The sequence below is a fragment of the Cyrtonyx montezumae genome, unplaced genomic scaffold (genome assembly GCF_038088225.1).
Source record: "Cyrtonyx montezumae isolate F1298 unplaced genomic scaffold, pur_monq_1.0 scaffold_19, whole genome shotgun sequence".
NCBI classification, from domain to species: Eukaryota; Metazoa; Chordata; class Aves; order Galliformes; family Odontophoridae; genus Cyrtonyx; species Cyrtonyx montezumae.
The window spans coordinates 6,699,720-6,930,046 of NW_027071925.1; the positions used below are offsets into that span (position 1 = coordinate 6,699,720).

The following is a 230,327-nucleotide window of genomic DNA, read 5'->3' on the forward strand; positions in this document are numbered from 1 at the left end:
ATGAGAATGGGCTTGCTTAGATTTGAAACCTGCCAGCTGCACAGAAAGGTCTTCAACTGCACACAATTTATCTAAAACAGCACCTACATGAGCTCGAGCAACAGCTGAGTTCATAACACCTCCCCCCCACACACACACACACACACTTATGATCAGCATTTATTCACTCACTTTTCACAGTTTGTTTTAATCAAAGAAACCGGCGAAAAGCACCGAGGACGCTTCCAAGCGAATGATGTCACAGTGTTTACAGACGCAGCATCGCAACGACAGAGAACTGTGTCCCCGCGGCCCCGGCCCGGCCCGGCCCGGCCCGGCCCTCCTCGGGTGCAGCGCGTCCCACGTCCTCTCCCGCCCCGCCCAGAGCCCCGGGGCGGCCCCGCAGGTAAGAGCCGATCTCCCGCGCGTCCCGCGCCTCAACCCGGCGGCTTTCCCCGCCCGTACCTCGCTGTCGGCAGCTTCCTGTCACCCTCGGCGAGGAAAGACCGCCTCGAAGCGCGGCCAGGCCGAGCGGCTAACGGTTCGAACCGACCCCACCCCCGCTCCCGGCGGCCTCTGCTGACAGCGCGGCCCGGAGCTTCCGTTTCCGCGGGTCGGGCCCGGAGCGCGGTGGAGCTCCGGCAGCGTTGAGCGGTGCGCATGGATTGGAGGTGGATGGTTGTGCTCGTGCGGCGTGGAATAGAGAAAAGAAAGGAAGCGATGCCCCTGGGTCTTCACAGGATACCCCGAAAGTCCAACTCTGACAGCGCTGTCCAGACACTTCTTGAACTCCAGCACAGCCGCTGCCTGCAGCAGCCTGTTCCATGCCCGCTGCCCTCTGCTGAAAACCTTGTCCTGTTATCCAACCTTCCCCTGCCACGGCTTTGCTGCTCCATCATGTTCTGTTGCTGCCCCTGTGCTCCCCTTCATAAAGAAGCTGGAGACCACAACGAGCCTTCCCTCAGTCTGCTCTTCTCTAAGCTGAACAGTGCATCCACACACACTGCTGTGCACACGCATTAGAAACATCACGAGGACCCAGCAGAGGCTGAGGTGGCACCCATGGAGAAGTAGGAGACGCCTGTTTCTGGTTCTGAGGACCCCCAGGAGCCCCCAAGTGCCTTGACACTGCTGCAGCCTGCACCCTAAAAGCAGTGATGTACAAGAAGTGGAAGATAATTTATTTTAATGGCTGCTAGTTGGATACCAGCTGGAATTATCTTTTAGCTGTTGCTGTTTGGACCACGTTTTCATGATGATCAAGAACTGAAAATACATAGAGAGAATTTTCCAACAGATTTCCAAAACTAGATTTGTCATGGGAATTTTGTAATCTAAATGAAACTGATCTGTTCAAGTCAGTCTGACACAGTGGAGGCAGTTTTGTTACTGAGGAGGTCATGGGAAGCTTGATGGGTGAAAAAGCACATCTCTTTCCAGGTAGGCTTTTCAAGGGTAGAATACTGGCTGGGTAACATGGCAAGGCTTGCATTTCTGTTCTCCACCACAAGCTCTTTTTTTGTTGTATTCATCTGATATTTGAAAAGGGAATTTTTAAGCCAGCTTTTTTGTGTGCTGTTCGTTGGTACGTATCCAAGGATTGCCTTCAGATATGAATACCTCTCTGTCATGCTAATCACAAAACTCTTCACTTTGAAAAGCAGAATTTGTGCTTATATTTGCTGGTGAAAAAGAATGTGAGGCAGGGCAGAAACAGTGAAATTGGAACCAGTTCTCCAAGAGAAATTTGTTGAGGGAATAGAACCAGTTTCTGGATCTGCTTACCAATGCAAGCAGACAGGGAGTTTGAAGACTACCTCAATTTATGTGACAGTCGCTTAACTTTGGTGCAAAAAGAAGGAAAAACACAATGTTCAGGCAATGACTGTGGCCTTGTCTTCGTCCAAAGCTGCAGCTGGACACAATGGATACCCTCCAAAGGAAAACTCCAGATATACAGCTGTAGAATACTTAAATATTGCAGCCAAAATAGCAAACTAATTCCCAATTTGAATTGTAAAAATATGTTCATTTCAGTGAAACACATGGTACTTTTATGTACTGTGTTCTCTTATCTCTCTAACTGTCTCAGCAGGTTGCCACAAGTAACACGAGCACAGCTTACGGCATTCTTTCAAACATCTGAAAAGAAAAATGACAGGTTTCACTCACTCATACCAGCCTTTGGAACACCTCTAGTTGCAATACATTATTTTTCAGACCTTCTAAGCAAACCTTTCATGTCTGAAAAGTTGTGATTCACAAACACTTCGCTACTTCAAAGACTTATCAGGTCATAGATTTCCCCCCTCCCTCCTCTCCCCCCATCCTTCTTGCTTTAGGAGACTTGATAATAAATTCAACGTGTGAATATTGACTCCTAAGGGTGATTCTTTCAAGTAGTCAAATACTGCTTATCCAGCTAGGAAGAGGGGCCAGCTGACGTGATGATTGTCATCCTGCTGTAACTGGGAAAGCTTGTTAACACTGCTTAGAAAAATCTGAATGTTCTCAGAGCAACAGTTTTCTGTGCAATCTACAAATCATTTCAGGGAAAACTTTATTTATTCCAGCTTGACAGTGTTTAACTCTGAAAGACAAGTTAATATTAAACTGTGTTTGGTATCTCAGCTAATGTCCTGAATATCCAGATCCCACACAGTGTTCAGACTAGATTTCCAAACAGATAGGTTCCTGCCAGCTGATCTGTGTTTGTATTTAAGGAGGTTATGAATATTTTGGCTTTCAAGTCAAATGTCTTTCAGAGGTCCCATTTAAAGGTAATAGGAATCAAACACGGTGCACATCATGCCAACAAAACAGACAAATTTACTCATACCGAACTGAAGAGGCAACTTCTGCCTGAGAGAACTGAACTGCTGATAAGAACCAGTTTTAAATAATAGTAACTGACTCAACCTCTCCATAAACATGTGAAAATAAGAACAAATCTTTCAGGAATACTATTAAAATATGTGCAGCCTTAAAAGGAAAAAAAAAAAAAGCTGATGGGAGCATGGGAGTTATGTTCAAAGTTCCCTGTTGTCACCATTCACCTACTACAACAGTTCCCTTAAGAGTGGCTTTAGCATCTTACAAGTCTCATTTAATGTTGATATTAATGTTAAGTGGATCTTTCAAAAAGTTGTAAGGTAGGTTGCTTGCTGTGCAGCTTCTGTGTCATTACAGAGAAGGCTTCAATACTTCAGAGGAAATCACATGTGATTCACTATAATGTATTGTAAGGGTGCAACAAATATTCCTCCATCACTCACTATTAAGTTGAAATGTTAAGTATTTTTTCTGTGTAGAAATACAGACATAAGCACAACGTTTGGTAGACTCAATCACAGCAGTGGTTTTCCTATAATGAAATGAAAATTATAGTTCACATCAAAGCTGCTTACTGACCAGAAATCATTATTATTGCTCAACGATGTAGAGTTCTCTTTCTTTAAAAAGGAACCAGCTACCTTGCATAATATTTAAACAACATTAAACATTAACTGCTGTTTAAAACAGCAGTTTCATGTAAAGTGAAAATCATGAAAGCACAAATAGTTTTATGAATTTTAGCAATATTTTTGAAGTGTAGAAGAATCTTTAATCTGACAGTATCAGTTTTTCAGTATCAGGTGGTTGGACTCTTAGCCACGAAACACGTTTGCAAAGCTCAATCTTTCTGCTTGCCTATATTCTGGAAAATTCTAGGCTGATGAGCCTCTGTCTATCTATAATGAAAGGTTGATTCCTTATCACAGAAGAGAGCAAATGGAATCAGAACCCAGCTAATTACTCGTAAGGAAGGCCTTCTATAAATCAGTTATGAGCTACAGAATTTGATTGATGACCAAGGAGTATCAAATCAGAGCACGTTATTGGCCAAAAGTTATTTTATTCTAAAGGGGTTGCTACAGAGAAGATCATTTACAATGACATAGAAGCTGGAAATATTGAAAGAGAAGTAGTGTAGCGGGGACACTGAAGGAGGCAGAGGAAAGAGAATGGAAGCTAATAGCTGAAATAATGTGTCACAGCTTGTGAAGGAGGCTGGGATAACAGCAGCAGGGAAAAGAGAGGAGGCTGTGTACTCAGCACATCCCAAGTTTGCCTGGAATTGACACTTAGAGGTTTTAAGCTGTCCTGTGTATCGATGTATCTGTCTCAGGAAGACATTCAGTACTGCATTATTTCTTTGACTCATTTCAGATCTTCACACGGTTTCATGTTCGATGGGTCCGTCTTAACAAGACTGGAAAAGAAGCCACGTTCTGTTGAAAACAAGAGGTTAAGAGCTTGAGTTAAAATCTTAAAATGTGCAGTGGCTGAAAACAACGTGTCTCAAGGGCTCTGCTACGTAAGCAGGGAATTTTTGCATTGGTACAGAACTGGTGGAAGAAATTCAATATTTTAATTTGTACTTAGAAAAAGAGCTAAGCCACATCCACCTGAAGGCAAACCAAACACAAGGAGGAGTGCTTTCACCACAGCTCGTACGTGTTTTTTACTCCACTTAGGAATGAAAAGAAAAACTTGCAAGGAATATTGACAAAACAGGTGCAAAGCACTTCCCCTTGCTGACAAACTTTGCTATTTCATCCCTTTGATTACTCTAAGTAATAGAGTGCCTGAAAACCAGTTCCTCCAGCATCAGGAGAGCTGTCAGCTGCTTTTTAACTCTTGACCCAATGTCAGAATCTGTCAGCATAACACGGGGGTGATTCACCAGAGCGGCAGCAAACAGGCCAAGACCTCAGGGCTGAGGCAGGACTAGGCTCTAGAAGCTGATCCAAGGATTCATGAAATCCCAGAACACTTCACCCCTGCCCTTTTGGCTGGGCTAGACCTCTAAGTAAGACCTCTTGAGAACAGGAAAAGGATTTTTTCTTAAATGCCCAAGAACTTCAGCACAAGACAGATGAATCAGTCAGTCAGATGCAGCGTGAAGATGAACGGTGACCCTGCTTCCCAACACAGACAGGCAGCTGTTGTCAAGTTAACCCAGCTCGTACCTTTGAAGCAGAAAGGCAGAGTGAGGTTGCCGTTCACGCACTGAACAGGCACGGTGTAGGCACAGGATTTCTCTTTATTCTTGCAGTAGAAGGAAATAGTTTCACCATGCATTATGCCTTCCTTAAGATCACTCTGAACTCGTTTCTTCTCCCCTTCGTACAATACTACAGCTTTCTTTACCGGTATTTTACATGGCTCTGTAAAGTAATTCAGTTATAAGCAACACATAATGATATTTAGAGCTCCATTTTGAAAAATGAACAGAATAGATCCTGTGAGAGATTTCCATTCAAGAATGAAAAACGCTGTGGCCCAAACACACACAGTATTTCTGCTGATATTATTGATGCTGAAGAACTTCACACCCCTGTGTACAGGAGCAAAAAATTCCAGCAGAAGCCCAGCCCCAGTAAAATTCCTGATTACATTAAATAGGAAGAGAACAGGAAATATTCAGACATCATACATTTTGGTGGCTGATTATTGGAACCGGTTCCAATATATCTCAGTGTAGAATGCTGAATGCTGGGATTCATCTTAGATTATCAAGGCCTTGATATCACAGCTTCAGTTTACTTGTGAAAAAACACAAAGCTGCAATAGCTCATTAACAGGCAGTGGTGCTCTTTTAGGAAAATGAAATTGAATAGGTGGATTTTAAGTGATAGTGTACGTGTACCTTTGCAGGCTGGCTTTGGAGACCAGTTCCCTGTCTTCTCACATCGGATATGCTTAGGTCCCTCCAGCACGTATCTGGACTGGCAGCTGAAGCTGACACTTTCATTGTAGTGATATGTTCTACGAACAGCAAAATTTAAGAATCCATTTTCTATTCCCGTTGGAGCAGGACAAGTGACAGCTGTGGTATAATAACAAAAGAGAATTAAAGCTCTGTCGCTGCTGTGGTTCTAAAAGATGCAGCACATACTTCAAAATATCTGTACAATTTTCACATCGGTTCATTTCAGCATCTTGCACAAGAGAAAGTAGTCAGGGAAAATATTAAAACAAATGAAGAAAGAAAGAATTTAAATACATCTGTTGTGGTTGTACACGAAATGTGGTATCATTTCACAGCACGATTTTCTAGCCTAAGGATGAGGTTGTTTGCCTCTGAGATGAATGCCAGAGTTTAGCAGAGGGCTGCACTCAGGCAGCCAGGCTCCTCCACGCTGGGAGCTGTTTCGCAGCCTTGTTTGCACAACCTTTATACCTGCAGCAAATATTTTGTCAATCCCGTTGCGTGCAGCCTTGCAGATACTGCCAGCGGTCACCTTGCATTCGTGATTCTGACTTTCAGATTAACTATGCTGTATGTTTACAAACAACATGCTTTTTGTTTTTCCTGTAAAAGAGTTGTTCTTCTATGTTGAGATATACAATTCTAGGATTCTGAAAGTAAGTTACCCACCCCTGCACTCCGGAATGCTGCTCCAGGTGCCGTTGGCCTGGCAGGTTGCTGTCTCATTTCCAATAAGTGCAAGAGGTGGTACACATTCAAAAATGATTGTGTCCATGAAGTAAGAAATATTTCCAGGCTTTGAATGACGGTAAGAGAGGACTCCAAATTCGGGAAGTGAGGGAGGTGCACAAGTCACAGCTGGAAGAATACAGCACTCTTAGAAATAAAAGCTTAGCAATTTTTGCTAGTATCACAGGAGTGACTTGCATAACAAAAGTAACCCACACAGTGCCTTGTGGAAGTATAGCTACAAAACTAAAAAGATCAGATTAAAAGTCTCAGGAGCCTTAGCATACGTAATCTATGATTTTGGCATTGCTTTTTATACAGTGTTATGAAGCATATTGTTTTTTTCCATAAAACAGGACAGGTCATAGCAAAAACATGCATGGCAGCTGTAATCATGATGCTATGCTCTTTTTTATATACAGGGAAAATGAATTTGAAGGGGACGAGCATCTTACCTTCAGCTGTGATCCCTGATCCTGGCCTTTCACATAGAGCTTTAAACTGTATTTCTCTTTAACCAGAACCCACACCTCTAAAACTAAATATACAAGCTGCTTCTTGATTGTTCCTTATCTTTTTTGGAGCACTGCAATGGGAGGCTTCTGAAGAAGATTATGTGTAATTCTGAGTGATGTAGAGGAGCCCTTCCATAATAGCAGGAAGGATACAGTAGTTCTTGGGTATCTGAGCACATACGTTGACACTGTGGGAAGATTCCACTCCACTTGCCATCTGACATGCATTGGCTTGTCCTTGACCCAACAAGATTGTAACTGAAAACAAAAAGATCTGCTTATCAGAAAGCTTAATGAACCTTTTTGTATGGAGAAAAATCAGTTTGTTCCTTAAGAAGATTTCCATTTCCTGCACCAGGTTTAGCAAGTGTCCAGTTCTGAAATCCTTCTCTAATTCAAGCAGTTACTAACCTCAGAGGAAGTTCAGATTCAAACATGAAAACATATTAATATCCAGGTATTACAAATTTCCAGAAAGAATGCTTGATACAGCAGGGTATTTCACTTTCAACTCTACATTCTGTTTTAATGTTACAGTAATTTCTGTATCTGATGAATATTGTGGATATTTGTAAGTAGTGAGCGCTGAACAGTGATGTTAACCTTAGAGTTCTTTAGGAGAAGTTCCTATCTGATTATAGCAATGAGGATGAATCTACCTGTAAAGAACTCAGCAGTCACTGAAGTTACTGAAATGCATTATTTTATAATAATGCCAATTTAATTTACATATGTACTCCTTCTAAATGCTTTCCTCTACTCCTCTGTACATATATTATTACTATTACACTGACATTTAAAGAAATGCTCGTTTTATATCTATCATGTCAGTATCACATAGCTGCATCCTAGTAAATTATCATTAATGAAATGAAACCGATTCAAGTCCCATTGCTACATTAGAGATCATAGATGAATTAATTTATTCCTTCTCTTGTCTGTTTTGCAGAAGAGGGATATAACTGAGGTTTAGTACTCTTCAATGATCTCCGGCCTATAGCTCACCTAGGATCTTCCCAGGTAAGCACTGTTTATTAATTGCTCAAACAGAGTGACTGCATGCTGCAATCAAATATCTCTTTGTGTTTAACTTAACTGTTTCTTTAAATGGATCCTCATTTCTAAAATCAGGATGCAGCCTTCAGTAAAAGTGCATTTGCTTCAGGGGCAAAATTAGGATTAACCTCATGTTTTCATTTACTGAGCTTAGTAAGACACAGAAACAAATTTTTCAGCCTCCAGAGCCTGACAGCATGATGACTCACATGGAGATTATCCTTTCTGTGCTGCAGGATTTCATCTCATGATGTAATAAGAGGATTTTAAAAGCAAGGGAAGTGGTCTGGAATGAATCTTTGCATAAAATCTCTGCTATTTTCATGGTTTTCATGTCTGTAAGACACTGCTTTGGAGTAGCAAAACCCCATGATACAATAGTTGGAGCTGAACAGAGAAGGACACCCAGATATACCAGTTTTAAGTCTCTGAAGTGCAGGTGGATTTTAGTGTGGCATTTTCTAAGTTCTTTGGCTTGCAATGCTCCAACACACCATAGTAGACCATAGTGTTGTGGTTTAGATTTTGTTCTGAGTAGCACAAAAAAGGGAGTGCTCACCCTGGATTGCATGAAAAACTTAAAGAACTTCGATAGTGGAAATCTGTAGAATCAATTGTTCCGTGCAGCAATGGTTCAGGGGCAGGACATCTCTGTGCTGTTAAATAAAGTTTAAAAAGGATATTATTTCACAAGGTATGAAGCTAGCATAGTGGAAACAGGTTGATCTTATAGGGGTCTGACTGCTCTTCAAGTTTTTCCACTTCTGTGTACTGCATTTCATAACCTATTTTATGTTTCTATCACATCATAGTAATGGTAGGTTCAGAGTTTTCATGACAAATACACTTTTAGCAATTGATTGTCTGAGGAAAACAGCTGCTATGCAATTAAATGATAAAAATGAATAGCAATTGATAGGCAGATATCATCAACCAATGTATGTCATTAGGAGTATAAGCACCACTGAGATGAACCAACTTCAGGTTCACCTTGTCTGGTTCAAAATCCATCACTGTCTGGGAACAGAGGTGTAGGAGAAAGTGTGTGGAAAGGTCCTTCTCCTGTTGCTTTCCCTCTTCCCCTCCACACCCAGTTTTTCTTCTGGCAACTGTTTGCTTTCAGGAGAAAGTTTAGAGGAATCTCAGCACTGAACATATTTAGAGTCAGGAAAGTAACAACAAAAAGCATCAAAAACACAGCAAAGCACACAGCTCTCTGGTGGGAGGCAGGAAGCAAGATAACTTCTGTATTTGCTTGTTTATGGAAAACTCAGAAATACAAGGAAAGAAGAATCAGAGAACAGAATCACGTCAGCATAAACATATCAGAAGCACCACATGGACTTCAATGCATCCTTTTCAGTTCAGTGCATGGTATGTTAACGAGAAGGTGTAAAATCTGGGGGTTGGATCTATGTTGCTTTACTTACGTAGGCATAAGAGCGTGTTGAGAGGCCACCTGCCAGTGGGCTGGCAGGTGTACTTCCTCAGGCCGTTGTTGGGGACAAACCCTGGCCTGCAGGTGTATTCGACTTCCTCACCCACATTGTACTCATTTTTGACTACACTGATCGTGGCAAACAGCACTTCTGGTGGCTTGGGACAGACTGCAAGAGAGGAGAAAATTTACAAAAAGTGAGCAGAAAGCTTGAGATATTCTCATTTCTAACCCAGAAGCACAAGTTTCTGTATCACAATCAACTATCTTTCTCTGGGTTCCCTCAGTGGCTGTTAGAAAATGGAAGGCACTTACCTTTCACTGCAAGAGCATTGTGAGCCAGAGCAGCCGTGCACAGGAGCAGGGCCAGGGAGTACATTGCTGCCAGCCCACCAGCTTCCACAGTGACTCTCAGGCCAGTGGTTCCCTCCTTAAAAATAAAGGCATCCATGAAAGGGTGGTTACATATTAACTCTTTGTATTTATTCCCACCCAAGTAAACAGAAGATAAAAGGGTCCTTGTGTTGCTGGAATAAAGGATGATATAACCATCACATGTTGCTCTTGCACATAATGCATGGATTCAAAGAGTCTCTACTGAAAATGTCTCCTCTCCGGTTGGTTCTGCAAAGCATCTCCTGCAGGGGCTGATGCTTTTGGGAAAACAGTATCATCTCCTCAGCATCTGTAGAGGCTGAGGATGGTTGGACCAAAGAATAGATCTGTCATGGAGATGCTTTTGTTTCTCACCCAAGCTTGTACTCTTCCATATACTGCAGAGTTATAAAAATCATTTAAAGGCAGAATCACAGAATCAGAATGATTCGTATTGGAGTGACACCAGTGTTGTTGTCAGCCTGCAGTGATAACACCAGCTTAATGGTGGTTTGTGCCGGAAGATGATCTGGCCTGGAACGTCAGGCTCCGTGGGCCTGTTTTGCCTGATTCATGTTGACAGTCATCATCTTTCAATTAGCAGACAACTAGCTAGCCCTTGCTTTCCTACTTCTCTTGCTGTTCACAGTACCAGAGACACAGGAAAAGTGAAATAACAGGTCTGCATTGTGCTTAATTTGTGACAAGGGTCTCAAATTTGAATCACTTTTTTTGGGTGGCATAGAATCTTGTTTTGACTCTGCCATTTGGGGTCACGAAGTCAAACGACACTGCTATCAGCTGATGCTCTGATCATTGCATTTTTCCCAATTTAGCAGATTTTAATTGCAGGAACATCTCAAGTGCAACCAAAATAACATTCGTGTAATCATTGTTCCACAGTTCGCTGTTTCTAATCTCAGTATCCTCCTTGCCTGCTGACTCACAGCCTGTGAGGGGGAGTGAGGGACATTGGGAGCTCAGACAAGAAGCTAGGTTATGTCAGATATCCTTCCTGCTGTGATCTTAAATACCTTGTTTATTTTTGCTTTGTGCATTTTCTCTTTTTGCATTTGAAACATCGTCTTTATCCGCAACATCAAACAATTAGGAACATGCTGGTCTTATCAGAAATGAAAATATGTGAATGTCTTGCTCCAAATGTTTACCAAATACACAGTGCCAAAGAGCAAAGTACAAGTTCTAAATCAACCAAAATAAAAGATAGACTTAATTTTCTGTTTTACAACTGCTCATTTTTCCTTTAATCCCAGCCTACATCATCCTTTTCTTTCTCTACACACTTTTCATGTTTCCCAACATGCTGCTATGCTGTGCTTAACTTCCCTGCCTTCAGGTTATGTCCATCCTCGGATCTGCCTGCTGTTTTGCTGACATTCTTTTCTGCGTTTAAAATAGCACAGGAATAGGTGGGCACCATTTAATCCATTTCGACGCCGACCGTGTGAGCATTTCTCACTGTGCTCACCAGATGGCAGAATGGACCAGAGAACGCGTGCCATGCACACGATGTAAACTCCAGCTGAAGTTTCCCACACTAGGAGAGAAGAAGACATAGAAGAAAATTTGGGTCGAATAAAGCACACACTAATCTTTGTGTGTCGTTTGAACATCCGTTGTGTGTGATAACTTCGCAGTTTCTAAGACTGGAAATAATTGAATATGATTTGAATAATAGCATGTGAAACTGAAAGAAAAATATTGAAGGATGCATTTCATGCAACTGCACAATGACTGCTGGTATTGTGATTCATTTGGAAAACATACTTCCCTGCAATAAGAATAAATTAGAACACATCACCAATAAATGTGTCTTCTTCCATAACTGCACAGGAGGGATTCACCTCAGCAGAGCATGAGCAAATCGATCTCATTCTGTCTGTATTTGGTGATAATATGCAATCGTTTATATCATTTGACATCTCATCAAATCCCTGTGTTACTTATTACTATAGCTCCTATACACCCGGACTGAACTCTGTTTTGTTAGTGGCTGTATAAATGCAGAGCAGGCTGATGTTCTCTAGCACAGATAGTGTTGTATTCTAAGGGAAGAAGTGCTAGCTGCAGGCAGAGTAGTGTAAGGACACACTGAGATGATATTGGCTAGCACAATATGCAGAGAATCAGTATCACAGCAGTCTGTTACCCGTTTTTGTGCTAGCATAACCTAAAAGAAGAGTGTGTAGGAGGGGTGTGAATGAACTTTGCAGAAGCTGTTCTGCCTGGGCAAAAATATGAAGGGCTGCAAGGCAGAGATCAAGAGCGTGTGTTTGAAAGGATAGCAATCTAATGATGGAGCCCAGCATCACTCACTGAGCAGAGTACTTTCATTAATGAATAAGAGATGGGGAGAGGATAAGTCAGCAAAGCCATGAAAGTGGAATGGGAATATGAAAGAGTTTAAAACAAAAAATAAAAAGAATATAAAACAGAGGGATACTAAAAGAAAAATGATGAAAAACAGCCTATGTAGCAGCATTCTTCCTTGATACCAGGGGTCAACTAGAGCTGTCAAGACAAGAGGAGAATACATCGTGGTAATTGGGACACAAGATAATGAGAAGTTGGACAAAAACTTTCAGGCAGGAAACAGTCTCTCCTAGAGAGAGACTTTTTTTTTTGCAGAAAGTTTGCAGGAACGAGATAGACTGGAGGTCAGGTCACTGCAGTAACCATTCCCCAGCTAATGAGACAGACTTTCCTTGGATCTGTCCACCTGCTTCTCCAACTGATGCTATAGCTTTCATGATCTTGTAGGATTTGTCACACCTCTGCTGCTGCTGTGGACTCGCTGGCAGTCTGTCCTTCTGGGTGATGTGTTGGGTCATGTCACCCACCATTCTCAGGATTTTACAAGTGTTCTTCAACCAGAAAATGTGTGATATTGCCCGGTCAGTTCAAAACACAGATGTTTCTCAAGTCCCAAAGACTTTGTTGCTTAAGGACACTGAGATAAACTATTAAACAGAGATTTAATGCAGCTCTCTCTTTTCTGCCAGCACCCACTTACTGAGGCCCTCTCCCTCTAGCATGAAAGCTGGATTTGGAGCTGTGCTTGGACCAACAACTTCATCCTTTTCCTACATGGATGAGATACTCAGATTCCAGCTTATTTTATTTTTCATTCTGTTCCCTTTTTTTCACATGTCCTTCACTGGGTTTGCATGTGCATGCCCATTGCTCTCTCTGGAGTATGAGATAATGGTCAGATGGTTCATGGCTGTACCCATGCTCCTCGATGGGAGCAGGTGTTAAGCTGCAGCTCCAATCATTGCCCTTCATGTTGCTGTGATAGTTCTATTAATATTTGTTCAAAGTTCATTTATGCTCTGCACAAACATTTTTATCACCTCCACTCGATACATCCGATATTGGAGTGCTACATAGCACTGAAGAGATAACAAATGAAAAGTAAGAAGGTAAACTGCATCATTTGCAGTCTTAAAGAAAAATAATTGCCTTTAGTTCTGGCCAAGCCGAGGCTATCTCCTAAATACTGGTTCCATTTAATATTTAATATGGAGCTGTGTAGATAATTTAGATTTATGTATTCATGATGAGCAAAATATTCAGCCAGCCAGAAGCCAAGATCCATCTGCACTGATTTAGTTTTCCAGTTGATGTGTATGTTCCCTACCTGCTGAAAGTAAACACATGGTAATTCACATTGACCTGGAAGGATGGCTCACTGACATCAAAAGTAGACAACGTCAGTATAACTTTTTAAAACACTGTTTTCATGTAGAAACATAATTTAGGGTTAAATGGCACTATGATTTCACTAACTGAAGTTAGTGAAATAATCATCATTTCAGTCCTAGAGCTCAGATCACTTTAAGCACCTACCACTTTACAGGAGGTGTGGTACTAGAATACCCATTTCTGTGTTAACTGCTGGGCTGGCAATAGCAGTTTCCCAGCTCTGAGCAGGTCTGTGCTGTCTTACAGAGATGTTCCACTTTTCACATACATTAAACTCTCAGTGTACAAAACCAGAGAGTATTTTAAAGCCACTTCCTCCTCTCTGCCTTCTCATTTCCTGCACAGAAAATCCAGAGAATCTCTCACAGTTGTACTGCAACCCAAATATTGTACAACAGTCTGTTCCTCTGATAATTTTTCACTGAATTCTGACTTAAAAAAAAAATCCTGTGCTATATTTCTTCATCAGGAGTACTGAAATATGAAGTCTTGGGGGCAAAGTATTCCCCATGAGAGTTTGACTCTGCAGTGGCTAGCCAGAGAGATTGGAGAAGACATGGTACTTACCCATTTCAAACCCACAATTTTCTCCCACAAAGCTTGAAAATATATTTTCTAGATTCCCTTCATCATTAATCTTCTGCTTTCTATGAAGCCGGATTTCCGTGAGAGCTTCATTATATAAATGTACTGCCTCAGGTTGTCATATTGTTTACAAGCTGGGGAGAGTTCAGCCTCGGTCAGGATCTCACACGGGATCTTCCAGGGCAGCACAGTGCTGCAGGAATGTACTTTGCACTTCCAGTACATCAGGAACACCATTAACGTTTTACCACTTCGCAATCCAGTGGAGCAATCCTCGCTAGCTTCCATCCCACAGTGACTGCATCGTTCTGACATTGACTTCTGCGGGTAAATGAGAGCACTTTTATGCAGTCTCTGTCTCCCCTGGCACATGGCCACAATACTATCAGAAAGCCCAGCCACCGTCGGGTTTACTTACTGCCGCTCTTCGGTTTTCCCGAATGACGGATAAGAGGATCAATAATTAAGGAGTTGTTAGGTATATCCATCCACATCAAGAACTTCATTTAAAAGTGCTCGTGTCTCTAGGAGCAGCCTACAATCGATGCGCTTTGGCGGTGTCGGAGACTTCCGCTGATATTGCCAAAGAAATCGGCAGCTTCAATCGAGAGAGATCTTCTGATCTCTATTAACCCACGGATATGATCTGTGAAATTCTTTCTGGGCAGAATTCCAGACTGTTCCAGATGAACAAATCCATCTTCTTTGCTATTCTGCTCCTGTGCTGCGTACGGTGTCATCATAAGGTGGGTACTGGTCTCTCTTACGTCCAAAGCCAAAACCCTCACAAGCCAGGCAGGGGCTTCACAGTGCTTCGTGGGGGACTTCACGTGGGATTTCCTCACTGCTTTTATGCCTGAATTGAACCAAGTTACACAGAGTTAACAGCATGACAAGACTAGAAGTTTCTGCCAAATCTTTGTTCATCAACACTAATAACTGACTATAATATTCTCTCATATGTTTTTAGGGTGGTACTTAGCAGATTTACTCCAAAAGGAGAATTTTCCCACTATTGTATTGTCTGAAAAAAAAAAAAAAGAAAAATCTCAGAATGGAAAACTTTGTGTAACAGTGGATCCAGCATAAGACTTGTACAAGCTGGATTTCAAGTTTTCTTGAGTGTTTAAATTTAAGTAAGTTTAAGGCTGATGTGATAGGAAAGATCAGTTTGCCCTGAGCTACATGTTTCTCCTGCGGCTGTTTCAGCTCCTTGATGTGGCCTGTGTCTGCTGCTCCTGACATCTCATTATCCTGTGTCTGGATCCTGTTCACAGACTGATCTCGTACCAGCCAGTACGATACTTTTATTGTATGGACCATTAGAGAGCACGAAGATATCAATAAACTAATTTCAGTTTGTGACAGCCTCCTATCTCCAGCAATAAATCCAGGGCAAAGTGTCTCCAAAAGGAAACAAATTTTGAAGGGGCCGGTATCGATGACTGGAATCAGATATTTAGAAGGGCTTAAATTCTATTTGGACAACTAAATGAAGGTCATGCTTTCCGGAGTGCTTGCTTTATTCAAGTAAATTTTGGTCATACTGGGTTATTTGGAAAATGTAGCTACCTATTTTGTTTTCCAGAAGGACACATTACCAACCTCCACATGCACATATATCTCTGAAAACATAGATTCTAGTGCTGTTATGTTTTGTTACCTAGCCACGTTTTTATTGTAGCTTTGTAGTTTGGTTTAAATAATATTTATCAGAGGTCAGTTTTCTTTCTCAAAGCACATGAAGACACAAAGATGCTGTCAGCATTTTGGCCATGGAATGAAATAAAATTGCAAATGTTCCAACACGTCCAGTACTGAGACCAGTGACATTCTCATGAAATGAGAACTTCAAACTGAAGTTCTGAAAGGAGAAGATGTATGCTGTGCAAGTTGGCTCCAAACCTTTCTGAAGAAAGCTGTCTGCCCAGCTCTTATCTCACAGACATGGGAGAGTACAGCTGGAACTAAATCCCCTGGCACTTGGGCAAGGGATGTCCTGTCATTCTTTTTCCTTAGCAGCACTGTGTGTGTTTGGTTTTAAAATGATATTTTCTGGAACAAAACTTTTTTCAAGTGTAGCTCACGTTGGAAGAACATCTGCAGCATTTTGTATTCTTGTAAGCAGCAGTTCTGGGCTATTAAGGTCACCACGCCTTGTGGAACTGAATGGTAGCATGGGAGTTACTTAACGCAACCTAAAGAGATGTTCCCTTGTTATGATATGTATTAGGCTGCTAATCTTTTCAGTCTTTAATCCACAACACTGGATTAAAAGACCAAAAATAGACTCTGCTGTCTTTAAAGGACAGTTCCTATTGGGCTTTTTGTTTGTTTGCTTTGGAAAATGAAAATTCCAGTGGGAAATCAAATGAGCAATGAATGCTAACAGAGTCCTTCCTCACACTGTGTCTTCAAGACACAGAGGTTTCCCACACTTCATTTTTCAGTCAACTGGCAGTTGGGTGTTTTGAAATTTTTTCCTTAAATTAATGTCAGCTTGTTTTGAGTGCCAGTGTTTTCTCTTTGCAGTTCTCCTAAATTAAACAAGCATTTTAAAGCCGTGTTTGCCCAGCCAGACTCCTGTCATTTCCATTATTACTGTTTCCAGAAGTGTAAACACTTGTGCAGAGCACAGCCGGACCTGGAACAATTGGAAATCTTGTCATTGGAAACGGCATTCAGCTTTCTCCGTGTCAACATGTCATGACATCATGGTGGCACACAAAGAAGGGCATATCCTGTATATTGCAGCTGATAGGTTTTGTTTTCCTCTCACAATAATTCTCTAGAATAAACCAACTGTGACATGTAAGTTACTGTTTCTTACACCTGCGAGAAGTGACACCCGGCTGTCAGAAATAATAATTGGAAGCACAGAATATATCGTGTCTGTTTACGTCTCATGTTTGTTTGGCTTGTACAGAATTATCTTCCCTTCCAATAGAATATTTGTTTGAATACAGTAAGTAATAAGATACTCTTCACCTTGCTGTTCACATGGAAGTAATGGGAAATTTCTCTTTCACTTCGGTGTCAGTGAGCTGACACCACGTGGCCCACAGCCAACACAATGAAGCTGTAGCTATTGTCCTGACATAGAGATGTGCCAGTCAGTACCCAAAGCAGATGCTTTTGCAGCAGTACAGAATAAGTTACTCATTGTCCTGGGTATGGGTCAGAAAGGACATGAAGGAAAGGATAACGACAACCAGAAAAAAGCTTCAGGCCAGTAGAACTTCTACATGTTTTGATGGGTGTATTTTCCTGTTCAAAGCATTGTACTTACACAAGCTACCAGAGCTCCTTTAACCCCTGAATTTAAACCCTACATGCACAGTTAACATTTTGCATCGAAACTACTGGAAGAAAGAAATAGGCATTGAGGAAATCGTTTTGTCATCTCACCGCTGACTGCTTTCAGTCTGGGGAAGCTCCTGGCCTGTGGTTAGCAACACCTGACTTTCTCTTTTAAAGATGTTTGCTCTCCCCTGAGCCCATGGCAGCCTCCTGCACCAACGCTGATCCTCGTGCTCTGTTCCTCTGGGCAGGGATGCCAGGGGCCCATTGTCTACCACAAGAACCACCTACTTTGTTTCCTTTGAACCTGTGTGCCATGTTTCTCTAAACAAAATAATAGAGGCGCTCTTGTTTGGCTGGCACAAGAGAGGTTTGTTCTTTTCAACGTGCTTTGAGTGCTTTGTTTGTATTTCTGAGTCTGAGCCTTTCTGCCTTCTTTTTTGTGTGTACGGTTGAAGACTGAAATTTGCCTACACGAGAGAATTGTTCTGATGCTCTCAAAAGAATCTGAATTACTTTTTGGAAGCAATGTTCCAAATTTTGCGGAGAGATCGCTGGTGGGAAGGACAAACTGCAGAAAAACGGTGATAACAAACACTCCAGCTGAGGCAGAAATTTTTTATTTATACAATCTAGAGAGAGACGAAAAAGCCATGAAACGTCCCAAAGGACGGCCGTCACATTTAGTGTGTAACAGCATCAAGCTCTGATTCAGCTGCAGAAGCAGGAGGTATTTCAGCATGCTCCTAATGCACCTGAGGTGTGAGAAAGGAAAACAAGTGGTTGTCACTCAGTGTTCTGATGAGAACATTGATATGAAAAATGAAGGTCTATTTTACCCTCGGTGCTCTGTATATCACCAGCTATTTCTTTCCAGTTCTATGGAGTGCAGTGGGGATAATTCACATCTCTGTGTGACACATGAGCTTTGCACTACTTTCAGTGAAGTGCAGGTTGGAATAATGGCACCATGTATATGTAACAGAAGAAAGAAGGATTTTCCTAATTGGTGTGTACCAGTGAATGGCAATTCCATCCCTTGGACCGTGTGTTATCAGGTGCCAAGCTCAAGCTTTCACGTTAGTACTAGCATATGTGGACAAGCTGCCACATAGAATCATTGATAATAAACTCTATCTACTGATCCAGTATTTCCAAACCTGCAGTATCAGGAACTCTGGGGAGGAAAAGCAGAAAAGAGAATCTGGGTAAGTACAGAAAGACACAGGCAGAGTTGCACAGACCCTGCATACATTGATGCAGAAAGACTCCAAGATGAAGATACGAGTGCTGGTACAGGAAGGTGCAAAGAAGGCAAGGTGGGGATGGGTCCGTGGTTGGACAGGATGAGCTCAGTGCTCTTTTCTAGTACTTAACTTAGTGATTCTATAGTTGTATGAAAATATTCCTTCCTCCCTGCACAGCTCCAGCAGCAGATAAAGGAAGGCTCACTCATGTATTTACGCTGCCACATCCTACCTTTTTCTAAGTCTTGGAAGCACGTACAGCACATTGTTGCCAAAGTGTCTGCGTGAGAGTAAGAAACAAGGTTGCTGCAGAACTAGCAGGATCTGGAAAAGTTGTAGCAGCAGTGGGCATGATCTCCTGCGGTCCAAATGTAACAGGTTTGAGAAAGGGAGCCTCAAAACTAAACCCTGTGGGTGACTGCAAGGACAGAAACAAAGAATGTGTCATATGGGGGGAGGGGGGGGAAGGAAAAGTCGGCTTTGAATTTTGACCAAATCCTGGATATCAGTGGAAACTGGCAGTGGGTTTGGGCTTCATTATGGCAAACAATTATTCCACAATAGTTGCTGGAACAAATGTCTCATAAGCTGACTGTGTGAAAATTCCTTTGAAGGATGGGATTGAATAAAGGAAATCATTTTTAGGCAACAAGTTTGCAGTGAAGTCATCCTTCTGGAAAGGAATCTAAGGGCTTGCTCTGATGGCTCTCTAGAAGAGGAAGTGATTGTAATTTGTTTTGAAATGTAAGGAGAAATTGGGCTGTGAACTTCCGTATAGGTCTGCAGCAGGAAGTGATTCCTTTTTTGTTGCATACTTCTAAGAAGCAGGAAATAATAAAAGAGAGCAACAGCTGCCTTAGGCAGTGATGAAGGTGTTCTCTTTGCCTTTGGCTTTGAGTTGTCCTGATGCAGAGTGCATGCATCAGAACAGAACAATCTGGGACCTTTCTCTGGGATGCTCACAGGCCTGAGGTGGTACTGATGCAGATATAGAAAGCCCTGGAGGAGCTGAGCTTGTTACAGCAATCATCTTCAGGGGTACATCATCCAATGGGACCTTCCAGCAGAGGAATATTCACACATGACTATTATTTCTTATCAGGTGACTCTATAAACCAATTCGGAGTTGGAAATTCTGAATCTGCTCTGATTTAATTGCCACTTATATGCCTGAACACAAACGGCAGTGCTGACTCCTTGGCCAGATGGCCTGAATCAGAAACAAACTGCAGCACTACCCGAAGCAGAAGAGCAAGGCCGGGGCTGCTGATGGGGATGTGTGCACTGAGACCAACAGACCACTTTCCTCCAGTAATTCACAGAGGAAGTGTGAGTTCCTGTAGCACCCACAGGACCTGCAGGCAGAGGAAACTGGGTGTCCGGGCTGTTAAAAGCTGATGTTGGGATGCATATACCAAAAGCATCTGGTGAGTGGAACATGGCATCCTTTCATAGCACTGCTGTGAAATTTCCTGGACATGGTGAAAAATCTTGATTTTTAAACACAGATACCCATACATACAGATTCTCGTGTATTAATGCCTTGTGTGAGGTGCATCCAAAATACTGTGGTCAGGGGAGTTGTACATTACTTACAGCAAGGGAAGGTTATAATGTCATATTGCTTTACCTAATCTGAGCGTTGCTATGCACTCATAATGGATTTTTTCCCTTGCCTAATAGCCATATTCATAATATACATAAAATTGGTCGGGTCTGACATGCAGTGAGGCAGAGGAGTGACCCCAATGTGATCTCACAGTGTCACAACTGTGGCTTTTCCCTGGGGCCTAACGAGGCGATCAGCAGGTGCTGGAAATAGGAGCCTGGGACATGTGCCAGAGTTTCAGTGAATGAATCTCAACCAGAGATTCATCTCAGGGAAGAAACTGGAATGCAAAATGATTCAGCAGGTTTGTGAGATTTTAAGGAACTACATAAACTCCCCCAAATCCCATGCAATGGAGGTGTGTCTGATTCAGTTGGGTTCTCCAGCTTCAGTAGCTCTGTTTGTAAAACAGCACTGAAGGAAAAACAAAACAAAACAAAAAAAAAACAACAACAAAAAAAGAATGCATTTCATATTTCTTGATGGAATACTTAACGAGAGTACAAAATGTTTCTCAGTGCTCCTCATGCTTTGGCATAAGTTAATTAAGACAAGAAAAATCCATTCTCTCTGAAGAGGAATAAGAGCTTTGAAACATCTGTGCACAATAGGTAGAAACCAAATGCAAAATCTTTGTTTTATTGAATTTCAGATCAAATTTGGAAGCGTTTGCTTGCAAAATCAGAGTCTATGAAGTAAGAGCACGTGGCAGGAGCGTGGGTTGGCACATGGGCTGATTATTTAAGTCTAGAATAAAGGAAGCCTGATCTTGTCCCTATTTCTTTGGTGTGAGGCTGTGGTGTGCCAGCTCAGCCAGGCTGCACCCAGAAACCCAAGCTGGCAAAGCAAGAGGGAGAGAGATAACGTGCAGTGATTGCATCGGTAAATGTCTGTGCTCAACTTCTCCCATCAGCAAATAGGGCTTAATTGGAATTAATTGGCCTTCTTTCAGTCTTGTGAAATAATGCATAGTGTATACGCTTACATAGACAGGTGTGGAATGGTGTGGGGCAGAGGAACTTATAGTCACAGGATCACAGAACTGTAGGGGTTGGAAGGGACCTCTGCAGATTCCCCATGTTCAGGTTTGTGCCCCTTGTCCTGCTGCTGGGCACCACCAAAAAATGCCCAGCTCCAGCGCCTTTGGCCCCCGCCCTTAGGATTTATTTCCTTTGGGACACACGGTGTATTTTCACACACACACGGCCGTGCTTTATGCCGTGTACAGATCTCTGTAGGAAACGGCGTCTGTGCCGGGTGCGTACAATGCTTCCACGTTCTGGGACTGTGATCAGGAGCGGAGCTCTTATTTCCAGAGCGTTACGCGGGCACGAAGACAGCACAGAAGCGTCCCTGCATGCGTGCACACACCAACTAATGGAAAGGAGTTGCGTGCCCGCTTCCTGCCCGTCCCGTGGCAGCGACGGCTGCTGGATGGCAAAACCATCGTACCGAAGGGCAGCGGGCGGTGCGGGCGGAGCCGCGCTGCGGGGCGGGGAGCGGGGAGCACCGCGCCGCACCTCCGTCGGCGGCGGAGGGGCAGCAGCCGGAAGGGGTTGGGTGCCGCACCGCGGCTCTGCGCGTGTCGGCGGGGCACGCAGCCCCGCTCGCAGCAGGTGCCGCCCCCGAGGGCCGGGGGGAGCTGGGAGCGGCTCCGTGCCCGCCCCGCCCCGCCGCGGCCGGGGGCTCGCTCTGCCCCGCGGGCGGAGCGGCGACGCGGGGCCGGGATTCTCCTCCTCCTCCTCCTCCCGCTCCGACGTCAGGCTCGGGCTGGGGCTCGGGAGGCAGCGCCCGCCGCCGCCGCAGCGTTGCCAGAGGTTCGGCGGCCGCCGGACGGGGCGGACGTCGGGGCGGCTCCCGGCGGGCAGAGCGGAGAGCCATGGCCGACGTGTTCCCGGGCTCCGAGCCCGGCGCGGCCCCGGACGCGGCGCGGCGCTTCGCTCGCAAAGGGGCCCTGAGACAGAAGAACGTGCACGAGGTGAAGGAGCACAAATTCATCGCGCGCTTCTTCAAGCAGCCCACGTTCTGCAGCCACTGCACCGACTTCATCTGGTGAGAGACGGCCCCGAGCCGCCCCTTTCCCCGCCGCGGTCGCCTCCTGCCCCGGTCCGGGCTCTCTCCCGGCTCCCGCCTCCGTCCCCGCTTCCCCAGCGCCGCCTCCCGGTGCCGCCGCTCCGGGCAGGTGAGCCGCGGCCTCCGGCTGGGCAGCGCTGCCCGCCCCGTCCCGCTTCGCGGTGCCCCGCGGCTCCGTCTCCTCCCTCGGCCGCGGTTTGCGGCCCGGCTCCCGGGCGCTGAGCTCCGTGGCACGCAACTTGTGCGGCCCCGCCTGGAACTTTGCGCTCGATTTATTCCCTCTCGCTGGGAAAGCGCGGTGCTGCGAGGAGAGAGCTCCGAGGGAATGGCTCCTGCTAGAGGGAGGGGAGGAAAACTTCCTCCAACACTCGTTACTCAGCCTCCTGGGGAAAGCACGCACCGAACCCTGCTGCCGTGCCCTCTTCTGGGCAGCAGCGCAGCTCCGCTGCCGGCCGAGCACCGAGCGGGGCTGGCAATGGGGCTGGGGCTTCCCCGCCCGCCCGGCTGCAGCTGGATCCGCTGGGGTGTGAGTGTGGCTGCTCTTTAGAGAACCGGGCTGCGGTTTATTCCGGGGTGTGCGCCCGGCTCTTCTCGCCTCGGCGCTGAGCTCAGCCTGCCTGGGCAGAGCATCCCTCCCTTTGCGTGCTGAAAGTAAAGCTGTGCACTGGAAACGCTTAGCATACGTTTGCAGAGTGAGGAGAGGAACAGAGATGAGGAGAGCGCAGAGGAAGCAGGCCAACTTTTAGTATCTTATTTGGAAAGAAAAAAAAAAACCAACAAAGCAAATTGTTGGAAAAGTGAGAGACCTTTACAAACTGCTTCAAAATGAACGCAGAGCAGACTGAATTGAACTGTGATGCTGAGTGCCACAGTTCCAAACCAAAGGTCGGTGCTGCGGTGAGTGAGGTGCCCGGTGACAGGATGGCTCTGAAGGGAAAGGATATCCTGCAGCTGACAGGTGGCACAGGGAGCTGCTGCGGCCCTTTCTTGCTGCTGAGATCAGTGCGTTCAGCACATGTGACAGCTCTTGAACTTGTTTCATTTCCTTGCGTGAAGACAGACAGGTCTTGAATGAGCACCACGCACCGTGAAAAGTGCTTCATCTCTTTCCAGAATGACACGTGGCTATTAGCATCTGCTTTAAGGTATAAAGAATGGCAAAAGCAACCCGCAGTGAACTGAGCAAATAGATTTTCTACTTAGATTAGGCTTGCCCAGGTAATACCTCCTGAAATAACACACTGTTCCTTGCTTTCCTGAACAACGTTCACCTCTCAGCTTTGCTTCTGAGCGCTGACAGATTTTGAAGACCTCTTCCTTTTAAAATGTGCTGAGCAGGGTGTGGGGTGGTGCTGCCTTCCTGCGCTGCCGAACGCGCTCAGTTCAGCCCATAAGGAGCAGCCGTGCCCTGGGGAGCAGCAGCCTTTGCCATCTGGCTCTTCAAAAAGACAAGAAAATAAAACCAAAAAGCCCATTTCGTGTTCTTAGTTCTGCTCTCAGCTTTCCCACAGTTGTATTTGCACGCTCACGTGTTTTCTGCTTTTGTGCAGACAAGTGATAATAGTGACAGAGTGACATTACAGTACGGTCGTGTGCTGCCAAGTTAGCAAACTTTTATATTTCTTCTGGGCCTTTTAGTGGGGCTTTTTCTGGGCTTTCTAGCTTGGGCCTGCCTACATTGATAGTGGGGGGAGTGCTTTTCAGTAGAAGTACAGAAAAAATACTGAAGTTGTACAACATCCCTTCCCACCTGAGGTAAGAGCGTACTGAAGGTTTTTCCCTTCTCTAAATTAAATTAAAAAAAAAGTGAGGAAATGATGATAACTTTTTCAGATCATTTCTGCAGAGTACCCAGTGAAGCTTCACATTAACTCACGCTGCCTGCCTCCTGCCTGGGCTGTTTTCTCTTGGCTGTGCAGCTCTCCAGTTGAGAAATGGCCCGCAAAGAGGGGAAACGCAGGGAGATGTTTATAGGTCAGATCCTCAAAACATTTATTTTTGTGGAAAGGCGATGTTGAATGTTCAAAGGCAAACAAATAACCCAAAGCAACAGCGTGGCAGATTGCTGTAGGTGTAATAGAGGTTCAGATGGGACAGTGCTGCATTGCGTGGCTGTGCTCATTGGGGCACGCTTGTATTTTGTTATGGGAATGAGGCAGGGAAGCTGGAAGAGTATCAGAGTGCACCCAATGCCTTCTCATCTGTACGGAGCCCAGCAGAGCCTTCAGCTGCTTCTTTCCCACTTGGCTTAGGCACCCACGTGCACCACTGGGATGGGGCTGAGGAGTGGACTTGTGTTTGGTCTGGGTTCTGCAGCTTGGGCTGTTTCACATTGCTGTTAAGCACAGCTGTGACATTAAACGAGTTGAAATGTTACACAGTAATCATTGACGGTGATAATCGAAGATCCAAAATAGCTTGTGTAGTAGTAATAATAATAAAAAAAAGAGTTGCCTGAAGTTGAAATTAAATAGGCAGCAGCAGCACCTGTACTCTGCCTGGAGATGGGTGGGCTGTGCTGCGTTGTGTATTTTTAAGTCTCGTGCTGTCCTAGTAAAATCTGAAGAAATGTAACGAGAAACTTAATTGTATGTGGTTACAGATCAGTGAAGCAATAACGAAGCATACTGAGACAGGTGTTCTTTATTTTCTTTTTTTATGCAGGGGATTTGGGAAACAAGGATTTCAGTGCCAAGGTAAGCCCCGATGCTTTTTGGTAGCCTGTGTCGCCGAGTCTTTATGTGAAGGTAGGCAAGGCGTGTCTGCAGCAGGAGGGGGCAGCAGGGGAAACCCGAGCAGCTCTGCCTCTGTACATTGAAAGGAAGACAGTTATTCACTTAATTAACAATTGGGATTTATACCATACACGTTTATCAATCAAAGTCATTGTAACGGTGTAAATAAGAAGAGTTTGCTGTGAGATTTAAAAAAGAGCAAGATCATCTGATCTGTGCAGAGCACAGCTTCTAACTTTCCATGAGAATAATCTGTGCAATTTAGCTTTTGCAGAGACCATTTTTCACATCAGAAGCTCTTGTCTGTGTGGGCGTTTTGGAAAATGGATTCACTTTTTAGTCATATGGCTTCCTTTCATAACCCGAAGTCCCTGCTTTTAATTGTCATACGTTGCATGATTTGGAGGACCTTTGGTTTTATTACATTTTAGGATAGGTGACATTTCTGTGTTATGTAATAGACATAAACTGCTGCCCCTACCACCCAAAACTAAAAAGAAGAGACACAAAATGTCACCTAAAATAAATAAATCACCAATTTAATAATTCTACTAACCTTGAGAAACCGAAAGCTAGTGAACCAGGAGAAAACAACGTGCAGAAAACCCAGAGCACGAAGCACTGTATTCTTATGTGTTCTGTGCTATTGCCAAATTCTTATCATAAGTGAGCATTTAATCATAAAGCAGCCACACCCAACTATTTGTCCTTTCTGTGCCATGTGTTTGTTGTGCCTCTCCTTTCCCCACCTCCTTCCCTACTGTTTCACCTGCAGGTGTACCTTGTGTTCTCATTAGCTGCCTGTTTCTTTCACTGCATCCTTAATGGTTATTTGCTAATGCCTTAGAACGTATTTGACTTCACTGAATGCTGTATTTACTGTTTCATTTCGTTGGTGAAATGATGGATTCTGTGGTATTTTTATGAAAGTTGATGTTAGTTGATGCTTGTTGAAATGAAACCTTAGAGACTCCGAACGCAAACGCAAGATGCCTTTTAAAGATGTCGCAAGATATTTTACTTTCTTCAAGTAGAAACTTGCAGAGAGACATTGCTGATGTATACAGGGAAGATGTTGCATGCTTTGTTCGGGCATGGTAAGAATGCAGCCACAGTTTTACCATGAATCTTGTGCACAACTTCCTCTAGGTTCCAGCATGTTTGTATTGTTAACAAATGTATAGCTAACAGAATAAACAGTTCAAACAGTACAGCAGTCAGGATGTATAACTAGAAAGATTATCATAGTGGAAGAGAATAATCAATAATAGATGAAATGCTCACCCATATCCCAGTCTCACAGTGGAAAAACTTCAGAGGGAGTGATCTCCAGAAAGAGACCCTTCCTAAGTGGCAGACAGCCCTTAAATGAGGTCAAGGAGAGATGGAGACAGACTCCACCCCTTCTGGTCACACAGGTGAATTGTCTTTACCTGTGCTCCCACGGCTGACTCAGTGCTCTCCTCAGGTGATCTATCAGTGGTTCAGGCTGTGATTCAGTAGTTCCCTTATAGTGTTAATGCCAAATTCTGTGACTATCCTCCATCTCTTTGCTGCTCACCCCACCAGAGCAGCGCTGCATAGAGCAGCGTGTCCTCTGCCATAGAGTGTGATGTTGGCAGCTGACCCCATTCAGAGTGGCTGAGCGGTTTCTGGTTAAGGAATTATTTAGATGTGCATTAGAGATTTCCATTGGTGCACAGAAAATAATTGGAGTTGCATCTAAATTGTCTTAGGGTTCATAATTCTTCCCTCCTCCTGTCAGACAGCCACATGGTCTTCTGGGCCTGGAATTCCTCCTACCACCGTAACTGCTGCTACCTGGGAGGAGTTTTGTCTGATGAGAACTAATCCTGTTTCACCTTCCCTCTAGATGCCATGCATGAACACAAGCGATAGAGCAGGCTGATTATTATTTTTTTTAATTATTATTATTGCTTCAGAATCGATGCTCTTCAGGAACCTGTCTATATTCCGACCCAACTTTTGTTCTTTATCCAAAGACTGTGCAATTTCTCTTTGATGGAGGCCATTGTACTCCAGTGTTCTTGGTCTGATTGTATACAGTCAAAATCTGAATGAAATACTGCTGTTTTCAATTCCAAGCTGTGTGACAGTTTGCACTAATAAATTCAGGGAGTATTTTAACTAACAAGTTGCAGAAATAGAATCATGGAATATCCCAAACTGGGATCATTGAGTCCAGCTATTGGAAGTAGTGCTTTGGTGTAGGTTTTGTTTTGCTGGCTGAAGTTTTTATTGCCTGAATTTAACTGTTGTCAAAATCAAAGAGCGCTCACTCTCAGGATGAAAGTTTTGAAGGTATAAAACCTCAGTTATAAGATCAATCAAACTTGTGTTCAGCTTTCTGGAGCTTCATTTAAAAGGTCACCAGCTGAAGCTGGAAGGACGAATGTAATGAGAGAAACTGCTGGGAATGTGAGGAATTAAAGAAACAACACCCTAATATTTTAATCTTCTGCCTTTATAGAAAAGAAGGGCAAATGAAGACATAATGGAAATTTCAATTTGACACAGGGGAAAGGAAAGACTTTTACAGTGACAGCTCTGGGTATAGTTATAGTTCTTGGTTTGTCAGAGTTTCCATTGTAAGAAGCTGTGTTCTAGCTCCGTTTTAGAGTGCTGTTAGTACTCCTGATAGAAAGCTGACATTGGGCACCTTCTGGGGGTGGGGGGGGTTTTGCTGTTTCCAGAATCATTTTAGATTCCTCCGGATGTTGTTACCAAAGGGAAGAGGAAGGGACTAGAGTAATAGTGCACTGAAATCAAATGGTGCTGATTGAGAGGGCTCAGAATTCAGTTGCATTTTGCTGTGATAGGAAATTTGACAGAAAGATGGCTTGGAGTCGAGGAGTATCAGTGGAAAAGTTCAGGGCCCATCTTTGGTAAAGTATAGATGTGGAGATGGGCTCGAAGGAGCCAGGCTAACTTTCTCTTAGCTGTGTTTTCCCGTGAGTCCCATTCTTAGGATGCACTTTGCTGTCACGGTCGGTTGTTGAAATTTGTGGTTTACAGTCTACTTATACAAACATAAACTGCTCTGAAACGCTTTTCAAACAGGAGATCTTGCTCTGTTGATCGCCTTTGTGGTGGGGAAAACATGATGGTGAGGCGGTGCCGGAGAGTCAGCAGCTTTGTTGGCTTTTGGAAGCTGTGAGGCAGAGCAGCGCTGTCAGTGCTGCTGAGGGCGCACACCTGGAGCACCGCGAGGGGGACGCGAGAAATGCAACCGACCAAATCACTTTTCTGAGCCTGCTGCAGGATGAAGGCTCTCCTTTCAGGAGATCAGACGTGAAATTAAGGAGGCTTTGAAGTTAGATTTTGGCTTCATCTTCCTTTTGATATTCGGCATTACACTCCGAATAGAACCTAATCAGCTAAGGGGGAGTTTCACATGTATTTTCTAATTTATGCAAATAAAAATTAGAGGGATTAGTTGAAGCAGCTGATTATATTTAATCCATGTAACTACTGCTCCTTCCTTTTTTTTTTTCCCTCCATCTTCATTCTCTCCATTTATTTTCAGACTGGTGGATTTTTTTTTTCTGATGCAGCTACGGTAAACTTTTGGGGACAGCCTGTGCCAAGTGAGGTGTACTTCACTGTGTGGCTGCTGCTGGGCTAGCTAGAAATCCAGAGCAGCTCCTTCTGTAAGAATGTGAAGCACTGGGTCTTGTTCTTTTAAGCTGTCCTCATAAATATCATATTGCATGGACATTAAACCAGTGGCTCATTTTTTTCTTAATTTAATCTTGTTCTATTTATTTCTTCTTTTGCTGATTCTTGACCAGAGAACCTGTGGGTGCCACCACCTTTTACAATCTGTTTTCAATCAAAATATGATATGAAAGATCTGCAGGGGGGTGGTGTCCAGAAACTCACTTTTAATGCTGTGATCTGAACCAACAAAATCTGCAGCCTCGTGACCTGGTTTGTATGTCATTTTTATTAATTCTCAGTGCTGTTGTAGTGTGCTCTGTAGGGGAAGCCGCACAATTAATTATTTACTAAGGATAGATTGAGGCTTACTTCTTAATTTCCCATCCGGATGGTTTTGTTTCCCCAACAATTTCTTGTTCATTTCACTACATTCTGTTTCCTTTGTAGCAACAACAAGTTAATAAAGTAAACTACGTGGCCATACTACTTCCCATTAAAAGGTTTTCTGTCTTCCTTACATGGAAATGTTACTGCCGTGGGGTGGATAAGATACAGAGCTCCCTTCTCTGCCAGGACTGCTTCTCCTGTGTCCCTATCATTTCTTGGGATAAGATGGTGTACTACAGACCACAGCTTCAACAACTGAGCTTTGCTGTGTGTTCCTTATATTAATTAGTCATGTGCCACAGTTTATGTTAAGTAATGTTTCTATAAGCCTGAGACTGAGAAATGAATTCCATGGAAGTCGCTCCAAGTCTGTCTACGTAACTTAAAGGTCAGCACGAATTCTTCTGAGAGGGGAAACTTAATATGGATGTGCTTAAAGCAGCTGGCTTTTAATATATTTCATGCATATAACTTGAAGGTATCTGTTCCAAAATAGAACCCTCACAGAAAGTGAAAACAGAATAAAAACCACAAAAGAAAGAAAGAAACAAACAAACAAAAAAACACCCGAAGCTTCAAACAGCAAAACTGGGAGCATAGAGTATGTCTGTGCACAGAGTGATTCCTCCAGCCAGCTTTGTGCTCAGCATTGGCCTTCTGCCCTTGGCCTAACAGGGCTGTGATCTGTGGGCTCCTTCTCGAAGGCAGTGATTTTAATGATCTGCAGATCATCTGACATGCAGATTATGAGCATGTAGATGAGATGCTTGCTGTGCATTTGCCTTGTCAACTTGTATTTATTTATTCTTGCTCTCCTTTGGCTTTCCCTTTCCATCCCCTTGCAATGTATGTTCCATATGGTGAAGAAATGCAGTCCTGTGAATTGCCTGAGTGGAAGTTACAGTCAAACTCTGAGAGATTTTTGAAGAGTTATGTTCCAAGTTCGTACTGAGCAGCACCGGCAGATGCAGATGGAACTCCTGAGTCCCAGTGGCACCAGTTCTCAGCTGGTGCTGAGCCCTGGTTTGTGGTGCTGGCTGGTATCAGGGCACGCCAAGTTGGTTCTTCTAGGAGAAAACCAAAAGGCAGCTGCGTTACAGGAGCACATTTCATGTCCTCCAGGTGTTGAAGGGTGCTGGGCAAGTGTATTGTTCTGTGGCTAACCCAACACAAAACCCCTGAACACGGATGGTGTGGGTGTTCTTAGTATTATTTTAATCTACAAAATCGTTCCGCGTGGAGCAATTACTGATGTAGATAGATATGTTTTGCTTCTGGCATAGGGAGGAAGAGGTCTGTTTTCTGAGCATAGCTGCTTTAGGAAAAGGACTGTAGGGCACCTTTGCTAGAAGAAAGCATATGCATTTGTTTGTATTCACAAAGATTCCCCGTTACTACAGATATGTCACAAAAAAAAACACCCTATACCTCAAGTAAAAATAGTTGCACAATACAAGATTTATTAAATATACAGTTTGCTGAACATAGACCATGGCAATAGAGAAGCATGCCGTTGTACTTCTGTTTTGCTAAAAGATCTCTTTGATGATATATTGCTCATCCAAACTGGAGCTTAATTACATTTTATCTTGCAGCATCAGTTTTGTGTTTTTGTTGTTGCTTTTGTTCTCTTGTATTATATTTCAAGGGTAGAAGCATCTTCACCCTTCCCACAATTCTTCCATGTTAAACTTTGGGTTGTTTACTTGAATCCCTTTGATATCCCAGCAGTGTGTTCCAGTGCAGAGAAACTGACTGTTCCAGTGCCCTGGATGCAATTCTGTGAAGTTCCTCAGCCTCTAATTAAACATGTGGGAGTGATATCTCGTTTGGAGCTGACAGATAAACCAGTTTGAGACCTGGGGAAGATAAAGTTTGGCATGTTCTTTATTTTCCCTTGTGTTTCATTGTAATACTACACATCAGCTGCTGATATGCAGACACATATGGTGTTAATTTTATACAAGATTTCTGTGGATTGAAATGACTTATGCCATAAGTGGAATTTAATGAAATGTAGGAAAGAAAGTTGCAGAAGGATGAAGAAAACAGATTTCCCTGTTGAGAAGCACAGATAATTATTACATTTATGGTTGTTTTGTTTTTGTTTTTTTCTTTTTCCTGTGGATTGATTCTTTTCAGGGTGAAGGGTAAAAATAATGTTATTTAATAAAAACTTCAAGTTCTGCTTTTACGTCTGCAGTTGAAAGCATAAAATCTGTGTGAATGACTCTACTGTGTATAAAAGCAGAATTGTAGGAGTTGGAAGGGATCTCTGGAGATCCCCCAGTCCAAGCTCTCCAAAACAGCTCCCTACAGCAGTGGCACAGGAAAGTGTCCCAGTGGGTTTGGATATCTCTTGAGAAGGAGACTCCAACACACCAGCCTGTGTCCGAGTTCTGTAAATGCCAATGTGAAGAAGTTTTTCCTCGTGTTTGTTCCTGTTGTCCCTTGTCCTGTTGCTGGGCACCTCTAAAAAGAGCTCTGTGTCATCAGCAAACTTGCTGTGGGTGCACTCCATCCCTTCATCGAGGTCATTGGTAGGGATGTTGATTGAGCCCTGGTAACGGGAACCACCCGCTGAGCATCTTTAATTCTTGTAGCTGCTGAAGACTGGAACTATAGCTGATTTCTGCACTGGTTGTTGAGATGGTGTACAGAGAGATTGCCTGGGAGAGGCTTACCACCTGCTAGTTTTTCCATTGCAGCTTCTTATGAATAGTGCCTTCCATAAGCGTGACTCATAAGTTACCTTGCAAGTCAGGCAGCCCAGCCCATGCATATGCATCTTTCTGTGGGTTTCAGTGTTACTTACTCTGATCTTTTAATTATAAATCTATTTACATGAAGATTTTTGAGTTCCCTTGTGTAATTTGGTAACTTGGCCTGTAAGGTATCTTCTGATTTCATGTAGATTTTGAAATGATGTTATTGTCTTTATTAACTTTTTTTTTCATGAAATGAGCTATGTTAGAAGTCTAGAATATGCATCTATGAGTTTATAGAACCTTATTGGAATTATTATTTTTATATATCTTTATTTTTTGGGCTTCCCTATGCTTGGGTTTCAAAACCACTAACAGCACACAACGAATGTCAGATTTGGTGTCTGTTAACAGCAAAGATTAAGCAAGAACTCAAACTGGACCAAATTCTGCCCTTCCTTATTTTATTATTAAATGAGGTGAGCTGGAAGAACTGTTTCTCTTCTTTCACTTTTCTGCCTATGTCACATTTCTGTTCTGTTCATTACTCACCAGCACATCAGCCAGAATCCACTCTGAAGTATTGTTGTCCTCAAGAGAGCAGCCTGATTAATGTTAAACCATGGGTAAACTTTGCATTTTGTGCCTGGTTACCTGAACTAGTTACTTTTTGGCATATAGCTAAATAAATCTTGACTAAAGACTTGTTGGTTTGTTTTTTGTTTTAAATAAAAAGTAAATAATTGGAGGTATTGTTTATTTTCTCAACCTGTGTGCTTCTGCTGTCTGTGTTCTAGCTAAGTGAAAGGCTTTTCTTGGTTGGTTGTTGCTGTCAGTGTTTTTCTTCACCTCTGAAGATTACTTTGTGAAAGAGTAAGGTCAGAAGATCTGACTGTTCCAAAGGAAGATTTGTACACTTCTTATTTGTTAAATAAGAGCTTTCCTAATGGCAGAAGTACCTTTGCCTTAGTGGTCTGCCCTGCTGTGAATGCTTGGTTGGACACATTTAATTGTATTTACCACCATAATGCCAACACAGAAATGGGAGCCAAAGCTGATGGTAAGCTTCTTGTGTGCTCTGGCCTTGTTTTCAGAGAAAGCTCACGTAAGCACTCCTGTGCATCTGAAAATTCAGATCTGAACTTTCAGATGATTTAATAATGATTAAAACTTAGACTTTAGAAATGTAAGTGTGAGGTGTGCATTTCCCGTTCTACTGCATCGAAGCAAAGTCATGATGGCCTTCACATGGACTCAATTAGCCAAGCCTGCTTGCTTATTTTTGGTGGGAAGCTTAATTTTTATAGGTATACTTTGAATAATATGAAGAACTGTAGTTCAGGTATTTCTGTTATATGAGTTTTTAACAGGTGCTGTACCCCAATTCGGTCTTGCCCATTGATGACATGTTCTGGGTATCATACCTTTCTCCTATCCCAGAACCTTATAAAATTAATAGATGTCAACCTGACAATCCCTTAAATTTGTTTGACTGAGAGGAAGCATTACAAAAATATCATGTTACAATAAATACAGAATCAGACTAATGCAACAGAATTGAGTGTAAAAGTGTGTCTGTCATTTTATTCCACGTTTCTCCATCGTGACAGGTTAGTTGATTGAGGTTGTGCTGTGCCCTAAAATTAGTCAGATTTTGATTGCTTTAACTTGTTTGCTAACCTACACTTCAAATGAATTAAATTTGAGATTATTCCAAGTATGTCAGTTTTATGTCTTCCTTTCCTGTCGTTGACTTTTACACGTTACATCTGTTGGATATATTTTTATAAAACGGAACTTCTCCGCTAATACAAGTGCATGCAAATGCAGCAGAAGGCAACAGTTATCTCCTGTGCAAGAATGTTTTTCCATTCTTCTGTGTGTGCCTTTGCTCACTGAGACCAGTATGGTGTTAAATATGTAAACTTCCACAGATTTCATTCTTTTCCAAGTGGGCAGAGCAGTAGTGGTCTTTCACTCAAACTTCTTTGTGTTGCACCTTGCTTGCCTGAATCTCACCTGTACATTGGCAGCTATCATGTAGGCTCTTTAGTGTTAGTGTCAGAACTGCCTTTGTGGTATGTTGGTATTATTAATTGATAGAGTAGAAATCATAGTGAGTGCATTATAAATGGCTTGATAAGAGTGGGAAGACAAACCTTGTTACCACCACATCCCCTTCCTGGTTTCTGCAGGAGCTCTTTGTATTCTTTCGTTGCACACTCATGCCTTAACCTCTCAGGGTCCATACTGTTACACATCTCTATGTCTGTCTGCTGCAACAACAGCTCTGGGAGTTAAAGAACCCAGTCTCTCTCTAATGGGCACACTGGGACGTGGGAGTCCAAGGGCTTTTTGCTGCTGCTGTCATCTTAAGTGCTTTTGAGTCCTGACAACAGCACCGTAAAACGTGGGTGGGTTAATATACAGCTGACAGCATCTGAGACTTCGTGCTGGAAGACGTGTAATCAACAAATTCATTGATGCGAGGCCATGAATTTATGGACACAACATAGATTTGGAGTATTGATTGTTTAAGTAAACATGTAACTGAAGATTGATGAAGGGCATAAAAGACTTCATCGTACAGCATTTAATGTATTGGGGAGCTCTGACTGGGCTTCAGCAGGCTTATAAACAAGCTTGCAGCAGACAGCATCGATAAATATGCTCAGTAAATTTTAATGAAGACCTAAACGCTATCCATGGAGCTTACTTTGTGATTTAAATCAACACATTAGGAAGAGGACTAATTGTTGAACTTAATATAGAATTTAATTTTTAATAAGTCTTGTTCTTTCTTGGCCTTTGTACGATGTATGCAAATATTGACCTTTGAGTTCTCAGCGCCCACGTTTCATTGAGCCACTGGAGTGTGTGTGTGTGTGTGTGTGGTATCTTTAAGCTTTTGTTGTAATAATTAAAAGGGCAGTGTCAGGCATACAGATCGTTTGACATCTAATGTGGCAAAATGAAGAGGAAATTGGTGATAAAATCAGCAGGGCTTAATTTTAGAGCCATCAAATGTGAAGTGCAGAGAATGGAAACTAGGTTGGCCAGCGGGTAGCGTAACTGATGTATTTCCAGAACTTCCAATTGATATCAGTCTGCAGTTGGAGTCTGTAAGAGAGCAGGACCTTGTTCCTGTTGAGCTGATAAATTTTCCCCTTAAAGTCTGGATCTTCCAAACTGCTTTGTGTGAGTGGATCGGAATCGGAGTCAATAGAAAATTTATCTGTTACGTTGCTCTATATGGAGCACCTATGGGGATCTGACCTTAATTTGCAGTTACCCATATAGGCTTAAGTACTTATTTTTATTTGCAGTGCAGTGATCCTCTGGAGGACTGTAGCTTTGTATTAGGCAGAATTCTGCGTTGGTGTTTGAGAAAGTAAGATGCCCTTGTTACAGCATGTTTAGCAACCTAAAGAGATGCTAAGCATGCTGATACGTGTAGATTATCCTATAGTTTTCCATATTCTTCTGAAGTGAAAATTGTTTGAGCTGGTATTGAAATTTCAATTTTATAGCAAGATAGTCTCTTAATGTTACCTGAAAACACTGTCACATAAATTCTGATATTTTAACTATGCTGATTATGCAGCTTATAGTAATTCTCTTATATACAAGCATCTGAAAGATTCATTGGTCTGTAGTTTCTTTGGAGTGTCAGGGAGAACCATTCAGGTTATCTTGCTGCGTGCACGTACTAATCAGAGCAAGAACAGGTGATGAGAAAGAATCACAGAATCATTAATGTTGGAGAAGACCTCTGACATCCCCAACTCACCCACCTGTGCCTATAACCACATCCCTCAGTGCCACATCCCCGTGGTTCTGGGACACCTCTGGGGACAGTGACCCCCCCCTCTCCCCCAGCAGCAGTGCAAGTGTATTTCCACCTGTTCAGAGAAGTGTTTCCTGGTGTCAACCTGAACCTCCCCAAGTGCAGCTGAAGGCCATTACCTCTCATCTTAAAGGAATGACCTCATTTGAGAAAGTGATCAAGAAGTAAGTTTTTTTTCCCTGTATGTTAAACATAATATTGATTTAAAAAAAAAAAAGTCTTTTGAAGTGTGTGTGTTACATGTTTTTTTTTTTTTTTTTGTTTGTGTGTTTGTTTTCCTTTTTCAGGCTATTTTAGAAATATGGGTTCCTTAATTCTAGTTCTTTTTGAGTGGGTAAATTATTTATCCCTTAAGGCTGAGGCTTAAGAACAGAAATTTGTTTTTCTGCAGTATCTCTTTCAGCAGCTAGAAGTGCCCCGCTGGTGAGATGCAGAGGAACAGATGCAGTCCTTGGATCAACCAGCGTCAGCTTTTGTGTTAACCAGCCATCAGGAAATATCACTAAATTACTGGAGTACAAAATGCATCTGTTGGAAATATGTCTGAGTCTTTTGTGTAATAGGATGGGAAGAACATTGCTGGCATGACACGTGGCTCAGTACAGCGGTGCTGAGCAGAGGAATGAGGGCACACAGTCAGCACTGCTCAGAGCCTGAGCACCCCCCTGGAGCCCTCCAAATCTTTGTTCCTCTGACTATTGCCTGGGTGAATCCTGCAATTTGCTCTAGGAATCCTGGCAGCCCTGTGCCCATCCTTGCAGCCTCATGCTGTGTACGTCCACCAGCATCACTTCTCCGTGCTCCCGTGGCCACTGCAGCACCAGAACTGTATGGCATTGCTGTGGCACCTGGGGTGGGAGCCCTGAAAGCAGATGATGAGTTATGTATTTCTTATACAATCATAGAAAGGTTTGGTTTGGAAGGGAACTTTAAGATCATGTAGATCCAGCCCCCTGCTCTAGGCAGGAACGTCTCCCTCTAGCCCAGCTTGCTCACAGCCCCACCCAGCCTGGCTTTGAATGCTTCCAGAGAGGAACGTCACTGGGCAACCTGTTCCAGTGTCTCACCATCCCCACTGTAAAGAATGTCTTCCTAATATCTAGTCTAAATGTACCCTCTCCCTCTTGCTAAGACAGAATAAAAAGCACATTCCTTTTAGCACTCCGGGTGATGAATCCTTTGAGAATTCCACGGGCTGAAAATAGAATAAAATCTTTTACTAATGCATATTTTGGACTTTGGTTTTAGGAGAGGTAAAGCACTGATTATTGTTTAACATGTGTAACATACAAATAATGGTTCTACAATAAGATTTGTTTCCCTGATAAGAACCATTTGTGGAGGTCTTCTTATAGCAATAAAAAATGTCTGCATCGATGCAGATGTTCCAGTTGTGCCCCTTACCTGTGCATGCATACCCGTGGGCTTCCTTTTCCCATGGCCTTGCAGATCATAACAGATAAACCTTGAGATAAAGCTGTAATGGTTTTAGGTATGAGCACATCCTTGTGCCAAGATGTGTTTGTTTTTACCAGAATCCTTGTCCTAAAGAGTTGAGTTCTGAAGCTGTGTTTGCCTTTGCCCTTCTCTATGCAACTCTGGAGCTGCTGGCTTCTTTTCAGGCGTGCTGGAGAGGAGGCAGTTGCCTAGAAGCAGATTTGCTCCTCTTTGTCTTTAACTCAGGACATATTTTTATAATTCATTTCCCTTACCTGGAGGATGAGTTATCTCCCTCTTCCATCTGGTCCTCTGACAGGGAAACGTATTCTGTGCTAAACCTCTTTTGCCTTCCGTAGGATGCTGCAAGAATTGAGTGCTGCTTAAATGAGAACAAGTGCATAATGTATCCCTCTCCCAATGGCTGCTGGCACTGGAGTAATCTGCCCTAGGATCATCCATTCCACTGGCACTAATTCAGTTCTGTGCTGAGTTTCTGTAAACTGCAACAACCCTGCCCATGCCAGAGCCGAGCTTGTCACCGCTCCAACATTGTCATTTTATCACTTGCCTGACAGGTGTGAATTTAAATTGTGATTTCTTCACTAAGATTTTATGTATTTAGGTCGAGAAGTCAGCACACCACTCCCCATGCCCCGGTCCCTCGCAGGATTTAAGCAGGAATTCCATGCAGGTCTGAGAGTTTGTTGCACGTTGCTGTGGATGCTGATGGGCCTGCAGGCAGGAGGCCACGTGCAAGGGCTGAGGCCAACGGGTGAGAAAGCAGCACTGTGTGCTGTGATTCTGAAGTCTAAAATCCTCCTCCCAGAGCCTGGCACTGCTTTTGGGTCATGGTTAAGGCAGCAAACCTGTATCCGTGCTCACAGAATCTGCTTCTCAAAGCCTGGTTCTGTTTAGAAAGGAAACATTTTGAAAGCTTCCTTTAAAGCTTTAAAGCTTCCTTTAAAGGCAGTAAGGGTGCGACGTGTGACCGATGTGCCTTCAGAGGAAGGGACAGCAATGGGACTGCACGCTGCCCTTCTGGAACAGCACTGCAGCAAATCGATGTCAGTGCCATTTTCATTCTCTTTCTGGTAGAAACTTGGTACAGCTGTGTCTTAAAAAGCAGGGAAAAGTTATTTATAGTAACAGATAGCAAGAAATTCAGCATGCTGTCCCTGGCTTTGGGATGTTTCCTTATTTGAAGCTGATGGAATGAAAGAAATGCATTAAAAGCACAGCGTATGACATGGTTGTAAACTTCCCTGTGTGCAGAATAATCTGCTCACACTGACATCACTTCTGTCCTCCAGGAGCATCCTCCTCACCTTCACACCCAGGGCAGCTCCTGGGGCACCAAGCTGTGATTACTTAAGGGCAGGATCCTCAGGATCATTTATTTTGCTTTTCCACCAGTTGTCATTTCAGCAAACCCAAATACTTAGGGTACTTTTGGTAAAGCAGTGAGGTTCTCCAGGGGCAGTAAATCAGATCAGTTGCTGCATGTGCTGGATAAATCTGAAATCCTTCATAATGGAAAAGCAGCACAGTTTATTATGTCTTGCTTTTGTTCTTTTAGGAGTGGTCTCTGGGTAACAGTCTAAGAAATGAGCGTTGCACTTGCAACCTGCTTTGTTTCTCCTATTCAGATAAAGTGCTCTGAACATTTGGGAGCTGACACTTCAGAGCCACACATGTCAGGAGAGCTTCTCACTTCTCCCCGCAGAACACCTCTGCCAAGGGAAGCAGCTTTGTGCTTTAAGTGCTGAGACTTTGAATATCTTGCTCGGGAAGATCTGGAGCAAGCACTGCACCTCCCCCCAGGCATTACTTATTACTCCTTACAATAATTAACCAAGGAGTGTTGATTCTACCAGCCTCATCTTGGTACCAGATGAGCCGTCCTTGGGACTGGCACTGTAGTGCTGTCTCCTCCCAGCACGGTGCTGCATGGCATTGCAGGTCCCACCCTCCTCCTATGAAACTGGGACAGGAATTAAAAAGATTTGAGACACCACATTTCATTGTCATTGTCCCTCTCAGAGGTGTTGGCTGTTGGAAATGGTTAACACTTTGACTGGACTCTGCATTCCCATGATGTATGGTTTTAATAATGGCACTTCGTGTTCCCGTATTAATTTTTTTTCTTTCCATACTGTAAGTTATGGTGTAAGCAGCTTGCTTTGAGAGTGCTGTGGCAATTAAAGGTGTGTAACCCCAAGTTTAATAGTGACGGTAGTGAAGTTGTACATCACAGCTTGACCATGTGTAAAGTGTTTGGGGATAAAGATGCACTTGCCAAAAAAGATGACCTCAGATCATTTGAGGGAATTGAAAGACATACAGTGATTACACACTGATACGAATGAAGCAGGTAGGTTTTTATTTTATTTGTGTTACTAACTAATAACAGCATTTCGTTTGGGGAAAATATCCCATGTTCTGTTCCTGCTGTGATTTATTGTTCTGTCATTTTAATCACTTGCATCAGTTTAGGTGCAGGGTAGATCAATCCATCCAATTATTGTTGATGCTCAGTTTGTCTGCAAAATGCACTGGAGATTTGCTACATGATAGTCTACCTATACTTATATATAATATTCTCTATTTAGGTCAGATGTTCCGAAGTTGAAGCTGTTAATTCTGTGTTCAAGCCCAGGAAACATTTATTTAACAAATTTAACTTTTAAGACAATCAGTGCGTTCAGGTGCAGTCATCTCTCACCTCTTTTTTTTTAAGCTTTCAGAATTCATTTGTTTGCAGGTTGTTGTGCAATTACAGCATTTAAGATTAAAACTGCATTCGTTTGAAATCATTGTGTAATCAGGCTTAAGTCTCATTAGAAGAACACAGAATCGTGGGGTGGTTTGGGCTGGAAGGGTCCCCTGAAGGCTCTCTGGTCTCATTTCCCTGCATTGAACAGGGACACACACAAACCTCTGTGTTTCCCTCAAATACTGAAGGAAAATTCTGAAAGGAGGTATAGCAAAAATTGTGTTCTGTGCCCGGGATGGAAGGGGGACCCCAGGTGACACTGAGTTGGAGCATTCTTTGTTTTCAGCTTTTTCATTTTCCCATCAAAGTCCCTTAAGTACTTTGTACAGGAAAATGTTATTCTTGCCTAAAATAGCAATGGTACTCATCCCCTCAACTGCATTTTGTTGAGTATTAGGTATCTCTCGTGGCCGTGCTGTGTGATGCTTATTTTTAGGGCCTCTATTAATATCTTCAGATGTATGATGTAAGAGGAAGAAGAAGGCACTGTTAAATTACAAAACTTAATTATTTTATTTGTAGTTTTCACTGTGAAATGTAAGTGGAAATCCACAGCAGTGTATAACACAGGAAGTTTTAAACAGAGGAAACCGGGTGCTGCTGCTTCTGGTATTTAAAGAAGCACAAATTTAAATGTGAGGGGAAAACATCTGTGTTTGTGACCATTCCCATGTCAAAATAGACATCATGTCTATTTTGCATTATTCCATGGTTTGTGTAGGAACCTGCATGGCCAAAGTGACAGCTGATGAACTTCATGGCAAGTTTTCCAAGCAGACAGATGTTGTGCTCTCTGCAAATGAGTGTAAGGGCTCTTTTGACCGTGGCTATTCTGAGCTGTGTGTCTCCTGGACAGTGCAAAACCTTACATCTCTTCAGTGCGTTCCAGGCTTTTCAGTGGGTGCTGCCATCCTTCCACGAAGGGAAAGAAAAAGGAAGAAAGCTCCCCATTAAAAATTTATTTAATTAATTCCTTCTAATTACAACAAATGGAAGTTCGTGCTCTTTTTCCTTTTCAGCAGCAATTTCAGAGGTAAAATAACCCTTTCTCACAGTGCTGCCACTTTTCATCCCATCATTCCTGCTGCTGCTAAGTTGCACCTGGTGGCAGCCAGAATTGGTCAGCAAATACTCAAGATTTTTTCCATCAAGTATTTGAAGTCTGTTGTTAGGATGCTGTACGTAAAAATGCAGCCTGTTATTTCAGCACTAAAATGCTCTTTATTTCTATCACACTGTACTTTGTTCCTTTTTCACTCATAGCACTGCTAGTGGCAGGTGTATCTCAGAAGTGCTTTTACCATTCGTGACAGTGCTCTTGTGTTAATCTGAGGACAAAGAAGTATGTCCTGAATATGTTTAGGATGAAAACGGCAGATTTTATGACAATCAGAAGAAAGTTGTCCTGGGAGAGCTTCCCAGGGAGGTCGGTCCCAGAAACCGGGTGGTTGGAAGATGACCTTCTGAAAGGATTGTGTCCCGGTTGCCCGTAGCTGCAGGGGGCTGGATTCGATTACCCTGGAGGTTCTTCTCTGTCCTCTGTTCCCATTTAAGTAGGATTTTGCTATATTCAGCTAGAAAGGGGATTTTTTTGAGCTAGTAAATGCTGATGAGATAGAAAAAATTAATTGAAACTGGAATCCTTTATTAGTATGTATAGAAGTTGTAATATTAGTGAAAATATAACAATGTGATTATAAGAGGAGCTGAGAATGAACAGAAAGATCCTAAGGTGTTTTATCAGATTTTTTTTTCTCCTCTCTGTGTCAAAATCTGTTTGTGGGGTTTTTATATGATGCATTTCAGTAATCTTCTTGTAATCCTATGATAAACTGCTTAGTTTGATGGAGAATGTTAGATATTATTGGGAACACAGCCCGTGTGAAATGAGTTTCATTTTGTACCATGCTTTCAAAGGATGTACCCTCGGCAGCTGCAGGCTGTCCTTGCATTGCCCTAACCAGCCTCTCACTGGGAGAGGAGGTATGGCCTGGATTACATTCTGAAAACCAGGCCATTAGGAACAATGGCAGGCAAGCTTTGTGCTTTTGAAGATTTGCTCTTGTTATGTCCATTCTGTACTGACCTGAACATTTTCTTTGCCTTTGTAACCTGTCCTTTCTTCCTGTCTTGCTATATAGACATTTTCTGTAACAATTACATTGCTTATCATAAAGTTTAAAAGTCCTGTAGGCAGTTAACAGCTGGATACATCCGTGTCCTTTCTGACCTCTTCCAGGTCTTCTAAGCAAAGTAAGTACCATCCATAATTTATAGAAGCATAGTTTGGGGCATAAATTTGTCTCATGAACATGTAAAACCACACACAGAAGGTGCTTGAAGCCCATATTTGAGGTTCCTTTCCATTCAGTAGGATGCAGTGTGCTCCTTTATTCTGCTTGGATGCCCTCTTGCTGAATTTATTTCAATCCCCTCATTTTCTTACGCCCAAAGCTCTGTGATGTGCTTGCAATGCCCCATTGCTGCCTCTGTAGCTGAGGTAGCTTGATTCCAAGCTTGACCCAAGCCAGGTTCATAAGCCCAGTGGGGGAAGCCCTATGGAGCCCAGTGCTCCATGGCCCTGGTGCGTTCTCATCTGGAGGGAGCTGCATATGGGGCAGCTCTTGCTCTTGGTGGCAGAGCTGAAGTTCTATTTTAATTTCAGGCTCCATTAGTAATACAGAAAGAAGTCGTTATTTGTTAACCAGAAAATAAGAAGTTATACATTTTGAGCCATTTGGGTTTCAAAGTTCCAAACCGGTTGCGACAGAACAGTGACTTGGGGATGGAGCTTCATTCTGTTTGTGGTTTGGGTAGCTGCTTGGAGGATGGGTGGGGAGAGCAATGAGAGTTGCTTGGAAGTGAAGCATGGTGTGGGGGAGGGCAGCAACCTGAGATGGGGAGGGCAGGAGACGATGAGTTTCCAGCTCAGGCAGCGTGTGGTGGAACCATGGCTGCATCTGGGGGTTGAAATAATCGTTGCTCAACGGTCAGCAAAGTTGCAATGGTCAAAGACAGTTGTCAGAAGTCTTTGGTAGTCTACTGTCATTTATTTCATGACAAATTGGAGTATCCCCTCATTGTTATGGACTGAGCTGTCTGTTTAAAGTCAACACTGCATACAGCCTCAGTGGATTTCTCTTCTGATGTTTGACTTTTCTGCGAAAGATCGATATATTCCCAGACTCAGCTTGTTGTTTTTTAAAAGTTATAGAATAATAGAATCACCAAGGTTGGAGAAGACCTCCACGATCATCTAGTCCACCCACCCACCTACCACTATTGCCATGCTTGTTTAATTTGAAGAATAGAGCACTGGCTTTTTCCAAGCTTTTGAAACAAAATGAAAGCATTTTATCCAAAGCTGCCGATTTCCATTGTGTGGAACAGACCTTAACAAACAGGATTTGAAGTACTGATCCCAAACACTCTTGGCCTATCTGAAGCACTTAGTGGGACAGCCTTAAGGGCACAGATACATCTCGGTGAAGGAAGCTGAAGTTGCATGTTGTAAATGATGCCCAGTTTTCCATTAGCCCATTTTATACTGAGCAATTGTGTAATGAGCATTGGTTCTAATCCCAGAGCTAATACACCTTTCTTAAGCTTTGCAAAAAATGGGTTAGTAAAATATATATATTTTTAAAGACTGAGAAAAGGGCAAGCAGAATGATCTAAGAATACAACCGAGCTGTATTACTGTGCTATTACCATCTTCCCTAATTGATGGGCAAGCCTGTAGGTCAGGTGACTCTGCCAGCAGAAGCTCAGGACAAAGCCTTCATCTGACTCTTTGTGTTCTTTGTGACTATCAGTCACCTGCAAAGTTGCAGTGGGTGGTAATGAAAGTAGAACATGACATTTCTTTCCTTTCCCCACCAGAGGTCTGACCTTTTGCATCACTTGACTTTAAAGCTGCAGCATATTTTGAGAGTAAACTGTTTCCCCCACCCCCAGCTTTCCCTTTTCCATGGAACCATTGAATGGATTGGGCACGAGAGCAAAAGGAGGGGCAGAGACCTCTGAAGTCCTCTCCTGTTCCTCTGCTTGGAGCTTTGGCTCCAGCTTTAAGGTTTGGTCAGTTGGCTCAGGATCATGTGTTGGTGTTTGGAAAACCCCAAGGGCAGGGATTTCTTCCCATCCCATCCCATCCCATCCCATCCCATCCCATCCCATCCCATCCCATCCCATCCCATCCCATCCCATCCCATCCCATCCCATCCCATCCCGTCCCGTCCCGTCCCGTCCCGTCCCGTCCTGTCCTATCATTGGACCACCTCCAGCATGAAAGTATTTTTCCAAATATCTTGTTGGAATTTGCAGCCTGCTCAGATTTTTGGCTGTGTGATGTGCTTGGTGTCACACAGGGCCCTGGTCTGTGATGTGGGTTGGTGGGTACCAGGGCTGCAGCTAGCACAGTGCTGCTGTGCAGGAAGTTCCTGCTGTGTGTCCTTGGGTGTCATGCAAAAACACAGGGCCTGGTCTAGAGGTAATCATTTGCATGAGGAGGTGGCTGGGATCTTTATTGCTTCTGCAGCTGGGTATATGAACAAGCATTCTGCAATAAACTGCATTTGAATTCCTCCTATTTTTTGTTTATTTTTCCTTACGCTTTTTTGTTATTTGTTTGGTTTTTTTTCCCTTACAATATTATTATTTTATTACCTTCTCAGCTTTTATTTTTTCAGTAGTTATCCGTGTGCCTTTGTACCAGGAGTCAGCAATGGTTGGGATGAATCATAGTGCTGCACTTTGCACTGCTCCAGCTCCCGGCTGCCTCCTGCGTGCCCCTGAGCTGGGACTGTCCTTGAGGTGCTGTGACACATCCCACATGTCCCTCCCAACCCACGGCTCCTGTTGCTTTGTTTGTCTCAGGAGGTGTTAGGATCTGTGGGGTTTTGGGTGTTGGCTTGGTGGTTGAGTCTTATCAGTGATGGGAAGAATGTGGCATCCTCCAGTTCCTTGTTTCTTACAGAAACTGAGCAGTGAGGTTTAGCTAGAAATACATATTTTTCATACGATGGGAAGTATTTTTAAGAGATCATGTAAGCAAACTGTTAAAAATTGTCAGAACTGTTACAAAAATAAACTCCTGGCTTATCCTGAGAACTTTATTACCTGAAAAATGTAGGCAGCAGATTTCATAAATCTGTCCTCTTTCTGCATCATACCTCTGAAGTGTGTTGGTAGTGATTCCTTCTGCATTACCAATCGGTGCCTTCCATGAAGCTGAGCCTGAGCAGCAGAGGTCCATTGGGTGCTCTGTCCCAGCTCTGCAAGCTGCTGCCTCAGCCTCACCCACAGTTATCAGCACCACTTTTACCTGCAGCATTTCTCAGTGTGTTATGAAAACATTCCCTTCAGGTGTTTACTCATACACTAAATTTCAGTTCTGCCATTCCAGGGAGCAGAAGTCCTTGAGTTTGATGTTTTATTTTCTCTCTTACAGTACACGAGTTAGGGAAGACAAAGGAGCTGGCTGCTTGCAAGTCAGATGAATCGTGGCTCGGTATTTGGGTTCACATACTGAGAAGAGACACTGTCATTGGTGGATCCATTACATATACAGACTTATGACTAAAACTGAATACAGTCATCCTTTTTTCTCCCAAGGAACAGCAGAATTTTCAGATGTGATTTGAGCAGAAGATGAACTTAGTGTCCGTTTCTTGGAAATTGATCAAGATTTTAATAAAATCACTTGTTCTCCCCTCCCTGGTGCCTTTTCTAAGAAATGTGATTGCTGCCACTCATCTCTGACTTTCACACTGTGCGGTGTCAGTTGGGATTTGTGATGTCCGAAATTATTAATGCAGATTGCATTTGCAAAATGATTTTTTTTTGCACAAAACTAGATGCACATTCCTTCTGCTTCCTGCGAATGTGAACTGGAAGCAGTGCACTGAAGTTGAGATGAATAGAAATGAGTAATGATGTTGTTGTTCGTGTTTTCCAAGCAGGAGGCACTTAAGATAATTTATGGGTTTGTTTACTTTTTATGTTTTGGTGTTGAAAATCTATCTTTGATCTGAACTTCCTTTAAAAAATAAAATAAAGATAATAGCAATTGGAAAAAAAAAAACCAACCCACTAAATCTTTACTTAAAAGAGTGAGATTTTCTCCTGTCTTCTCCAGTTCTTTAAAGTTTACTTGGAAAGAAGTGAGTGTATATTGCACGCATTCCCCTTAAGTACTGAGCTGACTTAAAAATCAAAGCAGCATGAAATTGCTGATGGCCATTCTCATTGCCTTATGTGATATGCAATGCTTGTGTCCAGATCTTCAGCTGAAGTGCTACAGTTATTTTCAGCATGGTGGCGTGATATTTCCCATTCCTGCATTTTGTTGCTGCTGAAGGGAAGCAGCCAGTGTTTGCTGTGCAGAAGGAATGCTTCCACCTTGTGCCAACGAGGATTCTGGGTCTGAAATTTCTGGCTTATTATTATTATTCATACTTACATATGAAATATTTATAGGGATGTAATTGTTATCAATTGTTATTAATTAATATTAATGTTTAACTGAATTTTATAAAGATTAAATGAACAAGGATGTATTAGCCATCTGTGATCGATATGCCAGTACTTGGTGCTGGCTATCAGACCATTCCAACCAACCATTGGAGGGTTTCTTGTAGTGAAGAAATAGTTCCCCTGCTCAGCAGATGACTTCCTGCACAGACACGTGTCTCCTCTCCTTCCCTTTCATCAGTTTTCATTTTATTACATACAAGCAATTCTAGATGCAAAGCATTTTATTTAGAATCAGCATGTTGGGGCTTCTTGTTTTCTGCAAGGACAGTCTTTCCATCCGTTTTCATGTCAGCAGCTCAGAAAGCCTGCTTCTTTTGGTTTCACTTTTGAAAATACCAGAGAAAAACAGCATTATTAAAAGAAGTGCAGCAAATACTTGGATGGTGTGAATGATTCCTGGAAATGTGACTGTGGTTGGTGCTGGAATTGGGCTCGTCAGAGGGTAATATTCTTTGGCACTGAACATTTTGGCAGAGCAAGTTGTGTGCATGTTTGTCAGCACATTTTTACAGCATGTTGATTGTGACCAAACTCCTTGTGTAAGTCAGGGAAAAGGTTATCTAGCATGGAGCACAAATGCTTCTTGACATTAAAATTACAAAAACCCTGAAACCATATTCTCCTGCTTCCTGTCATACTGAGATCAAAGCTTTGGCAGGACTATTTCTGGACAGTCCACATTACTGATTTTCAGATATGGACATGCTTGCTGTTCACTTACAGTTCTCTTTAATGACAAACACTACTTGGAAATGGCTTAATTGGATTGCCTACTTAATAGCATTAGGATTGTTGTGCTGGCTTAGCTGAGCTCTGCTGGTCCTTGGCTGGTTAAGAGATCAGCAAAGCTGCAAAATGGGAAGGGAACCTTAGGGCTTCAGGTGAGTCTTTTGCTCCCCAGAGCACTGTTGCTTCTAAGAGAAAAAGGAGGGCTCTGCTGAAGATGTGTGTGTGTTGTTGCTTTGCTGCTGTTGAATGTTGCTTCCAGGCTTTCAGGATGTTGTTGCACGTTACTGAGATGCTCTGGTCTGGTTTCCCAGTTGCTCTGTTCTGTTGTGGTACCAAATGAGGGCACAGCTTTGTCTTTGGGGTATGTTTCTGTGTGACAGAGGAGACTTCATCGGTCATGCACTTCAGTACCATTAGAGAAGAATACATGGGATGATAGAATACCCTTTTGTTAAAGCTATATAATACATATTTAACAAAATTTCGAGAAGCAGATGGCTAATTAGGTAGTTCGGCGAAGCTAGGCTGATCATATGTTCTAGCTCTAAATAAAAAAGCAACAAAACTCAGTTTGAATGTATTAAACCAACTTACATAAGGTTTCCTAATTAATATTAAGTGAACCGAGTACTCTGGGGACTGTGCATATGAAAGTGACACAGAATTAACGTTCTGCTTCCTCTTGAATCAGCTCTGTCTGGTGCCGATTCTGTTCTTCTTACAACACAAACATAATGTGGTGTTGCTGTTATTTCAGGCTGCCACATCCACAGTGAAATGAGGCAAATCCTAAAGGAACACAGAAAACTTCCTTGTCTTTAATAACGTTGCTATTTGAAGAAATCAAAAGGCAATAGCTCGTTGCACGGGATAAATGAATATTGCATGGTGTGTTTCATGCTGTATGCCGAGTTGTTTTGACAGTTAAATACAGAAAGAAAATACTACAAGAAATCTTTATGAATAAAAGCTCTCAGTTACACAACTGCTGAGAGAGAGCGTTGTTTGAAATGCTGTTCTGAAAGAAAAGTGAGACTGTTCAGTATGGAAGTTTTAGGGAAGAGTTTTCCCAGCAGTGTGGGTGTTGTAGGGAAGGCTGTGTCATGTAAGAGATGTGTGTCAAAGAAAAGAAAGAAAATCCAGACAGATAAACCAAGAAAAAGAGTTTTGAAAGCAACGAAGGGCCTTTTGTATGGGGCCTGGGTGTGGAGGAGACTTTCAGCCCCTTTTCAGCTTGATTTCTGAAAAACCCCATCACTGTGCCACGTGTGACTTTTCAGATCAGATCTCGCTGGATCTGCTGAGGATCTGACAGGTGGAGCTGAGAGCACTGCCCACGTGCTGCCAGGTGCCAGTACCTGGTCCTGTACAAAGGCCACGACTCAGAAACGTGTTTCTCACCTGCACAGTGTGCAGAAGTCACCATTCTCCTCCCCTCTTTCCCCCTCCATCCTTTTCCTGCTGTGCCTTTTCTTCTTAATATCAGAATTGATAAGCCAGATGAGTGTTGATCTTCAGTTTTATTCCTCTTAGCTGTACGAAGGCTCACATCTATAGGCAACAATTACAAATACTCAGCACTCTGTGTGCTGTTCAGCTTGCTGCAGAGCTTTTGAGGGCTTTTATTTTTTTGTGGGAAGAATTAAAGCTTCATCTCCTTAGTGACCTCAGAGAAAACCCAAGTCACTGTGTGCTCACAGCCTGGTTCGTGTCTGCGTCTCAGCAGAAGCTTCTCTGCGCTGCAGTCACAGAAGAGCTGGATGCTGTTGGCAGACAAATCGATGCTGTGTTAACATCTTGTTTTTGCTGAAAGCAACCCATGGGGGCAGGGTCGGAGCCTCGTCCCTCAGTGCCAGCTGACTAACGTGGCCACTGCCACCCAGCGCTGGGAGAGGAGGGGGAGAAGCTCTGTGCCTCCCTTCTAATTGATTTCCTCTTCCCTTCTCCAGCAAGCTGTCAGATTGGAATGTTTGCCTCAGTTGTCTTTGCCATGTGTCGGGATGGTGGGCTGGTTGCTCAGAGCTGGCAGGAAGCAGCAGACATCCTGCCAGAAAGGAGAACGCGGAGTCGGTCCATGCTGTGGGGAAGGGGAGGGATTCATGCAGGGGATTGCATTCCGAGGGCTGTCACCACTGAAGGAGCTGAACGCTGAGGACACGAGCGTTTTCCCAGATGGAGCTTTCCACGATATTATTCTTTATAATTTTTGAACCGCTGGTTCCGTAACTTTCTGCTTTGGTTTAAGCTTCCAGCTAGGAATAACGGGAACAAATTCCCTCACCGTTCGAAAAGTGGTGTGAACTCATCTCGGGGATTTGTGCACGAAAGAGCAGACTGAAGTTAAGAGTCCATCCCACCCATACAGGGCTGGCTCCACACCCACGTCTGCTTGGCCTGCTGCCTTGGGAGCACAGCGGCGTGGCAGCAAAGGCAATGTGGGAAAAGTGGTTGCGTGTCCTGATACTTGAAATGTACTTTTGCTGAGGAACTGCTATCACTTTGGAGTGGAGTTTTCAGTATCAGCATGTCAGTTTTTGAACCTCATCTTTGGTTGAAATCAGAATTAATGAGTACAGAAAATAGCAATTTTAGTAAATGTTCATGTCTTTATGAACAAAACAGTTGTGTCTCAGGTCTGTCTGCAGCTCAAAATAGCTTTCTGCCTGGGCTGTTCCAGCATTCTGGAGACAGTTCTGGACAGAATTTAACCAAAAACATGCTAAGGGTGTTTTTTTAATGTAAGGAATTAAAGGTAGAGACCATAAGAAGTTGGAGTTGTGCACTCACCAGCACCCCTAAATAAGTGGCTGCTGTTTTTATGACTCCTGCAGGGTCTGTTCCTTAGCATGGGGAGCAGCATGTTGCATGGCTCATGCATCTCACAACAGGATCTGGAAATGATGTGCCAGTGGGCTGCTAAGGATGACTGTTGTATTCCTGATATTTCTGCCTCTTTTGTTTTGCAGAACTGTATTCTGAAAATCATTCTGTATCTTGATTTCCATAGAAAAGCAGTTTAGCCAGGATTTTAAAGGCAAATAGGTGGCAGAAACGTTATGCCTGAGCTCACACCCAGGATGAGTTATATGTAGAAGGGCAACAGCAGAACAGCTTTCAGTACAGTGCAGTTTTGAACATTATAAGGTGACTTACATAAGGGTAACTTCTCAAATCCATTAATACTGCCTTTTGCTGTTTAGTCAGTCTGCCAAAGGCTATGCCAAAAAAGGAAAGAAAGAAGGTATTTATTTTCCAAATAAACACTTCTGGTTCAGTTCTGAAGCTCTCTTTGTGCATGCTACAGCAGCAACGTGGTGAACAAACAGTGTTTGCTTCCCTTTTCAGTTCATCTTCAAGAAGTGCTTTTCTTATTTGGTTAGACTTTCTCAGTGCAGTCACCTAGCAACTTGTGAGGGCCTTTGATTCAAACATTAATCTCTAAATGCACAAACTAAGAAAACAAGGGCCCTCAGAAATGCTGAACTGAAGCATTAAAAGTCTCAAAGTTAGCTACTGCAACTCAATACTGGGCTGTTAAGATTATACTTTAATAAAAGGAAAAGATGTAGCACTTACTATAATATTAGAGCACCTACCTTGGAACTGCCATGTCCTGCATTTCACAAATATTGCATTTCAGAAATTAGAAATAATCACTGGGTCCCTGTTTACTGTGTTGGAAAACAGTAAATGTCTCTGCCTGTTTTCCCCTTCCTATGTGACATTTACTAAAGCTTGTTGCTTTCTAAGGTTACCCACTGCTGAGGAGCACTACTGCAATCCTGACTGCACCTCCTGTGGTACATCCCGTGGGATGATGCTTCCAGTGGAACCATTTCAAAAGAGGAAGGGGATTTTGAAATGTGCACTGAAGCTGAGCAGGAGCACAGCAGTTCCCTGCTGGCAGCCAGGGTTTGCTCAGAGGGGCAGCAGTGGCCCAGTTCCCAAGCAGCAGGACAGGGAGGAAGGGTGCTGATCATGCCACTGTTAGAGCTCAGTTCCTGAGCATCAGTAATCTGTGTTGTGCTGTGGGCTGCTGAAAGGTTTCTATGGCCACAAAAACAGATATATATATATATATATATATATTTTGCATCTCTCCTTGCTTTAAAAGAGCCAGATGCTGTCCAGAATATATGACGCAGCTGAAGTTGTTATTTCCATAGTCCTGCAAGAAACACAAAACTGCCAGTGTTTGCTGGAGGGCCACTTAGGAGGGGTCTTAGTCCAGGAGTGTGAGTGCTCCTGGTATTTAGGACACTTGATTGTCACTTCTGTACAGAATTATAATATGTGCAACAGAGAAGAGTGTTCAGAGTGTTTGTTATCTCATTAGTATGAGTTTGAAACTCGTAATTCCCAGGGAAAAAACAAGGTAACATTTTATTTAACTATTCCAGTTTGAGGCAAACTCCTTCTGCTGTTCCTCCAGTGCAGAAGCTTTTATTTCTGTGACATGGCTGTACCTGTCACAGCAGCTTCCCATTTCGTGCTGCAGCCGTGATGGAAGTGGCACACCGCTGGAAGCTGTCTGCTCAGCTCAGCATAAATGTCCACTGCTTCACAGCCATTGTTTCAAATGGTTCTTCTTTAAGCTTTTTTTAAATTAAAGCTGCACTCAATCGGCTTCTGCTCTGCAGTAAGTAAGCGTTAAGCTGTGGGGTTTTTCCCACTGTGCTATCAAACATCCATTTGGAGCAACGATGGCAGTTTCATCCCCCTACCTGACACAAGTCACTGATATTTAGAAATGACTTTTGAACTCCTTCCATAAGGTAATTGTGAGGCCGTAAATAAGAAAAAATGTATTGTCCCTCAGTAAAACCTTTAAGAATTGTCTGTGTTCTGCTGCTGGAGGAGGAGGAATCTCGGGAGCAGTTTCAGCCCATTCTCCCCTGTGCCAAAAGACATCAGAGTGCAGAACTCCCATAGCCATTCTGATCTCTTTGCAGATTCTTCTTTTCTTATTCAGGTTTTCCTCTTAGTTTTGCTTTGATTCTGTTGTATTCCTTTTTCTAATATGGTTTTTCCATCTATGAATTAAAACTTGAAGTTTATGCAGATCATGGACTTCAGCGTATAGGATTCCTACTTAAGGAATCAATTATCCTACAGTCAAAGTATGGAAAACGTTAATCAAACATTTTTATTTTTTTTAATGCTGAAGGATTTGTCATCCAACCACAAAACCAAAAATATTCCTTGAAATGGGAAGTTTTTGAAAGGAATAGTGAAGTTGAATCCTTCAGTTCTTGCTCCAAACGTTTCAGATCTGTGATGTAGCGTTTTTGGATGTCTCCCATGATGAGATCTGCTCTGGCACATGAAAACCTGTGTGCCTCAATTCTTCAGAAAGCATGAGGAAACCTTTCAGAGACTGATTTTATTTGTTTAAATTTTCCTGGAACCGTTCAAGGCTGAATTCTTATAGCAGAAAATTTAGTTCAAAGTTTATCTCCACTGTTTTAAGATTCATTTTATGAACAAATGACCCAAACAGAGCAGACATTCTCCTGGATGTGGCCTCTGTTCTGGTGTAATCCTGGTGTAGATTTCCTGATAGGAAAGGAGCTGTGATCAGCCACACCAACAAAGGATTGTCTGCCCTAGAGCTGAGTATGTTCTTGAGAACATGGTAAGGAAAGAGTACAAGCATGAAGAGCCAAAGAACTGTGATCTTATACTCTTCCAGGAAAGCACTTAACACAAGTCTGAAAGAGTGTTATTCATAATGGGAGTCTGGTGGAAAATACACAGCTATATTTTCTGCAGTGAAATTCTTTTTCGGGTTGTCAAAGGCCGTGAATGAAACGTTCATACCCTCAATGAGCACACTGTCCTTGAAGGCAGCCTTGTGTGGAGCAGAATAAAAATAGTAGTTGAAAGAATGGAAAAATGTGTTAAGTATATGGAGTAAAGCAATAAAAATTCTGTTTTACAAAGCATTGCTTATTTCAAGTTTTCAATATAATACAGATTTGGGATTTTTTACTTGCATTTTCTTTATGTGCTAGAATGGGCTCACAGAGTCCTACAGTCCCTTTGCTGGATCAGAGATCTGAAGAATGTTCTGGCAGCACAGCCACTCTGCTCACACACAACTCACGGAGAGGGAATAAGTGCTCCTGTGAACTTGTGCACCTCCCATGGCAGTGAGCAATGCACGATGCAGGGCACTGCAGCACTCATGTCCTCACGCTCTGCTTCAGTTTGGAAACCTGGCAATCTTATAAATAGCAGCTTTAATTACTGCTTCCATTGGGCATTATGTAGAGAGGGGATTGGAATAAAGAGGTTAACATGACAAACTGGTGATCTCTTCTGTATAAAAGCCTGTTATTCCAACTGGTGATTCCCCAGAGATAAAACTATCATAAAGGACACGTGATGTGCAGTGCATGCAATACCTCTTTATAGCATTCTTGACGCTAGCATTAACAGTTTAAATGATTAAAACAAAATTTCATTAACAGGAAGTAATCAGTGAAATGCATCCTCACTTAAATCTGCTAATACTTCTTGGCTTCTGGTGCTCAGTGCTGCAGCAGTATACATTTGATGCAGCACACAGTCCAAAAGCTTCTTAGGCTCTTTTAATCTTAAAATCACAAAATATTGCATCTACCCAATGTACTGCTTCATCTGAGGATCAGGCTCCTTCCTGCAAATGGAGACCTACCATGTAAACGCAGATTTTTCACCTTGAGGTTCAAATTCTTGACTAGCTAACCTTACAGTTGCATTGCTTGCCCTTGTGGTTAGCTACATTTAGGCACGTGGCAAGCCATGCAGAGAGGAAGTACATTAATAATCCCCTCAAGAACCATACCAGTAGAAGTTACTCTGCTGTCTCTGGCTCCATTTTATCTCTGTGTTATCATTTCTTGTCCAAGTGCGGAGTGAGAGCGCTGTCAGTTTTGTCACAGATAAATAACATTTGTGAAGTTGGACACCCCTGACAATTTTCAAGCAACCCTTTCCACAAAACATAAAAACTGTTAAAATAACTCAAAAAAACAAACAAACAAAAAAACCCAAATGCTCAGATGTGCTATGCTGATTAAAAAACCCACACAAATACATAGTGCTATATAACATATCCCAACATGCATATTGTAAAGGACTAGTAAGGTCCATTGAGAGCAGCCAGTACCTTGGCCAGCAGCAAAGAGCCTCAAACATCTGATATCCTAAACATTTTAATGAACAGAAGTTTCCTGTGGATCACATTAAATCTGTGATAAATATTCAACTCAGTCTCAGGGAACAGGGAATATAGCTGATTTCCTATGAAATACAGTTATTTCCATTTTAGTTGGAAAACTTAACAAGAAAGATTGCAGCCAGGAAAAATTAGAGCATATTTTCCCCATCAGATAGAAAAGAGGCAATTAAGACATCTTCTAGGTCAATGAATGAGTCTAGACACGCTAATAGCTGCTAGGGAATTTGCATCTATTCTTTCAGCTTGCATAATATGTCCAGAAATTGGTCCAAAAGGGGAAGGAATGAACAGCATACGATGAAAGTCAGTGTGCTCTACTTAAAGGAGGCTTGGGTCTGACAGCCTGTGCATGTGTGCTGCTTGATCCTAAACGAGCTTTTTACTACATTTTCTGTATGCTCAGCGAGGTGTCAGTTGATGTGATCCGATGTCTAACCACTCGCTGTGTGGGAGGGCAACATTAGGCACAAGAATAAAGATGTAACAGTTTTTAACCTGAAATCCCTAGGAAAGGAGTCTTCAGTGAGTGTCCTACTAATGGAATCCAAAAAGCACGAGGCAGTGCATTGGCTTGTGTTCCCACTAGTGCAGGGACTTCTCAGGATTTGCTGCAGCGTGCTCAGATAGCCCAGCACCAGCAGCTGACTCTAAGCACAATGTATACACAGATTATGCTATTAACTTAAACCTTATTTTACGTTAGCCAACGTATAAGATGAGCTTAATCCATTCACGTTTAAATGCCAACACTGTAAATTTTAAACTGAGAATCCTTTTATAGCCTATGGAGAGAAACGGGCTCTCCTCAAATGTGATTACGCTCATCCTAAAGCATTCTGCTAATAGAGCAGCATCCGTCTCTTCTAGTGGGAGGCACTTCCTTGTGATGCAGGCATTTGCAGCAGGGTGTGAAGAGCATTTCTTTGCAAAGGAGGGCCTGCTTCCTTCCACTGGCCATAAAGCCACGTGTTCAAACAGATCTGAACTCTAGGCACAGAAGGATGAGATAAATCCGGTGGTGTTCATTTATAAATCTGCAATAATCAGGAAACTCTATGCAATTCCCTCTCCCACTGCAGCTTCGTAAATCATAATGCTTCAGTTATGTAGCAGGGTAACTTTATTATTTATTTACAAGGAAAAATCAGCTGTAAAGCAGGAGAAAAGCCAAGGGATATGTTCCTCAGCATAAGCAAGGGAAGACCTGGGTTTATATTTTCACAGTAGAGTCCATCATCTTAAAAAGGAGAGCTCTGCTGATGGGATCTGGAGGAAGCCCAGGTGCGTTATCTTATGAAAGCCCTATGAAAAGGAAGCCCTCATATGAACATAAATGTTATTCTCTCATAAAGCAAAGCAGACTTTGTTGTAAATTCCTCTCCAAGAGAATGATAAATGCATAGAGAATTATTGGATGTGGATCTTCGGTGGACAGTGTGTGCCTGAAAGGGGAGTGTTGAAAGACTGAAAGCCCTTTCAGTGTGCAGTGGGTTTAATTATCATTATATCTAACAAGCAACTATCCTGAAGTAGATTCCCACATGAAAAGGATGGTGTGGGGTTTCATTTATATCCTGCTTTTATCACAGGTAGATTTAAAAAAGCATTTAACAAAGCCTCACTTGCAAGATCCTGAAGTGAGGAGGCCAGCATATATCTTGGGGGTGGACTTGTATGGCACAAAAGCTCCTGAAAATGAGCTAAAATAGGCACATCCTTGCCATTAGGATTTGGGAACAGCTTTTTACTACAGAGGGCAACACTTAGGCACATGCAGCTTTTCAGCTCTGAAGCAGGCAGGGCGTGGGCCACGTGCCGTGGCAGTGCTAAGCATCAGGGATGGGAGATGGGGAGGAAGTTTTCTGCAGCCTGCAGGATAACTTTGGGCTGTTGCAGACTGAAGTAGCTTCGTGGTTTTGTCTCGTAACAGCAGAAGTGGAATTATGAAAGAACTGAGGAGAGCTGAATAACGGATTCAACCACAATTTCTTAGTAATATAATAGTTCTTATTAGATTAAAGTATTAAGGGGAAAAAGAAAAAAGAAAAAAGAAAGCTCTGAGACTTACATATTCCTTTAATAGGTTATTTTGAGCTTCTGTTGAAGCAGATACACTTTTAGCAGATTGGCTTAAATGCCAATTGGGTAATAGAGCAAGAAGAAAAGCCATAATCTTTCTTTAGAGCAGAGAGTCATTTACAGCTGAAATAAGACTAATTACCACAATTGAACGTGTGGAACCCCTTGCATTTGTTAATAGTCTTACTGTGCTAATCGCTCCGAGTGGACATAAAAGCCAAACTAAGAAAAACTTTGTGCACTTCTGAGACATTAATGCGAGCTTTCCCCACACAAACAAAAGCACATGAAATGCCTCCTTACACACTCCATAGTAGAGGCTTAAAGGGGAAATTTTCAATTATTTTATCATTTTTACAAAGCTTAAAGCAATTGAAATAGCATCTTCACAAAAATCTGTTCTCCAGAATGCAGAAATTCTTCAGCTTGTGTTATGCAGTTGGGGAACTGGTGCTGCATTCTGGTGACTGGAAGACTCGTGGTGACTGCTGTCAGCATTATGGAGTTTGCTGCTCCTTAGCAGAACCACGTCCAAGAAAAAGGAGCAGAAAATGTTAAAAACAAACCAACACTCCTCTCTGCAGCCGTGCTGTAAAGCAGAGAGACTGCAGAACTGAAAGGCATTGACATGGGGGAGCGGGGCCACTCAGGGCGTGATGTCAGCACCGCACATCTTTGGAACACCTTTTTTCTGTTCCTGTCTTTGTTACTCATTGTTGGTCTTGTTCCCATTTCTGAGTGAATAAATCTGTTTATCATGAGTTTTATCCAGTCAGTGAATTTCAGAGCAAACACAGTGATTGGTTGTTCAGCTGCAGGTATTCTCACCAATCACATTCAGTGCAACAACGCAACTCAGTCTTTCTTTTTTCCTCCCTAGGACGTAACAGTTAATATCCCAAAGCAAAATCTTTGGCTTTAGTGGTATATGAGGTTGGAGAGCAGGGGAAGGGGTAAGAAGTCCAAAAGGAACTTTAATGGGAAGGCTCTTTGTGCTGCATTGTGACCTCTTCTCACGCTCATTCCTCCCTCCTGTCCATTTGCCAGGCACGGTTCAATCTCATTTTCACACTCTGTGCTGACGTTATGAATGGCATGTTTGTGTGCTAATTGTGACTGCTTTAAAGCACAGCTGCTGCCACCCTGAAAATTCACGTTGCAATCAGGTATCGTTGCAAGCTTGATCCCTCGTGTAGCTGCGTGTTGATGTATGATGCCTTACTGTATGTGGGATTCACTTTCAAACTTCGGAGCTTGAAATTTATTATACTGCTTCAGCATAATTCACACAGAACTTATTCATGTGCATGCCAGCTGGAACCTACTCGGAATTTGTTATTTTCCATCCACTTCTGCAACAGTGTCACACTGTTTACAAGGAGAGCATGCAGTCTTATATAAGTCCCTTGCTTTCATGCAGTTCTGCATTATTTTACTCAATTTGTGAAGGATTTAAGCACTCTGCAGCGTGGGGTGTTAAAAGCCATAAAATAATTGAAAATAAGAACTATTTTTGGCTGCAGTAATGGCCTGTGCACAATCAGAAATATTAAACAGCATTTAAGAAGTGTGGGTGAGATGTGATGAATGAGCTGCATTACATAAAAGTGCCTTTTTCAGGCTATTGAGTATAAGGACTAATATCCGAAGGGTGCAAGGGAGAATGTGGCTTTTTATTAAAACTGTGCTACAAACTTGCTGTAGGATAATCTTTGTCACTGAGACCTAAGGACAAACATTGTGATGTGCAGGCTTTGGTCCACGGGGATTTATGGGCAGCGATGGGTATCTGGATTATGTTTTGGGAAGTAAGAGATACAGAAACATATTACAGCACTGGGGAAGTGATGCAAGTGAGGTGACTTTCCACCGACTTTCTGGATTGTTTAATAAACCTCAAGGTTCTGTTACATGCGCTCAGTTTTTGCTGTATTCCATCAGCACTGTATGGACTTGGTGGCACAGCAAAGAAATCTTATCCCCTTGAAGTGCTTCCATCGTATCCACGCTTTCCTCAGCACGACTTCATGGAAACGACACAGCAGTACCATCTGTTATGATCTTTGCTCGTTGAATGCATCTCCTTGCGTTCATGGCTGTGCGTTGCATGCATGGATGTGCACAGTGCCGTCCCCACTGCTGTGATTTAGGGACACAGAGGCTGATCAGAGCTGGTGCTGCAGTGCTGCCCAGTGGGATGTGGTTCCCTGTTCCACACATTATGACTAACTGCTCCCAGATGTCATTCTGGGGCTGCATGCCAGGCTCAGTGTCTGGTTTGGGTTGTGTTTTTCCCCACCCTGTCTCACTGGAGTTCTCAAAGAGTGCTAAGGTTAAGCAGGGAATCTAATGACACATTTTACTGTGTACTTTCTTTTTCCAGGAGAAAAAGCAAATAGGACCGATTTAACTTAGCCAGGTGCCTAGTGGGGTGATTATCTTTAGCATTTCTACTAGTACTTTTACTGATACTACTACTTCTACTAGTATTTTTAGTGGTCTTGGAGTAATGCAGTATCCCAATAGTGCATTGTGGAGACTTTCTAAAGGACACATTTCTAATGATGATAAATGCATTTTACAAAACGTTTTCATTGTTTTGCTGCACTGCACATAAGGGGGGGACACTAAGATAGTGGGAAAAGTATTTATGTCAAATTCAAAACAAGGTGGTTTCAGATATTTATTTTTAAGAGAGATTTGTATAGTTGGCTTTCTTTAACACGTGAAAAACAGAGCGAGTTCCTATTTTGTATTTATCAGTAATGTTTGCTTTTAAAAAACGTTGACTGAAAGCTCAAATTCTTGGCTTTACCTTTTGGTTGTTGTTTTCTTAGAGTGGTAGGTTACCCAATGCTAAGTTGGCTTTTTGATCCCTTTTAAAGCACTAATAAGTCTTAGAGTAAAGCATTGCAGAAAAAAGGTCAGAAAAGACAGTAGTAACAGCAATTCATTTACACCACTTTGGAACTGTAGGCCATTTTTGTGTATTTTGTGGTCAGTCAGAAACAGTTGCAATCTCAGTTTGCAGTCTTCTGGTTTGGGGGGGTTCAGGTGACAACTTACTGGGTTCTAGTATTGCTACTTGAAATGTTTTTCCCTGTTGTAAGCAATATTCTCAGCTGAATGTCTGTCTGTTGTATCACTGACATTTATGCCTAGCTTGTTACTTACACTAATATATTGCTTTTAGTAAATAATTGGGATAGAAAATAGTATTTACCTTTCCATATCATGAGAAAACTATTCATTCTGTCTGACATAAACTGAGAGATACTGTTTATATTGCTGCTTCAGTGAGCCAAGAAAAACTGCACAAATATGTCATGACCATACAGTGGAAAATGCCTGTGTCCTGTTTCCTGTGTATCTGTAGGCAAGGTTCTATATGACAGAATAACAAGAATATCCATAATGCTTTCCAAGAACTCGGGCTTAATTTGGAAGTTCATTTATGAGACAAAGATCAAGTTCTAAGAGTGTTTTCTCTGCTTGAAGAATGTTTTGATATCTTTGTCAGCCATCAAGACAAACTGCAGAGAGCATCTCAGTTCATTGACTTCATCGCGCGATGTGAATTGGGTTCTGACATCCCCATAGGTCATTACCACACGGCTGCTTTATCTGGTATCAACATGGCATAAATCTAGGCTGCCACGGAGGTCCTGTAATCCATTTTTGTGAATGTTCATGTTCCGTGCATTGAGCAAGCTCGAGGAACTGCTCCAGCTGAAATCCAACCTTGCCAAAAAAAATTGGCTGCGTAAATGTTAATACATAGCAGCAAGCAGACAGGACCACTGGTTTTGACAGTAATGTGCCATATGTCAAATTAAAGTAGTCATGTAAGCACGTCTGAAGGAACGGTTGCTGTGCCAGCCCTGTCTCCTGACGCTCTGCTTCCCTCAGTGTGCAGACGTACGAGCTAGCAGAGCACTGGGAACCAGTGGTGCAAACTGGGAAGGGCTCAGTGTGCATGCGGCGTGCTGAGGTAGCAGTCTGGTGGCTTCAATTGCCTTAATTCTCCTGAACTTGTGCACAAGTTTTAGAAGTTACAGTGACTGCCTGATGGGAGATGCTGCTGACTGCCACCATACTGCCAGCATTTCCTTGCTGCAAATCTCCCCCTTTCACCTATTTCTTAGGGTTGAAAAACGTTTTTCTCTGAAAGCTCTACTGCAAATGGAAGAGGTTCATCTGTAATTAAATGACCCGTTCCTATGACTTTGTGCTTTGTTATATGTGTACTGCCCCTTCATGAGCCCACAGGTATTTACCATAAATACCACATCTGCTGCTTGGAAAGAATTACTGCAACTCATGTCTTTCACTCAGCCTCGTTTGTTTGGTAACTAGCAGACCTAAGAAATGGATCTGCTTCTTCTAAGGACAGAATGTACCCTTCAAAAACACTGCGGAAAGAAAGTTCTCCACCTATCAGCAAAGGGTAAATGTTTGAAATTCTGTGATTGGTTTCTATATGAGTTTGTCATCTTATGGTGTTTAAATTAATTTGACAATACATTTTTGACTACAGTTGGTTTAATGCAGAGTTTGTTGATGATTCCTTCCCAAGAGATTGCCATTACATGGGGATGAAACTGTGTTTTCAGCAGCTGATGAGAACTGGAAAGTGTTACTGAAGTTTCTAGCAGATGACCCTTTAATAAGATGTATTTAATTGGATAAGACTTGCAACAAATATTGGCCATCTGTTGAGTAACATCAGAAAAGTAAAGAGAAACAGCAACAGGAAAAATCTTAAACAAATGAACAAACGAGCTTTGATTTCTTGATATAATTGCGCACAAAACAGGATGGGTGGTTAAGTTATAAATCCCTGCCTGGACCCTTTTAGAGAAGTGTCTAAAACGATGGTTGGTTTTATAGGTATTCCTCATGTCCATGAGGAGCTGAGCTTCCCCTTTTTCCTTTGTATCCTTTGAAAATGTCAACCCTCTCTTTTGAACCCTTTCATGTTTAAAATGCTCTTTGCTGCTCAAGTCACACTCCAGGCTGAGAAGGAGAGAATGGGTATTGACATAAGAGTCTGTGTTTTCATGGGGTGAAACTTCAGGTCCATAACTGTGTGGATGCTGTGGCTGCCCTCCCTAGCTGTCTGTGTTGGCAGTATTAATGTATCTTTAATATCTTCCCTCCTGTTGGCACATTGGACCATTATTTTTATATGTCGTAAATTAATGGGACTGTAATGTTTATGTATCAGTACCTATTTTACATGAAAGCAAATGAAGTTATTAAATTAGAGCTAATGTAGAATAAATTATCAGATGAGAATCTTAATAATAATTACAATCCAGCCCAAAATGGGAATGCCTACATATCTTCTAACTAAAGATATTGAAATTGGCACTGCAGATCCAATAACACTATGAATACTGCCAATTTCATTATATCCAAATGATTTGTTTTGGTATCAGCAAGTGACTAAATAATGCTTTTTAGGTGCTTTTTTTTTTGTGCCTTTCAGACACAAAATTAATATCTTTCATTATTAATGCAGTCATTTTAGCATGGAATAAACTATTGAACAAGACACAAAATTGATTAATTGTGCAAGCAGGAATGAGCTAATTGGTGGAGTTAACTTGCTGTCTAAATACACTTAAAACTCTCACGGAGAGAATCATTAACATTAAGCGCTATAAGGTGGATTTTTTGTGGCGTGATTTAAGTTTTGTAATTATCTTTTTGATTTAAACCTCCCCAAACTAAAATCAACTGGGAAGAGTAAATGAAATCAGACTGATGAGAGGGAAGCACGGGCTGGGCTGCTGTTCCTGTCATGGTTTTATTCATACATGAATGTAAGAAATTCTGTTTCAAGCATAAACATGAAGTAGGGCATAAATAGGACATAAGAGCTGTAATAACATTTGCATCATGGGATTGGATCTTCCATCCTTAAAAATGAAGTGCTCTGCTTTTAAGAATAAATAAAAGAAATGTGCAAGTCATGAATATTTTGCTTTTATACTTCTGAAGCCCCATTACCCTCTCCTGGAATCACAGTTGTGTGAAAGTTAATGTCAAAGCATACTATCATCTCTTTAACAGCTTTTACATGTGTCAGTAAATGTAGAATTGGGTGATTGTCTCTGTCCTGTTGGATGCTGGGAATTCATTCTCTCGTCGCGATTGCATCCAGGCAGGTGCTGCCAAGAGCTTATGTCCTGGAGTTCAGCAGCGGCGAGATGATTCTGTCCTTACTCCAAACAGCTTGTTCGATGTCATCTTGACCTCACTGATATCCTGGAGGGAAAAAAAGATTAAGCTTCTGTCAGTAGCAGAATTAGTGTGTGGATTGTGCTTACTGGCAAGTAAGGTTTGTTAATTTTGTTTGTAAGTTATAACGTTTCTCAAATGTAACTGAATACACATACTTAAATTCAAAGTACACTAAAATAGATGGCTTTCAGCTCTTGGTATTCGGATCTGGCATTTCTGTTGTGTTTCTGTTCATTGCAAGTCATGATAAAGGAAGGAACTGTTTTGGATTACAACTACCCGTAGCTTGATACCGTTGAATTATTAATAAAGTGTTGAAGAAAGCAAGCCATAAAGCTAGTACTAAAATATTTCCAAACGTTTGTACAATTCTGACAGCAAAACCCAGCAGCTGTGCTAGGGCATTTTCTGTAGTCGTTCAGATTTCCATGCTTCCAGCTGTGAACTGAAGCAGACGTTACCATGCAGCACTGAGCAGCCTGCATTCCAATGCCCACATGGGGACAGGATGGGGCAGGGGGAGTAGGATGGGGGCAGGCCAGGGGCAGGCTGGGTGAGCTGGAAGCTCGGTGGCAGTGCCTCCAGAAGGGGAAGGCCGTCGTGGCTGCTCACTGCTGGGGAAGGTTTGCTCGTTGAGGACCACGGTTGGAAAGTGAGCAGCTCTGGCAGAGGTTGTTCTGGGGTTTTCCATAAACCCCTTCGCTTTGCGTTGTCTTTTTCTAAGGATCCTTTTGGGATTCTGGATGTATTACCAAATAACATCCAACAGCTGCATTCGGGAGATCAGTTTCATGCTGCATCCTCTCGCTTCATACTGTCCTGAAACATGCACAGCCTGTGCTGCTCCATATTACCCGCTCTCCCAGCCTGTTTGTTCGTACATCTGGTAATACAACAAGCTGAAGACAGCTGCTTTATTCCAAATTCCCTTTTCTGAGGTTAGGCATGTCGCTCAATTAGTGCAGATTCTGAAGGATGAACGTTCAGCCTTCACAGGCAATGTCTGTGGGCCTTGTGCTGCGTTGCTGAATTGCAGGAGCTGCACCCTGCCCTGCTGCAGTGCCTCTGCAGCTGGCACACAACGTGTTAAGGGCAGATTTTTGAACCACAGTGCTTTTGAATGACAGAAGTGATAGAAAATGCCTGGCATCGCAGCTCATCTTTTTTTTGCCATTGTAAGTTCTTGAGATAGTTATTTCGGTTCTGGTTTTGATAGATGACGTCTGGGTTATGGTTCATTTATAAAGTGGAGCAGGATTAATGGCTTTATGAAATTTTAGCAAGAACTTTCCACAGGAATGGTGATCTCTGTCTTCAGAAAAAAAAAGAAAGAAAAAGAACAGTTAACAATGGATGGAAACTGTGCTCTATGACATACTTGAAAATTAATATTTTCTACCTCATTTGTTTTGCAAGCATTGCAGTATAAAAATAATATAAAGTACCTTCTTTGCTTTCTAATTGAAGGTAGAAATGTCAAATTTAGAGGTATTTTGCTATATCCCAAGTGTTTTAAAAATGCTGCACATACAGCTGCAGGAATATAGTCATCTCTTTCTCCCCTGGCACTACCAGGTCTGCTGAATTCATTGCTTTAAATGAAAATACGGCTGCAGCCTCTCCCAGGCATGCAGCCAGTATTTGCACACTGCTGTAGATCTTGCAAAGCCAGCTTACCGGCAGCATCCATCTGTTTTGTTCTTAGTGTAAAGGAGTTAATGACCTGAGTAGTTAAGACTGTCCAGGCGATCAGCGTAATCCTTTCACACAAATAAGATATTGTTTCAGTTACTTTCTCTTATTATTTCTTCTCTGCTTTGTAGCAGAGATTTTATTTCTGTCCTCCCTCCTATTTATTTAGCCTAATTGAACTTGACAGAGTTGAACAAGAAAACCTGTAGAGCAAGGTCAGACGTCTGAATGACCTCGGGCTTGGACTGGATGACCTCCAGAGGTCCCTTCCAACCCATACAGCGCTGTGATTCGGTGAAGCTGAGGGAATGCATGCACTTAGTGCCTGGCAGTCTCTTTCCTAGAGCTCAGAATGAGGAATCAGCCCTATATTTATCAGAGTTCACTTCTCGCAGCTCGTACACTTTGATTCAGGGTAAGTTTCTGCTGCTGCTTGGAGGAGGTAGTTTGAGGACTGCAGGAACTGCATTGTAGATGAAGATAACCTGTTAAGCAAGCGAGGTGCAAGGTGTAGCACTCCATAGATGAGCAACTGAAGATGCTGTGTGACCTTGTGCTATTATGGAAGAGCTTTAAGAAGCTTAGAAACAGGATAAGGTAGTGAAGGAGAGGGCTGTTTTCCTATGTGAACCCAGAGCAGACTGTACTGCAGTGGGCTGGGGGCTTTTTTAGGGAGAAGGGAATGGTAAGTGACAAGCAGAGGGTTTGCATGTTTCAGATTTAAGCCTTAGCCTGGGTGCTCTCATGAGATAGCACTCTCCTGTACAGGGGATGAAATACCAGCAGGAAAAGTAGCTGATGTGTTACAAATGGCACATGCTGCAAATGTTTGGGTCATGCCATTTGTAAAATGTCCTGTGGATTCATGTCCTTTACATTCAAAGGTAGCATTTCATCTGACTTGTGTTTTTGATATATAAACCCTCATTTGTCTTAAATACAATGAAAACTTGATTTTTTATATGTCATAACCGTAGTATCATATCGAGAACCGGGGGAAGAGAAAATCCTATTTAATTGTTAAACTCTGTGCTCGGGATATGCTCCCTATTCCCAACTTTACTCCTAGTAAGTTTATTTAAACAGTAATGCTTATTAAAAAAAGAAGTAATTAATACCTAAATGGCTTGTCTGTTTTGAAGCAGTACTCTATTTCCGTTCAATGTAATTACTGTATTGAATCTTAGAAGGAGCTAACGCATGCCGTGTGACAGACTCGTTCATTGCTCGGTGTCATGCAGAAAGCAAAAGAAGTCGTCAAGCAGTAATATGGGTCCCTTGGGGAAATTCTGTGGCTTCACTGAGAATGCAAAGCATGTAAAATAGCAACATAAAAATTATAAAGTGCTCCTCATGACTACAGAGGCCCTTAAAGTTTGCTAATATACTCTGAGACGAATGCAGAGAGTGATTTCAAGCTTATTTTAGTTTTATTGTAACTCCTTGGTCTAATTTGGAATCAATTCTTGCTCTGTTAGACAATAAAAGTAAAAGCCAAGAACAAATATTGTTGCACAGAGTAATTTCCCTGTTGCTGCCGATCGGACCTCTTCTTCCATTACCTTGGAAAGAATCAATACTCAACCCTAGAAACAAATTATGTAGCTGTTGATGTCAGGCAAATAATTGTCACAACAGTGGAGGCAAAGCTTGAAAGTTTGTTTCGATGGAAAGCTCATATAAGATTTTTGTGCTACTTAGGATTTCGAAAAATGTTAATTTGAGTTGGGAAAATAACACAGACTGTTGCAGAATTAAGTCAAGGATTGAATAAGCTCACTGATTTCTCTCTAGGCCATAACTGGAGGTTGAGTTGGACATCCTTAGAAATGCTTGCTGTCATTGTGTGTTTTAAATAAACTTGCACAGAAGGGATTTTCATTTTTTTTTAATTTTTTTTGTGTGTGCTCTCCATGCAGCTTCATTTATTTCACTGAAATAAATCTAGGGCATAGTAGAGAGAACCACTTCTTTTGGGAAATCTCATCTAGCCCGTTTGGGGGCTGTTTTCTTGAAAATGGGAGTGGAAATGTAGTTTTAAACATCTGTTGGATTTTTCTAATTCCAAACTGTAATGAATGTGGCTTCTGCCTCAATAAGTTTACCCCCAGCTCTTACTCCTGTGGCTGTGAAGCTCTGCAGACGCACGGCTAAATGCCGCGTGGGTGACTGGGGCTCAGCGAGAGCTTTTCTCCTTTATAGATCATCTAATAGAGAAGATTGCTTCTGTTATTTATTATTGTAATATTTCATTTCTGTCTCACCAGTCTGTGTCACATATAAAAGCTACTAGTAACAGCGTTTTTAGCAGATAACTCCCATCATGTATCACACTGATAACCTTCGCACGTCAGATAATTTAGAAAACAGCTTGAAATTTATGGCACTGCCTTGTAACTATAGGTGACTGATGACAATATATATATTTAATAACAACACATTTTGTGCAGTGCTGTGAACTGAAAGAATAGTGTTGGATGGGGCAAAGTGCCCTCCGTTCTACATCATAAATCCCCACACTGCACAGTGCATCGTCTGCTTGTGTTTTGGGAAGGCACTCCTTGCTTTTTAACTGCCAGCCTGCAGATACTGCTTGCTTTCCAGCAACTCTACATCGTGTGTGCCAGCTCTCTCCTGCTTATACTCTTGTTAAAATGTAAAGCAACAAATTTCCTGGCAGCCTCTGTGAAGTGGTGTAATAGAACTATCATTAGGAGAAGGTGATGAACATAATGTGACTTCTGAACAGCAGCAGTAAGCGATGTGAAGCTATTAACATCTTTCCAAAACAAGTAATGACTGAAAGGTTACTTCTCAGCTTTATTACTAAAAATGTCATGGTATTCTAAGCAGATAATATTTTGTTTTCACTTATCTCTGAATTTTTTATTATGGTATCTCGAGCTCCGTATTGCTTGTTGAAATTAAGAAAACTTCCAAGTTATTCAAATATGCTCTATTGGCTGAATCTGAAAATGAAGATTGAGACGTTAAATTTCATGCATGGAAATTATTGCTGCTAAAAAGAGATCTTTAGCCCAGTATTATTCATTTGCGGTTGAATTCATCATTCACCAGGACTTGCCTATTCCACTCTTTATGTCAAAGTATTTGCTTTTCACTTGGGTATTCTCGAAACGTGAGACAGTGGTAATACTTCTGAGCTGCTTACTAAATAACTGAGCTCTGTGGAGCAAGTGCAAGTAGGAAATCCAAGACAAGGAAGGGAGACTGCTGGTGGTGAGGTGCAAGCACCAAGCAATTAGCAGAGTGAACAGAGAGGGTCAGAAAGTTCTTCTTCCATATGAAGCTTTAGTTTCTGATTGCGTTTGAAGTGTAGTTTAACGTCCAGTAAGACAAATGTTGTATGGCTTGTTGGCAGCTGAATTGGAGTTTTCATTGTGATGTGACTGACAGAGTTTTTGTGGAAGTCAGTGGCTGCAGTTGAGAGCCATACACTGAGGTGGAAGCAGTGAGTGACAGTGTTTCTCCTACACGTCTTAACACTTATTACTTATCAGTATTAAAAACAAGGACAACACTGCCTCTGGTTGAGGGAAATCCTTCAGACATGAAAGGTTGTCAACCCAGCAATAGGATACAACTATTGCATTACATAAATATCACCCAAAATAGATGCCCAAGCGTGCTGAATTGTTCTAACACGCTGTTGCTGAGTAAAGGCAGAGCTGGGCTAGCCAGCCTAGGATCTCAGCTTGCAAGAAAATATCACCAGTGCAGCTGAGTTCTGCGACCCTTCCGGAGATATTTTTCCCATCGTTAGTGAAGATTGCCTTGTTTTTTTTCCAAATATACAATCACTGCTCACGTAAAAAATTATTTAACATTTTTATTTTCTGAAGGATGTAACAGGATTATTTTTCTTCATGTGATTTATCCATGCAAACACAAATCACTCCATTGTCTTCAAGAGTGGAAAGTTTGGAACCAAAAGCATAATTTGGAAGTGAAACATTTTTCAGCTGCAAGTAATATTAATAGTAATTGCCACTTAGTGGTCTTTCATTTGGTAGAAACAAACTTTCAAAATGATAATTGTAGGATTCACTGGGATTTAGATTGATTAAGAAACTAGACAACCAAGTGGGCAGTGTGCATGGAGCCAAACTCTGGCTCTTGTGAAGTCGGCAGTGCTTAGATGGAATCAGGGGAGCAAAGCCCATTTTGCACCATTTGTCCAAAGAATAAACATATGCCATGTCAGAAATAGAACAGTTGGAGACAATTGCTGCATGGGCTGCTGATGAGAAATAGCTGAAGAAAAATGTGAGGGTGATTAGAATTCTTTCAAGCCAGCTGGCAGAGTTAAGGGCACACATGAGGCCAGGATGGCGTTACGGTGGCATCAAGGGTTGTACACTGCAGTGACACAAAATGCACCTGCTAGCATCTTTCCCAGTTCCCTTCGTTGGGTGAAAGAACTTCGTACACGTTATGAATGGGAAAGAAAAGTGAGATTCCACATGAAATCAGCAGTCTTGAAAAACTGTGAGACTGTAACTTGGTTTCCACTGAAGGTGAGGAAATGCAATGCTTGCAATTCTAAGTCTGAAAAAATCTATTCAGTATTTTTAAAACTCTCCTTTGCAATGTTGTACTTTCTTTACTGGGAACAGTCTGAAGTGCTCAGGTGACACAGTGTATTATCTGTAAAGGAACTGTGTATTGCTTTGGACTTTTCATTATAATCTTCTGACTCATTGTAAAGCCACCTGATAGCACAGTGTTCGTGTCAGGATGTCTTAACTCTAGATTTTTCAGTTTTGCTGAAATGTGGGCTGATTGTGACATACCAGAACCAAGCTTAAAATGAAAATTGAACCTCTGTAAGGGTGAAAAGCTACAATATCTGTTACTGACACAAAGCTCGCTCAGGCAAACTGTTGTTCATATGTGGTTCTGGGGGTATGTATGACCTCTGTGTGTGACAGCCTATAGGCTCTGTCACATTATCTAATCAGATTAGAATAAGCTTTCCTTAACGAAAAAGTTCTTGTAGATCATTCATAAATTTCTAAAAGGGAGCCATTCTGTACACAGAAGCTGATTTTCTTTTCCCGTTATCTTCTGCCACTCTGTGATATGAGAACGCTTTGTTCTCCATGAGAGCCTTCACTAAGAGCTTTGGTTTGTCACAGTCACAATTAACTAGTAAAGATACTGGGTTTTCTTAGACAAGAAGGCATGCAGGGGAACAGATCCCATGCCCAAAGCTGGCATTCCTTCCAGCTTAATCTACCTCATTTATGTCTTGCTTGAAAACAGAGTGACTGTTCCAGCTACAAACATGGGTTTGGGTACAGGAAATGTGACTTCATAGTGTTGTTCATTCCTCACCAAACTTCAACATTATGGGATGTCTTAATCATTGAAAAATTGTCTTTTGACTTTTAAATGTGTTTATTTCCCTAGTAATTGCATAGTTTACTTGCCATCTGCCTTTCTTATGTGTCTATGTCTAGCGTTAGGCTCTACTTTCTTTGAATGACTTACAGACAAGATGTTTTTCCCTGTGTCTTCTTATTTCCTGTGTAACTACCTTTGTATCAGCAAAAGAAAATAAAACCTATGTCATTCTAACTGTTGTTTTCCATTTTCTTACCAGTTTGCTGTTTTGTGGTTCATAAGAGATGCCATGAGTTCGTTACCTTCTCTTGTCCTGGAGCTGACAAGGGACCTGACACTGATGTAAGTACATTGCCATTTGATATGCTGTTCTCATAAGTATTTTTATGTTGCTGCATTCAACTGTGAGAAGACATTACAAGCAACTTCAATAGGTTCTAAATGGTTGATGTTTATAGCCTTAGTTGTTCTGAAGTGAATACTGAAGATTTATGGACTTGAAAGAGCTGTTTTTTGTAAGAAAATTAACTATGGATGAATGTATGACCAAGATCAGTATTCCTCAGAATGTGAAAACCCTGAGGTGTTTTCAGCCCAAGGCTGAAGCATTTTACTTTTGTTCCCTTTGCTTTGAATGCATTTGATACCAGCAATGCCCACAAAAGGCTGAGGGTTTTTCTTTTGTGTGCCCAACGTATCTCAAGGTATAACTTCAGGTTATAACTGCAAAGTTAACTTTGGCCCTCATCCTTTGCACACACAAGGATCTGCAGCTCTAACCACATGCCAGTGATGAAATCCAACATATTCTCAAACCAGCTGGCTTATCTGAGATAGGTTATCTGAAACTTATATTATTATAGTCATGCTTGAGCTGGTAGACCTGTTGGGATACACCCGTTCCATCTTGCCCAGTCAATACATGCATATACAAGTAGCATTTTTGGTCAGCAATCAAACTTTCAACACATCTGCCTATATGGTGAGACATATGTGCAAGAATTTTGTGTCACCCTAGTGAAATAATAAACTGCTTGTTCACATAAAAATAACATTTATTTGGGATTTCTAAATTCCACTTTACAGTGAAGTAATTTAACATCTGCTTATGGGAACAATGCATTCCAAGTGTTCTTTGTCTGAACGGCTCTGTTTTGTCTCTTGTAACGTATTCATGCTCTAGATTGCAGGCTATTATCTCCTCTGATGAAGCACACCAGAAGACTTTTCTTACTAAGTTTTAATGAGCTTCTCGTGAATTGTTTTAATATGCTAGACATGAGATCAGTGAACAGTGGGCAGAAGCTGAGAGGGATTTTGGAAAGTTTTCTTATTTTTTAGCTTCAGAACAGGGCTGAAGTACAGTAGCTAAAGTTTCAGTCTGAAAACTGAGAGGTATTTTAAAGACAGTTTGTTTTTTAAACATTTCACATAATGTAAATGTAGGCACTTGAGAAATGCTTATCTTTGTGGTAGTGGGCTGAGGTTGCTGGCAGAAATGCTGCTGCCCTCAATGCCCACTTCTCTTCCTAAATTTCCCCTGCCCTCTCTCCACTCTCTGCAGTCACTCAGAGCTCTGTATTTCCATACCCATGCTGTGTGCCATGCTTATGGGCAGTGCCAGCACTGCTGCTGCTGTGTGACCTGCTTTCCCTGCCCTTTGGTAGGCATGTACTCATCAGGTGAGCCACAGCCAGCACCAGGCAAAGGAAGGTCACCATGTTCAGACAGAAGTCAGGAAGGCCATAGTGCCATATTAACAATGATCTGCACTTTTACTTCTTTTGTTGTTTTGGTGATTAAATATATCAGCTTAATACCTTATTTTAGGCTCAGTATGAGTGTTACCTGACGATCGTTCAGTCTTTATGCAGAAGTGATAACTGAAATATAAAAGTAAACAGAAAATAAATGTTTTATTAAAATTGAACTACATTAGTGGGTCCTATTGAACAAAGGGGATTGTAGAACATTATACTTGAATTAATTGATATGTGTGACTATAATGTCTGCCCATTTACAGTTCTGCAATTTTTTCCTATCCGAGTTGGTGTGAGCTTAGTTCTGAAAAGCAGTGTCTGTACACAGGTTGCAGAATTCTGTCTGTCTCTCAAGCAGACATCTGCTTAAAAGATGATATAGAGACAGACGTGTACCTCCATAAATACGTCTTCCTATATTTTATTCAGGTGAGGAAACTTCTGATTTTTTGCAATAAGACATCTCTTTGGAAATGTATGGGTTTTTTTCTTAAGCCTTCTCAAGTGATTCATTATGAGTTTTTCTATCACAAAACCCTGTGTAATGTTCCTAGCAAGAGCAGCAAGGAGCCTGCAGGTCAGAATCAAAGGACAGTGTGGAGCTGCTGACAAACTGCTTGGAATATGCTCTGCACTTCCAAGGGAGTATTATTCTGCATCCAGTAACAGTTATAAACTGTCATGCATGGCCCTGCTCACGTAAATCAGACAATCCTCACAAATGCTTCACTGGAATAATTATCAGTTCAATTTATTTCACTTGATAAGGAGAATCCAAAGCCTGGCTGCCACAGAGATACCTCACAACCAGGGGCTGCAAAATGTCTGTATGGAACATTTCCCACTGTGAAACAAAAGTGCCTTTTTACAGCCAAAGGAGGCAGTGCTCACAGGTGCATCCCCACACATCCTGCTGAGGTCCAGGTATCTAGGACACGATGGCAAGCATTTATTTATAGATTTGTCTTGAGGCAAAGTAGGATGGCATTTACACTACCTGCCTCGGGGGATGTGGAGGGCTTCTGAGCAGCGAAGTTCGTTAGTCATTTAGGGAGACTCTGAAAGGGGGAAAAGCCCTGAGTTCTTGTAGACTTCATTCTGACTTCCACGGAAGGGTTTGTGTGGTTGAAGGACAGATCTTGAAAATAATGACTTTTTTTCTGAAGGAGAGAATTAGAAGACTTTCATAATAAATCATGTGCAAAGTGATTTCCAGTGAATAGGGACTGTGAGCTCTCGTTGTAGCAGTTCTGGGGCTGCTGTGGTGCTGGGAGGAGAGGAAGCTTCTCACTCTCAGTCATTTCTCTAAATGGATTGAACAGCTGCAACAAAACTTAGCTTTAAAGCAGACTATTCAGAAAACAAAAAGGGGTTTTATGCCTTCGCAAACCTTTCCTTATTTCCTCAGCTTTCTTGCACCCCATATAGCTAAGTGTTTTATAGAAAACTTTGACTGCATGGCTGTATAAGTCCTACCACATGCAGCACACTAAAAATAGTGCTGTACAAATATTCTCTCCTGGTGTAATAGTTTTATTTGCTACAGGATTCCACTGCTGTAACAGAAAATAAGCTCTTTTTTATTATTTATCCATTATTTTTTATTATTGTTTATTATTACTTTTGAATGCCTTAGCAAAGAGGCATGCAGGAGAGAGAGGAAAGCCTAAAATTTCCCTCTTTTTGCTTTAGTCAGCTTGAAACATGGGGTTGCAAGGTCTGGTTTTGTGCCAAAAGGAGATATTAGTGGTAACTAAAGTGGTCGTCTTGATGGCTGCTGCTGAAATGATGGTGTCTGGGGAACAATACCCTGTTCCAGTTGGAACAACAATTCAGGCAATCCAAAATTGTTGTGTTTCTGTAATACACAAAGAGTTTAAAATATTGTTTAAATCGATTAAACCCCCATTCCTGAAGGTGTTCAAGACCAGGTTGGATGGACCTCTAGGCAACCTGGTCTAGTAGCAGAGCTGGAGGTTGGTGGCCCTACCTGTGGCAGAGGGTTGGAACTTGATGATCCCTGGGGTCCCTTCCTATGATTCTGTGATTAACTTTTTAAATGAGCCTTTAAAACAGTGTGGATTGCACAAGATCTCAGACATTGCAGTCTCAACGTAGGCACTGTTCTCTCGTTTTTGAAACTATATGGGTTTAAAAGCAAAATAAATATATAAACAGAAATTAAAAAGTAAAAAAAAAATGATGGGAAGCAACTATGTGGTCAAGGGAGGTTAAATCTGACTTTTCTACTCAGAATTGCAGTGAATTCTTAACATTTAAGCACTCAGAATAGGATGAATTGATAAGATTTTGATTACACAAGATGAAACAGCAAAGCCATCCCATTTCATTTGCCGGGGTAACTGACCTTGTGGCTGCTGAAGGTGGCATATATGGAGAGATGGTAAAGTGGATAAGCCTCTTGATATTGAAATTATTTGGGAGATGTATTGTATTAAGCTCATTTGGGAAAAAAAAAAGCATTCTAAATTTGCACTGAGGTTGCATGGGATGGTGCAGTTGCTGAATATTTTTCATAGCGGCTTGGACAATTCAACAAAATGAATTGAATTCCCTCTTGAGCAGGGAAAGAAACGGTGAGAGCTGATGGTGAAGGCACTGACAGGAGAAGGTGAGCCTGCTCTTCTGAGCGGCCAGAAGCATAGCATGAGGACTTACCAGAGAACCTCATTGGAAAGGGATTTTAATCAGAAGATTTTAATCAGAAAGCTCAGCAGCCCTTCTTCCAGGGATAATGAAAGGTGACAGCAGGCCAGGGCTGCTTTGCCTTTAACCATTTGGTTGATTGACATCGGGAGGGGCCCGAGCAGCAAGCGCTCATCCTTGGTAAATAGTACAGACAATGAGATTTTTGTTCTCACGAATCTGAGTTTTGGGGAATAGGCAGTCTTATCCCACAGATATTTCCTTGGCAATTCAAATTAAAATCTGCTCGCTTACCACAGAAGGTACACAAAAGCAGGCAAGTCTGGCAAATGACAAAGTTTCCTTCCTGCCAGAATAACAAAAATACGTTCCTGAAGTCTATAGCTGTGGTTAATAATGTGACTCTGACACTGCTCTGATGTGATACATTTTTAAGATCTTTCACTGTACACCTGAAAAAAAAGAGAATATAGAAACCCCTCTGTGTATCATTTGAAATACAAACTTATTCTGCTTTTTTTTGTAATTAGAATTATTAATCAGAATGGCTGTGTTTACAGCAGATACTAGTAGATATTAGTAGATATTATTTTTATAGAGCAATTACAATGCAAGTGTAACTTTTGTCAAAATGGTATTCTTTACGACTTTCCTACTCCCTTTTCCTACAAAGCTAGTCCTAGGGACAAAGAAAGAACCTACACTGTACTCAGTGCAGCAAGAACTTGAAAATTTTATGGTCTAGCAAGAATACTTTTATTACAAGACCAAGTGCTTGATTTCTTGTGAGTACTCTGAATTCTGAATCTCTGCAGAGTATCGGAAGTAGTTCTACAGAGAAATGAGTGTGCCATGGGGACAGAACTTACAGTTTTGTTTGACCTAAAAGCCATAAAAATTAGCTGTAGGGAAAACTTGCCTTGAGAAAATGTAATTTTTAATCCTTTAATAGTGATTTTGACACGCAGATATTTGAATACACTGACTGAAATTTCAGTTCAAGCAGGACTAGCCCTGAGGTAAGACTCCTTTTAATGTCTGAGAGAGAAATTCAGAAGAGAAATGTCTGAAGAAAGATGATACATGCACTGTGTGAATAGCTTGCTCAGCCCAAGCTGAGGCTGCACCATGGATGGGTTCACAAACCTTGCCGACTTACAAACCCCATCCTCCCCTCTGCTCTGCCAAGACAGCCCTTCGATTGACTTTCTCAAAAGAAAAAAGAGCTCTTGAAAAGAGCAGTGCAAATGTTTCCCTTCCTGTGCTTTTAGGAAGGATGTGTGGGGTGACCACCCATGCCAGGTGAGCCCCATTCACCACGGCTGCCATCCCATCCTGTCAGTTCAGAGCTCGTGCCCAAGGCAGTGCACAGGTGCAGTTTAACTCTTGGTTATAGTCTGAGCTCAGGAAGTTCAAGGCTCTGAAAGTTGTTTATTTTACAGAATATCTTTTTGATTTTCTCAAGCCTAAACAATCCAGATCGTGAAAATTAAATCCAAAGATTTGAGTTTCTGTTTTTCTCGGTGTTTGATGTGCAATATGCAGTGTAACATAGATGATCCCCAGAGGAGTTAATAATCAAAGAGAGTACCGCTGAGAGAAAGGACATTTGTATAAATGACAGACCCAAAAATATCAGTGATTTTCATAACAAGTGAGCATCTGAGAACAATGATTCGGCAGTGATATTATAGATGGAGAACTCTCAGCAAAGTTATTCCCAGTAGTAAAAAGAAACCTTGTTGATAGGGCTGCAGTTTTAATGGCAGCAAGTGTAACCGATGAAGCAATCTGCTGGGCATTGATTTACAATCAGAACTTCTAATTCCCAACATTGAAGCTGTCATTACTCCAAGAGCCCTTATTATCAGAGGTTAAGTTTAATGTAGGTTTTTCTTTGTCATCTTACCATTTCCAAAAGTTTGTTGTGTCGATCTTTAAACTCTGTGTAAACAGAATGATGCGATATTAGGGTGTAGAGGAGGAAGAAAGCTAAGACTTATTGCTGATCATTTTTTCTTACATGAGAAGTCATGTAAAAGGTAAGGCAGGCATCTCGAGCGGGTTCCACTTCCACAGTGATGTGTTAGAAAGAAGTCTGATTATGGCATCCTGAACTTATCAGCTGTAGGGAAGGCACGCGGGCATGGAGCTCTGAGAAGACTGTGCAGAATGCAGAACACTTTTAGCACTGTCTGTTTGTGAGGTGGCAGCTCTTGCACCAAAATTAGATGAAATCTTAATTTGGAATAAAACAAGTGGGCTACTTTTGTAAAGCACTGTAGGTCCCATATGCCACAAATAATTCTGGGATGTGTCACCAGGGAGCATACCTATCTTTGTAAATTGTTGGTAGCTGTTTCCTTGGGCTGCTGGCAGAAATGTGCTAATAATTACTGAGTTAACTGGGAGGGGCTCTTTTTCTGAGTATGAATTGAACTCTGTGTTGGGGGTTCAAGAAGCACTTGTAGGAGAGAGCAGGTTATTTTATCCTTGGGCTTTGCCCATGGAGCAGAGGGAAGAGAGTGAGGGAAAGGGCAAGGAAAGCTGGGGTCAGATGCCTAGCAGGAGGGGATCCTCCTGGCTGTGTTGGTCTGGCCCTGACAGAGCCTCTGAGGGGCTTCACATAAACAAATTCCATCTTGTTCTTCTGCTTTTGTTATCTGGTTTGCTTCCTCTTCGTTTCAGCTGTCCATTACCAAGGTAACATCCAAGCAGTTCACAGATTGTCTTCAGGCTTTGGAAGAGATCAGAGCGTCTTGAAACAGGCAGTGATAGCAGGGAACATGTATTCCATGGTATTGTTGTCAGGAAACACTTCCCCATGTTTATAATTGGTCAGATTTCTGTAACAGCCCGGTGAGAGGTGATGCCAACAAGGTTTAGGCCAACAGCTTGTTACCTGCACTGAAAGACGTCATTCTGCTGCTTCCATTGAGGTGCCAATCACAGTCCCTTCCATCATTTGATTTCAGCTATTCCCTGGCAGATAAACAGTGGTGTGATGCATGTGATTAATGAAACTTAATCCTTAAAACACCAGTGATTGCAGGCTGAGCTCACAAAGTAAAAGCAAAAGCGTATAATACGTTCTGCTCATGAGAACTTAATAGGTCCAAGGGTCAGAGACTGAGTTATTCTTTTTGCTTTTTGGCCCCATGAGGAGAGTACTTGCTGAACTAAGGCATGAAAGAAATTTCTCTGTGTTGGGAAAACCGTTGTAATCTGTAACAAAGCTACTTTCAGGTCTGTTTCTATGGCAACTGGAGCATCAGACCAGCAAAGAATGGATCAGAAAGTAGATAAAAGCCTCTATAAAAATAGTTATAAAAAGCATATGCAAAGCTTTGGCTACTTTTGTTTCTGCTTTCCAAAAAAAAAAACAAAACACACCAAACAATAATCCCACAAAACCTGGAGTTTTTTGGTACCTGATTATTGTGGTCGGTACTGGAGGATGAGTGGAATCATAGTGAATGATTGACTTGGTGGGCATTAATTGAGAAGAGATTATAAAAAGCCAAAATCTCAAATCTAAACTTACTAGGAGCAATTTTAAAAGTAGTTTTAAAAGACATTTTCTGAATCATTTTTTTATTGTCATTATTAGAAAAGTTATACAGAAATAGGATATATACCTAATCTGCAAATAAAATTTCCTGCTTTCTAACTAGTAGCTTTAGTATCTTTTTTTTTTCTAGAATAACATAAAATCTAGAATTATCCCATTTTTTTTTTCCTGATACAGTAATTTGGATTTAATGGAAGGCAATCTGAACCCCACAGACCTAACACACTACCAGAAGAAGACCTGACTATTTTCCTTATAAATAGCTGTATGAAATCCTTCCTTAGTTCCACTTTTATTTTTCAAGGTCTATATTAGTACCTACAGATTGACCTACTTACAAATGAACAAGACGTTGCATAGTTCAGTCTGGAAGCCCAAAATCCCATTCCTCACCACGTGTTAGTGGCATTGCTTTTCAAAAATATTTAAAAGGTTTTTCCTAAGAATTTTACAAGACTTTTAATAAGCAGGGGCTGCAGATAGTAGCCTTCAAAGTTTGTTCTTGTTATCTGGGTGACTTGGTTCTCAGCCTTGAGATTAAATGAAGTCAATATTAAAGAATAATTTTCAGTACTTTCTCTTTACAAAAGAACACGTATGAATGCTCATTAATATAAAAGAGGAAATAAGAATTAACCAAGAGAAGGTGGAAACTTGAAATATGGAAGGTTTGAAGTTGAGGAAGTATTGAGGGTAAACAGCTGGCAGTAGTGAGTCAGCAGCTCTGATGTGTTTTGGGCAACACAGTAATGGGCTGTGTGCTTCTGGCCCCCACGGCTGGCACGCTGGGAGCCCCAAGGGCTCTGGCCTCTAAGGGAATTCACTTTAGCAGTGGAAATTAAAGCAGTCCTGTAACTTTTAGGAGATATGTATGATCCCTCAGTTTTAACATCTGTCACTTGTATCTTCATGCGCCAAGAGCATGATTGGACCATTCACAAAGAAAAAAAGAGCTGTGCAATCAACAGACTTTGTTCAATATTCCTACATAGAGGGGGATTTGCAATAACTAATATGAAAGACTTCAGTCAAAGGCAAATGGTGTTATTTTTAATGCTCCCGATTTAGAAGCATGCTACACAGGGGTAAAATTAAGCAAAATAGAAATACACACTTTTTTTTTTTTTTTTTTAATTTTCTGGAAGGACATTATGCAGTAGAAAGGGTAGAAAATGTTCTATTCTACCATTCCATACTAATCCTTTGCTCTGATGTGAGAAGGTACAGCTGTTTACTGATCTTACCAGCTCAAATCAAATCAAAGTGTTTCCCAGTGCTTTGTATTTTGCAGTAATGAAGCCTTTAGGTCAAACAAGGAGAACGATGCCATGCCAGGACATAAACCTGACCGAGCACCAGATCTACAAGTTACTCTGCACACCTAAATTAAGTCACTATTATGACATAATCATCCAAAAATTGCTGCTGTAATAAAAGTTTATCTTCAAAAAGTTCTAAAATGAATGGGAGAAAAATGTTTTGTTTTTTTTTTTCTCGTTAGCTGTCGTTGAACAGCACTTTGTTTTGATGTCTCTGCTCCTGTCGGGGCACAGTCCATTCCCTCAGGTTCATTACTGTGTGTTTTGCCAACACTGTTGGGATGTGCTCCAAGACTTTGGGCCATTTATCATTGCAGTAAGAGACCAATGCATCTTAATCAATACAGGCTTCCAAAAATTAAACATTTCCTGCAGTGGAAGTTCAAAATGACCACATTTAAAAATAAAGTATCCCCCATAATACATAGATTTTTTTGGCCTTCTCAGAATGTCAGACATGAGGAAATCTCTAAGGTGGTGGTATACTTTGAATGAAAAGCTCTTGGCAAAATCTTCCCTATTCTAAAGAGACACGAAATTCCTCATGCACGCAGATGTGGTGTATGCACACAGATGCTGTTCTCTGTGTGTGCACACTGATGTTTGTGTTCACCACTGGAGTCAGCAGAAGCTTGCAAGTAGGTGCAAATGCCTTTGAAAAGCAGGCTGATACACCAACACCAAATCCAGGAGTTTAAAATATCCTCTAAGATGCATGCTGTTTGCACTGACTTCTGCTTATGTAATTGCATGCCTATTTGTGCTTGAACATTAAGTACCTAATGATAAATAATGATGTACTCCCTGTAAGTTTAAAAAGCATTATAGTTGGGCTGATAAGTGGATACAGAAAGTTCAGTGCTGTGAGTAGGTTAGACAAACTCCATAGAATAAGAACGTCAAAGAAGGAGCGGAGGAAAAAGTGTATTGAGTTCTCTGATGTCCAAATCCTTCTGCAAAATCATGCAAGTACAGCCAGCTAAAATATATATATATATAAATAAATCCACTAATGTTATTCTGACTTCAAAGATAACAACTTAAAAGTGAAGTCTGTCAATAAAGGGAGAAAACTAATAGGTTAGAATAAAAAGGAAAAACAAAGGCAAAATCGGATTAGGTCTTTGCTAATGATGTTCCATAATTAGATATCCTTAATGGATGGGTTGAATAATATATTTGACTGTAACTACAGTTTGTGGTAGACTACTATGCCTGATTATGTCTGCAAAGAAAGAACCAGCATTGCTTTTGCAATAACTTCATTTTTCTCCAAGTGCTCTCATTTCTAAACTGACGAGATGTCTCTCTATCTCCTTGTTCAGTGTTCCCTTGTTCCCTTCTTTCTCGTGAGGCTGATCCTTTGATGGAAAGGGATCCTGCACCCATCTTCTCATCTACGTGGCATCTTTTCTGGCCTCACATATTTTCAAGTTTCTTCTGCTGTCTATTTACTTATCTCTGACTGGCATCCCGTATGTTGTGATGTTCTTTATCTACAGCCTAATTAAATAAAACATACACTGTCTGTGTCTGGTTCAATTAAAAGGAATTGGACAGACTGGCCTCAGTGCTTTTCAAAGCATTTTATTGGGCTGTCCTGTCCCTGCAAGATGACTTGTCATCTCTTGAGACAGTATCTTCTTGAAGAAAGATGGGGAACAAAATGCCAGGCTGCATAGCTAAAATTAGATCAAAATGTGCATCTTTCTGCTCTAAGTTGTTTACTTCTCTTTCTGTAGTACCTCCTGTAGCCAAACTTGTTTCACTCTCTTTCCATGAAGAAAGTGGCTTTTCATTCTGCTGCTGTTTATGTGACATTGGTGAGTGGTATTTTCCTTAAGTTCTCTGTAGTGTTCTTTTGCTGTCTGTGGTTAATTATCATGCTTACAAGTCAGTAATTTATCCTTTTCTTACTCTCTCAAGCCCTTACTCTTCTGTTGCATTGCACACTTGACCAGGAGGTCATCTCTAATACAAACACACTATTTTCCCCTCCCCTACACTAAAGATAGTGTTCTTTGTCTTGCTGGTAGCTGACTGCAGAAAATGGTGCCACTGGCAGGACTTTGGAGCAATCAGCCACCTTTCCTTCAGCTAAAACCATTTCACCCTGCTCATTTTTCTGTTTTTAGTGGCCAGTAGAGTTCATTGCAGCCTTCCTTTGAAGCATGGGATAGGTGCACACAGTGGACATGTCAGCGAGAATGGGTTTGTTGAGGTTCTGCTGATGGTGCAGGAGGGCAAGGTGAAGAAACAACAAACAAGCAAATGGGAAAAGGTAGTGACATGCACATCCGTATTTTCATTCTACAGACTAATTTATAGTCAACAGCTATCCAGCAGACTTGAAATATCATTGGTCTTGAAGCAAAAAAGTGCATGGCTGAAGGCAGAGCGCTTTATGGACCGCACTTCCTCACATTGCTGGGTTTTCCTTTGGGAAATTTCCCTGCCCTGACTGTGGGTGAGGCTCCTGCATCCAGAAAATGCTCTGTGGTTGCATCCAGAAATGCTGTGACTGCACAGAAGTGTTCCCCGATTTTCTTTAATGGGTATTTAATCATCTTTTAAAACAAATCAGATTATTCTGTGGAAGAGCAAATCTTTTATTTGCTTGTGATATAGAATGACAGAGAGAACAAATGGGAGTTTTTGCTGGCTGTTTGGGTGACTCAGTGAGGGCTGATGGAGTGCCTGTTAAGTGCTTCAAATTGAAGTTCGAGATTTAGCTACAAAATTCATTATCCCACAGTAAAGAGGAAAATTTGGTTTCACTGTCAATGCGTAAGATGAAAATTTACTAAAGCTAGATGAGGAAATTCAATCTGAATTCTATAAGAGCCTAGAAACTGTCATCAGCCAGCCAGTAATGAAGCAGCAGCAAATGGAGAAGTCGGCTCTTCATATTAGCACAGCTTTTGGTGAGCTCTCTGCAAGCTGCTTACCACTACCTTTGTGTTTCCCAATTTCAAACTGATTTTATCTGAAAGCGAGTGCGGCTTGTCAGAACATGTCACCCATCCTGCAGCTTGGTCCTTGCGACTTAATTCCCTGCTCCACCAATTAATTCATCCCACCACTTCTCTCCTGGCTGTTTCCCCACCTGTTTATAAGGACAGAGATTTTCCTTTTCAAGGAGAGAGAACTGAAGATTGGGAGAAAAATTTTCTAATCAAGAAGAAATGGAATCTCTTAATAAGGGCTCCATTTGGGTTATTACAGTGAGATATTTCAGGTGTTCATTTTAAGGCCATCTGAGAAGATTGTAGCTTTGAAAGATACTGAATCTTTAAAACAAGTGTTCTAAGATGTTCTGAAGTCTCAAGGGGCAGATTAATAACTTCAAGCTAAAATATTTCAAAATAGGAAAGTTATATTCCAGTGAGTTTTTTGCCTGCTTAAAATAACCCAGCTGTGAAACTGGAAGTATGTGGTACTAAGTGTTCTTTGTTCAGAGTTTAAAAATAATTCAAAACCCCAGAGATCTGGAAGCAGATGTCTTTGCTTCAGGATTCAGAAGGCCCCCAACAATGGGAATATCTCACTGTCAGCATGCTGGTTTCCTATTCACGCAGCCCCCGTTTATGCACAGCAAAGTTTCTTTTTCCAAGGCTTCCCAGAAATACGGGCTGGTTTGGGTTTTGTCACGCAGTGCATCCTTGGGATGATTGCTGTTCTGTCTGATTCCCAGATGCACCACAGGGAGCTCAGCCTGAGTGCCAGCAGGGTGTCCCCAAGCTTCCCCTGGCTCCTGCCTGGCCCCATCTCACGTGCCGGGCTCAGCACGTGCATTACGTTTGGAAGCAGCAGTGAGCAGCGAGCATCTCCCATGGGCTCTTATTTCTTCTTTGTTCCTGGCCGGATTTCTTCTCTAAGAATCCTGCTGTGTTCAGCAGCTCCATACAGATGTGCCCCTCTTTGAACTGAAGTCATGTCGTTGATAGGTTGCCATTTTAACCCACGGTTCACAGAATAAATTATAGTTTCATTGAATTGATTGCTTATTCTGGATTGTTCATTTCATAACGCTGTGGGCAGGAAAACCAAACCAATGCTATCTGAACACAGTTATGTTTTATCAAGAGCTTTAGGTAAAGATTTAGCATGAAATGCCTTTTTAACAATACGATAATTATTACTTTCTTGTGTTTTATTTCCACAGCTTTTCATTGCTCATATTTCAGCCTGCAGTTTATGTCTTTATCATTGCATATATATTCTTTTCTGCAGTGGAGCTCTTTTAAACACAGAATCTCAGTTAAGAAACTCTTCGTGCTCTTATTTCAGACATTATTTCAATATGTATATTCAACAGTTCTTCGCTAAACAGAGAGAGCTTTGATTAAAAAGTACCCACCTGATTCACAGACTTTGATTAGACAGACATGAGGATATAATCCTGTTGGTTTCTTTTTTATGTAGTTACTTAGTGCAGTGTCACGGCAAGCTGAAAATAAACTCTTATTAAATTCTGTTAAATTAATGATATGTAATTTAGTTTCAGAGAAAGACTTGAGTGACTCTCAGAGAAAAGAAAACAGAGGTTTAGTTAGGCAGACAGCAGTCATCCCTGTGATCTGCTGTGAGCTGCTGGCTCGGCTTTGTGCAGCAGAGCTGCTCTGCATGGGGGAGCAGGGACGTGGGGATGTGGGGATGCAGGGGAGTGAGGCTGCTCCCTCCTGCAGCCTCTGAGATGGCTGTGCCAGGGCTCACAGCTGAGCAGCATGTTGCTGTCAGGCTGGGAGCTGTAGTTTCAGGTGTGCTTTAATCCAGAGGGACTTGGGATGTGCCACTTGTACCTGCTGCTTGTCTGGGGGAAAAATTCTTTCTAGAGAATCAGCACTACTTGTTCTAAGGGATGTAGGTAGATCACAAATGTTTGTCTCGCTGGGTATAAAGTATTTTGAGTGGGTTTCACGTATTTGGTTCTGTGCTTTTGGGAAATAACGGTTTCACAGAAAGTGGACTTTTCATTTGTACTGTAAAATCAAAGCTCTGAAAACGTTCAAGTCCATAGTCAACCTACTTGCCATGCTATTCCCATTGCAGACCATCAGAGATGCCATTTGGTGTCCTGATGTCCTAAAAGGGAAAAATAAAACCAACTCACAACAAAATGTTGCCTGTTTTACTGAGATAACAGATATAATCTGCAGTGATGATAGGGATGGGGTTTGAAACCCACTGCACTTTGGCCATGTTCAGAGAAATGTTGAGTGTTCAGGTGCAGAAAGAGATCAAACTGCCTCTGAGCAAAGTCCCACCTCACTGCTGTGGGCATTGCCAGAGGAGCGGCTGCTAAGGGAAAAGAATGGGCTGAAGGATGGGATTCAACTTTAAATCTACCCTTATTGGCCTCTGTCACCATCCATTGATCATGAGTCCAGATGGATGGAGTGCATTCGGAACGCTGCAAAAGTTGCAGAGTGGGAATGTCACAGTGCCCTGTGTACTTCATAAAAACAAGTACACAGCTGCTGGACTTCATGTGTGAATTAATATCTCTTCATCATGGGGGGGGGAGGGAAGGGGGGAGGGAGAAATTTTATGTTCTTTGGAGGGAGTTTGGGGTTTTAAAACAGTTACTTAAAAAATCTTCTGAAGAATAGATAAGCAGCATCGCCTGTGTTAGGGAACTTGCCGTGGCAACATGGATGGCAGCTCCACGTGGCCTTTGCAATTGTGTCCAGATGTCTGTAGGACTCTCTCAGTGCCTGGCATCAGCTGCTAACTGAGCCGTACTGAGCCCTGATGCGTTCACCGTAGGACAGTACATTTTGGAACATCATCTGTTTGGCAAGCTCAACTTTTACTCTCTTTGGAAAGGACTTTTAGATTCGAGAGAAACATTACCATGAACGTAAAACATCTCTCAGGTCTTTAATAGGAGCTTTCCAAGTGGATAATGCAGTGCTGAGAGTCGCCTGCAGCGTGTGCCGAAGAAGGGCGACCGCTCCGGATGCTTCTGCACTATAAAGAAAAGCAGCACGGAGCTGAGCTTATTCTTTGTGTACTTAAACTTTGATTAAGCTGTGGTAAAAGCCTGATTTCGATGTCTTGCTGTTGCAGAGTCGCCTCATTTGTTGTGCCTGACATGAAATATGTAAAAAATGAGAAATAATAAAGCAAGGCCTTGCTCTGTCATGCTTAAAGGAGCTGTGGGAGTTGGATGGAATGGGCCTTGATAAATTAATGATGCTAAGTGCTGAAGGAAAATGGAAAAGTGATAAATGTAAGTAGAGAGGTGCCAATCTGTAGTGCAGTGATTGACGAGCCAGGCACATAGGTAATGGCAGAAACTGTGGGCAAAGATATAAAGGAATGCGTGGAATTTAAAGCAGTTGGGTGAATTTGGGACTAACAATTAACTGTGCTCAACGGAACAGTGAATTAATTCTATAGAAAAGCATGTGTTTGACAAAACACATTTGTTTAAATCACTTTTAAAAATGCATTTATTTTAGGGAAGATGTGATTTTATGAATATTTAACATTACTCCAGTTTGTAATCTTCTAACTGTGTGTGTTGTTTTACTGCAAGATGAATCTTCTTCCATCTGACATTCAGGGTGAAGCTTCATTTTTGTTTGAAACGGAACTGGTATTGTTTTGTGTTTTTCAATTCACGTTTTCTTAAATAATGCATTTTCATAGATTTCTATGCCAAGTTCAATCAGTCGTGATCAGTTCTGGCGCTTTTTTTGTGCTGTGTCTGTTCCTGTTTTTCCTTGCTCGTAGTAACCCAAGGGCATGTTAGTTCATTTTAAGCCGAAGCCCATTGCGGCGTTGCATGCTGGCTGGGGAGAGAGCTGTGTCTTAGGGCATGGACATCAATAAGAAAATTGGCTTAGGAGCAGAAGCAGCCTCCCCAGTTGGAGGTCGAGCTTCATTTTGCATTGCTTGCAGCTCAGAATGGGGTGTTAAAGCAGGCCATACCTCTGTGCCTTGCACACGCAGTAGTGGGATTGCTGGCTGCTGTGCAGGGATGGTGATGTGCACAGTGCACGTTGTGGCCGGTAACTCTGGTGCTGGGTAAATCAGAACTTCCTTCTTATGAACATCAGCTCCTCTGCAGCTTGTCTGTCATAGCCTTAATTTCTTAACAGCAACAGTCTGTCACAAATTGTTGGATGACTTCTTTGAATCAGCAGATTTCTGAAGAGCAGCCTTGCAGTTCTCCACGACTGGTTTGCAGAGTGGCCAAACAGCTCATGCTCAGTGTGGAGCTGGACTTGAGTGTTGTTCCCGGGGCAAAACAGCTGTAAGGCAATGATTTGTATTTGCTTGAACCAAGGTTTGCACTTCTATAGGTTACAGCCCAAATATTTTGGTTCTCTGGAATTAATCTGTAGAGTGAGATGTGAAAACATCAACCTGTTCTGGCTTAAAAACGTATGTGAAGTTACAGAAGCACTTGAAGGATCTGAGGCTGCTCTAGCAAACAAATGCTTTGTCAAGACCCGTTGCGTTATCCATTTTTTATTTACACATCTCTACCATGAGTTTGTGGAGATGCCCTAGGTCTGGTCAGGACTACAGGAGTTGCTTCATGCTTAGCCCTAAGCCTTCTCAGGTCCTGTCCCCTTCATGCATATTTCTTGCACGACTGAGTTGTCTTTCGTCTATGTGGCCAGAGAACATTTTGCATCGTTATTATAGTTTTGTCGTGCAGAGATTACACTCATTAGGCAGTGCAGGAAAACGCCATGTCTACTTGATGTAGTACATCTTTATTTCTTTAAATAGATAATGCATTTAGTATAAATCTGAAATTCTTCAATTATTTTTTTTTCCACAGTCAAACTGCCATTGAAGAGCAGTGCATTAGACATACTTCTCTGCGTATGAAATTCTCATTATAAACTGTACTGGCAGCAGTTATGTTACAGCTTCAACCAACTTCATGCTAATTGCATTATGTTGGAATCTAATAACTATTATGCACATTATAATGGTTTCATCTAAAACCATTTGTGTCCTTCAAATGTTCATCTGGAGGCAGTGAGTGAATGCCTCCTCCAGTTTGTTTCATGGGATGGTGAGGAGGGGTTCTGCGGGCTGTCCGGTTTGTGAATACATAAATACTTTGCACTGACGTTTTTTTAGGTTCCACTCTGGAGGCAATCTGCTACAAAAGGATTTTTCACACATTTTTTATATTTCGTTTCATCTTCAATTTAAAAACAAAGAAAACACTTTGAATTTCCTTCGGGTTCTTCCTCCAGGGTGGGCACTACAGGAGGATGCACACACATTGTACTGACAAGTTCCTTTTTTATGTGTTCCTACAGACCCACCACTTGACCAGTGCTACACCATTTGTTTTCTAAGACATCCTCATTTCTTTCCTTGTTCCTCGTGTCAGTTTTCTACATGTTTATCATATTACGCTTTTATTTTTAGCAGGATTAATATTGTGCAATTCCATTTGTACTTGGGATTAATTTTAATAATTGTTTTTGATGCAGCCTTACAAAGGCTTAGCTAGCAGCACGACAAAAAGCCTCTGCTGATCCACATAGTGGGATTACATAGGAAGGACAGTTTCTTTTCTGACTCTTTTCAAACATTCCATTACTTGCAGATTAGGGAAAATGCAATTATTCTGCACTTCTACAGGCCAGGCAGTTTCCACAGATGTGTTTTACGTAATCCCTGACCAAACATAGCACTGTAAGACCTTCAAGGAAGGTGACTTAACATCCTGCTGAATCTTTTCTTCCCTCACCAATGGCATCAGCATCCAGAGCTCCGTGCACAGGACCATCTCCATGTGCAGCGGGAACTGCCCAGGTGATCCCCGCAGGGCCTGAGCGCTCTGAAAGCTAGACACCCAGCATGAAAGAGCTTTTCCTCATTTATTTATTCATTTCTCCTTCTTCACTTCTTCTCTGATGCTCTTGGATCTGCGTTTTCTGTATAAAATTGACCTCGTAGCTCTCAAGGCAGTGAACTTCACAAGCGATGTATGGCAGCGTTTAGGAGGTGGTTAATTTGCACTGGCTTTGGGTTCGAATGCCAAACAGAAGGAAAGGGAGAAGTATGCAGAAGGGCTTTGCTTGTAGGAGTGTGAGGAGCACAAGAGGCAAAGCTGCTGGGATGTGCCACACGCCTGTGGGAGTTTCTCCTTAGTTTGTACCTTGTGTTGCCCATTTCTGGTGGCATCCCCACTCAGTGCAGTGCTTCCCAGAGCTATGCAGCCTTCATCCCGATGCCTCACGGAGGAATGTTCTTCCCCACAAGTGATTTCTGAGAAATAAGAAGCAGCAGGCTGAGCTCACCTTCCTTCTTTGGAAGTGCTCAGCCACTTTGGAAGCTATGGTGTGGGATCTGGGGAGCTTTTCCACCAGCAGCAGCCCGCAGCAAAACGCCTTCATTAGAGGAGGAGAAGGAGGGATGCTGCTTTCTGAAAGTTGTGTCCATGGATCTCAGGATGAGCGGGCTCAAAAGATCTAGCTAGAAGGAGATGCTGCAGTGTTCCTAAAAGGTTCAGGGAGGTCTTTGTGCATCTTCATCATTTCCTTCTGCTTTGAACAGCGCCGAGTTAATTGCCAGATATTAAATATTTATAGATGATATCACGGTGCATTGCTGCACACTGCAGGCTCTCCCCTGATGCCAGCAGCTCACTGCTCCACTGCTCACAGTTCCTGGGCTTGGTTAGCAAACCACACAAGGGTCAAGCACAGCCCAGGGGACTGCAGGTTTGTGTCAGCTCCTGGCTTTCATCCAGCTGCGCTTTGTCCATGGTCACAATGAAGCATTTTCCTCTCCAAGAACTAACCCTGAGTTTGAGTTCTACATTGCAAGTAATGCTGCTGGATAGCTGGGAATCAAGGGGCTGTGCCAAAAAGTTCTCCCTTCTTTTAGAGGTTTAGCATGCGCTAGTAACTTCTCCTTGCAGTTTTAGTATTGTTTTCTGAATTTTTAGATCCACTGATATATGACAACTGCTGCACTGCTGTGTAAAGGTGCTATGTGCCACTGCAAGGGCAGGGCTGAGGACAAAAGCTAGTGTCAGAGCATTTGTACAGTCAGCTTTAGCCGTCATAGGTTTTCTGCTTTAGTTGGGACTACTGACTTTTTCAAAAGAGAACATTCTGACTTTGCTATAGAAAACATACCGCACACGCTATAAATACCAACGAGTCTAATGTCTCTATATTTCTTGGTCTACTAAATTTAATGTGTTTGAATTGCTTTTCTGAAGAAGGGTTATTTAGACATATGGAAAAACATCTGTTCAAGGCATCAATAAATAGTGTTTCAGTGGTTACACAATTCAAAAGACCACTCAAGGACTCTGTGCCTCAGTCCCTACCACGGTGGGGTGAGGTATGAAAGTGGCATTTTCACATCCAGCTGTAGGTTTGGGACCAACACGTGTCTGGGTCAAACCCTTCCATCGTTAACATGTTTCTCAGTTAAGAAAGTAAGAAATAAAAAAGAAAATGGTCAGTAGAAGCACAGTTGGCCACCCTGCAGGTCTTGTATGAGAAGCTGCTCACTGTGGAAGTCGGAATGATTTTGAACTGAAAACTTTCCAGACTTCGCAAATCACCATTTCTGAGTTAGTGCACTGTCAGCATGTGGTTTTAAAGAACTCTGCTGTTGTAACTGCAATGAGAGATTGCAGTGAGCTTTGTCAAAAAGAGAAAAATTACAAAATCCTGATTCATGCATCGGTACTTCATGGAATCATAGAATCACCAAGGTTGGAAAAGACCTCCAAATCATCCAGTCCACCTACCAGCAATATTTCCCCTATAAAGCACGTCCTTTAGTACCACATCTGAATGGTTCTGGAACACCTCCAGGGACGGTGACTCAACCACCTCTCTGGGCATGGCCCTTCTGGCAGCTGAGCACCCTTTTGGAGAAGAATTTTTTCTTAGTATCCAAAGCTACTTGAACATAAAGGAGCTGCTGAGCTGTTGGGTGTGCAGTAAGTACATCGAGGATGACACATTGCTCCTTGGATCTCACTTTCCCTACTCAGGAAATGCTTTCCTCCAGCACAGAAGTTAGTGGTTTCACATTTAGATCTTGGCCATGGGCTGATATATGTGAGTAGTAAACTTTCCTGCCCTGCATCACTGCATCCAGACATGGAAATGCCTTGGGGGCACTGAAGCATGAGGGTGCTGTTGAGGGTGGTGGGGGGAAGCCAACGTCCTTTGTAGGTAAGTGAGGTTTGGTGAGGATGGGTGAGGGGCAGTGGGCTCTGATGGCACCATTCCCAGTTCAGAGGGGACTATTTGAAGCCTTAACAGAGCAAAAAAGATGTGGACATCTGTGGTGGCTTCAGAAAAAAAAGTGCTTGGAGTCACTCCCACTCTTTCCTGCCTTGATTCTGATTATTTCTTGGATAAATGTGTTTTGCTTGCCTGCATGAATAGCGTGCGAGCTACAGCAGATGTTGAGTTGTTTGACCTGATGCCTCTGCTCTCGGGGTCACTGCTTTTACAGAGAAACCAACGGATTTCAGGTTGGGTTGGTTTTCAGCCTTTATCTCATTTCATTTTCTGTTTAAATTAGTGAAAGAAGGATAATGTAAGCTCCAGCTGAGGATACTGAGGAAAAAAAAAATTAAATCGTATCATCTCTGGGATGAGCAAGTTGGCAGATACTGACATTTTTAAAACCCAATGAGAAGATATTGTACATAAAGGCATTAATGTAGTTGGCATGCAACCTGATGTCCCACCGTCAAATGACATCAACATCCCTTCTTTGTGTTAAGTCCTTTATCACATTAATGAAGCACTCCACGTAAGTGCATCTCGACACCATTGCAAAGCACAGAAACTGCATTGTTAATTCTAATATTAAACAATTCAGCAGGGGAATTTGCTCAAATTAATTCTTCCATCTGATCAATGTGAAGCCATACGTTGAGAAAAGTGATCAGAGTGTAAAGGTGTAATGATGTTTAAAAGGATATGTGTCCAATATTAAACACATGAATAAAATGAATAAGTAATTACTTTCTGAGACGTGTGCAGCTGTGCTGCTGCGTTTCCAGTACTCCTTGCTTTTGAAGATAATTTTACTAAGCAACATCCTGATGCCATTTCTGAGGCCACAGAAGCCGTACTTGAAGCCCTGGGCCTTATTTCCAGCCACAGCATCTGGCTCCTGGGCTCCCCAGCTCCTCGAGGTAGAAGCTGCTTTCTCAGAAGTTGGTGCTGTGCACATTGCCAGCTGAGGTTCTTGTTGTCTCAACAGGAAATAAACAACAAACGTAAGAAAGGCACTCACAGTCAGTGTCTGTGTGCCATGGGTATTGCAGTCACTGTTGGCAAGGTGCTCAGGAGAGCTGGAGTCTGAAAACGTTCTCAAACGAAACAGAAGTTCGCCCGAGGATGGTGTGGGATGAGCGTGGGATTTGTTTCCACTCAGAGGAAACACACCAGCTTCTTCTCAAATATGTTTTATTAACTTGGTAATCGCTTGGGGGGAACTTGGAGCTCTTTTAAGTGAAATACACGTGGTGCAAAGTGCGGTGGGCTCAGCCCGTTGGGGCACTGTTGCTTCCTGGGGGGATGAGGAAGGATGCAGGATTTGGTGTTCCTGCCCCAGTAGGGGATGTCTGAGATCACTGTGGGTAGAGCAGCCCCGTGCTTCCAGGGTATATCCTTAATACATCTTCCCCCCCTTCTGTTCTTGGTAGCGATTCAGGCATCCATAGAATCAGCATCTACACTTCAAGGCCAGAGGATGGGATTTTGATTTTTTCAGAGCTCTGTGAGGTGTTATGTGTCAGATCCCTGTTCACTTTCACATGGATTCAGTGCCCATAGGTGTGTTACTGTCTCAGAGCACTGCCCCACTCCCACCAGGCCTGGGGTGCTTCTAATTTAAGTTCATTTCCCAGAGTTTCCTTTCCAATTTAATTATAATACATTGCATCCAGTTCTCCTTTCGGCAAGTTGGAATTGCCCTAAGAAAAGCAAAAAAAAAAAGCACTTTTCAGCATGAGAATAATTGCAGCTTTAATATAGCCTGTCATTCATCGCTGCTTAACAAATGCAGTGGTAATGCTTTTCCAATTGCCACTTTCTTAATTTTGATGGATTTTGGAAACAGAAGTGGGTTTTCCCTTTGGAGTTTCACAATTAATCTACGCCAAGTTTAGTGCAAAGTTCAATTCTCTTGCAAATAGCAGCCATTATTTGGCAGTTCATCTGTCATATCCTGGCTTGGCTCCCCATGTTTACTATGAAATATGACTGCCAGCAATGCTTCAGGAATTATTTAAAGTTTACATTGATTAGAAGAAGATATTTGAAAAAAAAATCTGCAGGATCTTGCCTCTGGCTCAGTGGTTTACCTCTGCTGAACAGCACTGACACAAAACAGTGTTATTTCCTCAGTCATGCACTGAATGCGTATTTAATATTTGGAAGTGTTACACTGTATTAACAATTAATATGTGATAATTGCAGCTAATAATATAAGCAATTAAATGGTGGTGGCAAAATAATTGTTACTACTAATGTGACTTATAATTAAAGTGTGATCTGTGGACATGAGAAGCCCGTGTTGATACAGGGAGTAACGTGAGCGCTGTTATCATCCAGGGTGGGTGCACAGGCAGCTCTCAGCTTTCTCTCATCGTTCCAGAAGTGCATGGGCTTGAAACAGAAAAAAGGATGAAATACTAATGAAGAATTTTCTCTCTTCCTTGTTAGCCTTTAGAATGCTTCGGATGTTTTGCCATTTACTTCTATTAAAGAGATATAAATAGTTGGGTTCCCTCCGTGCAAAGTTTCCATTTCAGCAGTAGTTTCAGTTCTGTTTTTCTTTGCCCTTGAGCTTTCTTTGCTGTGCCTGGAAAAAGCAAAAGGTATAAAGAATGATAAGGTGTCATAGTCAGAATGTACTTACTGCTCTTAAAAATACATACATATACATATGTGTGTATCTTTATCCTCTATATCATTCCGTTATACTCATGAATACCACTTACATCAGATGTTAGACAGAACTTTAAAGATCTCCTTATTCAGCATCATTCTTTGGAGCTGTGGGTTTTGTTCTCCTTAGCACCAGACGTGCTAACAAAAATGTGTAAGGATATGTGTTCATAAGGCAACAAGTTCCCATCAAGTTTTGTTTGCGAACACAAAATTATGGCACAGTTTTGTTTGAAACGTTGTTGTATTTTTTTTTTCAATGAAGAAGAACTGCGGCTCTTCCCAGATCTGATGAAGATTGTGCTATGACAGCTTTGACTGAAATACAGAGCTAAATTGTGCTTGCTTCCCAAATTTGTGTCAAACCATGTAGTTGGGCCTGGAGGCAGTTCTGAAAGATGTACAAATACATGCTCCTGGTTCTCTAAAGGGGACTTCTTCCCTTGTAGGGATGGCAAATGTATTTGGACCTATCTGCAGTGTTTGTTTTTAAGGGATTTGAGTGTATTCCATTTCACTGGTCCTAAATTAGAAACCATTTCCAAGCTGCTGGTGGCCTTAAAATGTCCTCACTATAAATTTCTCTGCTGGAAAATCAGACAGGAATAGCAGTCTCTGTAAAATATTTACTATGTGCCAAGTTAGAATTTGTTCTCTTTCGTCTCCAGTAATGTAAGTGATAAGTTTGCAGCATTTCACGATGATCCCATCTTTAACATCCTGATTTTACAGTCATTATACTGCATTTCAGATTTGCCCCTTAACAAACTGCTGCTTCTCCTCTGCCGTATTTTGTATCGTCATTTAAGAGTGGTGATGATATATTGTAAATAAACAGACGATATATGACAGTGCAGCCGCAGGAGGAATGCCTTCATTGTGTTTTATGTTTATGTACAGTCAGTAAATGGGAGTTTTAGTATAGATGAATCATAGGAACAAGCCTCTGCTCTCTAAACTGACATATTCTTTCTGACAAAAGCAAAGCAAAAGAAATCAAAGAGCTGAGCACTGAAACTGTGGCCAATATATCAGCAATGTTATAAGGGTCATGAATAAAATACATGCTGGTATAGATTTGGTGGTAGAGTTGGAGGATTTTCATCATTTGAAGTGGTATATTAAAGGTAGGCCAATCTTATTTCTTATGACTTGAGAATTTCTTTTTCTTTTTCCTGTAGGACCCCAGAAGCAAGCACAAATTTAAGATCCACACCTATGGAAGCCCAACCTTCTGTGACCACTGTGGGTCCCTTCTTTATGGGCTCCTACACCAAGGGATGAAATGTGACAGTGAGTTCAGTTTTGCTTTGTTATCAAATGGTATTTTTAAAAGTACGTGGAAACACTGCATAACAACTTCTTACTTCTTTTCAGCGGAAAATACCATTTCAAATGTCAGCTATTTATAGAACCGTTGTATTTCAAGTGAATATTTCAGGCAAATAATAATAATTTAATGAAAACCACTTATGTTGCTGAGAATGTGCTGCATGGACTTTGATATGAGAGGAGTGTGTTTGCTGTTGCTTTTGAGGAAACCTGTTTCAGGAGTGGGTGGATGAAAACGCAGTTGAAAGCTGACATTTCAGTTTACGTGGCAGCCAAGATCCAATATTTCCCTCGTGTTTCATTTGTCTTGGAAGTGTACTGCACCAAATTCTAATGTTGATTTAAACCTAAATCCCTGCATGGCCGCTGCTGGCAGGAGTGCTCTGTTTTCTCAGGCATATTCCCAGCAAATCTTTATTCTGTTTTCACTTTCTCTCTTACACTTCATTAATATATTTAAGTGTCTGAAGTGGATTATTTTCTTCAGTGTTTCATTCACTGTCCACAGAAACTAGCCATGTTGATCAGTCAAAAAACATTTGGCTGTAATCTACAAATGTTGCCAGCAATTAGACATAGTAATCTTAACTTTAGCTGTGCTCAGTGTATGCTGTGAAATCGTTTTATTAGTTTCTCATAGCTGTCTGAAACGCTTTTATATCCACAGCTTGTGATATGAATGTACATAAGCAGTGTGTGATAAACGTCCCGAGCCTCTGTGGCATGGATCACACTGAGAAAAGGGGAAGGATTTATCTGAAGGCTGAAGTCACTGGTGACAAACTGGAAGTAACAGGTAAACGACTTGTTTTGGAACGTTGCAGGATTTTTATAGGTGTTATGTACACTGTGAGCTGATGTGCTTTGGTCAACATCTTCGGGCACTGAAGCCCATGGCAGTGTGTTTCCTTTCGAAAGAGTGGGCATTTCATTCACTACATCTTTGAATCCAGAAACGTTCTGAGTCAAGAAATGCTGTGTTAGCTGGCATTCTGAAAAATCCTCCTGTTTAAAAATGAACTGAAAATTTGGAGGTGTAACAATAGCATTAAAAAATCAGGAATGTTCATCAGAAAATGACTGTAATGTCAGTTTTCCTTATAGGAAGCAGTGCAGTAGGATAGCTAACCATTTAGGAAGCAAGCCATCATCTTAAGAACATGAGAAATGCTCTAAACTTGCATCAGCTAAGGAGTGATTTCCTGCATTTCAGAGTATTTAATAAACAAAGGAACTTGGACTCAATCCCGAATATTACTCCCAGTGCATTATAAAGTCATAATAATAAAAAAGATCATATTCTGTGGGGTTAAGGTTACCAAGATAGGGAGAAAGCAGAGAAGGGAAGGAAGAAGAGGGCAGAGGTTCTTTTCCTTGGAAGTGCTTCTCCCAGGGCTTATCTGTACTCTTTGGTTCCTCTCCCCCCACACACCCTATCTCATTCCCAGTTGAAGCTGCAGAAGAACATGGAGAGGGTATTTTGCAAGTTGAAGGGCCGTTTCGTCCCCCTACATGGATGTGCTGCTTACGTCGAGCAGAACTTCCTTGTTTCGTTATCAGAGAGCAGAGTTTATCACTCAGGATCCACTTAAGAATTTGTATTTACAGCCTATGTTTTGTTTGCTCTGTGCACGCCTTCTATTTAACTGGAGTCAGCTGATAATTGGTTGTGATATCTCAAGTGCAAAGCTGGTAGTGAACTTTACTGTTGATTTTTCCTTTTTGTTGGACAGAAATACACAAAACTGTTCTTTGCCAATCAGGCTGCAGTGTATTTATTCAGAGGGAGAACACAGAGTGGGAATTAGGATGGACAAAATTGACGTAAGGGAATTAAGTCAAACCGTGTCTGTTAAAACTAAATTTAAGATGGAAGTGGAATTTCTTTGACTCAGAATTCTCTTTCAGGAGATTTTAAAGATGCTGTAGTTACCAAAAACAAAATAAGGAATGAATCAGTGTGTAATTGCAGGTGACCAACACTGCTCCTTCAGTGAAGGAAACAGCAAAACATCTCAACACGTCTCTATGCTTACTATATGTACACAAATACATCTTGACATTTGGCTTTGTGAGAAACTGAATTCACAAAGTCCTCACACTGAAGCAGGAACTCAGAACACTGTTGTTGTGTGGCCTGTTCTGTCTTGCAGATTTGAGGGCAACGTTATAGCAGGACAAAGTAGGAGGTTTCCCAGAGCATCTGCTTTTCTATCTTTGCTTCTTGATGTGATTGTTGGCAAACTGTGGATGTTGAGCACTGTTGCATTGCTTCAGCATTGAACTCCTAGAGCCCAACTTTTGGTTGGCCCTGAAATAGTCAGACTGTCAGACTAATGATATCTGTAGGTCCCTTCCAATTGAACGGTTCTCTTCTTTTCTGCACCAGAAAGATGTTTTTTCTACCTCTGCACTTCTTATCTGGGGAATGAGTCACAAAAGGTACCATACCCCTTGTAGTCAGCCTAAAGGAAATCAGGCCATCGATGTTGGATTTTCACAGCTCTCAGAAGCATTGAACTTCTTCCCTTCTGTCACTGTTGATTCATGCTTTTGTTATCTCTGCATCTGAGTACCTCCAGATTCTTCTGTCAAACCTTGTAAAAAGCGTTGAAAGGGGGAGGCATGATCAAATTTAGTTAGAAAGGATTAGAATAGAACCAAGGGGTACATAATTGTAGCTGACTTTTCAAGTAGCTTCCTGTCATGTAGGAGAGGTGAATTTGTCCAAGATCCTGTCATTATGAGAAAGGTGCTTTCACTTTTTGGTGTGAGTGCACCCGGCGAATGCTGGTATTTGTTGTGCTTGTAGATAAAGTACTTCCATCCAAAATTTAAGGTTTCTGGACAACAAGAATGTTTATGACAGCCTTGTTGTAATAAGCACATTAAGGTGCTGTTTTGTTCTTATGGTTGAGGCTATGCTCTCCGTGTTATGTTCATATGGCAATGTCCTCTATGTTGTGTTCTTATGGTTGAAGCTTCTTTCTCTGTTACATTCTTAGGGTTGGCATTTCCACAGTTTCCAAAAATTTCTTTAAATATATATGAATTTCCCTGAAAGTACACTTAAAAAAAAATAAAGTAATGATACTATACAAATGGACCTGTATGTGCTGTGGCCAGACAAGCTGAGGCTTTTGGGCACATTCAACAGCAAAACAGATCAGCAGCTTTCAGTTGGTTCATGGACATTGCTAACCCCCCAATTTCTAACTCAGTGTATTTCCTAGTACGACATCTCTTCTGAAATATTTACTGGTAAAATGTCTGCAGATCCCAGAGCTGCCAAACATGATACCACTGCCTTTAGATTCAGGAACGGGGGTGGAATAAATGGCCAAAATGTTTAGGAACTGTTCTTGGGTTTGAGCTCTTGCCGGATTCTTCTTCAAAAGAGTGTCTCCGTAGGTGTTGAACTCCTTCAGCTGAATTTCTTAATATCTCTGCTCTGCATCCTGTTTTGGCTGTTAATTGGTTCCTGCTGAGCTCGTGTTCCTGTAGCCAGCCTTGAGTGCCTGCAGAACAGTCATGCTGTTCGATGCAGACGTGGCACTCTGGTGGGCATCTTGTGATGCCTTCTGTGAGCTGCTCCGTTCCCTTTCTGAGAGGAAAGAGGGTGCCACACGCTGATGGCAATGGTGAGGCCTGTCCCTTAGGGAAGGACACTGATAAGTGCATAGCAAGTGATGTTTGCTTCTGTGTAAGAGCTCGGAAGGCATTGTGGTAGCTTTTCTTTCCAGAAAGGGCCACAGTGCATGCACATTTACTGAGTGTTTTCCCAATAAAATAGGGTAAATAATGTTGTTTTTTCCCAGTGTGTACTAGGAAAGAGGCCAGATGGAGTTGGCCAGTGGTTCAGCCAGATTATCTAAAAGATCTGAGCACTCAGATAAGTTTTGAATTCAACTAATCATGGGAATGATTTAGTCCTGTATATGCAAATCTATTTAATACTGGTGTACTGCCATGCACACTTCCAGTGCACTTCAGACCTTTGATGTGAGTGCTTAAAGGTGGACAGGCAGTCCTTTCTGCATGACTGCTGCAGACTAAGAGTGGAAATTTTGTATTGATATCCTCTGACAAAATCTCACCACCTCCCCAGTGCCATTTTCAGAGCTCATTTATGTGGCAGTTCTTAAATATCAACAGTTCATTTTATACCTCCTGCCTTGAGAGTAGCTTTGGGTGCTAATGCGTGATTGCAATTGCAGTCAATCAGCTTGGTAATTCTCTTGTCATAGGAACTCTCTTCATTGCTTTTTTTCTGACATCACCGAATTTGTGACCCTTCCATAGACAGGACTGTTGGGATTTTGCTTTTAAGCAAAGTAAAGCTGTTTCTGCCACTTTTAAGCTCTGTTGTTTCACACTGAAATGTCCCCATCCCGGGGTGTGTTACAAGTTTTGTTACCCTTACACTTACTCGCCCACCCACCGTGTATCCTGAATTCCTTCTGAGCCATTTTGCAGGTTTCTCAATCGCCGTTTTGACCTCTATTTTATTTTGGAATTATTTTTACAGCGAGCAAACAATAACCCCTGTGAGAAAATAACCCCATCTGGCACAGTGACCTATAAAGGGCCACCACGTCGCTGGGATCCCAGACTGCGAGCTGTCAGCTGCCAGGAGCTGGGTCTGACAGCAGCTTCCTTCCCACCAGCAGTGAGCTGCAGGTGCTGCTGAGGGCACAGTGCCACGATGCTGTCAGCCATCGCACCCCACTGTTACATCAGCATTATTAAAATACACATATATATATACACACACGCAGCCCAGAGTGCCTAGGTTTCTAAGTGTATTTTTTTTTTCTGAGCTGAAAGAATAGAGAAAATGTGATTTTATTCTTCTGTGATGCTTTAAAAGAGGAAACCTGGCTGTGATTTCTGGAAGCTGGGAGCACAGGGCGGGTTCCAGCTATCATCTCCCCAGGAGTTCTGCACTCCCTGCTGTACATTTTTCAAATTATTTATGAATGTCTGATGCTGAGCTACCCTATGGCACTGCATATTAATGTCCTGTCATGCTGCTTGCCATGGAGACCTGGCTGAGCAGCCTCTGCCCAAAGAAGCTGGAGAGGGGAACTGGAGAACTGATGCAAATTGCTAAATGCTCATCAGTTGTTTCCTTGGAAGGCCTCTCCACACACCCTCTCCTCATTTCATCTGTGTTTGCCTAGGTGTTAACAGTGTCTTTCTGTGTTAGCATTAATTTCGTAACATTCTGCCACTGATTTTAAAAGGAAGATGCATGAGTGTGGAGGAGATGTGGCCAGCTGTTGTACGAAGCCCCTATAAAGTGATCCCAAATAATTGCTTCCATGTGGGAGGCATTTTTAATGTCTCAAATAAGTTTTACCTCACCAGTACCTTCTCTGGCATTCCCTGAGCCTGCAGGGTTGCTGTGCTGATTGCACAGAGGGCAGTGCTTTTCATAAATGCCAACCCCAGTAGCAAATGAGTATTTGCCATTTCAGTCATTCCATTTCCTTTACTGTGAGAAAGCAGTAAATGCATAGTATATTTAAAGGAAACATTCACTGTTCAGAGAGAGCCATCTGCATGCATGTAAAAATAAACAAACCCTAAAATGCTATGTATTTGCATAAGAATTTGAGCAGATCAGAATTAGAAATTTAATAGTCAACCCCTTTTGGGGCAATTTGGTATAGCAGTGGTCAGTGTTTGTGTTAAGACTTGTGTTGTTTTGTGTAGTTATCCTGCCCAGTACTTGGTATTTTTTATGAAGGTAATTTTTATAGAGGTAATCTGATTTTAAAAGTAAACTACAGATGGTCCTGTGAGGTTTCCAGCTGGAAATGAAAGCAGAGAAGCTACTGCAGGTCTTATTAAGTAGGTACACTTTTATTAGTAGGAGAGACTGTCTTAATAAAAGGCAGAAGAATGAAGTGGCATGGAACAGTAATTCATTTTTCATCTTGTTCTTGTGAGGAAATTAATTCCTCATCCATTTCTCTTGTGTAAGTCACCTGTGAAACATGGACATCCCCACAGCCTGTGTCCATCATGATGGCATCTATGAGAAGTCAGGAAACTGGGTGTAATGAGCAGGCACTAAAGAAAATTAGCAGGGGAATGGTAATGCAGAAGAGAAGTCCCCTGTGGAGAAGCCCTTTTAGTGGCCAGGCACTGTGTGGAAATGGTCTGAACAGCAGGATTTGGCGGGGGGATTCACTTGTACATCTGTAATTGTAATTCACTGCTGCTTTGCTGTAGGAAGACAGAAACTTTGAGCTAACAGTGTTCTCCCTCTTCTTTCATTTCTCTGGAGAGCTTGCCAGGCAGGGCCATTTGAGACTCGAGACCTCTTTCAGTAGCATCTATTTGCATTCACTGGGAGATTTCTGCTCCTCTGAGTTGCCTGTAGGGAGCAAAAGATTGGCAAGCAACAGTTGCTGTGATTAGTAAAGCATTTTATCATCAACGTTTGAAAATTCAAGGAAAAGGTAGTTGTGACTCATGAAAAGGAACCGAGTGAACTTGTGCTGCAAATAATTCTGCTTTGTTTTAGGGACAGAAGCATTTCTTTGCTCATTCCTGTGACTAAAACTTTTTGATGACACCACAAGAAGTTATAAACCCATCAGTGTGTATTGTTTGTGATGTTTGACCCATACGTTCCATGAAAAATGTTCAAGCATTGTCATCCAAACTGAAATGCTGCCTCTTTACCTCTCTTTACACCAAGTGACAGCTGTTCTCTGCCATCCTACTCTGTCTTATTAAGATATTTATTTAAAGTGTGAGTACCTAAGAAGCAGCTCTGTATTTGCCTGTGTCTTTACACTATTCCTGGAAAAGTGAATATCCCAATTTTAGACACAGCTTCTGGAGGCACCACTGTAATACCAGTGACACATCATCAAATGAAGGAGTCATCAAACATCCCATATTTTCTGCTGACTAGGCATTTACGATCTCTTTTTTTATTAACAATAAGGAGGAAGATGGTCCTTTTTCCTTGTGGCATGGTGACAACATGGGCATTCTTGATTTGTTAGATCTTGTGCATATGCTTCTCTTCAATACCTGTTTGTCTGTGTGTGTTCTCAGTCCCTGTCAAGGGTCAAACCTGGACAAGTCGTGAGGAGATTTAACTCCAACCAGCTACTTTGCTCAGTGATCATTGTCATGCTGAATATTTGACAGAAAACTGGCAAGTGGTATTCTACATTTCTTCCCAAGTTCCTCTAGATGCTGACTTTAATTAACTAATTATTGTAAAGCGACAAGAGTTTGCTTGTTATGCTCACAGATATAGCAGAATTCAGCCTCAGTTAGACAGTTTGTTTTCTTTGAGTTACTTTTCATCTAACTTTGCTTCAACCACACATGAGAGAGAGCACCTGTGAACCTCTGCTTCCTGCCAACCCTCTTGTGGAAAGCTGACCTGTGTTGGTAGGGGTAGGATATGCTCAAAGAGATGGACCAACCATCAAGACATCAATTCCTTATAAATGATACTTAGCAAAAGTATTGTCATGCCATTTCCTCAAGATAAAGTGCTACCAGTTGGGTATAGATGTCGAAGGGACAGATAAGGAGTGAGATCATGACTACTTCAGCAGCCTGTATTTAGAGCATGTTGCATCTTTCTTTCCAAGTTCATCTTAAAGCTGCTATACTTTTCATGTTGGAAGGGCTTTTTCCTTACTCTGTGTTTCCTACAGAAGAGGAGCAGCCTCACATGTGCTGCCAGTGGTGTTTCCCAAGCTCAGCAGCACATACAGATGCCACTCCCGTGTCAGCCCAACTGGTTTGGGTGGGATGGCATTTCACAACACCTGAAATCCAACCTTCTCCTGAAGTTCTGCAGAAGCTGATGGCAGAATGCCATTGACAGCTAATAAAACCTTACATGCCGTGCATATAAATGTCGTGTGGGCGTCATGCTGGTCCTCTGCAAGACGGAGGGAAGTCTTTGCCTTGCTCATCCGCTGCGATACTGCACTCATCTGCAGTGACTTTTGAGCTGCCCAGTGAAGCCCTGCAGCTGCTGCAGTAACCTCAGGCAGAGCCCTGAGCACTGCTGAGTTGCTGATAAAAGCAGTCATAGCCCACCACTGCCTCTGCTCCTTGTTCCACGCAGGGAGGTGACTTTGTTGGGAGTGCCCTACAGGCAGGTAGCTGGCCATCCTTGTCTCTGGGCATCAGTAGCATGAGGGCTATGAATCACTTTGTGCTCTTTTCTGATGTTGTGAAAGTAGAAGCTACCTTACCATTTTTGTGAAGGCACAGTTAAACTCATCTTCCCCGTGCTTTTACCTTGGGTGCCATCTCGTGACAACCCTCACATTCCTGCTGATTCCAGCTGACAGCTAATGAGCAATGTATCTGAGGGAAGTTTAATACCAATAACAAGTTGTATAAAACATCCTTTCTTGGAAATCTATTCTGATCCGATTATCGATCTTATACTATTCATCTCATAGTTGTGGAACCTAAGATTGATGAGTAAATAAAAGCACAGAGAAATGCTCCCTGCTTAAAAGTGTATAGAAGTGAGCTCAGACATTTAATCATTCCATAGCAGGAAAGAGCTGCCCAGGGGCTGCTTCATGCCATTTGAAAATGGCTCTCACCTCCTGTCACTTCTCTCTACCAGCCTTACAAATACGATGGAGTACCGCCTTACTTCACTAGTTTCTTCAGTGCCAAGTCTGACCACACAAGATTTTCATCTTATTTGTTTTATCTTTCAACGTATTTCTTTAGATTTGGTTTGACTTGTTACTGTGTTAACGGTGGTTTGTAATCCCATGCAAATCAGCACTCTGTTTTATGTTGACAGTGCGAGAAGCAAAAAACCTAATTCCCATGGATCCAAATGGGCTTTCAGATCCTTATGTTAAACTGAAACTTATCCCAGATCCCAAGAATGAAAGTAAACAAAAAACAAAAACCTTCCGATCTACCCTGAATCCACACTGGAATGAATCGTTCACATTGTAAGTTTAACCCCTTTTAATGTAATTACTTATGCATTCAATCATTTATTTGAGTTTTTGCATTCAGAATGCTATTTCTCTCCTTTTCAGTAAATTAAAACCCACGGACAAAGATCGACGGCTCTCCGTAGAGGTCTGGGACTGGGATCGAACTACCAGGAATGATTTTATGGGCTCTCTTTCATTTGGGGTGTCAGAGCTCATGAAAATGCCAGCCAGTGGATGGTAAGAGTTTCTGAAAAGAGTTTTAAAATAGTACTTTTCTTCAGCATAATTACTGTATCTCATACTATGAATTCACTGAAAATACAACTAAAACTAGGAAACATGGGCTATAAATAGCAAAGAGGGATGGTTAAGGGAAGCTTTCCTTTTGTTATGCTCATGAAGCTTCTGATGGAGCCAGGAGTTGCTGCAAACTCATGGCCTTGTGATACACTTTTTATTTTTATCTCAAATATGATATACTCATTATGAAGCATATCAGCTATGTATAGCAACTTAAAAGTACGTTTGAACTGATTTTATATAATGCCATCTTATTATGTGCCAAACTATGGGTAGAATTCATCACACCTTCTCAAAGAGTATGGCTTGGAGAGAATCATTTAGGTCTGTAGAAGCACTGGAAACTCTTCAGGATTGATTTCTCCCCTCACCTCAATCACATGATGATTGGGATGAGGTCATTGTCTTGATATGATGCATAGATTGGGATTAAAGATGTAATTTCATTTGAAATTTATTCTGTTTCTATATTCCCTTTAGAACTTAGAATGCTGTTCTTCGCATACAAGTGGTATCAATACAAACCAGACATAAGCAACTAACTCAGATTTCACATCTGAAAAGAGTAAAAGTATAAAAACACCTTTTCTTTTTCCTTAAATGTTCCCCAGGTACAAGCTGCTGAATCAAGAGGAAGGTGAATATTATAATGTTCCAATTCCAGATGCTGACGAAGATGGGAATGCAGAGCTCCGGCAGAAGTTCGAGGTGAGGATTAAACCTAACTCTATATTGCATTTATTCTTTAACCTTACAAAAAAAGACCACCCAAACTGTTACAAGCTTTATCGTAGTGGTATTAGAATCCTAGAATCCAGCTTCTGTTGCTTTGTCAGGAGTATGACCTTTGGGTTTCCTGAAGGTTGGACCGAGGGAATTATTTCAGCCATAGTATCACTGATCTGACTGCTTTACTTCTCTATTACAGTTATCCTCCTGCCCTCTGCCACTCACAGCAGAGTGGTCGGTGGCCACAAGCATGGCCTCACTGTGCCACGCAGAGGAGTTGTTTTCTAAGTAACAGACATAACCTGGCTCTTCTGACAGCTGCAAAATCTCACTGCAAAATACTTGCTGTCCATTCAAACCAGCGAGAAGGGTATGGTTTAAGGATGGAGGTGTTTTACTGGTGGCTGTACTGGACTCAGCTGATCTGACCCACTGAGTATGCCATTGTGTGTTTAAATATTCCAGTAATGAATTTTAAATTTCCAATTAATAGTTATTTCTTTTGTTTCTAGTCAGACATTTACAACTTTAGCCTAAGTGGTTTATCCAAAAAGTAATTCATGTACCTTTTGTGCTTAAACAAACCCTTAAGCCTGTTCCTTTCAACCTGAAATGGCCATTTTTTATGTTCACCATCAGGCAGAATTCTACATTGTTAATATAAAAGATGGGTTAACCCAAGAGAGTGAGGAAAAACGGCACTTGTTCAGCTTTCAAGAAAAACAAAGAAAAGGTGCTTCAATTTCTTCTGAACACATTTGGATCAGCTACCATCCTTTTGTCTGCAGCATGAACTATGATTTTTGTTTTACATTTGAGAAGTACTTTAATCTCCATTTCATTTCCCTTTCTTTACAGTTGTGATCTGACCAGTGTGACTTTATTTTACTGCTCTGGGTCATTTTCTATTCAAAATCATATTTACCTCTGATCCTCCTTAGGAAGAATAACTTCAAAAGTAAATCATTTCACCACCTATACCTCTCTGTGTGTTAGACAGAGTCTGTTAGTGGGACTGGGTTGGGACAGGAGCAGAACAAAGACAAGTCACTAAAAGTTTCTTTGTAAAATGTCAGTTATTATATATAGTATGTTTGCATATTGTATTTATAATCTATTTTTTCACTTGAGCATCCTATTCACGCATTGCTTGCAGAATGAATAGTCAGGGTTGATCTACGTCCTGCAGTGAACTGGTGTAGAAACCCTGAGAGATTCCAATGGGCAAAGCTGCAGGCCTGGCTCCCAGAAACAGCAGCTTCACGTGGGGTCAGTTTTGTCTCAGAAATAATTAGTCTGTCTCAGAGTCTAATTAGTCCAGTTCCAGCACTGTGCATTTGAGGCTCTCCCTGTTCTGAAGGCAACAAGGCTGAGGCCATTTTAGTGGTCTTCATTAATCAGGGAAAGGGAATGGGTTTGCAGCAAACGTGGTGTCTTTCACCGTGCTGCAGCTGCATAATGAGCAGTTTTTAACACTAATCCTGCTATATGTGAATGTCTGTAGCCCAAAAAAATTGTAGTTATAGATGGACCAAGGCTACGTGACATGATATGACATAGTGAAAGGATTTTATATTGACTACTTTCTCAAAATTTATTGCCGAGAGAAGTAGCAAAGGGAAGCAGCACTCCCCCAAGTAATGCTCTTAGTTGGTTTCAAGGGGAATTACTGTCATAGCTTATAAAAAGTAACAGTGTAGATGTCTGAATGGTGGGATTTAGCTCATTAGCTATTCTGATATGGTGCATATGTGGTGCTGACTCTTTTACATTATTTTTCTTATCGTCAAGATCTTGGCTTACATTGTCACGTTATTTTAAGTACCCTATGCTAAGGAACAAGTAGGTAGCACTGAGAACTTCTGTTTGTGATCTAATGTCATTTTCTAAATAAATACTTCCACTGATCAGCTTTGAACCTTTGCAGGAAGACTCCTGGCAGCCATGGTGCTGGGTGGAAGTGTTGGCAGGAAGATGAAAAATACCCATAGGCCAAGAGAGGTCACACAGAGCTATCTTCATTTTCACCAGTTTAGAGAGAAGAGTCATTTCAGAGTGCTTGCTAATTGAATTCTCAGTTTGTGGTGCTTGGTTCATTTTTCAGCTTGGGGCAGTGTGATTGATAGCCAAGCAACATCAGTGTAATTTTAAGTACAATATCACAACAATTTCTATGGAATTATCTCATTACTAATGCAGAGTATTTAAAATGAGTAATGGAGGTCTTCAGAATAAAGAGCACTAACAGATGTGAGCTGGACAAGAGCAGAGAAAACTTAGGATAAGAATTTCATTGTCAAATATTAAGGAAAAATAAAAATATGTCCAGGTTACCTTAATTATTATTATCATCATTTTAAGCCTGTAATTCCAAAAAGACCTTTAAGATTTGGTTTCAGCTGTTGATCCAATCCCATCATGCCCTTCTGGATCCCCTTTAACAACTCAGACTTCCTACTGTAGACACACGTTGGTCTGCTGCTTCACCTCCCAGACCTCCTGACATCAAGTTGTTGGTTCAGTGTAAATCTACCATAAAAATAGCTGTGCAGGATTAATAACAACCTGAAAAAATGGTCAAAACGTTCTATTCACTTGTACTACATGTAATTGAAAGGTAAAGGAAAGGAGTTTCTTTGTGGCCCACCCTACCAGGTCTGAAGCTGTTGAGAAGTAGCACCTGGCTCTCAGTTCTGTCAAATAAATGAGACCAAGTTCAGAAAAGGAGAAGTGAGGAAGACAGTGGTTTCATTAATGGAATCATACAGTGACCCCATAAGTATTTTTAGTTATTACTACAAGGATTTTCTTTTTATATGCTGTCTACGTGTTGTCCAGATGAAGTTGTGCAGTATATTGAAGTTGAGGAATGCTCTGCAGAGGTGTTTTTTAAAAAATAGGCATATTTTTGGATCTCACCTATCACTAAAAGTTATGAATCAACTCTCAGTTCCCTTTGCACTATGATCCAATCCGTATTTTGTGATTTACAGATGAGGCATCATTATTAATACGCAGAGACAAAAATATTCTCCTGTGGGAAGGGGAGGCAGGGTAAAATCTGTCGCTGTTTTTCATTGGGCTTTAACCTTTGGGTGTGGATTTTCTCCCCAGAACAGCAGTATTGGTGGCCATCTCCAGACGAAGCTGGGTCCTCAGCAGGCATATTCAGGATAATTGTGGCTGCTCCATAATTGTTCGGGCTGAGGTTGCCACGGCAACTCGCGATGGTCCCAGGTGGCTGCCTGAACCCAAATGAGCAGGGCTTTTCGCTGCAGTGTCTACTAGTTGTTGTACACTTCTTTCCTGTTGCTGTATTTTGCTATTCAAAGGAAAGCACCCCACATTCAGATGACACATTACGGTCACCCTAACACCCGGTTGCAGTTTGAGCACTGATACGGTTTTTATTTGAGGAAAAGAAACGGGCAGATTCTAAACTTGAGCTGTGGGAAGTTATTTCTGTTTTCTCCAGCCTTGTTTCCTGTAATTTGCTGCTTAATATAGCACTTCTAGATACTTAAATATAACCTTAGAAGAATAATAGAGAAATACTGGCTTAATGTGCTGGTTAATTATTCTGTCTGTCCTCTTCTTCATGCAGCACCATCACGGAAAATGTTATTAAAAATAAAGCGGTTCATATCAATATTCATTTTTTAATTAAAAAAGAACCGGGTAGCTATTATCCTTACACATGGGTATGTCTCCCAAGTGCAGGGTGTATTAAATGATGTGAGCAGCCCCAGTCGCTGCAGTGATTGGTGGGATCCAGGCAGTTTGCTGGAATGGGGAGCTCACTGCTCCCAGAGCCATCATTTAGAGCAGCTCTGGGGAGGGTACAGAAGGGCCCTACTTTTGCATATTGGTAAGATGACGGATGTTTTCTTTGTACAGAGGGACAGCACTTGTGCAGATCTTATGCTTTAGAATCACAGAATCATTAAGCCAACAACTCTGAGATCCCCAAGCCCAACCCCAGCCCACCCCACTGCGCCCACTGGCCACGTCCCTCAGTGCCACATCCCCATGGTTCTGGAACACCTCCAGGGATGGTGACATCCCCACCACCCTGGGCAGCCTGTGCCTGTTCATCACAGCTCTGTCAGAGGAGGAATACCCAGTCTGCCCTCTCTGAAACTGAGTGCTGGACAGGTTCCCCAGGAGCACTGTCCCAATGCCTTTTTGCTGCTGTGGGGCTGGGGTTGGTGAAGAGCACTGTCCACAGACTACAGCTGTGCTGTTCTTCTGCAGACCGAGAAGAGTGAGGCACAAGGAGAGAGGAAACAGTTCAGATGAGGGTAGATATCGTACCTGAAAGCTGGAAGCATACCATCAGTGATGACATTTAGGTGACATCTCAGCACTTCTAAAGATAACCGTTATTACGGTGCTTAAGGAAACGTCTTTCTGAACCTCTTACTGCTTTAATAAGAAGAACAATGCAGCCATCATGCTCTGCTGTCAACACCCAACCCCTCCCTGGTGCTGCTGGAGCTGTGTGCTGACCTCCTGCAGCTCACAGAGCAGCATTCTGTTTGCCCAACAGTTTTCTGCCCAGCAGAATTCTGTTTGCTAATCCTCAGGGGACTGTAAGTGTGCAGGCTTGGACTGGTGACCACACTGGGCCAGGATAACAGACGAGGTTAAACACCATTTGCCAGTGTGACTGCAGATTTTGAGTCACAATTAAAGGCTTCTGATGGTTTTTGATGTTGTTTGGGGTCTAGTGCTAAAGACTTGTGTATTTATCATTCCCTTCTGAACATCATCAGTAAATCAGTTCTCCTTGCTTCACTGCAAGCTCTGCGTTTCTTAGATCTCTCGCACTCCCTTTCGGTTTCTTTTTTTCAAGCAGCTTCAGGCTGCACTGCTATTAAGGAGAAGACAAGCACTTTCTGCATTACTCTGGCATTTTTCTGATGTTCACCACAGCCTGAGGTCAAGAGGGCGTTTTCTTCCTCTTCTTTAATCAGGAGCACTGTGAGTTCAGAGCTGTGAGCTGTGCATGCTCCTCAGACCCAGCGAGTTTCCCAATTAAATGTGATATTTTCATTTCTTAAAAATATAAAGTAAAATCGTGTAGGGGAGCTTGATGCTTTTCTAAATGGTGAGTTAATTTCTTCTATCTCTTGATCTCTGCACCCCTCCCTGTAAGGGCTGGGAAGGGGATGTTCTCCCAAGCCTTCAAGGGGGACCTGTGCTTTTGCCCCACGGCTGTTGTACTGCAGTCACTTTGTGCTTTGATTTCTGCAATAAATTAAGAGTTGGTCCGTGCCGTACCCACACCGACTTGTACACATCCCCCTGTTGAGGCAATAGCTGTAGCTTCAGGCAGTTCAGCAAAGGTAGTGGGGAAAAGAGAAATAATATTGCTGCTGACTCTCCAAACTGCGAAAGAAAAGGTTAAATTTACTTTTCAGGAAACAGACACTAAGTGCACTGAAATCGTGGCCAGCCAGCGTTTCACTGGCACGTCAATCCACGCTCTCTGTGGCTATAAAAAGAGGAGCTGCTTTTTTTTGGCTGTGACACCCATTCCTATTTTTGAATCGTGCACATTTAATCATTAGAGAGTAGTTCGCAGCAGTATAGAAATGCTGTGAGATGACTCCATCTGTTCTATACTGTCATTTGGCATGGGGAATTCCCATATGCAGTTATCTGGAGGTTTCCCATCCACTCACCATCTCTGAAAGGAGAAAATGGCACAATTCTGAACCAGGTGACATCCATCAGTCCCAGTTCCTTAGAGGTGCTGCTTTCTCCATGAGGGGTTTCTTGTTGTATGCAAGTGGTGAAACAAGTTCATAGTGAGACACACCAGTTACAGGGATCCCTACAGAACGTTGAGGCATGTATCTCAAAAGAAGGCAAACAGTTCAAAACATTTTTGTGCTGCCACCCTCCCGCAGTGTGTGTTTGCTGTCAGCAGCCCCGACCTCAGGCATCCCCACACACTTTTGGCTCAGTGCTGGTTCGAGGCCGTTGGGAATGCCTCGTGCATGCAGCACATGGGCTGTGCTGCTCTGTGCTGCTGGGGCAGCTGGTGCTGTGGTTTCTCTATTGCAGTGTTCCTGTGCAAACTGGTGTGCCCGTGTCTGCCTTCTCACTGCTCCATCCTTAGTGTGTCCGTCTGCTGCAAATGCTGATGTTGCTCTGCTTCACCAGCCCTGTACTAACGCAGCAGTTTTCTCCCTTTCCTGTCTCCTCCAGGACTGCCATGTACGTGTCTGCTGCTTCAAGGTAGCTTGCTCCTCAGTGTTCTCCTGCATCTTAACAAAACCCTCTCTGTGAATGCCCAAAGCTGATTACATTCGATTTCATTCTCACCGTGTTACAAGGATGCACTTGTTTCTCAATTAAAGCTTTTGTTTCCCTATTTAAGCTTTTGTTTCCCAATTTAAGCTTTCATTTCCCAATTTAACCTTTTCTAAATAAAAAAAAAAAAAAGATAAATGTGAAGTCTGCATCTTCCATGAACTGCCACAAAGTACCCACCAGGTTGGCTGGAAGTGTGCACACCAGGGGCTCAGCAAAGCTCAGCAGCTGCAGAGCTCTGGCTGTGAGGCCCAGGCTGAACCAATGGCACCTTCTCGTGGAAGATGGGAAATGGTGCATCTTTAATTTGAAATATGATTGTGGAACTCTTAACTAATATCCACGGATCAAATAGTTCTCATGTTCACTGAGAGTTTAAAAAGATGGACGTTTGGGATATGTAGCATGCATGTATTGTGATATAATATACTACATATGTTTACGGATGTATGTATGTATACTATATCCTGAGGGTTGTAACCCATGTGCACAAAGGCTCTGATACACAAAATACTGACTCTCACATTCTCTCTTCCTTCCTTCACTAACCCCCATCTCACAGAACAACGTGTGCCAGCACTGACAACGTGTATCCAAACTTTTAACTTGCATGTGATGCATCTCTAACGAATGTTCTTGCTTTGTCACTGACCCACATCACACCTCAGTCTCATACATCAGTGAAGTTGCAATTTAAAAAGTGAAACTCCTGTTTTACGAATGTAAGGTTGCTGAAGCTGTCATCACCTAGTAGTATGTCGGCAGCTTAGGTCGATCTGTGTCACTTCGGATGTTAGAGCCCAGGGGTTTAAATACTCCCTGTAAAAACCAAATGTTGAAAGTCATTTTTATTACTAACACATGATTTTACCCAGTGTTTTAATGTTGAACCACAAAAGCAAAGAGTAAGGTCATTTGCCATTGCCAGGTATTTCCTAGTGCAGTGATGATGGCATCTGTCACGTAGCAGTCATCTTTTCCTTACCCTCCATCCTTTACCCAGTGTCTCCATCTCAGACAAGTCTGCACAGGAGGGAGAGCTGCTTCTCATTCCTCTACACCTCCTCTTCTTCAGCAACAAAACCACATTTTGGTTTCATTGATGGAGATTGTCTAATGGGGGAAGCCTCCATCTTCTGGTTAAATGTTTTTTTACCAATTTGGTGTGAGCACTTTATAGGTAGTGTTTAAATATATACATGTTTTTTTGCAGCAGGGTATTTAGTTGTAGTTGCAGGTGGAAGCCATGGATGCATGAGCATGGCAGAACAGATGGTGGATGGAAGGTTCTCAGCAACGGTGCCCTTTGAAGTTGCACTGATGGAGCAAAAACAGCTTCTTATATTTTCACATCATGCAGGAAGTGCCTTCATTGTGTGTGTGTGTGTGTGGAGTGCTGACACAGAGCAGCACTTTGCTTTTTGCCCATACTGAAATGAGTTTTACCCTTAAAAGAAATTTTTGCACCCTGTGTGGTTTTTTATTATCATTATTGTGAATTAGCAGTACTTTGCAAGATTAAAAAAAATGCAGGAACATAAAGCAACTTTTTTTTTAATTTATTTTTTTGGACACTTAGGGATTTGCTATTCCAGCGTTGGCTAGAAAGCCAGCAATATAATTATTTTTATTGCTACTGTCTTGGGCATTTCAGCAAGAATTCCTGAACAATTAGCAGCCTCGCTGATTGCTTTCCATCCAGTCAGGGCTGCAGGGATGCTGCCGGGCAATAAAGGCAGAGAACAAAGCAGACTCAGGTGGCTGCTGCTGTTGTGAACAGATGAAACATGCTGACAGTGCCAAGGGGGCAGTGGGGAGCTCTTTCCTCTCTGGATTTCACAGCTCCAACTCGGAAGCACTGTGTCCAGGGCAGTGTACACCAAACTCCTGTGCTGGGAATAGCTGCATCTCTTCTGCAGTGCTGTTTCCCATAGCTGTTTGACTCCGTTGTCTGCATTTCCTGGGAGACGTGGTTACCTTTATCTTATGCCTGACAAATGTGGGACTTTACTCCTGTACTTCCTATGGGATAAACTTCTATGCAACAGCAACACTGAAAGCATAAAATGACCGATTTTCAGCAGGGTATGTGGCTCGAAGCCCCCAAGATCAGCAGCTCTGTTGAGATGCAGCATGGCACAATGGGGTCTTGTGCTGTCCTTTAGGATTCTCTTCTTGCCAGTAAGACAACAGAACACAGAGCTGCACTGAGCCAGGAGCCACGAGGGGTCAGTGCAGAACACGGGATGGCATTGGAGCACTGCTGCTGGGAGCTGGGCCATCAGTCATCATATTGCACATATCGGTGTCTGTAAGGTGCTACCCTGGCAGAATTACCCCATTTTAGCAATCTCACAGAATTCCTTGTGGGATTGCATCAGTGCTCCACGATGAGCGGAGCGGTGCCATGTGTGGATGGGCTGTGGTTCCTGTGCTCCTGTCATCAAAAAGACATTTTAAATCCTTTTTCCAAATGGCACAGGCATTTTTTTTAGGCAACTGCTTTAAATAAAATCAGTGTTACTAAGCAAAAGGATAAATATGTCACAAATTAAAGAGGAAAAAGAGGTGAGGGGGAAAGCAGACCAAAGATGGGGAGCTGTCCATATTTAACCCTCAGGATTCATCCCCCTCCCCATTTATATTTTCATGACCCATTCTGCTTGCCTTTGTGCTTTCTTACTTGCAACGAGAATAGTCGGATTTTTCTTTTGCTTCTTTATTCAATAACTATTTTAGCTATTGCTGTAAAAATGAATTTTCCTTCATTTTCCGCATCCCTCGCTGGTGGGAGCTGCTGGGCTGCTGCATCACCCAGGCCTGGGCTGGAACTTCTCCTCTCTGTTTTGTTTCCATGGCTACAAAGCTCTCTGCTAATGAATTATAAGCTTGCATTACGTTATGGAATTAAGCTTAAAACTCAGTCTGGTGAAGTATTAGAAATGAACTCTTCTCATTTTGAGTTATCAGCATCCCGACAATTAAGTTGTGTAAACGAGGAAATGGATAGTCCTTCACAACATCTATAATTACATGAAATTGGAAATGCAATAATATAAGAAACAAGCTGCCACTATGATGGAGAACGTGTCATTGAGGAGGTTTTTTTCCTCCAGATTGTGACTTGAAATTTACTGCATGTGTTTTCTCCATTAAAGGCTTGCTAATGGCTCCACTTGTTAGGTGTCTGGACTGGGAAGCCCAGCAGGGCTCTGTCCTTCTTTGGGTCACTAGGGAACTATTTCAGCTTCCCCTTTCCACACCCACAGTGTAAGTTCAGCATGCCCCTGCCCTGCTTCTCACCACGGGACAGGATGTAAGAGGGGGTTACCTGCAGCCCTGCAAGGCCATTGAGTTAACAGCAGAATCAGGGAGGGAAAGGCTGGGGGCCAGGCTGGCATGGGACATGGAGACATTTGAAGAGCATTGGGGTCTGGTGGAACGTTGCTGCAGTGTGAGGCAGAGATTTTGTTAGAGTTTAACAGAGGGATTTAATTGTGACATGTGGATACAACTGGCATTAAGAGTTGGGACCCCAGTTGCAGCCTGGCCGCGTTGCTGACTGTCACAGCTTTGGGATTTTTGCAGGGGTCTGAAGGCAGTGCTGCTCCCTGCTGCTCAATTGCCCACTTTCCATTCCCAGCTGGGTGTGAGTGCTCCATTTCTTTTCCCAGTACATGTCAGTGGAGCCAATACATGGCAGATGGAACATGGAGAGGAGATGCATGCATAGGATGTTTTCCTACCTCCCCACTTGCAGAATTCAGCATTGTTAAAATTCAACCTCGTTAAATACTTTCCATTTGCCACTTTCTCCTCTTGAATCTGCAACACACTGTTAACTTCAACAACGCTCCGTGAAGAAGTGCATTTGGGCCAAATACATAAAGCATGTCTCACCTGTGGTTTCAGGGTAAAAGAACGGGCCGAGATAAGGTGCGTCCGAGCCGGAGGAAGTAAGATGATGTGCATGTCTTGTTTTCTTTTAAGATTAACCCTTCTGCTACCAGTGCAGACTAATTCATCTTTAACGTACTGTTTTCTGGGTTTGTTTGCTGCAAGCTGGCCTTGTTGTGCAATGTTGTGTTTTTTACACAGACAAAACCAGTTTATAGTATACTGAGAGGCAAATTTAAGTCAGCAAAGGCATTCCTGATATTGTAAAATCCCCTGATGTATGTAATCCATACAGTGGTTTGAATTGTGATGCTTGTAACGCTCTAAAAATGAGGAAGTCCCAAACTAATGTGGAGCATTTAAGTAACTTTATTAGAATGGCTCCATGTGGAATGCACTTTCCTCAGAGACAGCAACCAGAAGGCTGTGATTTTTGTCAGCTCTTCTCCTTTTGGATGTACCTCTTCCATCTGTTTTCCATACCATTCCTTTTCCTCTAGCCATATGCAACCGTAAGAAAACCTGTTCCAGTTCAAGACACTGACTTTAGGTAAACACCTGAGAATATACGTTTGTTGGGCTGTCTATAAGAGCAGAGCTGGAAGAGAAAACAATGGATCTGTCCAAGACTCAGAAGGATCTGGACACCATTTCACAGCGTCAGCTTTAGGAAACAAGATCTGCAGTCTCACACCTGGGTGCCTTGGTCTGTGCGTGTCTCGGGTCCCAACGCCCTGCTCTCAGCTGTGTGTCCACAGCTCCCTGCCACAAATCACTCTCCTTATGCACACTTTACCTATGCAAAAAGGCCATTGGTCTCCTTGTTCCTCTATGGTCAGCACTGTTGAAACAGCATTCTGTGGAGCTCTGGAAAATAATTCTATCTGATCTCTGTCCTTTTTTCAGCGCTTGAATTGGCCTTGACAGAGCATAAGTCTCAAACAGATTTTCTTCCCTTCTAGTTAGTAGTAAAGCTATTCATCACAGACAATCCTGGACACAGAGGTAATGGTGAAAGAAATGGTGTGTGGTTTTACATCTCATTTATGCCAATTAAAACACGTTGTGCTCCTCACCATCACTCTGTTTTAAGAACAGTTTTGGTTTGTAGTTCCCTGTCTGAAATATATAGTTTTGTATATGAAGAAACAGCACCCCTACAGGCATACACAAATTTGGAGTTTTGGTGGGGGTTTTTTAGTGTTTTTGGTTTTTTTACTTCATTGACTGATGGCTCAGTCGTGCACGAGTCTTAAGGCCCAGTTAGTGGCCATTAAGGCACACAGCTTCGTGATACCTCTGGGTTCCACCAGCAGCAGGCTCTGCCATTGGGCAGTGCTTTGCAGGATTGGGAACATAGGCTGGTGCCCAAGACTTCTTGCTAAAGGGTTGTACAGCCACTGGTCCTGTTCAGCATCTCCAGGTGCTGCTTTCCTACAAGCAAGTCATCGTAGTGGTGGAATGAATCCCGTGTTTTAACCAACAAACAAAAAATTATCAAAAAAAAAGCCAAAATTCATATCCATGTGGCAGATATGTTTTTCTGCAGTTATAAACCTGAATATAGCCTTGTAAGAACAGAGTGATTGCCTTACAGGATGTCCCTTTGACATGCCCACAGCAGCTGGGGGCAGGAAGCTGAATCAAGCTGGACCTTCCCATCCCAGATTTCCAAACGTGTGTGGGGAGGGGGAGGTTGGTATCCTTCCAGATTCCAGTTGAGCTGTCAAGGTCATCTGCCAAGCCAAGCCTTTATGACCTTTAAGTCCAATTCTTTATTGTGTGACTCTGAATACACTTTGATTTCTAGACTTGGTATTTTTTATCTGTAAAACCAATAATATGCAAGTACTGTCCTTGTGGTGTAGTGACAAAAGTAATTATCCTTAACTGTTGAGCACATGTCAATGGCACAAAAAAAAAAATCATATTAGAGATTTTTACTATGCCAACTCACTAGATACTTGGGGGAAAGCATTTACATTCCAAAGTTATGCTATTATTAAACCTTCTTGGCTTTGCTTCTGCTGGTATGTGGGATAAGTTTGAGAACAAGAGGGACATTTTGTTGTAGACTGTCTTATCTTTTGGTGAGTCTTACTTTTCTCTCTTTTGTTAACTTTGAGATTTGAAATGCAGCTTACTTGAGCATTTATGTGGTGTCTCATGTGAAAATACTGAGACTGTTGCAACCTCTACAAACCAGACTGTCTAGCCAAGACAGAACCTTTGTATGTAATATTCCCCTCCCTCCCTTTTCCAGATCAACGCTTGATTGAAAATCAAAGTTGATTGTAATGCTAGTTTGAAAGTGGCCATGTTCATCTGCATTAATATTCATACGTTGTTGTTTTTTTTAATGCAGGTTATTTTTCTAAATGCATGTTAAATATTTATTAACTCTTGCTATGCAGAGTGGCTTTGAGAACTACATTTTTAAAAGAGAATGTGTTGAAGAGACTGTTTATACCTGGAGAACACTATGTAGATTGTAGCATGGTATATTTGAAGAACGTTTTTTGTGTTTTGAAACAAAAACACTGGAGAAGCCTGCTTTTGGCATGAATATACATGACTTCTTTTCTTTGCCTTTCATTTGTGCTTCGGTTTTGCTTCAATAACCAGATAAGTTTATCTGCTTTTATCTGGTTATATATAAACATATATTTCCACTTTAATTCTCTCAATAATGTCGAAAGTATTGTTGGAATGAATCTTTGAACTTGTGTCCGTGCAAATTTTGTTATGCAGCCTTTCTCCCAAGAATGCCATCTTGAATACGGTCACCTCCAACCTAATGCTCACCCAATGACCCACTCTGCTAAGGAAATGGGCTGCTCTTCTCACTTCCCCATTTTTGTGTATGTATGTGTACGTATGTCCTTTAGAAAGCCAAACTTGGGCCAGCTGGTAACAAAGTCATTACTCCATCAGAAGATAGGAATTCAAGTGTGCCATCCAACAATCTGGACAGGGTGAAGCTGACAGATTTCAACTTTCTCATGGTTCTTGGAAAAGGAAGCTTTGGAAAGGTAAGAATTCCAACAAATAAATAATTCTCCTTCTAAGAAGCAAAATCCAAAGTCAAAAAGAAGTGCACTTCAGAAGAAGCGTTTTTAATGCGGAGTAGGGCAATTCTTTAATGACTGACAGGCTTCAGTCATGATTGGGCACTTTTCTTTCAAAAATAGTCTGAGAGAAAAAGACACACTCTTGGGCAGGGTGTAAGAAAATAATTTTTAGATCCTCACTTTTAAGCAGTTACACAGAAATCAGGTCTGTCTTTCTAGCTTTACTCCCTAGATCACTGCCACTTCTGGAAATCACCAGCTTTGGTAGGGCTGAATATTTGGGAAGAATCACAAATTATATATATTTGAAGTGTGTTAGTGGTAAGAAAGGGCTGCTATTTTTCTGTTTACTTTAACACCCATTTATATGGTGATGTGCCCTTTACTGAAGAAGTCTCCTGGGGCTTAACATGTTATCAGCCCTGGGGCAATGTGTCTGCAATTCACATTGGTGTTTTGGCTCAGGCTTTGTCTGAAATGACTGATACAGCTCATTGCAGTGGGTGAGTAATGGTGTTATTTCTGGTGTTTTGATCAAGTTGGTCTGTACCAACGATAGGGAAAGCTGGATTGCCATCTATACAGCTCACTGGGCATATGAGTCACCTTCTCCACTAGCAGGTAGGAAGATTTCACTCCTGTTTCTTTTTGTGCAGGTGATGCTGGCGGACAGGAAGAATACGGAGGAGCTCTATGCAATCAAAATACTGAAAAAAGATGTGGTGATTCAGGATGATGATGTTGAGTGTACAATGGTTGAAAAACGAGTGCTAGCACTGCAGGATAAGCCACCATTTCTAACACAGCTTCACTCTTGTTTCCAAACAGTTGTACGTGAGCTCTCTTCCTTGCAGCAGTGATGTTTTCCATAATATGTGATCCTGAATTATATCAGTTCAGTAACTTTTATTATCATTCAACCTACCTGTCATAACTTCTGCAATTACCCCAAGTCATCCATCCTGAGTGGATGCTTATAGAGTGTGATCAATCTTGTTCTTACCAAAGGCACATGGAAGAGTTCAATTTTAGTCCTCTGACAAATGGTGGACAGACATATTGCTTAAGTCTCACTGAAGGTCCCCAAGTGGGAGAATACTGCATAAGTACTCAGATACACTGTGGATATGGGCTTTAAAATTCTTCACTTTGCAAGATATATTGCCCTCCAAAATACTTTATTTCAGTCTTTATCTGAAATAAGGTGAGAAAGAAATGTACTATCACTGGTGAAGATACAAGATACTTTTGTAAACCCTGTGACTTCTTTTCTTGTCTATTTTTAATTATCAGAAGTGTATATACATCCCTAAATTTATTCAGAGGCATTAGAAATAGGCTGAAAGTAAAGATTCTTAACCATCTTTAATGCTTTTTGACATTTATTTCTAGCAGACAAAACTATGTGTGAATAATTATGGGAACAGTGTAGGCTACTAATACATAAAAGTGAGTCACTAAAATTGGCAAAACAAGACAGCTCCCATCAGCCATTTACTCTTGCAGGTTTTACAAAACATCCCACTTCCATTTTGCCAGAATGTAAAACCTGTCCCAATAACCTTAAAAGCTTTATAATAACATACCAGTGACTTTTTTCTTGATCAATGCAGATCTAATACTGTGTCTGATGTGTTTACGTGCGTGTTTAATTCTTCATCCTAGGACCGCCTGTATTTTGTTATGGAGTATGTGAATGGTGGTGATCTCATGTACCACATTCAGCAAGTAGGAAAATTTAAGGAGCCACAAGCAGTGTGAGTGTTCATGTTTTTATATTTAAATCGTGTAATAATCTTAACTTTACTTTGTAAGAGAATGAGATACCTCTATCACCCTATCATTTAAATCTGAATATTATCAGGAAAGAGAGCAGAAATACACTCAACATTGCAATATAGTTTATGCAAGATATTTCAGTGTGTAGCTTAGGAGTTCTGTGATCCTACAGAAGTTTTATCTGTGAGAAGTCAGTAGATGATGAGAAGTTGTTTATGCACATGGTCCCTTTTGGGTCATTGTACATCTACAGTGTCAGTGAGTAACTGATAATGGTATGTAGCATATTTAAATGTGAGCAGACAGACCTTCAGTACCATTTCAGTCATGTTTATAACATCTCATCATTTATTAGTGTTTCATGAATCGTTTACCAATGAAACTTTCAAATGAAGTGTAACCAATTCTGTTTAAGAAATCCACTGAAATAATTCCTTATTTTGATTTAAATAATCAGGGTTTGCTTAAATGAAAGGCCTTCTAGATATAAATGTTGAGATATGGAACAATATGTTGGGAGCTCCCTAAAGCAAAACACGATAGTGTCAGAACATCCTCGGCTCCCAGCTCATGTAACATGCCCAACACCTGTTGAAAACCATAGTGCTTTATGACAACTTACACCCGTGGGCATATTCCAGCACACATGTTTGCAAACAGCTCTGGTTTCAGAGCTAACCTTTCATTTTCTTTATGCTAGCCTAAAATATAATCCTGTCTTTAGATGATCTTCTTCAATATAATTTGTGCAGGTCCATAGCAACTGGCACCAAACATCCATCAATATTATATGTTCTTTTACTACATTTGTTGATTATATTTCATATTATAATCATTTTAATTATGTAATTAATCCATTAAGAGCCTGTATAAAGGAATGCTATTTCTGCAAATGATTTAATGCCATATGAATCGCAGTGTAAATTGAGCTGCATCCTGAACTCAGCATTGGTATGTGATTAGAGATAATGACCTATGTCTGATTGGTGCAGTAGGAGTGCTGTGCTCCAGCTGCACCTTCTCTCTGGTCTAGGGACAAATTTTCAGTTAAAAAAAACAATCTGCACTATTTTAGCATCAAATACTCTAATTAAATCTATCTGCTAAAGTCAGTTTGAAGTAAGGTGTCTATTATGTCTTTTTCCTGTGATCTATGTTTTTATACTTTAATGTTATCACTTTTTACCATGATGCATTTCCAAAATATTTTGTTGGAGGGAAATCATGAGGTAATAAGAAATCTTTGGGCTTTTTTCTTTTTTTCACACAGGTTCTATGCAGCTGAGATCTCAGTTGGGTTATTCTTTCTCCATAATAGAGGGATTGTTTATAGGTGAGTACAATCTGTTGTAAGTAACTTCTGCACTATTTTTAAACCCAAAGTGATCAATTTCTTTAACTTATCAGTGAATGTTTAAAAATTTCTTAGAAATAATTAAAGAAGAGTCATTCTGGTGTTGTTGCACTGTAAACCAGCCCCTGAGCTTTAGTTGAGCTTTTCTGTGCTGTACCCAACTCAACTTGAATATGTAAATGAAAGTGACCCTAAATGTTCACATTAAATTACTGCGATTCTTCACAGAGATCTGAAATTAGATAATGTGATGCTGGATTCAGAAGGACACATTAAAATTGCTGACTTTGGAATGTGCAAAGAACATATGTTAGATGGAGTAACGACCAGGACCTTCTGTGGCACCCCAGACTACATCGCACCGGAGGTAAATATTCACCATTTCAAGGATCTTACATCCTCTCCATTGGCAATTGTCAGTACATGCATTTCACACCACCACATGTTGATAGCTGTAGCTCCAGATGTACTAAGGATGGTGCCAAATTTATTTCTGCAGGCATATTGAATACCTTTGTGAGTTTACATGGTGGCATCAGTAAGACCTTGCTATTTTTAAATGTTTTTAGTTGAGGGAAAACCTAACTTGATATGAGGTCAGCATTTCAAATTTTGTTCATACTACCAAGATGAAATGAGCAGGCTCACCCCTTTGTTGTTTGTAGACTCCAAGAGTTACCACACAAAGCTGTGCTTTGGTGTGAAGTCGGAGAAATTTCGTGGGCATTGCTGTTGAGATCAGCAAACATTTTGTTGGGACCGAACGTAGTTTCTTTAATGTCTTTATAGGTTCACACAGCAGCAACATACATATAGTGAAAAGATTGTTCAGCATTTTTCGGAGGTCACAAATCTCACTGATTTTCAGGAAGAGACTCTGAGGTCTTGAAGCTTTTCGCTGACCTCCCTACAAAGCTGCTTTGGTTTGCTCCAGGCCATGACTTACCAATGCCCTGAGGCACTGCTTTTGATCTCAGGAAAGTTCCACTCATTGAAAGCCTCAACTAAGCTGTAAGCTCAGGGCTTGAATGGAGCTGACATAATAAATCCACAATTTGACTGGGATTTTCTGTGCCTTACCAATGCCTCTGTTGCATTCAGGCCACTGAAGTACTGAAAATCACACTCAAAGACAAACCTACCTCCAGTGTGTCTAAAGTGCAAATGGGATGATTAGAAACACGGTCACATTTTGAAGAACTGTGATGAAGAAATAGGATCTTACAGTTAAGATTTTTAGTCTGGATAAGATTTATATTTCAATAGCTTAGGTACAAAACATGAAAAACAAGCACATGTGGTGATTTGGAAGTGATTCAACTATATGAATATTAAAATCTAGTGTTTGTGCTTGCTGAGCTTTCAAGAGCCTTGATTTGTTTGGCTGCAAGTTCAGTGCAAGATCCAAGATCCAAGATACACTGCGTTTTGCTGAGTGCTGAGCAAGAGGCAGTGCTGGCTGGAACGTTGCTTGCTGTAATTGAGTGTTTGTTGGAACAGAGGAGATTTGTACATGGACAAGCAAATTAGTGTTTAAGGTGAATTTTGTCATCTCTGTGAAATTAGAGTGAAGAATAGTTTATTTTTCCACTTGCTAATTCATGTTTTTCAGAATGAAATATTGTGTATTATAAAAGCTTGGTTTTTTCTCAAATTGCTATTGCTTGCAAGAGGATAACAGAACAGCCAGAGCAGTATTTCATTTTCTCCTGTCAAAACATAAATGAAGCCAATGTAACACATTAAGAAGTGTCCTCTCTGGGGCAGTAGCTTGTGCCAGTTGATACCAAAGAACATGTTATCATTGCCAAAATGGTCAGTTCAGGTCAGTGTAGGTTTATTTTAGTTTACTGGGCACTCTCCTGTACAGAAATAAACCTTTTGCCAAAACTTGAAGGAAATTAGTCTTCCTATTATCTCACAAACAGATTTTATATTTTGCTAGTTGGATGATTTTCATTAGTTTCTGAAGACATTATATTGCTAACTAGGTCTGAGATAAACTTCAGAGTAAGGTTTGCATTTTGTTTGCAGGAGCATTTCAGCACGTACCCATGGGCTAAAGTCTGTGATAGATTATAGTGAGCATACATGTGCATGCTACTGTTTTCTGTTGCATGGAGATAGATGAGCTGAATCTAAGCCTGAAGTAAGTGTGTGACAATCAAAAATAGAGAATTCACTCTTTTCATCAACATTAGGGGAGAACACCACAGCTGGGGTGCAGAGACCTGCAGGGCCCACAGGGGCATCTCCGTGGCTTCACAGAAGTGCAGGGGAATCCTGGTGTTGCATTCAGAAAAGTGGACTTGCAAGCTTTGGTGCACTGTAGAATATTGCTTTCCTTTTGTATGTGTGGGGAAGTTGGCATTTGTTATTACTCAATACACTGACATGCACAGATATTAATATTCCTTTTTTTCATATGCAAATTAAGAAGGGAAAAGAGGTTAAAGAGGTTGAATCCCAGGTTTGACCACATCTGTTGAGCATACATGGTTCTCTAGCACAGAGTAATTATCGATGTGCTGAGCTTAAACATATAAATATGTATGGCCAGGGCAGCATAACAGCTTTGAAATCGATTAATACTTTATATTCCCTTGACAAATCGAATGAGGCTGAAGGAGGTGGATGTCAAGAGATTAGTGGGAAGGGATTCTGGCAGCACCACCACTGCCTGGCAACCCCACCACGAGCATCCGTGCAGCAGCTACAGCACTGGTTTGGAATTGCAGAAGAATTTAAAGTAAAAAAATCTGCTCCCTTTCTCTTCCATTTAATAACATCAAGCCTTAAGTTCTAACCATGCATTTTCCAGAATTAGTGGAGGGTAATAGGAGTTACATAGGTTTGGAAAGTTTTTTTTGTTTGTTTTTGGTTTGTTTTTTTTGGTGCTAGTTATATTTATTTCTTTTAATAACTATGGTTTAACTTTTCCAGTAGACATAAGAGAGGTTCACAAAAGATTCTCTCTCTTGCCTCTGGGATATAATCATTTCATCCCATTTGGCTACCATCTGCAAGCTGCAATGATCTAAACATTCCTGCAGATTGCTGGTATTAATCTCTGTGTCCTGCTTTTCACTGTGCCTTCCTTGGAGGCAAAATAAAGGAAGAAAGAAAGGAAAAAAAGCCATCAACATTCCTCTGCCAGTTTGGCTTGGTGAGACAAATTCTTCCTGAGCTCTCAAATCCACAGAACCTGAAAAGGCAGAGCCTTCAAACACAATTGTAGGTAGGAAGAAATGAGAGATTTGAAGTGCAAAAAGGCAGTCATTTAAATTAGTGATTAAGAATTGGAAGTCTCCTATCAATGTTCCATTCCTGTTAGGCCAGAAGAAAGCAAAGATTATAGCAGAGAAGGGTGTAGGTCATCACATGTAGTCCCACAACGTCCCTCACTGCTCTCTGGTTCTGCTCTGCACACTGCACTGAGACAGAAGGGCACTGTTAATATTCCCCCTATTTAGTGATATGCCCCTATTTGGTTTTATGCCCCTATTTATCCTAAAAGATCCTCAAATTCATATATGCAGACAGGACTGTTGGCAGCAGGCACCTCTGGCTCTCTGCTGGAAGGTCATGCATAGTGACTGCTGGGTGAGGAGGAGGGAGCTGCTGAAAACACGTTTAAAACTTGCTGACTTTGTACTGATACATGTTGGTCTGTATATTGAAAACTCATCTGCTTCCTCCCACGTGTAATCCCTTCCTTAAAATGAGCATTCTTTCCTCTTCTTTACGTTTTCCAATTAATGCTTGGAGTAAATGCCAGTGCTGTGTGTGGGTATAACTGTTGGTTTCCATGCATGACACTCAGGTTGGCAATGAGCGTGGCAGTTTGCTTTCCTGTGCTTCACTTGCATTGTATCTTAACCAGCATTTAGCAGGTGATTCAAATGGGTATATTTAATTAGGATTAAAGGAAAACACCTTATAATGTTATGTGCATTTACAGACATTGATAGTTAATCGCTGCATCATCAAGGTACTTGCAAGAGATGCAGTGAAAAAACTGTTCTGTTGCATTTGCAGTGGAACTTCTCAGAAGTGGGGCATTCCCAGTCTCAGCTGAACTCAGTGTCTGTGTCTCTTGCTCAGCATCCCACTCTCATCACTCCACCAGTTCTGCATGGGAGATGGAGGCCAGCTCAGCAGGGCCACTGCTCCACTCGTCATGAGATTCTGTTGACGCCGATATGTGGCATCAAATACATATTTCAGCCAATGACATAGGACAGAAATGTGACTGCTGTCATGACACTGACCATATGTTAGGTTAACTGTAGGAGGTTTTATTCATGTTAATTCTGTCTCTCTTGATGATTCTGCTTGATATTCTCTCACAAAGGCAAATTTAATTGGGGCAGATTGCATTTGCTGATGAGAATGCTATTTAGAGAACAACCCAATCTTGACTTGCCTCTTGCTGGTTAAACAAACAGCATCATTAGTTATGTGCTTTGTTATGTCTTTCATTTTATGTCATTGCATTAGCTTTTTAAAAATAATTCCTCTCATCAGTATTCCCATCAAACTTTTTGACATTAGGAGGAGAAACAGATCGTGTCCAGCTGGACAGAGCAACGGCCAGGATGGGAGCTTGGCTGTCTGGAGGGATTTCTCTTCTCAGGGCTATGGATCTATCTTTTTCTCAGTTTCAAATTTAGATAAGCTGTCCCTATCAAAACCTCTAACAGAATGTTTTGCCCTTTCAAACTAATGACTTTCTGAAAAAATAGTCTTGTATTTGTTTTTTATAACACAACTTGCTCTTCCGTAAGGAAAGGAGAGATTGTGGGAAAGGGGTTGAGGATGAAATGGTTTAAGATTTTTGATTTGTAAAGGCCAGGCTGTTTGTTGAATGAAGTTCTGACAGGGTTTGGTCTTTCAAGAAGCATCACTGATTCCAAAGGACTGCTGGGAGCTTACTGCTGATAGAAATTACAGGAAGGGAAACCCAGAGTGTCCACCACTATAACACGAAATGAATGTCCCAGTTATATATTATAAAGCCCAATATATGTGATCACTGATACAATAACAACTGCCTGTATTTAGGACCTTTCAGCAGAGAGTCCTTTCACTACCTCTGGTTGTGTCATACTTTTCAAACTGTGAGTAATTTTGCTTAGAAACATCCCAATAATTTGCTGCTGCTATCCCAGTGAAGAACATGTATTTGGGGCATAATTTGATTTAGTAGCCCAGCCATCCTGGTTTACTGAAATAGTAACTTAAGCACTTTCCTGAGAAACAGCAAAACTTCCCTGTTCAGCTGTTTGAGACAACAGAAGAAGCTAGGATATGTGATCTATACTGCTCTTAGCAAACGAATGGATAAAATTTTTCCTTTGTCTCTGTGTCACTATTTATCTAACATCACAAGACTAGAAGTAAGTTAACATAGGTCTTTGTTTGTTTGTGATTATACAGATCATTGCTTACCAGCCCTATGGGAAGTCTGTGGATTGGTGGGCATATGGAGTGCTGCTCTATGAGATGCTAGCTGGCCAGGTAAGGGTTACCTCTCTGTGGCTCTGGTGCTTCTCACTTTCAAAACTTGCCAAAGGGACAGATCCTTAGGGGACAAGCGTGGGGCCTTTCATACTATTGTTATCTCCATGTGCTCTTGACTATTTCCGACTCCACTGAGAATGTAGGCTTTAAGCTCTTTCTATTTCACCCCTCTAATAAAGCACTGCCTTTGAATATGGTTCCTTTGTACTGTAATGATGTTATAAATAGCCATTTCAAAATTGAATGGGAGAGAGACACTTTAGTAGGAAAATGCATGTCAAATGGAAGAAACACCGCTTAGTAGTTTGAAACCACAGGGAGATTGTGTCTATGCTGTGCATTGCAGCTAAGTCACAAGAATACAGTTTTTGTATTCTGTGTCCTAGGGGTAAAGTGTGGGTCTCACTGCTCAAAATAAGCTTAGTTACAAACCCCTTATTCTGCACAGTTAATGAGATGCTGCTCTCTGAGTCACTGAAGTAGAAAAGCAATGCTGTTCTACAGTAAATTGCTTGTAACTACTGACTTCAGGAGCTCTATGGGTCTTGAGTTGGATAAGATTTGTGCAAGCAGCTTTCAATGACTGTTAGCTAGAAGTATGCATTTCTTAAGCTTAAAACATACATTTTTAACAAATGGATTTAATAGTTCCTCCACTAAATCCCTGTTGACATTTAAAAAGTTTTTAAAGGTTGGCAGTGGCGGTTGTTAACATTTATGGTGTACAGTGCTAACATTAGCTGAGTGCTTTTGAGAAAATGAGATTTACTGCTAGATGAAACTTACAGTGTCCATACCCTGGGGACACAGCCAAGGGCACTTCCCTCTTCACCTGTATTTGAAAATAAAATCCAGCCCTGTATGGTGATGCAGTCCCACCTTCACAGGAGCAGTCTACAGCCATGTCTTATAAAACAAAGCAGAATTTAGCTAGAATTAAGTGAGGAGTGAATGTACCTTAACAGAAGGTAACTGAAAGTTACTGTCTCCAGACATTACTCTTGGAAGTGCTTTTGTCTGTCCAGTGTACAGTAGATTATCACGAAGATAAAATCACTGAAGGTAATCCAGCAAACCTTTCATTAATTTTCTGCCATGCTGGGGTTGGAAATGAATTTTTCTCATCAATTTCTGTCTGAAACTGCTAAACACTAAGCTGCTGGGTCAGCAGATGCCCAGGTTGCAGGTGGCTGGATGTTTGTTGTGTATTCCTGAGCAGGGACCGTTGCTTCCCCGATATCTTTGGACACCTAGGATTGTCTGGAGTCAGCATGGATGCACCTTTCACCTGAGCCACTATGGCTGCAGTGTTGCTATACCATCTCATAAAAAGTGGAGAATTAACAGCCATTTATTTTTAACAGCCTCCATTTGATGGAGAAGATGAAGATGAACTTTTCCAGTCCATAATGGAACATAATGTTTCCTATCCAAAATCACTGTCCAAAGAAGCTGTCTCCATCTGCAAGGGGGTGAGATAGATGTTTCTTTATCATTAAGCATCTTTTTTGGCAGTCTTTGTGAATAACTATTTGCCTGGCTTTGATATGGCACTTCGTATTTTAAGTGTAACTTCTCTCAGGAAATGTAAAGTTGCATTGTGATAACAGTGCTCATCACTTGGTGTCACTGATAAGAATTCGGCTCCTCCTGCTGTGCCTGCCAGTCTGAGTTTAGAACCTATCCCAGTGTAGACCTGCTGCTTCTGGCCAACAAAAACTAAGTGATGTATTTTTGTAAAGTGCGTGCAGATTGATGCCTTGTTGTGAAAATCGTATGTTCACACAACACAATTTGAACCTGATCTTACTGCCTTGTTCTCAGCTCTCCTGCTTGCTGCCACTGCACCAGCTGCTCATGCAGAGGGAGTTCAGAAAGTTGAAAGGACCACAGTGTGCACAGCAGTGCTGCTCACTGTGACCTGAAAGGGAATTGTCTTCTTGACAGCTTCGTATGGGTTCTGAGTGTGTTGGGGTTGGTGGTCATAGTAACTCTGGGACAGAATTACAACTGCTGGAGCCTTTGTTTTCTTGTATTGTTTACTGTTAAAGCAAGGGGTTCAAAAAGCTTTAAAAAAGAGGCAAAGTTGCCCTTAAGCATGAAGAATGATGCGATCCATCCCAGCCCCAAGCTTCACTGACTTCCTGAAGTCTGCTTCACATCTCTTTTATTTTAGGTTCAGAATTGGAATGTGATCAAGTGAACATTTGCAGGGAGACTAAAGTGGTACAGCTGAGGTTTTAAAAAGATGCGTTGTGGTATTGCTGCTGTATCAATCGCATCTAATTGCAGAAGAGCTTTAAAAAGTCCCTGCAGTGCTGGAACTGAGAGCTGAAGGCTGCACTGCTCGATGCTAGAATGACAAGCAAGGTTTTTTATGAGCTTGTTAATTAGGAGGCACATTACTGTTTCCAAGCATGCAATGCTGGTGTTGTTGTTTTTTTTTCTCTCAAGTCTTCTTGATCTATACAACTGGGTGTGCTGTTGACCAAGATGTCATTAAGGATGTGCAGGAGGGAGCGTGGATGAGGTGCTGTCAGCTGGGTGCCAAGAAGCTGCATGCTCCATAATGCAGGCCCAGAAGAATGAAGGGAGGGCTGTGCTTCCTACAGCTCCAGCAAAGTGGGATTTATTGGTGGCTGAGGTAGGGGAGAAGCTGATCTGGAGATTTATAAGATTGAACCAAAAGACCAAAGCTGGAACTGGGGAGTGAGTGGTGCGGCACGGCCGAGGGGCACTGCCTGCACAGCCCTTGGTTTGGCCATGTGCTGCCGTCTCCTGTGACCAAACAGAACTTATTCTCTAAAAATGAACTTCAGCTTTCCACAGCAGTTTTATTACCGACTTCCATCTTCAGGAACATGCAGTCTGGGGAAAGTCTGCCTTGCATCCAACTGTAGCACTCAGTGTAATTTAATGTAACTCATTTGGTGTTTTCTTGCTTGGCAGCTGATGACTAAACATCCCGCAAAGCGCCTTGGCTGCGGCCTCGAAGGTGAAAGAGACATCAGGGAACATGCTTTCTTCAGGAGAATCGACTGGGAGAAACTGGAAAACAGAGAGATCCAGCCACCTTTCAAGCCCAAAGTGGTGAGTGGGATGCCAGCCACATCCACCCAAAACATATCTGCACTCCTAGGCTGGGATTCACACTGCCTGATGGTGCTGCACATCTGCGATGCTCCTGACATAGGAATGCAAGAACTCTGTGTAGAATATAATCTGAAGAATTGCACTGGCTGAAACAAAAATTCTTTCAGCACGTGCTGTGCTTTATCAATAGGCAAAGAAAATTATTCGCACACCAGAATGCAAGCCTTCAGGAGCAGCTGTAAATTGCTGCATCCTACCATTGAATCTTCGCTCTCTTACATTGTTCTCACCTCTGCTGAGATGCACAGCAAGTGTAGGATCTTTGGTCTGTGCTCTGATTTATTTGTCATTGCAGACATGCTAGTGGGCCACCACAAACTAATGAACTGAGGCAGAATACATTCCTCTCTTACTGCATACAAATGTCTTTTTCCCCTCACCAGGAGGGGAGTTGCATGCTGAGAAGTGTTTCATGCCAGGGGAAATCATCCTTTCCATGTGATGCAGATTTTGCATGCAGGGAAAGGTATAAATAAGCAAAAAACCATGCATGGCACTGCTGACACTGACAGACCCTTCCCAGAACTGTCTGTCGGAGGGGGAGCTTCACTTCTTTACAAACATTTTATGTAAGATTTTCATTACATGCTTTTTGAGTCAAAATTGAAGCTGACCATAAAGCAAATCTACCTCCACAACTGTAAGCTCTATTAGCTTGGGAACTGAGTGCTTAGACTCTTCCTGAAGTTAAAAGGATCATCAGCATGAAGATACTAAATCCTGAAATACAGTCTGGTTCCATCGCAGCACGCTTTGTGGCAGATCCTGGCTCCTGTTCTGAGCAGCTGTTATCTTTCTCCATGGTTATCATGACCCATTTTGTTTATACAGGCAGCTATTGAAAGACACCAAGGAGCTTCAGGCAGGCATTCACATGGAGCATCATTTTTGCAGACAAAAATCACTTAAAATCCAAGTCTGATGTTTACATATCCTATGTATAACTCATTTATTGTGGTTGCTGATTCTGTTTGTATTGATTCTAGAAAGCAAAAAGCACACAAGCCTTGATTTGTTTTAAGACGTGGATGTATTTGTTGGCTTTGTTTTGTTTTCATGAAACCTTCTCTACAAAGCTCTTTGCTGCTTTTGCAGACAGGCACAGTTCTCACTCCAACACAGAGCTGCAGATTTTGGGTCAGCAGTTGGTTGGTTGAAGTAACATGTTCCTTTCTAGACTGACAATTCACAGCCCTTAGGCATAGGGTCACTGCTTGACAAGAAAGATATTTTCTCATATTTGTAAGAGTTCTGCTACTAGTTTATTCTCAGTCACTGACTTTGGTTTCAAGACACATCTGGTTCAAATTCCATTTATTGGGGGAAAAAAAGGGAAATAGATTGATTAATTTTGTAGAAGCATCAGATATCTCCATAAAACACCCAAAAAGCAAAAAAAAAGTCTTCCCTGTGAAAATGTCCAAGCTCTGAGTTTGCTGCACTGCCTTTGAAAAAAATATTACTGTTAATCTGAAGGGCATCCATTTTCATTCAGATGATGCAGTTTGTCCCTTGTCAAAGTTCAGCTCTTGCCCACTCTCTGGACCAAAATGCATTGGCCAGGGTATTTGTTGAGAAAAGCAGTCTACCATTACCCTTTAACCTGTTCAGCTGTCCCTCTGCTTTCGCTCTTCCAAGGTTGAACAAATGCCCATTTGTCAGCACTGTGTTCCAGTACCTCAGCACGCGTTTCTCATCTGAAATCTAAAACAACTTGTGCCTGGGGCAGCAGAAGTTCTCTGTAGCTCAGACTGGCTGGCATGGTCAAGTCCACGTGTCAGGTGTTTTGTAAGCAATTAGGAAACTAACTCAGCTGTTTTCTAGATAGGTTATGAGCCACACATCTCGCCCTTGAATTCCCTTAGTGGCCCCTTTCATTTTGTTCCTCCTACAAACGTGCAGCAATATTCATGTTGAGTTAGCTCAGGAAAATCAATGTTTAATATTGGCCTATTGTACGAGTCGTCTTCTGTCCTTTCAAAGTTACCCTCTAAGTCAGAAGATAATAGTGTAATGCAGTGTTATCCTCCAAATCCCAATGTAGATATATTCAGTAACAGAAATAAATGATAGTGCAGCTCTGCTACAGGGTAGAGAGGAAAGGGTCAGGGACAACGGGAATAAGTGTTCACTGTGTGTATCATACACCCACTCTTTGCTTGAGGAGCTCTTACAGCTGCTGGATTTGAAATACACAGATTTATGAGTTGCCTTTGGACCTCTGTGCAGATCGCTGTCTGTTTTTCCCCAGATGAGCAGTCTTTCTTGCACCCAAACTGATTTTGTTCTGCTTCCAACTTCGCTCCTTTCTGCTTGCTGCTAATCTTACTCTCCTGCCTTCCAACTGTTTCTACACCACTCCAAGTTCCCCTTTTGGCAAACAGTTTCTTTTGTTTTCTGGTCTGAATGAAGAGCGCTCAGTGCGGAGCTATATATAACCACAGTTCTCAGTTGGGCTTCACAAGTCTCTTCTCTTAGACAAAAAAAAAAAAGAAAGAAACCTGTGATAACACATTTTGCAACGTGGGCCTGTTCCCAGGGTGCACTCCCTGCCCCAGTTCCATTCCTGGGCAGGCAGCAGTTTGCTGCTGGTTTGGTGTGTCAGCTCCTGGACACTTCTGGAAAGAAGGGTATCTTCCCTTTCATTTGATGGAGCTGATTGTCATCACTGCTTCTGGGGGCCAAACCAGGGTGAAATTTGCAAGGCAGGGATCAGATACTTGCTGTTCCTGTACGTCTCTGCAGTGTGCATCCAGCACTGAGGCATACAGCATTGCATGGACTGTCTCGTGATGGGGAGCACTGGTGAGGGCAGTTAGGTCGCAGTTCCTACCTTCAATCCACTGTGCAGTGTTCTTCAGGTGCTGCTAAGTAGTTCATTTCTTTTTCTGTGCTTGCTCTTGTCTGAAGAGAGCCAGATTTGTCTTTCTGTCTCCACTCCACACTTTGAGGGCTCTCTGACTGTGCTTGCTGATCCCACGTTGCCCCCTCTGAGGCTGCCCAGGACTCTGCAGGGCCTCATTTCATTTCTGCTCCACTGAGTGGGACTGAAATGTGATTTGGAATAAATACCCTCTGGAACCAAGCATGTTCCTGATCTAATAATAGACAGCTGCATTATAACGTGGTATAATTTCAGTAATAATGATGATACCCAAACACACTCACGTGCATGCAGATGTATCTTACCTATATGCGTCTGTAGAGCTGATCATAATTTCCCAAGTGTCACATCCATATTTCCTTTAGTAAAACCTCTCTCTTTACTCTTCTTTGACAATGTTACACCAGTAGAGCCCTGTCAAAGGGTGTGGATTCACAGGAGTTGGTGTGCTGAACAAGGAGGGATCAAAGCGTGTGAGATGAGTTTTGTTAAGCTTTCTGCAGATTCTGAGGGAAACAAAACCTAACTCCAACATTTAATTTTGCATTGTAGAGGTTTTAAGGAGAAGGAAATGTCTTGCCAGATAAAGTATCAATACTCAATGCATGTCCATAAAAATATATTTTCTTCCTTTTTATCCCACGAGTTCTCTGCATTTAAGCCTCTTTAACTTGCCATGTCATGGTGACGAATGGGAACATCCTGACTGTTCTTTTCACAACCTGTCAATTAAAACGTCTCTCTTTGCTTGGGATTGTTTTGGTCGAAACATCTGAGAAGAAAATTTTCTCATAATTACTTTTAAGACTTGCATTCATCCTGAGCAATCTGCAGACAGCCAGAACTGCTAATGTATTGCTGTTTTTTTCAGCCCTTTTTTCTCTTTTTTGTTTTCTTGCAGTGTGGCAAAGGGGCTGAAAACTTTGATAAATTCTTCACGCGAGGACAGCCGGTGTTAACCCCTCCGGACCAGCTGGTCATTGCTAACATCGATCAGTCCGATTTTGAAGGGTTCTCCTATGTCAACCCCCAGTTTGTACATACCCTCCCAGAAAATGTAGCATGAAACAGCAGAACAGGAACAAACCCTGCAGTGGGGAACGGTTCTTAACCCTAAAATTTTTAGGTTTTTGCCTTGATTCCGTTTGGGCCTGAAAATTGTAGGGTTAGAAAGTGTAAGATGGGGGAAAGGCCACTTAGTGAGGATTTTGGCTTTGCAACCGAAACGTCTTAATGGGAGATAAATTAGTGTACGGTGCCCGTTTCTCCTTCTAGAAGTTGCCACTGACTCATTTAAAGTTCCCCATTTCTGGTACATTCTATAGTTTTGTAGCTCCCCGCTGTCCTTGTGCTCCATTTTTCACTCCGCTGCTGTTACAGATAATCTAAGACCTGACCTGAGAAGCACCTCCAGTACTTAGTCCTTCCAGGGGACCAGAGCTCCCCGGTCCTATGGGTGCAATGGGGAGAGCAGCGCGTGGGACTGGAGCACACCGGGGAGGAGAGGCATTGCAGAACATGGTGGAAAGCAGTTGTTACCAAAACCTGACAGATAAATACGAGTTGGGAGTGGGTGGGAGGGGGAGGATGAAATCCTATTAGAGCCCAAGGCTTTGTGAACCAATCCTGTAAGTAACACTGAATTTAAACAAGCTCCGGCAGTGGCCAGATCTCCAGATCTTTCTTAAGTAGCCTGTGATAAACTCGAGGGTGAAATTTTGTCTTTAATAATAATAATAGTAATAATTTTAATAATATTTGTGTGAATTTTAATCTCCGTGAGATTATTCTGTGATCCAGGGTGCCATTGTTTGTTCAGTTAATTTCATTTACACCACTCCTCAAGTTCACCGTTGACTGGTTCTACTAATACCAACGTCTGACTAGGAAATCTGTTAACCTGGAACATGAAACAGAACTGTAATCCCTTACATCTTATTGACACTTGTGTTTTTGTAGTCTGCAGTGTAGGGCGGTGAACTGAAGGAAGTATTGTGTACACTAAATTAACAAAACCACAGTCCCAGGTGACTTCCTGATTTGTCCAGAACAACTCACAAAAATGAACTGAGATTTAGTCCTACAGTAATCAGTTTTAACTCAGAAAACTTGGGGCTGTACAAGAATTGATCTTGAACGAAGTACCTAAAACTTGTTTTATTGGTAGAATGGAATTTAATACGTTTCACATACGCTTCATGCAATGAATTTTGCATGTTTAGTAATAACTCTTAATAATAAGAGTTAATAACAAGCAGATCTATATTGACATAATCATATCAAGCATACAGAGTATTATAAAAGTTTTATAAAACAGATTGTGCTTTATTTGTGAAAGTACTTGTTCTGAACAACATCATTTAGGTTTAGCTGAATGTTTCCTTGCTCTCGTTTCGGGTTGTTGTTTTTCTAGTTTTTGGATATTGTTAATGACTTAGGGTATCATCTGTTTTTTTAAATGTAGATCTACTTTTAAACAATAATTGCTACCTGCAGGTTTTATACAAGTCTCAATTAGGCTTTCATTTCATGTCTGCTGATGACTTACAGGGAAGGAAATAGATTTTATTTGCGATGTAATTAATGCAATCTTCTCCTCTCCTATCTCACTTAGATACAAATTTTGATATTTCCTCTTAACAACTTACCAGAAGATCTTAATTCAAATATCAGTAAATATTTTTGTGCTAACTTTGGTTTTGTTACAGCATGTAAAATAGTAGGCAGTGCACTCTCCTTTTTTCCCTTCTGCCTTGTTAATGGTGGCAGCCATAGGCACTTTTTGTCTGTCGGATGTGCATGACGATGCCAGAAGCATGATGTCTCTGTTGCTGCATGCAGACTGATTACAGTTTTCCCAGCATGTAAACATACTCGAAAAGTCAGATATTGGCCATAAGAGACTGATGTTTATACTAGAATATGTAACCGGGGGAGGGGAGGGGGGGGGGAGGAATCTACTTTCTAATCATCTTTTATTACAACAAAACATCGAGCCTGTGCCAAAGATCCTGCTAGAAAGATGCAGTCCTGCAGATCCGTAGCCGGGCGGACGGCGGCGATGTGCGGGAGCGGCCCCGTGCCGCGTGGGACAGTTTCTGAGCGGTTGGGTGTGGACAGAAGCGGTTGTGTGGTGCTCCTGCGATGCCTCCCGAAGCCGTCCTTTGGCACCTGGGATTTGCAGCACTCCAGATGTGTGAGCAGCCGTGCTCCCTTCGCCCCCCAACGGCCCTCAGGTTGGAGCACCCCCCAGGGAGGGCCCTTAGTGGATGGACCCAGCGCCGAAAGCTCGCCGCTGACCCAGCTGACAGCTTCCCAGGTTGTTGCCTCAATAAACAGAACTCAAACGTTTGAATATATTTTAGGAGTAACATTTTTCAGCTATCCGGTGTCAAATGTGTTATCAGCCAAGTCTGGGCATTCACTTTCCAATTTGTGTATTATATACCTAAAGATCATGGTATGTTGTTCGCCATAAAGCATGTGGATTAGTGCAGCATTCACGGCTATTTCTGTCTTTCTGATTATTCCTAGCCCGCCATGGTTTGGGGGTGTCTGGGTGTCATGCTGTAGAAGATAATAGATTGAGCAGATTGCAGAGCTCTGATTTTGAGGAAATAATGGAGCTCTCAGGTGTGTAAACCTGCTAGGAGCAGGCAGCAGGTGGGTTTTAAGAATGTGAAAGGGCGACTTCTAAAAAGAGGACTGGGTGTCCTTGAAAGGACCCTTCCAACTCAAATGATTCTGTGATTCTATGAAAAGGAAACTACGAGGAGATAGAGCAGAGCGTGGGTTTGTGGAGTCAGAAAAACAGCACGTGGTGCAGCTCCCCATGCCAGGATGAGACAGGAGAGAAAACCAAGAGGTGTTCCTGAATGGTCCTGTTGTGCTGAGTTGTGCTGGGACGTCCAGCTGGAAGTGGTTGCTGCTGGCAGAGCAGTGACACGGTGCTCTCACTGGCAGCAGAGAGCTGCTCCAGCTCATTTTGTGGCTATTCCTCATAAAACATTAAATAACCAGCAAGTACTTTCCCATGTTTTTTAATGCAGGTGTTATTTATAAAACGTTTCTCTGTGGCTTCCTAGAGAACTAGAGACTACCTAGAGAACTTTGTCGGCTGAGGCATTACGACTGCCTTTCTTTCTCCTGTACTCAATAGCAAAAGTGTTCCACTCTTTCCCTCCCAACAGAGCGAGGCTGTTCCCATGGAGGATGTGGGTTGGATCTTTAGGCTATGTAATCATTCCAGGCTGTTTGCGGGGATTAAGTGAGACTTTACATGAATATTTCATTATCTGGACAAAATCCTGGGGAATGCCCGTGGGTCCCTGGGCAGCCTCCAGCCTCAGCACTGCTAGTGGGCATTGCACAGACATGGGAAGCAGAGCACACTCCTGGAATAAACTGCTCAGCCTTGACCCGGTCAGGAGTAGAAATTGCATGATCTTTCATTCTTTCCAGAAATACAATTGGGTTTCCTTTGGCAAACTGAAGTTCTTCTAGAAATGAACGGTGCATTCGTGCTGTCAGCCTTTGAAATCCATCCTGTCTTTAGGGATGAAGTTAGTGCTGGGCTCTTGTGAAGTGAACAAGGAGTGTGAGGAGCTTGTCTCCTAGCAGGAAAGTTGTCGTGTCCAGGGCCAGGGCTGCTCAGTACCACTTGCATGATTTCTTTTCTGATTAAACCAACACATCCAGATGCAATCCTGCTTAAATGCTGTAGGAGAATCACTTTTTTTTGCAAAGGGGGGAAGTCCTTGTTAAATAAAACACCTCATTGGGAATAAGAACCATCATACAAAAATAACTGGGCTGCAAAGTAGTACAAGTAGTCCCTGCCTCAGTTACCTCCTCTGTAACGTGGAGGTAATGATTCCCTATGGGTAAATACCGTTAGCACAGCTCTTTTCTAGTCATGTTTATACTGACTCCTGCTGAAGGAGGAGTGATATTTGTTATGCAGCTGCTCCATCCGAGACAGTTTTATTCCTGCGAGATTGTAGTGTATTCCTGAGTCGTATATCCTCGTGCTTTTCTGTTGCTTGCGCATGACACCACAGTCCAAATTTAAAAGCAAGAAGTGTAGGTGGTGGGAACATCTCAACAGAGAGGGAAATGAAGTCTCTGAGTTTTATAACCCCTTTCCCATGAATTATTGGAAGTGTTACACCTGCATTTATTTTCCTCCCAGTCACCAGGAAGCAAAGCTGCTGGTGGCAGTGATGCAGTGGCTTGATCCTTCCAGGGCCCAGAGTGCTGCTGTCTTGGAGCAAGGCACCAGGGGAAGCCCACAGTGCCTGGATCCCAGCTGGTGCCCCACAGCTTCGCTGGATCCCAGCCTGCTCCCAGCCGCAGCACTGCTCCCTGCACCCCCAGCCCACTCCCACCCTGCCCAGCACAGCCCCGACCCACACACGTGGCTGCCTTGCTGACCTGGGGCAGGAACAAATGTTCTTGCAGCGATAGCACAAACCTGATCCCTGCTTGCTGCCCACAAAGCCCTTCATTACCTCTCTCGTGCAAAAAATGAATGTAAGAAAGATGATTTCAGGCGTGCCATCTCTTTTCAACACATTTGGGGCGATCCCAATACACGTTTGGTTTTGCATGACAATACAGAACGCACCTGAAATGTTCCAAATGATTGCATGTTGTTTCAGTGCTCTCCTTTCTTTAAGCAAGGAGTCTTGCTGCCTTGAGCTCATTCACATTTTTAGATGTCACTTTAATGCCCCAATTTCGTATTTAGAAAGAGGAGAACCCTATTTATTTTCTCATCAGGTTTTTTTTTTTCCTCCAAGATGCTACCAGAAAACTGAGAGATGCCTCTGATTTTTCTAGAAATCAGAAAACCCACATTGGAAGGGTATGGGCAATGCTGGTGTATGAGATAGAGCATCTTTACTCTTTTTTTTTCTCGTTCCTGAAGATCTTCAATCTCTGTTTGCATGAGACACTTCTGTTAATTATTAATTGTAGTTTCAAAGCGGGTGTGTACGAATAAAAGTACTGATCATTACGCTGCAAGAGTTTGCTCTGCTTTGATGAGAGGCTTAACTGGGGGAAGAGGGTTGTGTGTACGGACCCTGCACAGGCACTGCTGTTAGCACGAGGGGAGTTAGGGGTGGAATAGCAGCTTGTGGAGTGGGTTTCCTGGAGTGGGACCCTTTTTCTGACACTCTTCAGAGCCAAATGTTTTGTGTTTGGGATGGTTGTAAAGGTTTTACACAGTCTGGTGGTGATGGGGCAAAGGGAAACGGCTTTAAACCAACAACAGAGGGAGATCCAGGTCTGGAGTGAGGAGGAAATTCTTCCCTCAGAGGGTGGTGAGGCCATGGTACTGCCCAGAGCTGTGGGTACCCATCCCTGGAGGTGCCTGAGGCCATGGAGGGGCCTGTAAGACCCCTGCCAACCCCACTGCTCTGTGGTTCTACGGTGAAAGCTGCCAGTGGTGAGTGAGAGGGCAGAAAGGAGGAAAGTGCTCAGGGCAGCAGTGAGAGCTTGGCTCAGCTCCTGTTCCTTCTGGGATACCTCATTCAGTGCTCTTGTACCTGCTTGACCCTAACATCATTAAAAGATCAGTAACAGACCCCAGCACGATACAAAGCACACAGAAAGCCATCACCCTTCATACCAATGCACTGAGGCTTTAATGAGAGCCCTCTAAACCACTTCCCACAGCATGACCTCTGCAGGGCCCTTCAGACCCCCACCCGGGGCCACCGTGGGGCTGGAGGGCACATATCTGTGCTGCTGGGCACAGCCTCAGCTCTCATCAGCTCAAACAAGACCCACAGGATTACAGAGGGCGTTTTATTTTAAATGAAGAGTGTAACTTCCATTGGCACGTGCACCTCTGTGAGTCAGAGCCCCTTGGGAGGCTGTCTCCCGAAGGCTCTGCTTTATTTATTTTCTGAATCTATATATATATATTTAAGCTTTCTCACAACGTGTGGGTGAGGAACTAAAAATAGGGCTGCACTCCTCCACGTGCTTTCCCCCCTGCAGCTCCAGTGCCACGGGCTGAGCTCAGGGCTGTGCTGATGCCTTGAATTCTGTGCAGTGTGAGCAGCATGCAGGAACCCCCCACCCCCAGGGACCGGGCAGCTGCAGGTGTCCTTTGGTGCTGTGTGTTTTTCCACATCTCACAGGGGACCATCTTGGCAGCCTCCATTTCAAGCATTTCCCAGATGCTGTGTGCTCCCCATGGAGTGCCTGGTCACTGCATCCACCAGCCCTCTTTCCTCGGGCACATGCTGGAATTTGGGGCTGCTACAGCCTTTTCCTTCCTGTGCCCAAAGTGCTGCTGACACCCCCTGGTTGGTGGCTGCTGCCCATCACTGCACTGGGCATCGCAGTGTGTGCCAGGCAGCTCCTGGGGCTCCTCCTCATCCTCCTGCAGAGCAGAGCTGAATAATTTGGCAAACTGGAGGGAGTGCAGGGAAGCCAGAGGGTCCCCATCACTCTGTGGCCCTTCAGTGTCAGGCAGGATGTTGGGATTTGCTGGATGATATCTTTCATGGTTACCTCTCTGAAAGGTTCCCTGAGGACATCACTGCAGCAGTTCAGCACTGAGAGCCAAAAGGAGATGGGAGCTGTCTAGGACCAGTGCTACCAAGCCAGGAGAAGTGACTGCAAAGTGCAGCTTTGCACACACACAAGACTTTCTCTTCAGGTGTAAGGACACATCATCACCTGCTGTGCCAGATCCCACCTGGCTCCCCCCACTTATAGGGGGAGGACAATTAAAGCAGGGAAACAGTGGAGAGGACAAAGAGAATCTGCTCCAGGAATGCTGAGATGGCACCAGAGGGTGTTAAAGTCAAACAAGCAAAAATTAAAATAATAATTATAAAGGAAAAGCAGACAAATGACCAATCTGTTGCTGCAGCATTTGGCTGAGTCTTGCCCCACATTATGGATTATGCTGCAGGGCTGCAAGGCGCCTGGGCCTGCTGCTGCAGAAGGGATTTCCTCCTCATCCTCGCTGCTTTTTGTAGTCAGTGTGGACACAGCTGCTCGGGGAAGTGCTGCTGAGCAGGTAGGGGAGCTCTGCTGTGCTGCTTTTGGGTGCCTCTCACACCTGGTCCTGGTGGGTACAGCTCACACAGTGAGATGAGCCACGCTGGAAAATCCATCCGAGTGGTTTAGCTTAAGTACATCTGCATAGAAGCAGAGGGAGAAAAAGAGACTGAGGCCCAAAATGTGTATTTCTAATTGATTATATGCATGGCTGCTGGGGGCCTCTTACACTGTGCTGGTTAATTATGTCACTGGCTGCTCACACTGCAGCCTTTTTTCATGTTGTAGTCGAACAGCCCTGCCCAGTGCCCAAGCAGCTCACACAGCAGTTCACCATTCTGGAGAAAAACAGGTTTGGTTTTGTTGTCTGAGAGGTGTTGGCTGTATTACGCTTTGCCAAATTCAGGCTGGAAAAAATCAAAACTTATACACCTGCATCAGCTTTTATTACTGTCGTAAATCAAAACAGAGCTCAACAAGCCGGAGCGTGCAGCTCCATTGATTTCAGATGAGCTATCCAGCCAGCACCTCCTCTGCTCCTCATATCTCACTTTATTTTGGATTTCTCTGTTGGAGCTGTCGGTACTTTGCTAGCTGGGGACCTCAGCCAGGACCGGTCCAGGGACCCTCAGAGCTCTGAACAGAAGCAGTTCTGTGCCACTTGTGCACTGGAGGTGACATCCAAGAGCTGCCTTCTCCCCAGGAGCTACCTGCACACCGTGAGCTTCGTTGTCCTTCCTGCTGTGCCCGAGGCAGTGTCCCACTGCTGGGCACCCTGACAGAGCCATGTCCTCATTCCTGGCTCTGGGCTCATTTTCTGTGTGTTTTGGCTGAATCACTCGGCCTGGCTGTGCTTTCCAGGGTCTGCAGCATGTGCCCCTTTGTCCCTCTCTCTCCTTTAACCCTGGCTTTCTCCACCCTGGTCCTAGTTCTGCCAAGCTGGCTTTCTCCAATGCACTGGCTTTGTGCCCTCCAATCCTCCCCGTTGGCTGCATGTCCTCAGACCTGAGCTTGTTTGACTCTGGTGGCTGCAGACAGATTTTCCCTTCCCAGCTCCCAAGTGAGTGGTGACCTGCGTGGAGCAGGGGACGAGGGAGAGGGGATGGAGGGAAAGGATGAGAAAGGGAAAAGGTAGTGGGGAAAAAAGGGTGAATGGAGGGAAAGAGAGGGAGTCAAGGAAAAGGACGAAAGAGGAGATAAGGTCGGGGAAAGGAGGGATGAGAGGAAGCAGGGAGGGAGGGTGAAAGGGAGGAAGGAGGGATGGAGAGAAGGAAAGAGGGATGGAGAGAAGAAAGAAGGGATGAAGGAAAGGTGATTTAGGGAAGGAAGGAGGGTGAATGGAGAAAGAGAGGGGGAAGGACGGAGGAATGGCTGGAGGAAGAGGAAGGAGGGAGGGAGGAGGGAAGGGGCACGGAGGAGGGCGGTGGGCTGGCCCCGCCGGCGCCATGTGATGCCCGCTCCTCCCGGGCTCTCCCGGCGCAGCGCGGAGGGAACAGCCCGGGGCCGGAGAGCAGCGAAGCGGGGTCGGTGAGTGCGGGAGCTGCGGGGACCTTCGTGTGCCCGTACGGATGGGTGGAGGGCACACGGTCCTTCAAAGGGCTTCGTAGGGTTTCCCGAATTGCGTGGAAATGCCAGAAAGTTTAATGCCTGAGAGGAAGGAGGAGGTGGCTGGGAAGTGCCGGGTGGGTGCGGAGCGGATGCTTTTAGGGGGGTCCGTTCGTTCACTGCCCGTAACCCCGTTGTAATCAGATCCTCGGGGGGGGGGGGGGGGGGGGGGGGCGTCCCCGGGGACACCGCCCTGGGATCAGCCGTGCTCGGCTCCGGCTGTGTGCGAGCAGCGGGGTGCGGGGCCGCAGAGCCCCGGGCTGTGCTGGCGTCGTTTGCCGGAGCGATCCGCGTTGCCTCGAGTGGGATCGCCCCGGTATGGTGGGATCCTGGTGGGATCCTGGGTCGGGGCTTTGCTGGGCACCCCAGCAGCGGGTTCACCTCGCTGCTGGGGTGCCCAGCAAAGCCCCGACCGAGGATGCTCACCCCGGGGCTGTTCTGCTCCAGGAGATCAGAGGCGCCGGGGACAGCTCCGGAGAGCGGAGAGCATCCTCGCGTTTCACCCGTCGCTTCTGAACGTCCATCCCTGTGCATTTTGTCACGGGGAATGTAAAAGGCACCGTAAGGGATGGGCTGCCAATGCTTTCTGGTGCTGCTCACCCCTCGGAGGGAGCAGCTACGTGAGAAAATCTGACCTGCTTGTTAAGTGGTGTAAAGTAGAGAGGGGAAAAAACGCTGGATCATGTGTTGCCATATGAACAAAGCTCACGGAGACGTGCAGCCTGCCTTCGCTTCTCCACACCTTCCTTATTCATATCCTACAAAAGGAGGTGAAACATGAAATGTGGTATTTCAGTCATCCCAGCAGCGAGCTGAGGGCTCTGACATGCAGTCCTGCTGGTGAATAATTGCTTGGCATTGCGGGGAACTTTAGCAGCCCTTGATGTGTGGCACTGCTCAGGGTGCACAAAGCAACAGCAGTGTCTGGAGTGTGGGTCTGACCTGACCCAACCGTTGTCCCCACTGCTGCCCCCCAAACACTCTGGACCTCTGCATGTCCAGCTGTGGGGGGTGAGGGGCTACAGGCAAACCTTAGGGGAGGCCACCAAAAGCAGCACAGATTCAGTAGGGATGTTAAATATTTTAGCTGAATTTCATGTGATAGCAGTGGGTACCAGTGGTGTGACCCCAGCAGGGAGCTTTGCAGGAGGAGCATTCCCACGTCTCCATCTCAGCTGCCCTTTGGGTTCATTGCAGGGCACTGCTTCAGTCATTTCAATCATCATGAGCCCTATCACTGCTGCCTCACCTCGGCCAATGTGCAGCAGCCCCACGTGGCTCCCAGGGCACAGGAGAAAGGCTTCTGTGCTTGTTTCCCCAGCTCCTTCTTGAATTACTGTAGCTGTTGAATATATTCATCGAGGCGAATGAATCCCCATCTGGCTGCATCTGTCCCACCACATTTGCAGCTTCAGCTTCTGTTATGCCGAGGGAAGGAAATGGAAGATAAGAAAGGGAAATAATGCATGAGCCCACAGAGGCTTTAATGCTATCAGGGAGCTGTGATCTGCACAAGTGTACAGCTCCTGCGAGCACCAGGAGCATCTTTATAAGGCAGCTGGGAAGATGAAAATCCCTGGTTTTGGGGTGGCTTATTTAAAATGACTGTGTGATGAAGTTAAGGGGGGGAGGTGTGGGTTCTAGGTGTGCTCTAGGAATGCGATAATCAAAATCACAGCAGTTTGTATTACTGTGCAGCCACAAACTTCTGACATTCACAGTAAAATATTTACTGGGAACATGAGTTTTGCCAAAGAGTCACTCTAATGCAGTGCCAGGCTCAGAAAATATGCTATTACAGGTCTGATCCCTTTGGAAGATGGGGCTCGCTGCTTTTCCTCTATTATAAAAGAATGATCTCTGCTCATCAGTGGAAAACCTCACTGGAGAGGTGCTTATAGTCACACTGAGGAACACTATTGGAACACTAAAACAGATGGCAGCCACTGACCCAGGACAAGTTGCAGATCATCGTTTTCATACTCAGTCCCCAGGACAAAGTCATTCAATGAGTGCCACGTCCCGTATGCTGCCACAATGCCCAGCCTGAGTACATCCCTGCTTTCGTTTCTTGCTGTCCCCAGCTCAGCTCATGTCCCCAGTTCCCTGTGCCATGGTAGTTCGGGGCTGGTGGCTCTTGGGTGTGCTCAGAGCTGCCCTGATCTGGCATTCAGCAGAAGGCAGCCCGCTCTCTTGGCTATGCTGGGATACCCTGGAAGCTGCAGATGGCAAAAAGCGACACAGCAAACCTGACCTAGAAAACTGAGTGATTTGGGAAGTTGTGTTGAATCATCCTGATGCTGGAGCTGCTGCTGGGGAGCAGCATGTCTCTCCTCCAGCATGGGAGAGGTGGGCAGTGGGCAGGCAACAGATCAGCACCAAAGTGACCCTTTCTCTGCAACTGAAAGGGAAAGGGAGGACAGCCAAAGGGGAAATTGACATCTCCATGTCACTGTCTTCTGTGTCAACTGCTGTACAGTGCTGTCTGCAAGGCGCCTTACAGGCAAAACAGGGCAGAAGACGTCTGGTCATTAGAGGTGACGAGAGGTGCTGCTTATTACATACCTCCGTGTCACATAACCTCACTATTAAACCCAATGACCTACACAGAGCAAAGACCTTCCCTATGTGAAAACAGAGCCAAACTCAGAACTGTGGAATCATTAAGGATGGAAAAGACTTCTACGATCATGAAGTCCTCCTGACAACCCATCCCCACCGTGCTGCTCTCTCTGACATGCAGAAAATCCCCACGGCAGCCATGCAGACACAGGCACTGTGAATAGGAGCAGCATGGGAGCTCCTCCTGATCCACAGGTACTGGGGTCACCAATCCCAGCACGGGGGACTAGGAAGGGCTTTAGTTAGCTCTTGATGCTATTTTTTCCTCCCAGCGCTGCTTAATTTAGCTCACGCTGTCATGTATTGCCACTATGGGGAAAAGGAAATGGGGGTGCAGGCCCCGCTCAGCAGTGGCTGGGACTGGGGACATTGAAAAGCTCTCAAATGCAAGCAAGAGGTTTCTTCTCCCCTTTTAATACGGAATAGCATTGCAGGAGTTTGTGCTGTATTGAATGACACATGGAAGTGAGCAAAAACCAGCCAAGCCAGCTCCACGTGCAGGATGTTGCATTGCCATCACTCATCTGTGCTCCTGCCAGGCCAGGGGCAGCTGAGGGAAGCACTAAGCTGGAGGCAGAAGAGGGTCACTGGATCACCAGGTTGACTAATTTATTTTGGATATGAATTGCAACCTGTGATTTATGGCATATGTGTGTTAATGGGTAAGCACAGCTCCAGCAGCACACAGCAAATTGCCCAGCTGATTTGCTCTGCAGCCCAAATATCCCCCCCTGTATTTTTCCTTTGAGGCTCTTTCTAGAGGCAGAGGTTTGATTCACATTCCTGTCTGGGAGCACAGTGTGAAGGGGAATACTGGCTGCCAGCTTCCATGAGCAGAGTGTGAAAGGGAAAGGCTCTCCTGTATATGGATGATATTCTGAGCTCTGTCCTTTCCTGTTTTCCTATTTCCCTCTTGAGAACTGTGTTTCATGTGCTGCTCTCCCACCAAACTGTAGGATCAGAGCTGCAGTGTGGATGTGAGACCTGTCCGCTGTCCTCCCATCCCCATGTCCCCACCCTGTGCCCCCCTCAGGTGGGTCACAGTGGGGCACAGAGCCCAGGCTGAGCCCTTTCCCACCGCCTCAGACCTTCTCTGGGGCGCCCAAAGCACCGACCAGGGTCACCCTCCAGCGATTCCCTTTCAGAACCCAAGCTGCTACACTCTGAAACTTACTATCATCCGGGGTTAAACGAGGTAAGAGCAGTAAAGCGCCAAGGAGAGAGATGTGCGTGCTGCTGCTGCTAGGGAAGAAATGCTCAGTGTGAGGGTTTGGGGATATAGCTGCACACAGACAGGCTGTGCTGGGCTGGGGGGGATCGCTGGGTCGATGGTTTTATTTGTTGGAAGTCGTTGGCATCATCCAAAGCCATTAGTGGGAGTGAGCTGGCGTGGAGCCACAGCGGCGCGACGGAGGCAGTGCTGTTGGAAATGCATCTGGTCACAGTGCTGGGGATGCAGGTAAACCTCAGCTGCTGCTCCTCTGAGCCTGGGATATCCTTTTGTCTCATTGCCTTTGGTTCTCGAGCTGAAGGTGGGCTCGGTTGCCTGGCCCATGCAGGAAGGGTGGGTAAAGGACAAGTCCTTAGTGACCCCATCGTAACGTGCATTAGTGGTGACCAACTCAGTGTGGCAGTCGTACATTTTTAATTCCAAATATTTTTCAGGTATTCCTTGTGCCCGCCAACAAGCAAAGAATTGATAGGATTGCCGTTGCTGTGGCTTAAACGAGGTTTAAATAACTCATTAACAGCCTTCTCTTTTTTTAATGCAATCCAAACAACTCTCCTGAGAGCCCATGAGAGCAGCGTGCTCGATGTGGTCGATGGTCTCGTTTCCATCCCGCCGTGCTGGCAGTGCTGTTAGCAGCCACGGGAAGCTTTCAGGTCTGCCATCGATCCTTCTGAAGTTTATGGCTGCTGGATGGAGCAGTTACTGGCTCTCGTTCACACTGCCATGAGCTGGACTGCTTTGCTTCTTACTATCAGGCTAACCCTTCTCCACATCGAAAGGATTTATTTCTGTACTTAATTTTTCCAATATGTAATTTCTTTCTCAGAAACCGAGCTGACACATTTCTTTGTGACATTAATACAGCTCTGTAAAGCTGCCTTACGTATTTCTCTTACCCTGTAATACCTGCTCATGGGATCTGCACTGCAGCTGGGCTCCCAGGTGCAGCTCCATCCTGCGTCCCCGCAGCCACCCCAGAGCACCAGCTGAGGACACGTGCCCTGTGAGCTCAGTGGAACTGCTATGCTGCTTTGCCACCACTTCTCTGCTGCATTAGGGTTGTGAAGGACCAATCTGGGCTCTCTGGGATTCACTCAGAGGGAGCAGCATGGTATAGGGCTGCCCAAAGGACAGCAAACGCCTGCCCCTGGCTGTGGTTAGCGTGAAGTGAACCCCTCTCCTTGGCCCATTTGTTCTTGCCCTGCACTGCTCCCTGAGCAGCAGGTCGTGCTGCTTGAAGGCCCTGTATTTTTAGCTATAGCCCAGTTTCTCATCGCAGCTTGATGTGTGCTGCCTTTCAGCTCAGCTCTGTCGCAGCTCACGCTCTTCTCGTGCTGTTCCCTGATGTTTTTTGTACACACTCAGTGGGTTTCCTATCCCCCTTTTTCCAGGTTTTGTTCCTCCTCCTTTTGTTCTCCTCAGCCTCTCCCACTGCTCCAGGGCTGTGCCTTAACCTCTCTTTGCTCCATGTTGCCAGCAGCAGAGAGAAGTGCAGCTTTTCCACAACAGACACAGGCTCGTGCTGGACCCAGCATCCCTCTGCAAACCAAACCTTCCCTCTCATCTGCTCTGATAACCCTGGATGCACTTCCCCACACTGCAAATGTCAGCAGATAGGAAACGGCGCCCTAGCCTTCGGGAGATCAATAGCTGCCTCCTTTGTATGGCTCAGCCCTGTGAGCAAGGAGCTCAGTGTTATGCTGAGCTCATGAGCAGGGATGCACTGACACAGCTTCCCCTGCCCAGGTGACACTGACTTTTCCCAATCCATCCATGTAGCTCAGGGCAGGACAATATTTTCTTCCTGTGACAGTGGAGCAGGACCTCAAGTCACTGCTGGACCTGAGTGAGTTGTGTTAGGAATGCCTTCAGCATTACCCAGCTATTACCAGTAGTGGTAATTACCATGTGGCTGAAGGAGCAGGAGCAGTTCTAAGGTCCTATTTCCTGGGAACGTTCAAGGCTGTATTCATTTAAGATACAGACACAGCTTGAAACCAAACAGCATCGCCTTTTCAGCAGTATGAAGTACACACAATTTGTAAAGGTTGCTGGGGACTAAATCCCTGCTGAAAATCCATCCTCTTTGTGTCCTTGAGACAACTTTCTAGTGGAAGCTCAGCTGATTCCACCAGTGCTGGACATGGGGAAGCGCTGTTCTGAATGGTCACACTTCATCAGGTCTGACTTCATTTGCCAGTAAGGCAGCAGCAAGGGGCACTCTGATAAACTGGAGTGTGAGGGTGAAAAGAAATGGGGCAGTTGAGAGGTGTGATTCTGCTGCCCAAGCCCCTTCCTAACATCAGACTAACATCAGTCCCAGTGACCACTAAAAATGGTGCCAATTCAGTGTATTTTCTAATCCTTGGCACTGATAGATAACAAAGGAATCGTGTATGTATCTGTTTCTCTCTGAGTTGCTTTATCTGGACTTTCACTTGATTTTTGTCTTCTTAATAACAACAACAAAAAAGCAATTTGTTAATGATACATCTGCCAAGAATAGATTCCAGCTCCTTTTACCATTTTTGGCACCAAAATATCAAGAGGGATGAGGCATTCTGTAGTGAACACTGTTCTTTTCTGATGTGGCAACTAGAAAATAGGGTTCTGAGCTAGAGAGAAGAGGGGTGAGCCAGGGGAGCTGTGCTTTGCACGGTCATATTGCTGGACCTGTGCAGGGTCGGGTCATGGCACATTGAAAAACTATAAAGCCCTGGAGTGCTGTTCCAACTTCTTCAACTGAGTGCGGGTCTGTTCCCTTGACAGCGAGGTTGTCCTTGTGGCTGCTGGGCTATGGGGGATGCAGATAGATAAAAACTTTAAAAATAGGCCTCTAGCAAAGGTGAAAAGCTTGCAGGAGCAGGAGCTGGAGCGTTTGCTTGTGCTGTCTCTAAGTGACAGCTCTCTGCTTCCCGTAGGTCGGTACCTTCTGGGAAATGGTTTGGTGTGAACGTAGGAAGAGCCAAATCTTGATTTTGTATGGGAGATGGCTGTCAGAGCTGCTGCAGCACTTGAGGGTGCAAGTACATCTGCTTCCTACCAACATGTACTTGTCTGCTTTCTCCCCGGTGGTATGCAATAATAAAAGCCTCTCTCCTTCCCTCTCAAGACTCTGTGGGTCTCCCAGCAGCACTCCCTGCTTTTCTCTCTCCAGCCCCACACTGACGTGAAGCTGTGTGCAGGTCTGGCTGTAGGACAGCTGTGGGGATGCACATTTTCAGGGCTGTACGCTGCAGGAGCTGAACTCCCCAAAGGAGCTCACTATGCTGTGTGAGAGACCAATGGCCAAATGGCATCTTGGGAGGCTTTCAAGTGTGAAAGTGCAAGCTGGGAGGGTTTGGTTGTTTTTTTGGGGGGGTTGTTATTTTGTTGTTTTTTTTTTACGTCTCTGAGAGTTACCAAGGCACTATGAGGACTGCTAACTAATAAGCAAAAATGAAAGAAAAATATGAATACTCCATGCATAAGCAATGTAGAGAATGAGGGAATGTTTTATGCTTCCTTTGTCCATGTTGGCCAGAGCCCATCTGCAGCTCTTCAGCCCTGTTTTCCCCATATTCCAGCTCTGCTCACACACTGGTGCCTGTGGCTTTTTGTCCTAGAAGAGGAAAGCCAGCAGCGTGGTGTGGTGACCAGGAGTGCAGAGGAGCATGTTTCAGTCAGGCAGTATTTCTGCTGATCTTATAATGCAGTGCCTTCAAGCTTCAGCAGCTCCCATGCTGAGGCTCCACGGCTCACTGCTACTTGTGGGAGCTTTTGGGTGTTGAGATTTGGCTAAATCTGGGTGAGAAGCACAGGCTGTGGCTGAGCAGCAGTGATCCACCTGACCCATCTTCTTGCTGCCAGCTTGGCTGCTCTGCAAACCCACAAACCCACGGCCAGCATAGGCCCACCATGGCCGGGAGGCATTCCTCATCCATCAGCACATCCTGTGGTTTCTCTAATGGCTTACATCAGCTCATCCAACACCAAGGCAAAGCTTTTGTCACTTCTATTCCCTACAGAAGCAACACAGTGGGCTCCGGCGGCCGCAGCCCCTCTGCCCACGGATCCCCCCATGCTTTTGGGGATGAGTGCCTGCAGCAGGAAGGCGCTGACCCTGCTCAGCAGCGTGTTCGCCGTCTGCGGCCTCGGCCTGCTGGGCATCTCCGTCAGCACCGACTACTGGCTCTACCTGGAGGAGGGCATCGTGCAGCCCCAGAACCAGTCGGCCGAAATCAAGCTGTCACTGCACGCGGGGCTCTGGAGGGTCTGCTTCCTGGCAGGTATAGCCTCCTCCCCAATTCCTCCCCCCTGCCTACTGTGCTGTTTTGCTTCCAAAGTCGGGCACAGCCCCCGATAAACATCCCCAGGTGGATAAATCTGCCCTGGCATGTAGGGCTGTGGGGTGTGTTGCTCTGGTGCTGGACCCCACAGCTGCTAGGCCACAGCCCCACAGCCCCTCAGCTCACTGCAGTGCCTGGGCATCTGCCCAAACCCTCTGTTTTGTCCCTGCAAAATTGGGATTCAGCTCAGCTGATATGTTCTCTCCTCTCATGCTGCTTTTGGCGAAGTGATTTGGGTCAGACAAAGCCAGAATGAATGGGAGTTGGATGCACAGATCCAGAGCTGTGAGGAGGAAGGGGCTCCAGTGGCTCCTCTTGGGTGACCCCAAACCCTTTGCCCTCAGGATCACATTTTGGGGTACAAGGGAATCCCATCTGCTCTCAGGCAGCTCCTCTGAAAAGTCCAAGGAAATCCTGGAACCCGCAGTGAGGTTTGGAGCTCTCAGAACAAATTCACTCCAAGCTCACGAGCAGAAATACTGTGACAGTGGGAATTTTATCACAGTCCCATTCAGCATGCCCACACACACATACAGGACTGGCTCAGTTAACACTTTTCTGAGCAAGTGCTGGCACCTTGGGGTCACATCCTGCCGTCCCTCCTTCAGCAGTGACACCTGAAAGCTGGGCACCTGCTCTTGCAGGGCAATGGTAGCAACCAGTGGATTTCTTCAGCACCAAACACAAGCACTGAGATGGAAGCAGAACTAAACCCCATGAATGTTTTCCTCCACAAAGTGAAATTAATTTGAAAGCCACTTCATCCCCCACCAAAACCAAATAGATGGGCACGCTGCAGGCCTGGCTCCATCTCTCTTTGCTGCAGGTGAGGAACGTGGCCGGTGCTTCACTATAGAATACGTCATGCCCATGAACATCCAGCTGACATCTGAATCCACAGTCAACGTCCTGAGTAAGTGACTCGGAGGGCACTTTGCATCTTACAAGGCACCAAAGGGCCCTTAGAAACCACCCCAATAAACCCCTTTGTGCTCTTGCTGCACAAGCTCCTGTTTCCCTGAGTGTGCTCCCAAGGACCACATTTTCTATGTGAATTCCCTCATGTGCTCCTAAGCTTTGGGTTGCATCTTTCTCTACACTCTGAGCCCTATATTCTTTCACTGCCTACAGCAGTCATCGCTGATTTAGCAAATAGAAGGGTTCAGCAAATAGTTCTGTGGCAAAGCTAGAAAAAAATGCAGGTTCTGATGTTTGTTTGCTTGTTTTTTTTTTCTGTGTAACATTTCATGTGGAAACCCTGAGAATTGCAAACTGTAAGAGGGGTTTCACTCAGCTCATGAGCAAAGACACATAGGAAAGAGGAACCTGTGCCAGGGACTCATGCAGTGTGGGGCAGGACACAGGGCACTGATCTGTTCCTGCTTTCCTCTGCTCCTGTCCCACCAGAGATGATCCGCTCTGCCACCCCCTTCCCTCTGGTCAGCCTCTTCTTCATGTTCATTGGCTTCATCCTGAGCAACATTGGCCACGTGCGGCCGCACAGGACCATCCTCGCCTTCGTGTCAGGGATATTCTTCATCCTGTCGGGTAAGTTCTGCTGGGCAGGGCTTTCCCTTGGAAGTCCTCCTTTCCTGGTTATTTCAAGCACAGTTTCACAGCTTTAGAGTTTCACCTGCCACTCTGCCCCTAACGGCAGGTGTTGCTTCACCAGCTTCATCCCCCCAAGTTTCTTCCTGTCTTTCTCCTTGGTTCTCCCAGGTCTGTCCCTGGTGGTGGGGCTGGTCCTCTACATATCCAGCATCAATGATGAAATGCTCAATAGGACCAAGGACTCGGAGACATTCTTCAATTACAAATACGGCTGGTCGTTCGCGTTCTCCGCCATCTCATTCCTTCTCACAGAGGTACTGGCAGCTCTGGGACATCCCTGTAATGAGTGCCGTCTGTTCTCAGCCACTGGGCATTGGTGGGTGCTGAGGCTAGGAGAAAAAGAGGGCTGTGAGGGCAATTAATCATGATTTGATATGGAGCATACATGTGGAGGAGCGGGAGATGGGTTTGGGCCACTGTGTTCACGGCAGAGCAGGGAAGTGACCTTCCTTTATGTGCTTGCAACCCACCAGCAGGGCAAAGGAAACCATTTCTCTCTCTTCTCTCCCCTCTAGAGCGCTGGGGTGATGTCTGTGTACCTGTTCATGAAGAGATACACTGCTGAGGACATCTACCGACCTCACCCCGGCTTCTACCGTCCCCGCCTGAGCAACTGCTCCGACTACTCGGGGCAATTCCTGCACCCAGATGCATGGGCACGGGGCCGCAGCCCATCGGACATCTCCAGCGAGGCATCTCTGCAGATGAACAGCAGCTACCCCGCTCTGCTCAAGTGCCCTGACTACGACCAGATGTCCTCGTCCCCGTGCTGAGTGTCATCACATGCCACCTCGTGGTCCCAGTGGCCGGTGGTCGCCGTCCTCACTCCACTCGTCATTTTTAGGCCTCTGTTTTCAGGGCAATTGTCTATTTATAGGAGCATAAATATAACCATAGAGATTGGTTATATAACCAATAATGTATCTTAGGGAATTGGAATATTTTTTCTTTCTTCCCTGTTGGCTTTGTTTTGTTTTTTTTTAATTTATTTTTATTTCTCTACATAACTGAAGTCTGTCCAAAGCCCTCTTCTTTCAGGACTTTGTGCTGAGCAAACAGCAGTTCTGCCTGAGGAAGAAAGCCAAGGCTCAACTCAAGAGCAGAGAGAGAAAACAGAATAGAACTAGGGTTTTGGTTTAGGTAAGCTGCAAAAGTTTGTGCATTCAGCTGTCATTAATTGCAGACTCGCTAGCTTGACTGCTAGAAGGAATAAAGGATTTGCGTAGATTTCCAAGAAATAGTCCTCATTAGAAAAACAAGAAATGTGTCTTGATTGGATGTTTGCTGATCAATACCTCTCGTTGCTGGATATCACTTTTATCCAGGCTGCAATGGGAAATAGCCATCTTTCTCAACTATACCTCAGCAGGCTCAGGCACCAGCAGGTTGGCACTTCTCCATGGCCGATGTCACTTCCACATCCTGAAGGCACAGCAGCCGTGGATCGCCTTCCCTTCGCCATCCTAGTGACAGGGTCTGGGAGGATTTGAGTGCAGCATCAAGTGGAAAACTACCTAAAACCTTCCTGTGGGAGGTGTTAGGCACAAAATTTAGGGAAATCATGTCCACTAAAGCAAAATCCTACCCGAAATGGAAGTTATTTCAGTGAAAGGCAAGACCCCAACTGGCATGGTGACATAGCTGAAACTAATGATACCTATCCACTGTAGGAAAATAGTTGATCTGTTTTTTAGTTTGGCAGGAAAAAAAATGGAATTTTAGCTGCTTTTTATGTGTGTGTATGAGCCTTGCTTTGAGGTTATATGTTTTAAGTTGTCATGTGATGCACAGTCGTTGTAGGAGAATGACTGCTGCCGGGCTGAGAGCATCTATCAGACCGAGTGTGCCATACCAGCTGTGGGCTCATTGCCTTTCCAAAGGATCTTCTTCAAACTTGAGTTCTGATCTTCTTTTGAACCTGTATGAACATTTCTGTTGTGCAAAACAAAATCCTCCAAGGACTCTTGGTACATTTTAGCTTGTTTTGTCTTACTGTAATTAAAACAAATAGACTGTATGTATACTTGACCTCATTTGTAGCATACTTCATGTAGCAGAAATGCTAAGTCGTGGCTTGAAGCAGTGATTGAGCACCTGGTGGGAACACAGAGCCCAACCCAGGGGAGCTCAGGTACATGCAATGTATCTGAGTGACAGGACCCACTCCTTCCTAGACCTCATTTAAATGTTGATGGAGGTCTCTAGATATCTGAGGCTTTCTGAGGGTAAGTAGCTTCTTCCCTTTATTTCTGTGTCTATAGCTGTTGCATTTGAGTGAATTCTCATTTGCTGCAGCCTGGGACCTTCCTTACTGCTCTGCTCTCATTGCTATGCTTTTCATTGTGCTACACTATGTAATGAAAGTTGCTGTGCTTTATTGTTACTTATAAGCTACTCTAAAATTGGATGCAAGTCTTGAGCAGCTCCTGCTATCTGCATTGATGCTGCCGCTTGTTCTGGGGTCTCTACTGTAAGCATACCTCAGAGCAACGTCCTTGAGGCCTATCCATCCAGGAAAACTCAGCTGAAGTTGGCCAGTGGATCCTGAAGTACGATCTTGAACATCTTGTGACAGCTGATCGGGTGGCTTACAGTCCCAGTAGATGGTCTCAATCTAGTTTTCTGGGCTTGTTGTAGCTGTTTGATGGTATCTTAAAGGCTGTTCATTGACTTTGCATTCTCCTCTTGGCAGACCCCCTTGTGTTCTCAGCTCTTCTTACAAGGGAGACCTTCAGGTCTGGCATGGCTGTTGAATTCCATCACTGCTCCAAGGCATATGGGCTGTTCTGCCTGATTGCCTCCCCACCCAGGAATCTGCTCAGTATGGTTAATCCTATCTGGCATTATGGGACATCCCCATCCAGTAGTGAAGCCTTTCCTTTGTAGTTGTTAAATACAGAACTATTCACTTTAAAGTGTCTTCCTATGCTAATAGAAAGCTTGGAGGAACCTGGGGCTTTCCTCAAGGCTCCTGAGGGTTTAGAAGAGTCTGGGAACAAATTAGAAGAGTAATTATTTTAATTCACCAGGGAGATTGACATCATATGGCACTGGTTGTGAGCCTTGGAGTTCACACATTTATCCAGTGAGGATGAACCCTTCATAGGCACAGGGCTATGTGCCACAAGCCTTGCTCCCTCAGTATTGCTACTGACTTTGGTCTCTCTCCCACTCCAGTTTCTACACCGACCTCTTGTGTCTGTTTCTTGGATGGTAATCAACAAAAAGCAGAGCTTAGGGATGAGCAGCAATAAGCTAACGGTTTAACATGTACAGGACTGGAGTCCTTAAACTGACCACCTCTGCTGCTACACCCTGGCAGTATGAGTCAAATTGCTCATGGGGATGCAGGATGAAGGTAATTGCTCTTGTAGTGTCTCACGGAGATCTGTTTGTACTCTCTGAAGCAAAAAAACCCCAACCTTTTACTTGACTGACATTGCTCTTAGACCCTTTGTGCATGCAGACACAGATTCTTAACTATAACTTTACAGCAAGTTCCTCAGATTAGGGGTTAAAAATCCTCCAGCACTGCCTGACCTGCAGCCTGTGCTGCTGGGCACTGCAGTTTCCCCACTAATTCATGGAATGACAGGATTGTGTACTTGGGTTTTTAGCTAAATCACAGCCCTCCCTGTAGCCCCAGGGAAAGCATCCCTGAGGCATCTAATGGCTGTATCTCCTGGTGGCCCTGTCCCTTGCCACCAAGGGCAATGAGGTCCTGCATGGAACAGGCTCAGCTAGTTAGGAGCAGCCTGAGAAACCTCATGAGGTAGAGATACAACAGGCTTGTTGGAGAAGTTGTGAGAAACGGTTATGCAGCCAGGAATAACAAGATTCTGCCAGAGCACACTCGGCTTCATCTGCTGTTGGCGTGGGGAGAGCAAACCCTGCCACCTCAGGTGTAGCCCTTCCACCCTTAGCCACTGCTCCAGGGGCTGTGTGGGTGTGTTTCAGCCCAGCTGAGCAGCATAAAATATGGATGGAGGCACAGTGTGTGCAGGTTGATGGTTTCTAGTGCGGAGTGCTCTGCTTGTGAGCTGTTGTTCTGTCTTATAAATGCTCTTTGTCATGGTTGTGTGTTCATTTTCCCCAATGGGGACTTGGGTTATTCAAGGTCCTTTTCCTCCCCCCCTGCTTGTTGTTAGCAGCTCAGTGCATGGGGTGGGATTGCTGTAAGTGGGCAGGACAGCTACCAGGGCTGCTTTCCTCTACTAATGAGAAGTAGCTCAGAATATTTCTTTTCCCCCTTTTCTTTCCTTTCTTCATTTCTTTTGCATTTAACATAAATTAAAAGCAGTGTTTTCCTCCCTGCTCTCAAGTCCTCCTACTGCACTTCTCAGTATCCCCATTGTGCTGCACAGGCCGAGGTGGTTCTGCCATCTCCCATTCCCTGAGGACCACATCAGCTCTGTAACTTTTCTTTGTGCTCTCCCACACATGGAAGAGCTGTGACCCAGCAGGATCTCCCCATGCCCTGCCACGCTCACAGTTCTCTGCTGTCCTCTCTTCCTTGCACCACAGGGTTTCTATCTGTTGCTATTGTGTGGATACCAAATTGCATCCTGTTTCCATGGATACAGCAGCCTATAGGAAGGGAAGAGCTGCTGCTTTGCCTTATCCCTGTGTAAGGTTTTATATAGCTGAGATCTTGGGCCATGGAGACCTCAGTGGCAGCAGTCACAACAGGTAGGTGATGTCTGCAGCCCCCACTCTGTTCATCTGTTCCTGTGAAACAGGATGCAGTGACTGAAGAAAAGGAGAGGTGACTCTGGATGGCATAGTGCTGTCCATCACCTGTTACCCACCTGCAGTCCCAGGGAAGGACAGCCCCATGGGTCAAACTGATTTGGAGACTCCATGATTATTCTTGTTTGCAGAATATTTGCAGCAGTATTTCACAAAGATCAGCCTCACTCAGCTACGTTGCTGGACGCAGTCCTGATGTCTGCTGCCAAGGAATAAGTTGGATCTATGGGGAGGTTTTCCAGCCCTGTGCCACAGGCTCTATCTGGCATTTTTATTCAAACCTTCACAGAGATCCCTAAACCTCACCCTTCTCTCCATTCCCAGTGAGAGAAGAACAATTCACGCTCAAATTGTGATTAACGTGCTTTCAAACCACGCAGTGCCAGCATCCAAGGTTATTCCCCAGCAAGCCATCGTTTTTGACATCAGCTCCTGATAAATCTTCTGGCTGTGATGAGCTGCAGCTGCTTTTAATCTTTAATGCTAGAGCAGAGTGAATCCATTTCTCTGTGAGGAGAACCACGTGTGAGGGTGCGGAGGAGGAGGAGGATCCCTTCAGCCTTGCAGCTGCTGTGGCTCAGGGCAACAGAGCAGCCTTGTTCCAGCCAGGCCTGCTCACTTTCTGTCCTAATTATTCCTTTTGGAATGAAGTTAGTATTGCCCTGACTCCACTGGGCATCTCTAAGTTTGCTTCCATCAGGTCCCAGAGCTCTGTTGCTAATGAGCAAAATGTGTGGGCATACACTAGCATCCCCTGGACTCCTACGCAAGCATCCCAGCCAAAATCAGATCATTTCTCATGGAAATGCAGCCCTAAGGTCCTTGCATCTGTCTGGCACCATGACATGTGCTATTCTCCACTGCAGCTTCATGGGGGAAATCTGTGGAGAAAGCAGAAAGATGTTATTCAGCTAATGAGAGCTAATCAGAATAAATGTTAAGATATCATTCAGCTGAGATGGAGGATGAGCTGTATGGTTTTACCTCTGTGGGAAAATGGGGCATTTCCAGAGCTGGGGGACACTGTCAATGTCATGCAAGGATGCTGGCAGGAGCACTGCCTGACATCTCAGCATGCTGCCATGTCAGCACAGGGTTTTGGTGTGCTCCTGCCACGTGGCTGCAGTGTGTGAGTGAGCTCTGACTGCTCCCTGTGATGTGGGGGCTGTGTTTGGCCCATTTGGGACATGTCACAGTTGCCCCACTGTAGGAGATATGTAGGTTTGTGGGTTGATGGCTGAGGCCAAGTCAGGGTCTGGTGATATTCCCCTCCCTGGGAGACACTCAGAGTCCTTAACGTAATAGGACTTAAACCTGCCTTGCTTCAGTACCAGACAAGTTCAAACACTTGAGTAAGAGCTTCTGTTTGCCCTTGAAAAGCAAATGGTGTGCTCTGTTGTCACAGAATGACAGGAGAAAGCATCCCCAGATCCTGCCGTGCTCAATGAATTTCAGAATGACCTGGGCTTGCCCAGGACATCAGATTATCTATTATTCACTGTTATTACCCATAACCTGGGTAAACAGAGGAGATCTCCCTAGCGGTATGGAACATGTACATAGAGCTCCTGCCCCCATCAAATTATTTATTTCCATATAAGCTGTATGCTGTCAAAACTGCTCTGCTGATCTGACAGTTAAAGGCTCCATCACGGCAGCACAGCAGCCCGCAGTCACCTCAATCAGAATGGGATTATTTGTAGAAAAAAGCAACCTGGTGGTTGTGGGTTTCCTATTGATCTGTCTGATAATAGTTGAAATAAATGCAGGGAAAATTTAAACCTGCTGTTGTTTTATCCTCCCACAAAAAGTAGGTCACCGGCCCCAACTGGAGATGTATTTTATTCATGTAAAGAAATACATTTTCACAATTAAAGATGCAGCAGGATCTCAGTGCCTCCAGCAAGGACAGTGCTGGGGTTGCCTCGGGGTGAAGCCTCACTGCCAGCTGGGCATGTCCCTCAGGCCTTGTGCCATGGATGTGGGACACACAGTGCTCTATAAAGCATCTCTGGGGTTTTCAGGGTGAATCCTTTCAGAGCCCAAGTGCTGTACAGGAACCCAAGGGCTGAGAAAATGAAATGCAGTGTAAAGCTCTGTGGAAAGAGATTCTGATTGATGTTCTGGTACCCTGGGCTGCACAGACAAAGAGGGGGCTCGGCACAGTCCCCTTGCTCCCTGCCCAGGTCAGGCTGCTTTTTGGTACTGAGCACCCACGTTTGCTTTTTCTTTGCTTTGGGTGCCTGGATGCCAAGCAGCAGCTGAGGGCTGGGATGTGAGGGGAAAGGCACACAGTGGGCACCAAATGTCACTGGGACAGCTCTGGGGCTCCCACTCACCTGGACACAGCTCAGTGCTTAAGTTCCAGCTGTAGGAGAAACCTGTCTGTCCTTCTTTGGGAAAGACATGGGAGATTGCAAAGCTCATCGCCGATTCCACAGACAGAAAAATAAAAAGCCAGAGGAATGACAACGTGATTTACAAACACATCTTCTTTGCCTTTCTTCTCTCTTTTTTCCCCTTTCCTTCTTTCTTTTTCCCCTTTCCTTCTTTCTATTTCCCCTTCTTTCTTTTTCCCCTTTCCTTCTTTTTCTCTTTTCCCTTTTCCTTCTTTTTCTCTTTTTCTCTTTCATTCTTTTTTTCCCCTTTCCTTTTTTTCCCCCCCCTTTTTTTTTTTCTCCCCCTTTCTATTTTTTATTCCCCTTTCCGAGCCGGGCTCGGTCGCGGAGCTCCATCTCCTGCGCGTATCGCGCAACTGCAGCGCTCGGAGCCCTCTCCATCCCGGAGCACCGCTCTGACCCCGAGAAGGAAACGGAGCGAGGAGGCAGCCAGGAGCTCCGGCCCCGCTGCTGTAGGGTAGGTGCAAAACGAAGTAAAAGTACTTCAAAAATAAGCAAAGACTGGGGTGGATTCATACATGGATGTACTAACGTGACCCAGTGAGCACGAGGGATGCTGCTGCTTCGGTGACACACGTGTACCTGCTGAGCAGTGAACCTGGGCGAGTGTGAAGTCACTCAGTGTCAGAAATTGTTGCTCTGGGACTAAGCAGTGACCAAAGAGGAGCAAAGTAATACCATCACTGTCCTGGCAGTGTGTTTGCTTTGGTCCTCAATTGCCACAAAAGTTCAAAAGGTGTGGAGAGAGTGATGGGCTGTGCAACATGGCATGCAGACACGGGCACAAAGCGCATCTCAGGAAGCAAGGATGCAAAAAAAAATAAGAACAAGTATTCTTAGCTGATGGAGAAAATGCTGTGACTGGGAACAGAATATGAAAGGTCCTCAGGGCAGAATGAAGTGCCTCTGGAGTGCAACTGAAGTAGTGCTGTGATAGGGGGAATGAAACGCCTTTGAGCTGATGAAGCCAAACAAGAGTATGGGCTTGGAAAAGGGAAGCAGTGATCGCAGAGCCAAGGGCTGAGTAAGGAGCATGGAGGAGCGGGGCAGTGGGCAGAGCATGGAGTCCTGAGCTGGAGGTGGCAGGTGAGAGGAATTAGGAACTCTCTGCAGGCCAAGGGGAGTGATACCTTGCCCTTCTCTGGGTGCGTAGCTCCAGGATACAAGCTCTTGTATACAATAAAGCAGTTTTTACTGTGGTGAAAATGCTGTGTCAAACAAACACCTCTTTGGTGTGATTCCTGGCAGCTGAGCTCTGCCTCTGCAGCTACCTCAGGGATACAGCTGCACATAGTGTATGGATTTCTGTTGATAAGAACTGAAAAGCTTTGGTGTGGAGAGAATTGACCCTTTAGTAAATACTGCCCTATTAAAAGCTGCCAGCAGTGGGGGTGGGCTGCCCCTGCTTGCATGGCTGTGCTCGGGCCCTATTATCCCTGTTATTATTTTGAAAAGAAAACAAGTGAGAATGTCACTGTTATTAAAAGAACCTATCTCAGAGAGCTGAAGACCTCTTCAATATCTGCTTCTATTATTCAAGGGAATGAATCACTAAATGCATCTTGAGATGCAATCACAGGTACCGGGATAAATCAATCCCTCAGAAGGAGAGGCAGCAGCAGAGGGGCCGCTTTGCAGCTGCTCCTCAGAGCACTGTGAGCTGAGCAGGCTGCAGGAGGGCATCCATACCCTCAGCACCCGCAGCCCAGGAGCACCGCTTTGGCTTTGGAGAGCTCAGCACTTCTCTTTGTAGCCGTGCTAGAGGAAAAAAAAAACAGGCATCAGCTCTCGGCAGTGAGATGTATTAGCATGACAGATGGCCTGCCCAAAAGGAGAAGCTAGCTCAGGTTCTGAGATTTGTGCTGACTGAGCCGCAGAAAGGAACTATTCCAATTAGCATCTGCACTGAGCAATCCAGCGCCATTTGGAGCACCAACCCAATTTGCTGCCATTGTCAAGCAGTCATTGTTCATGGTTATTTTTCTCAATTGCCCGTTCAGATTCAAGCTTGGGGATGCAGGAGAGGCCTCTCGGGTTTGCGTCCGTCCCTGGGCAGGCCGTGTAGTGCTGGGCTGACTCCTGCCTGATGAAGCAAGTCCATCACGAAGCAAGCGTTGTGATTCATCAGTATGGCCAAAGGCCGTGCGCAGCTGACAGCTTGCATTGCTGTCTTGCAAAAGCAAACCCACACTGTGTTCAGAAGGAAATTCTTTTCCCCATCAGACACACATGGGAGGTGCCTGGGCACCCCCGTGTGTCTGTGCCCCATCAGTTGGTTATCACAGCAGCACAGGTGCCGGGCTCCGTGATCCACACGGGGAGAAGCACTCTCCATTCGATGCAGTGCTGCAAGGGATGGCAACGCTCTTCCATGAATGCTATATCCTCTCAGTTACAGAAGGTGGCAGACGAGCTTGCTCTGAGTGCCTGGCACTTGTCGCTCTGCTCTCCCCCAGAAGTTTCAGAATCATAGAACCATTAAGGTTGGAAAAGACCTCTAAGGTCACCAAGTCCGACCCCACCGTGCCTGCTGACAACAGTGCAGGTTTTTGACCAAAGCTCTTCAACACTTCACACAGATGTGTTTGTCCCTGTCGTCAGTGTAAGTAACAAGGCTTCCCTCCCTGAGCTTAGGAGTGGAAGCAAAACTTCAGCCCCATATCTCGATAACAGTGGTGGGTTGTGCTGCATGTACAACAAGCAGGGCAGCAGTAGGGGAGCAGCTTCTGCTCAGCTCCCTGCCAGTGCCCAGCTTACAGGAACACCTTCAGCTGGGGGTTGTTTTCAGTGGAGGTGTGTGGGTACAGGTAAATGAGCTCTACTGCATTAATGTTCTTTTAAAGATTCAAAAGTGTTACACAACAAAAAGAAGCACTGATTCACACCACTTATTTAACAGACTTCCTAATGTATACCTAAACCTGGATGGCAGAGTTTTCTCCTCAAGCTGTCTAGGTTTGACTTTGGGAGCTGCTTCAAAGCCATTTTTCTTTTCATATGCTTGTCTGGTGTGTCAAACTGAGCATGATTACTTTTCCTAAATGAATAGATAATTTTGCCTTATTTATAAGTAGAACGCCAGGATTTTTTTGTTGACACTATGGGGCTGAATCTCAGGATGGCTTCGTACTGTGCGTGTTCATTATTTAATGAAACTTGTCTTTTCCTTTCTACCTGAATTTGTTTCAGAGTAATATATTTTTTGCCATAGCGCGTTCAAACATATTTGAAATATTAATGAGACAGGTAACATCCCATTTCAGTTGATGTTTGCCATGATAGCCGCATAATCCTTCACAGGTCTGTCTTTTAGTAAAGATGATAATGGAAACATTGAATTTTTTTTCCCAGACAAATATTCTAGCTGTGTTTCTACACGTGACAGCCTTTAACTGAGTACAGTCTGTACTCATTACAGATATTGGTAGAAGAACTCTCTCTGATGTGCAAGTTCTTGATGCTAAAATGATTTTTCAGACTATATGCTTGAGTTTGGCCAGATTTCTAAGGCACTTGTTAAACAAGATGGCTGCTAGAGTTTATAGACCATCCTATGCAAGATGGCTCAGTGCTTCAATGGCCATAACTCTGCAGTCCAAAGCCTCAGGTTTGGCCACTGTGGCTTGAGCAGATTCCTGAGCTGCTCCTGGGGTCGGTGGATAGCTGGGGTTGACCTCAGTGTGTTAGGTGTGATGCCCCAGCCTGCATGTTGCCTGGTCCAGCTGCTGGTGGCTAATGTGTTTGGTATAATGGGCTCCAAATTACCTTTGGACATCCTGCCTGAGGGGTCAAGATCAAAAAACTGGAGCACAGAATAGACCATGGGATGGGTGCTCACTATAAAGGTCAGCTCAGAAATGAGGGCCTGCACCTGAGAGGAGGCTGAGTCGAGCAACACCTCCTGGTTTTGTTAGCAAAGGTCTTGCCACAGCCTTCCAGGAGCCCCACTCCTCTCACAGCTGCCTTCCAGGAAACTCAGCCTCCCTGTGACCTGAGAAGAAAGCTGGCTTTATCAACACAAGGAGCTCAGCAGCTCCAGTGTGGATCTGAGAGCTACACATCACCTACAAACCCACTTTCTCAGATCTCTGACTTGTGTCGGGACTGTCGGGCTGTCTGGTGCTTGGCTGTGTTCAGACCTTGTGGCAAGAGAGCTGTGTCTGGGTGTGCTGCTGAGAACAGGGAGAAAAGCTGCTTGCTTCCCCATTGGGGAAACTGTCCCTGATATCACACAGCCACCCCAGAGAGGCAGGAATGCATCCAAATCCTGGAAGTGTAAATCACCCTGCAGTAGGGCTGTCTACGGAGCTCAGAGCTGTGCTGGGGAGAGCTGGGCCTCTCCCTGAGCTCCTAGCAATGCTGCTGATGTGCAACCAGAACCTGAGCCTCGTGGCTGGGTGTTGTGGGTGATGTCCCATAGGTCTGCAAGGGGAAACCTCCTGTTCCTCTCTTCATCCCTAAAGCACCCCTCAGACACCAGTGAGATGCCGTACTACTTCTACTCCATTTTCTTACCCTATCTGCCACTGCTGGCTGTTTTATGGCAATCACTGCTGTCCTGTTTGTGCTGCAGATGCTCAGCACGGGCACCACTGCAGAATTACCGCAGGGCCGAGCTGGCACATCACAGGGTGCTCGTGAGCTGGTCACTTAGCTCCAAAGCTGTCATCTCTTAAACTGCCATTTAGGAGGGTCTGAATAGACCCAAAGCACTCCACCTCCCTTCTGAAAATACCTCATGCACAGACCTATTTAGAGGACATTTCTGTATTTTCTTGCACAAAAGCGAGTTTCATGTTTCTGCTCGTGGCTGTGGGTCTTATTTTGGTCTCATTTGCACTGCTGTCAGCTGGAAGTAACCCCTCTGAAGCCAGCATACAGAACGAAGTGCTTTGCCACGTTTACATATTCCACTCCTTACAGCATCATTTGTCCTAGTTTTCAAGCACTGAATGCCTTCGTTGGAATTTCATTACGGAGCACAAGTTTTGTCAGTCTGTTCTGCTGGTTTCGCCCGAGGAGTCTGAACATAATCCATTTTTTTCTGAATCCTTTGTACTGATAAGCATGTTTGCCTGCCCCATTGGAGGGGGGAAAAGCAGTGTATGATGAAAGTCAGCTGGATGTCACTGTCCTGGAAAAAAAACACAGGTTGTTCTTGTAGGTAAAAGGCTTTCTGCACCAGGAAGACTGTGCAGTGCCACTTTGGGATGCAAATATGGACAATGTGGTGATAATTTGGAGGATCTCAGAGTTCTGGCCCAGTGGTACAGCAGTCAGTGCTGATAATTGATTTCATCTTTGGGATGAACAGCTGCTGTGCAGGATGGCTCTGCTGGGATCACTGCTCCCTGCTTGGCCAGAGCAAAACCTCCATTGTTGGCCACAAAGTTGTGTGTGTGTTTGCTGAAATCTGAACCACATCTTGGAGCTGCGCTAACAGTGCATTTGCAACATTTTCAGTCCATTGCCTTGGTACTTCTGCAGTTTGTGGGTTTTAATGAGATTCTTTCTAAACAAAATTAATTCCATCACTAAATAATGCATTTGGCCTCCAACCTGACTCGTGCTAATTACTCACGTGCCAAACGAGTTTTAAATCTTATTTGGAAACATGACAGAGTTTGCATTATAAGCACCTAATGTGAGCTTTTTTTTTCTTTTAAGACTGCGATTGGTCTCCAGTGAAACCAAACAGATAATACAATAATTTCTCACTATAATAATTATCAGAGCGGAAGATGCTAATGTGTTTTGCCAACTGCGTCTCACGTCTCCTCGGTTAACGTGCAGTGTGGCCATGGCTGTTCAGCACAAGGTTGCATCTCCAAAAGCAGAGCAAGCTCGCACCTTGCTCACTGTTCTGCAGCCATGTGGAAGCCCTTGAGCTGCATTGCCTCTGCCTGCCCTTGCAGGGATTTAATTTACCTGGATTCTTAACAGCAGAAGTCAGATGCCTTTCAAGTTTCTTCCAGAAGTCCCTATTACCCAATCAAAACTTTATCTGCATCAACTGCATTAAGCATTGAGGCACCCAAAGTCAACGACTGCTTCTGAAATAGTCACAGAGTATCTCTTCTAACTTTTAAATTAATCTCTGTGTATAAATATGTGTGATTTGAAGCATTGGTGCTGTGTGCTGAGGCCACAGCAATTGAAGCAATGATTTCTTGCTTCAATTAACTGCAGTACACAGGATGAGTGGTCTTTGAAAAGCAACTAAATAAATCAAGGGTCTGCAGAAGTGCTGTCCCTAAAGTGTCAAGAGCCCTGGGTGCAGGGAGAGACGTTCTCTTGGAAGGGGAAAGAGATGAAGACTGAAAGAAGGAATGTGAAGCTTCACCTCGAGCAACTGCAGTACATGCTTTCCAAGTTCCCTTTGTAGCAGGCAGCATTAAAAACAATTGCAGCTCCAGTAAGGACTGGGATTTGCTGTCTGATTACCATTACTCCCCAAAACAAATAAACAAAATACAATTAACTTTGAATGCTGCTCGGGCTAATGCATAGAACTGGCACTGGGGAGCAGAGGACAGGGGTCTACGTTCATTAATTGGTAATGGCCTCAGTGTATTTGTCGACAGGGCTCTGCTCGGAGAGCTGAGCAAGAAGAAAGCAAGCTGTGGAAAAACAAACTCATAGCGAGCCTTGTCACTTGTATTTATTTAACAGCCTGTCACAAGCAGCAAACGTGGATCAAAGGTAGTAAACAGAAGGAAGGAGCAGTTTCAGTCCAAGGCATCCACTCCGCCTCGCATCAGGGTTCACTCCCGGCTCAGGGTATGTTCTGCCACATCGCGTTACATCAGGAGCGGGGTGAGAAGACGGAGCCTAATGCGGAGTGAGTGTTGGGGACGGAGAGTAAAACAACAACCCACTGTTGTCTTATTCATTAGCCTCCATGGGTTTGGGGGTTACCCAGGAACAGCTATGCTGTTTGAGGGAGGAGGGGCTTGCTGGGCTGCGAGTGGTGAGAGCACCGAAAACTGCTGATGGGATTTGAGGTCATCCTCATCTGCCTCCAAAACAAAGGGAGTTTGCCTTTACCTTTTCTGAGCCATTTGGAAAAACCTTTGCAAAAGAACACTTTGCTCTACATTTTCTTTTTTTAAAAAAGCTTTTCTTCCAATTTTCTACATTCCCTCCCTCAGTCTCCAATTACTTGAGTGGACTTCACCTTCCCCTTATTCAGCTAGGAGCATGCAGGGAGCAGATTGGTGAGTTTGATGCTGGAGCTGGTGGCATCTCACTTCTCCCCAGGCCATGGCTGAGTGCTGCACATCTCCCATCCACCCAAGCACTGGTGGCTGCTGGCCCCAGAGAACCTGTGGCTGTAGTTGCCCTCAGACATGTTTTCTGCCATGCAAACTGAAAATGAAACTTAAATGGAGAAGAAATGGGAGAAGATGGTGGGGAAAGAACTGAAGATGCAGGAAGAAACAAATTCTGGTGCAAAAATGAGTGTTGTTCAGTTTCAAAGAACAAAATGAACTTGAAATTCAACTAACTAACATTGACATCAGAAATTCTAGGACTGAAGTGAATGAAATTATTGGAGATTTTCAGAAATTTTAATGGCAATTGTTTCTATTCCCTCCCAGCCAACCCCAGTGCTAAGACCAATGATCAATTTGAAATTGCCACCAATAATATAAACAATTGATTTTTTTATTGTATTATTAAACATCTTACATGTACAGTGCAGCTTTTGAGTACTGTTCATCTGTACCCAATGAAGATGAGTACTGAGGTCTATATCCAACAGCAGCAAGCAGATTCAGTGACTGCTCACACCCAGTCTCATTCCAACAGAGGCACCAAAGCTGGGGTTGTTAATCTCATTCTCCAGCTGCAGAATGTGTGCTTCATCCTGGCCATGCTCATGTTCCAGAGCTGGGGCCTTCAGGATTAATGGGTAATGATAAGTTTACCAACAGCTTTCTTTGCAAGGCCACGTTGCCTGGCACGGCTCCCTGGGGAAGCACAGCCTCCATGTCCTTGACTGAAAAGACCAAGGGATGCTGGGGAACAAGAGGTGAGCAGGAATGGACTTGTGCCACAATTTATGTTTGATGCATGTTTATTCTTTGAGCTTGGGCTGGCTGCTCTGATATCCAGATGTTGGCTAATTGGAGCCGACCACTGGTTTCAAAAATGTTTCTTGTGTTTTCATTAAGTTGATGGTTTTGGATGGGAGTTGCAGAAGTAGTGTAATCCATGTGCTGACGGTGCCCCTGGAGGCTCGTGCTGGGGATAATCACAGCCTTTCTTATACCGCTGATAATTAACCATTAAAACAATTTACTAATGGATGTAGTGGCTTCTTTAAATGATGAATTAATGTGTTCTAGCACAGCCATGAGAAATGGGCTTGATGCAAATATTCCTGAGCACAAAGCCAGCCTGCGTTAAAGCCTGTTGAGGTCAGAATCTATTAGCAATAATTTCTTATGGCCTAAATTCTCTTTGTCTGTGGGGTAAGTTTTTCCTACAAGAAATTATTCTAAGAACTTCTAAAAGAGAGCTGCATCTGCTCTATCATATGGCAGTGTACGGTCTCATTTGCTAAGTGGAGGAGATGGGAGCTTATAATAAATGCTAGCCAAAGATGTAGTAATATTCCCCGAATATATTAAACGTATTGGGTCTCTTGATTAAAAGTGGATGAACTCTGGGCATGTAGATGAAACTGTACTTACTGGCATGAAGTGAATGAGCCTCATCAGAGTAATGCTATTGAATGGCTTTAACATCTATTAATTGTATATGGAAAAGAGTTGTACCCGATCCTTTATTTTTAATAGAACGTCGGTATTTACTCGTAGAACTGTTGCAGAAATTTTAATTAGATGTTTGAAATCTCCAAGATCTTGTCAAATTAATTTCTGAACTCTTGGCATTTCTGTGACAATACTGTTCTAATTCCTCTTGTAGTATTTTCTTAGACAACTCTAATAACTAAGTCAACTCTATTTGGCAAAATAAAGACAAGCTGTAATTTCTCTCTGAGATGACAGTTCTCATCTTCAAAGGAGAAGGAAAGGTTGCTCGCTGCTTTACTTTGTGCAGCAGCAAAAATTTCCAGGCGTGGGATTCACAAAGCAGAGTTACTTGCTGTAGGTAAAGGGGTTTTTCTTTGCATCCCTCCAGTGCACTTGGATGGAAAGGTCAGGTGTGTCAGAGATGGTTAAGGCTTTGAAGAAGACAGATGTGTGTATGTAGGAAAAACATAAAGGGGGCTGGAATAGCTTGAAGGAATAAGCAAGAATTGGAAAGATCTGGGCTTTACATTTCATTCTGGTATTGAAGTCAGTGTTAGTTCTTTTCCCCCACTGATGAAAAATCATCCTGGGAGCCAGGTGGAGGAGAAGCAGAAAAATGAAATATTGAAGGTAGTTTTCTGGCTATCTCACCTGCTGCAATTACAACAGTGCAAATTACTCTAAGCTTTTAAACAACCGAGTAAAATCCACTACACCTTTCTCTCCCCCTTGAAGTGGGCTGCTTATCCTCCTCCAGTCCTGGCTTGGGATGGTGGGAATAAGTGCTGGCGGTACTACCAAAGGGAGAAAAGCAGTGCCTGCAGCTGAGAGAGCCCATGGGCTGTGTAGTGTTTGAAGGAGTGCAGCCAGAGCACCAGGACCACCCAGTGCTCTCCAGTTCCCACAGCACCACATGGGAAACCTATTCACCTTCCACCTCTACCAGGCTGAGGGCACCAACATCACCATCAACGAAGCAGTATGGTCTGCTTAAATAAAAAGAAGATCCCCCGTATGGTTAGTTTACTGCCAATAAGAAGAGCTTCTGGAAGTTTCTTTTGCATATTTGCAGTCTGGTGTGTCTGGGGGTGTCTCTCATCAGCCAATACTCATTAAATAATCCTTTCCGCACGCACTACCCACTTTGGTTTCTCTGCCTCTACGATGTTGCATGAGGGACTGATTTTGGAGATTGAAAAGCTTCTGCATCTTCTCATTACCTCTGCAATGTCCCCTCAGAGAGGAGATTTGAATTTCCAATGGCTTGCATGTAATCTTTGGCGTGCCATGTTTGCCATTCCTATTCATTTTCCATTTTAACACTTGTAAGGCTAGAATGCTCCCTCCTGCAGAAGTATTACAGGCGTCAGAGCTATGGGCAAAAGGTCAACATCTGCCAGCTTGTTCCATTGAGATGCTGTGGTTTTGGTTTTTTTTCCTTGCTACTTAGAAACCATTGTATTTAGTGATCTGGTTGGAATAAATTCCTGTGAAGGAGAACCATAAAAATAAACAAAAAATCCAGTTTAAAAAGCAAAAACACTTGCTACAGTCAGTCACCCAAGTAATGCAAAGAGGAGCGTATGGAGGAGTGGAGGTTTACATTTTAGGTTCCAAATTCCTTATAAAAATATCTTGAAATTTCAAGAAAAGTAGGCACTTTCTGCTAAAACAGTAATAATGTTCCACTGAAAGTGTGATTTTTCTTTGCTTCCCTCCAAAAATAAATCAACCTGGCAGCTCTAATGAGCCTGGCTGTGAAGTCCAGCTGTAGATGTTGACCTTGTAATGAGTTTCTACTATGAAAATAAGAAGAGGTTATTTACATTTTGAACCAGAAAAACTACTGTTACTTTATCATTCTAGTTAGTGAATTATAGTAGGATTAGTCCCATGACACTATCATTGTGGGGGCTCAGTGGGAAGCTAATTGTATTTATTGGACTGGTTTCTTTTTGAAACCCCAACCTCATTCTTGCAGAGTTTCCTTTTAGGTATTTAAAACTGGAAGTCCAACTGGATCAATATGCAGGTGGGCAACCTGAAAGAATACCTGGAGATTTCTCTTCTGAGTTTCTTAGGCATGTGTTTACTGGATACTGCACAAAATAAGTAGCAAATTTCTTATTTTGATAATTCAATTGAATAATTGAGCCTCGAATGAGAGGAAATTTTTCTCTATTAGCTGAGCTAAAAGCACACTGAAAACCCGTAGGTGTGTTCCAGCCCTTTTTTCTGTAGATCACTCAGAAAACAGTGTCTTTTTAATAGTAGTGGCAGTAACCATCTAATAACCTGAATTAGAAAGGCTCCGGGAATTGGCAAATGTTCTCTTTTTTTCCCATGTTAAATATTTTGTCAAGGCTTTTCACAGCTCTGGCTGCTGCAATTTGTCGTCTTTCTCCAGAAGTGGTTTTCTTTCCACTTGAAGGAACTCAGGCTCCCCTGGGCAAAGCCTCCTGTGGCATCAAGGTCTGAGTGGAAGGGGGTAGGGGCAGCCAACGGGACGTTATGCTGACTACAAATGCTGTCTGTGTCCTGAAGAGTTTGCTGGATGGCCCACCTAAGGAATTGGTGCTCGCTATGTGCTGTGAACTGGCCTTGAGCAGAAAGGTGTGAAGAGATCTAAAATCAATAGGTGCATCATTTGCTGTTTACTCGGCCCAAGCAAATACTTCATTGAGACACCACTGTAGCTTTAAAAATTCATAGTGCAAATTACAGTCCCCCTGAATTGTGCATGGTATGGTTTAATGGCATTCTGCTGGCTGTATTTACAGCTTGCTTAAAACATCATGTCAGGTGCTTTGTTATTATTGCTACTGCTTTTCTTCCTCTCCCCATTGCTATAATCACCTCACAGTCAGCAGAGGGATTTCTGCCACTCCATGCGTGGGGCCACTAGGGAGAGCCAAGGTTTGTGCTCTGGGGCTGCAGGCATTTGAGCCAGGCTTTTCTCCTGGCTTTTGTCTTTACTATTTCCTACCAAGGCACCATTAAGTAAAACATGATATTTATGACACTGCAAATCAGCGATGAGAAAGGTCTTTATCTCATTGTCGTATTAGATATAAAAAGGCAGATGCTTCTAATGAATGGGCTATTAATAAAACTCCAAGTTAATGCAGCTCTTTACAGGCTGCGTTGTGCTCCAGCCAGCTCCCGAGTGGAGTAGGACTGCTTCTTCACTGCAGGCAGCAGAATGATTTAAGGGTGCCTCATCTCTCTGAGGTTGGAAGGAGCTATCAAAGGTAGAAATTCTACGAAGACGTTGGATTTGCAGTTTCCAGGAGCCTAGCAGGACTTCAGGGTATGTTTGGTTGACTGTGTGACCTGATCATACCCTGAGCAGCTGTGACTCCTACAGTCTTCCCTTGGTGCCAGCCCTTCAGTTCTCAATGTCTGTTTTACAACATGGGTGTGACACCAGGTTAGCTCAGCCTTTTCCTATCAGCCTACGTGATTTTTTGTGTTGTTCAACTGTTTTAAGACTATTCAGGTTTCCTGCACGTTGGAGGCATCGTAGGCTCATGGGCAACCTTTGGTTCTGATGCTTCAAATGGTGCTCTTGATTTAGACCATCTCAGCCCAGTGAAGTTAGAAGTCTCACAGTACAGCTTTGATTATTTGATTCAGTTTCCTGGGCAAAGATAAGACTTGTGGTTATGCACAACTGATCAAGATCATTTTTTTGGTAACTTTTCCCAGCTCTGGCAGCAGGTTGATCTGAAATCATTCCTCTTTTGTAGAAATAAAAGGGTCAGAGCAAAGGGAAGATCAGATAAACTTTGTCCTCTTGGAAGTCGGTTTGATTGCTAACCTCTCAGAAATAATGGCTAGTTTAATTTCACATTCCAATTTCCTTTCTTATTAGACTGAGAATTTTTCCGAGTGAGCCACTGGGGTGTGCTCCCAAAAGACCATTTCTCTGGTGAACAATCTGCTGAAATTCTAATGAGAAAATCCTTCTACTGGGCAACAGAATTCCTACTTGAATGTTGTTTTATCAGCTCAGAATTATTCAGACAGATCTCAGGAATTGACTTCAGGCAATTTAGCAGACAAATTCAGTGTAGAACGTTGTGATTGATGTAAGTATTTATGATTATCCTAAAAACTTGTTTCACTCAGTCTGCCTCCTCACACGTTCCCATCAAAGGCCCCCAATTCAGGTTAAAATGCAATCGAAGTGCAGCAAGCCATTTCCCCTCCAGCAGTCAGGGGGAATTCTCCATCTCTGGGCGATGTGCTGTTTCAGAGGTGCCGAGCTCCCTGGCAGATTGCCTCATTTTCCACTTGATGTGACTTGAGCATCACAGGGCCACTCCACAGCACGCTCTGCAGGGCACCTTCCCTTTGGGTCTGAGGAGAGGGAGCATCAGTTCGAAAGAGGATTTTGGTGTTTTGTGTTTTGTTGTTGTGTGGTTTTTTTTAATATTAAAGAGCGAAATGTTTCTTTGTTCATGGGGTGATTAGAAATGGGTGCTGAGGAATGCTGGCAGCAAGCAGCAGGATGTGCAAGCACAGGCTCTGAGACCTCAGATGTGCAATCAGTCACAGTGCTGCCTGACTCCTGTTTCATCTTGTAGTCTGTCTGAAGTCTTGTAGTGTGGAGTAACAGCGTGTGTGGTTTTGTATGGTATAAATAGCCAGTTGTTGGGGTGTGCACAGGTACGTAATCATTCCTCGGAACTGCCCGATATTGGATGGACTGAGAGAACCTCACTGGAATTTTTTAAATGCTTTTTCCTCTCCCATGCTCCTCATGTATTCCCAGGGAGAAATGACCCCACACTTGTATTCCCTCTGGACATCACCCTGAGGATGAACACAGTACCTTGCCTGGGTCAGCACATTTGTTTCTCCATCCTATAGAAGATAATCTTTCACTGTGCCTCAAGCAGATCTACTGTGCTAGAAATTCCCGGTAGCATCCCATTGGCATGCTGCCTCTAAGTCCTCTGAAATGGACAGCAAAATGAAGACTCTTGCCCTATTAACCCCTCGTTCTTTCTCCCACTCCCTTTGTAACTCTTCTTAACACCTCATGAAAAACCCCCACCCACCATTTTATCTTGTGCTCCAGATAATCCTCAACGCAGCACATTTTTCAGCCATTAAGACATGGACAAGAGGTAGGACTTGGGAGACAAAATCACAGGTAATGGGTGTAGTGAACTTTAGACCTGAGAGATGTGTCCAATATTAGTTCATTCTGTAGCTGAATGTGAGCAGTATTAATATTTAATCTTAGCAGGAGGGATGAGCATTTGAAGGACAAACACTCACAAATTGCTCTGACATTTGACATGGTCAAGAAAGTAAAAGGCTGATATCCCATTTCTCCATTGTCAGAAAGATAATGAGTTTCATGACTATTGGTATTATGGGAAAAATACAGCCTAGGTAGAGTAAAGTGTGTGAGAGCTGCTATACATTTTACATAAATTGCACTTATTTTGTTCTTTTGATGGCCCCATTCAAACACAGCATGCCCATCCTTTTTAATTTTCTGGTTTGCTGTGCAAGTCTGCAGCAAGAGAGTCTTTTCATTTTTCAAAATGAAAAAATGTTTTCTTCAAATTATTTATAGAAAGAGCAGTGCTGTCATCGAGTCTGTCTCATCATATCATTCTTGGATATCAATTCCTAAGCTCAGATGACAAACCATGGCAGCTACTTTTCCAATAGCAGCATCTGGCTTCCTGGCAAACTCAAAATGCAGTTATCTGAAAAGCTACAGAGTGGCTTCAGAGCCACATTTTATTTATTAGAAAGCAGTTGTGTTGCTTCACTTCCCATGACTAAGCCAAGGAATATTTAATATATTAAAAGGAATGATAGAATCACGGCCAAGATTTTGCCCCTCAAGTGGCAAGCGAGTGACAATATTTTACCCTTAAGACGACCATTTCTGTGGCTCTGGAGGATGCTGAAACCACCGATGCTGACTTAAGGTGATCTTTCAAAAGGCTAAAGAAGAAATTCAGCTTTCTCAAACAAAGCCTTTCTCTAGACTCAACTCCATGAAATGTGATGGTGACTTCTGTCAATGTTTTCATGCTGGAGGAAGCAGAGTATGGATTTCCAAGATGAAAGACTCCAGCTTCTTGAAATATATAGTTAAGAGTAATACAGGGAATAGGCAGGTCAATGGGTCACATACATACAAGGCCTCGGAAGTGAATTCAGCAGTTGCTATGCCACTTCTCCATGAGCTCAGTGTCGTTTGGAAGTAGCTCTGGAAGCATTCTGCCAATGTGATTCAGAGGAGATCATGTTAACTTGAAAGATCTGAACCAAAGCATATGAAAATACAGCTCCATGAGCAACTCTGATCTTTCTTTCATAAATATACCTGTGCCATAACTGATACGTTCTGCCACATCCCATGTTCCTGCAAGGTTCTGTGCTGGAGTGGAGATCTCTGTGCTTGTGAAGCTCTGCTGAAGCAAATACCGTTTCTTCAGTTCTTCATATGCAGCATAATCCAAATGAAATCTTTCAAGGTGATTTATTTCCTCATACTGTTATCAGATTAGACAGAAGAGATATGAAAACCTGTAGGAGATGGCAACAGCCAATGTCACCGATGTGCTCATAGCTTTAGGACATTGCTAGATACTGAAAGCCATTCTTATGTGCACAGGGCTAAAAAGGTGGTTACCCAAAAGGTAACATGGTGCAGTTCTTCCTCTCCTTCTGATCACAGCAGAGTCTCTCAGGTAAGACTTTCTCAGTGACAGTTCTCACTCAATTCAGTTCAGTCCAAAGTTTCATTTCCAAAATAACTGTTTTTCAGTTCAGAAACAAAATGATCAGGCACAGAGCTCCATTAAAACCTTTGAACATCAAGGAATCCAAACATTTCTGCTTCAAGGTTTTGTTTCTCCTGCGAAAAATACATTTCTGGGTTTGGATACTTGCACTGTGAAGTCTGTGGGGGTGAGGGGAGCTAGATGACAGGGAAAAGATGTGGGGCTTTTTCTTCTCCTTGCCATGAGCTCCTGCACCTGTTCTGAGCTTAGAACAATTGGATCTTAATTCCCATTGGGGATGGAGGATGCCTCAGCAGTGCACAACACCCTGCCAAGGCTGTTCTACTGCAAAACTCAATGGCATTGCTACAAGGCTGTGCCATACACAAAGTCTGTGAATCAAAGGTTCTGTGATGGGCAAGCTGTACTACATATAGAGGGTCAAATAGCTTTCACATTTAAGAAAAGAAGACATGATTTTTTGCTACTGAGGAGCATAAGCATTTTTGCCTTCCTTCCGCCCCGATTGGAGATTATTCATTGGTGGGATTTAATGAATTCAAAATCCTTAGAAAATCACTAGAGCCAGACATCAATGCAAAATACTCCACCAGCTTTCAGTAGTGGAATATAATATTAGCTCTCCCACAATCTACTTCATGCATTTCAAAAGAATAGAGAACATTTTTAAACTGAAGAAGATAGCTTGGGCAGAAAATGATTGCCTGTCTTGGGTGATTCTCTGTAACCCTTTAAGAGCCTGAGATTTCTCACTGGGCGATAGGAGCAGCAGTTTTCTTTGCAAAAATGCTGCGGGGAAGGGGAGAGGAGCAAGATTTTGTTAATGAGTTCTGTCAGAGCACTGTTATCTTGCACAACCAATAGGGCTTTATGAGGTGGAAAGCTCTGCAGCCACGTACCCCTTTCTGCTGGCAGAGGATGCTCAGAGCCCACCAGACCAAATGCCCCATCCTGCTCCTGTTGCAGTTCAGAATGGGAGAATGGGGCTATTTCTGCCCTGAGCAGCAGTGTGGCTGTGGTTACAGCTCACCCAGCCCTCCCCTGCTCTTCGCTGGGAGAGCTGGCTGTGGGCAATACAAATAAATAATATTAATTAAGGCTCAATAGGTTTAAAAAGCTGTGGAAATGACTTCTCTCCTGCTGTTTCAGTATCTCATTTTCCCTTCCTGGCCAAAGCCCCAAAGCACACAGGTACAAACATATATTTTAAATGAGAAATTTGTTGAACCTCATTAAATTTAAATGCTCGATTCCGTTTTTCTGAACGAGGCTTCGCTCCGCATTTCAGCTTACCTGCCTTCATTCTTCCATCCCTAATTGAGACATCAATTCAGAGGGTGATTCTGCAAAGGCACTATTGGCCCTATAACCACAATGGGAAAGTAAAGCCTAATTTATACGCTTAAACCTAACTTAACTTCGGAGCTCTTCTGCGTTTATAGGCTTTGTGTCTGAGCAAGCTTCCAAAGCTCTGAGAAATAAAGACCAGCCTTTACTTGGTGTTTGCTTTTTGCTTTCCCAGCTTTTATGAAACGGGAGAGCAGCTGTAAGGCATCGCCGCAGCGGAGCCAGGCAGGCACCTGCAGCATCCACGCGCTGCTCAGAGGAGCGCTGCGTTTCTCGAGGTTTGTAGCTCTCGCCCTCCCACTCCCTGATTCATATACATCACCCTGCGTGCTGCCACGCTCCCTTCGCACGCATGCATTAGCTGATCAGAAGGCTCCCATTCATCTGCCTTGTCACTGGATGAGGTGGGGGCAGGACCGACTTGTCAGCGCAGTGATGGGAGTCAGGGCTGCAAGGAGGGGTAACGCGGTGGCAAATTTAGATTTTTCTCCTCATGGTTTTCCGAAAGGAAATATTTTCAGGCTCTGTTTCTTTTTGTTTGCTTGTTTCCCGAGCAGGAGACAATCAGCAAGCCGTCCACTTGCCTACAACCCCCTCGTGTCACTAAGAGATGAGGGAGGAAACCCATTTGGCTGTGCTGCAGCTCCCGACCGCATGGTACCCCGAGGGCTGCGCACCTCCATCCCGGTCGCATTCCGCCCGCTCCGCGGTGCTTTCAAGGGAAGGAAGGGGGAGGGTCGGGGCTGGGGGCTCGGAGCGAGCCGGTCGGCGAGCCCCAGCTCCCACCCGCCCATCGACCGCCGTCCTGACCCCCGCGGAGCCGCCACTTCAGCCGTGGCTTCGCACTCCCCCTCGCACCGTCCCCGCGCGATGCTCCGGCCCCGGGGGCGGCTGCATCCTCCCACCCCCCGCAGTTACCGTGCGGGCGGCACCGCGGGGCCGGGCGGGTTCCTGCCCTCCCCGGGGCGGAGCGGAGCGGTGCGCGGCCGTGCGGCGGAGCTCAGCCCCGTGGCGGCGGGAGGGCGGCTCCCCCCATCCCCATTCCCATCCCCATCTCCGTCTCCGCCGCCTCCGCCCCCCTCCCCGCGACTCGGCTCTGCCTCCCGCGGGCGGCGGCGGCGGCTGCCGGGCGGTGTCGTGCGGCCCCGTGCGGGGACTATGAAGCACCATGGTGTGGTGTGACCGTGGCGTCCAGATGCTGCTGACCACGGTGGGAGCTTTCGCCGCTTTCAGCCTCATGGCCATCGCCATCGGTACCGACTACTGGCTGTACTCCAGCGCGCACATCTGCAACGGCACCAACATCACGGCGGACGAAGCGCAGGGGCCGCCGAGGAAAGCGAGGGGCGACCTCACGCATTCGGGGCTCTGGAGGATCTGCTGCCTCGAAGGTACCGGGGGCAGCGCCGTGACCGTGGGGGGAAGCAACTTCCCGGGGGCAGCGACTGTTCCCGGAGCCCACGGGCTGAGCTCCGCCGGAGCCGCGCCGCCGTCTCTCGGACACGGCCGAGGAGGAGGATGGCGTTGCCGTGGCAACCGGCATCTCCGAGATTGCCATGGGAACGGGCGGCGGGATGCGGAGCTCGGCCCCGGGGAGCTGTGCCTGGGGGGAGGCCCCCCCCCCCCCCTCCCCGTGCACCCCGTACCCATGGGCTGCAGGGGTGTGGGGGGCTGCGTGCAGTTTTGGGGGCTTCTGAGTTCTGCAGGCTTCAAGGCTGGGAACCCTCCGGGCTTTGGCTTTGTGGAGCTCAGGGTTTGGCAGCAGTTCTTTGGTAGGACAGTGGGAACCCAAGTTCCTCCTGCATACCCTCAGAGGCACCAGGAACCCGCTGGGGGATGTTGCTGCTGTTTCAGTGCTTCAGCATGGGTTCAGGATTATTTAGTCCAGCTGAAGGGTCAGGCACAGAACAATGTTAACTGAAGGATTCGTGAGGTATGGCTGAGGTGGGCAGAGGGACAGCCCACTCCCCACAGAGCCCAAACACGTGGCTCTGTCCCTGAAAGGGGAATAGTAGAGAAGGTGCAGCGGGTAACTGCTGTGACAAAGAAGCACATGGGTGTGTGGAAGAACTGGCATAGCTGACAGCAAAACCCAGATGGGAGCCAACATCTGCCAGGTGAGCAAGCAGAGCTGTGACTGTGGGACTTCTGCACATCCACAGCACTGGGTGTGGGCAGCAGACCACCACCAGCCCCAGTGCAGCCATGCAGGATGAAGGCAGCACACATGGCTGCTGGCATTCACAGAGCTGCTTTGGGGTGGAGGACACCCAAGTGTGTCTTGCCACAATAACACACTTGGCATATCGGTCTCAGTGCACCTCATTCAATCAGCACAACTTAGCACACGTGAACTTGACAGACCTGGGTTCCTGCTTTATTCTAAGTGACAGATGGCTCAGCCCAGCCAGTCCGGCTGTTTTCTGAGGTTTTTCCTTAAAAAATAAAAAGAAAAAGCCATGGAATTGCAGGAACACCTCACTGCCACATCTCTTGTAATCTTCTTGTTCTAACCATCTGAGGCTACAGCATAACGAATGTTTTTCACTTAAACTATCACATTTGCTACCTCGTGATGCTGTAAAATGGCTGTAGGATGCATAAATATTTTTAGACCAAAAAAAAAAGGAGAAAGAATTACAGAAATATGAAGTTTTGCTGGCGACAATAACGCTTGGCTTTGCTGCTCATAAAGAAATGTAACTCTTGGCATGGGCTTTTCTGCCACCTGGGAGATGTGGGTTTGCCTGGGCGATGCTGAGCACCTTCCACCTGCCCCGAGTCTGGTGGTCTTTGCTGAGTTGTTGGAGTGCCCCAGGCTCTGTTTGTCAAGGCAAATAAGCGTGTGCTTTGCTGGGCTGGGCCTGTCCTCTGTAGGAGAAACCTGAGTTTACGGAAGTCGTGGTCCTCAAGGAATCTCATTCATTGGAACCAAGTGCAGCTTTGGCTGAAGGCAGTGGGATTTTTGCCCGGATTCCCACCGGGCTTAAGTCAGAACTCTGTACAATGAGAAGTAGGTGAGGCTGTGAAGCAGGGGCAGCGCTGCATGCAGGGTGAGGCTCTGGTCCCCGTGCTCACTGCACACTCCAGGCAGTGCCTTTGCCCGCTGAGCACATTTTGTTCACAGGAGAATTTGTGGAAGGATCGTACTGAGCAGCTGTGTGCAGGTGGACCTTAAACCCCCAGCACTTCAGGGGACAAAAGTGTTTCATGTGACGCCTCCATCCAACAGCGATTGAGAGGGATTTTTTTTCCTTTTCCTAAATTCGAGTGTTCTTAATCAGATTACGAAGTTGTCAAATATGTGCACAGAATAAATAATAATAAAAAAAAAACCAACCATCATCTGTTCACAAATATGAGAAGAAGAGATTGCATTCGTTCTTACACTTTCTGCAACACCTCCCTTTGTGAGATAAAATACATGGGTACATGAAGATATTAACGTTCTAGACTGCACTGTGGGACTTCGATTTTGAGCTGGAAAGGTTCCTTTGTTTCACGAAATAAATGAACCATTTCTGGAAGCAAACTGAAGACAGCACGCCCTGGGTTGCTTCAGAGCATCACTCATCCTGAGTGGATGGGTCTTTTAGTAAAATCAATGTATTAATTACAAATCTGAGGAGATACACAGCAAGAAAATAATTTCAGGTATAGATTTTTACATATGATTAAATGGTGTGCCTTCAAACGTATTTTTAGGGCAATCTTTGGGTGTTTTGGAATAATAATTATAAAAGCCTACTTAATTTATTGTAATGGTCTTAAGGACAAATTCAGTCATCTCAGAAAGGATGTATTTAAGACACAAATGTGCACAAGCAGGAAGTATCTTGAGCAGCCTCTTATATTGCTATCGACGTGAGTGAAGCATTATGCAGAGCAAATTTCAGATCAGTTGAAATTTTCCATTAAAATGTTTCTGAGCTACATGCATAAAATAATCTGCATTCTGTATTTGAGTGGTCACCTGTTCAGTATCTCGAACTCCAGGATTTTAAATAGAATGAATGGAACAGAAGGGAAAAAAAGAAGATCCTTCCAAGCTTACCAGTGGGAACTTCTCAACCTTTGTCTGTATTTCTTCTTTGGGATTACACTTTACAAGAAATTAAAGTCATAACGATGACTGAAAGGTGCAGTCTAGGTCTCCAACATATTGTCTTTGTTTGGAGCTGCAGTTTGCCTGGGGACGAAGTCATGTTTTAGCACCCGCAGTGGGTACTACCACAGAGCTTCTTGAGTGAAGCAGCACTAATGATAGATCGGTCCAGTTCCCATCTGTATAATCCCAGTTTTGTTCTTTTACTGTGTTTGTCAGAGGTGAAAGTAAGAGGCTCATTCGGTCCTTTTTAAGCAATAGCAGTATTCCTGGATTGAAGACTTACAGCTAAGGTAATTATTTAATTAGGAAACTGTTTGCAATAGTTGTTGGTACAGATGTGGGTGCAGCAGAACCGTTTGATCAAGTCTTTGCAGTGGAGCTCAGTAAAATGAGCAAGGGGATTTCTGGCAAAGCTGGTTTCTGGTTTCCTGGGACCACGTCATACAATTACTGCAGTTTTGATGGCTAAAGACAAATCATCACAGGAGAGAGAAGTTTACAATGGAGCCCTCATGTGTCCATATTAACAATACCTGAAGTCTGCATCCCTGGGACTAATAATAATAGGAGCAAATCAGCCCCATCTCACGGGCTGAATAATCCCTTCATGGCCAAGCTGACTTGAAGGATTTCACCTCTATAATTTTCCAGCAGCCCCTATTCCCATGGTGAATGCCCAGCATTACTATGTAAGCCCCACAAAGTCTTACTCACAGGAGGATCTGCTATTAAAGTATTTGCTTAGGAAAAAAAAAAAAAAAGGTTTTAAAGCACGGCTCCACTGAAACTGCTTATCTTCATGAACAATCATGCTGAAGTTAATAGGACTGCTCAAACTGGGAGCTCTGCAGTCCCCATGACATCTAGATATGAAATCAAGTAATGTACTTGTAATTTAAATTTATTCAAAGAGTATTTTATTAAACACTTCAGAATATGAATTCCTTTGAATCCATTGTGTCTACTGCATTCAGTATTCCCTGTTTGCCATTTATTTTTAAGTGGTGCAGTTGGCCATTTAATTCACATGGAACCATTTGTCTGGGTAGCTGAAATGTTTGCCATCGGGAGGAAGGACAGGGCAAACCAGCTGCAGCTTGAAAACGTGCACAAATGCCCATTTGCACAATTATTTGCAAGTCATCTGTCTTGGATAAAGTCTCACACGCATGGGGATGGTGGCATGTGTGCACTCCTGAAAACTAAATGCAAATGCTTGTACAAGTGTTTGAGGCAAGCCGTGAAAGGAAGGCTGCCATCCATCCATACTACTGCAAATTAATGTCTCATCCAGAAAGAATGAATGTTCTTTGCTGTTCTCAAAGCAATGTGAGGAAGCATTAGCCTCACCACGACTTGTAATGATGCAAGCTTTATATTCAAATGTTATTTCCAAGGTTGTCTTTGTCTAAGAGCAAATTCCATATCACTGCAGTTTCAGTCAAGACCTGCTATGGAGATAAAATCCACAGGCACAAGGATGGTTGGTCCTAGTTGAGCTATTATCCAGAAGTCTTTCAAAATAAATTCAGACACACTCAGAAGGGTTTTTCTGAGCTTCAGCCCATGTTTTCTTTCTTCCATACATTCTGCTCACACCATCTCGTTTCCTTGGTAAAACACGTGCTGGGAAAGAGCTCGTGCTGCACTGATTGTTTTTAAATGCCATCTTCAGAACTCCACCGACATCTTTTCAGCGGTGTTTGAAGCAGTGGGGTTTTGTCAGAAAGTGATTGAGTGATTCTTGACAGCCTCGTTAGGTTAATTTCTTTCTGTTGTGTGCCATTCGCTGGAGAGAGAGCTTCTGAGTTTGGAGCGATCTTTAGGGAAGCAGAGCTCAATCTCTTTAAAATATGGTCTGTAGTAAAACATGTTTTAAAATACTGAGATTTTTTTTTTTCTGTAAGCAGAAGCTGGGTTTAGGGATTAGCTATTCTCTTAAAAAAAATAAAATACAGACCTCCTAAATACACCTCCTGGAAGACCAGAAACAGAAGTTCTCAAATGTCTCTATTGATGTAACAGAACAGCCACTCTTCCTGAGACACTATATGAAACAGAGATCTGAAGCTAATTGACTGAATATACGTCACTTTAATGAATTAATTTGCTTTCTTGAACATGATCTACTATATAGCCGATGGGGAGCTATCAGGCTACACAAGGGCTTTGGTTTTTCTCTGTGGCTCTCAGCATGCCAGCAAGCCCAACGCAAAACTTGGAACCCAAAGACTTTCTGTGCATCAGTGATACTCCCCGAAGGCTGTAAACCCATGAAAGCAAATTTGTAATCCAGCTGTAAAGCTTTCTCATCTGTGCAAGATGTAATGTGGATAATAGGCACTTTTACCTACATTTCAGAAACGTCATGTGAAGAGCTGGGGATGTGCTGGGCGATGTGGATGGGCTACCTGTGGCTGTGGTGTGCTAGAGCTGTTTTTTTCACCCTGCATGTAATCACACTGCGTGTTGCAGCTGGTTGACAGATGGCATTAGTGGTAGCATCTGTCAGAGCCATAGTAAGTCATTTTGGGGTTCTCGGTGACCTTTGCAATGCAATGTAATGTAATCTTTGGGCTCCTTCCAGCTGCCATTACCTTTTACTGACCCTTCCGCCATGGGCTTTTATTACTTATTTTAGATCCTGGCAGGAGCTCACAGCCATCACACCTCCTCAGGGCTGGCCCTGCCTCCTGGCAGCTCTGCTGACCCTTACTGGTGTCAACTGGTAAAAGAGGGAAACGTGACAATGTGCTTTTGTTCCCGTAAAATTTCAATGTAGTAATTATTTCTCCAGTGGGTGCTGTCGCGTGCGCCGTGTCAGCCTGCTTTACTTCTGCTCGTGTCGTGCTGCTGAACGTGTAGCTTTGGTTGTGGCCTGGCAGGTGCAAAATGGGAGGTACTGGATACACACTCCCTGTCCCCCAGCTTTTATGGGAGGTTCTTCAAAAGCTGGGGGACAAGGAGTGTGTATCCGGTCTCTCCAGTCCATACTTATGTGCATCTTTACAGAAACAGAGAAAAAAGGAAAAGGCTCTGAGAATAAGGTACTGAGGTCCCTGTTCATTGCAGAGGATTTGGGTTAGGTGACTTTTAGGGATCCCTTCCAACTCAAGCAGTTCTAGAATTCTATACTGCTATGAAGTTGCAGGAGGAGCTGTGTGTGTTCATCCCCTTTTCCACTTCTTTTAGCACAAAGTACTTGTGCACTCGGTGTAATCTGGTCTGTCACCAACACCTCTGTGCACTCACCCAGGTGCTGGGCTGACAGCTCTGGGGTCGGTGAGTGAGGGGCTGAGTGGTGACTTCTGCATCCCAGAAATGGCAGCGGAGAGGCAGGAGGAGGTTGGGCTTTGCTGCACTACCTGTGCGACCAGGGGCCAGCCCTGTCCATGGCTAGAGGGTCACTGTGCTTCCTCCCATACTCCCACATCCTCTCATTCTGATGATAAAAGGAAACAGACAGTGTGGAGAAAGTGGGATGTGGCTGTAGGGCTGCCCAGCGCAGAGAAGGCATATGAACACGAGTTTAACTGGTTTTGAAGCATTTTGCTTGCAACTTATGTTTTATACATGCAACATTTTGTGTTCAAGCATGTCTTCCTTGAGGGACAGGATTAAGTCTGGTTTTCCACCTACGTAAAGTTAAACTGCTTTCTAGGAAGCTGATGGAATTATGCCAATAGGAAGCCAATATAAGAGGAGGGATCGTAGATCTGCCCCTTCAATTGGACCTTTTCCTGCTGCTCTGTCTTTTCTGAGCCAAGAATCGTCTCAGGAAATAAATCATACTTTTTAACATCTTTGTCACCCTGAGAAACTGGTCCTGCTTCAAAGCGTTACTTTGTGCTTGCCTTCATCTTGGATTTCTGTTTAGTGATATTTATTATGCCTCAGACTTACGGCTCGGCATCCAAATTCTCACCAACAGATGGCAAGGCAGGATGCACAGGAGTAGTAAAATAAACAGGATAAATGCACAACTGCCCATATGTCTGAGAGGCTGCTACACATTTATGGCTTCAGAACAAAAGGATGTTTCTGTAGAGAGCTCTAATGCCATGCAGAGCTCCTTTCTATTTCCTGCCCTGTAATAATGTGTCTCACCTCTTTGGCATATTTTGACCAGTTAAATTACAATGTATTTTGTCGTCCTTCTTCCATTATCAGATAGTTATTGCTTTTATTTATTTGTTTCTGCTCCCAAAGTACATCAGTTTATTTTACCTTAAATATTTAGTGGTGAAAGGTGGCTCCATCTCAGACATTGACTCATATATTTTCTTTCAGTGTGGTGGTTTTGCTGTGTGGAGGGATACACGGAGGTGCTGGGGACCAGAGCAAAATTTCAGACTGTGGTTTCCTTAGATTGGGATTTATTATAATATTAATTCTACGTGGTCTCTCTATTCTCTCAAAATAGCAAGCCTCAGGGCAAGCTGCCTTCAGGATGGATGGCCTCATCCAGGCAGATTTCAGCTAGATTTCCCTTTAAATCCGGGGGCATTTTTGCCAGTTGTTGCATGCTGTGGGTCAAATGCAATGAAATCATTGGAGCAGCTCTTGATGTAGCCTGGCAGATAGTCCAGCCCCTCTTCCTCCTTCTTCCTGTGGCATCCAGCAGTCTGCACATCTTTGTTCTCTTTTTCTCTCTCCTTGCTGAAATGTTACAACTTTCCTTCTGTTGAAAAAGCACCTTCCAAATTAGCTTTCCAACCGCGGTGCGAGAGTCTGCCTTTAGAAAACTGGTAGCTGCTGCCCCAGGTTGAAATGCAGGATTTTTAATTTTCTTAACTCCCAAGCGCGTCCGTGCCCTCCTGCTGATGAAGAAAACAAAGATGTATAATCACACACTTGTCAGGAAGTAGGAGATTGAGATTCTCTCTTCTCTACCTGTCACATTTGCTTGCCCACGTGTTTACCCACGCTTTTGCTCGCAGAGAACTTCCCCGCATCACAGTGAGCCCTTCTTCAACAGAATGGAGCAGCTTTTTTGTCAGCCATGGCGTGTAAAGGAGCACTGCCTTATACGTTTGCTGTCATAACATCCAGAGGTGGACAAAGGGGACCCGCAGTATGGAATCACAGGATTTCCTGTGCAGATTGCAGGGCACCGATATGAATTAACCTCTTCTATTGTTCTTTTTCAAGCATTACCCCCTTTTTAATTGCTGCTTTGGAATTGTGCCATTCAGTTCTGCCCTTTGAATGCTTCTCGCTCAGCCAGTCCCATTAGCTCACTGTTGCCAAATACTTCAAAGATATTCATGGGCGACAAGCACCCTGCTTGGGAGGGGCACCGGGCCACTGAGAAGCTGCCACCCACGTTTAGCAGCTCAGCTTTTTATCTGATTAGCTAATCACTGTTTTAAGCCCCTGTCAGTCCCGTACCAGAGGTTTCAGATCCATTTTCTCCCATTTATCTGTTTTAAATGATATAATTTAGTGTAGAATATGGATGGCTGTACATTTTCTCTTGTCCAAAAGTATAGCATTCAGTAATGCTGGGATTGTTATTGCATCTTACTTGCTTCCCAGAGGCGCAGTTTATCTATTGTTGCTGCGAGGCATTAAAAAGAAACCATGGCATGTCACAATTAGGACTTGAAATAGAATCTTGCCAGGGGTACATTGCCTAAATATAAGCAAATCTAAAGTACAACTTATTGCATACACCTATCCTTAGAGCAGCGTGCACCTATCTCATGGCTCACTGAATATCAATGACAGCTATTCCCAACACATTGGATACGTTTTTTTTCTTAAGAATTTTGTGCCCCAGCATTCAGCCGCACAGAGGCAACCACTGCCTTGTCACATTTAGGCTGCTTGGCCTGAAAGTTAGTTACGCTCCTTTTTAAGTCACTCAGTGATGGCTTTAGCCATCTCTGTCCAACGGATCTCATGGGCTCAGGTAAACCACAGCAATGCTCCTTTACATATTCACATATTCACCAGTTACTGCTGGTTTGTGTGTTAGCATGTTTTCAGAAACCTGGTGAAACGTCAAGTTGTAATACGGGGCGTTGCATTTTTAGCCACGTGGATTTTTACCCATATTTCACCACAGAGAGAAAACCACCTGATGTAGGCCCAGCCAGCAGTGGCTTATTCCCTGCAATATGAGCTCAGCAACATTATTAACCCTTTGAGGAGATTAAACGTTTGCAGTAGACTGAAATTCTCCTCAGGAGACTGAAGTTTTGCTTCAGAGGTTGATGCATGTTTCTCCTTTGCTGTGCACACTTTGCTGTGCTCTTATCCTTGCCTTTAGCACTGGTGAATGCAAGCAGTCTGGGAGGTGCTTTGGGATCCTTAAAGATGCAAGACCTGAAATAAAACTTGTAGTATTTAGGAGTTCTGCAAGGTGCTGCTTTCTCAGTATCACTTCTAATTATAGCCATTCGAGCAATTCATTTGCAATGTCCTGCTATGATAGTGCTTATTAAAATAGAATCCTCTTCATAGTTTGGTGGCAAATTAAGAGCAAAAATAGCTATCTCATTCCAACTAGTAGCTTTGAAAGAAGTTTACCTTCATAACTTGCTTTCTAGGGATATTCCCCCTGTCTTTACCTGCGATCCTGGTCTGATGGTAATGACTTACTTTATGTCCCGTGGCAGCCAACTTCCACTGACCTTTTCCTCACTTTGTTTTAATTTCTGTACATAAATGGCAGCATTCAAGCTGCAGACAGCCCTTGGACACAGCAGCAGAACCCCATAGAGAAGGAAAAGCAGGCCAGATATTTTCTGCCTGCACACTGAGTCATTCTGGGGCTCTGGAGCTGAACCCAGGGCACGTGGTTGGGGATGGGGAGCACAATGCTGGCCACTCCTGTCTGCAGTGCTGGATGCAGCTCCCACAGGCTGACCCTCTCCACGCGTTGCTGCCATGCCCCAGGAGGGCTGAGCAAGTGGTTGCAGCTGGACAGAATATGGGACCTCAGTTACTGAATTTAGAGCAGGAATGCACACCTGTTTCAGTTGCCAACTGGCACCATGCTCAGCAAAAAACGTGTGCGTAAGCCCTGCAATAAAAGAGGCATAGGAATTAGTGTGTATCAAACATGTCATTAGACACGTGCCTGGTAGACATGATGCAGGATAATGAACACGATCGTAAGAATAAATTAATAACTGAAAATATTTTTTATACATACGCACACTTAAAACAGGATAAGAACTAAGTGACACTTGTGTCACCAGTTTATAATTAAAATGCAGTGCTTGAATGAAAATGTAAGCTTCAATTAGCCAGCACGACCCTGCTTCCGGCTTTACTTCCCACTGAAAAGCAACGATAACAAGCTCACATTTATTATCAGAGTTTTTCCTGGAGCTGTGCACTGAAACATGCTCACATCTGAGCCCTTTCACTGAAGACATTTTTTCGCTTCAGCAGTTTGGCATGCCATACAAAGGCTCTCTGATTTTTAGTGATGTTCACCTCCTCTTACATAAAAATGTTTTCTGTGCATATTATTTGGTTTTAGTTGAAGTCCAGGTGCACGGGTTACTGAAGAACCAAAAGGATGGCTCATCACATAGCACAATGGGTAATTATTGCTGAGTTTCGCTGTATTACACAGACAAATCCCTCCTTGGAGCTCAGCATTGTAGCTGTGAGAAAGGGAGAAAATACCTACAATCTAGCCCAAAGTGCTACAAGTGTGAGAATAGATCCTCTGCTGTATGCTTTGCCCTTTAATTTTTTAACTGCCTCAAGGGACAAAGCGTAACTACTTTGTTTAGTGATGTTATTTTGAATTTTAATTTTACCGGTGGGAAGTTAATACATACATAAATTATGAGGTCTCATCTGTTCCCCTGTTCTCATCCCAAGAGTCTTTCCAGTTAAGCTTTTTGTAAAATGGTTAAAAAATACCCTGAGCTAGGCCCCAGCGTTTAGCCAAGATTTATTGCCTTGGATGATGCAAGACCCAAAGTTCAGTGCTGCACTGCCTTAAACTGGTGCTCCTGATATCTGCCAGGCAGACAGCTGAGCTCCCCATGTGGGCAGGAGGAAAACCCAGGTGCCTTCAAAGAGCAGCTCTGGAAATATGTGCTCTGGGTGGGGAGCTGCCTCCACAACCTTGTGGGAGGATTGATGCTGTGCTGCAGCCTGGCTGCTGCTCATCTGCACAGCTTGGGTCCCTGGCTCAGTGCTCCATGCGAGGGGCAATGCAGTCCTCCTGAGATCCTTAAATTTTCTTATGAGAACTGCTCACAGCAAGGCTGCCTTCCTAGATACTAAGCTCAGAGGGTATGTCAATGCCAAAAAATCAGAACCTTTTGGTCTGGGGCTTGGCCATCCTGAAAATGTCCGTCACATCTTCAAGATGTGCAGTAGGTCCTGGAGTCCAAAATATGCATGGGGAGTGCCTTTATTGGTCAGTGCTTAGGGCAGTAGGTGAAAGGGATGCAAGCCTAACCAGTCCCTAAATGGGAGCCAGCAAGTGAGGCTCAGAATGCTTACTTAGAAAATAGGTCCTCCTGTGGAGGGGGACCAAACATCCACATGTCTATCCTTTGCAATACTCCCTCTGATACTTCAAGCTCTTTCTATGGGCAGCATAATTGCAGGATGCCAAGCTGGAAGAGCCTCACTCCCAGTAGGTGTGCTCTCAGCTTTGGGCCACACAAGGCTGTGCGGTGTGGTTAGAGCCCCTGGGGACTCTTCACGTTGTAAGAACTGCAAACCTGGTTTTTCACTGGTGTTATTCACATGGGACAGAGTGACCTCTCCAGAAAGCCTTTCCAACAGCAGCAGCAGCAATCTCTCTCAATAGCGTTTAATAACTATCCATGGAGAAAATTATACTCTATTTAAAAGGCCAGAAAAAACATCTCCAGTTTAACTCTGCTGACTTTGGTAGAATTACACCAAAAATGAGTTTTGTCTGCTATCCTTTCCCATACTAATGTTCAGTAGCTGGGCTGAGAATGCCTTTCAAAGGCAGATAAACAAGTCCAAATGGTGAAATATTCTTTTAATTTTCCTTCACATGCATTCTTTTAGGTGTAGATTGGGATGCTGCCCTCACGAGAGGCATCCCTTTAAATATTTATACAGCACCAATATGTAGCCACCTTCATACGTTTTTAATATGCTCCTTTCTAAATTAACCATTAGGTAACCCTGTTCTATACCATTTGCTGTTTTACACTGCTATTATGCTATCCCTGGAGTGTATTTATTCAGCTGTGGAGCAATGAAGATGTCAAGGCAAGGCCAGGGGTACGGTGGAAATTGAATTTTTGGAGCTCCTCCTCAATAGCACACCCACCATGCTGCTCGTGAGCCCAGGGGATCAATGTCTCTGCTCCACACCAGGCCATGGCCCTCCACTGAGGCTTCATTTCTGTAATCACAGCTCCTGGGATTTAATGGGGGAAATACTGCAGCGTTACCCAACAGAGGGATGGAAGTGCTCCTGATGCTGCGTGGCTCCTGAAGTTCTCCCTGGAATGGAAGGTGTGCTGGGCTGGTTTTTGAGTTTCTCTTCCATCTTCTCTGTCCACCCCTTGGTCTGTGTTCCCTCATAGGATACAGGGGTACCAGAGTTGACTGGGGTGAAGACTGATGCTGTCAATGCAGGCAAATATCTTTATCATTTCCTGAGCTCTGATTCAGGCTAAAAAAACACAGATGAGTAGAAGTGTTGGCACAAGCAATCTTTTATGAAGGTGGGATTTCAGACTCCTGATCAACTACACCACGTTATTGTAGCAATGTGGTTTCCACAGAAGCTGCATGTGGTTTTATTCCCACTCCTGTTTCCATCCCTCTTAAGATGAAACAGCAGCACCCTGAGAGCAGGGCTGCAGGACTGAAAGCTGCACGTGTTGGTGGAGATGCACTGCTAGGAGGAGGTGGCAGCAATCTGTGCAGAGCTGCCCTGTGGCCTGTTACACTGAGGGACAGCATAATCTCCTGTGTGCAGTTTCATAAAGTAGAGTTGCACATTTCAGAGCAGAAAACCAATCTTTCCTTCTCTTGCCTGCTAAAGGAGCCTTACTCCGTACTTGTTTTGTAAGTAGGAGCTTTGCTTAAGTCAGTGGAGATTCTGTGTGAGGATGAGGGGCTCAAGGAACTGCAGAAATGCCACTGCCTTGGGTCACGGTGTGTGGCAGACACTGCTCCACGAGCACATCCCTGTCTGCCATGCAGCTCCACTCCTGCTGTACCAAAGCAGTTGGAGTAAGGATGTCGGTCTCCTCTGCCATATCAGAGGCTTTAAAAAAGCACAGAGGTGTTTTAATGTCTTCTACGTGCCAAATGCAACGTGATTTGTCTCCAGCCCTGACTCGGTTTGCTGGCTTTCTAAATGTGTGTGTATAGGGATGCAGTTTGCTCCAAACAAAAGCTGCCCGGGCTTGGCACTCCTGCTGTGCCTCACAGAAAGGTGCCTGGCAGCAGCTGAAATGCAGTGAACTCTTCTCTTCCACCAAGGGAAAATTCTGCAGTAACTTGAGAGTCTTCTTTTCGCTGCAGCAGTAATTTTTACTCCATGTTTGCTGCAAATATGGTTAAGCTCGCACTGTTTTGGAAGCAAGCAGTCAATGCATCTGAAGTGCATACTTGACATATGTTTCTTTTCACATGCTGTCCTCCATTCGTTGCATGTAGCAGATGCTCAGTTTACCACTTCAAATGTATTCTTATTTACTAGAAATTATTCTAGAAAATAGCTGTTTGCAACGAAACATTTCCAGCCCTTCCTTTGGGTGCTGGGAGCTCCTTCTGCAGCTGTCCGGGGTGGCTGCATGCAGATGTTGACAGGTTAATTTGCATTTGAAGAGCTGGATGCAGCGAGCTAAGCGAGCCTTTTTCTTCCCTGCCTCTGAATCCAGTCACTTAAGCACTCCATGCCAAGTTCGGCCCCCGATGCTACTCTTTTTAATTAACTAGAGCAGCATCCAAGCTGAGCTTCACCCGTTGTTAGCTGCCCATTTATTCCAGGGTTGAATTAAGCCCCCTGACTCTGTAAAAGAAAGGATTATATTCTGAATATTGATTGTACAACAGTGAAATGCAGGGACAGCCCTAGCACACGGCAGGGCAATGTGCACAAGCTGGTTTGTCTGATGTCCACCACACAGACCTGCTCCCAGAAACCACAGGTCTAAACCCTGCAGCTGAGGCCCTTGCTTCACCTGGCTGATGCACACTGCTGGAGTCAGAAATGTTTTAGTGAAAAGGAAATCCCACTGTCGAGAAAAATGCACATCCTGCACTGCTTGATCCCTCTTCTTGGAGGGTATGCTTTCTCTCTGTGTTGCTTTTTCCCCTTTAAAATAAGATTGCATAAAGACTTCCAGCACAAAGACCCAAATTTAGACTTCAGTCCCTCCCACCGAAAAAGAGAAAGGCACACATCTTGATCCACAACCATGTTGTCACCCTTTAAAAGCTGTTGCTCCAAGTCCTTCATGTGCCTGAGCCATTCACTTTGACCCAAAGTGTGATTTAACAGCAACCAAAGACCTTCCTGCTGCAGCACACAGACAAGCTAACACCCGAAGAGCTCCAGCCCTGTTGAGACCAGGGCCCATGCACTTTGCTGCCCCTTCATGTTCTTTCCTTTAGATGTTACAAAACTGACAACGAAAGCTGCATCCAGCAGGTGTCAGAGCACTGAGCTGAGCCTGCAGAAACATGGAAAGGCATAATTAAGGCTGCCTCTTATTTTTGTTAACATGAACGTCACTGTGCTTCCCTGCCATGCCCCTGCTAGGATCAGCTGTGGGCAGATGCTGCTTTCACATCTGCCCCATGATCTGGATTGCAACAGTTTTCCAGTTTTCTGTTGCTGGTCCTTTCACATCTGCATCTGGGATTGCCTGTCCAGGCCGCCATGGGACAAAGCTGCCCACCTGAAGTTTGATGGTTTTGATCCACTCATGGGCACTACAGCTCTCACTGATAACACGTGGAGCTCAAACTGCATTTTGGAGCATTAGTGGCAAAATTCTCACTAGTCACATCTGAGCACAAATTAATTAATCGCATCAGCGTTAAGTATGTGGAACCACTGGCTTGCTTCAAGAAAAGCATTTCCCTCAGTCCACTTGCACAACATTTTTCTTAAACATTTCTTTTTCTTTATTTTTTGCTGTTTGTTTATTTGGAACAATGTAAGGGGAGGCACAGAGAACTGTGCTGCTAGACAGGCATGATTCAGGTACCCATGGCGACATGAGATCACTGCACATTGTCACCAACACAAGAAGATTAGACAAGAATAACTAAGAATAGAATTTTTGACCTTCAAGATTTTCTTATCTGGAAACATTGCAACTGGATAGCAACACAACCCAACTTGTCATCGAGAAGAAATGAAAGGAAAGTAAAACTAATTTTAAACCCCACAGTGTCAGGGGAATACATTCATACATTTATCATTTCAGAGGTTCCCATAGCTCCTGCAGCTTCTCCTGCAAGGTTTGAATTATTAATTTTATTTTATTTTTTTACGTTATGTTTACTCTCCTAAGAATGGAATACTTTTTACAGAAGCTCATAAGGATGAAAAGGCATTTTCCTTTTGTGCTTTAGCTCACACAGCTAACGCACACAAACACACACCCTTTAGATTTCCGAAAGCTCGGTTCATATTGGCAGATTGAATTCATTCAAAACACACGAATTTATGTCATAATCCTTAAAGGAGGAAGGGTTATTCCTTGAAATGTCACTTACCATACATCTCAGGGTCTGGCACAAGACCTGACCTCATCCAGCCCATGGGTTGGCTCTTCACAGCTGCCCCAGCACTGGGCATGGAGAGGTTCGAGTGACACAGCGAGGAATGCTCTACAGTCCAAGGGGAAGACAGGATCTCCAGTGGGTCCTCAGAAGTCATAGAATCATAAAATTATTAAGGTTGGAAAAGACAATTAAGATCACCTAGTCTGTCAGCCCATCCCTGCAGCGCCCACTAACCATGACCCTCAAAACTCAACAGCGTACACCTGCAGAGGGAGATTCTCCTGTAAGTGGGACATGTGAGCTCAGATCATCCCAGGCATGCAGCTCTTACATCTCCATAGGATGGTTCCTCTGCTCAGGAGGGCTTAGACCCCAAAGGGATCTGAAAAATAGAAACCCAGCTATCAAACCTCAGGCCCCCTACACAATAATTGACAGCAAAGAGCCAAACTATGAGCAGGATGGTGTCTGGCCTTGCAAAACTGAGTGCCCTGAGGATGGCTGTCACTTTGGGAGTCACCTGGATGGCGGGCACCCCCATGGCTGCTGGCCTGGGGCACTGTTTTAGATCTAAGCATCACTGGCAGGTCCTCGCCTTCGAGGAGGCTTTGCTAGCCCATAGCCTGGTGAATTCACTCCGTGGATCATTAGTGTTCAATAATCTCCAGGACCACACTCCAAGAGCTTATTGAGGAGTAAGAGGCCTGATGCATCCGCAGCGCTGCGTGCAGGGAGCTGCTGGAGCTGAGATTTCGACACACTGAGTATTTTTAGAGCCATCCTATAGCGCAGAATTTTTAACTTCCATTTCACAGACCTTGAAGCCTGGCAAACTTTCATTAACATTTGATGCCTTGAAGTCATGCAAGGTTTGGGGGAAAAGGGAGGGGAAGGAGGAAAAAGAAATGCAGGAAAAGCGTGAAGTTTGCAAAGTTGCCTTGAAGCTTAGAAAAAGCCTCCAGTCCCCCCCTCTCCTTACCAAGTGCTTTGAAAGTACCCAAACCACGCAGAGAGCATAGCCAGAATCCAAAACCATGGCTGTGTGGGAGAGTCCTGTTTAAATTAAAGCTGATTTAAGTTAACATGTTAAATACCTGGAATCTCTCGGGCCCTTGGGGAGATTCAAGCTCTGTTTGAAGAGAGGTCCTCACCTTAAAAGGATTATGCCTCTCGTCTTTGTCCATTATTAGACAACTTTGCTAATATAGGGCTCTTCAGACCAGAAAGCCCCAAATTATTAATAAACTCTCATGCCTCCATCCTGGAAAGGAGACCTTGGGATGCAGAGCTGATAAAGGATTTACTGATGGGAAGCAGAAACTTCAGTCTCCCACTGCATACGCTGCCATTTCTACTCAGTACACAGTAAGGCTTTTTCTACCCAAATTTATACATGGAGAAAACAGTTCTTCCCTGGCTAGAAGGCAGACTTTCAATGGGAGAGTAAATTATGAGAAACTTCATTTACTCCCCCCCCTTCAAATACACACATATAAGTCTCTTTGCACACAACTGAGATTCCTCACAGGATGCAGGAGTGGGAAGAGGAGACATATTTTTGTCTCCTTGGCAAAAATACATTGGCAGCATATCACTGAGTTGTAAAGCGTGAGTAAGAACCAGAACGCAGCCCCGTTAAGCGACGCGGGTGTTGGAAAGCTGCCCTTGGGCTGCTTGCCCTTGTCTGCCAGCATGGCAGTGGGGAAGTGGGATGTGATCTGCTGGGGGAGCTCAGCGTGGGACCCCAAGTAGCCATGTGGATGCTGCACAGCTCTGCCCTGCATCATCCTAAATGGGTGTCTGAAGGGGAGAGGAGCTGTACATCACTCCCTGAGCATGGCAGGGCCCCCAGGCTGCTGTGTACCTCTCGGGAAGGCTCGCCAAGGTGGTGAGAAGCTGGGCTTCTCCTGCTTTCAAAACTCAGGAGGAACCAGTTCCCAGGATGCTGTTATAAATGGGCATGCTCTAATCCTCACAGTCACAATAGTTAGACATTCAAGGCTAATTAACTATCAGCCCTACAAGGTACAGGGGGCTCAGCCAACAGCTCCCATCCAAGAACGTGTCCCACCCCACCCCAGTGGTCGCTCCATGCGTTTTAGGTGTTGGAAAGGAGGTCTGAGGAGGGAGGGCTGTGATGGAGCCAGGCATGCAGCTCACCTGCCAGTTGTTAATACTTCTCAGCAGAAGGAAGATTCCTCACTTCTCTCCTCCCAGCTGTGCACCTTCCTGGGCACCTCCATGCCACCCTAGGACAGCACAAAGCAAGGAGCATTCAAGTTAGAGTGGAAGACATTCTGATGCTGGTAAGGGCTGGGATTCTCAGATGCATTATTTAAAATCCCAGACTGGATTGCCCAGAGCTATCCCCAGCATTGTCCTTCCTTGAATCAGGAGAAACACTGCATAGTAAAATGCAGTCTGAAGTACTGAAAGAGGGAAGAACGTAAACTCGGAATTCTCAGCAATAAAATATTCATGCATTTGTGCTTTAATGCATTGTAATTTTGCATGATACACTTTTGCTTTTCAAGACTGACTAGATTAAGACACCTCTGATTCACTGAACGTGTTTTCCCAAATGCTTTTTTTCCACAAATATTGTTGGGCCATTGTGCGTAGTGGTATTTATTAGCCAGTGTAACATGGAAGCTACATCTTCCACAAACCTGGGAGAAACCTGCTTAAATATGTTGCTCAATCTCAGCAGAGAAGAAAACAGTTCTAATGAATAATTAAAGCCTAAGGAGGTCATGCTGCTTTTACAGTCTCATTTTTTATTTGTCGCTGTTTTGCTTGCATTAGAAAATGGAAAGTTTCAGGTGCAGGGTACAAAAGAAATCCCTTCTGCTTGTGTTCATTTAAACAGACCTATTTGGCAGCCATCTACATTTTTATTTATTGGGTCATTTGTTAACTGTATTTAAATCGGTCCTAGGAATTATAAATTCCAGGCTCTGCCCACACCCCCTGACAGCACCACAAGTGGTGATTGCTGGGGGTGCACACATGGAGCTGCACAGGGAGGCAAGCACGGGTGGGGGGGCTCAGGAAGGACCCGGGTTACCATCTGGTCCCCATCTCCGCAGGCACCACAAATCTGCCAAGCTCCCACTCTCCTTCTAGGCCCTCTCCTTGCCTCCAGCCACATACCACCACCCTCCTATTTCCTCCTCCTCCTCAGCCCTCTTTCCTTCCCCTATTCGTCCATGCTCCATTTCCTCCTTCCCTTCCCTTTTCCCCCAAAATCTTGCCTGACCAGCTCATCCCATTCCCTGCACCAGGGGTGTACTTTCCACCAAGCCCATGAGCAGCCTCGTGCTCCTTACAGGATTCTCTTTAATACAACATGCAGATGGTTTTGAAACCTTTGCCTCGAGTTACCCAAACCCAGCCATCAGCAAGGCCTGGCAGCTACACCCCTTTATCCTAACCTTTAGATTCTCTGTTGTCATCATCTGCCTTGTTTCAGTCCCGCATCACTGATTGTGCATGATCAATCTCTAGAGGCTTTGCTTCTATGTATAACTCAACAAGCTGGCATAGAAATGAGGAAGACATGCTCCAAAATAAATGCAGATCCAACTCAAGGTCGCAGCGTTATGAAGACAGGCATATTGCAAGCATTGCCTTCAATTAAAATGATTTATGGAGTGAAATTTCCCTATTGCTTCTTCAATATCCAATTGTTTTTCCAAATGCCATCAACTTATGATAAATCACAAGGGACTGAAGAGACATGGAGTGATTACCTGATTCAGGAGTGTCCAAATATTTTGCGTGTTCCTTATTGGTAAACTAATGAGCTCCTTTGTCACTACTTTCCAATGTAACCCTCTCTTTTTTATTTTCATGAAAACCATTGCAGTGTGTGAGTAACCTGCTCCCACAGAGCTGAGCAGAGAAAAGCCAAAATAAAGAGCTCAGTTCTCGACGTCACTGCTATTAGAGCAGACAGTAATTCATTGTGTGCTGAGAAGTAATTACACGACGGCTTGTAAGCTTCTGCTACATAAAGTGAAATCACAAGGAGCATCAGTAATGTGAACTGTTTTCCTATTGACTAGATTTGGAGGTTTTGCCCACTACAGGAGGCAATGTCAGGTGCATCCTTACCCCAGACAACCCAATCTCTTGAATTTTAGACTGCTGTTTGGCAACTACAGAAGAGACATGTAGATGTGATACTTAAGGCCATGGTTTGGTGGGCATTATTTGTGGCAGGTGGACGTTTGGACTAGATGATCTTAGAGGTCTTTTCCGACCTGAATGATTCTATGATTGTAATGCTACAGGGGATCTAAACTGCAAATTGAGGATGAGAAGGCAACAGCTCAAGGCGGTAGATGTACAAAAGTTGAGGTGGTAGAAGATACAGGGGACAAAGCATCATGAACATGCTGGCCATACTTCATCTGTCCCAGAACAGTGTTTATTCCCTAGATGTGACCTTGTCTGTGTCTCAAATTATAAACTCAGTGGGGACTTTGGAGAGATGTGAATGTCCATTTCCTTACATTCTTCCCCCAGGTAGTGATGAGCCGTGATGGAGGCTTTATAGACATGCTGTGATTGTAAGAGGTGAAACCATCAAGTCCTGGTTGATCACCATGTTAATGAGGGAGAACTGATGACTTACTGTAGTAAGGGAAACCAGATGGATAAAAACCAAACTATGCCTTAAGGGAAACTTGATTCCATTTGTGCCAACACAGGAAAAAAGCACAGTTTGACAACATGAAAATAAACACGATTTGTCATTTTGCAGCATATGAATGCTTCATCAGACAAAACGACTATTTGTCCTCAAAATTGCATCCGGTAAAATTTGGCATTTCAGCCTTCTTGTCGTGATTGATAGGCTGGCAGGAATCTGCCTGAATGAGCAGATTTCATACCAGTATGCCAGGGTCAAGAACATTGGGGAGAAATGTGAGTTTTGGTCCAGATCAAGATACATTTGAATTCTAGCTAGCATACAGGGCACCACAACTTACTTCCCACTGCTATCTGAGGTGCTGGAGATATGATGGTCACTGTGTAGTCACAGCAGTGAACAACAGGTCAGCCTCTGATGCATTGTGCCAACTGGTCACCAAGTAATTCTTTAATTCAAGGCATTTTGGACCAGAATGTAATAAAGAACAGCAAAGTCACTGGAGTTTGACTTGCAGTTTGAAGTCATGCTGGGTGAAGATGCTCGTCTGAGGAACCAGCTCCTGGCATGTTAGACCAGTTTTAGCCAAAGTAGAAAATACAAAATGAATGGAGGTTTCCATCCAACCTCGAAATGATCTCAAAAGAATGATTACAGAGCCTCCCAAAACCAGCCTTGGCAAAGTGACAATGGGGCAAAGGATGGAGATGGGTGGTGAAATGAGTTTCTGGGCTGCTGGGATAAAGGAGTGCTGCGTGAGACGCGGGATGAGACGAGGTGTGAAGGCAGAGCAGAGAAAGCAGGGCCGTTGTCTATGTAGAAAAGCAGACAGAGAAAAGTGAGTTAACAACCCCATGGCAACCAGAAACATTGACAGCCTCTTGGGACCGAGCCAGGCATGGGAACATTCACTGTGGCAGGACTAACTTAGCTCTGATTTCTAAAAGTTCCTCAAGCAGCATAAGGAGCACTGTTCATACCCAGGCTGAGGAATTGTCCCTCTTTTCCTATGCAGATGATTCACAAAACACAAAACGAACATCAGTGCAGAAAGCGTGTCAGTGATTCTTCCTAGAAAAAAAAAGCATGAATGCACTCCCTCAATAAGGTCCATGAAAAGGAGCGAGACAGTCATGGAACCACACCAAATTTCCCCCAAATTTGCCATCCAAGAAACTGCACAAATGGATATAGTTAATAAGGAATAAATTGAAAACGGTTGCAAGACAGTTTTCAGCATTGCACGGAGGGACTACTGGGGTGGAATAATGCAGTGCACTATTTCATCTGCAGCTTGGCTAAGAAAAGGCAGCTGGGAAAGGAATAGGAGCATTGCTGAATAACCTCTGTCATAACTTCTGTGGCCAAAATAGTGGTTTATGAGAGGGGTGCTCGAAGAAAATGGAAATGAAGTAGCACAAAATAATGTGTATCATGCAATCAAATCTTATCTACTTTGCTGCTGCCCTACATTTCCCTGATACTATTGGTATTCATTGTGGTAGCACAAGGACGCTTAGTACTTTTGGCAGCAGTTTTGTAATGACTGAAGAGAATTCAAAGGACAGCAGCCAGACTCTGTGATGTGTTTTATTAGCTCCCAGATGTGCAGGTGAGGTGAGTCTTTGGGAAATGAGTTTCATTGCCGCAGATTTCCTAACATCATTCGAAGTCTCAGATAAAATCTTATAAGGGAACAAAAGGCTGTTGTAGAATTTTAAAGAAGTCTTTGGCAAAGCATCATTTCTGCATTTGTTCGTTTTGGATTGTGGCGTACAAATCCACAGCTTCATTGATACACCCAGCTGAAGACAGAAGTTTGGCTGCTGAGGCTGCTACACCTTCATGAATTAAACCAAACCTTTGTAGGCTCTTCCCTGGGTGCCTTCTCGTGTAGGTAATCCAGAACCTGGAGCTGAACACTAGATAGTACACAGCAGTGTTCAGTGCATTGTGAGCTGGACTGCAGCGTGTCAAAATTTGCTCAGTGAGCACTATTTTGGGGGCCAGAATCTGAAGGGACCGCGCATCAGCGGATGTCTTCCCCACCCAAGTGAGGTATGCTCTCCTAAGTGGCTGTTGTGTTTTGAGATCATTGCAGGAAAAAGCACACCAGGACAGTGCATTGCTATCTTAAACTTGAAAGAGGAGCAAGATGGAGCAGGCAGCAAGATCAGTTGGTAGCTATTCCTATGACAGCAAGGGGAGGAATGGGATGTGGTGAGCAGCAGAGGGTCTGCAGGCAGCACAAGAGGACAGGAGGGGGCCTTCATGTCACAGCAGGAAGTGAAAAAGTAAGAGGCTAGAGGAGGAGTTTTACTTTGCCCACCAAACCATTGAAAATAGATCAAAAGAAGAACTCAAAGGGTTTGTTCAAGCTGACAGCTCCTAAGGAAGAAAGAGGGGCAAATTTCATACGTTTCAACATTTTAAAATATTTTTCATTTTGTTAGAGTGGGAGCAAACTAAGGGATTTGGATATCACCGTTACAAGGTGAGTTTGTAACACTGACATCAGAATCTGGCCCTTCGTCTCCTTAAAAGCAAGCAGCTCAGCTCCCCACAGTGAGAAATACAGATTCATCCATCTTCTTAGATATTGAGCATTTTCTGGACGCAAGTCCTACCCTGGCAAAAACATGACAGCAACCCCAGGTACTAGCACTGCTCCTCATCAAACTCATCTTCAGTGGGAAACAAAAATATAAGCTGTCGAATGGACAAAAATCTCCCTGACTGTCAGGACTCAGGAGGTGTCAGCCAGCATCTGGATCAAAAACAACCTATACTTCACGTTTCCAGCTTCACCAGGATGTTGCCATGGCCCAAGGCAGATGCCCAATAAATGAGTATTTAACCTCCCAAGGCTTTTTCCTCTGCTGGCTCCATCCTCTTTGGCAGTGAAGGCAGTGGTGCAGCAGCCATGTGGGGTTGCAAATTCACTTGGGGTGTGTTTTGCACACGACCTACATCAATACTTCATGATTTCTTCTGCAGTGACAGCATTAAGCGTCCTCTGGCAGAGGCTCATAGGAGCCTGCTTGCTCGAGTAACTTAAGGACAGACCTGTGAAACTGTCAGCAAACAGCATGAGACAAATCATCAAGCACTGGACAAATTAACAGAGAATGTGCCAATTTACAGGGAAAAAAATCTAATTCTTTCCCCCGCGGCCAGCCTCGAGAGGTCAGGCCCACAACAGCCTCCATTTGACCATCACCTCCTTCGAAAGCAAAAGGAGATGGCTCACCCTTTCCTCCCTACAATGGTTATTTCACAACAAGAGGAATGACGAGGAGGTTAACTCAGTGGCTGCCTTTGCCATTGTGTGTCAGTCCAGAGAGGCAGTGGGGCTGCACTGGTAGAAAATCAAAGAAATGAACGCAGCACACAGAGAGATGCTGCTCTGCAAATTCTGTGGAGAGGAACATTTTCTGGCACGCCCGCTCTCCTTTGCTCGCTGTTGCTCAAATTGCACTGCAGAACATTTCAGAGTTGTCAGCAGAGAAAGCTTCCTAAGGAAAAAAAAAATACATTGAACTGTTTCTGTGCTCTCCTGGCAGCCCCAGCGCTCCCGCTCCCTATAAATAGAGGATCTCCACGTTGGTCAAAGGCAGTGCAAAGCCGTGCCATTAAGGAAACCCAGTCCCACGTGGCATTGCTCAGATGGACGTTGTGTTCAGGCCCCTTCAGTTACAAATCCCTGCTCGGTATGGCAGGCAGAGGGCTGGGATGGTCTCAATCAGCCTGCTCTGTGCTGATACGTTCAGAACACTTGTCAGCTAAACATTCCGATATCCCAGTGTTGCAGTAAATCAGGCTAATGGTTTGCTCCAGAACTGAAGTGGTTCCCTGCCAACTGCTCTCCCTTTAATGCGCAGTCAGCTCCTTGCAACTTGTATCCCCTGTTTCTGCAAACACGTGCTGTCAAATGATCTTGTAAGTCATTTCCTTACACGTCTTCAAACCATCCCTGAAGACCCCAGTTTGCCAGAAAGAAGTCAGCTGCTCCGTGTGATGCTGCGCAGCTGCTCGCTGTGCCTACCTGCCTGCAGGTAATCAGTGCAGCCACGCGACCACTTCTGCAGCTGACATTCATAGCACTCATTCCATCAACAGACCCTCCCTAAGGAGAAAACTCTGCTTTACTCTATTAATAGTGTGCGTGGGTGAGCTCTCGGTATCTGTAGCTGCTCAAGACCTACAGGAATGTGGTGTGTTGGCAGGAGAGAGTTTGACCCAAGGAGGCCAGCAAATGTCTGGTGTCTCACAAGAAAGCCAGCACAAATAAGTCCCCAAAGTGCTGCTTTACTGCAGTCCTACCAACAAGGCGGGCAAGACAAATGGTAGATGAAATAGTTAACCAAGCACTAGCTCTGCAGAAGCTGCTGATGGAGAAGGAGGCAGCAGCTAGCCCCGTTTATCCTCATGTGTCTCCCACTGCTATCAGATATCGCCTCCCGAAAGCTCGTGCTCAGAGCAGGGAGATGGAAATTGCTATTGACAGAAGTACCCCGCAGACAAGGTCCTCTGCTGCAAAGCTGCTAGCATCTTGCATGGTGGAAACCTATTTTAAATGACAACAGAACACTATGTTTTGGAAAGACATTGCTGTGTGGTTTTCAAAATTATGGGGGTGGGGGTGGGGAACAGAAGTACAGCCTTGGCAAATACCGTCAGACACGAAGTGCTCCATCTTCCAGAGCTCATCTGTGCAAATGCTGCCAGGGCACTGGGAAATGCTGTCACTGACAAACACTAACCACAGGAAATGTCAGTTTGAAAGCAACGGCTGATGGTATGACCAGCAGTGATGTGATCACATAATGCTCCCAACATTAAAAAAAAAACAAAACACCGTTGGTCACAGCTTGACTCCTACAGCATTAAGCATTGTTCTCAGAGATCCAAAAATATAGCCCCACTGAACACCTCTGCAACAGTTCAGGATGAGTTACTGAAGGAGTATTTGAGGAAGAGCAAGGAGAAAGCACGATGCCGTCATGAGTTGAGGTCGCTCCTTTGATTTACTGCTGAAACTCAATGAACTTGAGATCCCAAAGCCCAGAACAAAGCTTAATCTTGATTAGGCTCTACACTTACCCCCTTATCATATTATCTGAGTACATCACACTCTAATTATAGGTGTCTGGGGTTGGGAGGTGCAAATCCTATGGAAGAAGCCCTTGAACACAGAGTGAAGCCGAGTCAGAAACATTTAGTTTTTAAATGCCAACTAAGTACACTGCAACCCACGGAAAAAACATTCTTACATCAGCAACACTTCAGAAAATTTGTCTCTTCCTCATCATTAACCCAGATCCTGAGTCTTGGCTCTACATTCAGAATGAAGTTATTATTATGAGGAGAAAAAAATGCATTATGATGTTTGTATTTCTAATAGCATCATTTAAACACATCAGTAATCATTCACGGAGAGGCATAATACTTACAGCGTCTCGGTGGGATGTTATATCTTACTCTCAAGAGGTATACAGAAGTGCTTCTCAATATTTTAGTATCTGTTAGGCAGTGGTTGCAGTTTATTTATCTCTCTCTAGTGGATACAGAGTTACGCGTTAAATATTCCATCTTCCCCTCCAAAGAATATAAGAGACTGTATTCCCATGCTCGTGGAAAAGAAAAAATTCTCCCTTCCACATCACATCCTGGTGTGGAAAATAGCACCAGCACAGGATGCACTGGGATAGAGGGAGTCCCCATCCCTGGAGGAGTTCCAGAACCACAGAGATGTGGCACTGAGGGACGTGGTCAGTGGGCACAGAGGGGGTGGGCTGGGGTTGGGCTTGGGGATGTTACAGGGTCTTTACCAACCTTAACAATTCTGTGATTCTATGTGTTTCTTTGAGACGTACTCTATGAAGTCCTTGAGAAGAGCTTCCAGGAGTTCCCACCCTGTGTAGACACTGCAGAATGGTTGTTGAGGAATTTAATTGAGGCGTTTCCCTTTCTACCTCTTCCATTTCGTGGCTGTTGTTCTTCTGCGTTGCTTTACACGTTAGGACATGGAACTGAGTACTCTACCAAATCTCAAGGGAAGGAAGGTGTTTGTATTTTTGTATTTAAGTACAAGTATGACTGATGTTATGCTTTAAAAACCAACCACTGCTTCAATAGCTCCCAGCCTGGCTACTTTGAGTTTGTTCCAAATCTGAGTTTCAAAGCCCATTATTATGAAGAAAAGGTATTCTTACGTTTTTTAGCAAAACTTTGTTTTTGATACTTCAGGGATTTAAAGAGTCCTCCACACCCTGTAGATCATCAGAGTTCCTGATAGCAGCTTCAAGCCTCACTGAGAATTTAATGAGCTGTCACTGAGTTACATGACACATATTAAGATTACGGAAAAAAATTATCCAATTTGTTGCTGTTATTAGCTATCAAGTAGTACAGATACCAGAGAGAACCCCAAGCCAATATCCATGATCTCAACGGTAGCAAAAGTACTGGGAGTAATATTTTGTGTTCCCAGGCTTTGATATGGATCCAAATTTCACAGCCATATGCTGTTTCTGTACAGAAGTTCATCAGAATGACCAACCCCTATATCCCTAAAAACTGCAAATGAGAAGGAACGCTCAGGCTCCTCTAGAATTTTCCACTTAGGGCTGATTATCTTTTTCTACCTCTATCAGTCTTGGTGGTAGAGGCTCAGGGTAAAAAGGACAGTGGGAAAAGCGTCTCCAGCCACAGCACAGGAGAAGCCCAAACACTGCTAAGCCCAACCCATCCTGTCCTGCTGGCACATTTCTGCCCTGCAGTGGAAGGGATGGCTTCATGGCCTCATCGTAACAGAAAGTTCTGCTAAGGGGCCCATTTCATTCCAAATTTTAATAACATACAGCCACTTTATGGGGGCCAAAGCCCTCCCACAATGCATCAGCACTGCAAACATGAGAAGCTTGGGGAATTTGGTTCCACAGACTTCGTGTCTCTTAATTGAATTTCTAGAAGCAGGACATTTGTTTGGGCTGCTGCCCATGCCCAGGCTCTGGAGCCTTGTAAGGAGCAGCAGTAGCTGGAGTGCTCTCTCCTGCATGCAGCCATGGGAGCTCTGTTACCTGTGAACCTTCTGCTTTTCTATCAACTCCAGATAAATTCAACCAACCGAATTAGTGTCTTTACTCCAACTTGGCCCATCATAATGGAAAGCTTCAAAGAAACGACCACCCCATCTCAGAGGCTCTGTTATGCTGGGGGAGGTTCAGTTTCCTCGTGTGAGCTGCCATAAACAGTGGGATCTTTAAAATCTGGGTTTGTTGGGGATGCACATAGCCCCAGGTATGGGGCAGAGGGAATATCCCTAGTGAAGCAGCACTGATATGGCACTGCCTCCTGCACTGGGTGCCCTGACGTGTTGTTCACAGCCTCTGAAACGTTTTGTGGGAAAGCCAGAGCCGTTCCCACAATTACAGCAGATCTATCATTTGCTGGAAGAATTAAATGCACTGTAGTAGCAAACCTGCAGTTGACACTCACAGGGTGCAATTGAAATCCCGCGGATTAGCAATTCTTCTGAGATCTTTGTAATCATTGGTAATAGGTAGCAAAATAAATCCACAGTTATATCCTACAGACTGCAGCTGTGCTTCTGTTAAAGTCGTATTAAGTGATGGCTTTTAAATCTTTCTGCCAGCCAGAGCTGTAAGTACCGAAACTCCTGTGCAGAGGATAACTCACCCTGGGTGATGGATGCTCCTGAGCACCAAAGAGCTGGTTAATGAATAATGAAAGCACTGAGGCAGGATCACACCTCGGGGCCACACTGCTGCAGGAAGCTCTCAGGAAGACCTCCCCATGCAGGCACAGCTCCCCAGCTGAGGCCGGCTGCCGCTCTGTGTACTCATGATAGAAAGTAATATAAAACACTGCTGCAAACCTTTATACAGATGGACAAAGTGCTGAACACTGCCTTGTTCAGCTGAGTGAGGTGTTCACCCACCTGACCCTGGCACTGTTCCTGCAGGTCTCAGGAGTGCACACACACAGCCTGGCTTCCTGCACGGGCTCCCAGTTAGCTAAGCAAATATGCCATTAAAAAGCGAACCAACCTTGAGGGGGACACGCGGGTTTAAGATGCAGCAGGAAGAGATTTATGGACTTGTTTTCCAACTGAAGTGGCAGCAGCCAGTTCAACATCCAGCAGCAGGGAAGCAGCAGCTCACAGGGACATGTGCAGCCCATGCTGTGGGGCACAGCCATGCCAGGAACAAAAAGCAGCTTTGCAAATTCAGTATCCTACCAAGATAAGCACAGCACAGAGAAAGTTAAGCACGGAGAGATTAAAAAACTCAAGGGAAGGATATTAGTAGCAGAGTTAAGAGAATAATGGAGGAATCCCGACTGTCCCTTCCTGTAGGGTCAACCTTCTGGTCAACCTGCTCCAAATTTCTAACCTAAGAGATGGCATAAAACATCAGTGGCAAATTAGTTGCAGGAGTACTCAATAGGAATAGGAAAGGGGAATAAAGCAGAGCTGGCAGTGGCACTGTTACCTGGTCGTCTTAAAAATGTGTTGTTTGCTTTGTTTCCATTTAGGAATCTACAAAGGACATTGCTTCCGAATCAACCACTTCCCTGAAGACAATGACTACGACCATGACAGCTCAGAATACCTTCTCCGTAAGTTGGAAAGTAGCACCTGGTGCACAGAACTAACAGCCCAAGAGAGGGTTTATTCACTGTAGGAGCCTGGCCCTCAGGGATTCCTATTTTAAGGATTTCCTCCATCCATGGGAACTCACACCATTTTGGTGCCCGTTCTCTCAAAATTACACGGAAATATTCTAAATGAAAACGACAGCATCCCCAGATTGGAGAGGATGTTTTACAGAGGGAGCATTTAGCTGGTTCCTGTACCAAAAGCAGTTTGAGAAGTGAGTTCCTGACCACGAGGAAGCTTTTCCCGTTGCTTAAACACAGCCCTTATGCAAGCCTCATCCTTTGCAGCTGCTCCAAGCCACCTCCCATGCAGTGAAATTGCTGCAGCTTAGGAAGGAAGATGAAATTCCTGCAGATAACAGCAAAATGTCAGCAGGAAAGTGGGCTGCAGTTTCCCTGCATGGGCAGCTGTCCACTGATGCTCTGTGCTGGCGTGAGAGCCTGCACAGAAGTACTCTCATCCACTGACATGGTTGCTTGAAATAAAGGCACTCATTCTGTCTTCCTCCTGACCACAGTTCACTCAGTTAATGCGACATCTTGGAAGCTGTGTGAGGCTTCATGAACCCTGCAAAATTTGAGTTAGATTTCCCCTTCCCCTCGGCTGTCTCACCTTGTTGTTTCTTTTGTGCAGAAGAGCTGACCAGCGAAGCTGAAAGCAATGCCTTTTGCAAGAGAAAGAAACTGCAGTTCACAAGGTGTTGGGAAAGCTTCAGGGAGCAATGCTGGCTGAGACATCCAGCGAGGCAAAATGCTCCTCAATTACACCGCTATTAATTACCTGAAACACCACTTAGAGAACCACTCTGTCCTTCTGCTCACTTCTGGGAAACAACTTCTGTTTGCTAAGACAAGAAGGGGGGAAAAAAGGGCTCTCTGAAAAGTGCTTACCAGTAAACCCAGATCTTTTTTCATCTTTCCTCTTGTCAATTTGGATCAGTCATGATGCTGGGGTGACGTGATTGCAGTGCTTGGGTGAAGGCAGGCTTGCAGAGTGTGAGCACGGCTGCATTTATCTTTCATACAAAGCCTTGGAACTAATGTTAAATTGATGCCAAGTCAGCTTCAGGAAAGAAACATCATTAGTAAAAAGACAGTAAAGGAAGATGAATTAAGCAGCACCTTGATAAAAGTGCATTATGCCATCTTTGTTTGGAGGAAGGGATGGGGAAAACAGTTAGAGCCGCTGTGTCAGACAGGAGATGGGTAAATTGTTTGTAAGTGTACTGTGACTGATGATCCTAAAAGCTGCTTTCAGGAGTCTCTAAAGTACAGACCTTAACAGCAGGTTGGCCCAACCCTTGGTGCCTTCTGCAGCACTGGGATGCAGTCCCTGTGCCCTCAGATCTGAGCTCACCCCCTGAGCTCTGCGCAGATAACAGGAGCCTCTGCTTTAACTCCTGGAGGGAAAACTGCCACTTCGATTAAAATGAATGCAGGTGGTTTAGAGATTACTGGAAAATTATGTACCTAAATCAAGAATAAATGGGCTTATATGTAAATGTACTAGGGATCAAATCGCTGTCTGATGAGACACAGAGATGAAGGTACAGAAGACATGCGACCCTACTTCCCACTTCTGCCCCCTGTGCAACACCTTTGCAAGCTGCTGTCCCCACATCAGCCATCGGGACCTGTAGCTGATCCTCAGCACAAGGCCTTGGCTGGGGACAGCCCTAGTTGTTCATCTCAGGGAGGCAAAGGGCACAGTTCCCACCCATGCTATGTTCAGATGAAGACACTGATGCAACCCTGTGTGCACCCTGTGCTCCTGGGTGGGCAGCACATGGGCTCTCAGCCTGCTCCACAGACACAAACCTAGCCAAGGCTTCAGATAAATGTGAACAGAATAGCGTTAGCAGAACGCCCCAGTTCAAAACCCTATTGAAATGAGTGCAAAAATGCCTGATTTTAGGGAGCTTCAGGTAGGAGCAGCAGACCAGATTTTGCCCTTTTGGCATTCAGTCCACTCCCTACAAAACCAAAGCAACAGCAGTCCCAGCGACTGCAAACACATGCAAGGAAGCTGTAACCCCTCCTGCTCAGCAGGAAGGCAGTGTAGGGCTGAGCTGCAGCCCCGTGGCTGTCGGCACAGCCCGCACAGAGCTTCCCTGAGGTGTCAGTGTGCAGAGCACAGCCGATGCGAACGGACAGGATGGTAAACAAGGAGAAAGCAAGGGAGAGAGCAAAAGCCAGATTCCCTTAATGTTTTTTGACCTGCTGTCATTTTATTACCAGTATTGGGAGGCATATGTAAATTCAACGTGGTACCTATGAGCCTTCCTTTAAATTTCAGAGCTGAAGGTACACAAGAGAACGCGGTATGTTTTGTTTCTCTTCACATTAATTAACTAATAGAGAAAAATGATCTCTGGGGCTTTATGCTTTATGATACCACCCGCCCCGTGTGCACGGCATGTCTGGCAAGTCCCTTCTCATACTGTCACTGAGGCAGTTTAGAGAAGTCCTTTGATTTAAATGAAATCACAGGGGTTGGAGGGACCTGTGGAGATCCCCCAGAATACCCCCCTGCTAAAGCAGGTTCCCTGCTGTACACTACAATCATTATCAAATCACTATAAACAGTTTGAAGATGAACTATAGGAAACAACAAGCAGAGAGGGTGGCCACAGCAGATTTCAATCCTGTGCTGCCTTTTGTTGGGATATGAATATGAGTGATTTGAGACACCTTCATGTCCACAAGCACAGTCTGGCATTGAATCTTTTTTCTGATAATTGACCCCAAAAACTGAGCCAAAAGTCAGAGCACTGCTACCTCTGACCGCACGTGGGGACGCACCCAATATGAGAGCAGGTGCTCTCAGCGCTCAGCGCGCATCCATCGGTGACCTGACACCTCTACTCCACGAGTTTTGCCAATTATTGCAAGACTCATTCTGAACAGGAAAGCACCCAACTGAGCTGGGTTAAATCCGGCCAGAACATTCCCCCTCAGCAAAGGACACGTGCAGCAGAGTTGCCAGGTTTGGTAGGAGATGTCCTTTTCTCACAGTGGCAGATCAATACGGGCACAAGCTTCCCAGGCAGGGACTGTCTCTTTGCTTTATATTTGCACCATCCTAATGAGCCCCAGGCCTGTCGCTGGAGCTCCCGGGGGCTTTGCAGCACACACAAAAGCACTGCTGTTATTAAATGCCCAGCCCTGTCCCTCTTGCAATCTGTGGGAGTTTTGCCACCGGTCACCAGGGGAATCGTTAGAAAGCAATTCACTAAATTGGCAACGCCACCACCATCAGAAGTCAAATGAGAAAGCAGCAGCATCTGGCTGCTCCTCCTCGGGAAGCAGCACCGTGTGTGTCCCCGGGAAGATGGCACCCAAGGGGGACTGCAGCAGCTCGTTGCCCCAGATGCTGTTTGCTGGCAGCTTTCCCCTCGTTGTGCCCCCAGCTCATGGGTCACCCCCTGCTCCCTGTGCATGCCCAGTGCCATCTGCTCCCCTTTCAGCTGCTGCCTTGCCCCACAGTGTCCCATAGGGTCTGAAAGACGGCTCGATGCAGTGGCTTAGATATTTGTGCAGGGATTTTATAGCCCGTGCTAATGAATGGGCTGAAGCATGCAAAATTCTGAGCGTCTCCATTTAGCTGTCAGGAAACTAAACATAAACACCCGAGATACACTTGTTAAAATTTTCTCCTTAGAAACCTGAATAGTTTCAAAGTCCTAAATACACAACAGTGAAAGAAAAAAAGAATAGAAAATAAAAAAGAGTAATTAGCTCACTTGTGATGAGAATGCTGTGGATTCCAAGAGCTTTGCTCACCTTATGCACATACTGAGCAACAAACGTCTGCTGAGGCCATCCCCAAACATTACAGAGTTCATCACCAGCTCATGGATATTTCAGTGCTGCTTGCTGTGTGATGCTGGCTGTCATTTACTTTGTGCTTCCATCAGAAACGTTCTGGTGGCATCACATTAAGGCAATAAGGTCAGACTTCCCAGGAGGAAACTCAACAGGTTCAAGTTGCTCAAGTGAGGCAGCCCTGCTACATTGACCAGGCACCTCAGCTCCCCCACACCTGCCCACAAATGCAGAATCAGTGGTAACTGCAGCAAAATCCAGGGTTTGGAGACTTTGCAGTCAGCACCTGAGGAGGCATCTGAAATAATTACTGTCTGTTGTGTTTGCTTCCTATCTCCCCTGCAGGCATTGTCCGTGCCTCCAGTGTGTTCCCCATTCTAAGCACAATATTGCTGCTGCTGGGAGGGCTCTGTATTGGAGCAGGGAGGATTTACAACAGCAAAAACAACATTATTCTCAGCGCTGGAATTCTCTTTGTCGCAGCAGGTATGTTCTCCTTAGACTGAGTCCTTAGGAAGCGCTGCCTTTTTGGATTGAAACATACAGAAGTGCAGCCTCATCTGGTGGGGAAGCCACCAGCAAGATCCAGCATGGCCTGGCTGTGTCCAGAGACCCAAAAATACCACAGGGCAATTCCCAGCCCAGACAAGAGAGAAGGACGCTGCGTCACATCCACAGCTCTTCTTCAGTTTCCTGAATTTCTTCCCCAGAGTCCAAATTCTCTCAGGCTGTTTTCAGTGCAGGTAGGCATCACGTGCTCCTGCAGCTTTATTCTGCTGAGCTGCTCATATCCAAATCAGGAAATCCTGTTTTCTTTGCTCACTCCCGATGAGGGCAAGCAGAAGGAAAACAAGTGAGACTGAGCTTTCAGGCTGGGTACAAGGCTTCTAGGACTGATTTTCCCATTGAGTAACTGGGTTACATGTCTTCTCCTCTATACATTTCCTGGGCTGAGGGCACAACTAAACTCATACTGGGCAAGTTTCTTAAGGAAAAATAAATGTTTCTGAAACATCACGAAGAGCAAATTCTTGAGAAACTTTCATTTTTCCTGAAAAAGAAATTGCAGGAAGCTAAAGCTTGTAGCGTGCAGTTTTTGCTCTACTTAAAATGTACCAAACATAAGATGCCTAAATAGAGCATGAATCAGGCATCTCTTACATCCTGGCCCTCTTTTCCTCCTCTCATACAAGGACAGAAGAACTTCGCCTTTTCTAGGTGAGTGTGCATTCCACAATAGAAATGTCCAAGAGAGTCATCCACATTGTTAATAGCCTTCTCTGAAGCTCACATTAAGCATGCTGCTTTCAGATGGAAATTCAGCAAGGTGGAAGAGAACTTGTCTTAATCAAGGTGAACAGCCATAGCCCTGAGCTCAAAATGTATTCTTATTACTAACAATATTAGCAAGTTCCCATACGCTACTTCTTTCCCATCATGTCAGTGAAGAAATGGGAACAGATCCTGCTGAATCTTTTAAGATCTTCGCAAGGAACGGCGAACACGATGTGGGTCTATTTGTTTTTCAAGGAAAAATGGAATCCTCAGATAGTTGAAAGAGTAAAAGTAATGTAATGAAATTTCCTGGTCATAGTCTTAGAAACAAGGTGACGCGGTTTGGGTTTTTAACTTCCCAGCCCCATAACAGCTGACTTCTGTTTTTCTCTCCCTAGGACTAAGTAATATCATAGGGATCATTGTCTACATATCGAGCAACGCAGGTGACCCAAGTGATAAGCGAGATGAGGACAAAAAGAACCATTACAATTACGGTTGGTCTTTCTACTTTGGAGCCTTGTCTTTTATCGTGGCTGAAACCATAGGTGTTCTGGCTGTGAACATTTATATTGAGAAGAACAAAGAGCTGAGGTTTAAGACCAAGAGGGAATTCCTTAAGACTTCTTCCAGTTCTCCTTATGCCAGGATGCCAAGCTACAGGTACAGGAGGCGGAGGTCCAGGTCCAGTTCTCGATCCACAGAGCCTTCCCCATCCAGAGACATTTCCCCGGTTGGTATGAAGATAGCAAGCACCATTCCCATGAACGAGATTTCCATGTACACTCTTTCCAGAGAGCCCTTGAAGGTCACAACAGCCGCCAGCTACAACGCAGACCAAGAAGCCAGTTTTCTGCAGGTCCACAACTTCCTTCAGAAGGAATTTAAGGAAGGACTCCATGTCAACATGGTCAACAGGAGAACAACGCCTGTCTGAAGTTCCTTCTCTCCCTGTGCTTTCTGAAACAACTATCGGAACAGATCTGTCATGAAAGAGAAGGAGCGATGTTAAAATACCCTCTCACCTCTTTAACTGTGGCATGTATCGAGGCAGCAAGTGGGGATCCTCTGGACCAACATAAAGATGTTACACGCTTGTAGCTTTTTTGAAGCTATTTGGAGTTTGTTTCTTTCAGTTCTCGGTGTCACAAGATGAAGGTAGTTCATGTCCCTGCACTTCTGTAATGTGTACAAAGTCTTGGAGAAACCACGAAGGACTTGCCACCGGTGTGTTTAAAGGGTTGCAGAATTGCTGTACAACTTCTTTTCTAAATCAAGATCCCTTACTACAAACTTTCAACTATAATTTACAACCAAGCCCAAGGATACAAACTAGTCCTCCAGTGGTCCGCTCCCCTCTGACACGGCGTAAGCTTTGCCTCTTCCAAAAAATAAAACATTTTAAAAAAGATATTTTTGAAGGCAACACTGTCTAAAACTGAACCTGTAGATCATCCATGTGCTGAGCATTAGAGACTCCCTGACGGGGCAGTGAGGGGTCTCCTACCTGGGGGTGGAAGGCAACCCTCTGGGCAGTGTGGGTGGGGAGAACAGGGTGGGTGCATTGCTCGGTGCCTAGCAAGGGCAGGATTAAGGTGGGTGTGACTTGAGCATCTTTGCAAATATCATTTCTTGCCTAACAATTAGAAAACTTGAATTCTCATTCCAACTAGCCCTAGTGCCTGATCCGGCGAGGTGCTGAGTGCTGTCTGCCAGGAGCAGGCCCCTGCAGACTGCGTACAGACAGGGCGAGGAGCAGGGCTGAGCCTGCCACCGCGGCCCCCATTTCCTTACTGCTTCACAAGTGCATCACTAACGCTACTGGTAACTAAGATATCTGTGCAACATGTGTACGAAGATGAGAAGCTAATGCGTTTGGACGAGCAACACATCCTGCAGCGATGGGAGCTGAGCGTTAACGGATGGCGACTTTGTGTTTTTTGAAGTGGAACAAAAACAATCACCATTTATGAGATATTTATTAAACTCTTTTTATTATGAATAAGTGCCGCATGGTGCAAGGTAGAGTTACTTTTAGATGGAAACGATGGTTCAGCCTAATTTAATTTATTTTGTAATGACGATTCTACTTAGGTGCAGAGAGCCCACAGGAAACTCTATGCATCTCCTAAGGGGGAGACTGGTCTGTACCCTTTGCTTCTATATGTTTCTAAAAGGGTCTGAATTCTTTTTTCTTCTAAATTTCTGCTTTTGTTTTTACACTTAGGCTTGGATTCTCAAATCCTGAAGGTAATTTAATTAAACAGTACTCACATCTCTTTTAGTGATCATTCAGCCAAGCCGTATGAGAATGAGGTACCCAATTCCCCTTGAATTGAGTTAGTTGCAATGAGAGAGGAGCATCTAGTTCCTGTAGGCTGCTTTGAACATATCTGTCCTTTTAACCCTGAAAATCTATGCTACCTGAAGAGTAGAGAAGTGGTGACAAGGAAAGAACATGACTTGGGAATCTGACGGTGGGAGATCTCAGCCAAACTGTTAAAACCTCTTTAGTCTTAACTCACCCTGTGGTGGCCGCAGCGTCGCAACGCGATGGTGGTTTGGACGCGAGGCTTTCAGCCAGTGAAACCAAGTCCTCCAGCAAAACCCTGGAGGAGCTGCCTTAACAACCCAATAAGTCAAACCTCTCCCTCCCATGTAAACCCTGCTTGGCCCTCTCTCCTTGCAAGAACCAAGACAATGCTCAACTTCAAGCGCAAGTCTTCCCCTAGTCGCTGTCTTGCTCTGTTTAGCCCTCATCGTGGCAGATGGAAAGCATTATTTTGGCAAACCATCCAGGGGAGGTGGGCTGGAGCCTTCATCCCCGCTTGTTAAGAATTTCCATTCAGGTTAAAACTCTGCTGGGATCCTTTTTCAGACCTCTGAACTCTGAGAGCTAAGATGAACGGAGTGATGGGAACTATTGGAAAGCAGAAAATATCATGCTTCTTTCTGAATCAACACACTATGGAGAAAGGTATTACACGAGCTTTTTAAAACAATTCCAACAGAGGCAGACAAGAAAACTTTTTTACCTACTTTTCGGCTAGGACAACGTAAAAGAATTCTAAAATTATTGAAGTTCTTGATGAAAGATTTTTTTTACAAGAATCTTTATGCTTTCAAACAATAAATTATTTCCTACTTTTTGAGACTTCGTAATATTAAAATACTTTGATTAGCTATGATAGAAGTAGAAGTTTGCAATGAAAAAAAACCTTCTGTCTCATTAGTGTGTCATACTAAGTGCTAATTAATTTACATCTAATTATAGTCAATGTATTTTTCAAGTGCAATTTCCCAGAGCTATTTGTTTCCCACTGTGTTAATAAACTAATAGTTAGAAATAAGTCCCATCCGTGTTTACTGTAATTAAGAATAAAACCATTCCCTTTAAAACCAGGAGTTAGATATAGGCTGTTTGTTCTAAACTCATGTCCATTGAACAGAAAGTGGATGGTGTGAGGTTCTCTTTGCACCTTGGTTTTGTTCTTCCTATCTTCATTTGTAGTAAACATGCTTAAATCCACTCAGAGTGGGGACGTGTCCCTGGGTTGGTGCTGTCGAAGCACCGGGAGGTGATGGGGATGGGGATGCTCATCCTGGGGGAGGGTGGGGCAGTGATTTCATGTCCTGAAAGTCATGGTCTGTGTCAGACTGCAGCATGCTGCCTTGTTTGGCCAAAGCAAAAAACAAGCTGTGACATTTGACAACTACATTAAAAAGAAAAAGCCTCCAAAAATCCCTTTTCCCGTAGAAAACTTTAATTCTGACAAAACTGAACAATTTGTGGCATTCCTGCGTGTGAACGGTATTGATGTATCTGAAGGAACTGCTGTTGGACTTTCGAAACCACTCAATGATAGTTTAAAATAAACCTTCTGTTTCTCCGCATCTCTCTGTTCGTCCCCGGACAGCATCCAACACAAACCAGCCCCCGTTTCTCAGTACGGCCTGCAGGTTTCATCATCCCACCATTAACAGCAGCCAGTCCTTTGGACGTAGCCTATAGCACACCGCAATGGCAGACCTGAGCAGAAATGCTATTGGAGCAGATTCCGTTTTCTGAGAAACAAAGTTTTGGGCATCTCATCAGCTCTCTCTTCCTGGTTTCTCGTGCAGAATAGGAGCAAGACGAGAAACCGCTTTGTATGCCCGTACTAATAACAGTAAACTCTTACATTTCCTTTCTGTATGGATCACAAATCCACAAGGGCTAATATATCACATCCCTTGAGGTTGCATTCCTGTCTGCAGCTCTAACGTGTTATTGCCACTGTGCTTCAGTTCTGCTGGTGTAATCACAACCGTGTATAATGTACTTAATCCTTCCTTTTTAAATAAACCATTTTAAATGTTTATCTGGGTTTGTGTGGAGAAAGATATATAGATTCTCAACTTCCAGATGCTTTGAGATGAAATTTCTGTGGGTTTTTTTTTCCACACTTCTATCTATTTTGATGGTAGCTAGTTAGTGATACAAGGAAGGGTATGAACACTCTTGTGGTCGTACAGACCAACAAATACCCAGGATAAGCTATCTCCACAACTTTTCCAGACATTTGAGTAGGAACTTCAGAAGAAAAACCCTAAGTTTCTAGATTCTATGGTTCTTGTTACCAGCTTGAACGTGGCCCAGATGAGACACACTCTGATTTAGTTGTTGGCTGGATGTCTTCCTCACATACTTTTTTTAACTTCCCATTTCCCGTACCTCCAGATAGTCTTTAAATAGAGGGGTGCACGTGTGCCTGCCCAGATGCTTCCACACCGAGACCTGCAGCCACCCAGCCCTCACAGATACGTGGGGTTTCACAAACAGGTGAGGCTGTTTGAGCTGGGGAGCCAATACACGGCCCTAACAGCTCCAGAAAGTGGAAAAGAGTCCGGTGAGGAGGATGTGGCATTTCCTCAGCAAGGAGGAAACGAACCCACACACATGGGAGGTGCTGAAAATAAAAAGCACTGAAGCATGCTCTGCACCTGTCCGTGGGGCAGCTCATCTTACAGCCCCAGCAGAACTGCAGGCAGCACTACCAAAAGGGCGGCAGCGCCTGAACGGAGGGAGCACATAGGGAACCACATAGAATGGGGCTGCTGGGCTGGCAGATGGGCACTGGGATACTTTTTCTACTAAAAAACACACAACAGCAACAACAAAAACCCATTTAACTCTCACCATCTATGAGGATTCCAGCCTCAGGCCGTGCCCAGTCTGCTCCACCCTTAGTCCTTGACACCCAGTGAGGGTCCTCTGCAAGAAGGGAGCTGCAGAGCTTGGGTAACATGATCGTGGTGAGCACTGAGATCAGTCTGCACAAAGTGCAGAAATGCTGGGGAGTGGATCTACGTCAGTGCCTCTGCTGGGGAAAAAAAAAAAAGGCAACGGTCACGAGACATCATTTACCATTTTCTTGAGTAAAGAAACATGACCGTGCCATTTCCACTTTCGCACTCGCTGCTGCTAAGTGCTGCTAATTACAGCCCTCCCTGCTTCCCAACAGGTCCTCATTAATACTCGGTTTATTTTTCATGTGATATTGATTTCTGAGCGCGAATGCTGCCCAGATGGTGCAGGGAGACCACGGGAGCTGTTCCTCGGTCCTCCTGCTGCTTCTGCCCTCCTGGGAATCAGCTTCACCAGATGTTTTTGGCCAGAAATCCCCCATTGTTTGGGGAGAACACTGCCTGTGGGAGCACAACACAACCAAGGAGTTCCTTCTCTCAAGGGCCAGTGGCAACAAGTCACTTTTTTGGCTGGGTAAGGCTGAATTTTTCCCTTTCCATTCATTTCAGTTATTTCCTGGATGGCTTTTGTCCTGGATGCTCCACTGCTGGAGAACAAAATTCACCCCTCACCCCCTCCAAAAAAAAGAAAGAAAAAAAAGACAAATTCTGAGGAACAATGCAGATCAGAGAACCTGAATGAGAGCAGAAAGCATGGTCCTTGCCAGCACTAGAAGACACAAAACCCACACCAACAAAAAAAAAGAGTTCCCTCTCCTGCAATCCTTATAGGTTGCAATTAGTCTAAAGCATCGTCATTAGCACTTCCTTCCTCAGCAACCAAAGCACTGCTATATACCCACATTTACAAACACACACTCACATTTGCAGCCAGGATACAGCTCCAAAGATTGACTGATGCCCAGTGAAATCTAACAAGAGATTGCTTCAAAAGAAAAAGGCATTACACTGCTAATGCATTCCTTTTCCACTTTGAAGTCTGCTCCCATTAGGCTTTTCCAGTTTCACGAGAACTCCTGGCTCCAGTTAAGAAATAAAAATGTAAGCCTCTAATATTTCTCTCAGTGTGACATGATAGCATTTTTATGCCTCAGAAAACACAGTGCCATCAACCATTTGAAGCACAATTCCTTCAGCCAGGGAGGTGTGCACAGCCACGCCTGGAAGGCCCATGTTTGGGACAGAACCGGTCCGACCTAACACATTGTGTGGCACAGGAACTTTCAGCCACTGCCAAAGGAGCCAAGCACGTTGTCTTTGCAGTGACATCTCAGAGCTTTAGGTCCCCACACCCCACACTGCTCTGCTGCTTGGTGCTACCCAACTCCCAATCAGCACATGCCTGGGAGTCCAATGGACAGCATCTCCCCGTGTGGCCATGGTCCCCTTGGCAGCCAGCTTGGGGTGGCACCACTCAATGCTGCATGAAACCCTTTAAGTCATATTTCAATTACAGATATTTTGGAGCATCATTTTCCAGCTCACTCTTTATTTTCTCTCCCTTTCGCTCACTCACCTCTCACCCTTAACTCATCGCTTCAGATCGTCCTCATTAATTTGATCTGGCACCTCGATTTGACACCAAATTGGGGTGTTCATAAAACAGCAGCGGAGCAGTTTTGACATTGCCTTGACATGATAACGTGATATTTGCAGATTTCCACTGACATTTTTTTAACCACCCTTTTGACATTCAGGTACTGTCACCCCCATCAGTTTGACATCGCAATTGGAACGTCACCTCCACAGTGGCCTCTGCAGTGACATTATCATCGAATTAGTTCTACAGTCTGTTGTAATATCAAAAGGAAAAAATGAAAATAAGACAAAGGAAAAAAAAAGGCAAAAGTTGCTAACTGCATCTCTACAAAATTTGCAGTGTTTTACTGCTGTTGCAGTTGGGTGTAGTACGGGATGGCCATCATCAAAAGTTCAAAGCCTTCAAACCAGAGCTGAGAGCTGTGGTCAGGGCAAGGGAGAGGTAGAAGAAATGTGAAATAGAATCAACTTCGGTCAACAGCTCCCAGTAAAAACCCCACCATGGAGGAATGCCGAGTCATTGTGTTTCCATTGATCGTAGAATCATGGAATGGCTTTGGTTGGAGAGGACCTTAAAGATTCCCTGGCAGTTCCAACCCCCTGCCAGGAGCAGGATGGCACACCACCAGCTCGGGATCCTCAGGGTCCCATCCAGCCCAGCCCTGAGTGCCCCCATGGACAGAGTTTCCACTGCCCCTCCAGGCAGCACTGCCAGCACCTCACAGCCCTCTGAGTGGGACACGTCCCTTCAACATAGAATCACAGACTGGTTTGGGATGGAAGGGACCTTTAGCTATCCTCTAGCCCCAACCATTCTCTCATAGCATTATAAAAATATATAATAACTACACTGTATTTCAGAAGTCGAACTTTGGATAGAAACCCTTCTCTCCTTCTGAAGGGAACCACAACGCTTTCCTTCGGACAACTTAAATTACCTTACATTAATTCAGAAGTCAGTGTGGGTGAAAATAAGTGATGCAACACACAAGCTGGTTCCTTTTGCAGCATCCTTTGCAGCCTGCCCTTCTGCCAGCACCCGGCTCCAAAGCAACCCGTGCAGACACAGCCACGAGCTGCCGGCATGCGCAGGCACTTTGCGGGCTCTGGCTCTGTTATTAAGCTATTTAGGATCAGACTGAAAGCAGCTCCGCAGCTATTATAAACACAGATGGTGTAGAACCTAGCTGAAAAGTTAATCATCCCGTTAATGCCTATTTCTGGGCATGCTGCAAGTCAGCAGAACGGAGCCTTTCAGTGGCGGTAGCGGCTCCAAGGGAGCACCCGCTTGGCCGTGGGAATCCAAAACAAACACGGGACAGGACGGGGCGGAAAGCTGAGCTTTCCTCACTCCATGCATTAATAGCCTCCTGACACAGCCCAGCAGCTGGGGCTGACATTTGCAGAGGCTCAGACGTGCCAGGACACCGGGAGCCCGCGGGCTGCGGGCGAGCAGGGCCCAGGGGAAGGCGGCCCAGGAGCCGCATCCCACCGCAGGATGGACGAGACCAAGCCCCTGAAGGTGCGGCTCACCTTCTGCGTGCTGCTGGTGGGCGTCTCGCTGCTCTTCGCGGCCGTGGTGACGGACCACTGGGCTGTGCTGAGCCCCAGGGTGGAGAATTTCAACACCACCTGCGAGGCGGCTCACTTCGGGCTCTGGAGGCTCTGCACAAAGCGGATCCACGTATGGGAGCAACGTGCCAAAGAGACGGGCTGCGGGCCCATCAGCCTGCCCGGAGGTACGTACGGCCAGCCGTCCCTGCGTGCCGCTTTGCTTGGGAGGCTGCAGCACGGGAGCAGAACGTGGCCCACGGCGCTGCACTCCACGTTTGCAACTGCAACGACACGGGGGGTAGAAGGGAAAAAGTGTCGGGCACGGTGGGATCTGGGATGGAGCGAGCTTTGCTGATGTCCCACAGCACCCAGGCGCACCAACGGCAGCGGGCAGAGCTGTGGCAGAAGGAGGGTTGAGAGGACTGGGCCCAGCTACGTGGCTGCGTCTGTAGGGTTCCCTGAGCCTGCTCATGGCCAGCGTTTAGATTATCCCCCAGCAATTTCGAGAGCAATCATTTCCCAGGGCAGGGAGCTGCCGTTTACACTGCCAGCTTCCAAAAAGGAGTCGCAAGCTCCAAAAAGGAGTTGCAGACCAACTCTCTGCACCCTGCACGCTCCTTTCCCCATATTCCCCCGTGCAGTCAATGGGGAGCGGGCTCAGCTCCGCGCGCGGTGCCAAGTCAGCAACATCCGCGCCGCGTGCGCTCCCATCCGTGACTGTGCTGCAGGAGGCTCTTAGGGAACTGGACACCTTCCAGGACAGAAAAAACAGGACTGCCTTCACGCTAGCTACGCTGCTCGAAATGAAATATATACGTTAGCACAGACTGGAAAATCTCCTGTGGATGGTCTTAGCGCCCGCGTTGGCCGTGTATTGCTGGTGTGAACACAGTTCTTTACCTATTTGGCCAAATTATGTGTTCTGAAGAGAGGGGCTCAGTCGCAGCGCTCAGATCTGCCTCGAACCAAATTTGGGAGTGTGTCCCTTGCGCGCTCGCTGCCTCTCACAGAGGTGGTGGTGTGCCCGGGAGCACGCTGCTCGCGCTCTGCCCTTCCTCACGCAGGGAGCATAGATCCCACTGAAGGAAAATCATAGAAATGGGTTGACAAACACCAAAACGATGCAACTGTGGGGTAAATATAAAGCTCATAAATATCCAGCTGGCTGCAGACTGCAGCTTTGTGGCCAGGGCAGCATGAAAGCAGCTCCTGCCTTTGACAGACACCAGCATGTGCAAGCAGAGTGCTGAGCCCCGGCCCAGTGCTGCCTTTCTCTGGGTGCTGCAAAGAACCTCAGGGAGCTGAGCCCCACACCGGACAGGCTGCAGCTTTTGCACTGATTTTTTTAAATATTTTGCATTTTGAATGATATCTTGTGCCATAAGCAGCATCGGGGGCTTCAGTGCTCACTGCCTCTGTCATAAAAACAACATCCAAGTCCCCTTTTTGCTCAGCATGGGGAGAGCACAGCCCCCGTGGGCTGGGGCTGCTCAGTGTGCACACTGGATTGATCTCAGTCCTCTGGGAAGAGGGTGAGCAGGGGGAAAGAGCAGCTGTGCAGTCTGCAGCCATCAAGGAAACCTGAATGGAGCAACAGGGAATGGACATGTTGGTTTTCCTGGAAATCACAAGATGTGCTCAGAGATCACTGCCAGCGCTGGAAAAGAAACATCAGAATTTATCACTGCATTAATGAGCATTTAGCAGCCACTCCCAGAGGAAGAAATGGATGGCACAATTAGCATTATTTATTGGGCTGTGAGCTCAGCACAGAGCAAAATGTAGAGGATGTATTGGCTTGCAGTCCACAGAGCAGAACTGTGATTTAGGCAGAACTTTAAAATTTTACAGCACTCTTGCGAGGATGCTGACAAATTGGAAAGGGTTCAGTGTCCTACTATAGGAAAGATGAAGACTGGGGAAAGGGCCATAACAGCTGGGAAAATTCAGGTGAATACTGAGATTTTTTGACCTGTGGACAGAAGCACACTGGGGCAGTTCACTGCTGGGGGAAACACAGCTCACCTCCACCTCCAGAAGAGCTGAAAAACGTGCTCCTTGCTCTAGGCAGCAGCAGAGATGGGTGCTCTGAAGCCCACACGTGCTGCAGGCACGCTAAAGAGGAGCTGGTAAGTGTGGGAACAGGGGTGACAGCATCTGGAACAGAGGGGAAACGAAGCAGAGCAAATAGGTCACCAGCAGGGCTGCCTTCTTCCCCACTGGTTCACGTCCCCCAGCGATGATGGACATGAAGGGAAGGGGCCAGGAGGGTTGCAGGTGACCTGGAGCATGGGGAGACAGTTTGTGATAAACCACACATTATGTCCCTGAGGTTCACCCTGGCCCTAAATGACTGCAGAGCCCGTGGGCTGTTCCATCAGCATATGACCTCGTGGCAGAGAGAATGCAATTAAAGGGCGGAGAGAAACAGAGATTGACACAAAATTTTCTTGCATTATAAAACTCAATTTAAATCCTATCCATTATTTAAATGTGCTGTGACACAAATGGGCTTTTCTCTAATTCATGATGGCACCAGGGAGGGACTGAAGTGCCTCAGTTCTCCTGAATAACAAGGAACCTTGTTGGTAAAGACATGCCCAGCTCAGCAGTGCACCGATGTGTCTTTAAAGTGAAAACAATACACTGCTTCACCAAAATCAACCTGGTGTTATTTCCCACTAAAGAAAACATATGGATTTTCCTAAAACACTTTCCCTAGAGCTAACCAACTCTGTGAGAGCCTCACATACCACACCTTTGCAGAGCCGTGCTGTAAACCACAAGACAGATGCTTTTCCTGCTGACAGTGCCCTCTCTCTGAGAGGTTTTTGTGGACTCCCCTTCACTGAGCCTTCAAAGCCACTGCACTGCTGCTTCTGGCTTCACCTTGAGCTTTGGACAACCAACCAACCCAAGATGGAGCATGCCAGTTGCATCCCATCTCCTCCCCCTATAGCACAGGAGCTGAAGAATTCCCCAGCCTGGGCCACCAGACCCTCACTGACATCAGGCACTGGCATGCAACCTCTGCTCTGGGCCTCAAAATTTGCACTTTCAGACACTGAGTTCAGCTATGTTCCCTCCAGGGATAATACAGAACAGGGCAGGAGGTGCCAGAGCTGGATGTGAATTGGATCTTCAGCAAGGAGAAGCTGCAGATGGCATAAAATTCAGCTTTTAAAACAAGTAGATAACAGCATCTCCGAGGAATCTTCCACTAATGGGCCCAAAAACGCTGCCTTAGAATTGCTTATCCCCTGGGAGAGGGAAAGTAAATCTTCCTTGAATCAGTAACTCTGCAATCTGCCATTTATATGACAGTGAAAAAACAAAAGAACCCAAGAGGTAACACAGAGTACTTTGCTGCCTCCTCGAAACCAACGCTGTGAATAAACAACAAACGCAATTTGTGCTGGTATCTAGCTCCATTACTGAACAGAACAGAGCTGTCGGTGTTGAAAGAGGGAGTGATCCCAAAGAGACAAAGCAGGGGTGCAGGAGGGGACTGCAGCCCAGCACAGTGCAGGCAGCACTCAGCACGGCGCGGCCGCACGCTTCCAGCCTAATTCCCTATGAGCATCACCTCCCCCAGCTCCGTGCCCCTCCGTGCTTCCAATCCAACGCGTTATAAATAGAGGGCACCCTTCGTCCCAGCCGTGCTGCTGCCAGGTTGGGGTTCAGCAGTGTGATGGATGCAGAGCAGTGATGGGAGGGGAAGGTGTCCAAGTGTTGGCTTTGTCTCGATGCTCTTCTGCAGGAGGCATTCCCAGGAGGACACCTGGGGAAGCACAGCTGTCAGGGCTGCTTAAGCACCTCCTGAAGTGTTCTCATGGATCAAGGCCCAAATCCTCGAGGTCCTTCTCCTGCTGCTGTTATTGCTTTAAAAAGCAAACAAACAAACCAGCGTCAGCTGGATGTCTGCAGCAGGAATCAGATCCCATCAGGACCTACCCTAAAATCAGTGCAGGTCTGCTACATCGGGAGAAAGTCAATCCCCACTTTACTACATTTTATCAGAGGTTTTTAAGTGCAAAGAATGAAATTTCCTTTTCCCTTTCAGCTCACAACTGCTCCTACTTCAAGCACTTCACCCCTGGACAGAGCTCAGAGATCTTTGAAGTCACCACCCAGAAAGGTAAGAACGGCCCTGAAAAGCCTTTCCTGACACAGCACAGACTGAGGAGCACGAGGGATGTGGGGTGAAGGGGAACCCCAAACAAGGGCTCAATCCTGGCTCCATAGAAAGCAGGAGAGGAGTCTCTATCAGATCCCACCACCACACTGCCAGCACAACAACGTCCCAACACCACCACTGTCTGCCACGCTCTGAGCCTTCACCATGGAAGCAAGAAGGCATCAGTGAGCCCAAATAAATTAATCTCAACCCAAGCAGAGCACAGATCCTGAGAATTATGAAGGCTCTGTGAAGAGCATGAGGAATGCAGTGCTTGATATTGATTTTATATGCAATTTGTGTAAAAAACGGAACAAACAATGGAAGGAGGGAACAGAGATCCCATAAAGATGCACGTAGTATGTTTGTACAGCGTGCAGTTTGAAAGCAGTCCTTCACAGTCCACTTTCACATTTCTAACAGCCAGATGTTGTCATGGCTCACCTAACACACGCTTCTCCTTTCCTCAACCTTTCCTTAAGGAGGAATTCCTTTCTATTTTGCCACACAGGATATGTTACCATGTAATAAATGAGCTGGGGGTGACACTGCACACGTTAACCAACCCGCTCTGCTTTGTGGCAATGACAATAGTGGAGAACTCCACGTGGCTTTTCTGAACAGGGGATTTCCTAAGGCAGGGAAGAGTGGGAATTGTGTTTTAATAGAAGAGCCCATAGCTGAGCTTCCTGCTCTTATTCATTTGTATACCATTAGATTCAGCCAACTCATCTTAAAAATGGGTCTGATGTTATTTGGGGGGGGGAAATCAGGAAGAAGCCCTTTCCTCTAAGGTAAAAAAAAAAAAAAAAGCTTAAGCCACAGCACAGGATCTCACATTGAAACGAACTCCGTGGGGCATTGCTAGCACAGAGTACAGAAAGCTGAAAGGAGTAACGTTAAGGAAGTCACAGTGAAATAGTGACAATGAGAACAAACCTTGCTCAGACCAACACAGCCACCATTTGGTCTTCTTGCAAGCGTTCCTCAAGCAGTTTCCCCCTCCTCTTGTTTTTATAGCCTTTGCATTTTGTCTGAGGGAAACACCCCATTTGTCAGAGCCCCTTCTCTGCAGCCATGGGAGGACACATTTTTTTCTGGGTGACCTGCTGCAAAATCACAACGGGCGATGGGAACACGCTCAAAACGTGCCGACGTTCACACTCTTTCCGTGTTTGTTTTGCTTTGGCAGAATACAGCATCTCAGCTGCAGCCATTGCCATCTTCAGTGTTGGCTTTGCAATCATCGGAACAATCTGCGTCCTCTTCTCCTTCCAGAAGAAGAGGGACTACCTGCTGAAGCCAGCGTCCATGTTCTACACCTTTGCAGGTAGGAGGGTCGCTGCACAACACGGAGAAACTTGGATAAATCCTGGGTGGATGGAAACACTGCTAGGAATGCCCGGGGAGTGGCACTTTCTTCCTCTCACAACGAGACTACATGTCCCCACGTGGTGCTCCAACACTGAAAAAGTGCAGCTCAGCACCACACAGCAGCCTGAATTTTCTCCAACCACCTTTAAAAGGGGCACTTCTGACATACTGGGTGTGGGCCCTGGTCTCAATCAGAGCTATATATACTGTTCTACCTCATTTATTCTAAGCACAGCAACACATGAAAGGTCAAAGCAAACAAACAGCAGATCCAGGCCCAAAATATGTAACTGTCTCCCCAAAAGAAGATCACATTTGGATATGAGCTGCTAAGACCTCGTCATGCCACAATGACTGAAAGACAGAGGTGCAAACTGTCATCTCCACAAAGCCCTTATTCTACCTTTGAAAAAACGCGTGCAATTATTCCTCCACTTCAGGTTTCCCATCCAAGCCTTCTCAAAATATAACACCCAACAAGTCACCAGTGCCCCTGGGGGTAGCAGAGATCTGAGCATTGCTGGCATTGGTTCCTCCAAACATTGAAGTCAGTGGCTCACTGTGAATCCCACGGCACGCTGAAAGGTGGTTAAGGATGGAAAACTGGCAGCTGGTTATTCTACCCACTGCTCTCTTCCCCTTCAGGTCTCTGCATCATCATCTCCGTGGAAGTCATGAGGCAGTCTGTGAAAAGGATGATCGACAGCAAGGACACAGTGTGGATGGAGTACAGCTACTCGTGGTCCTTTGCCTGTGCCTGCTCCGCCTTCGTCCTGCTCTTCATCTTCGGAATCGTCCTCCTCCTCATCGCGCTGCCTCGCTTCCCCCAGAACCCCTGGGAGACGTGCATGGATGCAGAACCCGAGCACTGATGCTCCCCACACCCACGGGAGGAGCCAGAGAGGGTCTTGAAAAAATTTGTGTTTTTTAAAATGTCTGGATCTCGCTATACGATGTGCACTCCACTGAGTCATTAATGAACCAAGGCATGTTCAATTATTACTATTGCTTCGTTTCTTTTCTTCCTTTTCTTCTCATGTCACGGAGCAGAAGGCTTCCCCAGGGCACGAGGTGGAGCTGGGGCTGGAGAGCAGCTCCGTGAGGGATAATTCCAGCTCTGAGGGAGCCCACCTCCCCCCATGCCATGCTCCTCTGCCTCCTGATGAGGGCTGAGCTCACTTCCCAAACACAATGGAGATCCTTACACCGTTCTACCACGCCGTTAGAATAAAGATTAACAAAAGACTTGGCCTAGCACTGGGATAAACATTTAACCTGCAGACTTACACCATGCGGTTCCGTTCTTTTGAATTAAGCACAGCAAAAAAAAAACAACCCAACAACACGAGATATCATTTCTGCTCTATTTAAACTTCGGTGGCAAAGCCAAGGCATACAGAACGTTAAGAGTGCTATTTTCCTTCAATAAAAAACGCAACCTTCTGGTAGCACGATTTTCTGGAAATTGATGTTGATGGATGAATCACCCGGCCCATCAATTCCCGCTAAGTCCAGCATTAGGGTGTAATTCCGTAAATGGTGTTTACCGGAGCTCTCATTTGTGCCTCGTGAATAGGGCTATTACGAACGCTCACTGCGTGTGTACGTAAAGCTACATAGGAGGAGAAATCCCTCAAGGCAGCTGCTGAGAAGGACCCGGGAGCCAGCCCCAAAAACCGGGCAGTGGTGTGCACACCTGAAGGAGCTCACGCTGCTGTGCCCTGGCCCCAAGGAGCCCACGGCTGCTGGTTGTTTGCACTTCAGCTTTTAGAGTCTGTTCAGCATTTCCGATTGTTTTTCCCCTCGAGTAGGAAAAAAATACATTAAAAAAGCTGTTTCTTTTTCCCCTCACCCAACAGTTTAAAAAGAGGGAGAAAAAGAGAACTATTCATTTCCTCTGCAATTAACTGTCCTCAATTTTATCACACACACACGCAAAAAAAAAAAGAGCCACAATCCGGCAGAGAAAATATCTGATTGTTTGGAATAGATCTGGCACGGTGACGCATCGCAGCAGCTTTGGGAGATCACGCGGCAGCGTGGGGCTGGGGCCGGCCCTCTGCACATCTCTGCTCTCCCATCAGAGCAGCAGAGAGAGCACGGCCTTCTGTGAAGCAGCAGGGATGTTTTTCGAGCCCTCTGAAGTTGAAAAGCACTACAAATAACGGGAGCACTGTGAAGTTCGGGGATGAAGCACTCATTGGTGCTCAGAGCTGGGAATGAGCTGGAGAAGTCTCGTAATGAGAGACATCACAAGTATTCAAGCTGTCACTGCAACGAAATGCTTCAGTGGTTCTGAAATCTTAATTTGGGTGCAAGGCTGATGTACACAATTTGCATTTTTGCCATATGGGAAGGCAGAGGACAGTTCCTAGGGAGCTCCTGCACATGCTACCATGGCAGAGAGCAAGCTGGCACTCCTCCTGCACTGCCTGACCCTGGGCTGGGATATCCCAACACACCACGTCGGCTTTGTGTAAGCAAAGCAGCTGGCAGCAAGCAAGGCATCCCCAGCTCCAGCAAACAGCCTTACCTCGGGCGTAGCAGGCTGAGACACGACCCCGTGGAAACCATTTGATCCATTTCCCACACGTCAGCTCCATCTTGCAAAGCTGTTTCAATCACAACATAATTTCAGGACAGCTGATGGCCCAACGTGTTATGAGGAGCTGCCTCCTCCCCTGAAGTGATGCAACCACTTCTGTTTGACCATCAGCAGACCTGCCTCCCAGCCTCACCCACCCCCGTGCACCGTTTTGTGCCAACTCTGACACACTACATCCAAACCCCAGCGAGGGCAATGCTTCCCACTGGGTGCTGGGCCCTGGCCCGGACCCAGATGTTTTCCAGCCTCACGTTGCTCCTGGCTCAGAGCAAAGACGCAGCAGCAAGAGCTCCCACCCACTGCCCACTCCTTCCCCCCACTCCTGAACTCACCAAGCTTTGCTTCCTATCTGCTCTGAGAGAGCTTTTGACCATTCACTAGTTTGGTACGGATCCTGTGACATATGAGGTGTGGGCCCTGGTCTGAATCAGAGCTATATATACTGTTCTATCTCATTTATTCTAAGCAGGACGCAGGAGGCTCTGCAGATTGATCCAGGTGGACACGTGCACGCTCGGAACCCGACCGCTGTGCAGGGAATGTTTATAAACTAAACTTCACCATAAACTTCATTTAAAACAAACGTCAGCTTCGCTTGGTGGGACGGTGCCCCTTTGAAGGCTGAGTGGCCATAGTCCACAAATACAGGACTGCCGGGCTGCTCCGTGCCATACATTACACACAGAGCAATGGGATCCGCTTGGAATACGTCCAATCAGATCAGTTCCCCTTTCCACTGTCACCCAGGGGCCAGAAATGAGCATCACACCTCAGCCCTGACTAGGCAGAGCGTGGAGCTTCCCTTGTCATCCATCAGAAGCGTACATTAACCTTTAATGAAGTCTCCACAGAAGCTGCCTCTAACCCCACACCCAACCAACCCTTCCCACCACATTTGCTGTGAACCTTTTTGGCTTTCCTTGAACGGAGAGAACTCTGCATATTCTGATCCCTGCTTCCTGACGCCAGCAACTACAAAGGCACTCGAGCAAATATTGCTACGCCAGCAGACGCAGCCCATAGTTCACATCAAGGAATACGATGCACACGTGGTTTTTTTTTATAGGCACCACAGATGATCACCAGCCAATCTGACAGGTTAACCGTCCACGGTTTTTCTAGGAAAACCAGAAACTCAAACCAACAAAACAAACGAAGAGAGCTGAGTGACAAAGCAACCGTGGGCTGGTTGCTTTGGAAATGTGCAGGTTCTGGTACACTTCAGTTCACTTTAAAGAGAGAATTTCTGTCTGGTCAAACCCTGCCCTCAGTGCCACTTACGGCAGATGGACTGTACACACAGCAAAAGAACTGCTTATAGAGCATAACCTCTGCTCACAAAAACAAAAACAGCTGTACCTGACAAATCTGGGAACAAAACATTAATTAATCAAAGTAGGGAATAATGCTCAAGGGGTTTGTGAAGTCAGTGGAAGTGTTCACGTGCTGCTAAGGGTCAGCAGTGCCACAGTCCACACAATTAAATATAATGGAACCAAGTGTAATAGATGTCAACTTCCAGGAGAAAATATGGATGAAAGGGCTTTGGTTCTAATTAGTCAGCTTCTATGCATAACAGTTGTTTAGTAGTTGCATTGTGGGAACACTTAGGGACAGGTTTTGACACTGCTAAGCATTATAAAGGGTCAAGATTTCTGCTAGAGAGAATGGGAACTGTCCCTGTGACACACTTTTGATTATGATGACACTGTGGACACATCTGAACGCATCCCCAGGTGGATCCATGGTACCTGGGCATCCTGCAGAGCAGGAAGAGGGGGAGCCAGAGAACTAATGGAGAGAGGCAGGAATAGACCAAGAGAACTCTGCCTGAGACTTCAGCAGCAGCAGAGCTCTTCCCACAAATATGCTGATGTCTGCAGGCAAGAAAAACCATCAAGCCATGGACTAGCACAGTCACAGCCAATGCCACAATGAGATGGACTCAACACTGAACGTCCTATACCCCTGAGAAGTACAAACCTTGCTTCAGAGTGCATCTCCACGTTACCTCTGACCATTCTTCATTAGTTCCCACCCTCACACTGACACCCTCCCCCATGTGGCTTCCACACCTTCCTCATGAAAAACTGAAACTGAAAGGAGTAAGACCAGACCCTTCTGTTAGTAAACGCACCTCCTAAATACAGGTCTGGACAACGCAGGCATTTCAACCTTCTGTAGATAACAGTGGGTGTTTATTCCTGGACAAGGAGCATGGGATTTGGCATTAACTGTAATCTCAAACATAACATTTCAGCTAAAAAGAAGTCAAGAAGCCAAACAGTCAGTGATAATGCCCAAGCCTCCACCAATATGAGATAATTTACACAAACCAAGAATCTAAACTCATCAATTTTTGCTGTAACTGTAACAGCTCTGTATTTACAGTGCAGCCTGTGCCCACTGGAGCCATCTGTAAGGCTTAATTTGATTTTCATAAGAGTTCAGTAAAGCCCCAAAAGAGCTTACAGAACAGATTTGGGGCTTTTTAAGCAGCTACGACTGCAATAACAATTGAGCAGATTGCTTTAAAAAAACAAAAGAACCCACTCAGGGCTGTGTACGTGGCACGAGGGCTAGATTAAGTGTTTCAAAGTAGTATTTTGAGGAACAAAACAAAAAAACTTCCAAGAAATACAACGAATTCATTACAAGCATTACCAAAGCAGACAGAAGACCTCTACCACACCCTCCCCAGACTTCCAGGTGACAGCACTTACAATGATTTGTGACCCAAAGC

The 230,327-nt window shown here is 44.1% G+C and overlaps 5 protein-coding genes across 6 annotated transcripts; 4 read left to right on the top strand and 1 right to left on the bottom strand.

The window, feature by feature from the left end:
- Nucleotides 1–3,854: 3,854 nt before the first annotated feature.
- APOH (apolipoprotein H) lies at nucleotides 3,855–9,869 on the bottom strand. The gene is made up of 8 exons (XM_065735424.1): nucleotides 9,788–9,869; nucleotides 9,465–9,641; nucleotides 8,594–8,690; nucleotides 7,160–7,236; nucleotides 6,404–6,592; nucleotides 5,672–5,851; nucleotides 4,992–5,189; nucleotides 3,855–4,250 (listed from the first exon to the last, which is right to left on the bottom strand). Exons 1-8 carry the CDS (start codon nucleotides 9,849–9,851, stop codon nucleotides 4,180–4,182), a joined length of 1,053 nt encoding a protein of 350 aa, XP_065591496.1. The 5' UTR covers nucleotides 9,852–9,869; the 3' UTR covers nucleotides 3,855–4,179.
- A 12,143-nt stretch (nucleotides 9,870–22,012) lies between these two features.
- PRKCA (protein kinase C alpha) lies at nucleotides 22,013–135,426 on the top strand. 2 transcript variants are annotated; one of them, XM_065735412.1, is made up of 18 exons: nucleotides 22,013–22,366; nucleotides 25,052–25,083; nucleotides 70,090–70,172; nucleotides 94,251–94,362; nucleotides 95,069–95,197; nucleotides 103,217–103,373; nucleotides 103,464–103,598; nucleotides 104,273–104,369; nucleotides 114,624–114,647; nucleotides 117,497–117,640; nucleotides 118,336–118,509; nucleotides 119,345–119,436; nucleotides 120,729–120,791; nucleotides 121,041–121,179; nucleotides 126,252–126,332; nucleotides 127,700–127,807; nucleotides 129,285–129,425; nucleotides 133,274–135,426. In XM_065735412.1, exons 1-18 carry the CDS (start codon nucleotides 22,194–22,196, stop codon nucleotides 133,436–133,438), a joined length of 2,049 nt encoding a protein of 682 aa, XP_065591484.1. In that variant the 5' UTR covers nucleotides 22,013–22,193; the 3' UTR covers nucleotides 133,439–135,426. The 2 variants fall into 2 exon arrangements, with proteins under 2 accessions (XP_065591484.1, XP_065591486.1); XM_065735414.1 differs by lacking the exon at nucleotides 114,624–114,647.
- Nucleotides 135,427–141,848: 6,422 nt separating this feature from the next.
- On the top strand, nucleotides 141,849–152,696 carry CACNG5 (calcium voltage-gated channel auxiliary subunit gamma 5). Its single transcript, XM_065735621.1, has 6 exons — nucleotides 141,849–141,921; nucleotides 149,860–150,120; nucleotides 151,007–151,093; nucleotides 151,588–151,728; nucleotides 151,900–152,045; nucleotides 152,307–152,696. Exons 2-6 carry the CDS (start codon nucleotides 149,913–149,915, stop codon nucleotides 152,562–152,564), a joined length of 840 nt encoding a protein of 279 aa, XP_065591693.1. The 5' UTR covers nucleotides 141,849–141,921; nucleotides 149,860–149,912; the 3' UTR covers nucleotides 152,565–152,696.
- Nucleotides 152,697–176,995: 24,299 nt separating this feature from the next.
- On the top strand, nucleotides 176,996–212,451 carry CACNG4 (calcium voltage-gated channel auxiliary subunit gamma 4). Its single transcript, XM_065735622.1, has 4 exons — nucleotides 176,996–177,218; nucleotides 205,866–205,949; nucleotides 210,159–210,299; nucleotides 211,487–212,451. The coding sequence occupies exons 1-4, from the start codon at nucleotides 176,996–176,998 to the stop codon at nucleotides 212,023–212,025; spliced, it is 987 nt and encodes a 328-aa protein (XP_065591694.1). The 3' UTR covers nucleotides 212,026–212,451.
- A 6,722-nt stretch (nucleotides 212,452–219,173) lies between these two features.
- Nucleotides 219,174–225,979, top strand: CACNG1 (calcium voltage-gated channel auxiliary subunit gamma 1). Its single transcript, XM_065735402.1, has 4 exons — nucleotides 219,174–219,613; nucleotides 223,492–223,566; nucleotides 224,798–224,935; nucleotides 225,625–225,979. The coding sequence occupies exons 1-4, from the start codon at nucleotides 219,373–219,375 to the stop codon at nucleotides 225,849–225,851; spliced, it is 681 nt and encodes a 226-aa protein (XP_065591474.1). The 5' UTR covers nucleotides 219,174–219,372; the 3' UTR covers nucleotides 225,852–225,979.
- Nucleotides 225,980–230,327: the final 4,348 nt, after the last annotated feature.

Coding starts and splice junctions, on each gene's coding strand:
- APOH (XM_065735424.1), bottom strand. CDS start 9,851: ATGTACTCCCTGGCCCTGCTCCTGTGCACGGCTGCTCTGGCTCACAAT. Junction 5,852..6,403: donor CAGCATTCCGGAGTGCAGGG/GTGGGTAACTTA, acceptor ATTATACCACAG/CTGTCACTTGTCCTGCTCCA. Junction 4,251..4,991: donor TCTGCCTTTCTGCTTCAAAG/GTACGAGCTGGG, acceptor TGTTTTCAACAG/AACGTGGCTTCTTTTCCAGT.
- PRKCA (XM_065735412.1), top strand. CDS start 22,194: ATGGCCGACGTGTTCCCGGGCTCCGAGCCCGGCGCGGCCCCGGACGCG. Junction 114,648..117,496: donor AAAGAACGGGCCGAGATAAG/GTGCGTCCGAGC, acceptor TATGTCCTTTAG/AAAGCCAAACTTGGGCCAGC. Junction 118,510..119,344: donor ACTCTTGTTTCCAAACAGTT/GTACGTGAGCTC, acceptor TCTTCATCCTAG/GACCGCCTGTATTTTGTTAT.
- CACNG5 (XM_065735621.1), top strand. CDS start 149,913: ATGCTTTTGGGGATGAGTGCCTGCAGCAGGAAGGCGCTGACCCTGCTC. Junction 151,094..151,587: donor ATCCACAGTCAACGTCCTGA/GTAAGTGACTCG, acceptor CTGTCCCACCAG/AGATGATCCGCTCTGCCACC. Junction 152,046..152,306: donor TCTCATTCCTTCTCACAGAG/GTACTGGCAGCT, acceptor TCTCCCCTCTAG/AGCGCTGGGGTGATGTCTGT.
- CACNG4 (XM_065735622.1), top strand. CDS start 176,996: ATGGTGTGGTGTGACCGTGGCGTCCAGATGCTGCTGACCACGGTGGGA. Junction 205,950..210,158: donor CAGCTCAGAATACCTTCTCC/GTAAGTTGGAAA, acceptor TCTCCCCTGCAG/GCATTGTCCGTGCCTCCAGT. Junction 210,300..211,486: donor AATTCTCTTTGTCGCAGCAG/GTATGTTCTCCT, acceptor TTCTCTCCCTAG/GACTAAGTAATATCATAGGG.
- CACNG1 (XM_065735402.1), top strand. CDS start 219,373: ATGGACGAGACCAAGCCCCTGAAGGTGCGGCTCACCTTCTGCGTGCTG. Junction 219,614..223,491: donor GCCCATCAGCCTGCCCGGAG/GTACGTACGGCC, acceptor TTTCCCTTTCAG/CTCACAACTGCTCCTACTTC. Junction 223,567..224,797: donor TGAAGTCACCACCCAGAAAG/GTAAGAACGGCC, acceptor TTGCTTTGGCAG/AATACAGCATCTCAGCTGCA.